We start from the raw sequence: 281,103 nt of genomic DNA on the forward strand, positions 1-281,103 counted from the left end.
GCATGCGTTTACGAATCACTTTCAAATAGTGATGACACTCGCTCTGACAGTTTATTTCTCATCTGAATGTCATTCTTTCCTCCTACACACAGAAAAAACTATTTGGGTTTATTTTCCTTCAGGGTGATGTCACTAGAACGCAGGTTTCCCGATCTGTTAAACTTTCCATTTCTCCCAATGCCGTTTGATCTGGCATGTTGGCACTCTCCTGGTCTAACACAATGAGTACACGAGAGTCACGTAGCCAGAGGAAGACAGCGTGACCTTGGTCCCCAATGAACATTCACTGGTTCAAGAGTAATCAACATCTTTAATGTCGTTACCTTAGGCCACGCTGACCAATGAATGTAAATAAGTTCATCAAAGCGTTGGGTGATTGTAAATGTCATGTCTCATTACGGCGACACATTCCTATGAACTATACGGCCACATTGGGGTCTCGGTGCTGGTGAAAATGCGTGGTGGTGTATACATGTGCGGTGGTGGTGATACGTCGCGTCGGTGAAGCATATGTTCTATTAAGAAGATGTTACTGTACTTTGCCAAATGTAAAACGAGTCACATTCAAATTGTAGACGATACATGAATATGCGAGATGAGTTTACATCACGGCGAGTGAGATTAACGTCAAATGACGGCAAGTGAGCTTAACGTCATATGACGGCGAGCGAGCTTAACGTCATATGACGGTGTATAACCTAACTTCATATAACGGCGAGTGAGTTAAACGTCATATCACGGCGAGTTAGATTAACGTCATATCACGGCGAGTGAACTTAACGTCATATCACGGTGAGTGAGCTTAACGTTATATCACGGCGTGTGAAATTAACGTCATGTCACGGCATGGGAGCTTAACGTCATATCACAGTGATTGAGATTAACGCCATATTACGGCGTGGGAGCTTGATATGGGACGACAGCCCGAAGTGTATGTCGCAGACGTTTATCACTTCGATAGTCTGTTGCCAATTTTTAGTATAGATCTAGGCATTAGTGTCCTGTCATATTTCCGACTCAGAGGGCCCACTAGCCTATGTCGAAGCTTAGTTCAACAAGTGCCATTTCAAGCCTACATTTCTCGGCTCAATGGTCGCGCTACCCAGTAGAGTTGTGTCCCTTGTGGTGAAAACTATCCAATCAGATCGCTGCTCTTAACTCGAATGGCTTCGGAGAGATCACTACCATGCCAGACGAAGTGGTATATCAGATAACGCAAAGATTCGACGTTTCATGTTGTTGCAGCGACCCTGTTTTCGGAACCGGTTGTTGATTTTGTAAAACGTTCTCTGATTGGACTATAGATATGTGCGATAATGTCCATTTATATTTTAGAACAGAAAAGTAGGCTTGACATGGTAAGGGTGGAAACCGGGCTTTGATATAAGCTAGTGGACACTCTTGCCTGGGAAAGATGTTGCCCTATGTGATAAGGAGACTTACTGGTGTAATAACCAGTGTCCTGATTGAAAAAAACTACAGCTAACCAACTTCAGTGACAGAGCGATTAGTGATGTCATCTAATTGTGGCGTAATTGTAACGGATGGCGTCTAAAGGTCTGCAAAGCATTTTGAGGAAATATAGCTTGTTTTAGCCAGTTTGGGATGACAAATAGAAGTTTTTTAACGACTTGAAACAAATTTGCAGGGAGACCCAATTTGCCCAAGCGGCACATGACGTGTGTTAAAAGATTTGCCTTGTATACTCTTACATTACATTCAGTCAATATATCATATGTTAGAGACAGGATTCATTGGCCAAAATCAAAAAGAATCTTGAGACTGAAACCCGAACACATGAAAATTCCCATCCATCCATTAGTGTCTAAGCACTAGGCACAACTTACTCATCGGTTCAGCAAGCCCATATATCAGATATTGAAACACGTAATGACCCCCCAACAGTCTGTGTGGAGGGAGGGTTGTCTTTCCACTGCGTTGTAGCACGTTACCTAATTGACAGTGCTTCTAGATTTAGCTCGGCATATTTGAAGCGCTGGAAGTCCGCGGTCACTGTGACTAGATATTGCTATATGGCTACATGGCTCGGTGTACGTATTGGGTCTTGAGATTGCATCAATGACTTGGCTTACGGATGTCGTGTTATATTACTGTATCTTTCACTTGACAACGAACGTGGTTGATTCACGTCCATCTCTATGCACTGAATTAGGAGGGCGGTCGGTTATAATCTGTCTGTGGTAACTCAGGAACTCAAGCTGCTCTTGCATAGCAGGCTCGTGACACTTGCTTAGAGGGTCGGGATGACTCCGGGGACCGCCAGTCTATTAGAAGGGGACAAATGGAGGATTTTGTGTCTGTGCGTGTGTGTGCGTGCGTGCGTGCGTGAGTGAGTGCGTGCGTGCGTGCGTGCGTATGTGTGTGTCTGTGTGTTTGTCGGCCGCGGGAATGTGGATGTTGGAAGCCTTGGTTTAAAAAAATGCTGTTCCTTTTGTATTAGCGAAATTACAAATGGAGGGTATTGTATTTCCTTCATGGTATAGTATAACCACCCGCCCTTCCTTAGTTTATGAAAGTGTATCAAAGTCAAGTCAAAGTATTAACTGCATGTAAGGCCTCCGGCCCATATACAAGAGAGATACAAATAAGTGGTTTACATATTTGGATATATACTCATGTTTAACAATTTGTTTCTGAGGGAATTTGAATTGTTAACATACATAGCCAGTTTTGATATGGCAGCATCATCTTTTGAAGAAAGGAGAAAAATAAAAGCAGGTACAGAATAATTTGACAGATAGCGTTCTGGTATAAACGTTCCTCTTAGATCACAATAATAAGGACATACAAAAGTAAAATGAATTTCATTTTCTATAGCTGAATAACATAATGGGCACAGCCTCTTTGACTTTTCAGTGGACATTCTTCTTCCTTCATTTATCATGAGATCTAAAAATCAAAACCTAAATTGAATAAATGGACGTCGAAGGGTTCTTGATGTTAATGTAGATAAGTATGTTTCTGGTTGTATCATAACCCGAGCCTTCCTGAATAAACTCAAACAATATGACCTCAATTTATAAGGTATGTAAGAGTATCGACCCCTACTCACACCCACCCATCCCCACCCCTACCTTTCAAAACAAACACACCTTACACAAACATACACACTAAACCCTTCACCCTTCACCCTTCACCCCTACTCCCCTCATGTTTATGTTCCACCTGTAACTTTCTGACCTGGACTCTAGCTTTGTTTTTATTCGTTCTCCAGGCTGAACACAATATTAATGATAACCGATTGTCCAATTATTTAAAGCCAAGACCATTATATTATTCCTATGCACACAAAACAATGAACTGTATTGGGTCATACATTTGTGATACGCCCGGTATAGAACGACTGCAAATATGACAAACAATAATTTACTACCTAGGTATCTGTCAGGCGCAAGAAACAATGTTATAATTCCGTAAGATGATTATTTTTTATAAATCTCTCTCTCCCCTCTCTCCCCCCTCTCTCTCTCTCTCTCTCTCTCTCTCTTTCTTTCTCTCCCTCCCTCTCTCTCTCTCTCTCTCTCTCTCTCTCCCCCTATTTAATGTCTGTGTGGCTGGCACACGTTACTTATACCCCCGATAAACTATTACATTTCAACATTTACGACTCACTCATGTTTGCTTAAAGATTTCAAATCCACGTTTTTCTCCTTTCCATAAGCTGGATAAGATCACGGCGGAGAAATACAGCTAAAAAACGAGGCAAAGGCTTGTTTCGATGACAATAAAACTACCTCGTAAACAATTACCAACAGGGCAGCTCGATAACAGTGTAATTGATAGGAATGGGACAACATCGATTGAGTTATACCATTTCTTGTTTTAGCGTTGAAGCAAGCATTCCGGATACAATGTAATTCGTATTTCGACAGAACTTCCCGTTGAGAAGGAGGGGCGCAGGAGGGGTACTTACCTGACCCCGTGCAGAGCGTCGTGTCAGGCATACTTGTTAAATAATCAAAAACGCGCAAGGTGATCGTTTTTCGTAATCGACATAATTCTAGTATGACAGTACAAACAAAAGTGCTTCGATAAGCGATTACAATCTGCTTTGATTCCTTATCTGAACTTTCACAGGCGTATTAAATCAAAAAGTGAGTTTGATTTAACGCCGCTTTGAACTGTATTGTAGTCATATCACGGCGTGTCAGCTTGATGTGAGGTGTAAATCCGAAATGATGCAGATTTAGGATGTTTACCACTTTGCTGAAACCCAAAGTCTATCTATGGTGTCGATCAAATATTGAAACAATCAGGCTAAATCTGGGATTCGAACCATCATTGGTTCCTAGCACACCTAAGGGACGTAACTCTGCGGCGCTTTAGAAGACTGGGCCACCTATGCCCCCGAGTATAAAACAATATTTATCTCAATCATGTGAGGTAAAGAGACTGAGCCAATTGCCAGTTCCTTCAAGATTGTTTATGCCATGTTATCCCACTCAGCCAGCTCGATAAGATGATGTATATTAATCCAGTAGTTGTCCCTAATTACACAATTACTGGTGACTTATGCATAGTGGATGTCCGGTAATGGCATGGACGGGCATGTCTGTGATGACACGAGGGGACACATGTACTTAAAGCATTATCAACACTTTCTTTCAGAGTTCTTCTCGCCGAACTGTCGCAATGCAAGAAAATTTCAAACCATCCAACTGAATTGTTCCTAAACTAAAAGTGAGTGAGTGATTGTGGTTTTACGCCGCTTTTAGCAATATTCCAGCAATATCACGGTGGGGGACACCAGAAATGGGCCTCACACATTGTACCCATGTCGGGAATCGAACCCGGGTCTTTTGCGTGACGAGCGAACGCTGTAACCACTAGGCTACCCGACCGCCCCCTAAACTAATAACCCGCACAAGGAAATATGAATATATATGATAAGTTTGCACCACTTTTGGAATGAATATACATAAAATAGCTTTTCAGATACAAGCAAGAATTCAGATTGCATTGATGATGTCCTCTGCATGTTTCGGCTATGAGTTTTCCATGGAACAATTTCATGTATCTAGAGTTTCAGTTTTTCAGTTATTTCCTAAAATGACAGCTTACTGTGGGTAGAAATCTCGTAGCGAATCTGGGATTCTGTATGTATCGAACAAATGATGGCAAATATACACCGTCGGACAAAAGTATACACCCACATAAATGGAACAAAGCGAGAAATGGTATTCAATGGTGATATTTTTGATTCGGGTATAATCGTTGTGTTTTGGACCTTACGTTTGCAGTTTCTGGCGACTGTTTTCAGCCTAGTAACGGTTTGATAACGTTTGTACTTTTGGGGTCAAATGCAGTTTTCAAGTGTATATTATCTTTTGCCCGGCAGTTTAGTTTATGTCGAATGTCGTATCTATGAAAACAAGACGGCTCCTAAAACAGAACCGTGTTTACCTCTTGATATGTGGAAGTGGATGTGGAAGTGGATGTGGATGTGGAAGTGGATATGGAAGTGGATGTGGAAGTGGATGTGGATGTGGAAGTGGATATGGAAGTGGATGTGGAAGTGGATGTGGAAGTTGATGTGGATGTGGAAGTGGATATGGAAGTGGATGTGGAAGTGGATGACCATCTGAGAACACACCATCTACTCATTTCTTTTTTAGCACAGCACTGCTAGATAAGTCAACACTCAAGGAGCAAAATCTATTTCGGTTGGAGGATAATCAGTACTACTTTGTATACACGAGCTTATTAGACATGTCGACCAATTCTTCAAGACTGAGAAACATTCACCTTTGCTGTGTTTTGTGTCTGTCACCGACAAAAGGTGGACTCCCGTTTGATGCATTGTGATGTTCACACTATGACTTGCTTCCAGGCTGATTGTCTCGCGCTCTGTTCTCTAAGCGTCTTATCCAGATCTTCTATTGGGTGCTAATGGTATCACAAAAGGTGTTTTCCCTTTAAGCTAAATGCCCTCTTAGACAGAATGTGAGCTCCTTTGCTGTCATATTGTGATTGATTGAAAGGTTAGAAGAAGCTATCTTGTATCTAATGAGCACTGAAGCTGTTTTGATTTTCCGCTATCAAAGGGGACGCTTCAAAGTGAGGCTTACAGAGTTTTATTTTAAGAATTAAATTTAGAAGACGCGAGCTACTTCGAGGTTGCATGTTTCTCTTTATTTAACACAAAGCTTATTAGATGACGTTTGATACAATATCACGCCCACAGCACGATCTCAGCGTCTCGACTCTCGTAAGTCAATGTTAAAGTATGGAAGGTGCCATCGTCTCATTTCTAAGAGCCTGTGTGGAATGACACACGTGGCAGTAAAGGTATTTAGTACCTTGTCATCACCTTAAAGCCTTTATCTCATTAACGTAAACATCTGAAGTAGGGAAGCAGAATATTTGCATCAAATGTCAACATATGCACTATTCTATTTTGGGAGTAAAACATATTGGCTAGGAGATATAATATTCCTAGGATGAGAAAGGGGGCATATGCTTTTCCAAAGATGAGAAAGATATGATATAAGTGAGGTTAGACTTAACTTATTGATTCCAACTCCTTTAATCAAATGAGTTAGGGCTGCCTTCTGATACTACATCTTCTAAAATGGCACTTAAAGGTATGATGCTATTAGTATTCACGGGCACATAAGAGAATCTCGAACGGTTTGTCTATATAATGTATCCTTTAGTTTTAATAGCTGATATATTATATTCTATGTCACAACGTACCTATCCCTCTGCAAGACAGTTCTATATAGTATGGTACGCAGTATGTTGTTTAACACCGCAATCTGTGTGAGTGGGGACATAACAAGAACGACATATTTCGAAGATTTCCACTCCCGTAATCTCTCATTCTCTGGATCTGTGTCCAGAGGTGTGTGACAATTATTGCCCGCCGTCCGAGACAACAAAAAATGTCAGTCAGGCAGCTAAGTGTGGCTGACACAATTTTCGATTTTGTTTTACATAGTCAGCACATTTTTAGATAACTGAGTGAGTGAGAGAGTGAGTGAGTGAGTATGGTTTTACGCCGCTTTTAGCAATATTCCAGCAATATCACGGCGGGGGGACACCAGAAATGGGCTTCACACATTGTACCCATGTCGGAAATCGAACCCGGGTCTTCGGCGTGACGAGCGAACGCTTTAGATAACTGAATGACGGCATGAAAACATATACTATGATAACAAGAATGGATTTTGTCTCGACTTTCTGAGTATTCTTGACCTGTATTAACAATTCCAAAACGAAATAGTTATACCATCTGAATAAACATATTGACTAGTAAATGGAAACGTTTTTAAGGCGTTTACATTGAAGTAAGTAGACATCTAATTAATGCCTATGATAACGACGACTGATTGATTTTACAGAGTAATCTTCAGTGAAGAAAAAGAATACTTTATTTCTTCCAGGTTGGAGTTTTAGGAAATGAATCGATCGATCATGGCAACAGGGGTGATGCATTGAATGAAGCAGCTACCTGTTTTTATGTTTCAGCGTGTATATGTGCTAGTATTCAAGGCATGGCCCAAGAAAACACGGCACTATCATCATTCTGTATTGTGGTAGTTATCCATAAGTGTTCATTCGGGCTCTGTCTGAAATTGTCCTAATCGTTAACCCCAAGACGTGTACTTCCAACATATATATGCTACTGATAGATATTAAGGACCACTCGATTCTTTCTTATTACTATAGTTTACCTGTCATGGCATGATAGGTTAACTATAGTAAATTGAAGGAATTGGGTGGTCCTTAACCCTTTTTGAGTAGTATAGGCCCGAGATTATGATCCATGAAGCGATGCAACGTGTTTTTTTATATACAGACGAATAGAACCAACAGTTTGGAATGACAGTCCATTATACAAAATTATTAACCATATTAAGAAATATGGTCTTACTACGTTATAAATGTGTAAATAACAGAGACAAAACCCTTTTCATAATCATAAATATAAAACGTCAACGACAGAGAACAGCCAGTGTTGATCATCTACCAGCCAGATGACATTGGGCTTGAAAGGCAATGTAGCGATGAAAATGCTCTGAACAGATCACTGAATCTCAGTGATGACACCAGGTGTTTGGGAAAAGGACACGCATGTCCTGCTCTACCGGCATTACGAGTCACCCACACAACTTGCTACCTAATTTTCTCTGTTCTAACATAAGAATATTGCATTTCCATGCCATGTCATGTAAAAGAACTTTATGCCAGGTCATGTCTATTTATTATACAATACACCGATACGTTTTTATAACACCATGTTAAACTATGTATCGGATGACGAAAATCTGCCACATGTTTCAGTACTATGGAACCAGGCTATAGGCGCAGAAACACCCCCACATATTGTTATGTCAGGATATTTGAAACACCATTTAAAAGACAAACAATATATACATGGCGAACATAACGACTGTGGTTTGAAATTTCATCGGTACAAATTAGAGTAATTCATCATGCTGTATACATACACAAGGACAATCAATAATTGCCGATGTACCTGCCGCTCAACGTCATTTATAATTCATTTGCATTAATGACAAACCGAGTTTCGTATTATCTATACTTCCACATTTAATGGTTAGTGATATTAACGACACAATGGTCAAAGAAGTGACGTGGGTAAACTTACCAGAACAGCCAGACTGTGACAGACTGTAATTCCTGCTTCGACAGTTACTGCTGGGGTGCCACTTCCATATCAATCTGTTGCGTGTAATACACGTGAGTTCTTTGTATATGAAAGTGTGGTATATCTCCCATTGATTACAAAACTGTATCACAGTCTGTGACACTTGCTGTGATGATCCTTAACAGTACTCGTCCTCGGCTGGGACAGAAGTTCCAAGTGGCAATCCTTTCCGACTATATATTGAGTCTTGAAAAAAAGATCGGTTATTTAAAATGAGTCGTGGTTGTTTTCTAAAACAAATTGGTTGATTCCTGTCCGGTTGTGTGTGTCAGTGTAAACTTTCTCAGTGTCCCGCCTCTATCTGATGGTACCCTCTGAGAGATCCACCCTCAGATGAGACTCCTCCTGCGAATGTGTCGCTCTAATCCACACGAACCTTAATAGGTTCCTCTTTAAAGCGATTCTGTTCTATGAATAATTCCACTGCTTGTCTTCCTGTCGATGGAGAGTCCAGGAACACTTCATTAGGCACGGGCTATGTTGTCATCGGTCTGCACGACGTCGTGCTGCCCAGGTCGGCGGGGCAAGCTGTGGACGTGGACGGTCCTCTACACTCTTCACGCCAAGGAACAGATTGTTTTATTGATAAACCCCTGCCTTACGACAGACATAATTATCCTCTCGCTTTGATAGCGACGAGCTGAGAATCGAATCAAAGCTTTCATTGAGCCTGTGGTTTGATTGATCAGTTGGGCTGACTTGGAGGTGAGAGAAAGCGCGCCAAATCGCACACGTCGAGCAGACGACTTGAAATGCTTTATGTGGAATACTGTCATATTTCATCTGTTGTTGGGGGAGTTAGACCCATAATTCATAGAAAGCAGCGGATCGGAAGCAATTTATCCCTGATGATGAGATTGAAGATTAAATCAGGCAGGTAGCAATGACGATGTTTGTGAGATTAGCAGGCGGTGGGACAGGCACGAGGACAGGGGGCAGAAGAGAAGGGCGAGGGTGGGTGAGGGGTTCACCTTGCTGCCAATAGCCATTAAGACATGCCGAGCGTAAACATGTCTTAGTGTATGCGCAATCTAGGCATGGGAAGGGGTGTCAATTAGTCCTGATTAGTAGTTATGCGTAAAATTCCCTCATAATATCTCCTCATGAAGTTCAGTATTACTTATGTTATATAAATTACACATATAGATTTTCCATTTTTGTCTTGTAATATAATTATCGCCAAACTCTACCAAAGTTGATATTTGACATTACTTTGAATGCATCATATAAACGAAGGAATAGATATGGATTCTTTTACAACTCCGATGCCAACGAACGACAAGGGACCATCCAAGTGTGTGGATTTCTTTATTCACAGTTTAAAAAACTAGTGGTTTAAGCGCTCGCTCGCTCGCCACGCCAAAGGTTTGGGTTCGTTTCCACACATGGGCACAATTCGTACAACCATGTTCTGTTAGCTGTGATATTAGTGAACACGGCGTAAAACACAATCTTACGCTATATAGAGGTATAGTTTACGTTTATACATATGATCTCGCCTCATCAGATATAATATTTACGTTTGGTCATCAGAATGTCCGAATCTGGTTACGACAAAGCTGAGCAATTGTCTTGCCTTTGCATGTGTTTGTAGCGGGTGCCACCGGTGAGGCAGGATACACTGACCCTTTCCGCGACCATTTTGGATCATCAATATTAGACAGTGATTCGTAAACACATGTTCCTGATATAGTCAGAATCATACAATCGACTCTGCTTTTAACAGAGATTTCAAATGAATATGGAAAGGGTCACTTATAATTTACCATAGTTTTTCTCAGGTAAACGGGCAGAACGGTTTTAACAGATGGGGTGATATATGTGTCTGTATGTTTAACAGTACGCAGGTTACAGATTGTCACATCGCAAAAATGGGGCAAGGATGGGTGATGGTGAAATGAGTTTAAGGTCGCACCGAAGGTTATTGCAGTTATATAGCCACGTGCATGTGACGTGCCCACCAGATACCATGCCTCGGGTTAACACGGATACCACACTCAGTTACATCAAATTGACTCCGAACGTATGAGACACTACAACTCGAGTCTTCCTTATGACAAGCGAGTCTATATCTACTTATCTAGTCCCCAGCCCTTTACCCCCAGTCAAAGGTCTCGGTCACCTTGTTAAGCATTCACACCTTGATGTTAAATGTATTCACACCATGATGTTAAATGTATTCACACCATGATGTTAAATGTCTCACACCATGATGGTAAATGTATTCACACCACGGTGTTAAATGTATTCACACCATGATGTTAAATGTATTCACACCATGATGTTAAATGTATTCCCACCATGATGTTAAATGTCTCACACCATGATGTTAAATGTATTCACACCATGATGATAAATGTATTCACACCATGATGTTAAATCTATTCATACCATGATGGTGAATGTATTCACACCACGATGTTAAATGTATTCACACCACGATGTTAAAAGTATTCACACCACGATGTTAAACGTATTCACACCATGGTGTTAAATGTATTCACATCATGATGTTCACTTTATTCACACCACGATTTTAAATCTATTCAAACCATGATGTTAAATGTATTCACACCACGATGTTTAAATGTATTCACTCCATGATTTTAAATTATTCACACCATGATGTTAATGAATTCACACCATGATGTTTAACGTATTCACACATGATGTTAAATGTATTCACACTATGGTGTTAAATCTATTCACACCATGGTGTTAAATCTATTCACACTATGATGATAAATGTATCCCACAGGATACATGTACAATTTTTATGAGTTTGATCAAAATAAAGCCAGTCGATTCAGTCAGTTATTGATTTCACAGTTTTAAAGTTCATGTCATAAAATATGTTGCTATTAAAAAAACATTTAAAAATGTCATGATAGTGTCGCATACGTAGAACGTAGAACTCAAAAACCCTACATGCGCAAATATGGTACGAACGCCAATTTGATGAATTATGTATTAATTGCGGATAAATGATACTGATCGATTTAAAGATTTAAATATCGTGCGAGACAGTAGTGTAGATTGCACTATATGCTTGTCTCTCAGTACACCAAATGCTTTGCATAACGGGGATTTTATCATCTTGTGTAATGTGGCTATGTTCACTACTACAATGCATAGATGAATACTGGTTTAAAGTTTAAGCATATTTTCTTGTCGGACACAGAATCAGTATTGTTGATATATATCTATTTGAAATAAAGCCACATAAACCTCCATAAACAAAGAGACCAGAATCTTGCGTGTGTCACTGACCCCACACAAAGACATCTAACAAATCGCCATGACCTGAACACACGATGTGCCTCGCGAACACCTGGTGTCATCACTATTTCTTGTTTGTTTGTTTGTTTGTTGTTTAACGCCGCACTCAGCAATATTCCAGCTATATGACGGCAGTCATGACATCATGGACATCGATCCACGCAATTGGGATCGATGACATGTATCAACCAAGTCAGCGAGCCTGACCACCCGATCCCGTTAGTCGCCTTTTACGACAAGCATAGTCGCCTTTTACGGCAAGTATTGGTTGCTGAAGACGTTTTCTATCCCGGAATCTTCACGGGTCTCATCACTATTTGAAAGGGATTCATTAACATATGTTCATGATATAGTCGGGATCGTACAACCGACTCTGCTTTTAGACGACCTTTCTTAGAAATGTAGAAAGGTATGGACCCGAGGCTTTTATTTACCACCAACTTCACAACAGAACGACACAGATGCAATCTTTGTCATATCCGGGTTATCAATGAAGATAAATTCATTGATTCAAATGCATTGAATTTAAGTGAAATTCGCCGAAATATACCACTTTCGTTGATCACATGGTAACTGAACCTGTTTTGTATTGATACACTGATGTTAAGCGAGGATGCTGGGGTACTTTTTCTGGTAAAAGCGTTGATTAGCCACCAAAACACCTGGTTAGATTCTTAACATAGGTATATGTACATGTGAAGCCCAAGTTTATATCCTCAGTCGTAACATGTTATAATAATGCTAATACGGCGTAAAACACGACTCACTCACTGAAGGAAAAATATCGTAAATAAATAATCAGAAAAGAAAATCATGTTAAATGACACGAATATAGTTAAAGGTGTGTTTTTCTTTGCTGTCATTGACGTCGTTATCCTCATAGAACAGTACATTGATTCGGCCGTGTAGTACTTATAACCCTCACAATTATTCACCAGCACATACGTGGGTCATATTGATCCCGTACGCCTATCGTTATTTCAAGTCCTCCTTGTCAATAACCAATAAGTGCAACCTCATCAAGTCTAATTGACCAAGATTTGTTTTACTACTACTGGCTACTTTTGACTATGTCCAAACGTCTTATAGTTGTCAGCGCCTTGGGATATACACTATTAAACAAAAAGAAATATGCACTCATCTCGTTCGCGATCGAAGGGACGTTTGTTTTGACTAGTATACTCAACAACAAAAGCTCCGGTGACACCAATATTTTAGAGTATTTTTCAAACAAGTAAAGTTTGGTTTTCAATATTGTAGTACATGTATGGAATCAAGTCACAAAAACGCAACTGCTACAGAAAAGCATGCATTCCATGCCAAAGTTGACTTTTATGCAAGCCCCATGCATTGCACTACCCAAGAATGGGTATAAAAAAACATGTGCGTTAACGGGATTCCATATGCATTGTTTAGCATCGTGCTGGCAACAACCACGCAGAAAAACAAAAAAAATACGCAATTATTCAACATTACGAAATGCCACGCCTGTCCGAAAATGAGCGTCTGCGAGCCATTGGTATGCTTGAAGGAGAATCGAGTCAATGTGATGTTGCAAGACAATTTAACGTCCACAGAAACACGATTTGGTGTTTATGACAACGTTGGCAACAGACGAATGAAGTCAGAGACCATCCTCGGAGTGGCAGGCCACGCCTAACCAATAATCGACAAGACAACTGGATTCGAACAACACACCTACGAAATCGATTTCAGCCAGCAACAGTGACTGCAAGTGGCATCCCTGGCCTCACAAACCGTACGTCGTCGCCTCAGATGTGCAGGGATTGTGCAGGGATTGTTGACAGAAGAGCGGCCATTCGTCATGGACAGGAAACCACCGTCAAGCACGTCTACAGTGGTGCAGACAGCGTCTACGATGGATGGCCATATAGTGGGGACAAGTTCTATTCACTGACGAGTCTCGTTTTCACCTCAGCCACAGCGATGGACGGATTCGAGTGTACCGACGTAGAGGTGAACGTTACGTCAATCATTGTGTCATGGAAGAAGATCGGTTCGGGGGCGGCAGGGTTATGGTATGGGGTGGGATTAAACAGCATACATGCCCAAACCCTAAACATACGTAAGCGTGTGTTTCGCGAATTTTCGTCATTTTTGGGATCTTCTTTTGATAAGTATTGTAAATTTAAAAGATACGCATATTATGTTTTCAATTGAGATGTTTAGAACGTAAATTTGATACCTGTAAATCCAATTCGACGTCATCTGCATTAATGTGCCATCTTCTGGAGGTAAGCATAATTTTATTGTGTTTGCAATTTATATGTCTCGAACGTAAATCCCATTGACACTGACCGCATTAGCGTGCGATATTAGGACATAAGCATACTGTGTTTTCAATTTAGATGTTTCGAACGACGTAGATTTGATACCTTTAAATCCCATTTGACACCGATTGCATTTGCGTGCGATATTTAGGAGATAAGTATAATCTTTATTGTGTTTTCAATTCATGTTTCTAACGACGAAGATTTGATACCAGAAAATTGCATTCGGCACCGACTGCATTAGAATTATGTTTCGTTTACAATTGGTTAAATACATTACGATCGGTTTTTATCCGCATCTGTGTCATATACACAAACTATAATTTACACCTTGGTGCTTCAGTAGTGAGTGAGTGGGTGAGTATTTCAGCACTATCACGGCGGCTGACACCGGAAAAATCGAACCCGGGTCTTCGGCGTGACTAGCCAACGTTTTAACCACTAAGCTACCCCATCGCCTCTGGTGCTTCAATAACACCCAGAGAGAATATCACCATCTAATGCAGACGCCATTTCAGCAGTATTGAAACGGTATTATCCCAGATAAACTGAAGCAAGAGAGGGTAGTGTTAAATGCCATGCGGTGTTGGTACTACTGGATTAAACCATATATTTAACCATAGATTATCTTCCCCGTTGTTGTAGAGGCCTTTGTTGGTACCATTTAGTAAACATACGATGTAAAGTGAGTGAGTGAGTATGGTTTTACGCCGCTCTTAGCAATATTCCAGCAATATCACGGTGGGGGACACCAGAAATGAGCTTCATACATTGTACCCATGTCGGGAATCGAACCGGGGTCTTCGGCGTGAAGAGCGAACGCTTTAACCACTAGGCTACCCGACTGCCCCCAGCTTGGTAGGAAGCCCGAAGTCTTGCAGAACACAAACTTAAAGGGACCGACTATAATATAATGTGTTGTGTTGCGCTGTAAAGTACATTATTAGCGAACACTGAGTCCCCCCAAAGTTATTTTATAAACTCATTAATGTCATTATTTCTGACTGTTGTTAACGCATTATTTAAATGTCATTTTATCACTATTATACATGAATATGTATGTAATAACTGTCAGTGCAGTGTATTTTGAGAGGACTAGGCTCGGGAATATTGGCAGTCCTAGCAAATTTGATTCAGGGTTTATTAAACATCACTTTGTTATCCGTTTACTCCAACTTTATTATGTATATCAGAACAGTTCACAATTACGTGAATTACCAAGAGACGGTGTCTGTGGTTCCAACATGGCCCTCACTGCAGAGTGTGGAGCACAGTCCCCTTTAAGACACATAGAGTACACACATCCTTTAAGACACATTTCAATAGCTAGCGGACATAACGTCTGTCAGGAGGTTGGCAAGCACTGAAAAACAGGCATTGGTCCGTAATAGTAAAGATGCCCCCATTCAGCCAATAGCAGCCCCCCCCCCCCCAAACCCCCCCCCCCCCCCCCCAACCCCCCCCACCCCCACCCCACCCCCACCCCACCCCCACACGCCCATACACGTCGCTACGTAAGTGCAATCATCTTGAACGCGACGTTAAGCCCCATTTCACCTCACCTCAATGGCCTTCGACATCTGAAATAACAGTAACTGTTGATGACAGAAACAGTTCAGATCAGCGTAGGCTAACATTGACGCAAAAAAGCACTGTGTTGCTGGAATAATGTCCGACTCCATACGTCAACAGTGTTGATAGTGTAGTTGTCGTGTCATCAGAGGAGCCTGTTTCCAGACAAAACGACAAATCCCCAGACATTCATCCATCAACCTGCTGGATTGTACATTATTGCATGAAAGACTACTAGTATATCGTTTTGTATGCTGTACCGTGAGTGTCACTTTTATTTTATTGTCACTTTGAACAGTACTTTAGCTTCAGTCATATCAGTGTATGTGAGACGAAAGCCTGACATGATTCGGGTCTTAATCAAAGCGAATGTGGGATTCGAACCCGCGATCATATGTTTCGGGCACGCCTAAGGGACGCAACTCTCCAATTCCCGGCCCCTTAAACGACTTATCTTACTGGTTGTTTCATAAAATGTAAATTTGTAAAATGAAATGAAATATGACAGGCATGAGTGCAGTAATCTGTTTCTAATTTTGTTTCTGTGTTTCAAAACGAATATATTTCGTAACGCTTTTCCTTACTGAATAGCAGCAAAATCTCTGCACTTGTACACAGCAGACACAATTCAGACTTAACATATCGTTTTTATTAGTTTCAACAAAACCAGGAATGGTACTCTCGTATCACTGGATTTTCTGGTTCATCGATCACTTGATTGTGTGGTTTGTTTACAGGCTGACGTCGCATGGCAGGAGTACCGCTGTGCTGCATCAGGCAATAAATATTTACTCTTTATGCAAATTGTATGAATGGCGGCTGCTACCGGTAATGCAGGACATGCCTACCCTTTTCGCGAACACCTGGTGTCATCACTGATTTTCAGTGGTCCATTCATATAATTTTCCGGCCCGTGAAGATCGCAACCCATGCTTGCCGTAGAAAGTGACTAAGCTTGTCGTAAGCGGTGACTAACAGAGTCGGTGGTCAGGCTAGCTGACTTGGTTGATGCATGTCATCGTATCCAAATTGCATAGATCGATGCTCATCATGTCACTCACTGGATTGTCTGACCAGACTTTATTATTTACAGACCGCCTTCATATAGCTGGAATATTGCTGAGTGCGACGTTAAACAACAAACAAACAAATCATGTAATTTCAACAGTTATTTGACCTTCACGGTCAGAACATCAAGACTTGTTATTCTCTTGCATTGACAATTTATATGTACACATTCCTAAAACTGCATCAGTTAAGCATCGACTTGATGCATATTTTGTCTATTCTCATGATCGCAATGGCGCATTAATACATAACAACGACCATGAGTGAACTTTACTCCTCATCCCTGGTGTCACTCTCCGCAGCCATATCTGTTGATTATCATGCGATATGGATAATGCAAACTTAACAAGATCCAAGAAGATGTATTAAACACTCTAAAACCGTCAACGCTTCACGTAGGTGAACTCGTTCGAAGCACTTACCAATGAAATTCAAATCAGGAAGTAGTCTGACCTGAGGTTATCACCATGAAGCAATGACCTGGAATTCGATCTGACATATATGTTTGATACCAGATAATCTCAACTGGGTTTCTCACCTACAGGTATAAATACATAACTTGTCTCGATTATCCGCTGAAACCGTTTCCATTTGGCGTAAAAGGCAAGAAAGCCATGACATGGATCACTGATAATCAGTGATGACACCAGGTGTTCGCGAAAAATGTGTGTATGTCCTGCACGACCTGTAGCACCCAGCCCTCAACAATTGGCAAATAAATTAGTTTTTCTTCATTGCCAGACGCCGCACAGCAGTACTCGATTCTTCCATGGGACAGCATCACGTAAACAAACTAAAAACGCAGACGATAACGCATTAACTGATTTTGTTGTAACTAAAAACGATACGCCAATTATATAAGATAGCATAATGTTGAAATACGTCTGCTGTGTACAAGTGCAGATATGTGGCTTATAAGTAAGGAAAAGTAAGTAATAGTAAGTTTTGATATGTTGCTTATAAGTAAGGAAAAGTAAGTAATAGTAAGTTTTGAAGCACAGTAGGTGGGGGTTGGGGTGTGTGGGGGATGAATGTAGAGGCCAGACAAGGAAGACAATTATAACACAAGATAAGATAAGATTGTATCTATTGGTAACACGGGTTTCATTGGCCAAAGATACTTCATAGATTCAACGGGAGAAAACACGTTGCGCACAGTCATCGAGATTGCACAATCAGTGCATGACTACAGTCACTGTCCCTCGTATACAGGTAAGCAGCTCTATAACAGCCTAGCAAGAGATACGTCTTCTCCGCAGACATAAGGATTTCGACTTCTGTATTCTTTAGACACAATCTTCCGATGCTTCTTCCCTGTGTCTCACTGTACCCAGTTTCTAAATGTCTTTGAACGAAGGTCAAAGATCATTGACCCAGAGTTCAGTTCCACGAACACTGGCTGATAAGATGTCCTTTTGTTTACAGGAGGACAAGCAAAGACACCACCAAAAATCAAGTGTTCAAAGTCCTGATGTTGAACTTAAGGGAATAAGAGGGATATCAAAACTAAGGATACAAGAACTGAGAAATTTAGGATTGTGGAACTCAACACCGTATAGGAACCAAACATGTAAAAATGTAATGACAATGCCACAGAACAACCTTATCGTCCGCCGCAACAGACTCAACCGAACTCAAAAGGCAAAATAGTGCTGAAAACTATACGAAGACCACTGAAAATCAGTGACGCCTCAGGTGCTCATGACAATGGCTTACGTGAACCTGAATCTTGCCTCGTTTCGCCTGTGTGCCCTGCATAAGAAAGGTGAGCTTCTCTATTGTGAAACATGTATCTGTTCTCTCTGTTCCGCGTGTCACACTGCACAACACATGGGCTGTATCAGTGTTGTTTTACTATCAGCCATGGCGCCCCGTCTTAAAGTCATGCTGGAAGGATGTAGAGAACAACTGCGATCTGAGAACAGCCTTATAGCGGAGAAGTTATCAAACAAGAAGAACATGCTTCATGGTTTAACTTCTAGGATAGATCAATCTGAGCAGGATGCCACACAATATCACCACACAATTGGTGACATTGACAAAATAGCGAGTGTTTTGGAACTATTGAACGGAGTAAGGGATAGAGAATGTAAGCGGCTGATTAGAAGTATTGACTCAGAAAAAATAAACCTCGCGAGGAATGAAGAGCTGATGCTGCTAATTGAAACAAAGGGTTTCAAATCTGGCGATATACATGACAAATGCGAAGCTTACAAAACCTTTAAACAAAGTCGACTTAGCGTGTTGTACGTAACACCCCCTGTCTTCTGTCAAGTTGTGGATGTCGAGTTTTTTCCTCAACGATCTCGGTACCCTGAAGTGGATCTTGGCGAAGCTGACAGTGTTTTCCTTACCTACGAGAAGAGGCAGAGTACGGGGCTACAACCAGGAACCATTTTGCTAGATATAATTGATACTAAAATAGCAGGGGATACTCGTGTCCCCTTTATACATGGTATCGTTGCACTGAAAATCAAAGACATAAACGTGGTTGTTGTGTCTGACTACGCCAACAGAAGACTGAAATCCTTCTTCTCGATTGGAACACTTGTGTTCGATTCCATGCGGCTTAATAGTCCGCCATGGAATGTCACTGTACTCCACGATTTGATCATCGCTGTAGCTGTTCCTGATGAGAAAGCTATCCATGTGATCAGTGTTACCCCACATCTGAAACGGAAAAAGATCATTTCTGTGTCAAAGAAATATCATGGTTTAGCCAGTCTTGGTTCCGAGCAACTTGTGGGAGGAGCGGAAGGATGCGTTGATATCATTAACACATCAGGTGAAATATTGCTAACTGTACAAAACTGTGAAACAACGTTGTTGAAGTACCCGTTTTTTCTCAGTACTATTGAACATCACACTATTGTTGTCTCTGACTGCGGGACGAAAACCGTGACCTTCCTCACACAAGTAGGGTGCGTGAAAGCACAGAAGACCACAGTTTGTGGGAGACAGTTCCATCAGCCAGTCGGTGTCAGCAGCAACAACAACGGCGACGTCGTTGTCGTGGACAGGAACGCTAACTTGGTTCTGATGCTAGACAGCAATGGTGACTTCGTAGCAGACATCCTGTCATCATCTGATGCAGTCCAGCGGATAAGGGCGGTGCACATCGACGAACAAGATAGAGTTTATCTTACTCAGAAAGACCGTTGTGTACATGTTTTCCAACTCTTGAAAACAAGGCGATAATCTTTAGGAATGTGTAATCTATTGTGTGCTTTCGTAACCCCTTTACTTTAACACAGACTTACGACAGTCGTGCGGCTGCGATCGCATTGTCAAACGGGCGTCAGTTAAACCTCATCTTCTTAGACCAGTAAGTATGACCGGGGTTAGTAGTGATGTGCATCCCCGAATAGACTTACCATGAAAATAGAAAATAACAAAGGCGCTTAGTCAAAATATTCTTCTGATGACCTAACGTCACTATTAAACAATCGATGACGTAATTGACGACATTCTACTTTAACTCACCAATCAGCTTCGATAATTTCTGTGTAATAGCGAAAAGAAACTTTCATTTCCAAAAGTAATCTCTGCTAAAAGCAGAGTTGATTTTATGATTCCGACTGTATCAAACAAATTTTTTAAAATTTCTTAATGAAACATGAAACATCTTGACACGTTTTATCCAAATGATCCTTGAAGAATCCTTCTTTTAATTCACTTTTCGATCACGAACGATCGCTTACACGGATGAGTCGATCTATGAGATGTGACGATACCATGTGTAGTTTTAGACCATTGTAAAACTTTCTTGAGTCCACCCTGCTATTATCTCAGCGAACATGTGCAAACAACGGAAAGCAGTCATTAAAATCGCTCTTTTAACCATTATGGGTTACAGTTAGAGAACAATCAACGGCGAAGATGAAATTTTGTCTCGAGATAATAAAGGATGCGTTTAGCGGAGGGCCTAGAACAATTCATTTCAGGGATACTCATATACTCCGTAATTCCGAGACTCGAGTTGTATTTATCATCCATTATAATTTTAAAAAATATAATGAAGAATAATAAAGTGTATAAAATACAATACCTTTTGAAAGTAGTCAGACTATCGTACTGGTGCACGATGGACTTCTCGAACAAACTGTAACTCTCTATCACACCAAGTACGTGTCATGATATCAAACCAGTCAATTATTTTTCTATTTTGTATAAATTGAACGTAATTGCGTGTTACCATTTAAGGGTAATACCTCACAGTTTTCACCCAATTGGTAAATATATATCACGCCAAGTTTATATATTAAAAGATATATAAACACACTGAGCTATTTCCATCAGAACGTACTGAACTTTATGCACAGCGACCAACGTTTAAATTAAATTTCATTCGAAAAATATAATTTCATTTTTAACCGTAACATCAGTTTACTCAAAATCTGACCTTAATTAAGTGGGTAATCTATAGATACACAATCTTAAAACTTAAGCCAATGTTCGGTAACATGTCAAACTGTGACCATTTTATAAATGAATATACATCGTTCATATGGATATACAGGGTATCTTATTATGTTGGATTATTAAAAGATTGATTTGACAGGGGTAGACGGTAATGTCTAGATGAATATTTTTTTTACAATTTCTTATCAGTCACCGTAGTCCAGGATAGGATATTATTAATTATTATTATTGATCAGACGGTTCAAAACTGTAATTTACTGTATAAACTTCAATTACTGTACAAACATTGATGTTAATAAGTATATTTATTATATACATATGAATGAAATACTGGAATTTATCAGTGACGATAGATCAAGTTATCAGTCACTAGTGACTGATATAAAAAAGTTATATCAGTCACTAGTGACTGATATAAAAAAGTTATGTCAGTCACTAGTGACTGATATAAACAAGGTGCCGGAATTACTTTCTCCCTAATCAAAACATTGAAGAGTTATCCATTTTAAACAGAAATGTTTAATTATGACAAACAAAAATGTCCACGGAACTTAATACTCGATATGAAATAATATATTTCGCATAACATATATTAACAGGGCTGGTTTTATTCACAAACTATATTCTTTACGGAAACCCCCTTTATACGGCGGTGGTAAAAGGGCGACAGGGAGAACTTAGTAATTTATCAGACACTGTTTTCGAAAAAATATATAAATTGCAAGTAATAAAAATAAAACATGTATATAATGAATAGAAAATTCAATGTGTTTTCTCAAATACCACTTTTATCTCATCTCGTGAATTGGGGAGAGTCTAATATTTTCACTCGTGACTGCGTCACTCGATGAGATAAAAGTGGTATTTGAGAAAAGACATTAAATATCCTCTATATACCTATGTTGTTCAGCACTATCCACCACTTGCTTGATAAAGGTGTTAGGATCTACATTGAAACGTCGCACTAATTGTAATAAAGAACTTGTTCATCCATAGAACTTGTCTTTCTTCATCACACCAACTTCTAAATGCCACTGAAAGAAGTTATCGGTTCAAAACAGCAATAATTAAATTGCAACGTCAACTATTTTCCACGTATACAGTTAGAGAGACATTTCCTTTAGGAGGAGACAGCCTCCGAGGTCTAGTGGTAGAGCGTCCGCCCGGAAGTCCGGGGTTCGATCCCCGGCCGCGTCATACCAACAAACGTTAAAAGATGGTACTTGTTGTTACCCTGTCTGGCGCTCGGTTGTTAAGAGGCTGAAACAAGGACTGGTCGGCTCGGAGTCAGTATACTGTTTCTGAGTGGGTTATTCATGTTAAACTGCGGCATGGTATCTCAGTGTGCTAGCGCTATAAATCGGCAACGGCATCAGTCCGGACACACACACACACACACACACACACACACACACACACACACACACACACACACACACGTACATGCACGTCGCTATATAAGTGCAATAATCTTGGACGCGACGTTAAACCCCATTTCACCTCACCTCCCTTATGGAGGAATGTAGTAAACATACATATTATGACAGCAACTTTGGTGACAAATTTGAGTATTTGAATATTGTGAAGTTTTATAATAAATAGAACCAAATGCAATAATGATTGAATGCATGAAACGTTGAAGTTTGATCTAAACACCTCCCATGTCAACACAAGGTCGGTAGACGCTCTTTCAGTCCGGCTTATGGGCGTTCAGGGACTTGAAAAATCATGGCTTTAAGGAAAGCGTGGAAAGATCAAAAGTATCTCTCTTCGAATTTAAAAAGAATTCGCACAATTCATGTTGAATGAATGTCCATGAACAGGCAGGAAACAACACACAGTATATCAACATATATCATCGCAGTGACGTTGAGTAGTCTTAACCATATGCTTCTGTGGCGATTACCTTTTCTGATTATTATGAGCATTGTACTGAAAATGCACAATACATTAATTGGTACATATTTTATGTCATTGTGCCTTATGTCTGAGTGAGAGAGTGAATATGGTTTTACTCCGCTTTTAGCAATATTCCAGCAATATCACGGCGGGGGACACCAGGAATGGGCTTCACACATTGTACCCATGTCGGGAATCGAACCCGGGTCTTCGGCGTGACGAGCGAACGCTTTAACCACTAGGCTATCCGACCGCCCCCTAATGTCTGAAATACGTAGTACATGAAACACGAAACATCTTGACGTGCTTCATTTAAATGATCCTTGAATAATCCTTCATTACTGTAACGGGTTGGGGCTGGGGGAACGTGGTTGTCAGGATGTTTTCTGTCCCATCCCAACCGTCAGTTTCAAAGAGCTATTGTTAAAACGGATGTAAAAGAAAACTAACAAAAAATAAAAGTCAATTGAAATCTTTACTTGTTGTTATACGTACCATGTACATAGTTTTTACACATAAGACGTGTATGTAATAATAAATAATCATATATTTAAGGACAAAAACTTCAAACGATCTCGGGAACGTGGGCGAAAAGCGAAGGTCTTGATCTTTTTCAACCGAGCCTGACTATTACAATTACTTATCACTAGATCCGTGAAGATCCGGGGTAGAATAGGTCTTCAAAAGGCGACCATGCTTGTCGTCAGAGGCGACTAACGGGATCGGGTGGTCAGGCTTGCTGACTTGGTTGATGCATGTCATCGTATCCCAATTACATGGGTCGATGCTAATGTTGTCAATCACTGGATTGTCTGGTCAAGACTCGAAATACAGACCGCCGTCATCTAGCTGTAATGTTGCTGAGTGCTGCATTAAACAACAAACTAACAAACGTTTTACTATTCGATCATAAACGATCGCTTACACGGGATGTGACGATACAACTCGCAGTTTTACCTCATTGGCATTGTTTCTCAAGTCCGCCCTGCTAATACTGATTTCATTACCAGCTTAATGTGCGAGGAAAACCTAAAGGGTGTACTGGAAGACCGAGGGTCACACATTTGGGACTCGAACCAATGAACAGCGAGACCCGGAGGCAAGACGACTGGTGCATCTCTGTCCAACGACTTGTTGTGCCTTTAACCACTGACTGGCAGTGTCCCTACACCAAAAAGCATTCGGATGATATTTTACTTTGTTAAACACAATGTCATAGTTCTTTCTAATTCTTCTATTGTTAATGTCATTTATGGTACACGAGGGGGCAGGTGTGGTCCATTCGTCGACGGCACCAGGAACCTAGGATTGTTGGTTCGAATCCCTGTTCGCCCGGATTATGTTTCTAAGTCTGTCAGCACCATACCCGTGCTCGTGGGTTTCACCGAAGTTGTAAACGTCTGTAGACCTGCATCACTTCGGGCTTTCCTCCCACGTATTCTGATATAACTGGAATACTGTTAAAAGCGGCGTTAAACCCAACTCACTCACTCACTGTGGTACATGAATGATAGATATTTTATTGAAACAGTATATATATTTTCATTCACAAGCTATTCCCTTTACTTCCAAAACCAACACCCTGTATATCGCCATGCACTTGGAACCAGCAAATTTCTTTAATAATATTTCAAATGTCTTATTCAAATTCAAGGCTTCAGTAAAGCTTTCATTGTGGTAAACAAGAGGAGGACAATTCCTAATTGATTCACAAAATTTGTTCGATGAAATTCCCTATTTTGACATGTACCCGAAGGGTCCGGGTTTTATCAGGTGAACGTTTGACTTGCCTTTGCGTGTGTTTGTGACGGGTACCACCGGTAGGGCAGGATACGATCACCTTTTCGCGAACACCTATTTGATCGTGATTCATAAACACATGCTCATGACATAGTCAGAATCGTTCATTGGACTATTTATATCAAATGTATGACTGAAAGTAATTCCTTTCACATATGAATTCCAATTATCAACATACTGGTCTGAGCAATGTAACCATTTTGTAGTTTATTCTAATATTCTAATTGTTATCATACAATATGTAAATATTTTCAAATAAAATACATGGTCGTAATTTTAAAACAAAACACTGATCACAGAAAAGATGCCCGGTTTCATTTTGGCAAAACCTATGGTTAAAGAACAATATTTTTATATCTCAAAGTACAAGTGGGTCCCAATCCGTTCACGAAACTTGCCGCTGACACAGCCACATTAACGTATCATGCTACCACTATGCTCGTTTTACCGCTGACCCATTACGAAAACATTACGGAAGCCGAATAATTAGAAAGAATCTAACTCATCTCCTCTTAACAATACAATTACCCCTTCGTTTGTTGTGTTATCACTGGTATCCTGGTTTAAGTCCCATGAGAAACGGTCTTATGTCCGCCAAAATGCAATGATTTGCAGTGATTACTGTGTTTCACCAAAGAACGTCTGGGAGTCGTCACTGGAATGTTTACCTTCTTGCATGTTGCTGCCAAGAACATGTTGTCTTATCACAAACTCTCTCCCAGAAGAGGACTTAGATTTGTATCGTTGATCCTGCAAATAGTCTTGGGGAAAATGTGATCGATGAATAAATCAGATAATGGTGCCATCTCACCGTCAGCTCCGAGGTTTATAGGGATTTCTTCGTCGAGGTTGTGTTTTAAGTGATTAATCAATGGTCATGATTTGAGTAATGGAAATACCGTTATTAGTAATAGTATCAGGTTATTTCCAGTGCATGCTTTAAGACTGACAACTGACAGATAAGTAGATCAATGGACTGGCTAACGCAATGATTGAAACAATAATTGACAGGCCGAATTACGAAATTGTCATCGAGTTGTCGATGTGACGTCACATCCATTAATTGAAGTGGTTTCCAACCATTGCGTTGCAGTCGACTTAATAAATATATTGGGCATTTAAAAGCATTAAAGGCTGAATTAGTTGTGTTGCAAACACCCTTCATTTCATAGTTAGAGAAGGGTCAGTTATTGTTTTTCCATTTGTACAAGTAACATCAATTGTGTGTATATTTAGGCTGTAGGAACAGAGCCTAACCATCTGAGTTTATCTTTCAGGTTTTGTTGATCATGCGGAGCGTGATGAAAGTAAGATGGTTTGTTTGTTTGTTTGTTTGTTTAAGGTCACACTTATCAATATGACAACTTTATGACAGTGGTCTGTAAATTTATCGAGTTTTGGCCTTAACGTCCACTGATTGCCATCATGAGCATTTAGGATATGATGCCATTCATCAATCAAGTCAGCGAGCCTGACCATCCGATCCCGTCAGTCACCAGATACTCATGGGTTGCTGCAGACCAATTCTTGCTCGGATTGCCACGTGATGTGATGAAGGAGCTAAGAGGAACCATGTTAACTCATATAGGAATGTATGTCACTAACGACTCAAATCAAAAGGAGTCACTGTGTATGTTGGATGGGTGGATTCCAATCGCCTTGATAATATTCCTCTAATCACCCGTACTCGTCGCTTCCAGCCAAGGGTAAGACAATGGCATGGTTGTGAGTGGGAGGGGTGCTCGGCTGTGACAAATTAATTTTGGGGGGAACCCACAACACATTATATTTCAACACATTCAACATGCCCAGTGAAATAGTTGGTCCCTTTAAGTTTGTTCTGCAAGACTTCGGGCTTCCTACCAAGCTAGGGGCAGTCGGGTAGCCTTGTGGTTAAAGCGTTCGCTCGTCACGCCGAAGACCCGGGTTCGATTCCCGACATGGGTACAATGTGTGAAGCCCATTTCTGGTGTCCCCCGCCGTGATATTGCTGGAAGATTGCTAAAAGCGGCGTAAAACCATACTCACTCCTACCAAGCTGACATTGCGATCTCACTGAAATACTGTTCAAAGTGGCGCAAAACCTAACTCACTCACGTATTGACCGAGGTGACAGTCAGTCAATCACAGTGAGCTATTACCAAACAAACACTATCCAACAGGATTGATTGGTAAAGGTCTAGTAATTTTTACATGTAAATCAAATATAAGATTCGTAACATTCGCTGACACATCCAAAGATGAAGATGTACATATCAATAGCAGTCTTACCAGAGATGGAAACCGTACCAAAGTTAATTAGTCCCTCATGTAGGAGAAAACTAAACATAAATCACAACAACAGGAAGGAAAGCCATCGCGACTCCCCTGACGTACTACCCATGGAAGTCAATTAGAAACCGCCGATGAATACTACTCGGAGCTAACGACACGTTAAAGTGGTTCTAAAAAAACTTGTTCCGTCGGCAACGCCACTGGTCTTTGCTTTAAAGAATTTCAAAACAGCTCATTATAAAATTACTCCATACGGTTCAAACCTAGAGTTAATGCTGGTGAATTTAGTGCACAGGGTTTTGTGATATTTTTTCTTGATCATTTCTGTATCGAATAACGGCGACTTATTATTCAAATACAAGAAGAAATATTGCTACATGCATTCTCGTTGAATCTGAGTGTTTTCAAGTGATCAATCTCTTAAATACCACGTGTTGTATACGACCCGTGAGGATCCGGGGTAGAATAGGTCTTCAGCAAGCAGGCTATGCATACCATAAAAGGCGACTATGCTTGTCGTAAGAGGCAACTAACGGGGTCGGGTGGTCAGACTTGGTTGATGCATGTCATCGTAACCTAATTGCGTGGATCGATGCTCATGATGTAAATCACTGGATTGTCTGTCCACACTCGATTATTTACAGACCGCCGTCATATAGCTGGAATGTTGCTGAATGTGGCGTTAAACAACAAACAAACAAACATGTGTATTAGATGTCACAATGACAATTCTATACCATAGCTTCCCCACAGAAACTGATATTGTCAGTTTATGGTGCCACCACGGACACGCATGAATGGAATATAGTTTTTCCTCAATCGGAATAAAGTATCCTATTCAGATCCGAAACGGTTGCGGTGCCACAGGGACGCTTGGTACACGAGCTTGAATTACAATAAAGAGATACCAAATTGACACAAATTGCTATCCCCTTCTCAGATTCATCTGCCACAGATGGAGGTCTACAGTATATTAGGCACTGTAGCCTCCCGCTATATTGATTTAACGAGACACATTGTTAGCCAATTCAAGCGTACGGCGCATAAGAAAAGTAAAAGAAACCAGGAATATGAAAACTTGTCCAATTTGTCTCCCGAAATGGAAGGTCTTGGTTCTGACTACATCGTGTAATGACCGGGAATTGAACCCAAATGAGGCATATGAAATACAGCGATACCGGTACCTTCCTCACAAAGCCCGGAGCAATCAGTTGCTTGGGGGTCTTCACAAACTGATCAAATAAATGCAAATGTAGGTTTTTGTCTTCTTTTCAGTGTTGATTAAGTCAGATAGCTGAATTGTTTTCTTCATGGTCGGTATTGTAAATACAAGATACATTATAGCCTGTCCTCCTTCCTTTGTAATATTGATGCTACGTTGAGGTTGGGCTTTTGTCATATTGAAGCATTTTGTATTTTACTCATCGTTGCTTCGAATCGGCATCATCGTAATTGACATTTTTTTAAAGATGAATGCAGTATGGTATCGTGAATACTGGATCTAATACCGCAGTGTGACTAAACAGCCTTATTGAATAAATGTCTTATTTATCTCAGTGCTTAATATAGCAAAAGTACTCGAACAAGATAGAAGCCGACCGCCCCAGCCGAATCGTTTTTACTGGTGCAAAACTAGGTTACAGAACGCCAAGAAGAAGCAGCAGCAGCAGCCCAGTCAACCCCCATCCAGTTTACAAACCAACCAAACTTGCCCTATCATAGGCATAGAACCCATCCGTCGCTATATGGCTGAAAAAATGCAGATGCAACGCTAAATTTTAACTCACTCACCCCATAGAACCCATCCAATAATATCTTGGGCGTACCAAATCAAGTCTACTCTCTTTGAGTGTGAGAAAGCAACAGGATGGCCAGAAATACCACGAATAAATGCAAACATTGAATCAGCATTCGAACAAAGCCATGTCAATGTATGCATACATGTCAGAGCAGAGTATTTGCGACCAGCTTCGGCGACTGAAGTTGCATATGCGCTGTGACCCTGGTGAGCTAACTGCCAATCCTCCCCAGGCGCGTTTGTTTGAATCCAACAGCAGCAGACCCGAAATTGCAAATGAACGTTCGCATTGTTTACTCTAACTTACCTGATGCAGTTCTCACTGATGGACCCACAGATGGGCTCACAAAATGAAATCCCTGATGTCTCGAAGATTTTGAGTTTTCCCCCTAATCCGACCCCGCTTCTGTCAATGATCTTTCTGATGATCCCTTGTGTATTTTGTTTTATAATCAAATCTGTGATTTACTGATTGAGAAACGGAGGCCAATAACACAATTTAACTGATCATCTCTACAGAATCAACTTCATTAATCAAATGACATTATTTCTGTTGCTCTCAATGCGGACTGCTCTTTGCATGACATTAACTGTTGCGTGTATGCTGCTGCTCGAACATTGGAGGAACTCCATACAGTTTCATGAGATAATGAACCCCAAACAGGTAATAAACAAAATCATCAAAATGAAAACCGGTTCCAAATTAAACTAAATGAAACAAGGAAAATTATACCCTGGATAGAAGTTTGCTTGAAATTACGTTCCTCGGGGCAATCAATGTCAATTGATCAATTTGGAAACAAAAAGAGAAACTTCTAAATCAAATTCTTGATTCTCTGAAATCAAAGTTCCAGGTTTGGATAGAAAGAAATAGAATAAGATCAAGGACAAGAAAAAAAAGTTCATTAAACAAAATAATCTGTTCATATTTATTGAAAACATTTTTACAGGCAATTTTAATATAACTAATGGCACTGGTGAGAAAAGACCCATCATGGATTCCAGTGAAAGGTTTTGGAAACAGTTGTGGTTCATACCCGGCAACTCTAACTTCGAGCAATCATGAGTAGATGTTTACCATTATATTGTACATGACAAAATAAGGTTACCATATTTGTGTTTCAGTACACCTGATTGCCTGAAAAATGTAATTAAAAAATCCAAATCTAATACGGCGCCAGGACCTGATGGTATTCGAAACCGGTATTGAAACTGTTTTCTTGTATCCATTACTTCACTGTTATAATTTAATTTTGGATACAGGGGATGTTCCGCCTTGGCTGTGCAAAGGTCGAACAATACTTCTCTCAAAGAAGGGTGATTTGACTGATCCCCAAAACTTCCGCCCTATTACTTGTCTGAATTCACAATAAAAAATAATTATAGGGTGTCTTACAGGTCTTGTGTCATAGCACTGTGCTTCCAATGACATTATTTACATGGAGCAGAAAGGAGCCAGAAAGGAATGTTGGGGTTGCAAGCATCAACTGTTGGTTCAAAAAGTTACCCATGAAGACGTTAAAACTCATCACCGTAACCGCTCAATTTGTTGGATAGACTACAGAAAAGCTTGTGATTCTGACCTCACGAATGGCTTTTTGAAGCTACTGAAGGCCTTGACCTTCCGAGCAACTGCTTGTTATACTCAAGTCTTTAATTAACTGCCGGTCAACTCAACTTCAGATGTATTCACATGGGCGGATGGTATCTTCGGAACCCATTTCTATTAGAAGATGAATAATTCAGGGCGATTCTTTTTGTCCTTTGCTTTTCACTAAATCCTTCAAGCTTTTTGCTCAGCAAGAGCAATGTTATCATCATGGACCCAACTCGTGGGAGGAGTTATGGACCATCTTGTGGAATGTCAGACCTACACATACATGCCCTTAGGGATGCAGATGAGAGACAAACTCCAGAATGCCTTTATCAAAGACAAACTACGGGCAGAATAGGAGGGATGGTCAAAGAGTTCTAAGCCTGACTAACCTTCAACTATAGGCCATAACAAAGTGTACTAGTCAATGCAGTACATTGTTTGAGTAGTTCAAGTGCATTTGTCTGTTGAGGCCGTATGTATATTAGTGACAGCCAGTTGAACGTGATAGGGGTCCAAATGGACACAGAAATGGAAAAGAACGAGCAGTCATCACGTAAATAAATGAAGATTTAATCGAGGAGGTAGAAAAACGACAGATTGACGCACAACCATTGCTGAACTTGAGGAAGACACGGGTCTAAGCCATGGATCAACTGATACTATTATTCATTACTGATGAATACGATTTCTTCTCGTTGAGTGCCAAAGTTCTAAATTCTGATCTTAAGGAAATAAGAACTGACATTGTCAGAGAAACGTTTGAGCTAATTGATGAGACTTTTGTCAGTTAAAAAAGCGACGAGTAACGAGTGATGAAGCATGGGTCTACAACTATGATCCCGAGGCAAAACGTCAATCCATGGAATTGCACCATTCCCCTTCTCAGGCACCAAATAAATCCAAGTCTTCAAGATCAGTGAAGAAAGTTATGGCCACTGTATTCTGGGATGCAAAGGGTGTGATCCTTGTTGTTTACTAAGAAAGTCAAAAGACGATTACCGGTACCTACTGTACTGATTTGTTTAATCGCCTGAGAGATTATATCAAAGAAAAGCGGTGAGGAATGCTGACTGCTGGAGTCCTACTATTTCATGACAATGCCTCTTCGACTTGCAAAGGCTGCTGTGCGACAATGTGGGTTCTTCATCCCCCATACTCGCCAAACCTGTCACCAAGTGATTTCCACCTGTTTCCCAAACTGAAAGAACACCTTCGTGGAAAACGCTATGACGACAAAGATAACTTCAAAGCTGCCATGAATGGGTTTTTCAGGACGGATTTAGAAAACTTCTTCATGGCTGGAAGCTTCACTATCGATATGAGAAGTGCATTGAACAGCAGGGAGATTATACTGAAAATAAAATTAAAAACACTTTCACAATTGTTGGTTTTGTTTGTTAAGCTTAAAACCCTTTGACCAGCCCTCGTACAAATGTAGACTTGAGAAAATCCGGAGTTCATCGCTGAAAGCTCGCAATAAAGTTAAAGCCTCAAATACTTACGCTGTACCCGTCCTTTCGTATTCTTTTGGTGCTGTTGATTGGACGAAACAAGACATTCAGTGTATTGACAAACTCACACGTAGTTTCATGTCAGACGATAGATCCCACCAGCCTCGCTCTTCCCTCAGTCGCTTATGTCTACCAGTTATGTTGGACGGCGTGTTTTGATTCACGTCGGGGCTCTACGTGATAGCATTGTATTGTGCACTTTAGCACACATTTATTTGTCTGATGAACCTCTTGTGAAGCATGTCAAGACAACAAGGCATTCCACAGTGTTTTTCTAACGAGCCAAGGATGGGGGTCATAATCTCAATGTCAATGTTGATTTTGTTGAAGGTTCTGTATATCTGGACGGTACAGAGATGAGTGTCAACCCAGCGAAGTGTCATATCAAATCGACCCAGCTTTTACCAGACAGGTTTTCTGAACGACCACTGCATCAAGTTTCTTTGTACAGTGTTTTGGGAAGACCAGCAAACCTGCAGAGTCCTCTTGGATGAAGTCAGCTGGCCTGAAAAGTAGGCTTTCTGTTTCCTGCTCAGTACCAATCACTTCACACTCGAAACCGTCAATGTGTGATTTTGGAATATGCAGAGAGCGTCATGGAGAATGATGAATACAAAATTCTTTGGAATAGGCCCGTTTTCAGCATCAGACGTATCCAGGCCAACAAACCTGATCTTCGCTTTCGAAATACCACGCTTGCATCCCAAGTACCAAGTTGTCCGACTCCCCATTGTTCTCGTTGCCTTAGGTTTGATACCTCCCAATCTGTTGACTGACATTGGGAGAGTACCCGGGTTTGCTACAAGGAATACAGCCCTTCTGTCAATCTGGGTAATGCAGAAGGCTGCAGTGTTGGGAAGTCTTCACATTCTCCGAAAAATTCTGGGTGGGTTCGACTTGTCCCATTTGCTGTCTGGGTTGCGTGTAGAGGGGGCAAGGGCCCTGAACTGATGATGAACCTAACCAGCCTGACTGTGCCAAGATCACCCAAACCCTCTTTGCTACATTTTTTATTTTAATCTGTAAATTATTATTATTATTATTATTATTATTATTATTATTATTAGAAGAAGAAGAAGAAGAAGGCTATGTCTATTCCGCAAAATTGCGGGACATTACTGCAATATTATTACTGATAACTCTTGACATGTATTATGATCAGAGATAAGCGATATCGCTCGGAAGCTTAATTTGTTATCACCTTTACGACCTACACATATCATGATCAATGCCATTATCTTGTTGTCACAGGTATGCCAAACAGTTTTTAAAATATATGTAATTGAATTATAAATATTAATGTATCTACCCTGCTTTCATTTCCCACTGCACCCCTTTCCTTTATATTTGTGTGAGATTCCAGTGTAATTGAAGCCCTATTTTAGCCACGTCCTAGACAGCCACATACCTTGTTAATTGTTTCCCATCATTCCATTTCCTGTTGGTAATCCCTAAGCCCTAACGTGACATACATACCAAATCGATCGTATTTCAATTTGCACGTCTTCTATCAGAATAACGTTAGTTCTAACAAGCTTGATAAAGCGTGGTAGGCAATTAGTTAACATGTGAATTTCAAAACAGTGGTAAACTTCCATCCCGAAGAACACGCATACACAGTGCCATACATCCCGTATTGTATTGATTCTATTCTACTTTGTATGCATCTTTCATTATTGTCCCAGTGGTGATGCTAAACTTCCAGTTTATACGCATTGTCTGACAGAACTGATGGGTCTGTGTGACGAGTGCTTGATTTAGATATATTACTTGGAGACATGTATTCCGATATCATGTCAAACCAAGTCTGTTAACGTTATTTACTCACAGATTATACACATGAGCCCTTTATTTAAAGTGTATAGGACCATGGGCTACGTACACGCGTACATACTGGTACAGTGATGTTGGATGGTATTAGAGTCCCTTCAGTGTACCTATCTCTAACAGGGGATGTTACACAGCAAAAAAAGTGTAGGTTTCCGTCTTCCGGAAACCTTCCTGATACCTACCCATTTTGGATCCGGCCCGGATACCTTCCGGGAACCTTCCAAAAAAAGATGTCAAAATTTGGGGTTGCATTTTGTTCAGTTAAGTGTGAAACACATAAAAAAATTATCTTGAAAATACCAAGAAGTTTGAAGGTTACTGAAGGTTTCCGGAAGGTATCCGGGCCGGATCCAAAATGGAAACCTAACTTTTTTTGCTGTGTTAGTTCGTCTATTAGAATATACGTTCACGGTCTATAAGTTTATAGACGTCATGGTTACTGGAAGATGTATGATCACGAACACAAGGTATCACTCTCTGATAGTGACTCAAAAACATCTGCTCGTGCTGTTGGCGGAATCGTACAATGGACTTTTAGCAGACATTTCTTATGATGAAAAAGTTGTTTTTTGTAGATTTTATTATATCGCAGGGGGAGAAACCACAAATGGACTATAAACGTTGTAGCCGTATGAGGAAACGAACCCGGACCTTAGGCGTGTCGGGCGAACGATTCAACCACCTGGCTATCCCACCGCCATTACAGCAGGAACACATGGGTGGCGGCTTTGTTGAAGACGAAGAATCTTTACACGAAGTTGTCATTTTACTCGCCAACATCAATAACCAGATAATCAGAAATTGGTGGATCAAGGTTACACCATTAAGGGCCCCAGTAGAGTTTTAAAAAGGCTTATGATACACATGTGGAGGACATTTCCAAATTTGACGCATCAGTGACAAAAATTATGTCGGACGAAATTCCCTACTTTGACTTGCTCACCTTTTCGCGAACACCTGGTATCATCACTATTTGATAGTGAATCATAAACACATGTTTGTGATATAGTCGGAATCGCGCAATCGACTGTTTTTGGCAGATATTTCTTATGAATATGGAAAGTATTTTTCCTTTTTTTTTTTATACATCATAGAGGTTCCGTCCCCTCAAACGATGTATCATTTACAAGATGCATTTGTAGTGCTTTGCAACCATGAGCTACACACAGGTTCACCAAAACTGACGACAATTATCCATAAAGGAAAGGTAAGCTCAGTTAAAATATCGCTATATATATATATATATATATATATATATATATATATATATATATATATCCCCGGCCAATTCAGAGACGTTAAAAGTTAGTACTTGTTCTTTCCCTACCTGACACTGGCATTAAGGATCAAGGTGTAACATGGACTGGTCGTCTCGGAGATAGTATACTGTGTCTGAGTCGGGTATTCATGTTATACTGCCCCATCTCTCACTGGGCTGGCACTAGAACAAGCAGACAGATTGGGCGTGAGGCAAAAACGTGTGACCATAATATGAATACATTAAACTACGGTTATAACGAAGTAAAAGGGGCCTCTAATTACAGTTCGTTATAACCGTAGTTCGTTATACGCATATATACAGCCCATAGACAGCAAATGGACGGGAGCAAAAAACAGTTCGTAATATCATTATAACGTAGTTCACTGCAGATAAATGAATATCAGGGACGACAACAGGTATTCGTGACACACAGGGCAGGTAGGTGTATCGCCGTAAAGGGCCAAGGTAAACATGTTTACAACTCTGGATGACTACAGCTCGTGTCCATACACACAAACACACGCAGTCACAAACTCTTGCAACGAAAATATACCCTCCCAGCGTGCCTTGCAGTGTACACATACGTGTGGCCCCGATCACCGGCGCAGTTAAGGAATGTCGTACGATCCAAGGCCCGTGCCTTTATCGTCAAGGGGAAAACCTCTTTCCTGATAAGGTCGCGAGGTCGGGACGGGATAGCATATCATTATATCATTCTAGGACAAGTGAGACAAGTAGGACTGACAATAATTGACATTTACTTTCTTAATCTTTGAGAGCTATGCAGAATATTCCGGCTTACCCGTTTAACAACTCTGCTATTGGTCGCATGATGAACTGTGGACTGTAGTCTCTGAATATTGATAGCTGCATGAATTGTAGTAACGTAGACTTTGATCTGTAAATATTTTGCAGCCACTTATAAAAGCAGATCGTGGATACAATCAAGCGTTGTTATCTGAGAGATATCGTATTTCTGTGCACGAACTTTGGCTGTTGACACATTCCAGCGTTAACTTCACTTCAGGGCACAACAAGGGACAACACTGTTGCGTTACTTGTGGTGACAGTTGCATGGAGAGTGAGTGAGGTTGTGAGCCGAAATTTTGCAGCTGCAGGAGTCACGAAACATAGACTTCATTCTTGCACCTATGTCGGAATCTAGGGTTAACATCGTGAACACTGTACCATAGCAGAAATGCTATACACAGCCATACAAAACGAAATCGACAAAAAAAGCCTTTCCATTAGCATATGAAACCGCTGCTAAAACGACAGTGTCTTGTTCGATTTTGATTATAACATAGGCTAAAAAGGATATGTTTATTGTTCTGAGAGCATAAATCACTTAAAAATCAAGTTATTTAAATTATCCAAAAATATGTCAATTTCCCGTATCGTATGGATCATACACTGTTACCCACAAGACAACATTCTTGACAACTGACAGTGTTTTAAAGGGTCGGGTTCTTTGTTTCAATCAAAAATTAAAATAAGTCCCTACCGCCCTTCTCACTTTTGACAAAATTGTGCCCGAGACAGCCATATGCATGTGTTTATAAATCACTATCTAATAGTGATTATACCAGGTGTTTGCGAAAATGTCAGTTCATGTGGCCTTAGCGTACCGGCCACAAGCTCATGTCGGAGTCATTTGTTCACCTGAATAAACATGGAAAAGCGATAGTTTCTATATACTTTTCACAATCCATGCAATAAAAAACAGGGAGAGACAAAGGACGGTGTATATCATGTGGTCACTTTATGACGCATTGGAATATATATCTATCATTGCTGACCTGTGTTTCTTTCTATCCTTTCCACTTCTGGCAGGATAGTGTATTGCATTGGTATGGCTAAAATGGAGGAAAGTAACATTCTGGATATATCTTACTATGCAAATGAAATATTCACCATGTTTTGACTTTTACATCCACGTCAACTTGTTAATGTCTCATATCTTTGTTTTAAAGAGCTCTCCTTGAAAGTATCGACAATATTGTAGCCTTAATCCCAGTTATGGTGTTGTTACAAAGGTTCGCCATCATACCGTGTCCTTTATATAAGGGGTGGCTGACAACGTTCGAGCCTAACTATGACGGGCTGCGTTGATGAAGTTGGTTGCCCTTTTAGAAAAGTAGGTCCACACACTTCTACAAACTATGCTGGAGTGCCTGGATCCACACGGTGTAGAAGGCTTCCTGCTGTGGACTAAAACGTCATTATCAGCAGAAATATCCTCATTTGCATAATGATTTTTGTTAATATTGGAAGTAAAGGAAATAGCTTGTGAATGAAATTATATATAACGTTTCAATAAAAGGTCTATCAATCGTGTACCATAAATGACATTAGCAATGGAAGAATTAGAGATAACTACGACATTGTGTTTTAACAAAGTAAAAAAAGATCACCCGAATACATTTTGGTGTAGGGACACTGCCAGTCAGTGGTCAAAGTCACAGCAAGTCGTTGGACAGAGATGCACCAGTCGTCTTGCCTCCAGGCCTCATTGTTCGTTTGTTTGAGTCCCAAATGTGTGACCCTCGGTCTTCCAGTACTTCCATTGGTCACCCTTTAGATTTTCCTCGCACATTAAACTGGTAATAAAATCAGAAATATTAGCAGGATGGACTGTGACAATGATTGCCAACTGCAAGTTGTATCGTCACATCCTGTGTAAGTTTGTTTCTTTGTTGTTTAACGCAAGCCGCACTCAGCAATATTCCAGCTATATGACGGCGGTCTGTAAATAATCGAGTCTGGACCAGACAATCCAGTGATTGACATCATGAGCATCGATCCACGCAATTGGGATAACCAAGTCAGCGAGCCTGACCACCCGATCCCGTTAACGGCCTCTTACGACAGCATATTCGCCTTTCACGGCAAGCATGAGTTGCTGAAGACCTATCCTACGCCGATCTTGCATAAATGTATACCAATTCTTTCTTCAAGGTTCAAATCTGACGGTGCCACATCTGATGAATACGGAGGATGTTCATTGAGTTCAATGCGTCAGACATACACTGCAGCCATGGGGACGACAAAGTTGGTACACGTGCTTTATCCTGGTGGAACTTCACACATTTACTGAGTTTCCCACGTCGTGTAGTCATGATGTTCTCACCCAGTTACCTGAACAGATTAGCATGACATTGGCTGTCAATGGTCTGACCTTTCGGGAAGCAGTCCACAGAAGGATTCCTTTGGACTAAAACACTTGAAGCCATCACCTTGCCAGCTCATGACACAGACTCTGCTTACTTGGAAGATGAGACGTTGCATGTTTCCTCTGCTCCATATTGTTTAGTCTGTGGCTGATAGTGGTGACCCAATGACTAATTAAGGGGTTCAAATCAGTCAACAAAATCAGATGGGTCTGCTTCAACGTGTTCTCACGAGATATGATGAACCTGGAGCTTTTCTGAGCTTTTCTGGTCCGAAGCCTAGGAAACCAGCATGTTGAAGCCTTTGCCATCACCTTAACAAGTGAAGAAGCGTTGTAGGTGTTCAAGAATAAGATACAGGTTTGAATTTGAAACGTCTGTTACATAGAAAACGTTCACAATTTCTGTAAAAGCAGTCAATAAATCGCATGGAGTCACATTATATCTGAAATTCTACTCATGTCTACGCGGGGGCATGGGTGGCCCAGTCGTCTAAGGCGCCGCGATTCGCTGTGCAGAGTTGTGTCCCTTGGGCCAGAAACCTATGATTTTGGGTTCGAATTCCGGTTCGCCCCGATTATGTTTCTAGGTTTGTCAGCACCATACCCGTTGTCGTGGGGTTCACCGAAGTGATAAACGTGTGAGACCTGCATCACTTCGGGCTTACCTCCCACATTAAGCTGACACGCCGCGATATAACTGGAACACTGTTAAAAGCGGCGTTAAACCCAACTCACTCACTCAAGTGTCTACACACGTATATATGTCCATTGTTAAGTAAGGAAGCCATGTTCACTGAGGTACACATCATGTTTCCTCATACAATGTATCACTCCATTTTGATGAGGGTCCAAAAGGATGAGACAGGGTGAGTACATTAGTCAAATGGATTATTATATATGTTTGAACATGAAATGTCGGTCCAAATTGTTAGTGACTAGGCGTGCAAGGACTGCTGACAGATTTATCTGGTCTGGTAGCTCTTGTGTAGGACCACATCGTGTCTTTCTTTCTATAGAAAGCCGGCATGGAGGTCACATCAGATCAGGTTTCGTGGACGTGTGAAATTACTTACTTCTAACGGTACATATGACGAAGCGACTTCGCGTTATCAAATGAGTTACTATTTCAACGAAGTAATTTATGATTGAGTTGGATTAAGAGGAGTTAAAAAAGGCGTGCACATTTGATTAGGGTAACCGTTACAAATTTGACGTAACAGTGACCAAAGTAATGTCCCATCCAATTCAGGTGAACAATTGACTTGCCTTTGCATGTGTTTGTGACGGATACCACCGATGGGGCGGGATATGCTCACGTATGATCAATATTTGATAGCGATTCCTAAACTCACTCTTTCGCTGTAGTCTAAACCGTACAATGGACTCTGTTTTTAGTAAAGATAGATGTCTTATGGTTAATTTTGTAGTTATTATTATTATTATTATTATTATTATTATTATTATTATTATACACCACCATAGACACCACCAATACAACATAATCACACGCAACTAATTACTTGAACTGATTTTGAAGCTGATGGACATCATGGTAGGGCATGACATGTCATATAATTTGTATCGCTATGTTGCCTTTTACACTCAATGGAATGTATTTCAGCGGATAATCGAGACTGGTTATTCGCCGGCGTTGACGTTTTATATTTCCATATCTCAATGTCCCTATCACATCTTCAATAGTTCATTTCCTTGCCCACTTCTTTTACACAAAACACACTGTGATGTAAAAAGGCGAACTGGTCGAACTGCTATTACCACAAGCTATTAAAAAACACCGAAATATCGCCCGGAAATTAGTATCTGTGCCAATGCGTATCCTTGTAGGATTGCACAGGCTTTAATTATTCCCTTATCACGACACACGTACGCTAACAGAGGGTTTATTCACTTCTATACGTGTGTCAGTGTTGAAACACGGCGAGAACTGGCTTCCCTGACATAACAACCATTATCCAAATGCCTAAGCTTGAACAGCCCAGGAAACCCTTCACCACCGTAGTGTTTAACAGCCGATTTGACAATTTCAGTCTATCGACCCACAGCGTGTAGCAGAAATCGCTAGCAATAAGAGTTTGAAGAATGCCAAGAACAAACTTTTGGAGGTCTTTAAATGCCGTGCATCGCATTACAGGGCTTCTGTGACTCGGTAACAAGGGGAATGGATTGTTAAGGGAACAAAACTGTCTTGGTTTGAGTGGAGGACTTATCGATTCTCGCTGTTCTTGCAGGAGCAATTGATGCGGCAATTTGTTCTTGCCCCATTCTGTATGACGTTGTCCCGGGTTATTTCGGGGGAACAAGTGTGAATTATTAACTAAACCAAATCCGAACACAAATGTTGGAACAAGCAAGTGGCCTCATTAGTCGATATAGAAACGCTTTGCTTAATCCTACATGTACTTGTATTTTAATTACTTGTGATCGATTGAATGAAATTGTTGACACGACAAACACCGGGTTTCAGCTTCGTGTGTAATGTCGAGATTCGTTGATAGAAACAGTCTGCAAGGTGTACTTGATGAGATTTTCTTTCATTCCTATTGTATATTTATTGCACTGGTGAATAATTTAAAAAGTCAACGCGAGAGAATAACCAGTCTCGATTGTCTGTGAGTGAGTGAGTGAGTGAGTGAGTGAGTGGGGTTTAACGCCGCTTTTAACAGCGGCGTGTCAGCTTAATGTGACTGGAAAGCCCGAAGTGATGCAGGTCTCGAACGTTTACCACTTCGGTGAAACCCACGAGCACGGGTATGGTGCTGACAAACATAGAAACATAATCGGGGTGAATCGTGACTGTACCATATGCTCTCGTGTTTGTTCAGGTGAACACTTGAATTGCCTGTACATGTTTATGGGACGGGTGCTCACCTTTCCCGAACAACTGGTATGATTACTATTTGATAATGATTCATAAACACATGGTTATGATATAATCGGAATCGTATTAAGGAAGCTGCTCTTACTGCATATTTGTTATCATTATGGAAAGTGTTTTGTCGCTTTTATCATAATATATCAACATTCACACTTTTGTCTTGAACTCCATACATAAATGTATGCCATTGGACACAACAGAGTATGCATGTTGGAATGATTGAAACATCAAACTGAAACTTCGAAAGCTTTATGATATGTCTTTCGTCATGAGAAATACAATCCATTTTCAGACCTTCCATGGTCCCAATTCTAATACCCCCAAATGCATTACTGCGTCCTCGGGACAAATATACAGACCAATGTAAATCACTACAAACAATGTATAAACTCTGCAAGATACATTGTGAAAGTCCCAGCTATAATTGTATCAGTTTCTAACTCCCATTGATAGTCCAGACAATTTGCCGTTCAATGCTTTTTATGATATAGATATCATAGCTTCATTTGACCTGGCATTTAGGCTCAACTGGCGGAGTACACTGACATTAAAAGTTACCCATAAGTTTGGAATGATCGTGTGTAATAACCTTCCGATATTTGGACATGTTCATGTTGGCGGTTCTCAATGCTGATTGGTCAATTGTCACAGGGCTTCCTTGTTGAGCAAAATACGATCAGACGTTCATGACGTCACATTTTGATCAATTTATCACATAACGTCATCTGAACAATCGACTGCCTTCAGTGAAGTTTCTCTGGAGGGTTGACATTTTATACGTTTTCTCTCTCATAAAATGTCAATGGGTAAAATATAGAATAACCTACTCGAAACTCGGAAATACGGATTATTTGTCCCTCATGAAGGAATGATGTAAGACCCTAGCCATGGGCTCGGGATTAACATTAGTCATTCACGCAATTCCTCTTAGCTTGTTGGTTAGTCCCCAAATGTCCCGAGGATTTTTATTTGACCAGGTTCCATTGTACATGTTTTAGACCTTTCGCATCTTGCGTTTATTCAGATCTGTCTGAAGAAGTCGTTAACAAGCTCTACGATCTATCCGAACTATACTTTTAACAAGAATAATGTCGTGAGGTAGAAATGACGGGTTTCACATTGCTGATCACCAAAAGGATATTCCGGGGTAGACTAGATTCCCAGCAACCTATGTTTGTCGTAAGAGGCGACTAAATGGACCGGATGGAAAGGCTCGGGAACTTGGCTTATTGCATTTCATCGTACCCCGACGGCGTGGATCGATGCTCATAATATCGATCACTGTTTTGTCTATCATAGTCTCGATTATCTACAGACCGCCGTCATATCGCTGGAATATTGCTGTGAGGGGCGTAAAACAACAAACAAACAAACAAACAAACACGCATCATTAAATGAGAGTTTACAGATACAGAGTGGTGTTTGAATTATTTCAATCAAACCAGCTATGCCTGCAAATGACCCAAACCAAGGTGAATGTTCGATCAAGTTTAGTCCTCTTATCTCATATTTGCCAGTTCCTGATGTGACAAGGTGCTAAGTGAATTTGTTGTGTTTATTAACGCGTGTACAAATGTCCAATGTTCATGGTTATGACCCGATCTTCACATCTGAAACAGAATATGGATCACAGTACACTATTACGTATATATCGCTATATATTCGACGGCAGATGATATCTGATGCAAACTTGTACTTTATTCACACACACGCAAATAATTACTTATTTATAATGTCAAGCATATGCTTTAGTCTCAGATGATCAAAGATGAATTTTGTTTGTGATAGACATTATGACTAATGTCCATGTTTTTCTTGCTATCACATGCCCAAGCAAATAGATGAACCCAAGCAATAACAAGATGACCCTCAGTTCCCAGATCACCTTCCCACCAAAAGAATGAGTGAGTGAGTATGGTGTCTCGCCGATTTAGCAATATTCCAGCAATATCACGGCGGTGGACACTAGAAATGGACTTCACACATTGTACCCATGTCGGGATTCGAACCCGGGTTTTCGGCGTGACCAGCCCCACCAAAAGAACTTGAATATCATCCCATATCATCTTTGGCAATATTTTTGAAAACATTAGGTAAGTGTGAATACACAATGCCAATTAGAAAGTGGTCAAATATAACAAAGGTTCTATTTGGGAAAACACTTTCTTAGTAAAGTACAAATTCTAGTACTTTTTGGTGGTTGAGTCCCGAGCGGGATTCGAACCCACACTCTCAGAGTGAGGCACCCATAAGGTAAGTGGGCTGACCATATTATCCCAGCTTCGGCCCGATAACGATCCTTGCTGTCTCAGCACCAATCCCTACTTGTAGCTCTAACTACTGTGGTAAACAGCCAATACCTGATTTAATTTGGGCGCTCAAAACATACACGCTACACCCTAGTATATATGTTCTTACCGTTGATGTCGTAGGTGTTGCCCTGTTGACAAGCGGCCCTGATGTCATGGCTGAGATGATGGTACTCACGATTTGCAACCACAAGAAAGTGTTTCGCCGATTTCAGTTCATTAATCAGTACGTGCTGTTGAGAATAACAGTATATTTCAGTGCCAAAATACTTGACCTCTTCCAACCAAAACAACATGTAATATTTTCGGATAAGATACAGTTGAACCTCGTTTTTTCGAACCCTGTTATCTCGAACATACCGATATCTCGAACTTACTTTCTGTTCCCGACCCCTTACTATATAATTTTCATGTTTCGTTATCTCGAATGTCCGGATATCTCGAATTTACAACATGGTCCCGCTAGGTTCGAAATAACAGGTTCCACTGAAATTTGAACATGTTTTGTGTCAGTAGTTGGTACTAGAACTGGATGTAAATGAGATATGTTAACGCTCGTACCATCGAGTTGATGTACAGAAATGGGAATTTATCTCTGGACATTGCAGGATATGAAATGACATGATTGCAAAGTAATTGTGTTGGTCAAATTGTGTTGTGTGAGGAAGTAACGTTGGCCGTTTGGAAACATACACGTAATTAACAAACGTCTGTAAATACATATGACTTGTTTCAGGCTATGGTGACTTTTTTATTAGAAGTTTCATCATTCATGATTGTTTAGCGACCATAACTGGGATTCGAACCACGGCCCTACTGATCCAAGGTCGCCGGCTTTGTCGACATAACCAAAGAGGTAAAACCCCGTCAACAAGCTGAAAAGGTACGGATGGTATCTGTGGAATGACTCCACGCCTTGCTACACTTGGGTCATCTCGATATCTTGATACAGTGAACCCCCTTTAATCTGGACTGTGACGTTAAACAACAAAGAAACTGTTCCCAGGACAAAGATCGTCCGAATAAACATGTTCCTGGAATAAAGCATTATACCTACAAAGTTCATTTCCTCTAAATATGGATGGTCCGAGCAGGATCATCCGGAAGGTTTCAGAATTATCAGGATCCGTAATAATGGGGTTTCACTGTACATCACAAGTATTATTAGGTCGTTCTGTGTATAAGAGAATGCAAGGGACTGGCATATCCCGTCTGGGTCGTGAAGATAGAACGCCAATACCAGAGAATAACCAGTCTCGATTATCTGCCGAAACATTCTACTGGGCTTAAAAGGGCACAACAGCGGAGAAGATCACATGGATGGATCACTGAAAACACCAGGTGTTCAACCTACATCCATGTCATCCACACCGCCAGGGTTGGCCGCACTGAGCACTTCCTCGTCCGTCAGATGGTACAGGTAACACCCGGACTTGGTGACGATGGCCACCACATCCTGCAACACATGACACAGGAACAGGAATATATAGCATACAGTTGACACATACAGAACACGACCGTGACAGGAATATATGGCATACAGTTGGCACATACAGCTACGACCGTGACAGGAATATATAGCATACAGGTTGCACATACAGCACACGACCGTGACGGGAATATATAGTATACAGTTGGCACATTCAATATATGATCGTGACAGGAATATATAGCATACAGTTGGCACATACAGCACACTACCGTTACAGGAATATATAGCATACAGTTTGCACATACAGCACACGACCTTGACGGGAATGTATAGCATACAGTTGACACAATCAACAAACGACCGTGACATGAATATATGGCAAACAGTTGACACATACAGAACACGACCGTGACAGGAATATATAGCATACAGTTTGCACATACAGCACACGACCGTGACAGGAATATATAGTATACAGTTGAAACATACAGCACACGACCGTGACAGGAATATATAGCATACAGTTGACACATACAACACGCGACCGTGACAGGAATATATAGCATACAGTTGACACATTCAGCACACGACCGTGACAGGAATATATGGCATACAGTTGGTACAAACAGCACACGACCGTGACAGGAATATATAGCATACAGTTGGCCATACAGCACACGACCGTGACAGGAATATATAGCATACAGTTGACACATTCAGCACACGACCGTGACAGGAATATATAGCATACAGTTGGCCATACAGCACACGACCGTGACAGGAATATATAGCATACAGTTGACACATTCAGCACACTACCGTAACAGGAAGATATAGCATACAGTTGACAAACACAGCACACGACCGTAACAGGAAGATATAGCATACATTTGACACATACAGGACACGGCCGTGACAGGAATATATAGCATACAGTTGACACATTCAGCACACGACCGTGACAGGAAGATATAGCATGCAGTTGACACATTCAGCACACGACCGTAACAGGAAGATATAGCATACAGTTGACAAACACAGCACACGACCGTAACAGGAAGATATAGCATGCATTTGACACATACAGGACACGGCCGTGACAGGAAGATATAGCATACAGTTGACACATACCGCTGACACATACAATTGAAACATACAGTTGAAATACATACAAATGATATATACCGTTGACACATACTGATGAGATACATACAGGTAATACATAGATTGGTTGGTTGGTTGAGGGTTTTTTGTTTTACGACACATTCAGCAATAATTCAGCTATACGAAGGCGGTCTGTAAATAATCGAGTCTGGAACAGACAATCCAGTGATTGATATCATGAGTATCGATCCACGCAATTGTGATCGATGGCCTGCATCAACCAAGTCAGCGAGCCTGACAACCCGATTCCGTTAGTCGCCTCTTACGACAAGCATAGTCTCCTTTTACGGCAAGCATGGGTTGCTGAGGATCTATTCTACCCCGGATCTTCACGGGTCCACAGATAAGGTATTGAGGGTGAGTGGGGGTCAGTTTAACGTTAAGCCGCTCAGAACAGTGTATCAGTTATATCGTGTTAGTTTCATGTGGGAGTAAAGCCCAAAACGATGTGGGTCGAAGCTGACAAACCGAGGATCATAACGGGGTGATCTGGGATTCGAACCCAGGACAAGCGGATTCTTGCACTGGTAAGTAACACAACACCTCCTTCATCAACACTGTGGTGTTATATGAAGACTCGGTACTTATATGAACTTCTTTGCTGTGTTTAACAAAGTTTCATGTGATATGTCTCACCAGTTGAAACCTGAACGGGTACGTGTATGTGGTTATATACAGGCTGATGTTTACACAGGATGGGAATAATGTACAAATAAAGATCCGATAGTAGTATAACAGAAGCATCCTTACACGTTTCCTTACGCTGTGATCCTTGTGCTAAACAGGTGAAACTCGGCTACACGATGATCACATTTGAAACTATAAAACACCATCTGATCCATTATGAAACGTTAGGATTGGCTACACGATGATCACATTTGAAACTATAGAACACCATCTGATCCATTATGAAACGTTAGGATTGACTGCACGATGATCACATTTGAAACTATAGAACACCATCTGATCCATTATGAAACATCAGGATTGACTACACGATGATCACATTTGAAACTATAGAACACTATCTGATCCATTATGAAACATCAGGATTGACTACACGATGATCAAATTTTGAAACTATAGAACACTATCTGATCCATTATGAAACATCCGAATTGACTGCACGATGATCACATTTGAAACTTTTGAACACCTTCATTGTTCTTATCCATTATGAAACCTACCGATTGTCTGCATGACGAGCACATCTAAATTCACAACTCCTAAGAATAATCAGTCTCTAACTTCAGCTGAAACAAATTCCATAGGGCGTAAGAGGCACAATTATGTGATTGGAATACTGAAAGTAGAACAATAGAATACCAACGTTTCTCTGGTCCAGACTGAAAACGGGGTTGCTTGTGTCCGGCACGTGCACTTGTCCACCGGGATCAGTCTGTCGAAGAGACAGCTCGGCACCAATCTGGAACATACTGACATATATTAGTCTGTCGGAGAGACAGCTATGCACCAATCTGGAACATATGGATATATATCAGCCTGTCGAAGAGACAGCTCGGCACCAATCTGGAACATATGGACATATATCAGTCTGTCGTAGAGACAGCTCGGCACCAATCTGGAACATATGGACATATATCAGCCTGTCGTAGAGACAGCTCGGCACCAATCTGGGACATACGGACATATATCAGCCTGTCGGAAAGACAGCTATGCGCCAATCTGGAACATATGGACATATATCAGCCTGTCGGAGAGACAGCTCGGCACCAATCTGGAACATACTGACATATATTAGTCTGGCGGAGAGACAGCTATGCACCAATCTGGAACATATGGATATATATCAGCCTGTCGGAGAGACAGCTTCGCACCAATCTGGAACATATGGACATATATCAGCCTGTCGGAGAGACAGCTCGGCACCAATCTGGAACATATGGACATATATCAGTCTGTAGCAGAGACAGCTCGGCACCAATCTGGAACATATGGACATATATCAGTCTGTCGTAGAGACAGCTCCGCACCAATCTGGAACATATTGACAAATATCAGTCTGTAGCAGAGACAGCTCCGCACCAATCTGGAACATATTGACATATATATCAGTCTGTCGGAGAGACAGCTCCGCACCAATCTGGATCATATAGACATATATCAGTCTGTCGTAGAGACAGCTATGCACCAATCTGGAACATATGGACATATATCAGTCTGGTTACTTTTGGTTCTTTTTGCTAAGCAATATTCAACATGCACGTGTTTAAGACATGGGGTTAATAACGGAGTTTGCCTATTTAATTCAGTAACGTTTTTTTCAAATTTAAGCATGATAGGAAGAATGAATGTGCCAAGTTGTTTAATGAACTAATTCTCAAAAATGGAACGATAGAGCAACACTTCAACATAAGACACGATTTTCACTTTCAACTTGATGACTATGAGACAAGAACACGTTTAAAATTGAAATGACAACTGTCAAAAAAGTAACAACAAACCAATGTCGTGGTTGTGTGTGTCTGCCATATGCGTTTTAAATGTCACCCTGAATATCCAGAATATATCCTACGTTAGGGTTCTGGTGTGTCTTGTGAATGTGGAAACCTCCAAAAGCGCTTGAAGTGCACTATTGGTGCAAATTGGCCGCATAGATGCGTACTACAACACTTGTTGAAGAACATCCAATAAGTGAAGGCAATCAATTTTTCAGTTTAATTTATGCCCATGGGCTTAAAAGCGTTCGATTGTGTCCCAAGGGCTAAATAACGACGCGGATTAAAAACGTACAGTCCCGGTACCAGCGGGAGAATCAAAGGGCTCCAAACCCGTTTTGCTTTAGCAAGTACCCCAACGCTCCTCAATCCTCATCTTCGATTGTCTTGTATATTCTATGTCCAATCCTTTGTCATAAATAAAGTGGACACATTGGTTACCATGGCATTGTCACAACCTCCATCCCTCCTATCTCTGACGTACCATATAATTTCTCACGCTCGTAGGATTAATTTGATTAGACTGTTTAACGCCGCGCCATTCGAATCAAGGTCAAAACGAGATTATGGTAGCGAATGGGGTTCTATGGTATATATCATAATAGAATGGGAATACAATACTCTGGTTAATAGAGGATCCGCAAGTCTGAGAGAAGGGATATAGACGTATTATATTAAGACAATGAGAATGAATAGTCTTTTTATTTCCTTTCAGTCGTTTTTCATTCCTGCACGTATTATCGTTTTTCAAGATCTGGAAGTCTGAATATGGTAAAGTCATCTACACCTCCCTTTATAGTCTATGGCGAATGAGGCAGTACCCCACACACACACACACACACACACACACACACACCCCACCCCCCACCCCCTTTATATCATAGTAACTAAGAGAATTATAGGTTTTGGGGATAGAATTATTATACAATCCCCTTAAAATAAAAATAAATGTTCTTTAATGTATCAATCCAGTAAAAGTAATGCTACGCACCCTAAGTTATATGATTTAGAATGTTTAATAAACTCGTGTGGTCTTACCCAAGTGTATGATATGCTATGAAATTACAACACCATGTGTCTCGTCTGTAGAAGGAATACAGACCGATCATTGTTTACAGTCCTGGGGAAGTTCAATAGCGTCGCGTTCAAAAGGCTTCTATTATAAATATCTGAAAGGAATGTCATTATTTGAAAACTATCTCTATCTACCTAAATCTGTTTATTATCCACTCTTAACATTTCGTACCAATAACCACAATTTACCAGTCGAGACTGGCCGCTGGAATAATGTACCCAGAGAACAACGTCCATCTCCACTCTGTAACTCTCAATAGCTAATGAATTCCATTATATATTACTTTTACTTATACCTAGCAGATTTTGTAAAGTGGTCAAATGTGTTTTTAATTTTAAAAAAGGCTACCAATATGTGTATTATTTGTATCTCCCACCTTGAATACTAAATCTCAATGCACACAACCATCTTGATGTACATATTATATTTATTAATTATTTATAATTTATTATTATGTACTGTATATATGCTCTTGTAACACCGTCGGTGGCCTGTAGTGAAATAAAGAATCTGCAATAAAGAATCTGAAGTGAAGGCAGTTTTGGATGATAAATGTCTTGTAGCCTATTGTAACGTTATTGGTTACATGACATCGCAATATAATGACGTGACAATGGTCTGCAGATCATTTCATTCTTGCGATGTCCCCTTAGAGATATTGCTTGATCTCACCCAAGTGCTTTCTCCCGAGGAAGCCAGTTTTGTAGGTTAAATCACAGAAAGCGATATTGGTGAGCAGATTGTCACAAACGTCTACATTGTGTGCACAGAAAAGTAGAGAAAGCAGACTTTCTTGTCGCTTTAACCCAATGACATTCCTTTTTAAGGCTATTTAGTTTTACTGATGCCCTGAAAGTGCTGTGTTTCATGTTGCCTACCTCTAAGTTCTACTTATCAGTAGATAAGGCAGTTTTGTATATAGTCATACAGTAGTATGTAGTTATGTAGTCACCCCTGCTTCATTTATCACGTGTCTACAATATGCGAAGCACAGTCTTTGTGTCCCCTATCATCACGCGTTGAATCAGAGACGGACGTTTTACCTTCATTTAAACAATAAAGTCAAAATTAAATTTGAGCACTGCTTTCTGCCAATTTATAGTAACATAATCACGTTTCATTTTCTGCTGATTTTGCAAAAGTATTTTTTATGCATCAGTTTTAATTTCTATACCGATTCATGTTAACGCATTCTTTTCAACTCTAAGAAAAAAGATGTTTAAACGAGCATATGAAAAGGCATATTTTCTCTTCAATTGTGTACAGATTAAATATAAACGTCAATGCCAGAAAATAACCAGTATCGATTATCCATTAGGCGTAAAAGGCAAAATTATATGAATGGATCAGTGATGACACTAGGTGTTCGCGAACAGGAACCTGAAGCTTGAATATCAAGCAACACTGTGTATACCATACATGTAGAGTGAGTTAGGGAGTGAGTGAGTGTGTGAGTGAGTGGGATCTTACGCCGCTTTTAGCAATATTCCAGCAATATCACCCTGGGGGACACAGATTGTACCCATGTGGGCATGAGACCCGGGCCCTCGGCGTGACAATTGAACGCTTTAACCACTGGGCTACCCCATCGCCCTATAGGGAGAGAACAGACTCAGTCTGGTTATTCCAATGATAGGCTGCCCAAGTTTAAATACACGTCTGTGTTCAATTGTCAAATACATTTATGAAAATTCGTACAAAAACGATAATACTGTCTGAATACACACACCAAGACAACATTTACTTACCGAGGCTATACAAAGGATAAAAAATGATATTACAGACTTCATGTTAGAGCAATTCTCAACTAAAAAGTGACAGCGTAATATCTTATCTTATGTAGACATCGACCCAGGACACCAGCTGCTACTTTCAAGTCTTTCTAGGAGTCAGCTGGTATGTGGTGTATGATGACATGGTCGTGGGAAGCCGAGCATATGTAAGTCTCTTTGTGAATGCCTATCTTGTCGGTAGGACTATATATGATCGTCATTGTTCTCTTTCGTCCTTATCTTTTTTTTCACATATTGCAGGCGCTTTGGTATGCCAAGGTGTGGATTTCAGAGCGTTATGAACATACAGTTACATTTGCTTATTAACCGATTATTCATAATAATCATAATCATAATCATAGGCCATATTTCCATAAAAGCGCTGTTATACCCCGATCACTGGATCAGTGTGCACTCAACTATCATTCTCAGCTCCCAGTGTATACAACCCAAGCCAACCGATAGGCGCAAGAAGGTTAACAACCACATTACCATCTCATCCTACCGGGTACCCATTCACTGCTGGGTGAACAGAGGCACATTTCGAACAAAGTCACTTGCCTAAGGAGACACCACATGTGTTACATGTGATTGAGTGTGGGGCAGGACCGAAGCCCTAGAAACTCTCAGGAGCCAAGCTGCCGAAACGAGGTCACCCATCTGATGACTCTCCGCGACCGACCTTGTGACCTGTACGCTGTGCATAGGACCAGAAACAAATATTCTTGTAAGACGTGGCTGTGTGTATGAGCAGGTGGATGAATGGAGGCTAATGGGGTTGAATAGTTTTTCAGTTAAATCACGGCGCGTCAGCTTGATGTGGGGGGACATTTTGATGTATCTTTGACGTTTACCACTTTGGTGTGTGTGTGTGTGTGTGTGTGTGTGTGTGTGTGTGTGTGTGTGTGTGTGTGTGTGTGTGTGTGTGTGTGTGTGTGTGTGTGTGTGTGTGTGTGTGTGTGTGTGTGTGTGTGTGTCTAATGCCGATTTTATAGAGCTAGTCCTCTGAGATACCACGCTGCAGTTTAACAAGAATACCCGACTCACACACAGTATACTGACTCCGAGCCGACCAGTCCCTGTTTTAGCCGAGCGCCAAGAAGGGTAACAACAAGTACCATCTTTTAAGGCCTTTTGGTATGACGCAGCTGCTGATCGAGCCATCGACATTCCGCTCCCCGGGCAGACTCAACCCAATCGACCACGGAGGCGGTAGTGTTGCACCGAACAACTGATGAACCGTTGTACCTCTATCATTGACCGCCTACTTCACACTCGTGTTGTTGATGTGAATACACTTTAGTAACAAGTACACCCGTGAAGATCCGGGGTAGAATAGGTCTTCAGCTACCCATGCTTGCCGTAAAAGGCAACTACGCTGGTCGTAAGAGGCGACTAACGGGATCGGGTGGTCAGGCTCGCTGATTTGGTTGATGCATGACATCGTATCCCAATTGCGTGGATCAAACACTGGATTGTCTGGTCCAGACTCGACTATTTACTCTTGCTCAAAAGTCAAAATCATTTTTGGTAGACATGTGAAGGGTATTTCCAAACTTGACGCATCAGATGATATCGGAGACAATTCCCTATTTTTGACTTTTAGCAGATGTTCCCGTCTCTGTGCAAATGAACGCTTGATTTTCCTTGGCGTGTGTTTGTGACAGGAGCTGTCTGTGGGGGTAGGACACGTTCACCTCTCACAAACACCTTGTATCATTACTTTTTATAGTGTTTCATACAGGCATGATTATGATAAAGGAATCTGAGTTTTCTTATGATTACAGGGTTTTGTCCCATGAATGTTTTTATCGATAAGATCGATGTCGTGCACCTTTACCTTTAACTTCATAGACACATCATCACACGTAGTTTACCATTCCTGACTAACTGTACAATTATTTATCCACAGTATAAATGTATCAGTTTGTTTATCATTTATCATTTTTGTATCCCGAACGTACATGTGTCAATTTTCTAACCGTGAAGTGGGAGAGTGGGTAAGTGTTATTTTAATCCGCTTTACGAGGGTACCAACAATTTTGGGAATAGAAACCAACTAAGGGGTGATCGCTATCCCACTGACCCCTAAGTCACATGTGTATGATAGAACATAACGACCACTTAAACATTCTTCTCGTATACCGTAACATGTTTTTTCGTGACAATCACCAGTTTACCTATTCCTTTCCTTTTTGAAAGTATTCATGGGAACATAGCCATTGTCTCCGAAGTACCATGAGACACATAGTGTCCGCGCGTCTTTCTCTACATGAGACGCATGGTGTCCGCGCGTCTTTCTCTACATGAGACGCATGGTGTCCGCGCGTCTTTCTCTACATGAGACGCATGGTGTCCGCGCGTCTTTCTCTACATGAGACACATAGTGTCCGCGCGTCTTTCTCTACATGAGACGCGTGGTGTCCGCACGTCTTTCTCTACATGAGACACATAGAGTCCGCGCCTCTTACTCTACACGAGACACATAGTTTCCGCGCGTCTTTCTCTACATATGACACATAGTGTCCGCGCGTCTTTCTCTACATTAGACATATAGTGTCCGCGCGTCTTTCTCTACATGAGACATATAGTGTCCGCGCGTCTTTCTCTACATCAGACACATAGTGTCCGCGCGTCTTTCTCTACATGAGACATATAGTGTCCGCGCGTCTTTCTCTACATCAGACACATAGAGTCCGCGCGTCTTTCTCTACATGAGACATATAGTGTCCGCGCGTCTTTCTCTACATGAGACACATAGAGTCCGCGCGTCTTTCTCTACATATGACACATAGTGTCCGCGCGTCTTTCTCTACATCAGACGCATGGTGTCCGCGCGGCTTTCTCTACATATGACACATAGTGTCCGCGCGTCTTTCTCTACATGAGACGCGTGGTGTCCGCGCGTCTTTCTCTACATATGACACTTAGAGTCCGCGCGTCTTTCTCTACATTAGACACGTAGTGTCCGCGCGTCTTTCTCTACATATGACACATAGAGTCCGCGCGTCTTTCTCTACATGAGACACATAGTGTCCGCACGTCTTTCTCTACATATGGCACATAGAGTCGGCGCGTCTTTCTCTACATATGACACATAGTGTCCGCGCGTCTTTCTCTACATGAGACACATAGTGTCCGCGCGTCTTTCTCTACATATGACACATAGAGTCCGCGCGTCTTTCTCTACATGAAACACATAGTGTCCGCGCGTCTTTCTCTACATATGACACATAGTGTCCGCTCGTCTTTCTCTTCATGAGACACTTAGTGTCCGCGCGTCTTACTCCACATGAGACACATAGTGTCTGCGCGTCTTTCTCTACATGAGACATATAGTGTCCGCGCGTCTTTCTCTGCATATGACACATAGTGTCCGCTCGTCTTTCTCTTCATGAGACACTTAGTGTCCGCGCGTCCTTCTCCACATGAGACACATAGTGTCTGCGCGTCCTTCTCTACATGAGACATATAGTGTCCGCGCGTCTTTCTCTACATGAGACACTTAGTGTCCGCGCGTCTTTCTCTAAATGAGACACATAGTGTCCGCGCATCTTTCTCTACATGAGACACATAGTGTCCGCGCATCTTTCTCTACATGAGACACTTAGTGTCCGCGCGTCTTTCTCTACATGAGACACATAGTGTCCGCGCATCTTTCTCTACATGAGACATATAGAGTCCGCGCGTCTTTCTCTACATGAGACACATAGTGTCCGCGCGTCTTTCTCTACATGAGACACATAGTGTCCGCGCGTCTTTCTCTACATATACCAGAACAATATGACTCGAACGTCAACGTGAGATGGTAAATCATTTTCTAAATGGACCGTTCTCATGATGTTGTCATTTCGAATGGTCATCGCTTATTCCATCCATTCAACTAATCCTCTTATGTGTCTACATGTTTGGTTTAACTTCCATTCGAACAAACAATTTTTCATTTACATTCTCTACGAAAAGGTGTCAAGGGAGTTTTCCAGCCTTTATATCCAAAAATATGGGTCTTCTAATTCCTTCTCAACGTACTTCAAGATTAACACTCGTTCCTTAAGCACAACAACTTGTACACTCTCAAGAGAAAATTCTTTAGTTAAATTATCCTCAAACTTTCTACACGAGTCGAGTATTGACGTACCAATACTACACTGATTCTGCAAACATTCCCTTAATGCAACAGCCCTTACATGTCAGTGTGTCCCTTTCAGAGTGAAACATCTTCAGAAATCGGACCCCTTCTGTGCTACATAGAGAAGGTAACTCTCCTCCCTCCTCCATTGTAGGGCCGATAACAGCCTGTAATTGATCATCACACTACCAGAATCAATAGCAAGGCTAACCCACCCAATCTTTGCCATCCAGGAAGAGACATGGACGGGAAATACAAGAGGCACAACTAAAGCCTTCAATCCTTTACAAAGCCCTCGGGGGATTCACGACCTCGTCTTTTTACTTGTGGATTGCTTCCTACATGGTGGTGTCCTGGGTTTTATATAATCTTTAACCTAGGGCTGATTACAGTCTCTAATTTCGAATCCCACGAAAACAATTACATTTGCCTTAATAAGACCACATTCGACCTTAGCGTCTTCCTCGGCTGATTGTATCCTAGGAGGTTTCATTTGATTTTAGCATGATTACAATTTCATTGACCTTTTCGCGTCTTTGATTTGCTCGACATTCTCTTTTAGGACACAATTAACTGATGGAACAGCACCGTTTGCATTCATGTCGAAAGTCATTTAAAGGAACATGGTTTTATTGAGTTCCATGTTTCAAAATACAACTTCCCGTTTCAATCTGTGTGATGCTGCCTCACATACACACACGGAGCAGATCCTGTATCGGTGTTCGAGGACTCAATTTCCCCGTGTCATTACCTCTTGTTACTTTGTTTCTTTTTATAATGATTACGCAGGAGAATTTACTTTCAGACATGTATTTTCAACGTTTGGTGTCACGGTAAAGAAGTATTTCAAAATTGCATCTTGTTTTATTTATTCTTGTATCATTTCTCTCGTAAAAGTATTCTTTTCATGTAGTTTGTCATGACTGCACTGAAGAAGGTTGACTCATCTACAGTTTGATACAAGCGATGTTAGACCATAGTCCTGATGCAAATTCTGCCGGAAAAACAGTGCATCGACTTAAATGTTATGTCGTGATAAATGAGTTCAAGTTTATATATTCCTTGTACTAACCCATTAATATATTTCTTGTACTAACCCATTTACGAAAAGGTTTATTGACTGTTTTAAAACCCTGAACATCTGGAGTCATCGCTGATTGTCATTCATAATCTTCTCACTGCTATTTGTCCCTTTATGCCCAGTGGAATTAGTTTCTTCGGATAATAAACTTTTTATATTAAAGAAAAAATAACGTTTTACGCTTTGGGTACTTGTGATAAAAAAATAATAATGTCTCATTACTTATACCACTAGGAGACGAGAACTACAAATAGTGGCACTACACTTCAAACAATTTCGAGACGAAAACCATTGAAGCATTAATTAGATTTAAGGGCATTTGAACTGAAAATAAGATATACCATTTATATATGTAGTGTTTACAATGTAAAGACTGGCAAAGTGCAGGGCCATGTCTTTCAAAAGACGTGTTTGGCCCTCTACAAATTCTCCCAAGTAACGTATCAATATATCGATGCATATAGCAGCAATTTTCAAGAACTAGTTTTCATTGACCCACTTGCATAGCGAGTCGTTATTTGCCCATATGAAACAGGTATAGACGCCAAGACATATGGCAAACACTCCCTGTTCCTAGCTTTTAAACTTATTTGTTTGTAAGTTCTTTCAAGTCCGATTCCCATGTAGAAGCTAGGACGGTGGGTCCAATTAAGAATTATAGTTGTGTTTGTCAGTGAGGAACGCTCATCTTCTCCTCTATCGGCGGGCTGCCATCTTACAGAATTAGAAGGAAAGACCCCGAATGCTCTGATAGGCTTAATATTTCCACCAATCGATAGTTGTCATTCGGGATGAGAGTTCGGTAATTGAAAGCATAACATGTCCTATGGGAAATAAGACTTTAAGTCCTATTGAGGAGACATTTCTGCCGAACTGTGACCTTATCTATAAGATAGTGAAAATTGGCAGGTTCCTTTAAGCCTAATGGAGGGCTAGATACACCGAACTGTGACCCGAGATGACTTAGGCAGGGAATTTATGATGGATAATATTCCGGTGAAGGTTTTGGAAATATACTAAAAACGAAAAATGATTGATTGATGCCTTGCATCCATGTTTTCATTTCTTTTGGTCAAAATGGCATACGTGCAATATAGGTTCCGGGGTTTTTCACGCGCCATGATCCATTTTTGCATGTGTTCCTTCCGTTTATTATGTGATGCTTTCATCACATCACATACTCCACGCTGTAGTGGCTGACTGGGTAAGATGAAAACACAGAACCCTTCAGCTGCTGTGAGTAATACCTGTTTGATTACCTAGTTTTGTACATTGATAGATGTAACAATATGAATCTCTCTTTCACGCCGATATTCGAGTGAGTGGGGTTTGATTTCATGTCGCTTTTATTAATATTCCAGCTTTATGACGGCTGGGGGCACAGGCAATGGGCTTGACACATTGTGCTCATGTGGGACGATAAACCAGGGCCTTCGGTGTGGCGAGCGAACGCTTTAACTACTAGGCTACCCGACCATCCCGTGTATACGAACTGAGCATAATTCTAGCTGTGTCTGCTTGCTGACACGTTTATATTAAAGAAACCCCATTGGTAATACCAAATATTTAGTTCTTTCAGTTATGGGTTTAATTCACCCCTCAAATTGTTTAGAGTGAGTGAGTGAGTGAGTATGGTTTTACGCCGCTTTTAGCAATATTCCAGCAATATCACGGCGGGGGACACCAGAAATGGGCTTCACACATTGTACCCATGTCGGGAATCGAACCCGGGTCTTCGGCGTGACGAGCGAACGCTTTAACCACAAGGCTACCCGACCGCCCTCAAATTGTTTAGATGGGTACTGTGTTCGAATCCAATGCTTGAATGAAACCTGTCTGGGTCACACACTTATCACAAACAGCACATGAAAAGCATCAGGGAATTAGCGAAAATGCTAGGAAGAAAATAAAAACAATTAGTCGCAAGTACTAACTGTAAATATTGCGTGATAATAGAACAAGAGACCACCTACCGGAAGAAGGTGAGTTATGTGAAAAGAATGACAGTAGATTTAATGGCCAAAGAAGCAACAGTGGATTTAATGGCCGAGGGTGAGGAGGTTCCAAGGGGCTACCCTAATTTAGAAATGGAATAAATTGAATAAAGGCCTAAATGGCATAACCATACCAGGCCAAATTTAGCTATGTGGCAACTATGTCGCCAAACATAAATGTTGATGGATAAGTAATGCTAAAGCCCAAATGGCGGAAAGGTCGCTACCCGACCACAGCTGCTGGTATGAATGGGATCGAACGCCGCGGTATCTCAGTGAGCTAGCACTATAAATCGGCATCAGTCCGGACTAGTACAAGCAGCCACATACACACCTATACACGTGCATGCATGCGCCATATAAGTGCAATTATCTTGGACGCGACGTTAAACCCCATTTCACCTCACCTCACCTCACCTCACCTCACCTCACCTCACCTCACCTCATACCCATCCGTTTCGGCCATACGGGGTGTGATGCGTTTTTGGTGAAGGAATTTAGTACTTACCATGTTATTGAATAGACAAGTGAGTAAGGTTCAAGGCAGAATCGTCACTTTTATAACCCAGTCAAGGTTCTTCTTTCTAGGTTCTACTACACCAAATAAGAACCAGTTGGGACAGTGCGTTTCAGTGCAGATCGAGAGATTTCTGCAGGCTGTGATTGAAGGATACTGTGTAAGATGTTTATGTCTTTTAAATGTACATCCATCCAGTTTATAAAACTGACCATGTTTTTCTTTATTTAGTACTGTCTTTTTCAACATGATGACTTATGCTGAATGTGGCCACAGCTATTTTCAAGTAGGTGACATTTGGTGCGAAACTGGGGGTGGTGTGTTTAGCTTCCTGTACTCGGAAAAGGAGCTGGCTAAGCTAGTCATTTTTTAATTTTTTTATTGCTGCTCTAGGGCCAAACTGTGCACACACGTACAGGTAATAGCTGTTGAATGCTTAGTTATTTTTAAAAAAAAACATAACGTTACTGTAGAATCGAAGTCTATGGGAAAACATTTGGTTGGGTGTAACCTGTACACTCTGCGCTTCTATTTCCATATCCCAACAAGCGTCCGGGAAACAATCATGTTTCAGAGAAGGTTATCCAGAGACAGGAAGCCAGCGTTCATGTCAGCTTAATTAGTGTATCTATTTCAAATAAAGCTCCATTAAAAACATATTTGTCAACACGAGACACCTCGGTTCATCATTAGCCGAATCCAGCACTCAATCCTGCTGTCCGTTCCTTCTGCTGCTGTCGCGTGACGAAAGAACGCTGACGCATCTACCACACTGCAACGACTCGTTAGGTCACGTTGCGACGATGTTGCGATGACATATGTTAGCGATGCATCAGTTTAACGTCGGTGGGGTTTGGTAGCCCGTCAGTGCGGGCGTAAACTTTGATATAATGTCAACATTGAGACTGGTTGTGGTGAAATGAAGTTTTATCCAAGTTAATCTAAGGGCGTCTGCGGGAATACAGCATCGTCTGGGATTGCTAATAGATGTCACTTATTGACATAAGGTTAACTAATATTTTACGACGCCGGGAAACAGCAATTACGATGTCACGGCATGCAAAAATATTAATATGCGTCTGATTGTGCAATCAGAATTTCGCATTTTAACCAAGCTGACAAGAAAAAACTTTGGTGTTTTTTCAGATGACCGTTTAGGTTTACAACATGAAGTTTGAAGTTAGCTGAAAGTTTATCTCCCTGTGCAAATAAGTTGCCCGGTACTAAGGGTAATACATGTCATTGTTGAGCGACCTGGTCAGAGTGTGGGTCATCATCCCCGGGCTGAATTATTTCTCCCAGATTTACTCGAGTGGGGTAAGGTGAGGTGAGGTGAGGTGAGGTGAAATGGGGTTTAACGTTGCCTTTGAGCTATACACGTATGCACTTATGTAGAGACCTGTGTTCGTGCGTGCGTGCGTGCGTGCGTGGGTGAGGCTTCTTATACTAGTCAGGATTAATTATGTTTTTTATAGTGTTAGCCCTCTGAGATAGCATGCCGCAGTTTATCATGGATACCCCACTCAGACACAGCATACTGACTCCGAGCCGACCAGTCCCCTTAATACCGAGCGCCAGGCGGGGTGACAACAACTACCATCTTTTTGTATCATGCGGCTGGGTATCGTACCACCGACCTCTCAGGGCAGATATTCGAGTTTTGGTCAGGGCCATTCGTCACAAAGCAATCGTAGCAATAGCACGTATCGCTTTAATATGACCCGTGAAGATCCGTGTAGAAAATAGGTCTTCAGCAACCCATGTTTGTAAGAAGCGACTAACGGGATCGAGTGATCAGTCTCGCTGACTTGGCTGATGCATGTCATCGTATCCCAATTGCGTGGATCGAGACTCATGATGTCAATCACTGATTGTTTAATCCAGAGTCCTTTATTTGCAAACCATCGTCATATAGCTGGAATATTGCTGAGTGCGGTGTCAAACAACAAACAAACAAAACCTCCAACCGTCTAGCAGAGGAGACTGTTGCGCGATCGTAGAACTGACTAGCGGTTGGCGACTATAACAAAGCGATATTAGTATTAGCCTATGTGAGTTACGATTGATCTACACCTACCCTCGCTTTGTGACACAGGTCCGTGTATAAAGTTCCCCACATTATTAATCTTAACGTCCCGTGTCCAAAAACCAATTTGAATGCAAAATATATGATCCAAACAAGGATGTGACACCACCACCACAACAATTGTATGTTGGCCTGTGAGCGTGGGAGTCGAGGTCCAACGAGCTTGTTGACGCGTTTGCCTCTTATCACAATAATCCACCCACCCACCAGTGAACGTACCGTCAGGCAGGCCAATGTACTGAACACCAGCAGAGCACACGTGTACCCTCCGTGCGGCAAGGTTCAGCCAAAACAAACCGGCATGGGCGTCACTGACATTCCACACAAACCGGCTACTTATAATCCAAGTATGTCACTCTCCCTAACAACATCTATATCGACTTACATGTATTAGAAATAAATGGTCATAATAAGTGTGTTACAACAAGAGGTCCAGCTGATTCTCACTTGGGGGACGCTATCACGCAAGGATGGCTGTGTCTGCACATTCGGTGATGTTCCTTGTTTTCAGCCTGGTGAGTATTTCAATGTACTTTTTTTAATGAGTTGACGCCGCTTTGGATTTTAGTGGCAGCTTCATAGAGTGAGCCCATAGAGACGTAGAACTTGATGAAAATGAGACTCGAACACACCCTCAGCGGATCCTGGCTCGACAAAGGAACCTTTGTTGCCTTCGGCCACTATGTCATGAACATCCCATGAATAAAAACCTTTGAGTATTGGCGTACAACCTACTCAGAAGGTGATTAATTAAACAGCCTGAAGGCAACATGACCTCAACTGCTGCATTTTATTTTTCCAAGCGTGTCTAACCACTAATGAAAATCGTATGAATATCGTAACTGCGGTTGTAATGAAACAGTTCCCTCAGTAATTTCAGATGAGACTATTCTTTCTTATGATCCAAATATAATTATAATATCAACTGAACTATAGATCGAGATATATATTTATAAACAAGTGATTTCATCAGGTTTATAGGTTAAATATACCTGTCAGTAAGCTACGGTTATAACGAACGCAAAGGGACCACTAATTTGAGTTCGTTATAACCGTAGTTCATTATAAGCATAGATACAGAATATATATATTAAACGGACGGGACCAAAAATAGTTCGTTATGTCCGCCGTTATAACGTTATGTTCGTTATAAGCGTGTTCGTTATAAACTGTACAAAAAACACGAATATCTGGACTCTGTTGTTTTTGCTTTATTTTGGGGGGTCCCGACCATTTGCTGTATATATGCAGTATATATGCTTATAACGAGCTACGGTTATAAATAATTAACCTTATGTCCCTTTGAGTTCGTTATAACCGTAGTTAACTGTATATGAACACTATTTACATGAACATAAACTCAAAACATTGACGTTGGTGAGAGGCCCGCCTAAGCATCCTGGTATCGATCCACAAAACGAACTTAGCGTTACGACTACCATAAGTGGGACGTAACGCTTCCGTGGCTTAGTGCCCTTGGGTCTTAATCTGCTTAGATTAAGGGTTCGAAACAGCTTCCTTGCTTCAAAAATGGCGCCAGTATTGGCTGTGCAGAGTTGAGTCATATAGGAATGCTAGAAGCTTATGATCGTGGTTTCGAATCCCAGTTCGCCCTGGTTATGCTTCTTGGTTTGTCAGCACCGTTCCTGTGCTTATGGGTTTCGCCAAAATGGTAAGCGTTCAAAACCTGCACCAATTCGGGTTTTCCTCCCACATAAAGCTGACATACCATGTTATAACTGTTGTGCTGTTCAAAGGAGCTTTAAACCCAATTCACACAAATAACATACCATGTTATAACTGTTGTACTGTTCAAAGGAGCTTTAAAGGTACGAGGACAATAGTATTAATCAATTGTTGAGTTTTATTCTTTGTGTTACAGGTCGTGGCATCTACTTTGGTTCATGCAAGACGTTGCCCGGTAGGTATTTAACATTGTACTCGTACACATCTAACCCTCGTTAGCCAGGAAACCTCGCGAATATGTATCACGTGACATTGCTCCACCAATTCGTTAATCCGGACACTTGAAATTCCGGACAGAGTTTCAAAAATGTTGTTTTTTTTGTTTCTTGACGAATCCACGGGGAAAATAGAATGAATGAATGAATGAATGAATGAATGAATGAATGAATGAATCATCTTTTATTATACTGTCTATAGATAGAGCATTGCTCGCAGGTTCCAGGAGCTTATATCTCGTGATACAGAAGATATGAATTCAGCCCAGCTATCAAGGCCCATATCCTCTACAATAGAGGTTATACCACCTGGCAATGTCACAAGTTTGACTTCGTCACGGATATTTCGCATTAGTTATCCTACTTGTGGGATTAGGGATAACGCGATTATTCGATAACAATAGCCACTACTCAAGTGTCATTAGGTATTCATTTGACTGTGTCTAGGCCGTCTAGAGGTGGCACCTTATCCCATCATCCACTGATTAGCTGGTCAATTGGTCAGAGGTAAACGCAAGGCCAACTACAATGTATGCCAGCACCTCAGCAATGCATGCAAATGATATATACTGAGTCAAATTAAAAACTTCACATTTTTAGAAGTAATCCCATATATGATATACAACGGACAAATGTATCAGAGAAGGTAATCTTTAATCTTTAATTCACGGTGGTAACCGTAATTTGTTCCAAGCACCTACGGTAATCGGTAATAACATCAACAGTTTAAATCATAAGTCCCAAGCACGAGAATCTGATGGCACACAAGTTCAGTAGCGTGTATGGCCACCATGTGCGTTGACAACTGCCACATAACGCCTCCGCATGGACCTTGTGATGCTTTTGAACACATGATTGGGAAGACGACGCCATTGTTGCTGCAAAATGGTGCCAAGATCTTGCAAATTCTGTGGTTGGTTCTGGAGAGTGCGCAGACTTCTGCCATGAGCATCCCAGACGTGTTCGATGGGATTGAGGTCGGGAGACCTTGACGGCCAGTCCATGACGTTGACTCCCGCATTTTGAAGGATATTCCTTGTCAAAATTGCTGTGTGGGGTCTGGCATTGTCGTGTTGGAAGATCAAACCGGGTCCATGTGCTGCCATAAAAGGCAGAAGTTCTGGTGCCAGTACCTGGTCGCGATAAGCAGCAGCGTTGAGGTTGCCACGGATGACAAGAAGCCAAGAAGCCTGGAACGTGCATTGCCACAGAAAGCACCCACTTCCTCCTCGAAATCTGTCAACTTCTGTACACAACACTGGGCGTAACGTTCATGACGGCGCCCCCACACCCTCGCCCTACCATCAGCAAATTGAAGATTAAATCGGGACTGAAGACGACTTGATTCCAATTCCTCTGAGTCCATCGTAAGTGTCGCTGTGCCCACAATTGACGTTGACGTCTGGGTAACTGAGTCAGATTCGGCCCGCAGTATGGCCGTCGTGCTTGAAGGTGAGCAGTTCTCAGACGGTTTCGAACAGTTTGCGCACTCAGTCTACCCCTAAACAGTTCATTTCTGGTTGATGTAGCCGTCAAAAATCGGTTACGGAGGTGACGTAAGACAATCTGACGATCCTCTGCCAGTGACGTCACACGTGGTCGACCTGGCCGAGGGCGATCAGCAGTGGTACCCGTTTGCTGTAGACGCGTCTATAAATCATAAACAGTCCGTCGACTACAACCCATCGTCCTTGCGACTTCAGCTTCGGACGTTCCCGTCTGCAACATGCCGATGGCACATTCACGTTGCACATTTGAAAGGCGTGGCATGACAAATGGCCGTAAAGACTTTTGTTTTCTTGTGTTTTTCTTTTTTTGTTAATGACTGCTAACAAGTATGGCTGAAAACCATGACCATGGCCACGTGACCAGTTGCGCGGGAAAAAACACTTTTGCCACTATAGTGCTGTGCACATGATTTTGATCGATTCACCTGCACAAAAACAGGAAAATTAAAGGATTGTGAAGTTTTTAATTTGGTTCAGTATACAATGATATGTCGGATTAACGAGTATGTCGGATAAACGAAACTAAGTGTGTGTGTGTGTGTGTGTGTGTGTGTGTGTGTGTGTGTGTGTGTGTGTGTGTGTGTGTGTGTGTGTGTGTGTGTGTACATACATTACTAAATGTACAATATAAATGTGTTTATTACGAGTTTCAATAAATTCAAAACCACCTGGCATATACGCGTTAAATACCGATTGTTACTGCAACTTTGTTTGTTTTTTTAAATAAAAGCGACAAATCAGAGTCCAATGCACGATTTTGACTGTATCATTAGCATGTGCCCGCGGCAAATCAGGAAAATAAATACTAAATACAAAACTGCACAATTACTGACTGTTTCATGGGAAAACTGTTAAACTGAATCCATGTCAAATGTTAAAACTACTAACGTGAATTCTGTATTTAAAAAAATCAATTCAAGGGTAGTCTAGAATTTTTGACTGAAAGAAGGTTACTGATTCAAGTCACGTATATTATTTTGTGAAACAGGAGACGAACATTTTCTTGTCCAGCATTTCTTGTTTAATGCCATTGGGCATTTCTTACAAGTTGACGAATGACAAAGTAGACACAATTTATGGAAACCAAGTTCTATATTTTTCTGCAATGACGACGTTTCGGTACTTAATCCTGTTCAATTGACTTCCTGTTTATTGGCTTCCTCATCGTGTATTTTCTGTCAACCATGTTGTTGCGGTATTATCTTTCTGTTGTTATTATTTAACCTACTCATGTTAATCTCACTCATGTATGCAATTGTGATTACTGATAATCCTCCACCTTACATATATATTCTGTACCATTTTCATTATTCAGCCTTGCTTGACAACGGTATACGGATCGGTATCTAAATGTCGCCATTACAGAAAAATGAAGTTATCCATCAATTGTGTCTACTGTGTCTTGTTTCACATAACCTGATCATGAGGATAAAATGGTTTTGTTTCAATTATTTCTGGTTCAAACCACCCCGCCAACGCCACCCTACCCTACTGACTTGAGTTTCAGTCACTTAAAAAAAGTTTACTTATCATTGTATTCAAGATAAATCGATAACCATAAGATAGCCATAACGTCCTGCCCTTGTATCACCCAAAGCTCTAGTCTAGGTGAGGTGGGTGAAATGGGGTTTAACGTCGCGTCCAAGATTATTGCACTTATATAGCGACGTGCATGTGCGTGTGTGTGTGTGGCTGCTTTTACTAGTCCGGACTGATGCCGATTTATAGTGCTAGCTCACTGAGATACCATGCCGCAGTTTAACATGAATACCCCACTCAGACACAGTCTACTGACTCCGAGCCGACTAGTCCTTGTTTTAGCCCCTCAATGCCGAGCGCCAGACAGGGTAACAACAAGTACCATCTTTTAACGTATTTTGGTATGACGCGGTCGGGGATCGAACCCCGGACCTTCAGCTCTCCGGGCGGACGCTTTACCACTATACCACGGAGGCGGACTTTTGGCTAGTACTTCTATAGTTCGCAGTCAGAGCATAATATACGAATACTGTTTCAGGCCACTATTACCTGCCCCGAAGGATACACTTGCATCAAGGTTTCGGGACTCGGACATATTTGCAGTGAGTATCTCGCTTATTTAATTAGTGATTTGTTTATCGATAACCGTAATATCGATCTAGATTCCAATTTAGCCGTGTTGATAAAGAAAATTACTCAGATCAACGGGAACACAATATACCACTGAGACAAACAATCTGTGAAGTGTATTTTTTGTAAACCGTAATATCGATCTAGATTCCAATTTAGCCGTGTTGATAAAGAAAATTACTCAGATCAACGGGCACACAATATACCACTGAGACAAACAATCTGTGAAGTGTATTTTTTGTAAACCGTAATATCGATCTAGATTCCAATTTAGCCGTGTTGATAAAGAAAATTACTCAGATCAACGGGCACACAATATACCACTGAGACAAACAATCTGTGAAGTTTACTTTTTGTAAAACATAAAATATTTACAATGCTCATTAAAACATATGACACACAATGAAAGCGCACAACTCGAAGGAGAAGAAAACGATTTTACCAAAAAAAGATGACTGGGGGACAAAATGACATTGTTGTGTTTGATTATCTCTTGGCTAAATAAACAGAACAACTTAATTTGATTTTTGTTGGTATTTTGTCAAATATTTAGAAAAACTTGAATATTCGTTATAAAAGTGTTCAAGTGGAAACCCAAAGCAAATTATGTGGATGTGTTTGTGATATAGGATACAATATCACGGCGCTATATAACTTAGTGTATTGGATGGCAAGGTAGCCTACTGGTGAAAAACGTCGACTCGCTGGATATATACATTCCAAAAGACAAACCATGTACGTGCTTCATAAGGATATTGATGAAATATTGCTTATATTACGTCACCCACGACTAATAGTGTGTACAATGTATGATCTGGATGACAGTGTTTGCCAGTATCCTGACGACTAGGGGCGGTGTTCATGATATCAATCATTGGTTTGCCAGGTCCCGACGCGATTATTTATAATCTAGCGTGATATGTCTTTCCTAGAATATAAGTATCAGCCTGCCTACATTTTTAAAAAACAGATTAGATCTTATGACGAAAATCAGGATTTGCTTGTCATTCCCTTGGTTGGGAATTGTATACTTTTCTCATATATTCAAAACAAGTGCTCGACTTGCAAAACTCCACCCTCCACTCTAAATCGTAGCCGTGTTCATCAATACTGATATACTTATCCGCGCATTTAGTAACTTAAATAACTCACCGTTCTTAAGAGAAAAGAAACGGTAATTAATCTTATCCAACTACAAAGTGTAAGAATCTATTGTCTGCTATTAATCTCTTTCTAGTCAAACTGTCATAGTTCACTTTCATTTCTTAATTTTTAAAAAGTGAATTAATCGTATCCCATTACCAAGTATTTGATAACATATACTTCTACTAATCTCTATATTATAGCACTATATTAAGTTGTCCCAACCCAAACACCCCTATGACCACTAATAGTCTCTCTCAAACAGATTAACGGGATCGGGTGGTCAGACTCGCTGACTTGGTTGATGCATGCCATCGATCACAATTACATGGATCGATGCTCATGATATCGATCACTGGATTGTCTGGTCTAGACTTGATTATTAACAGACCGCCGTCATATAGCTGGAATATTGCTGAGTGCGGCGTTAAACAACAAACCTAACCTAATCTCAAACAGATTGGACGGATCAGTAACTTCACTGAACCATGTAGAAACCACTCATGCATGGTGAAACAACCGAGACAGGGTGAAGCTCTAAATTATCACCGACGGCGTATTACAACATTCATTCACCCTCTATGTCCCTAGTTGTTTTTTTCTAACGAAGCACTAGCCTAGCTGTATGACGGTGGTCTGTAAATAATCGAGTCCGGACCAGACAATCCACTCTTTGACATCATGAGCATCGATCTATGCAATTGGGATACGATGCCATGCATAAACCAAGTCAGCGAGGCTGACGGTCAAGGATCCCGTTAGTCGATGACAAGCGTGGGTTGCAGAAGTTTTAACCCGAATCTTAATGGGTTCATTGTCCCTAGTTGCTTCAAGAATGTCCACACTATAGCTGACGTATTGCCATCCTGTGCTATCTCTTCATTCAAGTAATCTCATTGAAATCATCAAAGTCTCACATCATCCATTTTGTGTCATTCATGGAAACAATTCTATAAATTCATGACCAGTCAAACAGGTAGGATTAGTAACATTGCATATAACTGTCGGATAAAAGAAAGTATACACTTGAAAAATTGGATTTGCGCAATCAATCACAAACGTTATCAAAACGTTACTAGGCTGGAACAGTCGTCGAAACACTTCAAACCTAAAGTCAAAAACACATCTATGATACCCATATCAAATGCACCACTATCGAATAACCATTGATAAGTCACTATCAAACATACTTCTTTTGACCGGCTGTTTAGTTACGTCTACATAAATAATAATTCAGTACCGTACTAATATTCGTAGTATCAAGTGAAAAATACAATTTTAAGTATCAAGACCTTGTTGCCTAATGCCATAATAAGCTATTGCACAGGCGCAGCAAAAGCGACAGACCAGTGCAATTTTGGGGATGGGAGACAATTATTATTTTGCTATGTCCATTCATTCATCTATCAGTGCTAATTACTCCCACCCCCCTCCCCTCCCCCCGTTTGCCCAGTGTCCATTACCAATTACTTAGCGATGATAACTTAAATGTTGGCTTCCATTGTTTATTGCTAATCACCTAACAGCGCCAATCATCTGCTGACTTCCTTTGTTAGCTTCTACTCTTTGTTATTTTCCACCTTTTGTTATCTTATTAATTTTGTAGTCCTTACATGTACATATTCATGCTCTCTGCCTCATGGCATTCATTCACCTAATGAAGGAGTAAGCATATACTCCGAAACGTTGTGATCCTCATAATAAAGAAGTTGACATCCATATATTCTTTTCCTTATGTGTATCACTTCTAAATGCCTTTCAAAGGCCTAGTTTTTATTTTAACCAAAAATATTAGAATATCCACTGAACAATCCAGTGTAGCATCTCCCATCCAACTGCTCTACCCACAGATTCCCCCAATATCAATCAGTATTTCCAACCACTTCATTAAGAAACTACTGCAAAAAACTACAGTCACGAAGACTCTGACACCGGCGATTACGGCTGCTACTAAGCGACCAGAGGTTCCATTTAACATGACCACGAACGCGTTTACCATTCGCTGGCACACGGATGCTTCATTACCAATTATCCTTTTTGTTGGTAATCGTTCTGAACTCTATAATTGCGGTAGAGAAACACATGTCAATTTGTGTCAGAGGAGTCCCTCTGGTACATCCCAAATGAGTGTTTCCATAAGCACACTGGTGCCCTGATGAAGAACCAGAGCACTATGAGGCGTCCATGGCAGTACATCGTGAACGTAACCAAATATACCCATGGTCCTCCTTGTCTAACGGTGCATATAGTTGAACCCAGAAAAGAGACTAACAGTACATCCGCAGTTTTTACGAGGTGTTAATTTTAACCTTTTATTCTGCAAAAATTCAATCACTCAAAGTCAATTAAGTGGATATTTGTTGGCATGGCTATATTAGCATCACAACGTACTGAGATATCTACCATGTGTATCTTTGGTTGATTACATCCGATGATTCTGGTCTAATCCACGTGTATCAGACCTCTAAAGGATGACCTCCTTTTAACCTTAACCTCTTCAATCATGTGGAAAAGGGATCCGACCTCGGATCAGAAGGTTCCAATCACGGTACTACGACCGCTGCATTTGCTCTACATCCGTGAAGATCCGGGGTAGAATAGGTCTTCTGCAACCCACGCTTGTCATCGACTAACGGGATCGGGTGGTCAGAGTCGCTGACTTGATTGATGCGTGTCATCGATCCCAATTGCGTGGATCGATCTTCATGATATTAATCACTGGATTGTCTGGTGCAGGCTCGATTATTTACAGACCGCCGTCATATAGCTGGGATATTGCTGAGTGCGGCGTTAAACAACAAACCAACCAAACAAACAACTACATTGGCTCTATACATTGGAGTTAGGCTGAGCACGTTCATATCAACTTTGTACACAATACGCCCTACCATGCGGCCCGGGATGTGATTCCGTTGACGGCGGAGTATGCATCAGGGCGTGAAGTCATCCCACAGATGACATGCTCACCTTATCAGCTTCCTGACAGGGTTGACCTCTTTGGCCATGTGGACTAGGTGTCCGACCTCGGAGCAGAAGGTCCTTGGGTCAAGCCCCATTACGGGAATCGGAAATTTTATGGCCGCTAGACACGCAAACTGAGTCTGTAATAAATAGTTCAAACGGTTGTTTGTGTGTCGTTATACAAAAACATTCGCAACAAATGCATCCAAATATGCACTCATGGGTCTTTATGAATTCAACCACGTGAAACCAGTTATCTTGCCCTGCCCTACGACTGCAATTTACAGAAAAAGTATACAATCTACATGTTTAAATCACGTACCATTTTGAGGGGAATTGGTGTTTTTGTAACAACGTTTAAAACAAAGATTAAACCAACACACGACAAACTTTTGATGAAACGATTAAGTGAAATTAGTTTCACCATGACTTTTAACTAAGAGGTTCGATGTTCACGTGTCCTTTAAAGTCCCAGTTGTACAGAGACGTTGTTACAGAGCTACGAACGAATACGTAGACATAATAGATTAGACAGTTGTGATTGACGCTTTTAAGTCAGAAAATGTCACAGGTCGGGTAGTGTAGAAACAATTAAAAATACGCTAATGAGATTCAATAGATCAATATACATACATCTGGATATATCCCTTTTAAACAATATATACCGTGGGGGCTAGTATAGAGTCATACATTTGTACCTCAGTTTTAAGAAGAATAAATAAAAGCGACAAAAAAGATTTCAATAATCATAAAAAGCTCTGCTTAAAGCAGAGTCCGTTGTACGATTCCGACTATATTGTCAATTGTTCACCTCAATAAACATTTGAACATACGGTGCAAATCAAAATAAAGAATTGCATCGGACATCATATGAGTCAGTGATGCGTCACATTTGGACGACCATCACATCACAGACTATCATCACCAGATCCTACATTGTAATCATCCGATCCTAAATTTCGCCTACCCTTACGACAAGCATATGCATGGGCTGCTGGTGATCTCTAACCCCACGAATTGCCCCACTGGGCATACATGTGGTATTCACGTGTTAAGTTTGATGTACTGTCTGCATCTGACATCAACAGTTTTAGAAATGAATAACGCTACCAAAAAGGTTTATGTTATTTGTGTATGTTTCAGTTCCTCATCGATGTGCTCAGAGGCGCTATATTGGTAGATGCAGAGCCCGAAAGCCCCGCTATTATTTCCACACAAGGACACTGAGTTGTCGCCCTTTCTCCTATGGCGGATGTAGGGGCAATGCTAATCGTTTCTACACGAGGGACGAATGTGAGAGGGAGTGTTCCCCACTTTAAACATAAATGACTGTGGGGCCATACCAAAGGCACTAAATAAATACTTGAAGCACAGACAGAAATGTTTTCCTTCTTGCATAGTTATTGTAAAAAAATTTAAGTGAACTGGTTTTACAAGTTCCAAACGGACAATTCAGCGAGTAAATCAGTAAATGAATGTGATAAACAAATGCAGTATTTCAATTTAATCACGACGTGACAGATTCGTGTTGGAGGACAACCCGAAGTGATGCAGGTCTTAGACTTTGACAAGGAACAGGGGTATCGATGCTATCAACAATACATATCCTGACAATGCTATATATTCATATGACCTGTTGCATAGTCAGGTCCCATTACAATCTTGAGGTAGGTTGGTTTGTTGTTTAACGCCGCACTCAGCAATATTCCAGCTATATGACGGCGGTCTGTAAATAATCGAGTCTGGACCAGACAATCCAGTGATTAATATCATGAGCATCGACCCACGCAATTGGGACCGATGACATGTATCAACCAAGTCAGCGAACGTGACCACCCGATCCCGTTATTCGCCTTTTAAGGTGTGTGATCCAGATGTACAATATATCACACCTCTGTTACATGTTGCTGTATTTACAAAATGCATTGTGATCTCCAGGAATGTCAGCACACGAGGCTGAGCTGTTCTGCGTAACCTGAGGCTGATCACCATTCCCGGATTGTGTGATCCAGTTTTACCTGTACATTGTCCTCAGTTATCCCTTGTGGACATCGGGGGCGGTTGGGTAGCCAAGTGGTTAAAGCGTTCGCTCGTCACGCCGAAGACCCGGGTTCCATTCCCGACATGTGTACAATGTGTGAAGCCCATATCTGCTGTCTAACGCCGTGATATTGTTGAAATATTGCTAAAAGCGGTGTAAAACCATACTCACTCATGAGCATTGCTGAGTGTTATGGGCATGGCTGTTCAGGTTTACTGCTGTCTATTGATTAACCAGCAGCACCTGGGATTATAATCATAGAACGTCAGACAAAGTGTACAATATTGATAGCATTAGCTCAATACGCTCGTCTAAAAATAAGAGGTTTTATTATACACTTCCCCATCCATCTCCTGTATTCCCCATCCATCCCCTGTATTACCCATCCATTTCCTGTATTCCCATTCTATCTCCTGTATTCCTCATCAATCTCCTGTATTCCCATCCATTTCCTGTGTTCCCCATCCATCTCCTGTATTTCTCATCAATCTACTGTATCGCCCATCCTTCTCCTGCATTCCCCATCCATTTCCTGTATTCCCCCATCCATTCCCTGTATTCAAATCCATCTCCTGTAATCTCTATCCCAGTTCCGGTATACAAAATCCATCTCCTGTATTCTCCATCCATTTCCTGTACTTCCAATACATCCCCTGTATTCCCATCCATCTCCTGTATTCCCCATCTATCTCCTGTATTCCTCATCAATCCCCTGTATCGCCCATCCTTCTCCTGCATTCCCCATCCATTTCCTGTATTCCCCCATCCATCTACTGTATTCAAATCCATCTCTTGTAATCCCCATCCCGATTCCGGTATACAAATTCCATCTCCGGTTTTCTCCATCCATTTCCTGTATTCCCCCATCCATCCCCTGTAGTCCCTATCCCAATTCCCGTTAACAAAATCCATCTCCTGTTTTCCCTTTCCATGTAGTGTATTCCTTATCCATTTCCTGTATTCCCAATCCACCCCCTGTATCCTCGTCCATTTCCTGTATTCCCCATCATCTCCTATATTCGACATCCATCTCCTGTATTCCCCATCCACCGCCTGTATTCCCATCTATTTCCTGTATTCCCCATTCATCCCCTGTATTCCCCATCCATCTCCTGTATTTCTCATCCATCTCCTGTATTATAATGTTGATATATCTCCTATATTCCCCATCCCAATTTCGGTATACAAAATCCATCTCCTGTATTCCCCATCCACCGCCTGTATTCCCATCTATTTCCTGTATTCCCCATTCATCCCCTGTATTCCCCATCCATCTCCTGTATTTCTCATCATCTCCTGTATTATAATGTTGATATATCTCCTATATTCCCCATCCCAATTTCGGTATACAAAATCCATCTCCTGTATTCTCCATCCATTTCCTGTATTTCCCATCCATCCCCTGTATTTCCATCCATCTCCTGTCATTCTTCTCCTATATCCCCCATCCCAATTCCGGCAAACAAAATCCATCTCCTGTATTCCCCAACCCCACAACGATATTTCCAATTCATCCTCTGTATTCCCCATCTATTTCCTGTAAAAATGGTGAAAAATGAATATTAAAAAACATTGAAAAAAGAATATTTCTAGACATATATGAAATAAGTATCTTCGCAACTGGAAAACTGACGATCCAGGGGACTGGCACACTATCTTGTCAAATATATACAAACTTTATCATTCGAGTGAATATGAAAATAATATAATGTACCGTTATATAAAAACATTTTACATGGTAAGTGAGACGATAATTCGATCTAGTTTATAATATATTCTATTTCGGTAGAACTTGATTTATGCATTTGACTCCAAATGCTCATAAAGTAACAATTTGTTGTCCACTAAAAAACGGCGTAATGTTTACAGAGCAGCATATCGTTACTGTAGATACAATGTAGATATCATATTTTCTTAACTGCAGAAATGTCACTTCCCGTCACTGGATACAAAGAATATACAAAAGTCAACGATAGATAGCCGGTCTCGATTATCCGCCGATTATTCTATTAGTCCTCAAAGGCAAAATAACGGTATGAATTGATCACTGAAAAGTAGTGATGATACCAGGTGTTCGCGAAAACAGATTTCACTTTAGATTGTCCATGAATGTTAAATATTTACACAGCTTCGAGACTGTGAGTTAAAATAATCGACTCTACCGTAATCAGAAATGAAATAACATTGTTATCTTCTTGGCGATCGAGGTGTGATATTTTGTCACGCATTTTGCTAAATATGGATCTTCAGTATTAAAAGAAATTATCAAATTTAGTTTCGGAAGCTGAAATAAAACGCAGCCTGCTGCTACATCAGGTAAAGCGAATAGTAAGAACGGACGGGACAGAAGACACCAGCACTGTAAAATACCGTTCACATCATGAGTACTGTCAGAGTTGCTTCCCTTGTCTTATTTACAAAGTGTCACATGAAGTTTAATGGGGCGATAAGGCAGCAATAAATATATTTATTGTAGAATCATTGCACAGCTGGAAGACAATATCAATATGTCTTTGGGGATTGCAATGATATACTATTATTGATTAATGTATTTCCCGGAATATGAATCTGAAATAAGATCGCTTCCACATGTAACAAGTGCTCATGTCTGAACCCATGCACAGACTATGGGTCCACAACGTTGTCTTATAGCGACCGGAGGAAATAATGAACCGTACGTCGTCCAGCAGGTTGAACAACTTAATAGAAACATGTTTATTAATTGAATACATACATAAAGGTCATATTATGTACAAAAGACATGGATTAATGTGTTTTTGCATAGATGAACACGTGTGGCCATACTTTTGAAAATAAGTTTACTTTCCATCCCATCGACCCCAGGACACTAAATTAACCATACACTGTTAACCAGAACTCAGAGCATTGAGTAAAAATCTGTTGTGGCCATCTTTATTATGTTTGAAACTTGAGTGTTTTCCCCTTAATATCGGTTACAGCAAACTGGTGATGCTACAGTGATCTTCAATTGATGTTAAGAATCAAATTGATCTGCAAAGATAATCAAATTTCCTGACAAATTCTTAAATGAATGCATTGTTACTGGTGTACAATCTGAAACTACAGTGTGAGTGTCACCCGTTACATTTTGTCTCATTCACATTGTATATAAATGATATATTTGTACATGGGCTGGCCGTTCCACTTAATTATACTTTCTTTCTGAAATGTCGGTAGGGTATAGATAATACAAATGTACTAAAACGTCATTATGGCCTTTAAATCTGAGCTGCATAAATAAATAAATAAATAAATAAATAAATAAATAAATAAATAAATAAATAAATAAATAAGTAAATAAATAAATAAATAAATAAATAAATAATAACAGGACAACCGTTACATGGACAATCATACACCCCATTGGGTAGATACATGTAAGTACACAAAGCAGCCACAAGGCATCACGTTTTTACACAACAGGTAAACATACATGTATAACCTCAGCTGAGTTACGGGATTAGCACTAAGGCTGTTCCGCGACAGTTCCCATCGCCAACATGTCACGGTCCTTATACGAAGTTCACTACATTACAATACTAGTTGTTGCCAGACACTCTCCTGGAGGTATCTATCTATACATGTACATGTATAGCACACTTTTTCTCAGTTCATGTAGATTCAGCTATGACTCAACGAGATTCATCAAGCGGACACTGTTAACAGTGGGTTATACGATATTTAAATTAAAAATCGACGTCAATGTCTGCAGCTGATGAAGCGAACACGGAGTCCTGAAAGGTGACCTGTCTCTGTACCTACATCATAGGAGGACTGTAGTCCAGCTGTACTGCTATCATATCAATGCTATTCAATATAACCAAGGCCCGCTTCTTAAAGGACTCGTAAACTGTTCTGGAGACTGCCCCAAGTCTAGGCCACGACTCGATCCTCATGGGAAATGAATCATACACAAATGAGCAAGCATAACTGTAAAAGTCAAAAGCTGCAGTCTGAGAAAGCCATAGCCAACGGGTCATTGATTCATAGCCAACATGAAATTCGGCTTTCTGATACCAAATCAGTTATCCCTACACAACTGCTTGGTGGTGATGGTTGAGGTACACGTGTGTAGGCATTGGTGATCCGTGTTGATCCCAAGTCCTGTTGGTAAATGCTCGTAAGCATATTGAGAGCTGTTGAGGGCTGATGAGAGTTGTACCTGAGCTTGTTAGTCGTGGGTGATGAGGCTTCAGACATCCTCACTATCATCTCTATAGTAGTCATCTTCTGTAACAAAACACTTATTGTAAAGGATCCGTTCGTTATTGAGTTTTGTCCTTGCCCAATTTCCACATATTATCCACGTTCCCATTAAGGGGTTATTGGCAACAAACCAGAGGCTATAGCTAAATGATCTATAGTTGCTTTCTCAGCATCAGTATTAGTAATAGCAAGCAAAGCATCCTTAAAATCAGCATCTGATATATAGTTTGGTACAACAATTTTCGAAAGTTGCTCGCCACCTCCTACATATGATAATTCAACAGGACAATATATCTAAGTAAATCACATAACCTAGATGTATGTGGTCATACTTCTATTTCTTGTGCCACATATTCCAATATCTTTTCTGCCGACGAAATTAAAACCATGTTCCGAAAAATGTTCTATTTACACCACAGTGCACACAACTGGAGGAACAAACTCTCTTCCCAAACTTAACAAGAACGCTCGTATCAAACTTGAAACTGGCAGCTAAGTCAATGTTATCTAGAATCGAATTGGGTTTTTCCAAAGAATATTTCCAGATGTGGATTTTTATTGTATTTTATCGTATTGCATTGTAATGTTTCGTATGTATTGTATTGGTTTCGTGCTGTATTGTATTGTCTGTTTCGGATAATATTTATTGTACTTAATTGTGTGGTTTCGTTTTGTATTTGATTATTGTGATGTGTTGTGTTGTATTGTATTGGAATATCTAATTAGACATAATATATATGTTGAAATATGTTGAAATGTGGTATATTTTAAAAGAAAAGCATGATTCAAGGTTCAGATACATGTTACTGGAGAAGTGTGGAAAGAAAGCTATTTTTGTCCAGTGCAATTATATATCAGCTGCAAAAGCGGTACCAATAAACGTTTGCTGCACATTGATCTCATTAAAATCTTATACTCCGAGACAATACCTTCATGCGTGTAGATCTGAGGACACTGCCATAAAATGTCAAGTAATTTGAACCCTGAGCGAACATTGACCTTACAATCTAAATGAAGGAAGCGTGGGTCTTTGAGCCAATCAGATGTCAGCTTTCTAACACAAAAGGCTTCATTCTTAACCATCACGATTCGGAGTGTCATGGCGCCCATATACGACAGAGTGAATAAAATATCCACAACAAATGCAACGTTTACTTTCGGAACAAGCCGATTAAATTTGTTTTAGAGAAACAGCCATCACATCGTAATGCTTAGCGCACTCGAGAATGTAGATGCCTTGGTGAGACCTTCTAGGAGGTTCCTCAGATCTTGACTCAGGCCGGTATTGTATCAGAATAGGATGTCTAATTGTAATGAGATTGGCGCTACATATACGCAAGACATTAAAGCCTTGGCGACAAATGCATAGGACAAAAGCAATAGGAACTCAATCTTTTCATCTGCATCTACGCCTACATGTACCAGGGATGGCTGAAACGTACTGAGGCTAACTAGGACGGAATGCGTTGACGGAAGTCAACATAATTTCCTCCGAGGTCCACACACTTCTGCCAAAGATGCTTGTGAATCCGGATGATGTTCAATGACTTCAAAGCCAGTATAACATTGCATCCATAGCGACAACAGACACGTGCATTGTCCTGGCGGAACGATACACCTTAAGTGAGCAGATTAGCATATTAGTATTGGCCACATTGGCCACCAATAGGATTCCTTTGGAATGCCAGAGAACCGAAGCCATCACCTTGAAAGCTGACGGAACAGGCTTTGCATTTTTCTTCGGATTAAAGGTCAGATGTTCCACTTCTTTGACTATTTTTGTCTCCGGCTGATAGTGGTGAATGCAAGACTCATGGTTACAAATCTCTCAACAACATATGTTGGATCTGCGTACATTCTCACGAGAGATGATGAACCTGTAATGTTTCAGTCCAAAGCCTTGGAGCCAAACGTGGTGATACCTTTGTCATACCCAGTTGGCAACTCTTTCATTATATATTCCTACCATATTGGTTATGTGAGTGAGTCATCTATCATTATCATATGATGTACTTTATAAAAATAAACCATAGCGGTGGCAGTTAAAAGACTTCCTGATCTTGGCTTACGTTCCATGACCTCTCGTCCACTATTGAACTTCTCTGCCTCTCAACAATGGCAAAGCAAGGAGCATCATTCCCCAAAAGTTGACACCATGTCAGCATGCATGGCTGTTGGAGTTAGCGATTTCAGATGTATAGATACTTGCACTGATGGCAGCACAGGTAGCCAATTTAGTTCATTTTCATCAACGGAGAATACCTAGTCAAATTGATGCCAGAAATATGCTGCCTGGTTGTGTGTTAGGTTCGAATGTAGGCTGTTAGCCTTGAACATATTGTTCTTAATACATGCAAACTGTTAAGGGTGTACTCTACATCCTTCGTAGTTAGGCTCAGAACCTTTTAGCCACACCTCTACAATACTCCTACTACTACCTGCAGCCGCCACTACTCCTACGCCATAAAGGTCAGAGGCTATGTGCAAACCCTGACCTTCTGCTATCGTACTCATCGCAGACGACTTCCGGCGAACATTTTGTTTGACCCGGATGCCCAGATCACGTGACATTCGTCTCAGTTGGAAAATCTTCTGCCGAGTTGCTCTTCCAAATCTCATGTATGCTTCCCTGTGAAATAAAATGCGACATATTACTCGGATTTTTCTTGGTTATCATTAAAACACAAACCAAACTGGTTGTGATATTTGGTTACTGTACGTTATACTATCCTTTCAGGCAATCAAATATCATAATCATCATGTGAAAACGATTACCAAAGCATCCCAATGGTTACCCTGCGTCACGAACAACTCTTACGTTGATCTTGCACGGAGCTTAGAGGAGGTCATTCATGGTTGACTGGTAGTTAATAGTTTTGGAGGAACCCCGATGCCACAAGGGTTAATGAGTTATTCCTGATGTTTAAACACATTGTGTTTTCCTTAAGAAAAAAATTCAAACAAATATTTTTTTAAAAACATAGATAGACTTATGCCTGTATTGAAAAGTTTTAATCTAAAACAATATTATTTCGGAACATAACTTCTAAAATATCCTTCTTAGCAGGCAAAACAATTATTATTTTTAGAGTATGAAACGCCCTTTTTTAATCTGTCCTCCAAAGAAAGCCCAGGTCTATCCTTTAAAAGTCATCCTCAGCTAATCGTTCTGTCAGGCCAAGGGTCGATATTGTAGTTACAAAGAGACTATAGCGCAAGGTTTAGCGTCGCGTCTTATAATAGGTCTTGAAACTAGTGCCTAGTTTGAAACATAAATATTTCTCGTGGGCAAATTGGGTAATTATTAACTCATTTTTTTCTCAATCGTAGTCATTTACGTAAGAATCCCAATTGCGTGGATCGATGTTCATGATATCAATCACTGGATTGTCTGGTCCAGACTCGATTATTTACAGACCGCCGTCATATAGCTTAAATATTGCTGAGTGCGGCGTTAAACAACAAACCAACCAACAATTTCAGTAAGACAGGGGTTAGGAATCACTTGATATAAACTTACCTGGCTGTCATTTGTCTTTTCCGTGTAATTATTTCATACACAATCAGGAAGAGCAACACGAGGAAGAAGGCAGCCAAGGTGAGACCAACAACTGTCAATGCATCCATGTGGAATGTTGATGAAGCACAATAACGTATCTACTATTGTGAAAGTTGTTACGATGAGCTTATCATCTTCGAAAGACGTTAATGAACCTTAATGATCGTATTGGGTACACAAAGCAACTTAGGCAAGTAATAGCAGTTCCTGAAACATCGATACCTCTGTGAAGACACCTTGAAATGAAACATCAGGATTTTTCACTATATAAATGTTTCCTCCACTAGGTTGTCTATTGCTTTCTTAATGTGTGAGTGCGTATGGTTTTACGCCGCTTCTAGCAATATTTCAGCAATATAACGGCGCGGCACACTAAAATTGGGCTTCACACGTTGTACCCATGTAGGCATTCAAACCCTGGTTTGGGACGAGCGAACGCTTTCACCACTATATTTTGTCAACTAACATTTTGTAACCCGGTTCTTCACAATTATTTTCCCTTTAACACGCAACGGAAGTTGGTTATTATCTAATAATAATCGTTGACCTAACTAGAAATACCATTTTGGAATATTTCATAGAAGAAAAATATCTTCTTCATTGTTATCATGTAATTTTGTGACCGCTGACACGGCCCTGTGAGAACAACCGATTTACAATGACAATAATTGGTGTCAAACATGTTTGCTACATGCATGGTCTAAGGTCATGGTCATATCCACCCCAATGACGAGGGAATGTCTCAAAGTCATGTAAATAAATTAAAATGACTTTTGAACGGAACTTTTATTGAAACTGCCTAGCAAATGAAAACTTAATATCAGGCCTTCCTATCTATCGGAGTGAAGTGAAGAAATTATTATACATCCATATAATGTGAGGAATTTCGCTATGAGAAGTGAAAACAAAAAAGATAGATCATAAAGCCGTTTCCGTGACCACATAATACCAATACTAATAATACCACATATTGATACTTGGACTTGCTTGTCCCTAAATGAAAAATAATTACAAATAGACAGAGAACATAATATAAATGTAACATGCGCTGAAATTATTGTTGTTCACCATTTTCTTCTCGTTGCAATTCCTTAAAAGGTGTCGTCGCTCGGCTTATATATTTTTTTTCACTCTGATAGATAGGAAGGCCTGAATATTATTCCAGAATGGTTGATGAAAACACCTTCCGAGTATCTGAAAAGTCGGGACATTACATCACATGGGCACTCGTCGGACAATCCGTGTCCAATGTCTGTGTCATCGTAGTATTTAAATAAATAACGGTAGGTGGAATGGCATCTCGCAATTCCTGCTTGTCAAAACTTCTTTGAGAGCCATTTAGAAGTTGGAGGACGAAGTAAGGATAAGAGTTATGGATTAACAGCTTCTTTATTACAAATAGGAGCGACGTTTCGGTGTAGATTCTAACACCTTACTTACTTACTTACTTACTTTGGAGATTTAACGTGCGCTTTCCGACTGATGCGTATTTCGCACACGGGCCCGGCCAGGCCATTTAATGTGTTTCCGAAAGGGGCGAGGGTGGTCTGTGCAACCCAAGAGGGGGCTTTAGGGGTTGCTTATATAGAATTTGGGAATTTTGAGATTTGGAATAGATGCTGATGGGGTTGGGGAGGAGAACTAAGGGAGCTGGGTATGGTGGATGATTGTTTGTTTATGTGATTTTGATTTGGTAGGTTATTATGGTTTTAGATGCGTTTTATTAGTTCCGTTTTTATTAAGAATACGCCTAAGGCCTTGAAGTTTTCTAGTTTATTTTGTGGGTTTAGTATTGCTTCTAGAGTGAGAGCCTTGTTTAGATTGAGGGTGGTTTGTAATGCGGTTCGATGTGTTAGGTAGTGTGTGCAGTGGATGAGTGCGTGTTCTGGGGTTTCTGGTTGTTTGCAGTGTGGGCAGTTACCTGTAGTGTGTTTTTTAAATTTTTTTAGGTGGTTATTTAGGTTGGTGTGTCCTGTTTGGAGTTTAGTGATTACTCTGTCGATTTTTTTTGATGGATGGAGAATTTTTGGTTTGGTTAGTGGTTTGCTGAGCACTCTTTTGATTTTGCTATTTGAGTTTAGATATAGGTTATGCCATTTTTTTGTGATTTTTTGTTTGTTTACACTTTTAATTTCTGTTTTTGAGATGGGTAAGTTTAAGCTTATTTCTGGGATTTTAAGGGATAGTTTAGCTGCTTTATCGGCGTTTTCATTACCGTATATTCCTACGTGGGCGGGTATCCACAAGAAGGTTATTGATTCTAACACCGTTATCAAGCAAGTGATGTACAGAGTATGGTTGACAAGCATGTATACAGGTAGGAGGCAGTGTTTATACAGTAGAGTAGATGAGAAGATGGGGATGTAAAATGTAGTTACAGTGACGTAGGGAAGCCGGTTATGTACACAAAAGGGGTGATACAAGGTAAACATCTGACAGGTGAAGCCAGTAGTATAAATAAAGGGAGTATGACTGATTGGGGTCTTTGATTAGTCGATGGTACGCCGGGGGTATGTAACAGACTTGATCAGGTTCATTGATGGTTGGAGTCTTTTGATGTAGATGGCTTCTTGGAGTTTTCTTATTTTGAAGTCTTTGAGGTTGTTGTAAGGGTTTTGATTTTGTCCCACCGGATGCTATGGCTGGGGTTGGGCATGGGCATGGTCTGATAGAGCTGACTTAAAGTCAACATTGTTTTCTGATTGGCTGATGTCGACTTCTTGTCAGACTTTTTTTTATTCGGACATGAAAAATTATGAAACTGGTATTTCAGTCAACGACGATTATTAGATAATAACTAACTTTTGTCGCGTGATTGTGTATTTAATGGAAAATAATTGTGTAAGACCGGGTGCAAATATGATAGTTGACTAAAGGCTACCCCTACGTGCTCCTGAACAATGGACCAACAATGGATACATGAGTGAGTGAGATATAACGCCGCTTTGTGAGATAGTTTAATTGTATAAACAGCGTGACTGCGTGTCTTAACATGGAAGGAAAACCTGAAGTGATGCAGGACTTACTAGCACGGGTATGGCGGTGCCACAAGGATCGACCATAATCAGTGCCTAATCGGGACCTTTGATGGCCGGATCCTGCAACAACTAAGGGGTGTAGCTCTGCATAGCGAATTGCTGCACCTTAGTGGGTATGAAAGTAGTAGAAAGGTACTAGAAAGTATTATTTATTAAGACGTTGCACTTACATTCCCAGTTCGTTTTACAGTTATCACTTCCGCAGCTGAAATGAGAACATTTAATAATAATAATAATAATTAACGATCATGATGAATCTAAACACTGTTACTGTACATGCACAATGTATTCTTCGTCGTTGGTTAATTTGCATGTAACGTTTCTCTGATAAGTGCAAAGTACTCACGATTCTTGATGCAGTTCCGCTGTCGTTGGTTCTGGAAGCAGATGAATTCTTTAGGAGCTTAGGGTCTGGGAATACTATTTATAATATCAAAACAACGATCACATAGTCAGGATTACTTCATATCAGCTCGCGTTAAATAATAACGTCACGTATGAATGGTATGGTATCGTGATAAAAGGTCCCAAAATGTGTTTTACCTAAACTGGTCAGTTATTTATACATATTTCAAATCCCTTAAACGAATCCTTTCCTCCTATACGGGTATGGTAAACTTAATTGGACTGACGTGCATGTTTCTTAGCCTAACCAGTATCATTAGCGTACGCTGACTTACAAATGATTATTACATTCAGTCATGATTGTGTGACTGAAGCGTAAATCACCACTACAAAATAGTGTTGGACGGTTAACTAAAACGTCTGCCTGACCAAAACCTGCATCCTTTTCATGATAGATTCCAATAACCGAAACTTAGCATACTGTAAACATTCGCGGGCGATGAGATGGTAAGTTGCTTCACGCTGCAGTCAGCCATATTGCAACTTTATCACGGGGCCTGTGAATAAGCAAATCTGGATAGGCAAACCCGTGACTGAGAGCAACGCTCCGGGTGTGATGACACGCAATCATCCAAATCACAGAGCCTCAACAACAGATTCTCCAAGAATCGGCATGAGGTACTGGGGACCCTAATCTTAACCAGAATCCCCAAAAGAGGCGGAATAAGACCAGGGCCCTGGGTCCATTTGCACAAAGCGATCTTAGCGCTAAGTCTATCTTAACTCCTATGCTTTAACATGGACCTACGGAGTCGTAGCGCTAAGATCGCTTTGTGCAAGTGGGCCCTGTTTCACGAAGCGATTTTAGCGTTAAGACGAACGTCACTCCTATACTTTACCACAACTTATGGCAGTCGAAGCGCTAGGGTCCCGTCGTGAAACGGGCCTGACATTACGCCTAGGCATTGCATACCCAATATGCCCATATCATTTAACCGTATTATGATGTTTTCACAAGTAATTATACCCTTATGACCCGGGTAGAGAATAGGTCTTCAGCAAACCATGCTTGCCGTAACTGGCTACTATGCTTGTCGCAAGAGGCGACTAACGGGATCGGATGGTCAGGTTCGCTGACTTGGTTGATACATGTCATCGTATCCCAATTGCAAATATCGATGCTCATGGTGTCAGTCACGGTATTGTCTGTTCCAGATTCTTTTTATTTACTGACCGCCGTCATATAGCTGGAATATTGCAACAAACACAAGTAATTATACACTGCGTCAGCGGACGGTGCTTCCCCGTGTGTTCACGTACAGGGCAATTTGTTGTTACATATACCTATACACTTTCGGCCCATCCTGAGTCCCAGTCTCCTGGAGTCGTCATCGTAGATTGACCTACAGACGCACAGGAAGCCCCCGAGGGTGTTGATGCACCAGGAGCCGGAGTGGCAGTCGTTGTAGTCGCTGTGCCTACACTCATCCAGGTCTGTAAACGACAGTACGGTGAAGTCTTTAAGCAGACCCTTCATATAATGGAACCATTCCCTATAGTTATTGTCATGTCTTCAAGACAAACAACAGTTTTCTCTGAATATTTTTCAACACACTTGTTTAGGATATTCAGGATTGTTTTGTAAAACATGAGCCAAAAGTATCTTTTCCAGTAATTCCTGGAACAAATCGGTATTCCGAATGACAGAGTATCCCTGCAATCAATACACAAGACATTCATATCTTACCCTCCTTGATAGAACTTACCTTTGACTTTAACATGGCTAAAATAAGGTGTGCCAACTTTTAACCGACTTTGTCCCAATTCACCATTAGACCTGGAGTAACAGTATTGAAACAGGAATTACATCTTCCATATTACTTGGCAAAGTGAGTGAGTGAGTGAATAAGGTTTTAGCAATATTTCACCAATATCAAGAAAATATTGCAAATTGGTGTAATAGTATCACAAATGGATACTTCGTCATCATAACGTGTAGACACCTTGATAAGGTATAAGGTCTTATCAGTCTCATAATTAAAAAAGACCGCTGGCGTGGTCTAGTGGATAGAGCGTCTGCCTGGAGAGCAGAAGGTCGGTGGTTTGATCCCGCCCGCTTCATACCAAAAGACGTTTCAAGGTTTTATAATGCTAGCCCACTGAGATACCATGCCGCAGTTTAACACGAACACCCCTCTCAGACCCAGTATGCTGATTCCGAGCCGAATACCCCTTGTTTCATGCCATTAATGCCGAGCGCCAGACAGGGTACTAAGTACCATCTGTCATCTTTTGGTATGACGCAGCTGGGGATCGAACCATCGACATTCCGCTCTTCGGGCAGTCTCAACCCAATAGACCACGGAGGCAGCACCCTATTGAAGACTGACTGACCTTTTCGAAATAGAAAATAAATATTAATATTTTGGTAAATTTTTGAAATTATTATATTTTACTCATTCATATTAACACATAATTTGATTATTATTGAATCTAATAATTGTGGAACAAAGCCGTGTGATATGTGTTACCTTTCTATCAATAGAACCAACCAATCTTCGATAAGCTGTGGCTGCATTGGGTTGTACTTCCGGGCGGTCACCTGTACAACCGCGGATACATTAAGACCCGGATGGAGATCGGTGATATTAAGCAGCGAACTGCGCAGGTACTTGGAGGGTAGGGAGGCGTTGAGAAATATGTTGTCAAGCTGTACAAACATAAATAAATATCAGTCGTACTATATATCAGTTTCATCATTATAAGGTATAGATATTTCCCTCAAATGAAATTAAATTATCTTTTGTTTTGTTTTAATTTGTGAAATTAAACTATTAGTCCAGGCAAAATAAGGTTTCACTTGGAACAAATTGCAACAGAAATTATTTCACTACAATGCATTTCTGCAAGGTCCCGAAAACAGCATACTAAAAGTCCCAAGCAATCCTAATTTGGGAAATATGTCTAATTTTGATCATCCAATATGACCATCAATTATCAATATATCTTCCATATTTCAGATGAGGTTCATGTTTTGATGGGGAAAAAATATGTGTTGTATTCAGAAATAGACATATTATGTTTCTAAAAAGATATTCACAACTACTGAACGTTTTCGACTATTGACAAAATCTGCAAAAATTCAAGATGACCGCCAATTTTAAGATGGCCGACAAGTGTCCTATATGTGTTTACACTGTTGAATCTTTTAAATCTAAAACAGTGTTCTAGGACTTATATGCATATGACTTGGCACTCTAACTCACTGAAGTATAGTTAACACTTCCAAGATGGCCGCCAAGAGTTTGATGGCTAGACGTAGAATATCAATACACCGTTGGTCTCTGATGACATATTTGGGTGATTTGAACTTCTTCATTGGGGTAAACAGACCTAAGGATGCATGTAGAATACTCATTCATTTGCATAAATGCAATATAACCACCAAGATATCCAACAATCCAATGTTGATTGTTATTGTCTGAATATACTTATCAACATGACAATAACGCTATTCACCTTCGATATGTAGGATAAAGGAGCTTCCGTCGCTGTCATTATTGAATATTTACTACTGTATGGGGAGGTGGGGTGAAATTGGGTTTAAGGTCGTGTTAAGGATTAATGCAGTTATATTGAGACGTGAATGCATGTGTGTGTGTGTGGCTGCTCGTACTTGTCAGGACTATCCATGTTTTATAGCGCTAGCCTACTGAGACACCTGTACAACACGAATACCCCACCCAGACAGGCAGGGTAACAAATAGTATATTTTAACGTCCTCTGGTATGACGCGGCCGGGGATCGAACCACCCACCTTCCGCTCTCTGGGCAGACAACAGAGGCGGTCAACTTTTGTATGGCCACATATGGATCGCGACATTTTTTATACTTATGATTATTACTATTGTTATTGCTGATGAATAATTATCATAATATAGTAACATACTATAATTGCTTCTGATAATAGTAATAGTAAAAGATGATGACTACGAAGATGATGATGGCGAGGGAAAAAGATGAAAAGACGTCGCTTTCTACTCACCCCTGCCAGGGTTATCCTTGACCTCATCTCGTTGTAGCGATCAGAGCTTCTGTTGGCAAGACTAGGGTGGAATGTGATGGGCAGGTAATCATATGTGCCAGCCTCCATGGTAATGTTGAATGAGACGTGATAGGACTGGGTTGCTGAAACAAATAACAGTAAAATATACACCCAAGGGACAAAACATCCTCTATATCTCGAGGACTAGCATAACAGAAATGAATTGTGTACATGACGTTTTGTCTCCATCCTCTATATTTACCGGGATGCAGTTCGGTAAACTACACTGACCCCTGGATCCAATGTCAAATTACCCGCCCTTGATTTCCATGCATTTGCTAATTTGATTGGCTTCGCTACTAGGTCTAACGTACCAATCAGAATGCGAGTCACAAATAGGCCTTAATGTTGGTTTGGCCAATCTCATTGATTATGATCGATTTTGCGAGAAATTCAAAACTGAAAAACCGACTGATACGCGAAAGAAAGTCCTCAAAAATCGTTTGGATGGAAAGGATGTCTTCATGTCCATTAAAACAGGCGTTGGCTTTGGTTTCTTGGTAATAGGAGTTACCTCCCTTACCCTTTCCCTTTCTCATATGTCGACGTTTGATTGTTCGGTGAACTGTTATTGCAAATCAAGGGCGGGTGATTTGCGATTGAAAGAGCCGCGAGTGTGGATCCAGGGGTGATTGTGGATCATATACGCGAATAATTTCTGTTATGTCAATGACACCAGGCCAGGTGTTCAGGGAGGTGTTAGGTTTAACTGTTCTTGAACACCTGGTGTCATCACTCTGGTTGTGACTCATAAACACAATCTTATATTGCAATTTATAATTTTTAGGTACAATGGAGCATGTTGTTTCTAGATTTCAAATAGCGTCATGCGTCATAGTTGTATGATCACGGTCACATCATCCAAAGCCTCAGTACAGCTAAGTACAATTTAAAAATGGTGGACAGGTGGACATTTCCAAATTTGACGCATCATTGAACAAAATAAAGTCTAGGGCAATTTCCTATTTTGACTTGAACCATGTGTCCTCGTGTTTGTTCAGACGACAACTTGACTTGCCTTTGCATGTGTTTATGACGTGTGCCACAGCTGAAGCAGGATACACTGACCTTTTCGCGGTATCAACACATTATATAATGATGATTCATAAACACATGCTCAGGGCGCTTTCTTATGATTAAGGAACGGGTTTTGTGCTTTACACAGTGTAACAGTAACTTCCTTGTCAACTCCTGCCTTCCTATAACGCCTTTCACTTCAGTCTATCCTTCTCTTTAATGATATATAGAATGTGAATCCTTTTGTTTTTTTAAGCCCAGTTTTATATTTCATGGAATAATAACACGTAATATAGTACAACCTCTGATATATAGTTTATAAAATATATAATTACCATGATAAAGGATTTCTATTAGCAAACTACCAAGCGCTCCCGGAGAGCAAAGTAATTGAATCCCATCGGGAAGCACTCTATGTTCGGGTAATTACATCAACTCAAGTCACGCCAAAGAGCCAGCTTCGATTCCATGCATCGTACAATGTGTGAATCACTTTTCCTATGCCCCGTATACTGAGCTACTGTAGATGCTACGTCAACGTTATCTCTCATCATTTAATTTCCAATACCTATAGACCACAGGCCTTTGTGTACAAAAGTTGAAACTTCTCTCTCACAACGTCCATACGGTACCTGAGTGAATATTATTTAGCGCCGCATCAGGTTGCTGCTATCTTAAATCTATCCTGCTCCACGCTGAAGCACGTGTGGTAAATGTGTTGTCTATTAGCTATGTCTATGTGTTGAGAGAGAGATTTTTGATATGCCAAAACTCTTAACAAAGTCGATTATTGCAACATAAGTTGGCATGCCTGTGCCGTTATAAGCCTTTGCCGTTTTGGTTGGAATCGATATTTTCTGGTACCATGTTTATTTTAGTAAGGTTCTGATAGAAACCTTCAATTTCATGCTTGGTTTCAAATTTAAATAATATGCGCTGTGAGACTACCCAGATATATAATGTTTATACATATGCGCTGTGAGACTAGCAATCAGATATATATTGTTATAGACAAAATCTTTTGTCTCGTTATCTTTATTCGATGTGGGATACAGACGAATAGCGTCACCATAACAAACTCAAGTCTTTGATAGGCATTTGGATGTTAGAAGAACAAAGATCGCAACTTCTTTGTTCAGAAATTTTTATCCCTAAAAAAATGTCATGTAAACAAAAGGAACTCATTTGGTCATACTGGTTGGGTGAACCCACGACTATTCTAATAGTTCTATCTATTTATACACAACATAGTACAGTGCTATTTCAGCATTACCTAAAAATACACGGCAGCTTATCATGCTAAACCATTATGATGACGTCATACTATTGGTCTCACAGTTGATTCTGAGCTAGGAATTCAATTTCCATTCTGAACGTGCATTTTAAGGAAATAAACCTGACGCAACTATAGCTCATAATGCAAAATCATAGTGAAAGTATGTTCAACCAAACATGTTCTAATCAAGAGAAATCACTCAAATCTGTTGTTTCGGAAGAAGAATCAACTCCCGGAATCAACAAATTCTCATGATCTGTCCATTACAGAAAAGCTTGTATGTTAGATGTGTGAAACGATAATCCGGATTATATCAAAGAGTGGCAATTATATGATAATTTGGTCCTTTGTCCCTAAATTACAGTCCTGATAATGGAGTGAACGAAATTCATGTTCGGTAATGGTTCGGTAATGACATAGATCCGGATTAGTCCGTGTCAAGTTTTTACAGATTTCACTCCATGTTTTCAAACGAAAAAGAAACGTCATATACTTCAAGCCTAGCCATATACAATTTTCATAGACTATATTTGTGTGTCGTATACTGAGCGTGAACTTATTATGTTACTATAACCAACTCATTTCGTAATATACTTTGAACAAAAATAAGACAACCAAATTATCCCACTTATGTTAATTGCTGCATATTTTCAATAGTTCAGTGTCGCTTGAATTAATTACTGCTTCTTAAAACAATATCAAAGCATGATCTATACTTAAGTGATGACAAACCTGGAAACATAATCGGTATAAATCAGGCATTAATTTACTTACTAAGGCCAATGGCGTCGGAATGTGAAATTTTAAATATGTCACATTATACCGAGGTCTCGCATTTTCACGCCTTCTTTTACACATTTTAGATGAAGCGACAATGAGGTAACGCGACAAATTGTCACTTTGAAAAATATCGCGTTGCGGCATCGTCGCCCTTTAGTAAAAGTAAAAAATATTCAAAGCCTGACAATGTGACAATAGGTCAAACTATGGCGATGTCGCATTGTCGCGCTTTGGTTAATTATGACACGTTTTGCTTATTTTGTGAGATAGACACCCCGACAATGTCTCTTCTAGAACTCCATAAGACATTGTCACACACAATACATATCTGTACTACACAGCAGAATACCTAGGCAAGGTTCATCTTTGTAAGGGGAGGCAAATCCTGCCATACACCGACAGATGCCGCTCGTCACCGGAACAGGACCCAAAGGCAAACTGCACATGCTGTTGTTGTCGCTGTTGCATTTCCATTGGTCGCTCGGGTCACACAGCCTCGGGGGAGACGTTGTTGGAATGTGAAAAGGAGGAATGTGCGGACCTGAAGCGAAATAAGATATCAATGCCTACAAATGTGATCAGACAATTATGCGGTCCTGGGATCGAATCTCGACCGCCCTCGTCTCTTAGGCCACAGACGCCACAGACGCCGGCTGCCTGGGTGCGATTGCAGTCTATGTGTCGAAGTTCAAAGCATAACGTATTTCATTCAGGTTCCTATGTCGAGAAATATAATGAAGTCACAAATGTCAACTCTGTAATTGTTACAACCTTTAGAAACCGGTGATGACGTGAACTACTTGGTAACTGGCCTGGTTGGTTGAGGTGAGGTAAAATGGGGTTTAACGTCGCGTTCAAGATTATTGCACTTAATATAGCGTAGTGCATGCACGTGTGTGTGTGTCTCTCTGTGTTGGTGTATGCGTGTGTAGCTTTGTGCGTTTGTATTGTTCTACCACACTGAGATGCCAAGCATCTAACGCAGTTTAACGTGGATATTCCACTCAGATAAAGACTAGTATTAAGCCGAGCGCCAGACAGAGTAACAAACAGCGGCCAGGGATCGAACTACCGACCTTCCACTCTCTGGACAGAACGTCGAACATCCGGGCTCGATTCCCTTCATCGGTACTATTAATGTGCTAATCCAAGTTTTGGTGTAACCGCCGCAATATGGTTCCTGAAGTGATGTTCGCTCCACTGCGAACATTATTTCAGTTACTAGTTTATCACGGTGTGTCATCTTGAAGAGGACCGCCTCCGTGGTCTAGTGGTAGAGCGTCCGCCCGGAGAGCGGATTGTCCGGGTTCGATCCCCGGCCGCGTCGTACCAAAAGACGTCAAAAGATAGTACTTGTTGTTACCCTGTCTGGCGCTCGGCATTAAGGGGCTAAAACAAGGACTAGTCTGCTCGGAGTCAGTATACTGTGTCTGAGTGGGGTATTCATGTTAAACTGCGGCATGGTACCTCAGTGAGTTAGCACTATAAATCGGTATCAGTCCGGACTAGTACAAGCAGCCACACAAACACACACACGTACATGCACGTCACTATATAAGTGCAATAATCTTGGACGCGACGTTAAACCCCATTTCACATCACCATCTTGAAGAGGGAGGAAATGATAAATGAATGATGCAGGTCTCAGACGTCAAACACTGTTGGAACAAACGAGCAGGGGTGTTGACAAACCAAGACATATAATCAGGCGAACCGGGAGTCGAACCTATGATCACAGATTCCTGGCTCGCATAAGGGACCCCAATCAAAAGTGGTGCCTTAATAATGCTGCTACCCGTGTCGCCTACTCATTTTGTAATAGATCAGGTACAAAGTTCTTTTATCAAGAAATAGTAAAGAAGTTGAAACACATTAGTCAACTCTGAGGTGTGTCCCTTTGTCGTGACACAAACCATGGTAGCGTGTTCGAATCCAAGTTTCATCCCGATTATGTTTCTTGGTTTTTCATTATCATATCCGTGTTAGTGAGTTTCACCAAAGTGGTAAACGTCTAGAACCTGCATCGCTTCGGGCTTTCCTTCAACGTAAACTGACACACCGTGTTTTAACTGAAACACAGTTCAAAGTGGCGTTAAACCCAACTCACTCTTTCACACAAACAGCTTTTATCGGTCAGATTAAGCTCATGCATCAAGCTTGACGCAACCGGGTCAATATTGTTTACTTAAGTTCAAACCCCAAAAGAAGGAATCTAACTGCTGGAGATGTGCACAGCGGTTAATGCTATCAGACTTTCGAAGAACCAAGTTCGCTTTTTTCTGAATTTCGTTAAAAACAATTTTAAAAGATGAACTTATTTGCTTCATCCTCACTGATGGGCAACTATTATACATCAGTCAGGTCAACACATGTACACATCGTTATAAGCTGTGAGAACATTAAAACATCATCATAAGCATATTTGATAACGGAAAGAGTTAGAAAAAAGTGTATTCAAAAACACATGTCACCCATTAAAATATCTTCTTGCAAAAAAATAATACCATCGATTATTTGCGCGCAAACCCTTGTGATACGATGCAATAACAACGTGGCCATTGGCTGTATCATTTTACATCCTCTTTATAACCAGCTTCTAGGTGCTTCTAGTATTTCAGCGGGTTGTGGCCGTTTCAATGTTGTTGATAATATCCAGGTGTTATTTTACGTATATAAGCCAACTGCTAAATACACCAAGACGCTTGTTGTAGTTTGCATCCGGAAATAACATTGACTTCATGTACACATAGGTTCCTCCACACCAAATGCAACATCTGTGATACGCTAATCGCATTGCAATTAAGCGCACATCGATGTGAAAAACTGACGGAGTTTAACGTCAAATTCTTCAGGACGTGGCGTTCGGATGAAACAGCGCACCTTAAATTTGAACACGTGTTGCGCTCGTTACATAGGAGTCCATGTCTAGATTGATCTAAATGGTCATATTCGGAATGTTGAACATGTACTTAGGCGGTGCAGTGAGCATATGGCTGTCAGTCTGAAGGATGGCCGGACAGGTAATATACTCATTTACTTTTAGGGTTTGGATACAGTTGTCATGCTGTTTTCAAATGGATATTACACTCAGATGGCAGAAAGAGGTACTCATTGAACGCTGCTGCTAATCTTCAGCCTCTAGGTTATTTAGATAACTCTTTAGCACTGCGAATGTTTTGAGTGAGCTGACACATGTATAATGTTAATGTATGGTATAGTTTGTACCTTCAACATAAAATACACAATTTTAAAATCGTGTCTATTCTCATATATCCAAACATGTAGTACATTAAGTGCCCTTCACATCATACACCATGCATCATAACGCTCGCTGCAATAAAGACCGTGACTGTATATATGTGAATGTATTTCAAAGTTTTGGATGAAGAGCTGGAATCTAATTATCACACGATATCTCATATTATCCGACACAGGCCAATCTCCGACTACCCAGAACAGACCAGTCTCCCATGACACGTAACAGACCAGTCTCCAATGACACGTAACAGACCAGTCTCCAATGACACGTAACAGACCAGTCTCCAATGACACGTAACAGACCAGTCTCCAATGACACGTAGCAGACCAGTCTCCCATGAGACGTAACAAACCTGTCTCCCATGACACAAAGCAGACCAGTCTCCCATGACACGTAACAGACCTGTCTCCCATGACACGTAACAGACCAGTCTCCCATGACACGTAACAGACCTGTCTCCAATGACACGTAACAGACCAGTCTCCCATGACACGTAACAGACCAGTCTCCCATGACACGTAACAGACCAGTCTCCCATGACACGTAACAGACCAGTCTCCCATGACACGTAACAGACCAGTCTCCCATTACACGTAACAGACCAGTCTCCCATGACACGTAACAGACCAGTCTCCCATGACACGTAACAGACCAGTCTCCCATTAGACGTGACAGACCAGTCTCCCATGACACGTAACAGACCTGTCTCCCATTAGACGTGACAGACCATGTCTTCAGGACATGCCTCGAACAACAATTCCCGGGCGAGACCAATCTTCAGTTACCTCCAACAAATCTGTCACAGTATGTTATGTTGCTCTCAGTTTTTGGGGGTCCGCCATTAGGGCGGCCATCTTAGATTTCAATTTGGCTGCCAATATCTATCAATTTTATGTCACTAATGGTTTCCCTTTGCACCTAGAATGCATGGTTTAGTCCAGACGAGTCAGGCCAGCATCCACTCACCCTGTTCATACTAAACATATGTAACTGTATCTACATACCTAAATCAGTATTACATGAGTTTCTGGACTTCAGTAACCAAGAACCGGAGCAGTCTCACCCTACCCAAATAGACCGCTCCGTGGTCTAGTGGTAGAGCGTCCAGCCGGAGAGCGGAAGATCCGGGGTTCGAACCTCTACAGCTTCATACCAAAAGACGTTAAAAGATGGTACTTGTTGTTACCCTGTCTGGCGCTTGACATTTATGAGCTAAACAAGGACTGGTCGGCTCGGAGTCAGTATACTGTGCCTGAGTGGGATATTCATGTTGAACTGCGGCATGGTGTCCCAGTCGGCTAGCACTACAAAATCGGCATCAGTCCGGACCAGTACAAGCAGCCACACACGTGCATGGTACATAAGTGCAATAATGTTGAACGCGACGTTAACCCCATTTCGCCTCACCTCCCTATTACCCAACTCCTCTGACACACAAAACGCCCCTAATTTACTTACGTTCAACACAACGGGTGTTGTTTTCGACCGGGGTATAGCCATACACACAGGAACAGTTCTGGATTGATGAGCACTCCGAATGGTTCAATGTTCTGCTGCAGTGCCAACCATCCAGGCATCTGTCCCCCAACAACACGGGGTCTAAAGGTAAAACAAACAGCACATGCTAACATGATTAAAGAGTATTGTTTGGAGGCTAATGAGGCCATGTGCGACTCACGCGTAAGGAGGCTTCTTCTTGATGTCTGTTTCGGAACATTCCTTCAGCAGTATATTTAGAAGAAAATACGTATGGAAGGACGCTCTAACTTACGAACAGAAACATTTCAACAGCTTTTCACGTTATACAAACATACCAGAACATTGTAAGGAGAGTCACGAATCGTTTAAATAAGTATGCCTACATGCACACGCTCACTTCAAAACTTACATTTTTGACAGGCGTTACTGTCTGTATCTGGGAAGTATCCATCGTTGCAGACACAGGTGTAGTTGCTGCTGCAGTAGCTGTTGCTGATGGCGGTGATGCACTGGGAAGGCCTATTGCAGTAGTCGTTCAGCTGCACAGGATCTGATCCACAGCAAATAACTATAAGCATCTAGTTGATGTTATTAGAGAACAAGGCGGCTCCCTTGGTATTCACTACTTCCATTGGTGAGTCACCAGGTGTATGAATAACGTTAACGATGGATTTTAAACTACCTGTACTCTGCGTATTTATGAGTGAGTGAGTAGAGCTTTACGCCGCTTTTAGCATTTAGCAATATTCTTCCAATATCATGGCGGAAATAGGCTTCATACATTGCACCCATGAAGGGTGTCTTAGTTATAACGCCAAAACTCATTTGGACCAGAACATGTAAAACACTTTCTGAACAGGCTACTAAAGCACTGTGGCCAGTAAAATCCCTGATCAGGTGACTTGAATTTACTCCTAAAGATACGTTTTACCTATTTGATAAGAAAATTGTACCCATTTTGTTAAATGGCTGCGAAATCTGGGACTACCAAAGAAGGGAAATCATAGAAATTGCCCACCGAAAGTTTTGTAAATATTTGGTACACATTGGATATAGATCATCTAAGGTTCCTGTATATGGTGAATGCGACAGAGTTCCTTTGTGCACTACCTATTTTTTAAAATATGTTAAATATTGGTCAAGATTGCTTCTTATAAATTTTAATAGATATCCATATAATTGATATCTCTATTTATTAGCTACTGTTGATAGAAAACGCACCAACTGGGCCACACATGTTGGAAATTTATTATTTTCCTACGGCTTTGGTATCGCTTGGATTTCACAAGATGTTGGTGATACAAAGCTATTTACAGTAAACTACGGTTATAACGAACACGCTTATAACGAACTGACGGATATAATGAACTTACTTTTTGGACCCGACTACTTGCTGTAGTTATACTGTTTATATGCTTATAACGAACTAGGGTTATAACGAACTAAAATAAGTAGTCCCTTTGAGTTCGTTATAACCGTAGTTTTACCAAGTTGTATTACCAAGTTTAAAGAAAGAGTGTACAACTGTTCTTTGCAAAAATGGCAAGCCTAATTTGGCTGAAATGTAATAACTTTTTATAAGGCTCAGAAATCATTGTTAGACTATGAAAGATATTTATCTCTTCAAATGCCTTGGGAGTACAAACGTCTATTTACAAAGTTTAGAATTGGATGTTATTCCTTGGGAGTGCAGCATCTACGTAGGGATGTATCAACAATGACAGATGATAATGTTCTGTGTGAACATTGCAACGCAATCGAAGATGGAATTTATGTTGTATATGTCTGTAAACATTATGAAGATGAGCGTAAACTGTTATTATCTAACTTGTCAAATAAGCAGTATTATTCACTTAAAAGCCTATGTACCTCGTCATATATTAATGTATTATTGCCATTTTCAAAGTTCTTAACACATGTTTTAAGAACTGTCTTCTTTATATTAAGTAATTTTGTTAATTTGAGTCGGTATATCTTCATGTGGTATCTCAAATTATGATGTAAAAAGTTCTGTACTTTAGGTCACGTGGCCTTTAATCCAAATTAACCTGTCTGTCTGTCCATGAAGGGAATCGAACCCGGGCCATCGGCGTGACGAGCGAAACAACCTATATGTGCGTTATCTATAGCGCTAAATATAGATATGGAAAGTTCCTCATATTAACCTTGAAGAACTATAAACGATCTCACGTTTAAATTGCGCATTAAAGAATGGACAGGTGGTTAGCTTAGTGGTTGAAGTGTTCGTTGGTCACGCCGAAGAGCCGAAATGAGTGACGCCGATTTCTGCCCCCCCCCCCCCCCCCCCCGACGTTATATTCCTGGAATATTGCTAAAAGCGGCGTAAAACCACACTAACTCACTCATACACTAAAGGATAATAATGACATATTAAGATATACAATGTACGAGTATCGAATTTACTTGTCTCAGAATCATGTTCATGTTTTCTCTCTGCATTGTACCTTCCGACATTTATTCCTAATATTTGTATCCATGAAAAGATACGCTGAAGTGTTTGTTTGGCTGCAAAGTGTTTGTATTCAGACCACGAGACACATCAACGACAGGTCAAAGATGAAGCCACGTCTACTCGACGGTCATTATTTACTTCCTATCGAAACGACCACGAGTGGCATCTTAGCAAACACCTGATGGAAGCGGAACGTTAAGAACTGAAAACATTTTGATTTAATGTCAGATAAAAAAATACGATCATAAATATAATCAGGAAAAAAACGAACTCCTCTCAACGAAGTCTAGCTTAATATATGTATTATCATTTCAAAGAAGGTAAACGGTACCCCTCAGATGTGGGAGCAAACAGCGATCCAAGCCGTGTCATGCCGTGTAAGTTAAACACTGTTTGTCATTACGAGTCTCTCATATTACATTCAAGCATCATTAATCTCACCAATATGACGTTAATGTGCATTTGGTGTCAGAGATCGCTTTAAAGAAGTTTAAACTGAGAGTGTACCGCAATTAATTTCGTATTACAAATGAATATCTGAGGCAGGTGATTGCATACTTTTATGTTTATAATCTATTTAGGATCATAATTCAGGAGTGATATTAATTATGGCAAGTAATAGGCTCGGTTGAAATGTCTAAACGTTCCTTGCACCTGTTTCCACGCGCCCTGCAGTTGTCAGAAGCGAGTGTATCGAAATGCAAATTGCTTTGCACATTTGCAGTTACATGTAGATAATTCTTGCAAGACGCACACTTGGTATAATTGACGTCAACATCGTCCCTTATTCTTCGCATATTGGACATTTTGAGACGAGTCTCTATATGGCCATCCTAATGTAGTTAATACTTAACTAATTGATAAATAAAACATTTCATTACGCCGTCACATCTGAATGGTAGTCCACGTTTTTAACACTTGTGTTATTTAAAGAGTAAACCTATGTATTAATGACGGATTGTAAGAAATGTATGACAATGTTCATTGGAGTTTGCGACAGGCTACATTATTTAAAGAGTAAACCTATGTATTAATGACAGATTGTAAGAAATGTATGACAATAGGCTACACATTGATAGCCCTTGTCATATATATTACGACACATTATCACACCGACAATGATTGGAAACATATGACTTGATAGGTTGGCTTTAGTGTCACAAACACTGATGTGTCTTGATTATACAGTGAAACCCCCTTAATCTGGACACTATCTTCTTGATGAGATCGCCCCTGTAGTAAACCAGGGGCACGGTGTAATATTTGTTTGTATTGTTTAACGCCGCACTCAGCAATATCCCAGCTATAAGACGGCGGTCAGTAAATTATCGAATCTGGACCAGACAATCCAGTGATTGAAATCATGGGCATCGATCTACGAAATTGGGATACGATGACATGCATCAACCAATAGAATGACGTCTCTGTGTGAACCTTCTCACCATGATTCGTCCATGAGGCAGAACTTCCTAAACAGGAGGGTCGGATACATAAGGTTTCGGATTAACGGGGTTTCACTGTTTATGGAATGCCCTGGACCCTGCTTTTAACATACGTATACCGTACTGAAAACATACTTACATGGCTGACACGTGATGTTGTCAAAAAGAACAAAGTGTTCGTGTGGACAAACACAGGCATCGTTAGCATCACAATAGCTTTTGGGGTGAATATGCTGACACTGGTCGAAGAAATAGCACCTCTCACTCAAATACGAAGGCCCTAGAAAACACTTTCTGCTGAGCAACTAAAACCACACATATTAGTAGAAACCTAAATACCCACGCTATGACCCACTGAACACTAGTCAATCTTGTTTTGCTGTCGTAAAACATCTGTACGCTTTGAAGACGGCAATCGCTTCATGAAGCTCTTTTGACATAAAGATCGAATGTTCACATTTGATATTTTGAGAATTCTTTGACTAAGTCTAGTTCACGAGGATGAAGTTGAGTCAGTTTGTGCCAAACACATCGTACAAAGAGTATATTTGTTCTTTGTGAAAATAGCGTGGGCAAGCATTACACACAATGTAAGTGAGGCGTCCTTTGCTCTGAAATGAGGTCAATAAGGAACATATGATAGTTTGAATGAATGTTGAATAGGTTATGACGTTATCAAAGCAAAATAACCAAGTCAGGGACAATGCACGTAACATATATATTACCACTGCTTTCACTTCTGTTTCAAAATATCTACTGAATGTATCAATTCGTCTATGTCAGTTACCAAAGCTTGTCAAAAAGACTTTCAACGAAAGATTGGTGAATCTGGGTTTGATAACATTTTCATATATAGAATTTGTAAGCATGTAGGTCGGATATTAAATGTACAGGAAGTTTCTGTATACAGTGAAACCTCACAAATCAGGACGGTGTTGTGTCAAATGAATTCGTCCGGATGTGATTAACAAATGTCCGGTTTAACACATGTTTGGATTAACAAATGTTTGATGAACAAATTTATCAGGATGTTAGATTTCCGGATTAAGTAGGTCCAGATTAGTGAGGTTTCCCCGGACGTATAAAAATATAGCAATATGTGTTCGTTGACTAAATCTCCTGAACTTGGTTATAACATGAACAACATTAAGATTGTAGGCCTCTCTGCAAATTAAACTGAAAAGTAAATATTAGTACTATTTAAACAAGGGTTACTGTAAGCAAAATTAAAAAAGCTAATATAACATTAATTATTCGCTTGCGCAGATGTATTGCACATAAAGAATAAACTCCAACAAAACTAAAGGTAATCTCATTTGCTCCCAAGAAACTAAAATGATCAACAACATGTAGAAAATAAAAAATATTCAACGAATCTTCCTCCAAAGCTTCTCAACCGGCGCTGTCAGCTGGGCAACTTACGCTTGACACACGCAGTTTTTAAGTGTGTGACGTCATATCCGGAGTCGCACGTGCATGTTCCCTCGCTACACCAGCTGTGCGGGACGGCGGCATTGCAGTCAGAGTTTATCACACAGGAAGCATCACCAATCATTCCTGGAAGAACATGAACATACTGAATATGTACAAATATGTATTACATATTGCAGAGGGGGAAAACGGCGATGTAATCACTGGACCGCCAATTCAAACAAAGAGTAGAATTATTTCTTTTCGAACAGTATTTCCAAACACGGATTGTCTCATATTTCAGAGATTATGTCCATGTATTCTGGAATACAGTGTTTATTGTCTCTTCAGTATGTACATGAATGTAGCCAAACATTTGAAATATGGATTTTTATGTTTGGTAATAACATAATTACATGCTTTGAAAATGGCTGAAGCGACCTTCCACTTTCACGCAGAAAGATATCTTATAGGTGGATAAACCGTGATATCTCGAAGTCATAGAACCCACATACAAGTAATGCGTATGTGGAAACAGACGGGGCACCGATATTACACTCTTGTGCTCTGATTGTTTGTTTGTTTTTTAACGCTGCACTGAGCAATATTTAAACTATATGACGGCAGTCTGTGCAAAATTGAGTCGTGATTGACATCATGAGCATCGATCTACGCAATTGGTATACGATGACATGTATCAACCAAGTCCGCGAGCCTGACCACCCGATCCCGTTAGTCGCCTCTTAAGACAAGCATAGTCACCATTTACGGCAAGAATGAATGGCCGAAGACGTATTCAAACCCGGATCGTCGCCGGTCATTGTGCTGTTAGTGAGTGAGTAGGGTTTTACGCCGCTTTTAGCATTATTCCAGCAATATCACGGCGGGCGACACCAGAAATGGGCTTCACACATTGTACCCCTATCGGGGTCTTCGGCGTGACGAGCGAACGCTTTAACCACTGGGCTATCCGACCGCCCCTCCTTGTGCTATGAGTATGTCTGAATAAAGGTGTGCCAATTACAGGAGTTTCAAGGTAGGCTAATGGGTTTGGGTTAGTTTCACTACTTACTAAGAATACACATAGTCTTGTTGGTGGACACATGATAACCCGAATCACATTTGCATATTCCACGGGAGCAGTTGCTATGGGTAACGGCATCATAGCAGTCAGCGTCAACCGTGCACGTAGAATCGAATATCTTCCTCTTCGTACACGTAGTCTTCGTATCATCTACTTGGTATCCCGATAGGCACGTGCATCTAGATTTCACGCATGCGCTCATGGCAACGACATAATTACAATCAGTGTCCAATATGCAAGAGTCTCCAATTTTGCGTTTTGTACAGGTATCATTGAATTTGTTGCTATAGTAACCGGAATTACAGTAGCACGTGCCATCTGTACAGTTACTGTTGGTCACCGCTGCGTTGCAGTCAATATCTTTTTCACAAGTTGTATCGTAAATTCGACGTTCGGTGCAAACCGTCCTCTTCTTGTTCACACTGTGGCCAAGTAAACACAAACACACCCCGCCAACACAGTGGCTTTTGGGGACAGCGTCATTGCAGTCGGAGTCAATAAGACATGTGGTGTCATAGATCTTTCGCATGTTGCATGTGGTTTTCTTGGTGTTGGCATGGTAACCAGAATTACACAGACACATGCGAGAGGTACAATTGCTGTTGGCAACTGCATCAGAACAGTCAGAATCACGGAAGCACGTAGCGTCGCCTATTTTCCCTGCAACAAAGTGAAGTTGTTTAGATAATAGGAGATGGGCGATGAAATAGAGATCATGGACACATTAATACCAGTATATGGGTGATGAAATAGAGACCATGGACACATTATTACCAGTAGATGGGCGATGAAATAGAGACCATGGACACACTAATACCAGTAGATGGGTGATGAAATAAAGACCATGGACACATCAATAGCAGTAGATGGGTGATGAAATAGAGACCATGGACACATTAATACCAGTAGATAGGCGATGAAATAGAGACCATGGACACATTAATACCAGTAGATGGGTGATGAAATAGAGACCATGGACACATTAATACCAGTAGATGGGCGATAAAATAGAGACCATGGACGCATTAATACCAGTAGATGGGCGATGAAATAGAGACCATGGACGCATTAATACCAGTAGATGGGTGATTAAATAGAGACCATGGACACATTAATACCAGTAGATAGGCGATGAAATAGAGACCATGGACACATTAATACCAGTAGATGGGTGATGAAATAGAGACCATGGACACATCAATAACAGTAGATGGGTGATGAAATAGAGACCATGGACACATTAATACCAGTAGATGGGTGATGAAATAGAGACCATGGACACATCAATAACAGTAGATGGGTGATGAAATAGAGACCATGGACACATTAATACCAGTAGATGGGTGATAAAATAGAGATCATGGACACATTGATAACAGTAGATGGGTAATGAAATAAAGACCATGGACACATCAATAGCAGTAGATGGGTGATGAAATAGAGACCATGGACACATTGATACCAGTAGATGGGCGATGAAATAGAGACCATGGACACACTAATACCAGTAGATGGGTGATGAAATAGAGACCATGGACACATTAATACCAGTAGATAGGCGATGAAATAGAGACCATGGACACATTAATACCAGTAGATGGGCGATGAAATAGAGACCATAGACACATTAATAACAGTAGATGGGTGATGAAATAGAGACCATGGACACATTAATACCAGTAGATGGGTGATGAAATAGAGACCATGGACACATTGATAACAGTAGATGGGTGATGAAATAGAGACCATGGACACATTAATACCAGTAGATGGGTGATGAAATAGAGACCATGGACACATTATTACCAGTAGGCGGGTGATTAAATAGAGACCATAGACACATTAACACCAATAGATGGGTGATGAAATAGAGACCATAGACACATCAATGGCAGTAGATGGGTGATGGAATTGATACCATGGACACATTAATACCAGTAGATGGGTGATTAAATAGAGACCATAGACACATTAATACCAGTAGATGGGTGATGAAATAGAGACCATAGACACATTAATACCAGTAGATGGGTGATGAAATAGAGACCATGGACACATTGATATCAGTAGATGGGTGATGGAATAGAGACCATAGACACATTATTACCATTAGATAGGTGATGAAAAAGAGAACATGGACACATTGATAACAGTAGATAGGCGATGAAATAGAGACCATGGACACATTAATACCAGTAGATAGGTGATGAAATAGAGACCATAGACACATTAATACCAGTAGATGGGTGATGAAATAGAGACCATGGACACATCAATAGCAGTAGATGGGTGAAGAAATAGAGACCATGGACACATTATTACCAGTAGACGGGTGATTAAATAGAGATCATAGACACATTAACACCAATAGATGGGTGATGAAAAAGAGACCATAGACACATCAATAGCATTAGATGGGTGATGGAATTGAGACAATGGTCACATTAATACCAGTAGATGGGTGATGAAAGACAGACCATGTAAACATTAATACCAGTAGATTGTTGATTAAATAGAGATCATAGACACATGAGCTGCAGTTAGCTTTCTGGTGGGCATATATGTACTAGTAGCAGTATTGGTGAGCAGAGAGGAAGATACGAGTGAGTATTGGGTTTATTTTAGCAGAGAGGATGATTATATAGATACTGGTAGATGTACTGGTGCGCCGAGAGGTCGGGTATTTTGATACTAGTAGATCGATAAGTGAACAGAGAAGTGGATATATAAATACCAGTAGATGGATTGATGACCAGAGACGGGAATGTATAGATACCGACAGATGGATTGGTCAGCAAAGACGGGGATGTATAGATACCGACAGATGGATTGGTCAGCAGAGACGGGGATGTATAGATACCGACAGATGGATTGGTCAGCAGAGACGGGGATGTATAGATACCGACAGATGGATTGGTCAGCAGAGACGGGGATGTATAGATACCGACAGATGGATTGGTCAGCAGAGACGGGGATGTATAGATACCGACAGATGGATTGGTCAGCAGAGACGGGGATGTATAGATACCGACAGATGGATTGGTGAGCAGAGACGGGGATGTATAGATACCGACAGATGGATTGGTGAGCAGAGACGGGGATGTATAGATACCGACAGATGGATTGGTCAGCAGAGACGGGGATGTATAGATACCGACAGGTGGATTGGTCAGCAGAGACGGGGATGTATAGATACCGACAGATGGATTGGTCAGCAGAGATGGGGATGTATAGATACCGACAGATGGATTGGTGAGCAGAGACGGGAATGTATAGATACCGACAGATGGATTGGTGAGAAGAGACGGGGATGTATATATACCGACGGATGGATTGGTGAGCAGAGACGAAGATGTATAGATACCGACAGATGGATTGGTGAGCAGAGACGGGGATGTATAGATACCGACAGATGGATTGGTGAGCAGAGAGGACGGGTATACACGACCATCAGACAATCGCAGTATCGCCAACAAAAAGTGAATTTTATATATTTGACAACTACAAGCATCATACTTACTTTTAACACACTCTGTTCTATAATTTTCATCGTAGAAGCCAGAATTACAGTAGCACGTGCCAGATGTACAGTTGCTATTGGCAACGGCGTCGCTGCAATCGGCGTCTACCTTACACGTGACATCTCCAACCACTCTGAGCACGCATATCTTGAAGTCATCAGTATGGTGAGACCCGGACACGCACGTACAGGTGTTATTCAAGCACATTGAGTCGGGGACTGCGTCAGAACAGTCAGAGTCAGATTTACAGTTACTATCACCTATTTTACGCTGGATACAGAACGTCATGTTTCCGGTGACGTAGAACCCACCGTTACACTCACACACGCCGCCCTCACAGTTGCTATGCAACACGGCGTCAGAACAATCAGTGTCAATGTCACAGGCGTCATGAATGACCCGCTTTGTGCAAAGGTCTTGCGCGTCTTCACTTCTGTAGCCAGAGTCACAGTAGCAGACGCCATTTGTGCAATTACTGTTGGGAACGGCGTTGAAACAGTCACTGTCGACGTTGCAAGACGCATCACCAATCTTCCGTTTTATGCATGTGTTTCTGTCGTTGGACGTCCTATACCCTGGTACACAGGAGCATCTGTTGTTATCACAGATGCTGCTATCAATTGCATCTCTACAGTCTGTATCCAGAGCGCACTCATCATTGACTTGACGTCGTATACAAGAGGAGTTGTACACGTTGACCTTGAACCCCGAATCACACAAACACGTGCCTTTGGTACAATTGCTGTTCCGAACAGCATCGTGACAGTCCGTGTCGCTGAAACAGGTGTTGTCGTATATCTTCCGTTTAATACACTTTCTGAAATCCCTAGAAGGGTAAAATCCGGAAACGCATTTACACACGAAGTTGAGACAGACACTATTTGCCACGGCGTCAGAGCAGTCAGTGGGCGTGGCCATAAAACAAAAATCATTTATTTTGCGAAGGATGCATTTAGATTTATCAGAGCTTTGATAAAACCCAGAATTGCAGGTGCACGCCCCGTTGGTGCAGTTGCTGTCAAGGATAGCGTCGAAGCAGTCTCGGTTTGTCGTGCATGTTGCATCACCTATTCTGCGCTGTTCGCAATCGGTACCCGAGGTTATAGAGTGGTACCCTGACGCGCATTCACAAATCCTATTAACACATTTACCCATGGAAACTGCACGACAATCACTGTCTACTTCGCATTTACTTCCTATAGTCCGAATAATGCACTCATAACCAGTGTCACTCGAATAATACCCCATGTCACACACACACGCCTCGTCGGTGCAGTTGCTGTGCTCCACAGCATCAAAACAATCGGCATGAACGGCACAGGCATCATCAATACCTCGGAGGTCACAGGAATCCAACTCAGGACTTGCCAGAAAACCAGACCGACAGACGCACATTGACCCTCGGCACTCCGAGTCAGCTATGACAGACCTGCAATCGTCATGGACTTTACAGGTTGGGTCCCCGATTTTACGTTTTAGGCATTTCGTGTTTTCTTTAACAACCCTGTATCCAACTTCACACGCGCATTTTGAGTCCTTGCAATAGCTATTTGGAATAGCATCGCTGCAGTGCATATCAAAGAAACAGAAATCGTCGATTTTATTCATGATGCACTCATTGTCGTCATCGCCTACCCTAAATCCAGGCTTGCACGTGCACATTTTGCTTCTGCAAGTGCTGTTTCCAACTGCATCTGTGCAGTCTGAGTTAATGCTACAACGATCTCCGATCTTACGGACTGTGCACTCCGTGCCTCTAGGGTTGCCATAGAATCCGGAGTTGCAAGTGCAGGCGCCTTTGGTGCAGTTGCTGTGTGCCACGGCATCGGTACAGTCGCTGTGGACGCTGCATTTGTCAGCGACTTTTCCTGAAAAATAGTTGCTCACATAAAGTCTGTCATACATGCACATGAAATATCATAATAAATATATTTTACTCGAAACCGGATGCATAATAGATGGCTACTTTCCTTTGGAGACACTTGGAAGCGTACTCGAGATCGCGACCTTTAAATGGATAAATGACAAGATTGCGAAATCACGTGAACGCGAGATTTGACAAAATTCTTATATTCTTGCATTCTCTTGGAGATTTTTTACAGAGTACCTTTTCTAATAAGCATAGAACGCGAGAATGCGCTATTCTATTTCCTCGCGTTCTCGTCTTTAAAGGGATATAAAGATCAGTGCGTGTCAGTGCCGATTGTATTTTATTTTAACCTGACAACCTAGACTTTTGATTATTATATTAACCACTGGTAGTTCTGATACATTAGACCGCCTCCGTGGTCTAGTGGTTAAGCGTATGCCCGGGTCGGTGGTTCGATCCCTGGCAACGTCATACCAAAAGACGTTAAGAGGTGGTATTTATTGTTACCCTGCCTTGAGCTCGTCATTAAGCGGATAAAACAAGGACTGGTAGGCGCGGAGTCAGTATACTGTGTTTTAGTGGGGTATTTATCTTAAACTGTGGGATGGTATCTCAGTGGGCTAGCACTAGAAATCGGCATTAGTCCGGACCAGTACAAGCAGTCACACACACATACACACGTGAATGCACGTAGCTGTATAAGTGTAGTAATCTTCAACGCGACGTTAAACCCCTGAACCTCATCTCACCTGGCACATTACAGATTATCTACAATATATCAACCATTTGTTGTCCTGGAACATCACAGACTATCTGCATGCCAATGCCAAAAAGATAATATTCCATGCCTTTGGAAAGCAATTGATTCTGATTGGTTTATCAAAAGTTTCAAATCACATAAAAAAGTCGCATTATTTTTGTCTGTGAAAATCAATATCCAGGAAGCAGTTGACAGAATCTGACTGAGAATGGAATTATTAAACGAAGGTTGACATGAGACGATTGCATATCTTTTAATGACCGGTTTTCTAAAGCAAAAGGTTGTTGCATTAAACTTACTAAGTATACATTGGTTGTTGTTTGACGTCACACGATAACCGCTGATACACACGCACGCGCCCTTGGAGCAGATGCTGTTGGCAACAGCAGCCGAGCAATCTTCATCACTGCCACAGGTAGCGTCACCAATCTTTCCTGAAGTTGAAAAAGATGCGAATGATAAATAGGTGGTGTGTATAAAGATTTACACAGTTACATATCGCTTGTATACATACAATGATAAAGTTACATCTCGGTGTACATGCATATATAACGGCACAATTTTAAGGATAAGTGCTAATAAAAGTAAAAACGGCAAATAAATAAATCGATCCTCGAAACAGCTTAGATATAAAAATAATATTTTCACAACCATACAATTTTGATATTCGTAGTTATTGTTCAACTGTGGCATAACAAACGATTTTTATTTTAAAAGATTTACACCGTTCTTATTCTTTCTGGCATGCATACGTGACGTACACGTACAGGCAGTGAGAATCTCATGTCTGAAGTCTGATGGTATGAGTGAGTGAGTAAGGTAAGAATTAACAGAATTCAAGTTGTATCGTGGCGCGTCAGCTTAATGTAGGAGGAAAGCCCGAAGTGATGCACGTCTCAGACGTTTACCACTTCGGTGAAACCCACGAGCATGGGTATGGTGATGACTAACCAAGAAACATAATTGGGGCGAACCAGGATTCGAACCCCCAATCATAGGTTTCTGGCGTGCCCAAGGGACGCAACTCTGCACAGCGAATCGGGGCGCCTTAGACGACTGGGCCACCCAGATGTTATGGAAATGGTATGCTCAATTGCAATGGAGATGAGTGTGTCGAGGCTATAGAAATGTTACTTTTTACGCTTCCACCGGACGCAATTTTCTAGCTATACGAAGGCAGGCTGTAAAAAAAATCGAGTCAGGACGAGGCAAACCAGTGATTGATATGGTGAGCAGCGATGCCTGTCGTCGGAGAGCGCTGACCGAACACGAGCAGATAATTAAGTCACCTATTACGACAAGAATAGCTTCATGAGGAGCAATTCTAACGTGGAATCCCAAATGTTATAACCGGACGAGAAACATCTTCATAGCAATATATATCCGTTTTCAGTTAATTTTCACCAATATCAAAGGCTACTTCTGCTTGGTGTTGCAAAAATGTCTCATGTGCCTTTCCAATATGCCAGTAAGGATATAAACAATATGGTTTTCAGATTACAATGAGTTATTTTCCGTTTTATGGCCGTACATTTCATTTAGAACCGACGTCATTAGCCGTAGGTTTCTAAAAGTAATGTGTTCGCGCATCCAATACTAGTGATCATAACACCCTCAGGACTAAAAATGTTTTTTGTCTATCGATATGTTAAATATATTTAAAGAAATATCCCTAGCTCTCTGCGTATTCACCAACAGAAAGGAGATAGACATGAGTGAGTGTGAGTGAGTTGGGTTTAACGCCGCTTTTAACAGTATTCCAGTTTCACACGGCGTGTTAGCTTAATGTGGGAGGAAAGCCTGAATTGATGCAGGTCTCAGACGTTTACCACTTCGGTGAAACCAACGAGCACGGGCGTGGTGCTGACAAACCTAGAAACATAATCGAGGCGAACCGGGATTTGAACCCACGACCATAGGTTTCTGGCGTGCCCAAGGGACACAACTCTGACGACTGAGACGACTGGGCCACCCGTGCCCCTAATAGACTTGACGTCACTCTGAAAGGCTATAGCGTCATATGCCTCCATGACAGTTGAATTTCAAAGTTAGGCGAATGCAGAGAAAAATGAACTAAATCGAAGCTTTTCGGATACATTTTAAGAAACACGTTTAATTATGGATGCGATAAGCATGTCTCCATGCCGAACGCAACTCTGTTCCTGCCTCGAATTAATGAAGTTATCAACGAATTTGGAAGGAAAGGAATCGAAAATAATTTCAACAATTCAAACTTAAACATTTCGTTCCAACTAAATTTACTCTCTAGATCAGGAAAACAAAATGAAAATCAATTTGAAAATGATCAGATGTGTTCATAAGAAGAGGGAAGTAGACTTTGTTCAATTCACCAGCTGCATGTTTGCCACTTATGACAACACTAAATGCATACGTGAGGCTAAAATGTGTCCAAAAGGCCAATTTGTGGAGGTTACAAGGAAGCGATTTTTTCTCATATTAGAACAAGAGCAATTCTTTAACACAAGCTGACTGTAGAAAAAACATGTGGTAAAAACACATCTTGGGTCACGGACTTTTTTGTTTTTTAGATTTTCGATAGATCGTTCCTTTTCCCTCATTTCTTGTGTACTTAAACATGTCAGAAGTAAATAACACTTGCAAGTCAGAGAGAGAAAAGGGTTACTTGTCACCTTTGTATCATGTCTGATCATTTTTTAACCATTATTCCAGATTGTTTGTAAGTAAACAAGGTCAAAAACGTGCCGTTATCCAACCTCTCCTTTTAAAATGAAACTATGATGACGCATGTAAAACAATGAACTCCCTTGTTATTGAGTGAGCCACCGCAGAGAGGGGGTTTATTGTCGGAAATCTGAGACATCTTTGTCGGTTATCATTAGGAATTTCACCCTGACTCTAATTATTCTAACAGACAGCACCTGTTGCTCTTACGAAGGGATATGGCTAGTGGGGTATTCTCTCACAACTCCGGATCCACATTTTGGAGAACCTTCTCTCCAGGAAGACATTCCATGCTAAACCCAGCACCTGCATATTCACTAAATATCGCGATTACTCTATGGTGTGCAGTAAGCTAGAACGCCATTCACGAAAGAGCAAACTATATTTATATTGTAAATTGGACATGCGACACCACGGTCGTCTGTACCGAAGTCGAGAAAAACGCATCCGATCTACTTTTGATCTAAGTTTGAAGCACGCGTTCTGGCTTAGATCTACTTTTGATCTAAGTTTGAAGCACGCGTTCTGGCTTAGATCTACTTTTGATCTAAGTTTGAAGCACGCGTTCTGGCTTAGATCTACTTTTGATCTAAGTTTGAAGCACGCGTTCTGGCTTAGATCTACTTTTGATCTAAGTTTAAAGCTCGCGTTCTGGCTTAGATCTCAGAACACAGACTTCCACTGATGATGGGCGTGTTAAACAATTGTGATTGAATTGACGATATCATATTGATCATATTGTGTGTAGTAAAACATACAATAGCAGTTTGGTTAATCGTTTGCTGCACTGTTATGGGCACTCTTCCTTTACACTTCTGATGCACCCCCTTCATCAACCGCCTTTAAATCACGACTAAAGACCCATCAATTTTCAGCAATATTGACATTTCTTGACCGTGTGTTTGTATGCCCTTAGAGCATGCCTGCGAGTGGCATCACCATCATCATCATCACTGTTATTTACAGATTAAAATACTTTTGCAGAAAAGAGGGTTTGGGTGACCCTGGCAGTCTGGTTTGTTAGGCTCATCATCAGCTCAGGGTCCACATGCAGTTCAGACAGCGAATGGGACTTTCCCCAGGAAGTGCTGCATGGGTCAAACCCAACCAGAACTTTTCGGAAAATGTGAAGACTCCTCAACACTGCAGCCTTCTGCATTTTCCAGATTGTCAGAAGGGCTGTATTCCTGGTAGCAAACCCGGGTACTCTCCCAATGTAAGTCAACAGAATTGGAGGTACTAAACCTCCGAGAACAATAGGGAGTCGGACAACTTGGTATTTGGGATGCAAGTGTGACATTTCCTGAATCTTGTGTCAAGTGTCAAAAGGAACAGAAAAATCAATTATATAAATGATTTCATTGGATTTATTTAACACGACAAGATCAGGGTTGTTGGCCTGGATAGGCCTGAGGTTGTATACGGGCCTATTCCAAAGAATTTTGTATCAATTTCAAGCATCAAGCATAATTAATTAATTGTGGCTTTGACTTTATTGCGAGAATTCACCTTTGAACTCCAGATTTGCTAGATATGTGAATGGGATGAGTATAGGCTGTTAGAGGTGTGAATGAGGTGGGTATAGGCTGCTAGAGCTGAGAATGGGGTCAGTTTAGGCTGATCAAACTGAGAAGTGGGTTGAGTATAGGCTGATAGATTTGGGAATGAGATGAGTATAGGCTGTTTCATGTGGAAATAAGATGAGTATAGGCTGCTAGATGTGGAAATGAGATGAGTATAGGCTGTTTGATGTGGAAATGAGATGAGTATAGGCTGCTAGATATAGAAATGAGATGAGTATAGGCAAGAGGTGTGAATGGGGTGAGTATAGGCTGCTAGAGGTGTGAATGGGGTGAGTATAGGCTGCAAGGGGTGTGAATGGGGTGAGTATAGGCTGCTAGAGCTGAGAATGGGCAAAGTTCAATCTGTTTTTTAGAGTGGATTCTCCTTTGGCAAGAAGTTCAGGGTCATGTGAAGGAGGTGAGTAAGGGGTGTTGGGGATCTGTGCTGAGGATGGTCCAGGACGATAACCTTCCTCTTTGCTAAGCAAAAAGCTTAAAGGTTTTGGTGACAAACAGAAAAGCAAAACACTCAAAGAATCGCCCTGAAATATTCCTCTGCTAATATAAATTAGTTCCGAAGTAATCACCTGTCCCTGAGAATACATCTCAAGCTGAGTTGACCAGCAATTCATTAAAGACTTGAGTAAAACAATAGCCGCTCGTAGGGGTGAGGGGTGGAGTGTCATTTCGTGATTGTACGGTGCTTTATCTTGAAGTATACTGAACCGCAAAAGAAACGTCACCATGGATAGATATATGAGAAACCTTATTTGTCCAAACACTGTAAACATACTTTAAGACATACTAAAAAGATGAAACTTGGCAATGTTGATCATCAAAGTTGAAATTAAAGTGTCAAATGTTCTTAAAGTGAAACACAACACTAGTCTCTGAGCAAATGGCATCACAAGTCAGTATCTCATGTGTCCGCCATGTGCATTGATGACTGCCGTGCAACGCCGATACATGGAATGGATGAGGCGGTTGATGAAGGCCATAGTCACTTGAGCCCACACACTGAGGAACGCCTGACGCAGTTCAGCTGCAGTTGTCGGCCTTGGTCGGACGTCATTTAGCCGTCTTTGAATCTCGTCCCACAGGTGTTCAATGGGATTTAAATCTGGACTGAGGGCAGGCCACTGAAAGGTTCTGATGCCATTCTGCTGGAGGAAGTCTCTTGTTGCTCTCGCAGTGTGGGCTCGGGTGTTATCACTCTTGGTTGCGGCGACGTGCCAAATGAGGTATGGTGTGTGGTCTCAAGACTTAAGCAATGTACCGAGCTGCTGTGACACCATTGCCTCTCCCTGGACCGATGTTCTGGAAGACCAAAGGGCGAACCTCTCTCTTCAAGACCAATTCCACACCACATCATAATGCTCGGACCACCCTACGAGTCTCTCTCAACAACACAAGCATCCGAATAACGTTCCCCACGGCGTCGCCAAACTCTCACTCTCTCTCTCTGTCTCTCTCTCTCTCTCTCTCTCTCTCTCTCTCTCTCTCTCTCTCTCTCTCTCTCTCTCTCTCTCTCTCTCTCTCCCATCTGCTGTTGAGATACAGCAACGGCTCTCGTCTGAGAAGAGGACTCTTCTCCACTGCTGGTGGCGCCAATGCAGGTGCTATGTTGCCCACTGAAGACGGTCCCGGCGATGACGTTGTGTCAAAATGGGTCCTCGGTGTGGCCAGTGAAAGTGGAGGTGTCTGCTCGTCATTCGTCGACGCACGGTGTCCGCGCTAATGGTCTGTCGAGCAGTTTCCGCAGCAGTAACAAAGCGATCTTGAAGATGCTGTTGCACAATCTGACGATCCTGACATCGCGTGGTGACCCTTGGTCTTCCACTACGTGATCGGTCATCTGTAGTGTTGGTGGTCTGTTACCGTTGCTAGAGCCTGTATATGGTCCTTACGTGGACTTGAAATGCATTGGCTACGTGCCGGGCGGTTTGTCCAGCTTGCAATCGTCCAAGGGCTTGGTGTCGCTGATTTCTTGTCAATCTTGGCATGTGGTAGCAATTCAATAACGAATGAATGTTATCCGATCTGGGGAGATTTTTATAGGGCAAACAATGGGGGAACGCATGTTCATTATTTTTCAATTTGCTCGGAACTCACATGCATCGGGTTACCATGGCCGTTGCGATCGGTTTTATTGTCATCTGCTTTGTTTTTTTATCATCAAATTTCATTTTCCGGACAAGGAAAAATAAACGTTAATGTACAAAAATGTTAAATTTTAGAAACTTTGACAAAAATTACCGAGATATTTAAATGACAACTTTTCATGCAATGTTACTTGGGGGTGACGTTTCTTTTGCTCTTCAGTATATTAACACACTAATTGAGTTTTTAGATAAAAGGGCGGCAGACAACCGCCAACAAAATAGAACATTCGACGTTTCTAAACATCTCCTATAACTCTGTAAACACGGGGATGTCAAGTACGAGTGATTAAGTAACACCTTTCTACCGATGCCTGGTTTACTCTTCAACCAATCGGAGCCAAGGTGTAGTCTGACTGAAATACCGACTGTCGCTTTTCGGTGCGGCAGCACGATTAATATTACTCTGGGCATACAATCGTGATAATATCTGCGATACAGTTTACGATTATTCTCTCTTTTTCCAAATTAATTCGGGTTTTATGGATATACCAAAATGTCGAAATTGTTTGTGCCTCGTAAAAGATTTGTCATGTAATATGATCTATCTAAATTAACATTTATATTGCATGTCAGCTGTCGATATGGTACCAGCGGATCGTTCAAGAGCTTTGAAGAATAAGAAAGAACCCATCAAGTGTATTTAACAGGAAATATTGTAACATTTTCGTAATAATACGTCTTTGCAAATCCGATCGGTAGATAAGTTCAATTTAATGATTTTAAAGAATTTATCCTATTCGGTAAAAGCATCTACAAGATACAATTCGTTTCTCTCTACAAGATATATTTCCTTTCTCGCTGCAAGATACATTTCGTTTTTTCTCTACAACATACAGTTCGTTTATCTCCAGAAGGTACATGTCGTTTCTCTCTAAAAGATACATTTCGTATCTATCTACAAGATACATTTCCTTTCTCGCTACAAGATACATTTCCTTTCTCGCTACAAGATACACTTCGCTTCTCTCTACACTATACATTTCGTTTTTCTCTACAACATACAGTTCGTTTATCTCTAGAAGGTACATGTCGTGTCTCTCTAAAAGATACATTCCGTTTTTCTCTACACGATACATTTCGATTATAGAAAATATATCGTATATAAAAATTTACAAAATGCCGTTATCAGAAGTCCCACGATTTTCATCGTTCCATCCTTTCTGACGCAGTAGGAGCCAGAAATACATTTGTATGACAGATCTACATTATTGCGCCCGTCGTTGAGCTCACAGAATGTTCACGCAGTGTGGGAACTGAATTGTGTTGTAACAAGCAGATGACGTCACATCAAACACAATGACGCCATGATATCTGGACAAGCCGTTCTGCAGACGTGTGGGTTTTTACAAGATGAAACGTACATAGCAATCAGGTAGCTAAATTCTTTAACGGATGATAATAAATGTTTGTAGACCACATCGTTCTGATCATTTATGCACATGCCCCTTTCCATGTAATTGTATCATGTAAGGAATTTTTGAATCTGGGACAGATAACCAGGTGATTGATATTATGACTAACGAGCCACGCCGTCGGAAAACGATGACAATCAATGAACTACTTCGCTGATCCATTAAGTCTCCTCCACAAGTTCCTAGGGAAATATTCTGACTCGGACCCGCAACAAAATGGCGCATCTTGATACCGATCCTTACTGTACCAGGTAAGTTCAGCAACATTGTCTCTGTTACATTTAGTACATATTCAAGGGCGAAGATTTAGAGGGTGAGTTGTTATGAGATATATCGGAATACCGAGTGAATGTACGATTAGTCTTTGACTGAATACACCCACTGGGTACAGGTATTCCTTCATTTTGGACAGGTATTCGATGGCCTTAAAGCAACTCAGATACTCGTAACGATTATTCGAGGGACTTACATCATGCATACGTTGGGACACAGAGTGTGCATCCACTCTGGACATTAGGATCATTCACTTGGGACATGAAAAAAGGTCATCCACTAGGGGCGTAATGTATTTACTCAGTCAGGGCATAAGTATTCATTTAACCGAGACATAATGTATTCACTCAATCAGGGCATAAGTATTCATTTAACCGAGACATAATGTATTCACTCAGTCAGGGAATAAGTATTCATTTAACCGAGACATAATGTATTCACTCAGTCAGGGCATAAGTATTCATTTAACCGAGACAAAATGCATTCGCTCAGTCAGGGCATAAGTATTCATTTACCCGAGACATAATGTATTCATTCTTTCGGGACATAAAGTATTTTTTCACTCGGAACATAAAGTATGTATTCAATAGGGACGTTACGTATACATTCAACCTGGACAAAAAGTATTCATTTACTCCGGCCATAAGTATTCATTTACTCGGGCTATAAGTATTCATTTACCCGGGACAGAATGTATTCATTCAGTTGTGAATAAAGCATTTATTCACTCGGAACATAAACTATGTATTCACTTTCAACATTAAGAAACATATAGTTTCATTTACTCGAAAAGTAATGTATTCATTCAGTCGGGTCATAAAGTATTCAGTCGTCCGGGCCATAAAGTATTTAGTCAACAAGGCCATAAAGTATTTATCCACTCGGGGCATATGGTATTAACTCAACCAGGACATAACATATGTATTCATTCGGGTCATAATGTATTCATTCAAGCGGGACATAAATCATTTATTTCTCGAGATGTAAAGTATTTTTCACTCGGGACATATTGTATTCATTCAACTGGGACATAGAGATAATATTGCATGTTTCGAGTGAAATATTATGTTTCTCTTATAGAGTGTAATTTTCATTATTACAAATGCAAAACCTTGTTTACCTAATACGCAGGGACGTTTCACCACCCCTTGTTATTGCGACTAATCACACACTTGGATATGATTATATACAAAATAAATTTCAAGAAAAGTATTCTTGAAAGCTACGAAACCGTTATTGGAAGCGAAGGAATACGCGCTGGTTCAGTAACAAAACTGGCGCTTCGATTGACGAATTAAATGAGAACTTTACATTTTATATCGAAACATTTTCAAGAGAATACCAAACGGCACGGAGCGATTATTAACTCCATAAATGACCATGCGTAGTGAAATATCAAGTGGAATGTTCACTGCAATGAAAATATCGCTTTTCACAACTTCAGAAAACTCATTCTTTCGCACTGATTTATATAATAAAATGTATTTATTGACTCGAGATATAAAGTATTCATTCATTCGGGACATAAAGTATTTATCCACTCAGGTTTGATTGCTTGTGTCCGGCTAATAGATAAGTGAAGTACGAAACAGTTGGTTTCCTTGTGTCTCATTTATAATCAATGAAGTACTAAACAGTTTGTTTCCTTGTGTCTCATTTATAATCAATGAAGTACTTAACAGTTGGTTTCCTTGTGTCTCATTTATAATTAATGAAGTACTAAACAGTTTGTTTCCTCGCGTCTCATTTATAACCAATGAAGTACTAAACAGTTTGTTTCCTTGTGTCTCATTTATAATCAATGAAGTACTAAACAGGTGGTTTCCTTCTGCCCCATTTATAATCAATGAAGTAGTAAACAGTTTGTTTCCTTGTGTCTCATTTATAATCAATAAAATACTAAACAGTTTGTTTCCTTCTGTCTCATTTATAATCAATGAAGTACTAAACAGTTGGTTTCCTTCTGCCCCATTTATAATCAATGAAGTACTAAACAGTTTGTTTCCTTGTGTCCGGTTTATAATCAGTGAGGCACTAAACACAGTTTTCTTTGTATCCGGCTTATAATCAATGACGTTCTTAACAGTTTGTTTCCTTGTGTCCGGCTTATAATCAATGAAGTACTAAACAAGTTTTGTTTTTTTTTGTATCCGGCTTATAACCAATCAAGTACTTAACGTGTGCCCAATCCTTTTTCTATGAATAGAATATGTGTAAACCAAACTCAAGTATAATAGCACGAAGTTACGTTTTCATGTCTTTCTCTCTTAATCACTGCTGTAGCAAGAAAACACACATCTAGATGTTCATCTGAAGCAAATGGGAATAACCCCCATAAACGCCATTGAAGTTACTTAAGTGTGTTCAAGCATTACCCCATCCTGGATCTATTAAAATTATTCAATTATTTATAATACGGTTAAATCTCAATCTTTGAAATGGTTAAGCTAAAAAATATTCTTTTTATCAGGATATCCCTAAGTGTTGCCTTATTATGCAGTGCTACACAAGTTCCTCCTAACACCTGAAGACACATTCTAACCTTAATTTAACATTTTAATTTACTTTTCTTGCCTTCTTCTAGAGAACAATTCATGAATGGCCTTGCTATATAAAAATACCGACAATACTAACATGGTAGATCAGCAACTGCGCAATGCAAACGAAACAATCACTGAATAACCAGTCGTAAATTATATTATTGGAAATTTCACACTAGTATTAATTTCAAGATTTACAGTATTCAAATACAATCAAATGTTGAATCTTCTAAGAAGACTACATACGTTATACGCGTATTAAGAAAATGGTTGAGCGCTATTCCTTACAGACATATGTTAAGTCTGTAACACTTTTGCGTTCCTTTCAGCTGGCCAAATAAACCCTCACGTCTTAGGTTACCAACAGTCAACAACAGTAGCACACGAACAGAAGGTACCGGACACTGAAACAGTTCTTGCAAACCTAGCTGGACTGAACACTTACTTCATTATAAATCTATTTACACCCTCACCCCTCTCAGCGTTGGCATCTATGGTATTTTATGTATCTGCTTGGCCAATCAATTCAACTGTTGGTACATCCAATGAATGAGCTGAACTACACGAAGATGAGTCTCATCCAGTACAATCAAGTTGGTATAAAGGCTAATTTAGCGATTTGCATTGTCAGTTAGAGTCGTTAAAATGTGTGAGGGGAAGATATAAATCTGGTAGAGTGATATACAAAAGTTAACCACGTCTCCCTCGATGGAGGAGGCAGGAAATATCACTTCAGGCAGTGCGGTTCACAGCCCGGCTTTATCTTGGGAGCTTAAGTAACAGTGAAAGAAAAAAATCTGAGTGAACAAACAGACCACCTATAAACCCTGTCGACACTCTATTGTGCTTTCATCTTCAAATAATAAATGGTACAGATATTTTGAGAAAAAATACACCAAATTTCCAAACCCTTGCCTGAAGAATATTTTCTTAAACACGTTTTTTTTCCGACATGACGCAATACTGGCTTTTGTCGGTTCACTACCTGTTCTAAAAAGAGAAATTCTATTGACACTTTGGGAGAACATTATTGTGTGATAAAGGATCTAGTTCCGTACCACTCGGCTTAGCTCCTCAAAGCCACATATGCCCAGTATAGTTACAGCAATGAAAAAATATGCAAAAAAGGAAACATTTTTTATATGTACATCAGCTGAGGTCAAAAACGAAAAAGTACGCGACCTTTCAAATATATAAAGTGTCCACTGCAATATCACAATTGTCTAATTATTAATTCTTCACACATATCACACTAGATAAAATAAATGTATATTCTAAATGGCCTCTTAATCTTCTATTAAAATCCACTATAAGACCTTCTTTTAAATAACAATATATTTAGATACAGTGTATCATATCCCCCGAATCATAAATCTACTTTCTAAAATCAAACAGTCTCGAGATCGAATGAAAAACATATCCTTATTTCTCATGCTGGACACATGTTACTTCCAGGAATGACTCGCCGTTGCATGTATTTGTGATGGGTGGTGCCGTTGGGGCAGGATATGCTCACCTTTTCATCTACACCTGGTAACATCTTTATTTGATGGTCATTCATAAACTCGGAATCGTAAATCGACTCTGCTGTCGCCAGAGATTTCTTGTGAATATGGAGTTTTGTCGCTTTTTTTAGCCGCCATCCAACATGGGTGTATACTTTCTTTTGCCCATCAGTTTATGTGGTCTAAGGCTTCCTTAGACTTGCACGATGTTTGAACAATTCATAAATTTGGTGCTACACCTGGAACACTAAGTTAGCCAACAACTGCTACGGTAACAGACGTCACGCCCATTTGAAATATGGATTTTGTCCAATCAAATTCCAGCAATGTGAAAAAGTTATAACTCACAGTTGCATATTAGTTCCCTGGAGGTTTTTTTCATATTTTGGTGAAGATAATGTTAATTATGCTAAGTTTTTGGCATTTCGACAAAATGTCGTTTTTTCGAATTAGGTCATGAGCAAGATTCCTTGGCTATTCCCACGCTTCTGTTCTAAGACCTACGTGTGTAAGCGCTCACGTTTACCAACAGAGGTTTATGACTGACTTTTGAGTTTTGTATTACCGGAGCTGGGTGAGTTGTAAGGCACGTTGTCTGTCAAAACAAGGAGATGATACAACTATGTAGCTTACTGGAGAGGAGGAGATTGCGAAGAGACGCAATTTACAACTTGTTCACGATGTGACGCACATTAAGCCTTCAGACGAAGGTGAGGTGAGGTGAAATGGGGTCTAACGTCAAGATAATGGCACTTATATAGAGACGTACATGCACGTGTATGTGTGTATATAGCTGCTTGTACTAGTCCGAGCTAATGCCGGAGATGCTAGCCCACTGAGATGCCATGCCGCAGTTTAACATGGATACCTGCTCAGACGCAGTATACCGACAACGAGCCGACGTGTTATCCCTAAAGGCCAAGCGCAAGGCAGGGAGACAACAAGTATAAGTTTTTGGTATGACGCGTCCGGGGCTCAACCATGGACCTTCAGCTGCCCGGGCAAACGCTCTACCCACCAGACCATGGAGGCGGTCAGATGAGGGTACAAGGTGCCATTTATAGGGCGAGATGTGTGCAGTCTCTAATATAAGATTATATTATCGTTGAAGCAGTTTGCAGTAGTCGAAATATAACTTAAATTGAAATGCCATAGAGGTAGTTATTCCAAATTTATAAATTGTAAACCATTAAAGCACAAATGGCATTTATCTAATAATTCATGCATGAATCAGTAATGAGGAAATTCTGGTTTAACTATCTGACACAAGGTGTCCGCTAAGTGGATGGACATATTTGCCGTACGGGTTGCATGCCGTCACACACCAAGAATACTTTCTTCCTTGTTCAAACCTCCCTCACTCACTCTGTGCCTTAAAATTGCAAATTTCTACTGAAAATATTTACAGGTCAGTCTTCTCTGCATCTTTCTTTCCTTAAGGAAGAATACCTCCTGTTTTAATAGTTACATGATAAAAGTAGATATTTCTGAACATATAATAAGTAATTGATACAAAATAAAAAATAAGTGAAAAGAACAAACAGGCCGATCAAAACGAACACCGCATGTCAAATACTACCTTTACGCCTTCATTGTACATTGTAAAACACAGCGACTTACTTTTGACGCACTGTGTTCCGTCGTCGGCGGGGTTGAAGCCGACACTGCAGGTGCATATAGTCAGGGTACATACGCTGTTGGGCACTGCATCCTCACAGTCACTGTCAATGGCGCAAGTTTTGTCACCTATCTTTCCTGTTGAGAAAATAAGTACTTTTTGTAAACACACATAACCATGATACCACTTAACGCAGCTAAATTAGCGCTTCACATACATGAAGAACACAAACGATCAACGCACCTTGGGAACTCTGTGATGAAAAAAGGAAATATTAGCTTTTTGCAATAAACAATATCAAGGCAAACAGCGGTCGATTGACCATCATCTATGTTTACGAAAGTAAAACCGAAGTAACACTTCGTACCTTATATATTGCACGAATGCCATTTTATTAATTCAATTACCACATTCAACATGGTCATATTGAATTAATAACAAAGTAAGTTCGGTTTTACCTTTAACAATTCACAAAAGATTACATAATATCAAAAGTAAGATCATTTACAAATACGTTGCAAAAATAAATAAAAAATATTTCATATCAATTCCGAAATCTGAAATAAAAAAAGATGATTAATGTCATATGATGTTCACATAAAATAACATTTGTTTGGGAGCAAATGAGATTACAACAATACATCTGAGCAACAAATGGTACATATATTTGTGAATGATCCACTAAAGTCCATCAAATATCAGAAAAAAACACAGCATGAAATTCGCAACGGCGCATAATCAGTTAATGATAAGATACGAGACAGCAAGAACAATAAGCATCTGTCTTTATCGCAAGACACCTCCCATACCCGTCTTAAGGTAACAGTAAATTGATTCAGAGAAACGTGTGGTTTACTGTAATGTTTCTTTAAGGGCGTTGTTACTGCTTATCACTCTTCGGCGTAATGCTTTTCTAAGTGCAGGACCTCACAAAAATCGCTTTTGTTCATTATCAAGATCCAAGAACCTCTAAACCTAACGCAAAGTTTATATTTTCCTAATATACTAATTGACAAGTACACATATATAACATTAATCAGAAGCATGTACATATGAGACGCTTAAAACATTTATTTTGCATACAAGAAAATATAATGATTGAAATAATAATTTACAACATCAATTCTATAACATACTGAAACATAACATATTATGCCACGTAAATCACTGAAATGCCATCATACTAAAATATGTTTGCGCATAAACGTAAGGGCATATAAAATACTTACTTAATGTACAGCCAGTAAGGTTATCGTGCCTATAGTAGCCCGATTCACAGGCACATGTTCCGTTCCTGGAGCACACGCCTCTGGGATAGGCGTCCCAACATTCTCTGTTTAATGTACAGCGGTCTCCAAACTTACCTGAAAAGTGGTACATACTTACGATAAGTCAATATTGCATAAAGGATACAGAGCGAAAGAGAACATCCCCATGTCTTAGGTGGTAACTGTATTGCAGGATGTCCTGTGAGTTCCGGAGTAGTGTCTCTAGCAATAGCTGGGTGTCAGTGAAAGTAGTGTACAGGGAGTGTTCCGTATGGAGCTCAAATTGGGGTGATATAACGTTTTAACCAAGTCACCGTATGGCTGAGTAATAACAGCATTCCTTCAAGAACGGTTCTGTTACATGGCTACCATTCCTCCTAACGAGAAGATACAGGGCACCATATCAGCTTCCAAAGACTAATATTCACCAAAAAGGCACCATTAGCGAATCCATCAATGATCAGGTCCAACACAATAGATTATGGAACTTTTAAGCGCACAGCTTCGAAGCGGCTTTGTCAAAACAGCTACTGCTCCATACAGGCGTAGCAGGATGGGTATCTGTGTACGGAATCCCGTAACGGCCATCTCAAGAGGCTGATGAGGTACGAGTTGGCCCAATCATACCAGAGATTCGCCATCATCAGCCAATCAGCGTCAGCTTCCTCTGATTTACAGCTGCCGCATGTGATGACGTGCACACGAGGATGGCACGCCTTTATTCTCATCTTTTTAAACAGTGTTTTATTTTGTCATTGATAGGGTAATAGTACCTTTACGAGACGTATCCCGACTCTTATCACATAGGAGCATATTGTGTAAACTTCATGGATAAAGAAATGGAACTTATAATGGCTAATAACAGCTCTTGTTCTTATAGCAATGGGGAAGGAGTATATTTAACAATCTCGTTCAAGGCGCATTCGGGCTTTGGAGATGTATGGCAGTATTACATGACTGAGTGTGTCACTTTGTTCAGACGTTTTGAATATAATTTCATGAGCAAGGGTGAGATTTTCATAAATTCTGATATTCGTTTGTTTGTTTTTTGTTGTTTAACGCTGCACTCAGCAATATTATAGCTATATGACGGCGGTCTGTAAATAATCGAGTCGGACCACACAATCCAATGATTGACATCATGAGTATCGATCCACGCAATTGTGATCGATGACCTGCATCAACCAAGTCAGCGAGCCTGACCACCCGATCCTGTTAGTCACCTCTTACGGCAAGCATAGTCGCCTTATGATATAATTCGTAAAATCGGTATGATACACACTCGAATGTAGTATTTATCCATACATGTAGTTGATAAACAGCTGTTCAGAAGCGGCGGATTCGTATAGAGAACAGTTTCAATAGATAAACAACACCAGAATGATGCCATCAATGAAGATTGTGACGTCACATCTGTAAATCCTGCGTCAACAATAATGTATCACGTCATCAATGCCATAGAGTGAAATAGTATGGTTTTACGCCGCTCTTAGAATATTCCAGCAATGTCACAAAAAATGTACTTCACAAATTCAACCCATGTGGAAATCGAACCCGGACTTTTGGCATGACAAGGGAACCTTTTATCCGCTAGATTAACCCACCCCAAATGTTTTTGTATATTTTTAACAACTCGCTTATCGCAAAACTTGAAACTGAATAAACCGAGTTCGAGATAAATGGAATGTCGATGATATACCCTAGTTCCGATCTGAACTCGAATAGGCAGAATACGCCCCCGTTGTCACGAACATCTCGTGTCACGAGTATTTGTTAGTGATTCATAAACACATGATCATTTTTATAGTCGAAATCGACATTTATAATTAGCAGACATTTCTGATTATGAAATGAGTTTTTTTCGCTTTTATTTCCATCACCGAAATAGTATTCCAGTTATATCACGGCGTTCACCGAAATAAGATATTCGAGTTAAAACAGTTCGAGTTAACAATGTGTCTATGTGTTATATATGGAAATTTGCATTACATTACCCATTGCATGAACTGCATGAACTAGTAATTGCTTTAATTCCTTTTTTATCATGTTTTACAAGTTTTGTCATGTTTCACAATTTGTTACACAAGATAAGATGGAATTCATAGAATGCCATAAAAGAGTCATCACGGAAAGCTGCTGTTATCACAACATATCAGTTTGCATTTCCTACAGCAGGAATTATGTTGAGTCGGAGCAACTGTTTTTTGCCGACACTACCCATTCACAGTTACCCCTGACAAGTGTTTCTTTGCAACATCATCCTAGATCGATTACATCCTCCTTACAAACGCTTCCCCACATAACCCCTCAGCTCCTCCCCACTAGAAGTATAAGGAGAATGACGTCATGGGTGTCATGTACATTTAGTGTCTGCTGTGGTCTACTGGCATCTGTAAACGACAACACAATTTACGTTATTTTTTAAGTGCGAAACGACCAAATCGTCTTTCTGATTTCAAACTACACTTGAAACTGTATTTGGGTCAGTTGTGAGTCAGTGGTAACATGTGCCGTTATTATTGTCCATACATGGTCCCCTAGTTGTATCAAGATCCGCTGTAAATTGGTTCCATTTGAATATGTGCCACTGCACCCGTGCTTGGGGGTTTCACAAAAGTGATTATCGTCAACGATATGTTGTCCCTTTGGAATATCCTGCCAAGGAGTGAGTGAGTGAGTGAGTGAGTTGGGTTTAACGCCGCTTTTAACAGTATTCCAGTTATATCAAGGCGCGTCAGCTTAATGTGGGAGGAAAGTCCGGAAAATCCTGCCATGGAAATACTGTCCAAAGGTGCATTTAGGCTCATAAACGTCAATATCCTGATAAAATTATACAATAATTGAATAACAAATAACCCATTTAGATGTTCGTGTTAATATGTGAATAATTTTTTTTTTTTTCCATCGTCTAACATAAAAGATGTTTACTTTTGTTGTATTACCTTTTCAAACAGGATGCAAGGAAAATAATAACTTGAAACTCGGTTATCCTTTATTGTGAATGATTATGGAAATTCTCTCGCCGATATCAATATCTACATATCTCGGGAGAATTTATACTCTATTCCCAAACTCATCATTGTCTATACAATGTATACGATTAGAAAAGACAAACGCTGTGTTTCACGGTGTTGCCATTCAACACATAATCATTATCAATATCTTTCACTGCTGACATTAAATAAAAGCGACAAAAACCCTTTCCATAGCCACAAGAAGTCTCTGCTAAAAGCAGAGTCGAATGTACGATAGCGACTGTATCAAGAGCATGTGTTTATGAATCACTATCAAATAGTGGTGATACCAATGATCAAAGGAATCTATCATGCACCTGATCAAACACGGGAACAAATGGTACAAGTCAAAATAGGGAATGCATCGGACATCATTTTTGTCACTGATGCGTCAAATTTGGAAATGTCTTCCACGTGTTTACCATAAAACTTTTTGAAAGCTTTACCGAGGACTTGAATGTTGTAACCTTGATCAAATAACTTTTGAGCAAGGGTTGCATGACGCTCTTTGAAATCTGGAATATACCGCAAAGGTTGTGAAATGTAGACACCAAAGGCAAATGTCTGCGAGGCGATATCATACCTGACCAGCACCATCGTCCATAATGTACGTCCGTACACGGAATCGTGTTCCGAACGTAAAAAGTGTCAGGGACCAAATGGCTTGCATTACGTTAAAAGGTTTTGGAATTAGCTCCATTGTGCTCATTATGAACGGTACGCACTGAGCTTATTTCCAGAGGCGTTCTGCATCCAAATGTCATCACTGATAGACACGACAGCATGTGTTTATTACATGCATTCCTCGTATAATGAAACATATATAGCACACCCTGTAGGATGTTCTTACCAACAAGCCTCAATATCAGTATGTGCACATAGAAACGTTCAAAGAAGCAGGAGGTATGCATTCTATCCAAGAATTGTGCATTTATGTTATCTTTCCATCAGCCAGACATATATTTGTGTTGTTCTATAACCTTAGTGTTTACTGGTCACAGATTATGAGTTGTTACATAATGCAGCAGAAAACAGCCGGTATTCACGAAATGTGCCTGGAGCTTGAAGAACAATTATATCAGATTTATACGCTGTTGGGAAAATATGTTTTAAAGTACATCTCTAGGACTTCACTACCCCTTTTTATCATTTGCCATCTAGGAGCTAAGAGAAAAATGTGATTCATTATAAGAAATTTAAAATGAAAACTTAAGGCAACTCCTCTTTAGTTTTAGAGGTTAAACGCAATGTAAGTACAATGATATAGGTACATTACATTTCTAGCCAAACAATAATGACACATTATAGCTAAAATGGATAGAATTATCATTAAACCGCCCGCACGTTATCAGAAATGAACGGGCCACTGTAACTTGATAATGCCCTCATATTGCTTGACGACGGGCCATTATCAAGTCCGTTGTTAGGTGACGTCATAGAGTAGAGAAAATGACGTCACGTATTATAGTGACGTCATCGAGTTTGTTCTATGACGTTTCCATATTTGTAAAATGTGGTCAGTGACATTCGTGTTGATTGCAGTAAATGTTTCAAAACCGATGTTTTTGTTTCTTTTTATTTGATAACAAATTCCATCCATTTTAGCTATAATAACGGTAACGCTCTTTTTCAAGGCATTATCATATGCAGAAGCCCTCGGTCTTTTCAACTGCCCTCCTTCGTCGGGCAGTTAATGGAAAACATCGGGCTCCTACAAATGATAATGCCCTGAAAAATAGCGTTACCCTTATATTGACAGGAGATGATGAACTGAAAGCATGTTCGGGAATTTTAAAAGTAATAACAGTAATTCCGAAAAAGTAAAATCATAACTGACCAATGATGTAAATCACAATTTTACAATTTCATGAACATACATTTACGTGCTCGTACGGTTGTACAATGTAGTTCTCAGTTACACAAGCAGATTACAACGCGTGAGACCTTTCACAATCTGTGAAGCATGCTGCCAATTTATTTCCTTGATATGTTGCTATCTCATCCTTGTACACATATGCAGAGATGATAAAAAAATGTCGTTTGACGTTATTTGCCTTACTCCTTCTTGCCTGGAGCAAAAATATCTTCCAAAGTGCTACAGCCACTAATTATAGATTTCTGCGACTCCTTGTTTATTTACAAAGGTTTTTTTACCAAGGCACAATGTCTGAGATGCTGGACAGAGATAGAATTGACGGATTACATTATGCCCTGAGGTTATCCTTGAATATATACTGACGTCGATGTTGCTATAATACCCACCGAACATGGTATTCTGGTGTAAATACTGTTGGAAATACCATCAAAACATATTCCAGAGATTGTGTCATTCAAACATCATTATCTGATGTTGCAGAAAAGGTGCCTCATTGAAGATTGGTCGTGTTACACTGGAGCTGTTATAACAATGGCTGTTGACTGTTGAAGCCAGCATCTTGTGATCAGTGTCTATTTGGGAAATGTGGGGAATGTCTCGGAGGAGTTCGAGCTACGTGTAAACATGGTTCTCATACTCTCAGTGAAGCTTAGTAGTAAGAGGCTTTGTCTTTAGAAATACAGCAGGAATGATAACTAGATATATGTTTATAGTGATGATGTGTACATTCCATTGATAGTGATTCCTTTTAGATGTACCGTGTTTCTACGTTGTTGTGTTGCTTAACGCCTACTCAGTCATCAATATTCAAGTATTCGCGACGTCACGTTAAAAGATTGTGTCTGGGAAAAACAAACCAGTGATTGATATTATGAGCATCGTCCCACGGCACGATGACACATTAGTGTTACCGATCCCGATCCACTAAGCGTCTTACGAAAACCATAATGTAAAGGGACCTAGTCTAACATAGGGTTCTCTACACGTACAGTGAGTTAGTGAGAAACGGTATCAAACGATCAGGTTTGGAAACGAGTTGTGAGCTAAATGGTATCGGCACGAGGCACGAATGAAGTACTCTCTTTTTTACACACCTTAAAATCGCACTATTTTAGCATCGAATCTATGCCTATTTTGTCTATTCTCATGGTGACAGTGGCTGTGATCACATACCACTACGATCATTGTGACGTCATCCGGTCTACTACCAATACCTAGTGTGACCCTCCGCAAAAACGTTTCCAACATATCTGTGGATCATGAAGGCGATGATGGTGATGTAAAACTAGACAAGACCAAATAATATTTATTAACACTCCAAAAACCATAAAGTCCCGTCACAGACGTTGGTGAATTCGACCAAAGCACGAGTAAGTTAACAAATTATAATCAGGGAGGTAGTCCGTCATAATTTGACCTTAGGTCATCACCATGCAGTAACCAATCACGGACCCGGAATTCGATCTCACACATACGTTTGATGCCAGTTATCACAAATGGGTTCCTCACAAACAGGTATGTACAAAAACTAGAATAATCATTCTGTGACATGTAACTCAATTATACCCAAGGTTAAAGGTCATTCAGGTAAAATAATTATTGTCATCCGACTCTTGTTTTTTATACAAGCCATCAATCAAAATCAAGATTGCAATGTAAAGGAAGTTGGCATGTTTTTAATGTAGTCTAAGCTGCAAGTGATAAATATGTCTGCGATATTGTAACTTAATTATATTTGAGTGGATGAGTGATTTGTTTTTAACACCGCTTTTCTCGAAATTTCAGGTACATCTTGGCGTGGTATGAAAGAACTAAGCAATGGAGGTCGTTGAACCCTCCTAGCACAGTAGGGGGCGGTCAGGTAGCCAAGCGTTTGCTCGTCACGCCGAAGACCCGGGTTCGATTTCCGACATGGATACAATGCGTGAAACCCATTTTTGGTGTCCCCCCACCGTCATATTGCTGGAATATTGCTAAAAGCGGCGTAAAACCATACTCACTCACTTACTCCTAGCACAGTAGCTGACATGGCGCTGACAAAGAAAATATCAATCTGGAATTCGAATAAATAAAAGCGACAAAACACTTTCCATATTCACAAGAAATCTCTGCAACAAGAAGCCAATGTATGATCCGATTACATCGTAAGCGTATTTTTTAATTCTATCTAAAAGTGATAATACCCACGATCGAATGAATCCAGCACGCTAAAGTGATAAACTCGACGCAGCGTAATTCAATCATTAAGATTAAAAGAAAATGTCGATTGTTTAATAGTTATTTCAAAATATAACTTAAGTCTGATGTTTTGTGAAGGAGTTTTCGGAATGGATTACATTCATGGAGTCTGTGTATGTTGATTTCTCTGTTTGAGAGCGGGTGTTCACATGCGTATGTTAGTGAAACGTAGTCGAAGGTTTAAGCATACACAGATCAGTTCATATACACGTTATACGATGAAGCAGTTTATCAAGAGTGGTTGGTCAGAGAGTGGTTGGTCCAACCACACGTCATAGAATCTGAGCTGTTCAGTGTGTCGGTATGCAAGCTTCCCTTAATACTATTATTGACGAGAAGGTAATGTACATTCATAGCTTCTGAGCGTTGTCCATGAGTAGAACATTACGATGCCAAAGACGATTCGGGTCAAATGAAATACAGGAACGTCCATATTTTAGTGCCTTTGAAATCGTAAGCGTTTATGTTTCGTAGCATTTGCCTTGCCAAAACGCACAATAACATTTGATTTTGTTCATCATTTCCATAGATATGTGGTAAAAATATCATATTGTTATTTTGGCAATATATCAAGACTTTGGACGTTTTTGGTCACTTAGACATTGAATACTTGTATTGTCATGCAATAACTCTTTTAATGGCCAAAAGAATTCATTCTTGTACAGCAACGCGATCAGGTTTATAGTTTGAAGAGAAATTATTTATCAAAGAAAACTTTGGAAGTAAACGTAACAACAGAGAAGCCCTCATCTCTCTCAAGTTTTCTTATCAGGCAGATAGATACTTGTACCCCAGGACATACAGTTTACTCGTTGTTATCAAGTAAAGTTGGCAAATATGCAAAATCCATTTGCGTGATTAAGGCAAGATGATTTCGTAGTTGATGTTTGAATGTCAGATGAAAGCAACCTGTTCTCGAGTACAGGGATGAGCTGTTTAACGGAAGGATGAGAAAGTGGCTAGAAAGATTTAAAGCGTAAAACATGGTAAAGCGATATGTTAAAGGCCATTGTTAACTGGTCACACTGACCATATGATTTGATTTCTGTCCGATACGGGTTGATAACAATGAGACAACAGATAGTATATGTACTCAGTGTATTTCACTCTGTGCTTTCATTTGTGTAAGCAATTAAGTTTAAATGTCAGGGAAAGGGAACGCGGGTGGTCCAGTCGTCTGAGGCACCACCATTCGCTGTCCAGAGTTGCTATCATTTGCTGCAAGATCCGCTGATCGTCGGTTCGAATCCAAGATTCAATTGATTATGAAAAATGGTGTGGCACCACAAGAGCCGTATTCGAAGGGAAGAGCATTGAAAACGTAACCCATGGTAAAGGGATCATGGATACTGAATTGGCATGAATACATATCCGTTGACTACCGTACCAATACCATGCGCATGATGCGTTCCCCTCTGTGCAAGCCCCTTGGCTTGTGCTTTATAAATAACCCAATATCACGTTCATTTATCAATTGAAAATTTTCTTCGTCGTTTCATTATCATTGCTGATAGTGTTGGCAATAGTATTGTTACTTTGACCGTAATATATTAGAAATAAACGTTATTTGCTTTTTATCTTTATCACCGTGTCCTTGGAATGTGCTTATAATTTCCCTCATGTACGTATAACTGCCTGTGAAGCCAGCTGACTCTGTAGATATGTGGATTCAAGTGTTTCCGGAATTTTACATAAGATGCATACAACCCTACAAGCATTTCTAGTGCCGTGTGTTTAGCTACACGTGCATCACTGCCAAATGCTTTAATGATTCAAGTCAGCGTTCTTGGCCTCGTAATTAAGATAAAAGGCATCCTTCGCAAATAACACACTTGTTTTGAATATAATATCTATTTTAAGAAGGTTCTTAACTACAAGTATTAAATATTATTTGCTTCTTGTTATTAACTGCACAGTCTTGTGCAGTCTTGTACATTGTTGGTTCTCTTGACGAACGTTTTACCTCTGCATCCAAGTAATGTTTTGTACGGGAGGGTAATAAGACTTGAACAAGGCATGAAGTAGCACAGCGGGGAGAAGGTGTTGTAGTCAGAAGAGTTAAAGCGTAGCATACTGAAATGTAATATTTAAATGAATGAAGATTTCATGACTCCATGACGAGACAAATACTGGAGTAATGATGGCTTCACGGCTGCATGGTATGACATAAAGTAGTCTTGCGAAATAAAGTACAGATAGCTTTACGACTTTATGCAAAGTTAAGTTGACGTGCAGTTAAGCTAACCTCGAGAATGTTACACAAAGCACAAACTGGTTTAGCGTTACCCTAGACTCACGATTATTTTCAGGGCACGTGTGGTCCAGTCGTCTGAGGCGTCGCAATTCGCTGGGCAGAGGGGCTTACCTTGGGTACGCCAGAAACCTATGATAGTGGGGTCCAATCTCTGAATATATTCCCAGGTTTGTCAGCACCATACACGTGCTCGTGGATTTCAAAGTGGTAAACGTCAAAAACCTGTATCATTTTAGCTTTTCCTCCGACATTAACCTGACACGCAGTGATATATGCTGCGTTTATCATTCACTCAATCACTCACGATTGATTTATATAGTACGATGAATGAATAAATTAAGATAATCATTCATAACGGCGACAAAAAAGTCTTTCCAAAGAAATATCTGTTCACCTGGACAAATTAGGGAATTGCATTGGACATCAAGCAGAGTCCTTTGTGCACAAACTATATCACCAGTATGTGTTTTGTGGATCACAAATACTGATGATACTATGTGTTCGCAAAGAGGGGAGCGTATCCTGCCCCATCAGTGGTACCCGTCAAGAACAATTGCAATATCAAGTCAAGTGTTCATCTGAACAAATTAGGAAATTGCATTGAACATGATATTTGTTGTCCAATTTGGAATGTCCTCCATATATCTACAATAAACATTTTAAAAGCTTTACTGATGCCTAGAATGCAGTAATCCTGATCACACAACTTTGAGCATGAGCCGTATAACGCTCATTCAAATCTTCGTGGAAAGAGCATACTCGATTGTACCAGTCCTCAAATATTGACCCTGCAGGCTGGAGCTGCCAGAATAGTGTTTGACATCAAGGAAAAGTTGACTATTGGAAACTTAAATACATCCTTCTTGACATGGCATACAGTCCTGTTGTAAAATCCGACACTGATTCGTTATGCCTGGATCTAACTATGAAATGGATAAGGCGCATTCACTGGTCCCTTGTTATTCTTGTGGATGGAAAAGTGGAAGGTTATTGGCTATTTGACGATGGCAGATCATCGATATACTTCTTGGCCAAACTTCCCTTCTCTGATTTTGCTAACTCGCGCAGATGTTCCTATTCGTACGTAGATCAGCAAGAAGGGGCTCACAATTGGTGCCCATGGGGATGCCTACTTCTTCCCTAAATGTCCTAAGTATCCTCAATATGTTAGCTATGAGTCCAGTATTTCATATTTTTTCTCACTTAACTTTTGCATTCCTTTCTGACAAATTACTCTGTAGCCTTGTGAGGTCACGATACCTTCACAACTTTATAAAGTAACATGCATGCATATTGTAGCTTTAGAACTGCATAACGTCTCATTGTGCATTGGACTTAGTTAAGTCGCGATACTTACTTACGTCTGTAACGTAAGATATTGCAGCAGATTTTAGTTAAAATATCTGCACAACTGTTTAACATCTCATAGTGCATTGGATCCAATGAAGTCGCGATACTTCAAGGTTGAATAATGTTACATATATTGCAGCGAATAGAAGTATGCACGGTGTTATATTTTAGCGGAATGAAGTACAAATGTAAGGGTGTCTTGGAGTCTGCATAATGCAGTATCATGGGCTTTGAATAATGATAGTTTCACAACTGTATAACGTATAATACGGTGTACTGAACAGGAATGAGTGAGTGAGTGAGTGAGTGAGTGAGTTTGGTTTTACGCCGCATTTAGCAATATTCCAGCAATATCACGGCGGGGGACACCAGAAATGGGCTTCACACATTGTACCCATGTCGGGAATCGAACGCGGGTCTTCGGCGTGTCGAGCGAACGCTTTAACCACTAGGCTACCCGACCGCCCCTGAACAGGAATGAACTAAGGATAAGATATATGCATGAACAACTTCTTTATTACAATCAGTGTTTGATAACGGTGTCAGAACCTACACCGAAACGTCGCTCTTAATTGAAGTTGTTCATCCATATATTTTCTCCTTACATTATCCTTACTCCTACTTGTGTTTTATCCTTACTCCTACTTGTGTTTTATCATTACTCCTACTTGTGTTTTATCCTTACTCCTACCTGTGTTTTATCATTACTCCTACTTGTGTTTTGTCCTTACTCCTACTTGTGTTTTATCATTACTCCTACTTGTGTTTTATCATTACTCCTACTTGTGTTTTATCCTTACTCCTACCTGTGTTTTATCAATACTCCTACTTGTGTTTTATCCTTACTCCTACCTGTGTTTTATCATTACTCCTACTTGTGTTTTGTCCTTACTCCTACTTGTGTTTTATCATTACTCCTACTTGTGTTTTATCATTACTCCTACTTGTGTTTTATCCTTACTCCTACCTGTGTTTTATCAATACTCCTACTTGTGTTTTATCCTTACTCCTACTTGTGTTTTATCATTACTCCTACTTGTGTTTTATCATTACTCCTGCTTGTGTTTTATCATTACTCCTACTTGTGGCCCCTCAAAGAATTTGGGATTGAATTAAAGATAGTTCCAGATGGTTTGTTGCAGCATAATGGTTTTATGGATAACGATGGCATAGAGTAGAACACATTTCGTACTGTGTCGTTGTCATGAGGATCGATGAGGTGTGTGCATAGATGCAGGGACCCCTAGTGTTGCATGCATACATGTATTCACTGTAAACAGCTTCAACATTTTATGAACTAATGTGTTGTAACCTATGCTTGAATGTTTTGAACAGTAAATTTATCACTGAAGGTAGAACAAGTGTAGTTAGGTTTGGATTGCCAAAGAAAACATAAACTATGCATTATATAAATGCATTTATATGTCGTTATAATATTGAAATAATTCATAAAGAATATATTTTGTTAATACATGTATACTTACGTCTAGTGCACCGTGTTCCAAGACTGTTGGGGAAGTACCCGGAGAAACACTGGCACGACCCCTTGCGGCACTCAGAGAAACTCACATACTGGTCGCAGTCACAGCATGGCGGGTTGGGTCGACACGGCATCCCGATACGTTTGGCTGTATCAGAAGAAACTCTTGTTCAGTCAAGTTGCTAGTCGTTGTTGCATAGTCACAAACATAACCTCTTGAAACAATTGTATTTTTTAACTACCCACATGTTAAGTATCAAATAGACATGTATGTTTGAATAACAACCAGTCCGGGGAATCCAAAATTAAGACACTAATCCAGGAAGGTGGATAAGTACATCAAAACACATCAGACACTGACATATGTTTTAAGTGGGTAACATCAGGCCTGGTTGTTTAACCCTATAGACGCTATTTATTGTTGTATTATAAGTGAGTGAATGAGTTGTGTTTAACTCTTTGAATGCTTTGAACAGTATTTCAGTTATTTCCCGGCCTGCCAGTTCATTGATGGTCTTCACAAGCTAAGGGTCATAGCCAGGATTAAATTGGGATTCCAACCCAGAGGTTCCTGGTTCCCCGAAGAGACGCAGCTGGTGCTGCTAAAGTTCCCAATTGATCAGGGTAGTTATATGGGCATCATGTGATATTTACATCTCCCTGAGAGCTGATTTTTGTTTCAACTGTCGGTCAAAACAGAAGACGAAAAGGAAATTTACAAATCTTTCTTTCTTGACCTAGTATTATGGCCGCCAAAAGGATTATGTCATACGATGAAACAAACTTCGCTTGGGTTACTTGTATTCACTTACACAAGAAAAGTAAATAAAACAAAATAGAATAAAACTGCCGGGCAAAGGAAAATATACACCAATGTCTGATGATGGCTATAGGTGAATCAAGGGAGAAACGTTTATTCGATGATGATGTATTTGATACGGGTGTCATACTTTTTTGCAGCACTAAAGTTTGAAGCACTTCGGCAACTGTTTACAGCTTAGTAACGTTTTGATAACGTTTGTAAGTGTTTCGTCAAAATCAATTTTCAGTTGCATACTTTCTTTTTCCCGGCTGTTTAATTCAAGAACTGAACCGAGATGACAATGATGACACCAGGTGTTGACGAACACTGAGCCTCAGTGTAGTTACTGGTGAAACTTGTTTTTATCATTTTATCAAAGATTTGTGTAAGTTTAAAAATAAATACATTGTTTCTTTGCAAACGTGAAATGGAGGAGAGGGTGAAACATGTTGTGTATAGTACACTGATAACTTCCTTCAGCACGTTTTCGATTATCGTATTATAACAGACTATCCGAAATATGAAGGTTCTCCTTGACCTTGACCCACCTTCATCTGAACCGTCGAGACAGTCATCTTCAAGGTCAAGGACCCATGACTGTTTTATACAGCGTCTGTTTTTACACGTGAATTCTCCCGGTTTGCATGGGCGAGAGACTGGAAGAATTCTCAAGTAGGAATTACAAGTGCTTAAACCATAGTAAACCATACACAATCGACCATAGTATTGTGCGACGCTCACTTGAGGGTGCAACCTGAACCACAGAATAAAGCGAGAGCTGCAGGGGACATTTCTGCCTGAAATTCCAATGTGATTCGTTTTTGTTCTTGCTTGCTATGATACAAAACTGTTTCTTAAATACAGTGAAACCTCGTTAAGTCGAACTCCTCGGGACCATCAAACATATTTCGAGTTACTCGCTGTTCGAAGTATGCGGAGTGGCAACATTTTATCATCCTGACGATGCGGAAGAATATGAGATTGCCTCCCCCCAACCCGAATCCGGAATATTAAGACTATTTTTTCAGTTTCAATTGCTCACCCCTGAAACCCGAATACTACTTATAAATAACACCTAGATACACTGTCTTTGACGATATATGAGGTAGAAGGCGTTCGATTCAACGAGGTTTAAATGTAAGCATGATTGCACTTTAACCAGAATTTGGCCGACGGTTGGAGATTTAATAGTTATGTCACATTCGGGTTTATTTCAAGACTGATACCCTTTATTCTGTGTCAGTGAATTGTGAAATGGTCACATACCTTCGTCACTTCCGTCAGCACAATCCATGACGTCATTAAGGACCTGTGTGATGTTGATGCACGCGTTGTCCGTGTTGCACGTGAATGTGCCGACAAGGCAAGGCTGACTAACTGTGAATCAAATCAAACACACACGGTGCAAGATGTGCATTGTGGACAATAAGGTGCGTGTTTATGTGTGGCATCATGAACTATCAGGAACGTCTACATGCAAAAAACAACCTCAAGCTAAAGTGAGTGAAACGTGGTATTGTGCATCTTCACGGGGCCAGGGAGTTTCCAGTCTTGCCGAACTAGGCTGGAATTCTAAAGTTACATTTTGGCTGGACTAACGAGTCTATGCATAGTCCAATCAAAATCACTCAACGAACTAGACATTCGATTCGTAAACAACATTGATTTCAACGTGTCGATTTCGATCGACTGCAGTATTTGCAAAGCATGTGTACCGTCAAATGTATTTAATCAAAGTGGTGAAATGATTTGGCGCACTTTGCGAAGTAAGGCCCGTTTTATTTCAATATAGATGTTGATTATCAAGCAGACCGTCTTGACTGGGCAGCCGCGATTTTGTTTGAAGCAAATGTAAGTGATGTGAGAAGTGGAATCTGATTAGTCAATAGAAGGGAGATAAAAGAGACATAACTCGTAATAGCCACTAGTGGCGCTACGATCGAGCCTGGAAATTCAAGCGTAGTTCGGCAAGGGTGGAAAGTGGACTTTTAAAGTCAGTTTACTCCCTTGCCCTGGGAAGATGGTGGTGTCAGTGGTATTGGTTTGGGGTGCTCAAGTGTTTTCAAAAACGGAATCTGCTACACAGCTATATCACAAAAATATAACATCAGGTTACGTGTTGTGTCCACTCAGAGAAGAGACTTCGTTCGAAATATGTCTTTGTTCAACCAGCAGTGAATGGGTACCCGGTAGGGTACCATGGCAATTGCCCGTTAAGCTTCAGGATTATTATTGGACTTATTCATAACATCCACAGCACCGTCATACGAATATATACACATATACACCAGCTGATATTGCTGTGGTTGCTCATCAAAGTGAGATTCACATAAAGAAGCCATTTTGTACACACAATACCCTATCACAAGCGTGGAAAGGGTGTGTGAAGGCGGGGGGGGGGGTGCGTTGAGGACAAATTGTTCTTGCCTTAGGACCTGACAGATAGTTTTACACCATGTGGCACATCAGCTTCCAAAATCAGCAGCCATTCTGTCCGCACGATACCAATTTAATGGCCTCGCACGACAGACACGGGATACACCGATGTTTGATGCCATGAAGCTAAGAATGATATACACAGTGACCACTCATCGAATTAGCACCCAAACCCAGCAGCCATTATATCCACAGGAGGGTTATTGACACAAATGTATTCCTGAACATGAAGAAAACTATTCCAAATATCGATAACGTATCCTGCATGCCTCTCATTGGTCTCAGCATGTACTCCAGACCGTAGCCTGTTCACAGCATCTGTTACGACCGACCCTGCATGGCGCTGCTACCAGAGGGGATGAGCCTACATGTACGAGAGCGGACGCCATTGCACATAAAAACAAACATTGCCGGTTTACCTGTATACGCTCAATTAACTTTACATAAACCGTATGGTGTATTTGAGGAGGCTAGAATGTAAGCGTGAGCGCTTGATCAAGATCTAGATTTCCTGCGATAAGTCAAAAAGCGAATAAAAACATTTCTTTCCTGCGATAAGTCAAAAAGCGAATAAAAACATTTCTATAATCATAAAAAAATATCTACTAAATCAGAGTCCAGTGTACGATTCTGACTATATCATAAGTATGTGTTTATGAATCGAACAGTGATTATACAAGGTGTTCGCGGGAGGTTATATTAACGCTTAATGCAGTCATTACTGAGTGCACAGGGTGATCAACATAGAGTTTTACTTTTGTAGTCGTGGCCAAGCTATCTTTCTGTTGTATACATGTATTGACAGATGGTCAACTGGTCATGCGGCCTGTATATAGAAACGCTATTACTAAAAGGGAAATATTATTGCTGCTGACTGGTGATGGTAAAATACGCCAGTCTACTTGTTATACAGGGTAAGGTTCTGAACCATTTCATACTTTTACTGTTACGACTTTCAGTGAATGTCTGTTGGAAAATAAAATGAACTTAAAAATACACTGGTTCAAAGAAAAAACCACACCTTGACTTTTAGAATATTCTTATGAAAGGTTGAGAGTTATAATGTTTGACTTGAATGATTCATAAAGACATGCTTATGATATAGCCAGAATCGTAGAATTGAAAATGCTTTTAGCAGAGACTTATAACCATTATGGAAACAGTTTTATAGTTGAGAAGCGGAATTGGGTTTAACGTCGCGTCCTAGATTATTTCACTTATATAGCGACGTGCACGCATGTGGCTGCTTATACTAGTCCCGATTAATAGTGCGTGCCCACTTAGATACCATGCCGTAGTTTAACATGGATACCCCACTCAGACACCGACTCGAGCCAGTCCCTGCTCGAGCGCCAGGCAGGGTAACAACAACTACCATATTGTAATGTCACGGCAAGGGAATCGAACAAGCGACCTTCCGTTGAGGCGGGTTATAGTTGGCAAGAATTGAAAACTTGCTCAGAACACTTTAAGGAGAAATAGGACCGCCTCCGAGGCCTAGTGGCAGAGCATCCGCCCGGAGAAAGAAAGGTCCGGGGTTTGATCCCTGGCCGCGTCTTACAAAAAGACGTTAAAAGATGGTACTTGTCTGGCGCTCGGCATGAAGGGGCTAGGTCGGCTCGGAGTCAGTATACTGTGTCTGAGTGGGGTATTCCTGTTAAGCTGCGGCATGGTATCTTAGTGAGCTAGCAGTATAAATCACCACAAAACACATGCATGCACGTCGCTATATAAGTGCAATAATCTTGGACGCGACGTTAAACCAAATCTCACCTCACCTCACCTCACCTCACCTCACCTCACCTCACCTCATCTTAAAGAGACATATTCTCATGTGTGTCGTCCAACACGGTGTTTAATATAACATCTTTTATTTACTGGCTGTGATTGTGATGACGAATGTGCACTGTTCAACATGCAGCATATTAACAATCTGTCCATATGATAAAAGCAATCAGTGGGAAAAGAACATTAACTGACCAGTATTACGGTTAACGATTAAACTCTAACCTTTAAAAGCGCAATAAATATGAATTCAATTTTACATTATTGGATTTATCAAAAAAAATTAAATCAACAAAGGCGCTTTAGAATGTCTTGATATTGTTATTGTAACCTTCCGGTGATAACGTACCTTCGTCAGAGTTGTCTCCGCAGTCATTGACGGAGTTATTGAACTTGTCGCGAGGCAAACAGCGTCCATTGGCACATTGTAACTCCGTGTCTAAGTTACAGAATGGTCCCCCTGTTTGAAATGCGAATGAGACTTGTTGTTTGTATCTGTGATATATAATATCGGTTCCTCTCCAGGCGAATTCCACTCACAACGATCCAAAGATTTTCAAATATTTAGAATAGTCTCAAAATGAAAAAATATAATTAATTAATCTTACCATACATTTTGTGTTTAGCTATATTCGTATATAAAAGAAAAATATTTAATGCACTATTAAACACATATTTGCAAATTAATGGAAAGGAAATGATACAAACGTTCATCATAATTTCCGTCGCCGCAGTCATCAACGCCATTTTGAATACGCACTTCTGGGATACATCTTCCGTTAGGACATCGTGACTCCCCAACTGGACAAAATGACAACACTGAAAGAGAAAGAATGTCTGTCAAACAGTCAGTTTAACTGCTCTTGTAACTCTGCTATATACAGTATGATCCGTTGATCGCCAGTTTCATCATAATTGTTTAAGAAACCCAGCACCAGATGAATTCTGCATTCTAAAATATATAAAGCCATCTTTGACGGCAGATTAATAAGCGGAGTGATTGAAGCGCCATATCAATACCCATTTAGTGTGCGCCTGGTGCGAAAGCGATGAGAGATTTTGTTTTGTTTTTTGTTTAACCCCGCACTCAGCAAAAGTCCAGCTATATGACGGCCGTCTGTAAATAATCGTGTCTGGATCAGACAATCTAGTGATTGACATCATGAGCATCGATCCAAGCAATTGGGATACGATGACATGAAATAACTCAGTCAGCGTGCCCGACCACCCGAACCGGTTGTCGCCTCTTACGACAAGCTTAGTCACCTTTTACGGCAAGCATGGGTTGCTGAAGACCTATTCTACCCCGCATCTTCACGGAGAGGTACAACCACATTCCTAGGGTAACTCTTAGTATCTGAAAATGCTTAATATCTGATAGAAACAAGCAACAACATTCAAATTTAAATGAAGTCTCAATGAGATGGGAGATTTAGAACCTAGAATCTAGACATCATTTAGAGCTACAATAAGAGCTGGACGGAAGCCAACGTAATATGTTCAGGGACTGTGTGACAGGCTACCACCTTTCCTGTGTAAACAACATCCTAACCGTGAATTTGCAATCAGCCTGAATGTAAAATAGAAAAGAATTGTGACAGTTTCAAATAATAAATAATATGCAACATTCAGTAAGAAATCATAAATATTATTGCAAATATATATGACTCATGACATATTAACTATAGTAACAAGAAGCATTGGGTGTTCTTTAATTTCTTTTGGGTAGCATATTTTGTAATTGTCACAGATAGACAATCCGACTACATTGCCGCTATTTACTATGAGGAGTGACGTCCTTGTGTTGTGAGCGGCACGTTATGATCGAAATCCACATTGGCCTTGATTACGATCTTTTGTTTGTCAGCACCATAACCATGTTCGTGAGTTTCACCAAAGTGGTAAACGTCTGTGACTTGATGAATGTCGGGCTTTCCTCCCGCATCATGCTGTCACGCTCTGGATAAACTGAAATGCTGTTTAAAGCGACGCACACGACACAACTCACACCCCAATCAAAGGGTGATAGTGCCCTGACCGTCTGAGGCGCCGCAATTCGCAATGGGAGTTGCGTCCCTTAGTCGTGCCAGGATCCAGTGAACCTGAGTTCAAGGCCAATAACCGCCCTGATAATGATCTTTGGATTCGTCAGCCCCATGCCAATGTGGTGATCCTCTAAGACCCGAGACGCTGTTAGGGTCTCCACCCACATCAAGCTGACACGCCGCGAGGCTTACACGCTGGAATATTGCTAAAAGCGGCGTAAAACCAAACTCACTCAGTCAGTCACTGACACGCCGCGATACAAATGCATTACTGTTCAAAGTGGCATTAACTGCATCAAACTCACTTAATCACTCACTAACACACTAACTCACTCACCAAACAGGAAAATTCAGCAAGGAGAAAACATTATACTATATTTACATGCACGATTAAAGCGATTCTCCACCCATTCTATAACACCGTGTTCTCATGACGGCTGCGCACATTCTTCACAGACGCTTCAGCGCCGTCTGCCATTCACATGCACGGCAGCAGCCGGGCGACTGTGTGTTAACCTACTTACATCGTGTGGTATGTGGTAATTATATTCCCTTTGAAAACACACCACTACTATCGTCAACAATGGGCCTCAGAGTGAACTGCATGAGCGAGTTGGTTTTATCTACCATTCCCATTTGTGATTGTTGGGATATTTTTACGACTACACAATCCATGTTGTTTTTGATTGAAAAAGCTTCTTTATATAATAATAATAATGTGAATCCTTATAAAGAGCCATGTCACACCTCAAAGCATGCTCAAAATGCTGCGTTATAACCTCGGTGTGAACTCGATTTTCATTCTCAGCTCCGTGGGGATCATACAATACAAGTTGCCTGTGAAATGCTAGAACGTTAACGGTCACATCCTACCGGGTACCCATTCACTTTACCGGGTTCCCATTTAGTTAACCTCCCCGAACGTTTAATTAATAAAACGGAATTGATATCATGGTGGTTGAATCCAAAGAATATCAATTTCGGTAAACTACGGTTATAACGAACTCATTTGGACCACTAACTTTAGTTCTTTATAACCGAAGTTCGTTATAAGCATACATGTATATATAGCATCTATACAGCAAGTGCCCGCCACCAAAAAATAAGTTCGTCAGTTCGTTATTAGCGTGTTCGTTATAAACGTATTTTGCTTTCTTGGAATATTACTTAAAATAATAACTCCCTATATGAACACACATGTGCAATAACTTAAGGCTTTTACAATACAGGTCTTGACTATGGATCAGACTGGACGCCGCCATTTTGTTTGAAGCAAATGCACGTAATATGAAAGGTGGAATCTGATTGGTCAATTGGAGGGACATAACTACTAGCCACTGTTGGCGCTTCGATCGAGCCCAAAAGTTCCAGCCTAGTTCCGCAAGGGTGGAAACTGGACTTTTATAGTAAGTTAATTCCCTTGCCTCGGGAGGATGGTGGTTATAATGATGAAATAGTGATAAAAGCGGCGTAAAACACTCACTTACTTGTAAGCAGTTATGGAGTGATTGCTGCTGTCAGATGAAAGCGCGGAGTGAGACGGAGTGTTGTACTGCCGGGTTATCGCGCATGAATACAAGAAGAGTATGTCTTCTTCACGAACATGTGGTGTCCAGATATATACTACAGTTGATGTAAACCGTGTGTGTGTGTCACTGAGGTTGTCTTCATCCACCAGGGATGTCGGGATAGCTAAGTGGTTAAGCGTTAGCGTGTCATGTCGATGTCTAGTTCCGTGCCCCTAATAGGTACTATATGTGAAGACTATGGCTTGTGCCCCCAACGTGTTATTGAAAACATACTGCTAAAGACGGCGTAACACAATACTCACTCACTTTATCCACCATTCTGTCAACTGGTGGATTTCAGCTTTAAGTGAGTGAATGAGTTTTTAGCAATTACCAGCAATATAACTACGGGGGACACCAGAAAAGGGTTTCACACATTGTATACCTGTGGGATTCGAACCCGGGTCATCGGCGTGACGACCGAACGCTTTAACCACAAGGCTTCCCCTTTCAGTTTGAACTTAATAACTATGTTTACATTGACAAGAATATGTATGCTAGTTTATGTTCACTTGTCCAGCGCCATGGTTGTGGAACACAACGTACTTGTATATATAGTTTATGAAACCAATACCATTCTAGGTTATGAAAAAGCATCTCAAGTCAGCTCCGTTTCACTATGAAATAGGCAACCGGTAAAAAGTGAACGTTTTAAAGGAGAGAAATGTTTGGTGTAAAAAAGGCGAGATAGTTTTTTAAGGAACTTGGTGTTTCCGAAGTCGTTGTCATCAGCATCCTGGTTGTTTGGTTAATGAGCAGAACACTGTGTCAGTATGTTGTTAAGAAATACATGTACTATCTCATCCTATCGTTCCTCACACAAGACAAGATAAAAGCACTAATAGGACCGATGGCGGAATATAGTATTTGTGGGTTTCTTTTTTCTTTGCGATAATATCTATATCAATTACATGCTCCATAAACCATTTTCTTATGAAGCGTGTGTAATGCTGTTTGTCTAGACGACTGTTGGTATGGTCTTATGCTTGTAGGAATGTTACTGATACAAATATATGAAAGAATTAAAGACAGCAATCCTTAATGGGAATATATGTATGTACATACACACACACACACACACACACACACACACACACACACACACACACACACACACATACATACATACATTAATACATACATACATACATTAATACATACATATATTAATACATACATGCATACATACATACATACATGCATGCATGCATGCATGCATGCATGCATGCATGCATGCATGCATGCATGCATGCATGCATGCATACATACATACATACATACATACATACATACATACATACATACATACATACATACATACATACATACATACATTATTTATAAATATATATACATGTGATGTTTCAGGGTTTAAATCAGGACAACAATGCCCTATTTAATTGTAATATTTGTAAATAATGTACTTCATGATCATCAAATGGACGCAGCCACAGAAAGCCGAACCATCCCACTGGCATTGGAAGCTTAAACTTACAAACCTATGGATGTAGCAGGGGGTACATTGAGTACACAGGGCCAGGAGGCAAGGATACACTATATATCAGAGATTCCAGCAATGAATCCCTCGCCTCGCTACAGGAGTGCTGTAAGGGCGCTGAGGTGTGCTGTTTAATTGTTATCCCATACCGAGCGACGTTGTGTTTTCTACGGAAACAGATGCTACTAGTATCACAAACTGAGAAACTGTTTGAACCGATATGACCTTTGCAGTATAGAGACTCGTCTTCATTAATATTGAAGGTGTGGGAGAAAAATAAAGAAAATCATCGAGCGATACAAACGGTTAGAAGACCTGAAGAATCACGTGACTTGAATATGTCTCGATGGTATTAACAGGACAGCGGTGCTATACCTACATCTTGAAATTTATGTCTAGAAAAATCCCTTTCGCCCAAAAAAGCACAAAAACGTTAGACTCGTTTTATGAAATAGCAGCGCTTGGAAAGAGCCGTTGATGACTACCTTTAATATGGCGGAATTTTATTAGTACGACCAAATTTGATTGATTTTATATTGACAGGCGAAAATATTTTGGTGTAATAGTTACTAAGCGATATGTTGATCTTCCAGAAATTGATTTTGGTTCGTGCATTTGAGGTAGATGTAGTTGTAATCATAATTATGTGTGACATTTGAACCGTCTAATCATTAAGATATTGTTTTAACTTTTTCAACATTGTTTTGGACCTAACTACACGTTGTTTTTTGTCTCAACAATCATGAGGTGTTTTATTTTTTGTTTACGGATCCGCCGATCTTAATAATGTCGAAATAAATAAATTTCAAGTCTTACAGATTTTTTTTCATAACATTTAAAAATAAACACTCCAATTTTTTTCCCTGCCATATAAAGATGAACACGTGAGTGTTTAGATGCAGACATGAAGACTACTAGTCATACCTTTAGCTTCGCTGACTTTTTTTCTGTGTTAACTCTATAAAATGTTTAACGCTCTTGTCACATACCACAAAAAAACCAATGATATATCGACAATTTGAAAATCAAATATTTAATTAATTGCACTAACTTACAGTTTGAATCGTCTCACAGGTTTAACATTAGAATAAGCAGTATCGAATCTAGAGTGAGAGGGCTCATATTTAAAAAAAACAACTTTGGGTTTATCCAAAGAGGCTTGGAACGCAAATATTAGCGGCGTCAAGATATATGGTCACAACCAGAATCAGTGCTGTAGGAAAGGAAACGATGTAATGAGGACAACTCACCAAGTTCTATCGAGGACGAATTCAACAATGTTCACTGTAAATACCTCTATAAAACTATAAACATAACGCAAGCCAATATGTTTAGCTGCGCAATGAGACATAGAAAAACAATTCGAAGCCATACTTCTGGTGCTAACATGGCGATGTTAACAATAGATTGTCATGAATCTAGTTGGAGTTTTTTACACTTTTTTATGTTTTAATTTACTGTTATTATAGTTTGTTTCAATTTATAAAATACCGAACATGTTCCTAAAAGTTTTATAAACGTTATCATTTGTATGCAAACGAGTTAGGGTTAAAGTCAAGGACGTCAGAATTGTCGCTAAAACATCCGATACAGCTCTGATGGATTGTCAGCAACCATTTTCGATCGATATTTAAGCTATCGATGTAAAGGGCCTATTGTAGGTACCTTATTTGTGAGAAGGCCTAATTTAGGTACCTCGTTTTAACCAATCGGAATCAATCATTCTTCAATGTCATGGTAAAATTTGAAGTCCTGTATGTAAAATCTGGATTCCCTTTTTAAAAGTCGTAAATACAAAAAGACGAAATCAACATTCCAAATGTGTATATGTAAGTATATGTTTAGTAATTTCAGTTACATAGTGTACACATATATTGAAAGTAAAATAAAAATTAATGAGTACTTATTTAGAAGCTTGAACAACTAATAGTTTGGCCTTTTATGTGACTTAACAACAGAATGATACAGAATCTTAATTTGAATGTGTAAATACGAATCCAAGACAGTCAGAAGCACGTAGAGGGTATTGGCTTGCAAGTCCTGCTCTGACTGACGATGTGTGCAAGATAGTGATATCTGAAGCATTCGCGACCACCCAGGGTTAATGACAACCGGGCCTCCTACAACTCATGTTTCCATGCAATACGTAAAAGATTATTTTCTTTACAACTGACCTTATAAGTAACACATAGTGCAAAGCAGCGTAACTTGTTCATCTCCGATTTAAGTGATGTTTTAGTTCAACAGTGCAGTATCAATTTCGGTTTGTTTGGTTTGGGTGTTCTTGTCGAAAGCTGTAATAATCTTTCCAAACGCACGCTTGTCTTGGCATGGTGCTGATAATGTGTATCGTTTCTTTATTTTCTGGCGTTGGAAGTATTGCCTTTCAAAATGTCTTGGTATGAGAGACTGGGTTAGGGGACTGTTGGCGTCCTTAGCAAACTATATTCACCCCATTCAATAAAAACAATAAAACACTTTCGATAATCATAAGAAATCTCTAATTCGAATCCGATTATATCGACATGTGTTCATGAATCACTATCAAACAATTATTGTACAATGTGTTAGCTAAAATGGGAGCGTATCCAACACCACCGGTGGCACATGTCACAAAGACATGCAGAGGCAAGTCAATTGCTCACCAAGAAAAACATGGGAAAGAAAAATGGAATTGCTTCCTTCATCACTTTGGTCACTAATGCGTCACATTTGGAAATGCCCTCCAAATATCTCTCACAAAACAATTTGAAAGCTTCACTAGTGAATTGAATGCTGTTGCCTTAATCAGACTATTGAACAAACGTTGTATGACAATATTTGTCATCTTCTTAAAAAGAGCATGCTTGATTGTAAGTCAGGGGCGGTCGGATAGCCCAGTGGTTAAAGCGTTCGCTCGTCACGCCGAATACCCGGGTTCGATTCCCGACATGGGCACAATGTGTGAACCCCATTTCTGGTGTCCCCAGCCTTGATATTGCTGGAATATTGCTAAAAGCGGCGTAAAACCATACTCACTCACTCACTGATTGTAAGTCCAGACTTGTCCTATTGAGACACCAAAGGCTGGAATTGCTTCGAGTAATGCTCAACGTTAAAAGTCGTATATTGCTCTTTGAAATCCAAATTAAATCAAATCCAACATAAAACTCAGATTGAAATGTACATCAATCATTTGTTTGTTCTGTTTGTTGTTTAACGCCGCACTCAGCGATAGTCCAGCTATATGACGACGGTCTGTAAAAATTGAATCTGGGACAAACAATCCAGTGATTGGCGTCATAAACATCGATTCATGCAAGTCGGATACGTTGACATGCTTCTACTACGTCAGCGAGCCTGACCACCCGATCCCGAAAGTCGCCTCTTGCGGCAAGCAGAGTTGCCTTTCACGGCAAGCATGGGTTGCTGAAGACCTACACTTCCCCGGATCTTCACATCAATCAAGTAGTTTTTGAAAACCATAATTACACAGACAGTGTCTCATTGTGAAGTGGCTAATCACAATTTCCATACCTTGGCCTAATAATGGCCCAAGACAGCGGAGCAGGGCTATAGTCCCTGCAAAGAATATTTAACTGGGCCTTGACATACTGCTTTCCGCGGCAACATGGGGTATGACTCATCATCAATTGAAACTACTTTCAGACAGTGCGCATCGATGTCCATTGCATATGTTTGCATTCTAGTTCTTTTTCTATTACTCCATTTCCTGATAAACATCTTCAGGTATAGCTACATTGTGGAGAAATCAATTCATTGTTTTTCGTATTAATAAAGCTATCGTGGTGTATGACTTTACTGCTAGACTAACACTTTGTCAATGAAAACATTTCTTTAAAAAAAATTAAATTCTGCAAAAGAACCTTTCCTCTTCTGCTGTTTTCATGTGGAATCAAGAAAAACTAGACTTGGTTTAGTTTGATCTTGATTTGCCTAGGCTTTTGGAAAATAAAATATCTATATTTATAAATTCCGCAGTCATGGCGCAGGACTACTTTACAAGTTAATAACACTATGTAGAATTCTCAACCGAAACACTCAAGGGGATTCCAGAGGAAGAGCTTCTCAGCTCTATATTTACAACCCAAACTCATCGTCTCCATTCTACCATGACAAGTTAAGATGAAACGGTAGATTGTTTCAGGCAAAAGTAATTGGAATCAAATAAATTTATTGATAGCTAAAAATAAATAATAATCATTGTTAAATGTTTCGAACTATTGAGTGAGTGAGTTAATGCTTTACGTCACATCGGCAATATTTCAGCCATATCGTGACGATTTCGAACTATTGACAACAAAGTACTTTCAATGTAGATAATATGAGCTTAATTTGTCATTGTGGTCGGAAAAAACTCACACTTCAAATGTTCTTTTACTTTAAAAATGCTGTACATTTCTTCATTCATTGATCCCTGGGCATTTGTTACTAGATGTAGTGACCATGAATATAGTTAGAGAGCTTTCTCCGAATTTGTCAAAAATGACAGAAAATGCCATCTGAAATAAAACCCTTTCAACAGAAAGAAATGTCCCTTATATGATTCCGACAGAGCATGTGTTTCTGAATGACTATCGAATAGTGATATTCCCAGGTGATCGCGAGGTTGGCATATACTACCCAACCGGTGGCAACGTTCATAAACACAAACGAATGCAAGTCAACTGTTTACCTGGAAAACACATGGCAACATATTGTACAAGTTAAAATAGGAAAATAATTGCATCGAACATGATTTTTGTGGCACATTTTGAATTTCCCTCCACATGTCTAATTATAAGCTTTTTGAAAACTGCCATTTAACTGTTTGAAAGCTCAACTTAGGCCTTCAATGTTGTAACCTTGATCAAACAACTTTTGAGCAAGAGTCGCATGACTCTCTTTGAAATCATTGTAGAAAGAGCAAGCGCGATTCTACCTCAAAAGTTGTTAAATATAGACACCAAAGGTATGAAGGGAAATTTGACTATTGAAAAGTTGAAGCCATTCTTCTTGTCATAAAGTCTTGTCTTGTTGTTGCTTGGGATCTGTATGCATACAGAACAATAAAAAACAGCTGAGGCGGTCCTACTGGACTACTGTGTTCTATATTTTAGTTGGGTAAATTTGATAGTTATTTAACCATGTAAGATCATCGATGTAGCTGAAGCTTAAGTCAAACTTCTTGAGTAAATTTCCTTATTTCCTTGTTTTGACTTTTGACTCTGATTCAGGCGCTTAAAGAAACAGATCAGCAAGAACAGGAGCAGGATTGGTGCCCAAGACCATGCCTACTTTTTGCCTAAATGTCTTTCCCAAACAATGTACATAGGTGTTACTAATGAGGAAGTTGCATTTCACATATGCATGTGGGGAATTGAACCCGGGCCTTCGGTGTAACGAGGGAACCACTATCCACTGGGCTACCCCACCGACCCCGACGCACACGAGCGATAGAAAGCAGTTTGTAGAAGATGGCAAGTAACAGTAAAACAAGATTTTTGTGGATGACAAGTTCTATATTCTATTATGATGCGACGTTTCGGTACAGATCCTTATACCATTATCAAGCATTGACCTGTTGACCCACATGTTGTTTCTGTTAATCTTTATTAAATTGATAAAACCTTGTACGGTGCTTACTTCACTCTTGCTTGACAACGGCATAAGGATCTCTACCGAAACGTCGCATCGCAACAGAATAAAAAAGTTGTCATCCATAACATATCTTGTCTTTACAGTCGATGACTTAGTGTATGGTGAGGGTGTATAAAGTGTGTAGGTGTTACTGTGTTGTTTATGCGATTATATGCCGTTATTTACCATTATGCACTTTGGATCATGCCGTTTTTTACCTTTATGCACTTTGGATCATGCCGTTATTTACCATTATGCACTTTAGATCATGCCGTTATTTACCATCATGCACTTTGGCTCATGCCGTTATTTACCATTATGCACTTTGGATCATGCCGTTATTTACCATTATGAACTTTGGCTCATGCCGTTATTTACCATTATGCACTTTGGATCATGCCGTTTTTTACCTTTATGCAGTTTGGCTCATGCCGTTATTTACCATTATGAACTTTGGCTCATGCCGTTATTTACCATTATACACTTTGGATCATGCCATTATTTACCATTGTGCACTTTGGATCATGCCGTTATTTACCATTATGCACTTTGGATCATGCCGTTATTTACCATTATGCACTTTGAATCATGCCGTTATTTACCATTATGAACCTTGAATCATGCCATTATTTACCATTATGCACTTTGGATCATGCCGGTATTTACCATTATGCACTTTGGATCATGCCATTATTTACCATTATGAACTTTGGCTCATGCCGTTATTTACTAATATGCACTTTGGATCATGCCGTTATTTACCATTATGCACTTTGGCTCATGCCGTTATTTACCATTATGCACTTTGGATCATGCCGTATTTACCATTATGCACTTTGGATCATGCCGTTATTTACCATTATGCACTTTGGATCATGCCGTTTTTTACCTTTATGCACTTTGGCTCATGCCGTTATTTGCCATTATGAACTTTGGCTCATGCCGTTATTTACCATTATGCACTTTGGATCATGCCGTTATTTACCATTGTGCACTTTGGATCATGCCGTTATTTACCATTATGCACTTTGGATCATGCCGTTATTTACCATTATGCACTTTGAATCATGCCGGTATTTACCATTATGAACCTTGGCTCATGCCATTATTTACCATTATGCACTTTGGATCATGCCGTTATTTATCATTATGCACTTTGAATCATGCCGTTATTTACCATTATGAACTTTGGCTCATGCCATTATTTACCATTATGAACCTTGGCTCATGCCGTTATTTACTAATATGCACTTTGGATCATGCCGTTATTTACCATTAAGTTCTTTGGCTCATGCCGTTATTTACCATTATGCACTTTAGATCATGCCGTTATTTACCATTATGAACTTTGGTTCATGCCGTTATTTACTAATATGCACTTTGGCTCATGCCGTTTTTTACCATTATGAACATTGGCTCATGCCGTTATTTACCATTATGCACTTGGCTCATGTCGTTATTTACCTTTATGAACTTTGTTCCATGCATGAAATTGCGAGTGCCAAATGTGTAAAAAAGAAAATGCAAATGCAAATTAGAAACGATAACACGTGTGAAATACAATTTAACATGTGTTACGCAAGAAGGATTCTAATTAACAAAACGGATTATAATCTCACTCTGAAATGTTGCACATGTTGCATTACTGTGCTGGCGTTAATCTGTCGCCCTTGACATGAGATAACGTAAGCTTATTATTGCTTGGTTGGATGTCTACCAACATTATATAACACAGTAGCGCCAAGATGGAATAAACAAATTTATACACGGAAATGTACAGACAGAGCGCGTATATGATAGTATCGTAATGGGATAAAAGATATATACTTAACAAAAACGTTAGGGATCATGAATACTTGGGGGGGATAATGTTTATTAAATTGTGTGTTCAGTCTTCACAACAACAAAGCAGCCCCAAAATATTAATTATCCATTTTTCGTTCAGTATCTTAACAGATGCATGATGTGAAAGTAATTCAGCTGAGGTTATTCTATATATACCCTTGTTAATCCGGACACATGTTAACTGTGAACCCTAGCTTGGCCACTATGAAAGGATACAGAATGTTAAACTAAAAAAGGATACAGAATGGTAAACTATGAAAGGATACAGAATGGTAAACTATGAAAGAATAAGGAATGGTAAAATATCAAAAATACAAAATGGTAAACTATGAAAGAATAGAGAATGGTAAACTATGAAAGAATATAGAATGGTAAACCATGAAATAAAATATAGAAAGGTAAACTATATAAGAATGAAGAATGATAGACTATGAAAGAATATAAAATGGTAAACTATGAACGGACTAAGAATGGTAAACTATGAAAGGATAGAGAATGGTAAACTATCAAAGAATATAGAATGGTAAACTATGCAAGAATATAGAATGGTAAACTATTGAAGAATAAAGAATGGTAAACTATGAAAGAATAAAGAATGGTAAACTATGAAAGAATATAGAATGGTAAACTATTGAAGAATGAAGAATGGTAAACTATGAAAGGATAAAGAATGGAAAACTATGAAAGAACATAGAATGGTAAACTATTGAAGAATGAAGAATGGTAAACTATGAAAGGATAAAGAATGGTAAACTATGAAAGAATAAAGAATGGTAAACTATTGAAGAATGAAGAATGGTAAACTATGAAAGGATAAAGAATGGTAAACTATGAAAGAATAAAGAATGGTAAACTATTGGAGAATATATAATGGTAAACTATGAAAGAATATAGAATGGTAAACTATTGGAGAATATAGAATGGTAAACCATGAAAGAATAAAAAATGGTGAAGTATGAAAGGATAAAGAATCCTCCAAATTGCAAAGTAAACATACGCCAGGCTGCTATACTTATCAGTGGAAATGTTTAACTCTCATGTTAACCTATTAAAGGATATTGAATGTTAAACTATGAAATGATGACGAATCACATTTACAAGACACAGGATTCAACAGTTAATCTTCCCACTGAACATTCTCTGCGTGAGTTCCAATTCGTGGATACAAAGCATTTAATACTTTACTGATACGGCAAGAAGACTTTTTAAAATTAAAATTACCTTACACGAATACCGAATCCTCCGAGCAATGTCTACATGGTATATGCCAGCACACATGTTACATGTTATAACACATGAACTGTTATATTTAGCAGTGTGTGCGTCTCAAACTAGGCCAATGGCGGTTTAAACACTTCATCTGCACGTTTTTTCGTTCAGTTCGTGCTGATAAGGTATGCACACTGCACCCATCGCTAAACATAACCGCTCGGATTGCAACCAAGAGATGAAGACTCAGCTAGGATGTTTATCGCTAGCAAAATGGATATTTCTTTAAAAGCGCACTTTGCAATTTTTGTCATTACTGTAAGTAATATTCCTCATTGTTTTCACTTTATAAGTATCTGCACACATGCAGCTATCTTCGTAATTAATAATCGTGGTTCTGTTTCAAGGGGCGAGGACTACAAGTGCATGCCATAGAACAGGAAAAGTTAATTTAGCCAAAGGGTGTAAGCATAAACAGGACTTGATGTGTGGAACATTACCAAAATAGCAGTTTATAGGTATGAATATAGGTGTAAGTATGACCAGTAGCCCTCATAACGATTCGTTCACCCAATCGGATTTCCATTACACAGTGAGTGAGTGAGTGAGTTGGGTTTAACGCCGCTTTTAACAGTATTCCAGTTATATCACGGCGTGTCAGCTTAATGTGGGAGGAAAGCCCGAAGTGATGCAGGTCTTAGACGTTTACCACTTCGTTGAAACCCACGAGCACGGGTATGGTGCTGACAAACATAGAAACATAATCGGGGCGAACCGGGATTCGAACCCACAATTATAGGTTTCTGGCGTGCCTAAGGGACGCAACTCTGCACAGCGAATCGCGGCGCCTTAGACGACTGGGCCACCCGTGCCCCCCCATTACAGAGTAACACACGTAGTGCCATACATACAGAGCTCATATTGTGACAGTCGACGATAACGTCTTTATTTGGTTTGGTGATCAGGGTTACAACATTCAGCCCTCAACAATGCTTTCTTTTTTTATGGTAAACGTGTGGAGGACGTTTCCAAATTTGAAGCATCAGTGACGAAAATAATGTCCGATGCAATTCCCTACTTTGAATTGTACTTGTTCCCGTGCGTTTTCTGGTGAACACTGTACTTGCCTTTGCATGTGTTTTGGACGGGTGCCACCGGCGAGGCAGGATACGATCACATTTTCGCGAAGACCTGGTAAAATCACTATTTTATATTTATTGATAAATACATGCTCGTGGTTTAGTCGAAATTGTAAAATGGACGCTGCTTTTGGTGAAGATTTCTTATGATTATGGAAATGTTTTTGTCGCTTTAATTGTTTGGTGCAGCACAAACTCAAACATATGTTCCCATTTAAGCAACCTAGCAACGTATCTACCTTTAATCCGCTTGATAACAGCTTCGCTCGTTACTCTACGAAACGACTTCATTTAAAACCAAACTGATTTAGTGATCCTGTCAAAATTCAAGATTGCATTTGTAAGTATTTGACATTTTACCAGACAGATATCAAATATCAAGCATAATTATCAGTTTGATCTTTCAGGTACCCTTTCAACCAATCCATTGCATTACATTACTGTCTGTGTAATATTTACGGCTTAACAACTGCTGTCATTTACGTGTTTTCAATTTGGATAGCGGCCATCTTATGTTTTCATCCCATGCTAGACCTGGTGGAATGCATGCATAGGTGAAGGTCACACAGATGTACTCCTTCTTTCAACAAATCATTTCATGTGCCATTTCGTTATCAGCAAGCATAACTAAGTTATTTTCGCTGCTTTAAGTCTTTGAGTGATACTACAACAAGGAAGGAAGGCAGACTTCGTTCAGATCATTTTAGTCACTTCCGGTGGTACGCGACTCTTCATTTCAATATGATGGTTCTTTACAGTAGACAAATAATCAAGATCGTCTGTAAACAAACATTTGTATTTCATATTTGTAATAATAATCTGCCACAAATCTTAATATTCATTACAGCTGACGCCCCATCCATAATAAATCAAATAACTTAAATGGAGCATGTAAGACATTCCTAATTCACAGGAACAACAACGTCATTTAACACTTTGGGGTAATACAATAAAAATTTGAAACCATGGTTTTGTTATGGTGAAATTGTGTACAATGCTTAACCTAAGGGTTAAAACGTCAGAGTCGCTAAAGACCGAGGTTCGATTTCCCAAATAAATGTACCCTCCCGTGCTGGAATATTGCTAAAAGCATAAAAACATATCATTTGACCCCTAAATATTCTTTTCTCCAGACTGACTATTTATGATATATATAAGTACATGTATATTGCGCGGTATCCTTTCTTATTGTCTACACTGCTATCAACAAAATTACAGGTTCAGTGTTTGTTGCTGCTAAAGCTTCATCCTTTTAGTGGGTAGTAAGTTACCCAATGCGTTGAGCTTAAATAGAAATAAAGTAGAATAGGATATGTAGTACATTTACAGGAGGTAAGGCGGTATTACTATGTCACCTGTTATACCACCACGGAGGATTGTGAGCGAAATGTAGAAAATTAAATGGATGCCTTTAACTCATCTTCTTAAAGTGTGGGCAGGGATGGACCACTCGTCTATTGCGCGCAGTGTGGAGTTGCGTCTATTGGTTACTGTGTAGAGTTGCGTCTATTGCTCGCTGTGTAGAGTTGCGTCTTTTGCTCGCTGTGTGGAGTTGCGTCTATTGCGCGCAGTGTAGAGTTGCGTCTACTAGTTGCTGTGTAGAGTTGCATCTATTGCGCTGTGTAGAGTTGCGTCTATTGCTCGCTGTGTAGAGTTGCGGCTATTGCGCTGTTTAGAGTTGCGTCTTTTGCTCGCAGTGTAGAGCTGCGGCTATTGCGCGCAGTGTAGAGTTGCGTCTACTGGTTGCTGTGTAGAGTTGCGTCTGTTGCTTGCTGTGTAGAGTTGCGTCTATAGCGCGCAGTGTAGAGTTGCGTCTATTGCACTGTGTAGAGTTGCGTCTATTGCTCGCAGTGTAGAGTTGCGGATATTGCGCGCAGTGTAGAGTTGCGTCTACTGGTTGCTGTGTAGAGTTGCGTCTGTTGCTCGCTGTGTAGAGTTGCGTCTATAGCGCGCAGTGTAGAGTTGCGTCTATTGCTTGCTATGTAGAGTTGCGTGTATTTGTTGCTGTGTAGAGATGCGTCTATTGCTCGCTGTGTAGGGTTGCGTCTATTGCGCGCAGTGTAAAGTTGCGTCTATTGCGCTGTGTAGAGTTGCGTCTATTGCGCGCAGTGTTTGAGTTGCGTCTACTGGTTGCTGTGTAGAGTTGCGTCTGTTGCTCGCTGTGTAGAGTTGCGTCTATTGCGCTGTGTATGGTTGCGTCTATTGCTCGCTGTGAAGAGTTGCGTCTATTGCTTGCTGTGTAGAGTTGCGTGTATTTGTTGCTGTGTAGAGTTGCTTCTATTGCGCGCAGTGTAGAGTTGCGTCTATTGCGCGCAGTGTAGAGTTGCGTCTATTGGTTGCTGTGTAGAGTTGCGTCTTTTGCGCTGTGTAGAGTTGCGTCTATTGCGCTGTGTAGAGTTGCGTCTATTGCTCGCTGTGTAGAGTTGCGTCCTTCAGGCGTACCAGAAACCTATGGTCGTGGATTCCAATCCCTGATTCGCTCTGATTACGTTAATAAACTTGTCAGGACCATTCCCGCTGTCATCGGTTTCACCGAGGTGTTAAACGTCTAAGACGTGCCTCACTTCACGCTCTTCTAATGGTCCCATTGTTAAAAAATGGCACTCCTTGTTACCCTGCCTTTATAAGGATAAAACAAGGCCTGGCCATTGTCGGCTCGGAGTCAGTATACAGTGGCTGCGTGGGGTATTCATGTAAACTGCGGCATGGTATCTCAGCGGGCTAGCACTATAAAACCAGCATTAACCCAGACAAGTACACGTAGCCACACACAGAGAGAAACACATAGACACAGACAACGAATCAACATGTTCAGGCCTAACCATGGAATACCAATGGCATGCCAAATGGGGATTATCATCAAATATCACGGACCATAAAAGCTACACATGCTATGACCCAAAGACCGTTTCCCTGTACACAGAGATGAACATCCTAATGCATGTCTGACCGCAGTCGCTACTTTACGATAATATTTAGTAATGCGACACCCATCTTTGGCAGAGGGGGAGAGGCGGCAGTGCACAAACCTGGCGAAGCTATAAGTCACGGTAGGATGATAGATCGGCAGGTAAGGTATGCCCGCGCAGATCCCATCAGAAGGCTTTCCACACAACTTCCTCTGACAGACACGTGGGTATTTACTTAACCGGGGAGCAATTATATGGCATTATCGTATCCCTTTCATTGTGCTGAAATAGGAAACGTGTTGGACGGTTTGGTAATTGGTATCATGCGCATTTATGTCTAAAATCAAGAGCTCGCATTATTTTCATGTCGCATTAAATTCCTGTTTTACAGTATTCAGCAGGTGACCTGTATGAGACGAGGTAGGATATAGACAGTACCACTAGCTAAGACACTAGGTACACTAGCTAAGACAATCGGGGAAAGAAGAACAAGGGAATGGATAAACGCACATCGAGAGAGTGAGTGAGTGAGTTGAGTTTAACGCCACATCATTCCAGATATAACACTGCGTGTGAGCTTAATGTGAGAGGAAAGCCCGACATGATACATGTCTCAGGCGTTTATTGCTTTGGTGAAACCGATGAGCACGGCTATGGTACAGAAAGACCTAGGGTCATATTCGGGTCGCACAGGGATTTGAACCCATGATCATAGGTTTCTGGTGTGCCCAAGGGAGGCAACTGTTCACAGAATCCACAAAACGAACATGGAGCATAGACACACGGAAGCATGTCTCTACGGTAAGATGGGATGCTGACTCCTAAATTAGGCACTGGGAAAGAAAGTAACAAATTTAGTTCTCAAATCATGGGACCCAGCTGTTAACGATATAGTGGAAGTACTTACATTTGATGTGTATCCTTGGCTATTTCCACTGCTTACATTTGGTATGTATCCGTGGCTATGTATTTCTATGTAACCTATTAAATATTTCAACACTGCAGATGTATTCGAAGAACATGTTCCTTGAAGTAATAAGAAGAAAATCGTTACTCGAAAAAATTATGACCTGCCAATTTGTAGTGATTAGACGACATTGGCGAAATCACATGTATTATCTTTCATAATTTTTTACATATTTCAAATATTTGACTCAACACGCAATGCACTATTACAGATAATATTCTCTTGAAGCACTAAAAAATAACAAATATTTCCCTACAAGCACTAAATATAACACATATTTGACTCTACATGCACTAAATATAACACATATTTGACTCTACATGCACTAAATATAACACATATTTGACTCTACATGCACTGTACTGTTCAATATAGTACACTGTACTGTTCCTATCTCTACACGCAACGCAATGTTAACAATATTTGTCTCTACACGCACTGTATTTTGACAGTGGGTGGGTAAGTATGGTTTTACGCCGCTTTGAGCAATATTTCAGCAATATCAGAACTGCACTGAACTACTATACATATCTGTCTCTACACGCACTGTATTATTACAAATGTTTCACTCTACACGCACTTTACTAGTACAATTTCTCTTCTACACACTCATTGTAATATTACAAATATTTGTCTCTACAAGCACCATAATATTACAAATATCTGCCTCTTCACTCACTGAACTATCACAAAAAGAATTCTCTACAAGAACTGTAATATTACAAATATCTGTCTCTACAAGAACTGTAACATTACAAATATGTGTCTCAACACGCACCGTAATACTACAAATATTTTTGAATTCTCTACATGCACTTTACTATCAGGAATAATTGCTCCTACACTCACTGTAATATTACACATATTTGTCTCAACACGCATCGTAATATAAAAAAATCTCTCTCTCTACACGCACTGTACTATCAGAAATAGTTGCTTCTACACTCACGGTAATATTACATATATTTGTCTTAACACGCACCGTAATATTAAAAAAATATCTCGCTACACGCATTGTAATATTTCAAAATTATGTCACTACACGCACAGTCCTATTACAAATAGTCGTCACGACACTACCGTAATATGACTAATATTTGTATCTACACGCACTGTATCATTACAGTGAGTGAGTGAGTATGGTTTTACGCCGCTTAGCAATATTCCAGCAATATCACGACAGGGGACACCATAACTGGGCTTCACACATTGTACTCATGTGGGGAATCGAATTGCGGTCTAGGGCATGAAGGGCGAACGCTTTGACGACTAGGCCACTGATATTTTTCTCAACACGTACTGTAACATAACACATATTTGTTTCTACATGCATTGTATCATAATTGATTATTTTTTTCCAGAAGCAGTGTAATATGACACATATTTGTGTCTACACGCACTGTAATATGACACATATTTGTGTCTACACGCACTGTAATATGACACATATTTGTGACTACACGCACTGTAATATGACACATATTTGTGTCTACACGCACTGTAATATGACACATATTTGTGTCTACACGCACTGTAATATAACACAAATGTGTGTCTACACGTACTGTAATATGACATATATGTGTGTCTACACGCACTGTAATATGACACATATTTGTGTCTACACGCACTGTAATATGACACACATTTGTGTCTACACGCACTGTAATATGACACATATTTGTGTCTACACGTACTGTAATATGACACATATTTGTGTCTACACGCACTGTAATGTGACACATATTTGTGTCTACACGACTGTAATATGACACATATTTGTGTCTACACGCACTGTAATATGACACATATTTGTGTCTACACGACTGTAATATGACACATATTTGTGTCTACACGCACTGTAATATTACATATATTTGTGTCAACACGCACTGTAATATGACACATATTTGTGTCTACACGCACTGTAATATGACTTATATTTGTGTCTACACGCACTGTAATATGACACATATTTGTGTCTACACGCACTGTAATATGACACATATTTGTGTCTTCACGCACTGTAATATTACATATATTTGTGTCAACACACACTATAATGCTGATTGTTTGAAGGAGACTTCCTGTCACTACCAGATGATCAATGTCCGTACTTGGCACAAAATAATGTGCTTCTTCAATTCGTTTCTACTCACAGTAGTAAAAAGAATGTGTACATTTTGACTCACGTTTGCGGCAATGCCGAATATGTGTGAATGAAAAACCAGGCTGAACAACACGAAGCATCTGCAGCTTCTCAGACAGCGGCAGTTTAGAAGAAGTGATATGTCAAGATAATGGCTTTGGAATCTGGAGTTTTAGGAGTCAGTGTGTGTTTTAGACTGCCATTTCAAGTAGGAAGTGGTTAAAGGCAGGGTAACAACTTGTATGATAGGACCCCTGGCTACGGGGATACTTTTATACTCAAGTAGATGGAGAGTTAAGGTCAGTGTAGCTACATCCATTGGTATGATAGGTCCTCTGGTTGCGGGGATACTTTTATACTCAAGTAGATGGTGAGTTAAGGTCAGAGTGGCTGCAGCCATTGGTATATATGATAGGACCTCTGAATAGGGAATATTTCTATACCCATTTAGTTAAAGCCAGAGAAACCACTTGGTATTATGACCTGAAAGGTGGACCTTTTCTTACAATTAAATAAAAGGGACGAACCCCTTTCCATAATAATGAGACATCTCTGATTAAAGCAGGGTCCACAGTAAGATTCCGACTATACAATGAGCATGCGTTTATGAATCACTATCAAATAGTGATGACACGTGTGGGCGACAATGTGAGCGTTTTCTGCTCCACCAGTGGCACCCGTCACAAACACATGCAAAGGTCAAAAGCATTGGTCAAACAGAGGCCTCCCCGGGCGATTGTAGCACTGGGACTCTCATACTTTAGCATTGACTTTAAAATAGAGATTGACACGTGGCGGACATTTCGATATGGCACGTCAACTGTTCGCCTGAAAATACATATGACACAGTCAAAACGGTGAAGTGCATCGGACATCATTTTTGTCACTTATGCGTTTTTAATTTGGAAATGTCCTCAAAATGTCTACCATCAACTTTTTGAAAGCTTTACTGAGACTTTTAATGTTGCAACCCTGATCACACAGCTTATGAGCAAGAACCATATGACGCTCTTTGAAAACTTCGAAGATCGAGCAATGGGTAACTGTTGTTTTTTTTGTTTTTTTAGGGGGTGAGGGGGGCCTCTCACTTTACCAGTTCACCACTCAGCATTATCTAGGTCTTATTATAGGAGGGTACTTGTATAATCTGATAGATTGTGCGCTACAGACAGTATCACCACGAGGAGATCTGAAAAGGAGGATGATCTTATTAAAGTAGGGATTCTTTTAAAGCCTGTATCACTTGGGACGATGGGAGTTCAGAACAGAAGATTAGTGAAGGAGGTACATTATGAGGGCGAGTTAAAGCCACACACCACACTCACAGAAAGAGACAGACACAGGGACGGGTGTCCCATTAGTCTAAAGGACCGGATTTCGCTGTGTAGAACTATGCGTGGTAGAAACCTACGGTCACGAATTCGAATGCCAGATTCGCGCAGATCATCAAGCTAATCAAGCCACATAAAGCTGTCACGCCGTGGTGTAGCTGAAATACTGTTGCAAGTGTCGTTAAACCAAAACTCACTTACTCACTATCGCGATCTTTCGCAACGGGAGCACACTTACCATGTAGATTTAACATGTGTGTGATAGGGATAGCCCGAAGCTCGTAAAATGCACGTGCGTTTTCTTTTTGACAGATTGACTTAGTTAAATTCCAGTTATATCACGTCGTGTCGGCTTGAAGTGGGAGGAAACCCTGAAGTGATTAGGGGTTTAGACGTTTACCACTTCGTTGAAACCAACGACCGCACTCTGGATCTTAGAAACAATATAGTTCTTGTAATTTACCAAACAGTTAGGAGGGAATTTACGACTTCTTTTCCATTAAAACATCATACATATACAAGTAATGAAAATACTAGTCTTCAAGAACAATCACTTTGACGGATCCTATCGCTGGTGCCATGCGTTACCAATTATATCACCGTGTAATTCCATTTACAAACAAATAACCGTTTGGTGAATAAAAAACTGAAGAAGCAGATTTTATAATGATTAAAGCCTGATGCTACCCTCCGCCGCTTATCACAGCGAATCCTCGTGGCACCGATTTCCCCCACTGTGCATGCTGATAACTCAGACGCATCCATTCATTAACCGAGCCTCTGAAAGTAGGGGGAATTTGATTGGTTGCAATTCTGTGCAGGAATTTGCTTGTTTCTAGAGAGTCGGAACTATACTGAAGGGCAAAAGAAAGTGTACCGAATTAATTTTTTTATGTAATTGAAAATTGGAAGAACTTTTGGTAAATTTGATTGTGTCTAAGTATTTAACCGTCACTCATTCCTGCAACAGTTTGTGAAAAAATATCTGACTGGGTAATAATTTTGTGTAAAATAAATTGATTCAATCGGGTGAAAAATTAATTTGCAACAGCATGACCCCAACCATATTTGATATGTAAATTTTTTTAGAACAAAACACATTTTTTTATTTTCAAAGATATGATGTCTAAGATACCCATCAGCAGTTGTGTTTCATGCGATGTTTTTCAATTTTGCAATTTTTTAAAGTCAAATTATATTTTAAAAATAAAACCTTTTGGAAGTATTCTTTGAATGCTGACTAAGAACCAGTGCAGTTAATGTTTTGTGTATAATATCGCTAACTTATATTAGGAAATACTGAGTCAAATTAAAAACTTCACTTTGTTAAAAGTAATCCCATATATGATATACAACGGACAAATGTATCAGAGAAGGTAATTTTTAATCATTAATGTCCAAAGACGGATTTTAATTAACGGTGGTAACCATAATTTGTTCCATGTACCTATGGTATTCGGTAATTACCTCAACAGTTTAAATCATAAGTCCCAAGCACGAGAATCTGATGGCACACAAGTTCAGTAGCGTGTATGGCCACCATGTGCGTTGACAACTGCCACACAACGCCTCCGCATGGACATTGTGATGCTTGTGAACACATGATTGGGAGGACGACGCCATTGTTGCTGCAAAATGGTGCCAAGATCTTGCAAATTCTGTGGTTGGTTCTGGAGAGTGCGCAGACTTCTACCAAGAGCATCCCAGACGTGTTCGATGGGATTGAGGTTTGGAGATCTTGACGGCCAGTCCATGACGTTGACTCTCGCATTCCGAAGGAAATTCCTTGTCAAAATTGCTGTGTGGGGTACATGTGCTGCCATAAAAGGCAGAATTTCTGGTGCCAGTACCTGGTCGCGGCTTATAGCAGCGTTGAGGTTGCCACGGATGACAAGAAGCCTGGAACTTGCATTGCCACAGAAAGCACCCCACACCATGACACTTCCGCCTCAAAATCTGTCAACTTCCTGTACACAACACTGGGCGTAACGTTCATGACGGCGCCTCCACACCCTCGCCCTACCATCAGCAAATCGAAGATTAAATCGGATTCATCACTGAAGACGACTTGATTTCATCGTAAGTGTCGCTGTGCCCACAATTGACGTTGACGTCTGTGTAATTGAGTCAGAATCGGCCCGCAGTATGGCCGTCGTGCTTGAAGGTGAGCAGTTCTCTGACGGTTTCGAACAGTTTGCGCACTCAGTCTAGCCCTAAACAGTTCATTTCTGGTTGATGTAGCCGTCAAAAATCGGTTACGGAGGTGACGTAAGAGATTCTGACGATCCTCTGCATGTGACGTCACACGTGGTCGACCTGGCCGAGGGCGATCAGCGGTGGTACCCGTTTGCTGTAGACGCGTCTGTAAATCATAAACAGTCCGTCGACTACAACCCATCGTCCTTGCGACTTCAGCTACGGACGTTCCCGTCTGCAACATGCCGATGGCACGTTCACTTTGCACATTTGAAAGGCGTGGCATGACAAATGGCCGTAAAGACTTTTGTTTTCTTGTGTTTTTCTTTTTTGTTAATGCCTGCTAACAAGTATGGCTGAAAACACGCGCGGTATTATGGCCACGTGACCAGTTGCACGTGAAAAACCACTTTTTCCACTATAGTGCCGTGCACATGATTTTGATCGATTCACCTGCACAAAATGGGTGTTATCTGAAGACAATACGTGGCCATTACTGTTTAAATACACAATAAGGGCCCACAATGATAACTGGTCAAAATGTTAAAATTTTAGGATTGTGAAGTTTTTAATTTGAATTGGTTCAGTATATTTTTAAGTGAGAATGAAACATATGATAAAATCAACAGAGGTATAGTTTCTTTTTCTCCACAGTTTAGATATTAATCATAAGTAGCTCATTGAGAAGACAGGGTTGGCATGGGTATCAGCGTCTTCACAGTTTCAATGCAACGTTTCGGTACTGATGCTGGTACCTTTGTCAAACAAATGGGCTAATAGAATTTCGATACCATGACTCCATGGTGAATGCGTTGGCTTGGTAGGACCAAAGCGCAGGTTCGATTCGCTTAAGGTAGGTTGTATATGTGTATAATGTGCTTCGATGGTGTATATGATAGCCGGAAGCACGAAAAATGCACATGTGGTTTCTGTTTCATAGTGATTGACAGTTTAGTTTAAATTCGCTTTGAGTGAGTGAGTTTGATTTTACGCCGCTTTTAGCAACATTCCAGCAATATCACGGCGGGGGACACCAGAAATGGGTTTCACACATTGTACCCATGTCGGGAATAGAACCGGGGTCTTCGGTGTGACGAGCGAACGCTTTCACCACTAGGCTACCCGACCGCCCCAAAATTCGCTTCGATAAGTATCAGTCAGCTTTGATGGGGGAGGAAAACCCAAAGCGATGCAGGTCATAGACGTTTACCACTTCGGGGAAACCCACGAGCAAAGATATGGTGCTGACAAACCTGGAAACAAAATAAGGGCAAATCTTGGATTCGAACCCAGGATCATAGGTTTCTGGCAGGCATAACGACTGCACGACAAATTCTGGGGCCTTCACAACGATGACACCAGGTGTCGCAATTACATATAGATGACGTCCACATTAAGTGAGTGATGTCATCCAAATGGCAACATGGGACATCCCTGGCTTTCGAATATGACAAAAATGTTTTTCCAGTTCAAGTAAAATTTAAACATGAATCTAAATATTGCCGTGTGTACACAATCCAATAATAGGTAAATCGATATCAATTCTGTTCAGGAAAGCGTCCTCAGTAGCTTCCAAGGTTTCTTTAAGGGTGTTTATAAAGTATAGTGCCGTGCAAAAGAAAGTATACACTTTAAAAAATTATTTGACCTAAAAATTACAGACGTTATCATAACGTTACTAGGCTGAAAACATTGTCGAAACACTGAAAAGGCCCCAAAACACAGCTTTGGTACCCGTATCAAATACATCACCAACGAATTACCATTTCTAGTTTGTTTCACTTACATGTATAGCCACCATCAAACATGGGTGTATACTTTCTTCTGCCAGGTAGTTTATGTTTGGTATGTATGAGGAATGCGTAGAGGAATGTTCCCGAGGAGGAGATATATTATAGACAATCGTTTCTGACTTTAACAGCGGTGTGGCGTTTTGCATTAACTCATGCTCAAATACCTCATTGTTAAGTCATACATAGCATAGCAATAGCTCATAGCGAATATACCATAAGCAAATATTTCATACGACACTTGCTCAAACGTTGTTTGATGAGGGTTACAAGGCCTAAGTAAAAATTCTAGTAGACATGCAATCTCATTAAAATCAGATCTTAGTTCTCGCTACCGATAAACAAAGATCTGAGGACATACCATGACGGGTCACGCCAGAACGACCTTTCGCGAGTTTTGACCGACTAATGAAGTGACTGACAAGAAGTCGACATTAGCCAATCAGAAGGCAGCTTTCTCGAGCTTTACGACACTAGTTTCAAACTGGCGACTACGCTTCGAAACATATTTTGACGTATTCTCGATTAAAAAAATTAAAACTAATAAGAAGAACACTCTGGAATGGCTTATATTTGGCCTAGATTGTATGGATATAATCATAAAACCCGTACCTGTCGTTCAGAATACCCCGTGTAAAATATTTGGTGGTTGCATGATTAGAATACACATTTCAACTGTCACTTTCATGATCTGGTAAGCGACGCGCTGATTGGTCAGATGAAAGGTCGTTCTGACGTGACCCCTAAATGGTGTTCGATGCAATTCCCTATTTTGACTTATACTATATGTTCCCATGTTATTTCAGGTGAAAAATTGACTTGCCTTTGCAGGTGTTTGTGACGGAAAACACCGGTGTGGCAGGGTACGCCTTTTTAGAACACCTGGTCTCATCACTATCTAATTGTGATTCATAAACACATGCTTATGACATAGTCGGAATCGCACAATGAGCTCCGCGAATAGCAAATATTAAAAAAATTGTTATGATTATCAAAAGGGTTTTGTCGCTAATATAATTTGATAAACCACATAAGATGATATATTGTTGACTCTCAACATAGATTCCATTTCTGAAAAGGAATGGCTACATTTATCCCGGCGATATTATTAGTTAAAAAACAAATTATTTAATAATCCAAAGGTTGAAAACATCCATTTCCAAATGGTCTCCACAATAGCAGATTAAAAACCAATAGATATTAGCCAGAAACCAGACGCATCACACAATGGAAGCCATTAAATGGACTTTCATTCACCTTTAGTGTTACCGAGAAAGCACGTCGTAAATTCAATTAGGCTTGTCTGGTAAGTGTGCAGCGTGGGTGAGTTATCAGCCGGTAATACGATAATGACGGAGTTATCACGGCAACACCTGTGTGTTCAGGTATGGGCGTCTGTATGGGTTTATCGGGCGTCTGAGGCGCTAGCCGGGGCCCTGACCACAGAGAGATACGTCTGTTGTAGCTGGTGGCCGTTATCTGTTATATGTACACCATCATAAGGATACAGCAATGACGTCACAAGGTTCTGGCTGCAATGGACATTGGTTGTTTCTGTCGATTGATACAGGGCGCCATGATAGATGAGACATTGGGCTTGTGTGCAGTGTCTTCAAAGACGGGTACAGGAACTTTCTAAAGGACGGGCTTTTGTCATTTGTTTTACCTTCAGTGTGTTTGTGTGTGTGACATGTTGTGTGCATGTGCGTATGTATGTGCTTGTATATTTGGTGTGTGTGTGAGTGAGTAAGTTAGTAAGTGTGTGTGTGTGTGTGAGAGAGAGAGAGAGAGAGAGAGTGTGTGTGTGTGTGTGTGTGTGTGTGTGTGTGTGTGTGTGTGTGTGTGTGTGTGTGTGTGTGTGTGTGTGTGTGTGTGTGTGTGTGTGTGTGTGTGTGTGGTCGTGTGTGTGTGTGTCGTGTGTGTATATGTGTGGGTTGTTTGTGTGTGGGTATGCACGTGTCTGTCTACATCTGTGTGCGTGCGTGTGTGTATCGTGTGTGTGGTCGTGTGTGTGGTCGTGTGTGTCGTGTGTGTATATGTGTGGGTTGTTTGCGTGTGGGTATGCACGTGTCTGTCTACATCTGTGTGCGTGCGTGTGTGTATCTGTGTGTGACGTGCGTGTGTGTGTCTACACATATATGTGCATGTATGTCTGTCTGATTGTGTGGCGTGGGCGTGGGTGTGGTGTGTTTGTGCTTGCGTGTGTGTGTTTGTTTCTGTCTGTGCGTACGTGCCTTGATGTATGCGTGCGTGTGTGCGTGTCGTGGGTTGACTTACAAATATACCCGTATTTCCAGGTGTGTTGCGTATTTTGAAAATTGACTTCCATATGTTATTTTCAAGGGAAAAGGCGGGTGTACTTCGGCCGATGATGTTTCGTTATATCGGAAATATATCTACTTTTAAAAATGTAAGCATTCCTGTACGGATAATCTGGGAATCAAAAAATTGTATTGAGTGTATAACAGACTGTGTCATTATATAATTCCTAAATATGTATATGTACCGTTCCTTTTAATGCCCTTTGTGAATTCTACTGTATAAGACAGTTTCCCCTTTTTTCATATGTTTTCAGGTGTAGATCTTCACGCATATTGTGTAACACAACTATGTATATCTAAGACTGGTTATTGATTATGGATATCGCGAACACCTGGTGTCATCACTGATATTCAGTGATTCATCAACACAATTTTCACCGCTTATTGCCTTTCACGCCAAATGGAATTGGTGTTGGCGGATAATCAAGATTAGTTATTCTTTTGCGATGACTTTTCATATTTATATTAAGATTTAGATTTAGCATTAAAATAAGCTGTTGAACTGCTATTTGTCTTATGCATTTGAAGTTTACTATGGTCACATTAAATATTTCTGTATTTACCTGTAGGTCTGGTTTTACTTCTTATACATTTAAACTTTACAGCGTGATGGACAATATATGTATAAGAGCTGCGTTTGATGTTTACTTCTAGATAGACGACTAAACACCCCCAAATACAATGCTCTACAAGGAAAAGTGCATTTACTGAATCCTGTTGTTAGGTTCTGTTATTGAAGGAAGATTGAACCAATATTGGTTTCCGAATATAGACAAGCTCTTATCTGAAGGTTAATCAGATCCCAACAGAGTACAATGCAGCTGTTCACGGAGTTGAGCCATAAACTGGCACACAACCCAGATCTGCATGTTAGGCCACTCGTGTTTGAAGTATGTGAATTATAATAAATTCCAAAAAATATCAAACATATTTTGTTGATTAATAATTGTAAGGAGTGATCATGTCCTCATTGTTAAGTCATACATAGCAATAGCAATAGCTCATAGCGAATATACCATAAGCAAATATTTCATACGACACTTGCCCAAACGTGTTCTGTTTAATACGTTTAATACGTTGTCTGGTGTGTTTTTTTCACAGGTTCGGTAAGACATGTATATAAACTCCAGTATCATGTGTACATTATATATATATATATATATATATATATATATATATATATATATATATATATATATATATATATATATATATATATATATATATATATATATATATATATATATGTATGTATGTATGCGTTTATGTATGTATGTGTATATATATATATATATAATGTTTGGTGTGTATTGTTCACTTGTACCAAGTGTTGTTGGAAAATAGTCTTGTCATTTTATGGGTATTGGAGAACTTATAATAGCATATGTGAGGATATATCTGGGGAGCAAAGAAGTCACGTTTCAATAAATAATGATATTCATCAGCTACATCAGGGAAGAGACGCAGTTCATCGTTCATCATCGTTCATCTCCAGTGAGTGTTTTCCATCTACCGGTTTCTACCGGGAATCTATGATTACAAGTTCTAAATTTTTAATACTGAAGAGATGGATATATTTTGGTTAAGTGAGAAGTCTTTGTCAAAGAAGACCTCAGGTTGGATATACTTATATAGATTGCCTTTAGAACCAGAGATGATATTGCATATATCATGCCCTGAAATATGTGCACTGTAAGTAGCTTGCACCCTATTGGAGTCTGTTGATAGCCTTTTCGGTAATTTCAGATGAGTATGAGCTTAGCTTATTTGTAATATTGTCTATAACATATGCTCTGTTTCTATTAACCTATATACATCTTTCACAACAAACGTGCTTTCGTATAATTCTTATAATCTTATTTCTTGCTGAAATAATTAAAACATCGATATCAGGAAAGAAAATATATTCCCGAGCCAAAAAATACCAGTTTCGCAAACTGATCACTGTACGGTGTAATCATACGGTGAATCGTGAATGTAGATTCTTAATTTTATCACTTATATAACCATTATGCTTGGATTATGTTATAGTTGTTGTGGGTGAGATACGAATATGAATATTTGATGACACTGACATAGTTATTATTAACGGATTGTATTGACTACAGTAGGTCATCTCGTGCCATGGGTTTAAGCCATTTGGCATCTGTGGAAAGCAGAACATAAGTCTTAGACGTTTACCAGTTTTGAGAAACCCAAGCGCATGGGTTTGGTGCTGACAAACCAATTATCACTATTACGGCGAATCTGGGTTTCGAACCTGCCTTCAGAGGATGCTGGCAACCTAAGGGACACAAGTCTGAACTCGACTGATTAAGGCTGTGCCCAAATGCTATTGTACTACACTTGAAGATTGGTTACGCCAGATTATGTTCATATACACCTAGTATCCGAATAATCTGTTGGAAATGTATATATTTCAATTTCGTTTATATTGGTGTGAATACATCAGTTTGATTATCTGTAAAATTTCGCATATCATTATTCCCATCTCTGTCAAAGGAAAAGAATTTAATATTTTGCTAATCGTTGTTACAAATGAAATGCATCTTTACAACAAAGACACTAGGTGCTCGGGTAAGACTGGCCTTGTCCTGGATTGATATTAAAGCTCTTCTCTGTTACTTATTGGCGGAAAATGGTTGCCGTGACGCACGAGGCGCCACAATTCGCTGTGCAGACGTGCATCTTTTAGGCATGCGTGATCGAATCCCGGTTCGTCCTGATTATATTTCTAAGTTTGTAAGCACCATACCCGTGTTCGTGGGTTACACCAAAGACCAGACGCTGTCCTGCAGCATTTAAGAATCGTATACGATGTCAAAGGAACTTGTTCATGTGTGAAAATAAAGCTTGGTGGTAGGATATTAACACAAGTAGCTGTTACAGTCTTCTCGGCACGGGAAATTACTAGGCAGATTTGCATCCCTGTTGCTTCTCTGATCCGGTGATCGTAGACTCGTTTATAATCATGGTGTGCCAGAATCATATCCGTACATGTGAGAATGGCCAAAACGGTACTGTCTATGACCTGTGTCACTCAGGGTTCACTCACTCACTCACTCACTCACGCAGTCACTCACTCACTCACTCACTGAAGCCTCCTTTTTATAAACATTTCTACACAGAGTGTCTCAAATTAAACTATGAAACTAGAAGTTAAAAAAAAACGAAGAACACAACCATTAAATATAATTATATCATGGCATATCATCTCAACTGTATTATATTTCATTGAAAACTAAGCATGACCTAGTACACATGGCCCATATGTACTTCTTTCAGTTGTGGTGTGTGTTTGTGCATTAAAGGTTATTTTCATAGAGCTACTTCAGTATTACGCCTATTGTAGTGAGTGAGTGAGTGATGTGGTTAAACGCAGCTTTGAACAGTATTCCAGTTATAGCAGCTTAATGTGGGAGGAAAGCCCAGAGTAATGCAGGTCTCAGACGTTTACCACTTTTGGTAGAACCCACGAGCACAGGTATGGTGCTGACAAACCTAGAAACATAATCGGGGAGATCCGGGATTCGAACCCACGATCACAGATTTCTTGCATCCCCAGGGGACACAACTCTGCACAGCAAATTGCGGCGCCGTAGACAACTGGGCCACTATTATAAGTCAGTTGCGAAACTTGTAGTACTTTATTATTAACCAGGCATTATGGGGGCATCCTCCATAGCAATAAAGATACAATGTGTGACCTAGTTGATTATGTGGCATCGTACCCCAACGAGGGCAATCGTTGCTCATATGATCAACCACTAGTTCTTCTTATTTATAGATCTTCGAAGTAGGATAGTCATAAATCAGTCAGATCACATAGTGTGTCCATTTGATCTCCAGAAGAAAGAAATGGGTTCGTGTAACACAATTCGAAGGTATTCCTACAAGTGATAAATCACTTCGTTAACATGATAAAGCGAACTCACTGAAACTGCGATCCATGCCTCGCCACCGGGCGTCCACCTCGGCAAGTACTTCTTGTATCATACAACGACTCACCACACTGTTTTGCCTATCAGCAATTGATACGACAAACATTTCTCCCGCCGTTAAATCACAAGGAAAGTGCTAAAGTTGCCACTTTGGACTCAGATTTACCTCAAGATAGCAACATAAATTGTTTTTCCAGCAAACGTCCCTTTTGGGGCCTTGTGCAAACAAACAGTGTATATAGTCTATCGTGGTAGTGTTGCTGCTTCTTCCAGAGTCCGGTTCGCCCCGATTATGTTTCTAGGTTTGTCAGCACCCTACCCGTGGTAAACGTCTGAGACCTGCATCACTTCGGGCTTTCCTCCCACATTAAGCTGACACGCCGTGATATAACTGGAATACTGTTAAAAGAGGCGTTAAACCCAACTCACTCACTAACTCACTCTTCCAGAGTCCAGGGAGTTAACTAACATGCCGAACTAGGCTGGAATTTCTGGGCTCGATCGTAGCGCCACCAGTGGCTATTACGAGTTATGTCCCTTCTATGTCCCTTCTATTGACCAATCAGATTCCACCTCTCATATCACTTGCATTAGCTTCAAATGGCGACGCCCAGTCACATTCGTCACCACTCGCCCCTTTCCGTTACCTGCAAGAAGACTCGTCCCCCTATCGATGAATGTTATGTGCGAACATACGACAAACCAATCAGAATGCGCGTATGATTTCAAGTTCTTATAATTTTTTATTTTACATATGTCTTGCATCTAAAAATATACCCAAGACACAGTTCAATGTGTTCAATCATACCGTATAATTCCGCATGTCCAGATGTGCTTTAATTCGCATCTGATGTATATATAATATATGGGGAAATATATGTGAACCAAAACGCAACGAGTTGACAACTGTTTTAGGAACCCGGTCGCAAAAACGGCCATGAGAGGGGCACGAGTCGCAATTCGACTAGTCCCGGAATAACACGAGTTGGTCACGAATGGCCCAGTCAAGACTGTCTGATCGATAATCAAAATCTATATTGTGATAAAACGGGAGATTACGAACCCGTTGTCGATTTAGTTCCGCGATTTTGATTGGACTCGTTAGTCCAGCCAAAATATAACTCCATTATTCCAGCAAATTTCGGTAAGGGTGGAAATTTGACGTTTATCGTCAGTTAACTTCCTTGGCTCGGGAAGATGGTGTAGCTGATGTACGGGCAATGTTTGTCCGTGTGGCAACTCAAACAATTTCACTTTCCTGTTAAATTTAGTAGGTTTTGGCTTGCATATCGGTTTACAAAAATAGACGCAAGTGAGCTTTGTTTATTAAACACAACAAACCATAAAATCATTTGTTAAAAACAGGTGGGAGTGTTTCCGTCGAAGAAATCATGACGTTTCCCCATTTAGTGATGTTTGTTCATGTATGTATATGTAGGTGCAGTAGACACTGATATTGGTCCGCTGGTCCGAGTCTAGTATATTTCCTTTAGGACCAGTATAATTTAATACATGCTGGTCCGGTGGTCCGATGTTATTTTGGGGGTGAACAAACTAGTCTAAGTTTGTATGACCTTTGAAATCAGCGACAGATCGACTCTGAACTCTAAGCAAAGCCAGCACTAAAACAACCCTGCATGGTACAGCGGTTACCTTCTTGGCTGTTTTCCGCATTCTAAATGCGCACGCTGATCTGTATGAACACGATAAAGTATCTGGGAACACGGGAAGGGAACAAATGGATGTGTTACACACACTATCTGAGAAACAAACAAATCCACCTCTGAAGTTAGCCAGCATTAACTTGTCTTTTATTACTGCTAATTTATGGCCAACATAGAGCTTGCAGAATTAGGATGAAGACATATCATATTGGTCATCACCATTGTCTGGTAGAGATGAAAAAGGACAAGTAGACTTTTCTTTGTGCCAGTCCTTTGGACCACTGACTTATTTTGGTCCGTGTCAAACACAGACGTGCATGCTACTCGGCTATTGAGATGGATGTTCACAGTAGTCAAGGTATGCCTGAAGGTTTATGAACACCTGGTGTCAGTGTCATAACTGATTTCTTTCCTTTTCCTTTTACGCCCAATGGAAGCAGTTTTGGTATATGATCAAACCTGATTATTTTCTGAAGTTGATATTTTATATAAAAAATGCTTTCATAAGAAATGTCTTTCTGTATGGACACATTTACAGCTTTATTTCATATGACAACAATAATAAACATACCTACATATTTGGATAAATTGTTATCCGAAAAACTCATCCCTATCAAACAATGAGCATATACACGCTATAAACCAACAACAGCCATTTTAGGCGGTTGAACTAGAAAGTGCAACACATATTCATTATCTTTATACATCCTTAAGATGTCCATTTCATTTTAAAATCTACACATACAGGTAGTTATGACATGTTTGATGTCGATACCTTAAACGTTTTATTTCTGATGTAGCAGATAAAAGCACGAAGAGTCAAGACAGATCCTTGCCCCAACCTCTCGAAGACCTGTTACGAAGGGAACATATCGTGTTATAAACATTGCACAGTGACCCAAGGCGGTGCTATGTCTTGTAGTATGGCTGTTTCATATATTTGAACGTGGTCGCCCATATGGTAGTCATGGCTTCTTTCAGAGAACCATACAGACACCTTCAGTTAGGTGTTTATTTATGGCCAAGATGTATTTGTTGGATCTGTTTTATACATCTTTTCTAGACTTTGGTAATATCTGGCAACGACGTTGGCAAGGCTTCGGTAAATAGAGCTCAAATGAAAGGTTTTAAATTGCTTTACCAGGTTCCGTGGGAATTAACATTCTCAGTTAGTGAGATATTTCAACACTCCCCCATGTGCTGTAGATCCACAGCGTCTTCAAAGAGTAACGTAAACCCTTCAAGTTTATGAATATGAACACGAGTCATGCAGAAGGTGAAAATATGCAGAACCCCTTCAAGATTCATTTCACTCTGAAGATTATCAAAACCTTCCTTTCAATAGTTTCTGTTTAGAATATATAAACAACTGATATGTTTAGACATGTTATCATTTCACGACATATTAAATTTTACTTGAAAGGTCTAGGGTATTATATCAGCAAACAAACACTACGCCCTTAACATGAGGTATATGTAATGTTGATAACATAAAAGACCTATCACCACTTTTTCATCATATATATATAACTTGGTTATCTCCGCCAGTATCGGCGGAAAGACAGTATGTTTGAGTCAGGTAATACGCCGCTTCAATCAATATGCCAGCCATTATCACAAAGGTGAGGTGCGGTGAAATTGAGTTTAACGTCGCGTCCAACATTATTGCACTTATATAGTGACGTGCATGCACCTGTTTGTGTGTATGTGGCTGCTCGCACTAGTCCGGACTGATGCCGAGTGTATAGTGCTAGCCCACTGAGATACCATGCTGCAGTTTAACATGAATACACCACTCAGACACAGTATACAGATTCCGAGTCGCCAAGGCAGGGTAACAACAAGTACCATTTTTAACGTTTTTAATTTTGGCTTGACGAGTCCCGGGATCGAACCCCCGACCTTCCGCTCTCCGGGCGGATGCTCTACTACTAGACAACGGAGGCGGTCCCATATCCCGAAAAGGGACATCACAAAAATGTACTCTTGTTGGGGTTCGAACCCGGTTCTTCGGTGTGACGACCTAATTATTTTGATCAATACGCTCCCCAGGACATCCTTGGACATAGAGCCATCATGATCTATTACGAGACAAGCGTAGGCTACCATACTTTGCAAACTGACTTTGTTGATGCAGGTCATTGGTCGCAATTGCCCATGATATTAATCACTGGATTGTCTGGTCCAGACTCGATTATTTACAGACGGCCGTCAAATTGCTGGAATATTGCTGAGTGCGGCGTTAAAAAAGGGAGAAAGAAAGAAAGAGAAAGGAAAGTGCTGCAGGATATATTGATGCAATTTACTACAAATAAATATGAAAAAATATATTAATAAAAGGTTGTTTTGTTTAAATGGCCATAATTGATGTTTAAATATGTGGAATGTTTTTTTACAGCTGAAAACCTTTCGAAGCTTTTTGAAAACATAGTTGTTTATTATAACACAGAAAACACTAGGCATTACGTGTCGTAACCTTACGTCTTAATAGCGTCACAAACATGTGAAAAGATTAACAAGTAGTTTAACAAGTGATTAACATGATATATCCCAACACGGGTGAAATAATGACAACCAGAAACATGTTAACGTTTTATTTGAAGGTTATAGAGTACTAGCATGTTCCGTGTTAGAACACTTTGTATTTAACAAGCACGCAAATCTGTCATAAGGTAACATGAAGCAAGGTTATGCCTAGTATAACCCCAAGTATTCCAATGCCACCTGTTAGTTATGATAAGATAAGATGCCTTGTATTATCCAAATGACACTTGTATTAAAGTAGCGCATACCCATACTTAAACTGTGTCCCTTATAACGTGAAATGAAGCAAGTATTGTCATTAGGTATCCCCGACATTCAAATGACACTTGTATTAAACAAACACTTAAATTGTGTCAGTTATGATAACGTGAAATAAAGCAAGTTTTGTCATTAGGTATCACCGACATTCAAATGACACTTGTATTAAACAAACGCTTAAACTGTGTCAGTTATGATAACGTGAAATAAAGCAAGTTTTGTCATTCGGTATCCCCGACATTCAAATGACACTTGTATTAAACAAACACTTAAACTGTGTCAGTTATAACGTGAAATGAAACATGTAGCTTTGAGGTATCCCGGGCATTCAAATTACGCTTTAGTAGACATACACTTAAACTGCGTCAGTGAGATGAGGCAAGTTCTAGTATATGTCAAGAGGTATCCCCGACATTCAAATGACACTTGTATAAAACAAACATACGAACTGTGTCAGTTATGATAATGTGAGATACGCTCCAGGGCGTGTTGTGATATATCCCCCAAACCGGATTCCATACAGAAGCAGGTGCCCTCGACGTCTACATCAGCCTGACAGCGACAACACCAACATCTCCAACGCCAAGTAAGAGGGGATCAGGTTTCTTAATAAGCCTACTCTTGGTGTTAACGGTACAGCAATGTTACACTGCCTGTTTCGTGGGGTGCCTGTTCTCATCTGGCTCTCTTCTGAATTATTGTTGATATTGTTGGTTTGATGTCGGGGAGAGATTTACACAGCTTTATGGTCAGGCCTTGGAATGTCGCATACCCCGTCGAGCACTGACACGTATGGAACCTTTGTGAAACATAAGATGAAACACTGATGAATCTAATACAGATCTTCGAGACTTCTGTTACTCCGCTACAGACGAATCGTGTGAAGTAGTACCTTATCAAGTAGGTAATCAGCTGAATGTTAAACACACTGACGTGTGTTGCACTAACAGCGTTGTAAGTTTGGTTTACAGTTAACATTTTTCTTTGACAATTATAATGTTATTGCTTTCTAAGAATACCGTGGATGTTTATCTGAATACGCTTATTCACCTGTAAGCTATGTCATTGTTTGAATCAGTGTGGTCTCTCATCCAGACCCTAAAACAAATATCCATCACTCCAATTAAGTGTGGAATACTTTGACATGTCTTGATTTCTTCAGTTGCAGCCTGACGTTTTAATTGTTTCATTTCTGAGACTAGACTATCGGCCTCAGAAGGGTGGGTTCAATTTGACTGGTATCACAGCAATAGTCTAGCAGCTCCAGTCTTTGGTGTCTACATTTCACAACTATTAAGGTATAATGGAACATACTATTTCTACGAAGATTTCAAGAGCGTCATACGATTCTTGCTCAAAGGTTGTTTGATCAAGGTAACAGCGGGGGCACGGGCGGCCCAGTCGTCTAAGGCGCCGCGATTCGCTATGCAGAGTTGCGTCTCTTGGGCACGCCAGAAACCTATGATTGTGGGTTCGAATCCCGGTTCTCCCCGATTATGTTTCTAGGTTTGTCAGCACCATACCCGTGCTTGTGGGTTTCACTGAAGTGGTAAACGTCTGAGACCTGCATCACTTCGGGCTTTCCTCCCACATTAAGCTGACACGCCGTGATATAACTGGAATACTGTTAAAAGCGGCGTTAAACCAAACTCACTCACTCACTCACTCAAGGTAACAGCATTCAACGCCTCACTTAAGCTTTCAAACAGTTTTCTGGCAAATTTCCAAAATTGACGCTTCAGTGACAAAAATGTCCACTGCAGGTTCCTATTTTCACTTATATATTCCTGTGTTTTAAGATGAACACTTGACTTGCCTTTGCATGTGTTTGTGATGGGTACCACGGGTGGGGCAAGACCTTTTCGTGAGCACCTGATATCATCACTATTTGATAGTGATTCATAAACACATGCTCATGATATAGTCGGAATCGTTCACTCGATTCTGCTTTTGTCAGAGATTTCTTATGAATACGGAAAGGAATTTGTTCCTTTTATTTCAGTGTTACAGCACAGCGGATCAGATCAGACGGTATTTGCAGTTTACATATTCGAACAACCAGATCAATAAACAACAAAAAAGAGACAAATATACCACTGAATATACCACAACAAAACAATAACTATTACAAATAAGAAAACTGCAAGGTACAGCATTATGTCAATGGAACACATTATAATGACAAAGGGAACAAATACTTTAATGACAAGTAAAGATTACATATGTTACTATTAACACAGCAAACATCCTGCACTTTAAATAGAATTAGATTTCTTTTACGTATCCTACAGACCAATACAATTTCAAGTCAAAATAGAACTTTAAAAAGGTATTGAGCCACACAAATTATATTTTTATTCGACCTATTCAATCCAACTGATAAGCAGAGAACCTGTAAACCATGAAATATAAAAATAAAACTTTCAGTTTGAAGACAGCCTTAAGTTAAAAATCGTATACGTGCCCCACTTTCATAAAATCCACGAGCAACGACAACCTAAGGATCACAAATAAGGTGAAAATGGGATTCGAACACAAAATCAGCTGATCTCTGCACATGTAAGGAAGGTAACTCTGGGCATATCATATTTGTCAGTAAAAATGTTTATCTCCACCTGGAAGCGGTGACCATGGTCACTGTAAACAATAAGACATTAGGGCTCACTCAAGCTCGATCAGAGATTGTATGGTAAAATGTCATACAATAATCTATCCTTGTCAAGGAGAAGAAATGTGACATGTGCATCTGTGAAGAAAAGTGGAATGTCTCATTGTGTTTTGCGTCCTATAAGCACTAAAACAAATATTGGGCACATGGGTATAAATTGGTTCAGTGGATAGAGTGTCTAGCCGGAGACGGAAGGTTGGTGGTTCGATCCCCGATCGTGTCATAGCTATGGTACTTGTTGTTATGCTGCCTGGCGCTAGGTATTAGGAGAATAAAGCAAGAACTGGCTGGCTCGGAGTTACTGTTTCTGAATGGGGCATTCATGCTAAACCGCGACATGGCGTCTCAGAGGGCTAGCATTATATAACTGGCATTAGTCTGAACTAGTACAAGCAGCCCAAAATAGAAACACATAAATCCTCTGTCACTATTAGGGTCATAATTGGGGCGATTTCTGAATTCCACGACTAAAGCAAGCTCATTATCCCAAGCTACAGAATACTCTTTTTCAGGTCAAACATACTCTCTTTACAACGACCCAAAACAGTGAAGATCTAAGCATGTTCGTGTTTGCTTTGCGGTAACTTTAGACGTTAAATCCCACTGACCACCCCACCTTATAGCATAATAATAAACATAGTTATATCTCGATGCTGCCATTTACATCGGTGCACAGACTACCTTTGTGCTGCAGTGACATTCCGGGACTTGTAGTTTACTTTGAATCCTTCTTTCTACAAACGTGTTTCTACATTCAACAGAACAGCAAAAAAAGAAACTATTACATTGAAAGATTATCTGAATAATTATTTGTGTTGGGATTCCCAGTTTCTAACATAAACACTTGAGGTATTTTTATCATATTTTGATATTTGCCGAACAATGTGTTATTCACCCCCTGTTAGAAAGTATCCATTCGGTCTGTTATAGCTTTTATATCCGACTTCGTTACATCAGGAGTTGATAATGCAGGAAGAAACACTTAACTTTGTATTCGAGTTTTTTAGTTCCTCCAACAACACAGCTGTGGATCAGCCGTAGAGCATGCCGTCAGTACATAGCTGGAATAACGTTAATCAGACCTTGGCAAGATGTGCACTAATTAGATCTAAGGAGCAAAGGAAAAGGAAATGTAGGTTCCGCTGGATTGAAAAGATAAATGGATGAAGTCATGTGTTGTATTACATTCTTTGTTAAAGCTCGAACTAGAACATGTACGTTGTGGCCAGGTTTTGTGTTGCAGGCTGTGTTGGTGTTCGTGTAGTCCTGCACCATGACCGTGGAATATATTTATTTTATGAAAAAAAATCATCGAGAAATGCATACAAAAGCAAGTCTAGCCAGTATTAGGGGAAAAAAATATTTTTAGAGTCAAGAAGGATATTGTGTAATAAAAGATTTCAGAGACTAAATGTTAGTCTAGTGTTCGTGGTGAAGACGTCGATTCGGTTTTGGTTTTTTTTGGGGGGGGTTGTTGTTTAACACCGCACTCAGCAATATTCCAGCTATATGACGGCGGACTGTAAAATAATCGAGTCTGGACCAGACAATCCAGTGATTAATATCATGAGCATCAATCCACGCAATTGGGATCGATGACATGCATCAACCAAGTCAGCGAGCCTGACCACCCGATCCCGTTAGTCGCCTTTTACGACAAGCATAGTCGCCTTTTACGGCAAGCATGGGTTTTTGAAGACCTATTCTACCCCGGATCTTCACGGGTCACGTCGATTCGTGAGTGAGTGAGCAGGGTTTTTACGCCGCTTTCAGCAATATCACCAGCATTGGGCATCAATGTACCCATGTGGGGAATCGAACCCGGATTTCGGCGTGACGAGTGAACCCTTAACCACTGGGCTACCCCACAACCCCTAAGTCACATGAAATGAACAGGGGCATGTAAACGTAGTTACAATAAATTAGTTTGTAAAAAACCTAAACGCATACTTGCTTGTAAATTATGGTGATTACACGGGGTCTTCGAGAATCTAAGGATCCTATACAACGTTGATGATCATTGCAATTTCGGTCATTTACATTATTTTTAAAATTTGACCTCATTTCCGCAAACATATTTGAAAGAGGTTTTTTAAAGGGTAAGTGAGTGAGTAAAGTCGCATTTTGTAATATTCCAAGAATATGACGTATTGGGGAACACCAGAATTTGGCCTCATATATTATTTCCTTTTTTGGAATCGAACCCAGGCCACCACCGAGCGTATTTGTTCCGACGTTTATACCAATGTGCATGTTGAATTGTGTCATTCTTTCCTGCATGACTGCCCTTTTCGTTTAATTAAAAGTTTGTTCCCCGATTGTTTTAGTGTTGTTTTAAAACGTCAAAGAGTCAAATGTTTGATTTGTAGAGCACTGCAGTGACACGACATTTATTTCACCTTTCAGTAAACGACAATATCCGTTAACGACATCATGTTTACTGAGTACAACAGTGACACGAGCCATGCAATTAGGTATGCCTATCTAATCACCGCGAGGTTGACAAGTGATTATTGCTACTTTTAACTGTTTTCAAACACTCCTTGCACTGAGGTGCGTTTTTTAGACGATAATGTTATGGGAATATTGCATCTGTTATCAAGGAGTGTGTATAAAAAAATGGTTCTTTAAGAACAAGATCGGTCTGCTATACCAGATACGACTATACTTTTTATGTAAGCTCGACTTCTTCGGTGAGGGTCCGATGTTACGCCGGATCAGCCAGCCTCGTAACAAAATGTGTCACTAGCAGAATGTACGGGACTGAACACCACGATACAGAAGGTCATTATTAGATAACAAGTTTAAAAAAGACTTATTTTCGGTGACACATTTCTTTGAGACAATAATATATATCTTGTGACCGACATCAGATTTACAGAGTGGTAACTCAAAGCGGAAACAGATTGATTATGACGTCACAAGTGACGTTTCATCAAATATTATGACGTCATCATATTCCAACAGGACGGATAGCTAATTTGAATTGGTTTTTACAAGACTTAACAGCATTAGTTAATGAGTAATGATAAAGGTATTCCGAGCAATCGCCTGCCTCATCTTCATTTACCAGTACTCTGTCAAGCACCTTCTGTAACAGAGGATGCACGCTGGAACCAGTAGCCAGGATATCTGAGCAAACATGTAACATACACATACAGTATTTACATGCATCTATGCAAAAGCTGGACGATGTTTGTGGTACTCACCGCTACGTGATGCTGTCAGAACTATTAGAAGCACAAATATACATCCTTTACACAAGTTTAGTTTGGTGAAGATGGCACGAGTATGTGCGCACTGACTCATGTCACTGACATAACAATCTGCAGTCAGAACGAACTGTCTGTATCAGTCCTCCATGCACTAACTAGCATCAACGCGAGTCACTCGTATCGCCAAGCTACGGCATTTGGATTTCTCCTCCAGTTCCACACAAGTGTTGAAATGCAAAATTAAGTTCCAACGACCACGGCAAACCACAAGACTTCATTGTACGCTCGCTACTTCCGAGTTAAAGACTCTCGTGCGCACGCGCGTCCTTCTTAGAGATGACTGGAATATTAAATACCTCTGCTGGTGGGATAATCAGTGAGCAGAGGGGCCGTGTGTTGTGGGGATGGTAGCGGCGTGAGAGGAGTCTACTCTGCACTACAGCTTATAGTTGCGGTTAGAGGAGTGCTTGGGTGAGAGCGTTCATAATTCACGTGATTTTCGACTACGTGTATGCATACCTAGGCGTATAACATATTTGTAATCATAACTCATCCGTTACGTTTTAGCAGTTAGAATGGACATCTCAGCAGACTGATGGCTATTTCTGTAAAAAAAATATGACTTTTGAAACACAAACATACATCTACAGAGATGTTTATCAGTAACTTCGAACCTAATGTGTTATGCCTCTTATGCCTTTTTATGTCCATTATGAGACGTGTTTGCTGCTCTGAACCAGTGACAATACGTTATAATCAACTAAATATGCGGACAATCAAATACTATATATGGCTAGATTTTATAAATAAATGTAGTCATACATTCTCGGTAATCAGCCGACCAACGCCTGCTTTCGTTGGATCCATTAAAATTAATTAATGTTGTTGCATTCAATGTAATTAGCATTAAACACTACAAAGATTTCTTTTTTTAATGTGACATTTTCACGAAACAAGGCTTTTCCATCGGACGAGAGGCCGGTCACATGAAGTTCACATGCATGTGAACAACACATTTTGACGCATTCGCCACCACTCGTCCCTTTCCGTAACCAGCAAGATAGCTAGTTTATCTATCGATGAAAGTTATGTACGAAAGTTCGACAAACCAATCAGAATGTGCGTAGGATTTCAAGTACTTCGGTCAAAGAATCCCTCAGGAATACTTATATTTTACATATGTCATATGTAAAAATGTACCCAAGATACAGTTAAATGTGTTTAAGCTTACTGTAGAATACCGCGTAAAACAGCATAAATAGCCTCTGGAATATATATGATAAATGGGAATATATGCGTGAACATTTACGCAACGAGTTGACAATTCTTTTAGCTATGCCCGTTTGCGGTCAGACGGAACCCGGTCGCAAAAATGGCCACAAGAGGGGCTTGTCCGCGAATAACACGAGTTAGTGACGAATGATTTTGACGTTCATACGTTTTTCACAAGATCGTATTCTTTAAAACTGACTTAAACACAGACGGACAACTTTCATATTACCCCTGGTAATTCCATTGAACGAATAAACACAGTAGCGTGGTTTCTGATCAATTAGACCCTTAAATCTTGAACTCAGCGTTTTAGCATACATTGGGAAAAGTCAGAGAGTTTGACTCCATGCCCGTTCACGAATATCCTCGCTTCGACCCATCGTAGTGAACAAAAGGAAGAAACGCACATCCAAACCATCTACTCGATCCGACTGACAGTGACAGTCTACATCAATCTAGGAATTTACCTCAGTATCAATTGACACATCTTTATAAATGGATCACCTTTCAATGGTCGGCCAATTGACCTCAGATGATCATTCGTGAAGATCCGGGGTAGAATAGGTCTTCAGCAACCCATGCTTGCCGTAAATGACGACTATGCTTGTCATAAGAGGCGACTAACGGGATCGGGTGGTCAGGCTCGCTGACTTGGTTGATGCATGTCATTGATCCCAATTGCGCGGATCGATGCCCATGATATCAATCACTGGATTGTCTGATCCACACTCTACTAGTTACAGACCGCCCTCCTATAGATGGAATATTGCTGAGTGCGGCGTTAAACAACAAACAAACATACTTGTAATCGTCCCAGATTCATTTAAAACTTCGGAAATCTCTTCTGTCACGTTTAGCATGTTGGCCATATGGACGTCCTGTACGCGTACGTGATGGAAAAGTACGACGACGCGCTCTCGCTGTGACTACATGAAGTAGTTCTTAACAAACTCTTCTCATCAAAGGATGATATTATTGAATCTATTTGTTGTACAAAGATGTTGCTACAGAGAAATCTGAGCTTACATACGATCATGGTTGTTGAATGGCTGTCAGTCTAAACATGACGTCACAAGTATACTTTCGAGGTATAATAAAGGAGTGATAGAAATAAAATAAGAATTGACTTTAAATTTGTGAGAGTTCGTTGAGTAAGAGCCTTCATAGAGTAAGGGCCAACTATTATATTGTCGCAGGCTCCGACGTTCATATAGTTTGGCCCTCACTCTATGAAGGTTCATCTTCCATCAAAGTCCATTCTTAATTAGTTTCCTGTGGAAGGAAGAGCACTCTCGCTTTAGCGCTACCAAGATCTGCACTCAGCCATGGCGTGTTTATCTGACGCAGACATGGGAAATCTTTATCAAACTTCCTGTGACTAATACATTTACTATTTCCGAAAAAAATATATAAACACATCGCCTACAGAAGTTCACCATAAATGAAAGGAGTGCGTAAGCTAAACACTTTTTCATCTCGATACGAACACGGTGTTTTCTCAGATTTCAGAGTTTATGTTTTTTATGTTTATGGAAATGGTTCTGTTCTGTTTATATTATTTCGCCAGTCTTCGATATTTCAGAGATATTTCGACGATATCATTACGATATTCCAGCGATATATCGACGATATTTTTCGATATTACATGAGATACACGAGAAGTTTTACATGTTGTACCCCTTCGTGAATGAAGTACCAGCGATATTACGACGTTTTTATTTACGATATTCAAGCCATATTACGACGATATAATTACAATTATCCAGTAAAAGTATTGCTATAGTATTACAATATTCCAGCGATATTACGACGGTGTTGCAAAGGTTAGTCAAGCCCCAACCGAAAAATACATGGAACACACGGCACATGGCGAAAAATTGAACCGCACCAGACATCACCTTGGTGACTGATTGCTATATTCCCATATTGATTCCTTTTGCATAAATCTTAATATGAGACGAAGCAGTTCAGGTGGGTAAATCAGTGGAAGGGAATTGGCTATTTGACAATAATTTAACGATATCATCGATATACCCATAGCTCAAGCTAAACTTATTGGCCCTTATTTTGATCGTGCCAATCCCAGCACAAGTTTCCAGAAAACAGATCATCATGGGTGTGTCTACCCGAGCAGAATTATTAGGCGCTGGAAGGTTTACAGAAACATAATCATCTCATCCGACCGAATATCCATCTGCTCTCCGCAACTTTATTTTTCGCTTGATTTATGAACTGTTTGTTGCACACGAAACCACGGGCCACTGCAATGCTCAGTTCACAAATACAGCCTCATATTGTTCGAACTATATGCGGAGGAATCGGTTGGTAGGAGGTTTGTATGTTGAACTCATATCAGCACTTCATTTCTCTCCGTGGTAACGGAAAAAGCCGAGTGGATCCGAATGGTATAACTCTGCTCCATACTTCATGGCAAGAGGAAAAATTCCAGCTACGAGCATGATATATGATGGGACAATGAAGATGTACGTCATCTGCTCTTTATTTGACGTGTCGATAAACTGTAATTTCAGCAGGTGTTGGAAGGTTTGCTCAACTCATAAGATAAGTCACACAGCTTATCTGATATGACTGATGGCCGACAAGGCTGTCAACAATGATTGTAGATCTCGTTGTGGATAAACACGATGCGCCCACGGAATATGTGATCGACACCGTAGGATGTGGTATGCAGCTGCCTGCAACTATAGCGGAACACCTCCACTGAGGTCAGGCCGAGAAGGCTGTGACATTGGGCGCTTGTGGTGTCAGGAATCCGTTCTACAGATTTTATGGCTCACCCATGCTGATGCTCTTGTACTTGAACAACTAATTAGTGTAGAACCAAGACGCTCTCTGAACGATGGACGTGGCAGATCAGTACCTCTGAAGTGGAACGTCTTAGATGAATGGTACTTTGCTTAGCTATGAGTAATGCGATCTCTGGAATGTATTTTGAAGATTCGTAGCCCAATAATAATAATAATAATCATAATCATGATGAAAACAAGGCAATCCACAGTTTTCTAAAACGAGCCAAGGATGGGGGACATAATTTCAATGTCATTGTTGATTTTGTTGATGGTTCTGTACTGCTGAACTTACAGAAACGAGTGTCAACCAAGCAAAGCGCCACATCAAATCGTTTTTCAAGGAGAGGCTTTCTGAACGACCACTGCATCGAGTTTATGTGCAGTGTGTTGAGAAGATCAGCAATCCTACAGAGTCCTTCGCTTGGATGAAGTCGTCTGGCCTGAAAAGTGAAACAGAAGGCTTTTTGTTTGCTGCTCAGGACCAGTCACTTCCAACTCGAAACCGTCAATGTGTAGATCAAAATGAGAATATGAAATATAGATTATGTTATGAGTTTAATGAGACTGTCCGACACATTGTGAGTGGACGCCCAGCTTTGGCACATACACTGTATCTTAAGCGACATGATGGGGTGGCTCGATCATTTTATTACCGTCTTCGCCATGCTTGTGGTTTTGACACAGAGGTCCCTCCATTGTACAATCCGGAATATGTAGAGGGCGTCATGGAAAATGATAAATACAAAATCCTTTGGAATAGGCCCGCATACAGCCTCAGACATATCCAGGCCAACAAACCTGATCTTGTCCTTTTTGATAAATCCAATGAAATCATTTATATCATTGAATTTTCTGTCAACTTTGACACTAATGTGATTGACAAGATTGAGGAAAAACATAGCAAATATGCAGACCTCGCTTTCGAAATGTCACGCTTGCATCCCAAGTACCAAGTTGTCTGACTCCCCATTGTTCTCGGTGCCTTAGGTTTGTTACCTCCCAATCTGTTCACTGACATTGGGAGAGTACCCGGGTTCGCTACCAGTAATACAGCCCTTCTGACAATCTGGGTAATGCAGAAGGCTGCAGTGTTGGGGGGTCTTCATATTCTTCGAAAAGTTCTGTGTGGGTTTGATGAGGCTGAATGGAGTATCGATGTTAAACTGCAGCATGGTCTCACAAACACACACAATCACTCACGCGCTTTGGACCATTGGAGAAAAGAAACAAGACGACAGTATTAGCGTCAGCCAAAATCGCGATTCGAGTGGGTTAAATGGGTTGTAAGTGAGTGAGTGAGTTGGGTTTAATGCCGCTTTTAACAGTATTCCAGTTATATCGCGGTGTGTCAGCTTAATGTGGGAGGAAAGCCCGAAGTGATGTAGGTCTCAGACGTTTACCACTTCGGTGAAACCCACGAGCACGGGTAGGGTGCTGACAAACCTAGAAACATAATCGGGGCGAACCGGGATTCGAACCCACAATCATAGGTTTCTGGCGTGACCAAGGGACGCAACTCTGCACAGCGAATCGCGGCGCCTTAGACGACTGGGCCACCCGTGCCCCCAAATGGGTTGTAAAACTGCTCAAGTGTGGTTATAACATCATAATAATACGGGAATTTAAGGTAGGTAGTGTGTGGCAAAGGTTTGCCTTCGTTCATGATTTTAGAAATACTCCTGACCTCTCTGTTTTAGCTCGAAGCGATGTCATGGTATACCGAAAGTTTCATCACAGGTTTACCTAAATATATAGAGGTTATCACACGAGTGTGTATTTCGGAATGTAAAATATCCTGAATTAAGAAAAAAACATTGAATCGTCCGTCAAAAAAGTATTTAAACATTGCATGTTTTCCTGGAATGTGCGCATTACTATACTACGTCACAATATAAGTGATTAGTCAGTCGGACAGTGACCGCAGGCAATTTAGTTTCAACCAGCAATTGCATACAGTAACATGTCGTAACGGGATTATGAAATGTTTTCAGATGTCCCACGCAGTGACAAAAAAATGAAACAAGGTAAAATACCCAGTTGTTTTTAATTCGGGAAAAGACCACAAGCAGAAGTCTACAAGTATGGGAACTGACATCCCATTCTTCGCAATTGTTATCTCCAAAGCTGCCTACACATGTCAAAGGCCTCAGCAACGCCCCTTTTGGACACCGATGTTCGGTATATAAGACTTTTATTTTCATAATGATAACAACTATCAAAGTAGTTTGTCCAGGTCCTCGAACGTCAATTCTGAGTTGATCAACAGCCTCCGTTGTCCCTCCCCGGCCTTCGTCATACGAAAAGACGTTAAAAGATGGTACTTGTTGTTACCGTGTCTGGCGCTCGGCATTGAGTGGCTAAAACAAGCACTGGTCGGCTCGGAGTCAGTTTACTGTGTCTGAGGGGGGTATTCATGTTAAACTCATGCATGGTATCTCATTGAGCTAGCGTGCAGGCACATGGCTATATATGTGCAATAATCTTGGACGAGACGTTGAACCCCATTTCACCTCATCTCACCTGACTTGATCGCCGACAAGGGCGACGCCATACTTGTTTTTAAACACTGAAAGTGATACCTACATGACCTTTTACGTCAGCATATACGGTTAGTATACCGTTAGTATACACGTCGGATCAGTTGAACAGCGAAATGAATAAACGCCAGCCTTGAATAAACGCCGGGTCAAATTCTCTGCACATAGCTATAACCTTTAGGTACTCAACAATGTGATACTGAAACGAAAGCTCTTATCATACACAGTGCAAACCACGCGTTACCCTTAAATCAGAATAGACGACTGCCTTGAATACCGGGTGTAAGACGGAAGGCGTCTCTGAAATACATAGACCGGTCCGTTCAAGGATTTACGGTACATACATATATATAGGAAAATGACATGCTATGAATAACATGCCTATCACCTGCACACTATTGCTACAGTTTGTATCACTGAAGTCAGACTTACTCAATATTTGGAGCTCAACTGTGAGTGACAGGGGACTCAGCAATGTCAGGTAGGTGGTTATGTCACTGTATTTAAGGTTGTAATTCCAAACATTCCACATTCGTTTGTTTTAGTTTAGTTTGCTTTTAGTATTTTTACTTCACAGAAGTATTCGAAAACCCGAAACGCAGCACGCTTACACAGTAAACATGGCAGTTGCCGCAAGCAGTTATTTTCATTCATATTCTTAGAACACATTTTTCCTTTTGTATGTCCAACGTTTTTCGGCTTTAGGTTAGCGTTTATGGTATGTTGCATTTTGTTATAAAAAAAGGATGCTCAAAGCCCTGACGGGATGTTAGACTGACATTTAGTTTTTGGAAATAAAATATTTTATGAATTTATTTTTAACATAAAAAGAACGGAGCCCAGATAATCTCTTTATTTTCAGCTTGAAACTGTTAAAATGCAGACTTGCCAAAGTATTGTAGACTTGCTTGGTCAATAGGATACTTTTTGTTTCAGGGTCTGTATGAGAAATCAACGGGATGATTAATAAGCCAGATTTCAAACTCATACATTTTCTTTTCATTCATATGCTAGTAAACCGTCAACTCAGTATTTAACAAACAGTCCCATATATTGAACCGTCGGATAAAGCGAACGATGGCAACGTTGCCACCGCATTTTCATATTTTTAGCTATATTTCGTTATGTTTTGGTTTTGATTTTTACATTTTAACGTTCGTTGCACTGAAGCAGCCGTTAGCCACCAAATACAGGAACGTTATTCTGATGGGGTGGGATGAGATGAACTTTTGCCCTCCTCACAAACTAGGAGTGACAGGATTCGTCACGTGACAGGGTCAGTTGGATGAGAGGAAAGGTCAGTTGAACCTTTGTATTCCACAGGAGAGGGGTAAGAGAGGGGGGAGGAATTCGTTACCTGACACGGTCAAAGGGATGAACCTCTGCCCTACCCTGAGTGGCAGTGAGAGAGGAAGAGAGGCATTTGTCACCTGACAGAGTCAATATGATGAACCTCTGCACTCCCCAGACTTGGAAAGAGAGAGGAAGAGAGGCATTTGTCACCTGACAGAGTCAGTATGATGAACCTCTGCACTCCCCAGACTTGGAAAGAGAGAGGGAGAGAGGCATTTGTCACCTGACAGGGTCAGTATGATGAACTTCTGCACTCCCCAGATTTGGAAAGAGAGAGGGAGAGAGGCATTTGTCACCTGACAGGGTCAGTAGGATAAACATATGCACCCTCAGGACTTGGAAAGAGAGAGGAAGAGAGGAATTTGTCACCCGACAGGGTCAGTAGGATAAACCTATGCAACCCCAAGACATGGAATCGAGAGGGAGAGAGTTATTTGTCACCTGACTGAGGAAGTAAACAGTTTAATCAGGTGAACTTAGGCAACTGACAGTGTGCACATACCATGATGTAATTAATAACGAAATCGTATTAATTTCTTAATCAAGTTACTAAAATATATATTTAAAAAAACATTTATTATGAATGTGTTCATGTTTATACAATGAAACCCCGTTAATCGGGATGATTTCTCTTGAAACGATCTCGCATTGAGAAACGTTCCTCGGCAGCATTCGGCGACGTTAGGAACGCGGGTTTTCACTTAAGTTATTTAAGTATCAAATTTAAACAAAACCAGAGACTCTATAACTTGTAGGTTTCGTACAAGGATATATGTAAGACGTATATAGAATATACGTATTGTACATACGTCTTTGGATAAACGGGGCGGTCGGGTAGCCTAGTGGTTAAAGCGTTTGCTCGTCACACCGAAGACCCGGGTTCGATTCCCGACATGGGTACAATGTGTGAAGTCCATTTCCGGTGTCCCCCTCCGTGATATTGCTGGAATATTGTTAAAAGCGGCGTAAAACCATACTCACTCTCTTACTCTTTGGATAAACGGACATGTCTTTATGTGTAGTACGGTCCTACCGGACCTGAACGTTATTCATGCGACCATCACACATGTAACTGTTCACACATGTATTTATGTTGATAGTGCAACAGCTTCTGTTTCTTTAAATTGTGTTTAGTTATGCGTTCTATTCATACCTGTTTTACCAGCTGTAATATGAGAGTTAACGTACATACGTCGCGGTCTCTAGTGTTCTGCGAGACTCAGTGTTTGTGGTCGACCCGTAAAGATCCGGGTTACAATGGGTCTTCAGCAACCCATGGCTGTCGTGTCAAGACTAACGGGATCGGATGATCTTGGTTAATGCATGTCATCCTAATTGGGTATAACTGCCCATAATGTCAATCAGTGGCTTGTCTGGTCCAGACTCGGTTACTAGTATTTACAGACCGGCGTCTTATAGCTGGAATATTGGTGAGTGCGGCATTAAACAACAAACAAACAAATATACACTGTCAGTGACCAAGGGATCATTCGACAACACATCTGATTAGTATTGTGTCTGTGGTGACATATTAATGTGTCCCACGAATTCGGCAAATGAGTCCAATATTTGAAGCTATTTATTTGTTTCATCATCATCATATTCGTTTGAAACGGATATTGATACTGTTGTGACATTCACCGAAGTATCTCGATACTTTGTGACACGATCTTAACATCGTATAGTTAGGTCATGCAATGATAATTTCGTGTTCTGTATGCGACAAAAGAAGGTCATGCTCTATAATATGATATTAACTGCAATAATACTACTAGTATTTCTAGTTGTTGATTTTACTCTCAAGACATCAGTTCATTGGTAATATTGTTACACAACTACTTTGCGGCGGTAAAAAACAAACAAACACACAAAACAAATACTAGTCCGAACTAGTGGCGGTTTTCTAGTGCTTGCCCACTCGGGTATCATGCCGCAGTTTAACATGTATTCCCAACTCCACTATCTTGACACCTAGCAGAGCGGCGGGCAGTGTAACAACAAGTACCATATTTTAACTTATTTTGGGATCGAACAACCTACCTTTCGTTCCAGGCAGATGCTTCATCCACTCGGCCAAATCAAACTCAGATATATAATTTGCATTTACTTAATGATGTGCGTGTGTATGTGCTTTCATGGTTGAAGTTGTCTACCCAAACACAAAATTGGTCAAAGAGAATGCTATTCAACAAATATTATTTCCTTCTCTATCTGCTGTGAATTTCTAATTCGGATTGGTAGACAATTCTCAATGACTTTGCACGACCTAATTCGATTCATTGGAGCACTTTAAATGTTAATATTTTTTTTAAAACACTGTAAGTACTGAAAAAGCCATTGAAACACCACTGGCACACTTCATTCAAAAAACTTAGAGCAGCTTGTCCTTTCTGAATAGGTCTTCAGCATCCCATGCTTGCCATAAAAGGCGACTATGCTTGTCGTAAGGTGACTAACGGGATCGGGTGGTCAGGCTCGCTGACTCGATTGATGCATGTGATGGTATCCCAGTTGCTCAGCTCGATGCCCATTATGTTAATCACTGGATTATCTGGTTCGCGAATTCAGACTCGCCGTCACATGGCAGGAATATTGCTGAATGCGCGTTAAACAACAAACAAACAATTGAGTATTTTACTAACGCTTCATTGTGTACTCCGATAAATCCCGAAAGTCTTATGCCAACAAACAATACTAAATGAGGAGAAAGAAAATGAATGTTTTTTTACATAAATATAACCCAGTAAATTAGTTATATGCACGTACTTTCTTAAAGGCAGTGTACAAATATCGACATAAATTTGCCTTCTTATATTTACTTATAATATAATACGATTTCTCGAGTGTTTCGGTACCAGTTTCCAAAGTGCGGCTTCCATTCCGAAATAAAATATGTTGACAGTGTTCTCAATTAAAAATTTGAAAATTGAACAGAAGAAATGGAAATGTTTAAATGGTGGCCGAGAATGTATGGCCGTCTTTCCACTCTGGAAAGTATCTTCCGTTTCAGATGTCTAGCGTGCCCATGTCCAGCATTCGGAATCAGTCGTACAGCCCCGTAACTGTCACTCGGAATGTCTCGATGTTGTAGGATTCGCGGAAGTTCTGATTTTTATGAGATGGCGCAGATTTTCACATGGATTTACCTGTGTGACTTTGTAGCGTTTACTGAGTAGCATTCAACACTGACATATAACATAACTAAACAAATAATTAAAACTATTTATTGAAATATATTTATTGACATCACAATGTTGGAGCTTTCATAATTTATAGACTTAATACTAGGGGAAAATGGCCTCGTGAACAGGAAGCGGGCTTTAAAGCAGCGCAACAAACATTTCTCACAAATACACGCTCAAACTGGCAATGTGCATATATTGAATCCTTCTGAGTGAATGTATATGTCAATACACATGTCTTTCTGGATGCCCGGTGTGTTAAGGTATCTCGATGTGGTTCTTCCTGACAGGAGGAAGCGACAAAACCATATACATAAGAAATCTCTTCTGATTGTATAATTCAGACTTTAGCATGGGTATGTGTTCGCAAAAAGGTTAGCGTATCATGCCCAACCGGTGGCACCCGTCATAAACACATACAAAGGCAAGTCAATTGTTCATCTGAAAAAAACACGGGAACATATGGTGCAAGTCAAAATAGGGAGTGGCATTTGACATCTTTTTTGTCGCGGATGCGACTGGAATATAGCACTTAAATGTCTTCCACATGTCTAACATAAAACTTTTTGAAAGGTGAGGTGAGGTGAAATTTGGTTTAACGTCGCGTCCAGGATTATTGCACTTATATAGCGACGTGCATGTACCTGTATGTGTTTGTGTGGCTGCTTGTACTAGTCCGGACTGATGCCGATTTATAGTGCTAGCACACTGAGATACCATGCCGCAGTTTAACATGGATACCCCACTCAGACAGAGTATACTGACTCCGAGCCGACCAGTACTTGTTTTAGCCCCTCAATGCCGAACGCCAGACAGGGTAACAACAAGTACCATCTTTTAACGTCTTTTGGTATGACGCGGCCGGGTATCCAACCCCGGACCTTCCGCGTTCCGGGCGGACGCTCTACCACTAGACCACGGAGGCGGTCACTTTTTGAAAGCTTTACTGAGGCCTTGAATGTTGTAGCCTTGATCAAACCATAGTTGAGCAAGAGTTGTACGACGCTCTTGGAAATCGTCGTAGTCGAAAGAGCATACTCGATTGCACCTGAAAAATTATGAAATGTACAGCTGGATGTGCGAAGGACACTGTTCGATACAAAGAGAAAGTGGACTTTAGGTATGTTTTAGTTGTCACTCTTGTCTTATATACCTCCAGTGACGTCATGCTATTGTTCTCTTTGCTATAAATCTCATAAACATGGATGTTGTAATATCCCTGGGAATTTTTATAAAAGCCCCTGGATTTTATATGATATTCCAGGCATATTTGTGATATAATAGGTTATATCATCTGGGTGTTTTGTTTTTATTAATACAACTTCCGTTCACATTGTGACATATAAATGTTTACGCTAAAAATTTAGTTTGCATTTGAACACATCATAATGAAAGTTTTCTTTATATTCCCAAGAATCGAACACGCAACCTTCGTATCTTTAGCTAGAGGCGCTGATAAATCACAATACTTTTAAGAATGTTTGTTTCAAGTCTGTACGCCAGCAACAGATATTTTACGCCCGTTTCCTAGAGTTCATAGAAAGAATGTATGTTTAAAACATAAAAAGAAATGTTGATAAATGTTGTTTTGGGTTTCTTTGTTTGGTTTTTAAGTTAAAATAAAACACTTCCTCATCGGCTGAGTGCATCCAGGCGAATGATCTTCGATCGTAGCCAGGTATTTCCACGAAGCACCAAGCACCATTAGAAGACTGTAGAACCGTTATTAGACACATGGGACAACACGTTACAGGACACAGCGTTAGACGGATGATATTCTTCGGTCACACGTCCTTCCCATTATGCAGTAAGCGAACGTAATTTTCCAACAATTCAACGCCCGACCTCTCACGGAAAGACTGACAACAGCCTTTTTGAGTAATCACAACATCCAGGTCCTGCCATGGCCATCCAATCGAACATTTATGGGATGCACTGGAAAAACTTCCGCAACAACCACAGAACCTCCGACAGTTGTCACAAGCAATGCAGGCAGGGTGGGTGAACATTCTCCAGGCCATTATTCGGGATCTGACTGCTTCCATGGGATGACGATATCAGTCAGTTTTGGACTCTAATGGGGGCCATTCAAGATGTTGAGAACAGATAACCTTCACCTTGAAAATCTTCTATTCTGTGTGTGCTGTATCAATCTCATTAAAATCAGATCTTAGTTCTCGCTACCGCAAAACAAAGACCTGAGGACATCCCATTACGGGTCACGTCAGACCGACCGTGCGCGAACTTTAACCGACCAATGGAATGATCAATCAGAAGGCAGCTTTCTCGTGCTTTACGGCACAAATTTCAAATTGGCGTCTACGCTTCGAAATATATTTTGACAAATTCCCGATTACAAATTTGAAACCTGAACAAAAACACCATTCAGGAATGGCTAATAGATAGTCCAGATTGTAAGGATTCAGTTGTTGAACCCGTAGCTATCGTTCGGAAAACCCCATGTTAAAGTTTTCGAGGTTGCATGATTAGAAATCACATTCCGACTGTCATAATCTGGTAAGCGACGCACTGATTGGTCGGATGAAAGGTCTTTCTGAGGTGACCCCTAATGGGATGTCTTCAGGTCTTTGTTTAGCGGTAGCGAGAACTAAGGTCTGATTTTAATGAGATTGGTGCTATATGGAAAATGGGTCAATTAATTGATATGTTCAAAGTTTGAATAATCGATTACCATCTGTTGATTATTTATATGAAATACAAAATGTACATCTAAAATCCCTTTTTGAATTTCTGTTTTTTGCAGTGTACATAAAGCTGTATATATCATAATTATCAAGCAAGCCAATAGCCCGTAGACTTTCGTCGCGTTGTTCATACTCAAACAATGAATGAAATCAAGTAAATCACAACTGTATGGTAAGCAGAATCACTAAGATACAAGGAAACTGAAATAAATGTTTGCGGCGGCACGTGGTCCTGTGTGAGTGAGTGAGTATGCTTTTACGCCGCTTTTAGCAATATTCACGCAATATCACGGCGGGGGACACCAGAAATTGTACCCATGTCGGGAATTGAACCCGGGTCTTCGGCGTGACGAGCGAACGCTTTAACCACTAGGCTACCCGACCGCCCGGTCCTGAGTGGATAACGCACGTGTCACAACTTAAATCAGGCCAATTTTAAGTGGAGGTATCATGGGTTCAAACAACTTTGCAGAATTTGTGATATCGTAGCATCGGTAATGCAAATATCTTAATAAATTATTGAAAACACCGAAATCTGCGCGGAAATATTTGTACTTTTCCTGACTTTCAGTTTCAAAGGCTGAAACTAAAATACAGCGGACGCGGAGCCTTTATATATAGAGGAGCTATGTATGTGGTCTTGTTGGAAGAAACTACCTCCAAAAGTACACGTTTAATCGCACAAGCTATCGCCAAAATTACACGCTTGATCGCACAAGCTACCTCCAAGATTACACGCAAATATTGGCCGGTATGTGTGTAAAATTATGAAGCATAGTACTTATGTACTTCGTTCCTTTTGCGTTATCGTGAACTCAAATCGATCATAACTTTGCGATAGGCCCGACTCTGACAGTGACAATATATAAAGAGTTAGCATGGATTGTTTGATACTTAGAAGTAAGGATAAACATTTATGGATGAACAACTTCTTTATTACAATTAAGAGCGACGTTTCGGTGTAGGTTCTAACAATCTAAAGAAGTTGTTCGTCCATAAATACTTATCCTTGCTTAGTACTCCATCTTCTAAATGCCTATCAAAGAAGTGATACTTATATATATAGATACGGATGTGAGTGAGTGAGTTGGTGAGTATGGTTTTACGCCGCTTTTAGCAATATTCCAGCAATATCACGGCGGGGGACACCAGATATGGGCTTCACACATTGTACCCATGTTGGGATTCGAACCCGGGTCTTCGGCGTGACGAGCTAACGCTTTCACCACTAGGCTACCCGACCGCCCCAGTTGACGGATGTCAAAGCAGAGACAATTTATGGTTATCAGCTTCTTTAATTACTGTACAGGAGACGTATTGGGGTAGATCCTTATACTGTTGTCAAGCAAGGCTGAATGATGAACATGGTACAGAATATATATGTAGATAGGTGGAGGATAACAGTAGAGGATTAACAGTAACAGCATTTGCATACATGTACATGAGGGGGATCAACGTGAGTAGCTTGTTTGATAGGCATTACTTAGAAGTTGGCGGATGACAAGATAGACACATTTTTTTTTTTTTTTTTTTTTGTTGTTGTTGTTGATAGCAACAGTATTAAAGAAGTTGTTATCCAAAAAAAAAATGTGTGTATCTTGTAACGTGAGTAGGTTAAATAATTACACCAGAAGGATAATACTGTAACAACATGACGGACAGTGAGTGAGTTGGGTTTAACGCCGCTTTTAACAGTATTCCAGTCATATCGCGGCGTGCCAGCTCAATGTGGGAGAAAAGCCCGAAGTGATGCAGGTCTCAGACGTTTACCACTTCGGTGAAACCCACGAGCACGGGTATGGTGCTGATAAACCTAGAAATATAATCAGGGTGAACCGGGATCCTGATTGACAGAGAACACGTGATTAGGAAGCATACCACACTGAAGCTCGGTAGTGCCTCCATAGAAATACACCCCTTTTCATCCGGCAGTGAATGGGAACTGTTAACCTTCCGTCTCGAAGGCAACTTGGTTGTATATTCCCCATACAGCTGAGAATTTAATCGCGTGCACACCGATGTTAGCATGCATTTGGTATGAAGTTGGCGCATTATTTATATGCACAATCTTGTTACAATTATTATGTATTTATTAATATATAGATTTTAAATTGAAAAGGAATTAAATGATGTATGTATCTGTATCTGTTTACTCAATTTTGTAACGACAATGTTTACATAAACGAGCACGCAGACACACACACATACACACAACGCAAACATAACACGCACACACCATAACGCTCACACACAACAAACACATAACACACATACAACACACACACACACGCACGCACGCAGACACACACACACTCATACATACACGCTCCATTAAGAAATCTGCAAAATACACCTTCGCGGCTTTCTTTCAGTCAGATTGTGAATGAAACCCTTCCCCTTCCTTATTAATTGTTTCCTTATTCCTTTGATTATGGAAAGGGTTTTGTCGTTACTATTATTACCCTTATTGTACCTTATTCAACTCAGGTGAAAGGTCACCAGCTGCACGCGCGGGGGAAACAGCCCAAATACAAAGGAAGATATTAATAATTAAATTTACCCTACTACCCGACTCATGTCCTCGAAATACGAATATTTTACAACAAACAAGAGTTGCCATTCGTTAGCCTTATCAGCGGTGTGCTATTAATATTAAGCCACGAATGCGGAACACTGTTGACCTAATCTCGCTCTTTGTTCTCGTTCTCGGAGTTCCCGACGCGAGATGTGACATTCATTTGCGACCAGGCCGGGTAAGCATAGCCAGGCCATGAAATGTAAGTAGACACCGTTTCACTGCCCTGTTTCATACATACATACCTGTATACATGAACATGTGCCAGCCTCATACATTTCTAGATGATGTATGATTAAAGAAGCTTTGAGTGATAGTCAGATGGCAGAATGGAATCGATCCAGCATGGCGATCACGCTCGTCAGTATGGGTTGTGTTTGCTGTGTTAAATGATATGTCATCATGACATACTATAAGGCATATCGTCCCTACAACATATATGTGAGTGTCGGTCCTTTGAAGCGCAATCCGCCGCGGTTCATTTGATAGAACAACGGACTTGTTACATAGGTCCGTGGTTGAACGAAAGCGATCTATCATGTCGATCAGAGCCGTCAGTGTGTGGTGGTTTGCCTTGTGTTGTTTCAGTGTTGTTTGTGTTGTTTCAGTGTTGTTTGTGCTGTTTCTATTGCTTCTGTACCTCATGACCTACTATTACATACTCTGTCAATCAAACAGATGACCTGGCATGTACCAGCCGCCTGTTGTAATGCGACACTTTGTCAAACATTCATCAGCAAGTTTAACGCCGCTTTCAACAGTACTCCAGTTATTTCACAGCTTGCCATGGCGCCTGGAAAGAAAGCCCGAAGTGATGCAGGCCTCAAATGTGTACCACTTTGGTGAGTGAGTGAGTGAGTGAGTTGGGTTTAACGCTGCTTTTAACAGTATTCCAGTCATATCACGGCGTGTCAGCTTAATGTGGGAGGAAAGCCCGAAGTGATGCAGGTCTCAGACGTTTACCACTTCGGTGAAACCCACGAGCACGGGTATGGTGCTGACAAACCTAGAAACATAATTGGGGCGAACCGGGATTCGAACCCACAATCATAGGTTTCTGGCGTGCCCAAGGGACGCAACTCTGCACAGCGAATTGCGGCGCCTTAGACGACTGGGCCACCCGTGCCCCCACCACTTTGGTGAAACCCATGAGCAAGGGTATGGTGTTGACAAACCTAGAAACATAATCGGGGAGAACCGGGATTCGAACTAACACTCATATATATTTCTGGGTGTCCAGGCGACGCAAGTGAGAACAGCTAATTGCGGCGCCTCAGACGACCGGGACACAACGGGCCACGCAATATACCCTCCGAATGTAATGGTCAGAGACGCCGATGGATTCATACTTTCTGTGTGTACATCGCTATCTGTATAGGACATATATCTATAAACATGTGCTTATTAATATTGTACTCGGAATGGTACAATGTCCTCTGATTTGGCAGAGATCTAAGATTTTGAAAAGGGTTTTGTCGCTTTTTTTATCAAATTATTATAAACAGAATATTATCGCCAGTTGAGATAGCTCACTTTGATGGTTATATCCAACTGAACATTAAATTGTTATAATTCAATATCTGCATATCTGTTATTCCGGGACCAGCCGAATAGCGACTCGTGCGCCTCTCCATTCGTGACCAACTCGTGTTATTCCGGGACAAGCCGAATAGCAGGTTACGGAAATTGACGAGTGGTGACGAATGCAATATGTGGTGAGGTTTTGTTTCTATTTGCATTTGTCTATTTTGGTTGACAAAATGGTTGAGAGCAATCTGCGTCGTTCCATCAATTTTTTTATGAATGTACGAGAAGCACCAATGGAGACTAATATGATATTTACTTTACATCAATCTGCACTGAACAATATTCCAGCAATATGACGCTAGTCTGTTAATCGAGTCTGAAACTCAAACTAATAATTAATATTATGACCAACGATCCACGCAGTGGCGGCATGAGGACATGCAATCAACCAAGTCACCGAGCCTGACCAACAATCCATTAATCGCCTCTTTCGATTGGTTGTCGGGGACCAATGGTAACAAGGAATCCCCGAGAGTATTTGATTAGGCCCTCAACCGACCGCGTTTTCAATGTAGAGCTGTCACCTGCAGATTTAACCATGCTGAATAGAATTTGGAACTTAACGCTGCAATCTACATATATATCGAATGTGTACTCATGTCTACTAATGGCATGAAATAAATAATGATGATATAAGGGTAACGTTATATTTTAGGGCATTATCATTTGCAGAAGCCCGATGTCTTCCATTAACCGCCTGACATAATATATATGATAATGTATATTTTTTGTGGCTATATAGGAAGATAAACGGGTTCGACATATTACTAAATCTATGTTTCATTTGTGTTTTATATTGGATTTAAACTCACGGTAATTGGCAATTTGGTTTCGTGCTTGAAGCAATTACATGTATGTAGAGTTTTGTTATGTATGAGTATATCTGTGCGAGGCTGTGTGCCGGGGTATACATACATCATGTGCAATGAAAACACACACACACACACACACACACACACACACACACACACACACACACACACACACACACACACACACACACACACACACACACACACGCACGCACGCACGCACGCACGCACGCACGCACGCACACGCGCATGCGCACACACACACACACAGAGAACGCACACACACACCACACACGCACGCGCACGCGCACAGAACGCACACGCAACGCACATACACACACATATAACGCACATGCAACGCACAAACACACACAATACATACACACAACACAAACATACATTCACATAACACGCACTCACCACAACGCTCACATACAATAAACACATAACACACACATACACATGCACACACACACAATACTTGCAACACAACACAAACATAACACACACACACACACACACACACACACACACACACACACACACACACACACACACACAAAAGAGCATAATTGTTATAGTATTTTTACATGCTTTGTACATAATAGTACCATGGTTCCTGAAAATACTCAACACCTGGCTTAGTATCAGTTCCATCATCGCAGTATTAAACACAAACCGAGTGTTCTCTATACCTCATCAACGAATAAGGCCATCGTGTGTTATTTAGGGAACCAAGGAAATAGAAAATAGAATGCGTTGGACTTATAACAGAGGCATATGTAGTTCATCGCGTGGTTCAAGTTCAAAGTTCTCACAAACTGTGCTTTCATTTTAGCGTTACTAAATTTAATAAACTTTCTTTGTATTGATTAATAATTTGAATTTCGTCTTATTAATGTAACTCCTCTTTACCTACATACATTTGCGAATGGTATTGTATATGGTAAATATGATTAGCCCAGACCGCTCGGAGCCTTGTGTCGGATGTAAGATAAGTTTTCATTTTGTTTGTAAAAAATAATTAAACGTGGTTTTATGCATACATGTCAAATGAATTTGTTATAGAATTCGTAGCATAAAGGGGATAAAATAATTTGAGACTGATCGGCTTGGAGTGAGGTCTGTGTGTCTGAGTGTCTGAGTGTCTGTGTGTCTGAGTGTCTGAGTGTCTGTGTGTCTGAGTGTCTGAGTGTCTGTAGGTCTGAGGGTCTGAGTGTCTGAGTGTCTGAGTGTCTGAGGAGGGTATCCATGTTGAACTGCGGCCTGGTATCTTGTACACTCAAACAAACACAAACAACCACACATACACACACAGCCACACGCACACACTCACATAGAGACACACACAGACACGCACACACAGCTACACATACAGACGCATACTCACACACGCATACAAACACTCACACACAGACGCACACAAACAGACATACACAAACACATACACATCGACACACACAAACAGACACACACAGCTACACACACACCTACTCACAGAGACAGACACATACAAACACACACACACTCAAACAAACAGACACATACACACAGCTACACACACAAACACCAAAAGAGCTACACACTCACAGCTACAAACACACAACTACAAACAAACACAGCTATAAACACGCACAGCTGCAAACACGCACAGCTGCAAACACACAGCTACAAACACACAACTACAAACTAACACAGCTACAAACACGCACAGCTACAACACGCACAGCTGCAAACACACAGCTACAAACACACAGCTACAAACTAACACAGCTACAAACACACACAGCTACAAACACACGCAGCTACAAACACACAGCTACAAACACACGCAGCTACAAACACACGCAGTTACAAACACACAGCTACAAACTAACACAGCTACAAACACACGCAGCTACAAACACACGCAGCTACAAACACACAACTACAAACTAACACAGCTACAAACACACACAGCTACAAACACACACAGCTACAAACACACAGCTGCAAACACACACAGCTACAAACACAAAGACACAGCTACAAACACACAGCTACAAACACACGCAGCTACAAACACACACAGCTACAAACACACAGCTACAAACACACACAGCTACAAACACAAAGACACAGCTACAAACACACACAGCTGCAAACACACACAGCTGCAAACACACAGCTACAAACACACACAGCTACAAACACACACAGCTACAACACGCACAGCTGCAAACACAAAGACACAGCTACAAACACGTACAGCTACAAAAACACACAGCTACAAACACACAGCTACAAACACACACAGCTGCAAACACACACAGCTACAAACACACAGCTACAAACACACACAGCTACAAACACGCACAGCTACAACACGCACAGCTGCAAACACACACAGCTACAAACACACGCAGCTACAAACACGCACAGCTACAACACGCACAGCTACAAACACACACAGCTACAAACACGCACAGCTACAACACGCACAGCTACAACACGCACAGCTGCAAACACACACAGCTACAAACACACGCAGCTACAAATACACACAGCTACAAACACACAGCTACAAACACACACAGCTACAAACACGCACAGCTACAACACGCACAGCTACAAACACGCACAGCTGCAAACACACAGCTACAAACACACAGCTACAAACACACACAGCTACAAACACGCACAGCTACAACACGCACAGCTGCAAACACACAGCTACAAACACACGCAGCTACAAACACACACAGCTACAAACACACAGCTACAAACACACACAGCTACAAACACGCACAGCTACAACACGCACAGCTGCAAACACACAGCTACAAACACACACAGCTACAAACACACAGCTACAAACACACACAGCTACAAACACGCACAGCTACAACACGCACAGCTACAAACACGCACAGCTGCAAACACACAGCTACAAACACACAGCTACAAACACACACAGCTACAAACACGCACAGCTACAACACGCACAGCTACAAACACGCACAGCTACAAACACACAGCTGCAAACACACAGCTACAAACACACACAGCTACAAACACGCACAGCTACAACACGCACAGCTGCAAACACAAAGACACAGCTACAAACACGCACAGCTACAAAAACACAGCTACAAACACACACAGCTACAACACGTACAGCTGCAATCGCCAGTATCTACAAACACAAACACACTGACAAACACACACACACAAACGCGCCCACACAAACACACACATGGCCACATAAGTGAAACAGTCTTCAACGGAACGTTAATATTACCCCACCTTCATAATATATTGACTTTGTGTTCATGCTATATGACACCGTGAACTGCAGCAGATGTCACAACGCTAAGGTTTTGAAAGTCATTCCATTGTTTAGAGACGTGTTGCTATTTTTTAGTATGTCCATTGTTTTTAGAGATGTTGCTTTTGATCAGTACGTCCATTGTTTCAGTGACGTGTTGCTATTGTTCAGTATATCCATTGTTTCAGTGACGTGTTGCTATTGTTCAGTACGTCAATTGTTTCAGTGACGTGTTGCTATATATTGTTCAGTATATCCATTGTTTTAGAGACGGGTTGCTATGGTTTAGTATGTCCATTGTTTTAGAGAGGTGTTGCTTTTGTTCAGTACGTCCATTGTTTCAGTGACGTGTTGCTATTGTTCAGTGTGTCCATTGTTTCAGTGACGTGTTGCTATTGTTCAGTATGTCTATTGTTTTAGAGACGTGTTGCTATTGTTCAGCATGTCTATTGTTTTAGAGACGTGTTGCTATTGTTCAGTATATCCATTGTTTTAGAGGCGTGTTGCTATTGTTCAGTACGTCCATTGTTTTAGAGACGTGTTGCTATTGTTCAGTATGTCTATTGTTTTAGAGACGTGTTGCTATTTTTCAGTATATCCATTGTTTTAGAGACGTGTTGCTATTGTTCAGTATATCCATTGTTATAGAGGCGTGTTGCTATTGTTCAGTACGTCCATTGTTTTAGAGACGTGTTGCTATTGTTCAGTACGTCCATTGTTTCAGTGACGTGTTGCTATTGTTCAGTACGTCCATTGTTTCAGTTATGTGTTGCTATTGTTCAGCATGTCCCTTGTTTCAGTGACGTGTTGCTATTGTTCAGTATGTCCCTTGTTTCAGTGACGCGTTGCTATTGTTCAGTATATCCATTGTTATAGAGACGTGTTGCTATTGTTCAGCATGTCCCTTGTTTCAGTGACGTGTTGCTATTGTTCAGTATGTCCCTTGTTTCAGTGACGTGTTGCTATTGTTCAGCATGTCCCTTGTTTCAGTGACGTGTTGCTATTGTTCAGCATGTCCATTGTTTTAGAGGCGTGTTGCTATTGTTCAGTATATCCATTGTTTTAGAGGCGTGTTGCTATTGTTCAGTACGTCCATTGTTTCAGTGACGTGTTGCTATTGTTCAGCATGACCTTGTTTCAGTGACGTGTTGCTATTGTTCAGTATGTCCCTTGTTTCAGTGACGTGTTGCTATTGTTCAGCATGTCCCTTGTTTCAGTGACGTGTTGCTATTGTTCAGCATGTCCATTGTTTTAGAGGCGTGTTGCTATTTTTCAGTATGTCCCTTGTTTCAGAGACGTGTTGCTATTGTTCAGCATGTCCCTTGTTTCAGTGACGCGTTGCTATTGTTCAGCATGTCCCTTGTTTCAGTGACGTGTTGCTATTGTTCAGTATGTCCCTTGTTTCAGTGACGCGTTGCTATTGTTCAGTATATCCATTGTTATAGAGACGTGTTGCTATTGTTCAGCATGTCCCTTGTTTCAGTGACGTGTTGCTATTGTTCAGTATGTCCCTTGTTTCAGTGACGTGTTGCTATTGTTCAGCATGTCCCTTGTTTCAGTGACGTGTTGCTATTGTTCAGCATGTCCATTGTTTTAGAGGCGTGTTGCTATTGTTCAGTATATCCATTGTTTTAGAGGCGTGTTGCTATTGTTCAGTACGTCCATTGTTTCAGTGACGTGTTGCTATTGTTCAGCATGACCTTGTTTCAGTGACGTGTTGCTATTGTTCAGTATGTCCCTTGTTTCAGTGACGTGTTGCTATTGTTCAGCATGTCCCTTGTTTCAGTGACGTGTTGCTATTGTTCAGCATGTCCATTGTTTTAGAGGCGTGTTGCTATTTTTCAGTATGTCCCTTGTTTCAGAGACGTGTTGCTATTGTTCAGCATGTCCCTTGTTTCAGTGACGCGTTGCTATTGTTCAGCATGTCCCTTGTTTCAGTGACGTGTTGCTATTGTTCAGCATGTCCCTTGTTTCAGTGACGCGTTGCTATTGTTCAGCATGTCCATTGTTTTAGAGGCGTGTTGCTATTGTTCAGTATATCCATTGTTTTAGAGGCGTGTTGCTATTGTTCAGTACGTCCATTGTTTCAGTGACGTGTTGCTATTGTTCAGTACGTCCATTGTTTCAGTGACGTGTTGCTATTGTTCAGCATGTCCATTGTTTTAGAGACGCGTTGCTATTGTTCAGTATGTCCATTGTTTTAGAGGCGTGTTGCTATTGTTCAGTACGTCCATTGTTTCAGTGACGTGTTGCTATTGTTCAGCATGACCTTGTTTCAGTGACGTGTTGCTATTGTTCAGTATGTCCCTTGTTTCAGTGACGCGTTGCTATTGTTCAGTATGTACATTGTTTCAGTGACTTGCTGCATCCCATGGCGCTATGTTGTGGCAGGCATGTGGTTCATAGCCTTTGTACTCCACGACAGCTTTCGCAGCAGCCTCAGCATCACCATCGTGTGCATGGTAAACCATGACCCCCACATCAACATCACGACATCGTCCTATGACATCAATTCATCAATAGATCAGGTTGGAATGAAACAGGGACGACTAATGACAATCAACACCACAGCGCCCATCATGGAGGACAAATGTTATTCTCAAGAAAGGTCAAAGAGCTCTGATATTTCGGTTTGTATATGCATGTACTGTTTCTTTTTGCATGCATGTAAATGCAATTATTGATATATTCCTTTGACAAAATAGTTAACAAGAAAGTGGTTATTCAAGCTGACAAATCAAAAACGGCTTGATCCCTTAGTCCGGATCTCGTTAGTTTGAAAACTCGACATCGGGACGATTAATGTTGACTACGACTACACATATACCTGTAGGGACATAATTCAACATACACAAGTCATCAATGCTGAAAGTAGTAAATCGGGAGTTCCTTAAGGACATCTAGAGTTAAAAGGCACTACTTGTATGTTTAACAGTCTGGTGCCAATATCGAGTACCATTATTGCCTTGAGACTTAACCGTGTAATTGGTTGAATCCATAACTACTGGACACTCTAATTCTTGATCATAGAAATATCTGAGACGCTTGAATCAACCTTGTACTGCAAATGTCCAGAGCCTCTAAATATACATTCGTCATCATCCATGAAAGATGATTGGGTGGCCTAGTGGTTTAAGCGTTTGCTTGTCACTCCGAAGGTCCGGGTTCTGTTCCCAACAATGGTGCAGCCCAATGGTGATGCACATTTTTAGTGTCCATCCACCCTTTTAAAATGCTTGAATATTGCTAGAGACGTAAAACCACATTCCTCACCAATCATCCAATCATCTTCAAGACAGGTAGTTTTGAGTGGAGCAAGCAAGTTCAAGGTCTGCTCCTGGGCGCGGTGTTTTGGGGGTACATGGCCCTTCAGTTCCCCTCAGGGTGGTTGTCGGAGAGATTCGGGGCACACAGGGTCATCCTCATCTCCCTCCTTGCCGCATCAGTAACAAGCATCTGTACACCTATGGCTGCTCATGCGCATCCATATGTTCTGCTAGCTGTTCGTTGCATGACGGGAGTGTCTATTGTGAGTACCTACCTAAAAAAAATTCCTACTTAAGCTTTTTTGCTGAATCTCGATAATTACCCGTTAAATGGAAATGCTTGACTTTGTACTAATTTTCATCGCATTCTGACATGATTCGGTATACACCCCATGTGTTGTCTATCAGATTAATCGGGGTCAAGTGGTGTTCTTTCACAAATTAAGAATCAAATGCTCTACCCTGCTTTGTTATCATTTTTCTGAAATTACAAAACATGAAATAAATTGTTCAATATGGGAAATGAATCAACGCACTTTTTTATTTTTCAGTATTCTAACCGACATACGATACCTTTAAGAGATCACTTACAAAAAAATAAGTTTTGACCACATCCGCACTTTACAGGAAAGACGTGATTGAAAACATGTAAGATGTAGCTACCTAAATCAGTTTAACGTGGCATAGTCGATATGTCATCACCAGAGCCCCGTTTCACAGCATGATTGTGGAGCTAGGACGGGTGTAACCTATATACTCAATAACATACTCCTTGATGATGTAGGACAATGACAGAGCTCAGTCCTCAATGTCCATTTCACAGGGGGTGATAACTAGTGCTCTGCCGCACAAATGTGCCGTAACACACCTCTCAGCCCTAACAAACCTCTCAGCCCTAAAATAACTCTCAGTCGAAACATAACACTCAGTCCTAACGTAACTCTCCGCCCTTAAATAACTCTCAATCCTTAAATAACTCGCAGCCCTAAAATGACACTCAGTCGTAACATAACTCTCAGCCCTAACGTAACTTTCAGTCGTAGCAAAACTCTGAGCCGTAACAAACCTCTCAGCCCAAATAACTTTCAGTCGTGACTTTCCTCTCAGCCATAACATACCTGTCAGCCGTAACAATTCTCAGATGTAACAAATCTCATAGCCGAAACATACCTCTCAGCCGTTACATTCCTCTCAGTCGTAACATACTTCCCAGTCGTAACAACTCTCAGCCGTAACAACTCTTGGCCGTAACATACCTCTCAGCCGTAACATACATCTCAGCCGAAACATACCTCTCAGCCGAAACATACCTCTCAGCCGTTACAATCCTCTCAGTCGTAACAAAAATATAAGACGTAACAAACCTCTCAGCAATAGCATAACTCTCTGCCGTCACAGAGCTTTCAGTCGTAACTTTTTACTCTCAGCCCTAATACAACTCTCAGCCGTAACATTTCTCTCACCCCTAACAAACCACTCAGCCGTAACACACCTCTCAGGTCTAAAATAACTCGGAGTAGTAACATACCTCTCAACTTTAACATAAGCCTCAGTCGTAACATGAGTCTCATCTCTAAAATAACTCTGAGTAGTAACATACCTCCCAGCCGTAACATGCCTCTCAACCGTTACATACCTCTCAACCGCAACGTACCTCTCAACCGAAACGTACCCTCATCCGTTACATACCTCCCAGCCATAACATATCTCTCAACCGCAACGTACCTCTCATCCATAACATACCTCACAACCGCAACGTACCTCTCAACCGTTACATACCTCCCAGCCATAACATACCTCTCAACCGTAACGTACCTCTAAAACGCAGAGTACCTCTCTTCCGTAACATACCTCTCAAACACAACGTACCTCTCAGCCATAACATACCTCACAACCGCAACATACCTCTCAACCGTTACATACCTCCAAGCCATAACATACCTCTCATCCGTAACATACCTCTCAGCGTTAACAAACCCCATCACATCTCTCAGCCGTACACATCCCTCAGCTGTAAAACAACACTCAACCGCAACACAACGCTCAACCTTATTACATCCCCCAACCGTAACTCGTTTAATGATATTTGAATAGGTATCACCTACGTTATTATATAGATATCACGGACGAATGTGTTAACGAATTACGGACAGTTGTATGAGAAATACTTATGCCTTCATGTTGTATACGATGTTGGAAACTTTCTCGTTTAAGGCAGTGTTGTACCCCTCACTTCCGGTCTTCTGGGCCCGCTGGGCACCAGCTGCAGAGTGGAACCGGATGTTGGGCATTTCTCTTTCTGGTAAAACAAACAATCAAAGCCTGCGGAATCTGTTGTGGGAAATTCAGACATCTAATCCACATCCACGGACCCGGAATCACCCCGAATCAGAATACCTTCTGTATACCCTTGTGGGGACGTTACTTTGCGACTCCTCGCCCTTTATTAGGGGCACGAGTAGCCCCGTGGCCTAACGCGTCAACATTCGCTGTGCAAAGCTTTGTCTCTGTTGTATTTGGATTCGCTGGTAGTTGGTTCGTATCCTTGATACTCCCCATTACTATCCTTGGTCAGCAGCATGTCAGTAATTATGGGTTCATCAAAGCCGTTTACGTCAACGCTATTTAATTGGTTGAATTTTTCCTCCAAAGTATGCAGGCACGAAATTTTATTGAAATCAGATCTTAGTTCTCGTTTCCGGTTAGGGCTGACCATCTGATATTCTGAGGGAGTTGTAGAGAAGCAGGATTTTGTATTGAGATTTTTTTCAGCTAAAACCACAAAACCAGCATTTATCATATTTTAAAACTATGAGTCTGACCTCTGTGGAAGACATTTTTTCCAAAAGCCTGAATCATAATTATTTTTGTCAAGATTTTTCGGATATTATCTATCCTAGTCAGTGTTAGTGACAATAGTAGAAAAGACCTCGTCCTCGACAGCTCAGATGGCGTTGTGTGACGAGGCCCATGGACACGGCCAACTATTTCCCCTCGAACTATCTCGTATAATTCAGCTCAAGATCCTGACTCTGATCTCTTCACCTCTTGCTGTTGACTGCTTGCCAGGATACCTCAAAGAACAGATGCAAATACAGCAACTATCAAGGGCATTAAGATCAGAACAAGACCAACGACCACATGCCATACTACAAAGTACAATTGGCTGAACACTCTTTCTCTGTTGCCAGTCCAAAGCCCGGGAATTATATCCCTAGCGAACTGAAACAAGTACACTTTCATGATTACTTTCGACGTCAACTTAAAACTTATTGACTTTTCACCTGTATTTTCCAACACCTTTTGTAAGCGCCTCGGAGCAGCTGTATATAGCTGGAATGCGATACAGGTTTATTATTTCTTATCAAATCATTGCAGGAGGACTGATGGGCAATGCAATCATCTTTCCGTTTGGAGGATACATGTGTAAATACGGACCTGCTGGTGGATGGCCGTCCTTGTACTATGTCCTAGGTAATATGTTCAACACAACTGTTGTTAGTCATCACCATTGATATTGTCAGGCCTTCTTCAAATATTCAACTGACCCACCATTATTCAGCTGAAATAATGTTCAGCCCAATTGGCCATAAACTGCCCTACTTATTCCGTTCTGTTTGTGACCCTACAGGAGGAGCTGGCTTTCTGTGGTGTCTGGCGTGGGGTCTGACGGTGAGGGACACGCCTCGAGCCACGCCCTTGATAACAAACAAGGAGAGGGACTACATCGAACTTAACATAAAACTTCGAAATATAAGTATAAGGGTAAGAAAAAACAAAACAATTCCAAGCAATTCCTTAAATATATTTGAAGATTAATCAGTAACGCACACATGCATAAACTACAGGGCCAAAGAAAATATACACCCATGTTTGATGGTGGCTAAAATTGAAACTAACAAGAAATGGTTATTCGATGGCAATGGACTTGATACGGATACCGTAGTTGTGTTTCGGTCATAGAGTATTGCGACGTGATTGTAAACTTTGTGGTGCAGGTCCCGTTGCACAAGGCGATCGTATTGTAGCGCAACGACAGTTGTTTCTGTTAAAGTATGTGAGTTACGATAACCTTAGCGCAACGATAACTTTGTGGAACGGACGCCTGAATTCTAATTTAAACAGTGGGACGTTGTATGGTAGTAAATTAATATGTGTCAGCGTTTGACGTGTTTGAAGTATTATTCTGTTAAACTCAAGTGAATTACGTTACGGGTCGTGTAGGTGTCTGCCTATTCATACACGACAGTGAAATTCTAAAAACTCGCTCCCGTGTAATACCAATTATGAGGTGAGGTGAACTGGGGTTTCACGTCGCGTCCAAGATTATTGCACTTATTTAGCGACGTGCATGCACGTGTGTGTGTGTGTGTGTGTGTGTGGCTGCTTGTACTAGTCCGGACTGATGCCGATTTATACTGCTAGCTCACTGAGATACCATGCCGCAGTTTAACATGAATATCCCGCTCAGACACAGTATACTGACTCCGAGCCGACCAGTCCTTGTTTTAGCCCCTTAATGCCAGACAGGGTAACAACAAGTACCATCTTTAACATCTTTTGGTATGACGCGGTCGGGAATCGAACCACGGGCCTTCCACTCTCCGGGCGGACGCTCTACCACTAGACCACGGAGACGGTCCCAATTATATGAAACTCGTGAATAGTTTCGCTCGTCAAATACAAGAACTATTCCCTCGTTTCACAAAATTGGTATTACACGGGAGCGAGTTAAGTATTCTATATATGTGACCCACCTGATGGGTACTTGGATACAATTGTGTTATGACGTCATCAAGAAAGACGTTTTACGTCACTTACTTCCGTATAAATCGCTCTGTGTGCGGACTGTACAAACATATCTTGTTTTTCTCCCGTTAGTTCGTAATGTAATAGAGACAGTATTTCAAAACATTTCAACATACATGTCAGTGTTCACGTAATCTGACATTATATCTGCAAACCGCAATTATTACATAAACATTTATTAGTCAGAAAATGGAAAGATTCGAACAGTTAAATTATTGTGTTCCTAAGACATTGTAGTTTCAAGATATAATGAGAAATGTGATTTTTATCCATAAGGTCCCATATCTCATGGCTGGTCACATATTGTCTTATATATACCAAAGGCTGAATAAGCGTTCCTGTACCTTTCAACAGGTCAGAAGGTGGTGGCGTTTGAACGTATGTAGATATATTTTGTTTAGAAACCCCCGACACCGTGGCTAGAGATGATGACGTCACGAGCCACCATCGCCCTGATCACGACGCACACACTTATCAACTATGGAGTATACATGTTGATGACGCAGCTCCCAACATACATGGAGGAGGTCATGATGTTTGACATCAAGTCGGTGAGAATACTTACACCAACAAACATTTTCTTACATCGTTTTCGTTTACAAAAGTTAACATTGAGAAAATAATGCTAGAAACACAGATGTATCAAAGATAATGTTTAATTTACGTAGATTCATTAGGCAATGGGTTGGTTTTGTTGTTGTTTTTACCCAAAGAGGGTGAGTAGGATTTTTATGCTGCTTTGAAAGTATTTCAGTTGTATGATGGCATGTCAGCTTAATGTGGATGTGCTGGCATGGAAATGTGGTGTGTTGTCAAACCAAGGTTATATAGGATCCAGGAACATCAAGGGGACGCGACTCAAATTGTGATTCCTTTGGCTACTGAGTAATGTGAAGAAATACTATGAAATTACCAGAATCAGGCTCCAGTCGGCTGATATGGTCTGTAAAGAACAACTAAAGGAACAGAATTTACAACCCAGTAATTGATACATATATTCCTATAATTCCCGGATACACCATTCTGAGTATTGATGATAATTTGGACATTTTTACAAATTCTAGAAAGTCTATGTTCACTTAAAATACACACATATATATATCTGCCTGTTTCAATAAATAGATCATATGAGCTACATCTCGTTGATGTAATGTTATTCGTCTGCGATAATGGATTATTTAACATTTCACACATGACAAATAGGTGTAATAAATGATCAAACAAATTGTTCTGTGTGGCATATATCTCTAAGTAATGCATCATAACAGCAAACCCATTGCTGACTGAACTGTTTCGGTCCTGGAAAGAGTTAAAGCAAATAAAATTGGAATATTTGACCATTGGTATTCGCCGAATCAGAACGCTTTCAGCTTCACGCGACATACAATACAAGCTCTGCACTCACACTGAACGTGAACTGTACAAGATGATAATGTTGCAGAACGGCATATACTCCATGCTGCCGTACCTGGTGTTCTGGGGTGTCGTGATGCTGACCAGCTGGGTGTCCGACTGTCTGGTGTCCAGAAGACTTTTCAGTGTTGGTGCCACCAGGAAGTTGCTCAATACGCTAGGTAGGTTCCCATCGCTATCCCTTGATCCTATGACCCATTCAGATTCCGGGGTAGAATAGGTCTTCAGCAACCCATGCGTGCCGTAAAAGGCGACGATGCTTATCGTAAAAGGTGACTAACGGGATCGGGTGGTCAGACTCGTTGTCTTGTTTGATGCATGTCATCGATCCCAATTGCGTGGATCGATGTTCATGATGTCAATCACTAGTCTTTTTACAGACCGCTGTCATATAGCTGGAATATTGCTGAGTGCGGCGTTAAACAATTAACCAGCCAAGAAACCCATTGCCGTATAGGAAAGTGACCCGAACAGAGTGATGTAGCAGATATGTGGGAAAGCAACCGCACCATCACTGTATAGACTGGGTGGGGTGCATTACCATATTAGAGGTATTGAAGTAATGTTACGACCACGGTCTGAATAACAGACACATGTTGCCCCTACCCCGACCACCAGAGTGAGTTGGGTTTAACGCCGCTAGCTTTTAACAGTATTCCAGTTTTATCACGGCGTGTCAGGTTAATGTAGAAGGAAAGCCCAAAGTGACGCATGTCTCAGACGTTTACCACTTCGGTGAAACCGACATACACGGGTATGGTGCTGACAAACCTAGAAAAATCGTAGGGGCGAACTGGGATTCGAACTCACGATCTCAGGGAGGCAACGGGCCACCGGCCATCAAGAAAGGTATTGCATGTACATGTAAAAAAAAAGTAACTATTCCTTTGATTACAATACTTCAGCAATGAAAACAGGATTGATTCATAGATTTCAACTCTTTGTTCTTTCAATGCGACGTTTTGGTAAATATACCGATGTAAGCACCTATATCCACTGAGGGAAAAACTCCCAAAAGCCTTCAAGTTGTAGTTTTCCCAATTCTCTTTAACATCGCCATTACAACGACATGTTTTCCCTTGAAAGAGAAAAAGTTTGATGTATAACTTAAGTTGCCTCCATGTTTTCCTCTAAAGGGTGTATGCTGCCGGCTGTGTCGATGCTGGTTTTAGCTATGGCGAACTGTCTACCACTTCCGGTTGCTATAGCCTTGCTGTGTGGAGCTGTTGGACTGGTGGGATTCGCTTTTGGAGGCTATCTTGTAAACTATGCCGACATTGCGCTGCAGTTCTCTGGGACCCTCAGTGGACTGGGGAACTGCATCAGTAGCAGTGCTGGGATCATCGCTCCCTACATCGTAGCGTCCATGACCGTGAACGTAAGTTTGACAACTTAACAAACAATTCATGCATGTTTAATATATATGATCCAGAGGCCGCGGGGAGCTGTGTCTATTCAAAAAGGTGCCTTTGCTCCCAGGATCCTCTTGTCATGGGTTCGAATCCCTGATTCCTGATTTGACATGACAGCACCATGTCCCCATTGTAAATGTAGTCCCGACCTTCTTCACGCGAACACCTGGTGTCATCACTATTTGATAACAGGGTGAGTGAGTATGGTTTTACGCCGCTTTTAGCAATATTCCAGCAATATCACGGCGGGGAACACCAGAAATTGGCTTCACACATTGTACCCATGTCGGGAATCGAACCCGGGTCTTCGTCGTGATCAGCGAACGGTTTAACCACTAGGCTACCCGACTGCCCCCTATTTGATGATTCATAATTACACGCTGATGGTTTTGGCGGAAGAGTGCAATCACTTGATTGTCTGGTCCATTATTTTCAGACCGCCGTCATATAGAGGCGTTAAACAACAAACAAACAAAACAAACGTTATCAAAACGTTACGAGCCTGAAAACGGTCGTCATTATTCCTGTTTCTTATTATTTCCATATAACAAAAATACCATGGAATAACCATTTGTTGTTTGTTTCATTTTTAACCACCATCAAACATGGGTGTATTCTTTCTTTTGCCCGTAGTTTTATATCCGTCATAGACTTGTCAAAATGCATGTCCCTTTTGTACTGCAGGGAACACGACAGGAGTGGCAATACGCGTTTTTCACTGGATTTGGGTCGTTTTCCCTGGCCGCATTGATCTTTCTTTGTTTCGGGAGCGGAGAAACTCAACCTTGGGCCAAACACGATTCTATTACAAAAGAAATCCGAGCGGCGTCTGATACAACTCTACCAGACAAAGACACAGATACAGAACAGTCTTGTGCTTGACATGCGTTGTATTGGAGCTGAAAGCGGCATAAAGCCAAATAAACTCGTTTTCTTGTTATTGTCAAATCAGTCACGACCTGGAGTTTCAACAGAAATCGATACATGAAGCAATCGACAGTCAAAAGAATCAAAGGACAGAAGGGTGTGATTTGAAACGTCATCCTTTATCATCTTGTTGTTTGTTTGTTTTTTGGTTTGTTGTTTAACGCCGCACTCAGCAATATTCCAGCTATATGACACCGGTCTGTAAAAAGTCGAGTCTGGACCGCCAATCCAGTGATTGACATCATGAGCATCGATCCACGCAATTGGGATCGATGACATACATCAACCAAGTCAGCGAATCTGACCACCAAATCTCGTTAGTCGCCTTTTACGACAAGCATAGTCGCCTTTTATGGCAAGCATGGGTTGCTGAAGACAACGGGTCCTCCACAGGTCATAGGACCAAGTCAGCGAGCCTGACCACCCAATCCCGTTAGTCGCCTCTTCCTCTTCAATCACTCGCACACAGGTATAAAATTGAAAGATAACTATGTACTTTTTTCCATTTAACTCCACTGACACACTAACAACAAATACTGTATGGTCAAAATTATATAGCGTGAAATATTGACGTTGTGATTTATTATCACTCAAAATCTAAAAATCGCAATCTCACAACTTCAAAGAGCTTCATCAAACTCTTGCTCTGAAGTTGTTTGATCCAGATAGGATACGCTCACCTTTTCGCGAACAAGTGGTATCATCACCATCTGATAGAGATTTATACACTTTTTGCTGTGATTCACACATGATCATGATATAGTCTGAATCGTGCAATCGAAAATTGGACAATGGCTATAAAGAACTATGAAAAGTACAAGCATTGAAAGTGATAAGAAAAGCTACCAAAAACACATACGCCTGATCGCAACCAGTGGTTAAGCCCATGCACGTGCAAGACATGACAGTTAACAGTAAATGGGGGTATAAAATAATTCATTCCAGATGCAACTGAAATGTTGTTTTTGAATACTTTTATCTCTTATTATATGCGTGTAATATGCGTGACCCCACAATAATGACGCTTAGTGTATATTGAACTAATTCACATTTCAATCCATATCTGCACGCCCAGTGGCATCCTCAACCACATCCATATCAACATCAACATCATCTACTTTTACATGCATATCAAAATATATTTTCAAAGTACTCCCAGTCACCAAGTTTCTATTTACTCTCCAATAATATACAACAAATGACATCTTTATAGCCATGAAGTATTAACAATGGTGTACACAAGTCGATATCAAACAAGTTTCTTGAGTAGAACATACATAAAATATCAAATATTTACACCCAAACCAAAAATATTCACGAAAGAAGTGTTGCATAATGTCATGTCGATCTTTCCACACACATGTTTAACAGTCAATCAAATTTCCAAATGAAGGTGAAACATCCTGTCCGGTCACGAGTTCCATTTCAACTCGCTTTGGACTGCCATAGACCCCAAATACAGGCCACATTCCAGCAGCAAGTTGAGCTCTGTGTTCTGTCTTTCCATACACATGTTTTACATAAAATCACATTTCCATATAAAGGTGCACAATCTAAACCATGACGTCTATCTGCGTTGAACACCGGATGTAAAGTAACAGTAGCTGCAGCGTCAATTCCATTCTGCCCAAAATATTACTTAGACAATCTCAGTCTGGCCTTTTCAAGCAGCTGCTTCTTCCAGTCTTCCATCTGTACATCCTGTCCACTCACGAGTTTCATTTCAACTCTCTTTGGACTGCCATAAACCCCAAATACAGGCCACATGGTTTTGTTATGTCCAGCACCATGTTGTGATCTGCTGACACAAAAACATCCGGATCCCAATGTGCCTCTGTTGTTGATGTCCACGAAAGATGCCGCCATCCTGTCAGTATCAACAAGAACCCCGTACTTCAATGTCACAGATGTTCCAGCTTCATTCTCAAACACATTGTCTGAACTTGCTATATCCCTTCCATCCATAGATACATACCATTTCACATTATTTTCAGTTCTATGTACATGTGCTATGTCGAGACTGCAGGAATTATATTGGCCGCCAATATAGTTTTCACCGTCGATGACCTCCTCTCCACACACGCCCACCTCCAACACAAGGCTCTCTCCACCCACAGGCCTGCCCAGCTCTGCATCTGCCTCAACCTCCCAGTACACCAGGCCGCTAGAGGGCAGTGGGGAGGTGCTGCTGGTACCACGGTACTTATTCATCATCTTCCCACTGGTGTCAACTGCCTTCATTCCTATCAATTGGGGATGTCTGGAGTTGATGAGAAGCCCTTGGTCATTAATGTACGCTGCGTTTCGGTTCACTCTGTCAGAATCAAACATCATCGTTGGACCTATCATAGGATGAGACAAAACACAATGTTTATAGTTTTGACATCTATTACATATAATTGTGGCAATTTCAACAGCTTTAGCCATACATATATTCGGTAATGGTGTTGTCATTCATATCTGATGACATGGCCCTCTAGCCTGACGTCACTCAGAATCGAATGTCCCTACTAGTATTCCATAGAATCGTGTCCGGTTTGACATCTGCCTCCCCCTTCCAGTATACCAGGCCGACAGAGGGCAGTGGAGGGCAGTATTTACTCTTTCGGAACTGAACTTAATCTTTTGGCCTGTATCAAAACTAGATAAACTAGTGACATTATGTCTCAGATCCTGTCTCAGATCCTGCATGTTAGAAGAAGATATGTGGGTTTTTCACATTTTGATTATCATGATTTCATATAATATAAATTTGTTTATGCATTGAAGGGTACGCCCATTTTGACACTTTTTATCAGATGTTACAACTAGTAACACGTCATTGTTTCATGACAATCTGTCAATACGAGTTTGAAAAGAGAGGTCAAAGTACGACACATCTATATCTACACTGTAACAATACTTATGTATGTTTGGGCTGTGAATGATACAGCATGTCGATCGTTTATTTACAACGCATCGAAAACATAGCATGTTACACAACTCCCTGGGTTGTTGTCCTGGGTCCACTTGCACTTCCTAAGCAATCTTAGAGCTACGACTCTCTTAAATCCATTAGAGTTTGGGAGTTACGATCATCGTAGAGCTGAGATCGCTTTGTGCAAGTGGCTCCTGGATTATAAATATACTTACATACGACAACATGTCGTGCATCGTTCACTTTCCCGAGCACGTGTAGGCAGGTGTCTTTGTCGTACCCTGAAAGAACTTGATACCTTACGCTTTGTGAAGACACCAGAAAAAAGATAATATGCAAAACAACAAAATTTTATATTTGTTAGTTAAATGGTGAAGTTAGTACATGCAATATTTGTGTCCGAAATGATTCAGACTGAGTAGCATTTCTGAAACAACCATCTGGTAAGAATAAGAACAAGCATATAGACATAGTAACGTTTAGGATGTAATTTCAACAGTGCCAGGAGGAATGGAGGGGTTGGTTAGGGAAAGGCAGCTTTGTAACCTGAGCTGACTAATTCCATTCCACATGGCTATGATACCGCCTTAGGTCATTTCCTCATTGCCTATTGTGTTTTGACAGAGGTGACACAACAGGAGATCCAAAGAAAATAAATCAATGATTGTTAGTGTTTCTTCTTTTCTGAATAATATGTATTCTATGTTACTTACCATTGGGGAGCAACTGAATTGCGATTCTCTGATGTCTGGTCACATCTTTCCGCAAGGTCTTTATCCTTTGATCATTCTTTGAGGCCACCTTTTTCAGTGCACTGATTTGCTGAAAAACATAAAGTTCTTTGAAGACCATAATATTTTTACTGTTCTTTTGCGGTCATCGTTATTATGGTTCGTGATAAGGATAATTCAGTGAGAACTGTTTCTGTCAATTCCTTTTTGGTGATAATATCACTTGAACGCCAATAAAACTACATATACTTAAATTTCTTTAGCCTTTTGTCATACCAGCAACCTTCCCCAAAATACCATCTCAACACGATTCCAAACGTTACCGTTTCAGCGTCTCTGTTCTGTGTCTGAAGGTCTTCAATAAATGCTTCCAGCTTCATCTGAACGGCTGTAAGAACATCAACATGTTGCTGTCAATCAAGTACGAGAACGTTACTGGGTTGTGGACACGTTATCTTATTGTTATTTCAAAACACGCTTATGGGTGGAATGGAAAGTGTAATCCGTTCATAACTTATATAATACTTTGATAATATGATTACCATTAACTTTAATTATTATGCCTCAAAGTGAGATTGACAATCAGAGAGCAGAACTACCAACTCCATATGAGCCCGTATACCGTCAGTAAAAATCCATGATGGTTGTTACTGATCTAATATGAGACCGTATACCGTTAGTAACAGCCATTTTTAATTTTCCAACACCCATCTCACATATTTCACATGGAAATTGTTGTACAAATTCTTTTTTTGTTGCCGTATACGGTGTCATATTAGGGTAGCAGGACAATGTTGGGCGATGCGTGAGCCGAGCCCAATATTTTCCTGCTAACCTAAAATGACACCGTATACGTCATCTAAAGACACCGTAACTAATGTAAATAAATAAAAAGTATTGACAACAAAAGATGTGAAGGCATCGATAGTTATCAATCTTCATTTACTCACTTGGCTCTATTTGAGTGAGTGAGTGAGTATGGTTTTACGCCTCTTTTAGCAATATTCCAGCAAAATCACGGTGGGGGGGCACCAGAAATTGGCTTCACAAGCTCTGTTTGAAAATGGACATCAAAAGCAAAGTTACCTGATTTAATTGACGATAAGTCTGTCATTACTTCTGTCTGAGTAATTGGAGTCATGAAACACCCAAAATATGATAATGAGGATTTCAAATCTTGTAAACCTTGCTTTGAGAAGACGACACATGGTTCGTATTTGTCAACAGTGGGGACATCAGCCTTCATACAAAACTCATGGGCCTGTGCGATAGAATCCGTCATGTTGTGGAGATGGCAAGGTGAGGCATAGAGGAGTGTCTTGTTGATGTAGTCACAAACTGTCTTGCAGCTTGTCTCTGATGACTTCAGGACTGGACGTCGATTGTTATTGATGTTCCGCATCGAGTCCAGAAGCTGATCCAACTCCACAAGAACCTCCTTCTCTCTGAGATCTATCACTTCTCTCAACTCAGAGAATATGTGTTCAAGAGTTTCCCGGAGAGATACAGCTTTCTTTTCAATGACCTCTGCATGCTCATTTACCATGTCTGATGATCCAATTATTTCTTCCTGCTTCGTTGATAAAAGACTCAAGTTATTAGTAAGATTGTCTCTTCCCTTGCTCAGAAGTTCATCAGCTTTCTTGGTTGTGTGACTGGCATGTTCATCGTAAAAACATCGTGGACAAATGAAACAGTCACAATCATTGTCGTAGATGTCCATTCGTTGGTTGTGTTTTTCACACAAAGGTTGTGATCTTTTGGTTGTCTGGGATATATCAGACATCCATTGAACCGTGTGGTTCTTGGTTGCTTTTATCTTTGAGTGAGACACCTGGCAGTGTTCACAGAGGAAGTCCCCACACTCCCCACACCAACACATGGCCTCGTTCCCATCCTCATCATTGGTACACAGGAACTCTGCAGGTCGGTGTTTGGAGGTCAGGTGGAGGACCTCCGCTGAGACAGTTTCATCAACAGGAAGTAGTATACAGCTCTTGTCATCTTTGTCATGACACTTCACGCAGATGGAGCATATGAGAGTTGTTATCACTGTTGATTTGAGACAGTTCTCACATACAGGGTGTAGACATGGAAGCAGGTGTGGCTGTGGTCCTCTATACCTGAAGGACGTGCTGCACACCACACACATGGGGAATGGGTCCATTCTGGAGAGAGAAATGACGTTTTATTTATCTACCACAGATACCCTACTTCAAATGCTGCGACTTTATATCTTTACCATGTCGCACTTATAGTACACTGTCAAGAAAGTTAAATGAACATATCCTCGGGTCAGCTTGCAGTACCCTTTGAATCAAATCATTCGAATTTATGTCCTAGATCAAACTAGCAATACATCACCATCCTTATTACATAGAGCAATAAACAAGAGCGATAAATGTCTCAATATTAGAGGGCAGTCGGGTAACCCAGTGTTAAGCGCGTTGGCTCGTCATACTTATTGCCAAGGTTAGCATCCTTACGTTGGTTCGATGTGATAAGCTCATTTTGTGTGTCACCTGCCATTGGGATGAACATTGAAAACGAAAGTACGGTGAACTCAATCACTCAACTCAGTTTCCGATGCCGCTACAATGTCTAGGCTTACGCTCACCATGGGCACCAAGCATAGTCGCCATTTAATGTTTTGTCCCTGGTAGGAAATTATGGCGTTATTTAGGATCTAAATATATTGTAGATTCAATGCAGAGCTATATTACCTGTAGATTTTTCAGTGGTAAATTAAATTTATTCAAAGTAATTTTAAACATCATTTTATTCTATTTTCCCTTCTCTAAAGATCTCCTATCTTGTCTATGAATCCTGGGTTTCAGTTCGTGAACTTAGTTTGAAAAGTAAAGTCACAAAACAACAGAAGAACGTATAACTAAACTAATATTTTATTAGCTTTAGAAATTCATGCAAAAAATAACTAATCTTGAATTAATCAACACATATGCATCCAAAGAACGTCACTTTAAAGGATGCGTCCACTGGTTATGGCACAACAAGTGATAGGGAAAGTCTCCGTTGCTCACAGAGATTAATTAAAAACATACATTTGGGCTTATTTATTGATCACGCCGAAATTGCACATTGTTGAGTAGAATTTCACAACATGTCTCGTGGGTTTGAAATAATAATATTTTCTGTTTAATTGCATTTCAGCGGGTCATTTCCAAACAGTGATTCAGTAAGCAGCAATGTATGAGGAGAGGTTCCGGGATCACGGAATACAGGGAGGGCTACAGTGACATAACAGGTCGCAAGTCAACTGCCTATGGTTAATCGATATTTCTCGGAAACGAAAGCGAAAGTGGGACAAAGGGTTTTTAATGAAAAGAATATTAAGTCTAACAAAATATGTATACACATATATCTTCTCTGACAGTACCTCAGCTAGTACAGAGTACAGGATAATGTTATTCCTATTACCTGTACAGCAGCTCCAGGGAGGTCTACCCACACAGCAGCCAACAATCTGGCGACTTGACAGCCTCCTTGGTGACAGTGCGCTAGATTCTTAGAGTAGCCTCCCTTACATTAGAGATCGCATTTATGACGGTTGTAAGCGACGGGCTGTAAAATCCGAATATGACAACGCATATAAAGTCTATATAGACCACATGGCACACTATGTTCATTTCCAATATTCTCTTATAATAAGTGGCAAATGTCAGAAAACACCTACCCGTGAAGATTCGGGGTAGAGTAGGTCTTCAGCAACCCAGGTTTGAAGTAAAAGGAGGCCATGCTTGTCTTGAGAGGCGACTAACAGGATCGGGTGGTCAGGCTCGATTACTTGGTTGATGCATGTCATTGTATCCCAATTGCGTCGATCGATGCTCATGGTGTCAATTACTGGATTGTCTGGTCCAGACTCAATTATTTACAGACCGAGTCATATAGCTGGATTATTGCTGAGTGCGGCGTTAAACAAGAGTGAGTGAGTGAGTATGGTTTTACGCCGCTTTTAGCAATATTCCAGCAATATCACGGCGGGGGACACCAGAAATGGGCTTCACACATTGTGCCCATGTCGGGAATCGAACCCGGGTCCTCGGCGTGACGAGCCAACGCTTTAACCACTAGGCTACCCGACCGCCCCGCGTTAAACAAGAAACAAACAAAACAAACTTTATCAAAATATTACGAGGCTGAAAACAGCCGTTGAAACAGTTATCATTCCTATTTATTATTATTTCCACACAAAACAAAGTACGATGGAATAACCATTTGTTGTTTGTTTCAGTTTTAGCCGCCATCAAACAGGGGTGTATACTTTCTAATGCAAGCAGTTTTATATCCGTTTTAGAACCAATGTTTAATTCAGTACAAAAAAAACTTTCATGCGTCTGTTTCTGAATAAGATACATGTATAATAAAATTTGGTATGAAGTTGCAGTTCTGTCCCAATATTACTCATGAGATTTCTTTTCGTAAACAATTGACATATATTATTATGCGATATAAACCTTCCTTTGTCGAAACTCAAAGAAAACGTAAATTCAGATATTTTCATAGGTGTCTGTCTTCTCTTAAATAAATCTAAAACATTGCGATTTGTTGTTTTTTACTGCAGTCTACAATATTCCAGCAATATCGATCAGGGCGGCCTGTAAATAATCGATTTTGTCACTGACAACTTTGCCAGTGGTTGATTTGGACAACGTCCCATGCCGTCGGGGCATTCGTGACCAACTCGTGTTATTCCGGGACAAGCATGTTACGGAAAGGGGCGAATGGTAAGGAATGACCGTCGGGTCACTTTAAAGGATGCGTCGGCTGGTTATGGCACAACAAGTGATAGGGAAAGTCTCCGTTGCTCACAGAGATTAATTAAACATACATTTGGGCTTATTTATTGATCACGCGGGAATTGCATATTGTTGAGTAGAATTTCACAACATGTCTCCTGGGTTGGAAATACTAATATTTTCTGTTTAATTGCATTTCAGCGGGTCATTTCCAAACAGTGATTCAGTAAGCAGCAATGTATGAGGAGAGGCACGGGATCACGGAATACAGGGAGGGCTACAGTGACATAACAGGTCGCAAGCCAACTGCCTATGGTTAATCGATATTTCTCGGAAACGAAAGCGAAAGTGGGACAAAGGGTTTTTAATGAAAAGAATATTAAGTCTAACAAAACATGTATACACATATATCTTCTCTGACAGTATCTCAGTGACTACAGAGTATGATACATGTATGTGTACGACATACATCAGGATAATGTTATTCCTATTACCTGTACAGCAGCTCCAGTGATGTCTACCCACACAGCAGCCAACAATCTGGCGACATGACAGCCTCCTTGGTGACAGTGCGCTAGATTATTATTAGAGTAGCCTCCCTTACATTAGAGATCGCATTTATGGCGGTTGTGAGCGATGGGTTGTAAAATCCGAATGTGTCAACGCGTATAAAGTCTATATAGACCACATGGCACACTATGTTCATTTCCAATATCCTCTTATAATAAGTGGCAAATGTCAGAAAACACCTACCCGTGAAGAGAGTCGGGGTAGAGTAGGTCTTCAGCAACCCGATTTGCAGTATAAGGCGGCCATGATTGTCTTGAGAGGCGACTTACAGGATCTAGTGGTCAGGCTCGATTACCTGGTTGATGCATGTCATTGTATCCCAATTGCGTCGATCGATGCTCATGGTGTCAATTACTGGATTGTCTGGTCCAGACTCAATTATTTACAGACCGAGTCATATAGCTGGATTATTGCTGAGTGCAGCGTTAAACAAGAGTGAGAGAGTGAGTATGGTTTTACGCCGCTTTTAGCAATATTCCAGCAATATCACGGCGGGGGACACCAGAAATGGGCTTCACACATTGTGCCCATGTCGGGAATCGAACCCGGGTCCTCGGCGTGACGAGTCAACGCTTTAACCACTAGGCTACCCGACCGCCCCGCGTGAAACAAGAAACAAACAAAACAAACTTTATCAAAATATTACGAGGCTGAAAACAGCCGTTGAAACAGTTATCATTCCTATTTATTATTATTTCCACACAAAACAAAGTACGATGGAATAACCATTTGTTGTTTGTTTCAGTTTTAGCCGCCATCAAACAGGGGTGTATACTTTCTAATGCAAGCAGTTTTATATCCGTTTTAGAACCAATGTTTAATTCAGTACAAAAAAACCTTTTCATGCGTCTGTTTCTGAATAAGATACATGTATAATAAAATTTGGTATGAAGTTGCAGTTCTGTCCCAATATTACTCATGAGATTTCTTTTCGTAAACAATTGACATATATTATTATGCGATATAAACCTTCCTTTGTCGAAACTCAAAGAAAACGTAAATTCAGATATTTTCATAGGTGTCTGTCTTAAATAAATCTAAAACATTTCGATTTGTTTTTTACTGCAGTCTACAATATTCCTGCAATATCAGGGCGGCCTGTAAATAATCGATTTTGTCCCTGACAACTTTGCCAGTGGTTGATTTGGACAACGTCCCATGCCGTCGGGGCATTCGTGACTAACTCGGTACTAGGTACGCCCGTTTGCGCCAAGACGGAACCCGGTCGCAAAAATGGCCATGAGAGGGGCACGAGTCGCTATTTGGCTTGTCCCGGAATAACACGAGTTGGTCACGAATGCGTCGGGGTACAATGAAACATAATCCACCAAGTCACCGATCCATTTAGTTGAATCTTACAACATGCATGCATGCATAGATTACTTTTGGTCAATAATCATAACCAGGAATCCCAAAGTGTAGTCTGGAAAACACACCCCAGGAAATATTGGTTTTCCCGAACGAGAGCGAGGGTAATACATTTATTTTTAGACGAGTTTCGTAAAACAGTATGAAAAACATGCGAGTGTAATAACGTCTTTGTTACCTATTATTTCTTAATCCATTTGAGCTTTTCGTTAGAGAAATGCACTGATCACAACCGCCGTCTTAGAAAACCACGTGAACAGTCTTCAGCTATGAAGTCATTTCTAGTGTCAGAATAAAATTTGAATGACGATAGCAAACCCGCCCGGATGACACATACAAATACTTGTTGTTGAACGATATTGCACCAATGCACATACCAATTTTAGTAACTCGGCTATTTCTAACCCTAAAGGTAATTAATTACTGATTATGGATTGCTGAAGGAACAAGGTATTTTGTCAAGTCAAATAATATGTCATCATTGTTTGATGGAGAGTTAACTTGTGGATAAGATATAAGATATAAATGCTGAACCAGAAGTCCTTATACACTTAACGTTCAAGTTCGACTTTATGTTATTTACCCCAGTACGTTTGTAAATACAGTATGACCCTGATATAACGAACACGGATAGAGCGAACAAACGGATACAACGAACTGTTACAAAATCCACGATTTATCTCTTCTATATTATCATATAAAATTTTCGTACATAACGAACTCTTTACAGCGAACTAACGGATATAGCGAACTGATACCTGATCCCGGACAAGCCCATCTACCTATGATTAATGACTTGTACAGCAATCAGCGGCGAATCAAATGTTGTTTTACGCCGCACCAAGCAATATTACAGCTATATGATGGCGGTCTGTACATAATCGAGTCTGGACCAGACAATCCAGTGGTTGATGTCATGAGCATCGACCCACGCAATAGGGATACGATGATATGCATCCACCAAGTCAGCGAGCCCGATCCCATTAGTCGCCTCTTACGACAAGCAAAGTCGCCTTCTACAGCAAGCATGGGTTGCTGAAGACCGTATGACTAACTTCGCCTCATCACGAATATGCCAACTTTAACCAATTCATTTTAAATCTGAGACGGGCCTGCTTCACGAGATGAAGGTTTCTGTTATACATGAACAAATAGCTTAAATGTATATTTTGACTTAGTAGTTCGATACCATTCATTACTTCGAATTCTCTTCATTTGGGGACTGCTACCAGCAAACAAAGCATTTTTTCATGTACATGTACCGCATATTCTTGACCAGAGTGAGCGAGTGAGTTAAAAGTCAAACGTCACATTGGCATTATTGCAGCCCCATATGACGAGTTAACATTAACCGTGTGTTAACTTGAAGTATATGTTTAACTCTGCTTCCTTGATAATAACACTATTCAAGAAAACAGTACAATCATTTAAACCGTTGACGCAGAACACCCATCTGCCATTAACTTACATCCCTGCCTTGACATATCATTGGTCTATTAATTCAGGCTTGTGTCAGACAAAATCTTTGGGAAGCAACTCTTATCATTGATACCATATTAAAGTGTAACTAATGGCCAGCTAATATTCTAGGTTTCTGTAGACATCAAGGCCTCCAGGTCCAAGTTTCCCAGTAAGAAAAGGGAATTGGATATAGTATCTGAAATATCAGCAATACAGCTGTCAACAGTATAATGCTCAACGATAGAAACATTGCAACGAGACTATGTTTCTTTGTGTTTTGTTTCATGCAGCACTCAGCATATATCTCATCTGTATGACTGCGGTCTTTAAATAAGCGAACCTGGACTGGACAGTCTAGTGATTGACATCATGCGCATCGATCTACACAATGGGGATACGATGACATGCATCAACTATCTGCGAGCCTGATCACCCGATCCCGTTAGTCGCCTCTTACGACAAGCAGGGATTGCTGAAGACTATTTCTAACCGGGAGTCGTCTTCCCGGGACTCGAAACTATGCGAGGACTCTGCTTGGTGAAGTTAGACACAATACTCACAACACACTTTACAAACATATTGCATCTCTCAGGCTTTTTACGATCACATTGTTCAATGTCTGTCTGTTCATTCGCACATTTTCCTTAAATGTTTTCTTCACCTATGAGCAGAAGAATCTCTTCACTTCTACATAGCAGACAGAATTCAAAATTGACATACCGTTTCTTTGTGTCAACAAAATCAGTAAATGCGCTAAATTTCTAGTCTATCACTCTCCTGTCTGGCTTGTTTACAGACCGCCACCGCATGGCCGGAATACTGTTGTGCGGCATCAGGCGATAAAAAATACTTTTTATGCAATTTGCGGTTGCTTCCGGTTGGACAGAGCATGCTTAACCTTATCGCGATCTTTCACACCCAATGGAATCTGTTTGTGCGGATAATCAAGACTCGTTTTCATTTGGGTTTGATGTTATATATTTGCTATTTTCTGTCACAAACATCAAAAATGCAATTAGAAAGAATATAATTAAATTTTCCTTGTGTTTATTGAGATTCCTGCACTCTGATTAGCTGAATTGGTCACGTGTTAAAGCACTCATTTCCCAATGAATGTAAAAAGTTAAACCACGCCCACCGCGGACTACTTTTATCACTACGGAATGTCGGGGAATTCCAATATCACAATCGAGGGAATTCCCTTTCTGCTCATGTGTATGCATGTTCATTGTCCAAACAACCCTTTGAGACCGAAGGCCAAGAAGAAAGGAAACAGCAAACGTGCAGGCTCGTTCGCCGGTTTTGTTCCCGCTCGACTCGGTCGCACAACTTACATGTCTTCGGGTTTCATTTCTAACCCGCATTTTTTCCCACTGTGTCTTCCCGTTCTCAGGGAACTCATGTTTGAATCTGCCGGTAACCGACCATGTCATTTGAAACAGCCACCTTCTCCCGGACATATTTGTTCTGGATCGTTACAGTCTGGGTGTTACACTGCTTCTCGCCTCTTGCCTTGATTGACAGGTCCATTGAACATTGTATTGATCTTACCATCCGTTGATTGGCTACTGACATGTCAAGTTATGGGCATAAATTAAAAAATCACGACACAGTATGTATTCCTACACCTGGAATGTTTATCAATCTCGTCATTTTGTCTCCTTTGATATATACAAGTGTTTTTGGTTAAGCTATTGTAGATAAAGCATGTTTTCGTGGAATAATACAGTTTGCACACCGGTTTTTCGATTCACACCTCAATGAACCGAAAACAATCTTGACTCACTCACTAAATAATATTTCTGTATACACTAAGCAAATAGATTTATTTGAGGTTCCAAAGCATTTTCACTATGATAGCTAAAACGTGAGGACCTACATATAATCCACAGGCACACAAAGGAAAAACCAACATTGTCCCTATTCAGTGTGTGATATAAGATTTCAAGCTTTAAGTGCGTAGGGGTACAACAGAAGAATATGTTGACACGACATTTTGACATTTCCCTTTGAATCTGATGTACACCTATGTTGAGAATGGAAACAGCCAGATATGTTACCAAGACTAGTCTAAAGAATTCATACAAGAATTTTGAATCCCACACTAAGAACGTTATCAATGTCTTTTTTCCATTGGGTACATGGTTACATTATCGGCACGCAGATTCAATGGACATGCTTGATAACTTTCCAGCATACATTTTCTCAAATGTTTCACATTATTGGAGCATTGTCTCTGGGGTTTAGTTTGGTGTGCCTTCAAATGAATTTTATTTCACCAGCAAATCCTTCTTCCAATCGTCCATCTGCACCTCCTGGCCACACACCAACTTCAATGCAACTCTCATGGCACTACAATAAACCCCAAACAGTGGCCATATTGTAGACCCCTTCTTCACATTACCAAGGCTGCCATATCCCAAACGGCGTTGGTATTCATTGCCAATGTATGTTACTTTCCTTTCATCTACATTGACAAGGATTCCATATCGAAACTTGAACATCGTCCCTTCCTTATTGTCGATGCCTCTGTCGATTCGCGTGTCAGGATGTGTGTTGCTACTGAAAACAGTCTGAATCACACCCAAATGCTCCATAAGAAAGAGACTTGATGAATTGAGCTGATTGCCGACATAGAAGGAATTGTCCATGACCTCCTCTTCACACACGCCTATCTCCAACACAAGTTCCCGATCACCTAGTGGCATGCCCAGCTCCACATCTGCCTCCACCTCCCAGTACACCAGGCCGCTAGAGGGCAGTGGGGAGGTGCTGCTGGTGCCACAGTAGGTCTTCAACATTTTCCCACTGGCGCGAACTGCCTTCTCTCTAGGATGTGTGGAGTTGATGAGAAGGCCTTCGTCATTGATGTGTGTTCTGTTTCGGTTTACTCTGTCAGAATCAAACATCATCGTTGGACCTATCATAGGGTGAAACAAATTAATATCATGTTTATAGATTTGACATCTATTACAAATAATTGTGTTTGTTTTAACAGTCTTAGACGTACACATCTTCGGTCGTTGTGTTATTACTGAAACATTGCCGAAGTAACTATAAATGTTTACTCTTCATGCAAAATAATAACTTAATTTTATCACGGATATGATGTCTAAAGACATTTTCACTGATTCTGTAGTACACCTGATTATATATAAAAACCTACAAAAGTTGGCAGTCCGTTAAAATAATTATAGCATCATTATTCCGATACCAGATATTCATTGCTATTGTTTACTTCCAAAAATTATATTATCGTACACAGTTTTATGAGGTGAAATGGAATATAATGTAGCGTTCAAGATTGTTGCATTTAATTATAGCGACGTGAATGCACGTGTGTGTACATGTGCGTGCGTACGTACCTCTATAGTTACTTGTACTAGTTAGTGTTATTATCGGTCATACCGTGCTAGCCCACCGAAAATAACATGAGGTCTGTTTTAACAAAAAGAAACACTCAGACAGTACACTGGCTCCGAGCCAACCAGTCATTGTTAACCCCTTAATGTCAAGATCTAGGCAGGGCGAAAACGAGTAACGTCTTTTACCATATTTTGTACCTTGCAACGTACATACTAGTATTCTGTACCATATCATAGATTCCAAGGTGTTGATTGAACTACATTAAAGCGATTTGTCTCTGGTTTGACCAAAGGAAACATATTTACTGATTACGTGAAGGAACATGTCCTTTTCTTGTCCTGAAATAAAGTCTCAGTGATTGACTTCATGAACAGAAAAATTAAGGATCTGCAAATAATAACGCCTGATCACTTACAATACAAAGAACAAAATAAAAGGGTTTAATGATTTGAGTAATAGTGAAAGTTTTCTCTTTTAGATTGAAAGGTTGCCACCTTTTTCCGGTAGACAGAAACATAAAGATCACCAGAAGTAATTGCAATTTGTTTCTGATATAGAGATGTTTGTTGTAGAGGAAAAGAAATGGGGGTTAGGTATGTTGGTGTTATCAACATGAGCATGGCGAGAGTGAGAGTTTGGAAACATGCTCAACTTCTCAATTGACCGCCAGGCAAGGAATCAATATTTAACACGTGTGAGGAGATGATTAAAGAAGATGTGTTTTAGACGCTCAAGAAATTTGACAACTTAAAGACAGTTCCCTTAGAATGCTACATTCCGATGACTCTCTTTGGGATTCCGGGTTAGGGCTGGCCGCCTGGTACCTTAGTGTCTTGGCTGATTGCATGCGACGGCGTAATATCAATCACTGGATTGTCGGGATTCGATTAGTTACATAGCCAATACATTGCTGGAGCATAAACAAACAAAGACGCTTAAAAACTGGAATAGAAAATATCTCACCATCAGGATCCAACTGAATAACAAACTGTTTCAGCCTAGACACATCTGCCCCGAGTTCCTTGACCAGAACTTTGCCGTTTGAAACCATGGATTTGAGAGTTGTAATTTCCTGTTGAAAATGTATATTCATTTAGGTCACAAAACTTCTAATAGTTGCAAAATAAGGAGTTACTTGGGTTAAACACTCTTTAACACGTTGGGTGACGAGCTATTTAACATTCAATCAGCCCATGTACGTATACAATTGTAGGAAGACGCTAAGGATGACACAGACACATCTTGGTGAAATACAGCAGATTGTTGGGACAACCCAAACATCACCACCATAGATCACCACTGGTTCCATCACTTGTATTCAAACCCTTAGCAACACATCCTTGAACAGGTACTAGACGGAAATCCGAATTAGTCTAAGACCATCCTTTTTTCCTTTGATGAACGTGAACGTTTCAATATTCACAATACCTAGCTTGAAAGTTGCCTTTGCCTAATACCGAGCTTGTTCAGTTTACCTTTGCTGCTTCTGTATTCTGTGTTTGTAGTTCAGCTATGGTTGATTCAAGGTTTATCTGACGAGCTGTTAATAAAAAATATATTTTGCTGTGTTTTTTTTAATACAGCATAATTGTTCTTTATCTACGTATAGAACAGCTGATAACAATTACAACCACTTAACATATATTTGTACTTTGAGATACAAATTTGAGACTTGAGTGTTCATCACAGACAAAGTTTCGTTTTTCACTATCTTACTACCATTACAATGGATGTATTTGTGGCTATAAGAAGAGATAAATTGCATTTCTAGTAATATTGGCGTATTAATTTCATAACTATGACATTATGGTAATTCCAGTGAAATTACTGGATTGGTAACAGCATGAAACATGTGTTCAAAAACTACACTAACTTTCAAACTACTTTAGTTTTCAATAGTTGCTATGTTAAATATTCGAGCTATCTAATAATTTAAGTTATCTTGATCGACACGGGGTACTTGTTATTTTCTGTAATCGAAAATAGGAAATAGGAATAGGAAGCAGTTAAATTCTAGCTGATGGTCGACTTCAAAGCATGTATCACTAACCTAAACAAACCGGGGTAAACTCAGGAACCTCTTCACCATTGCCATCAGGAACCATGAAACTTCCGAATGATGAAACTAATGATTTCAAATGTTGCATTTCTTGCTTTGAGAACGCCACCGACGATTCATACTTGTGAACGGTGGGAATGTCAACACCCACACAAGACTCAAACGCCTGTGCGATGGAACTCTTCAGTTTGTGGAGGTCGGATGGTGAGGCATAGAGGAGAGTCTTGTTGATGTAGTCAATGACTGTCAGACAACTGGTTTCCGTTGACTTCAGGGATGGACGTCGACTGTCATTGATGTTCCTCATGGAGTCCAGAAGCTGATCTAGCTCCACAAGAACTTCCTTCTCTCGCTGATCTATCAAAGCTTTTAATTGTGCAAAGGTGTGCTGAACAGTTTCTCGGAGGGATGTAGCTTTCCTTCCAATACTCTCAGTTTGCTCATTTACCTTGTCTGACGATCGAACTATTTCTTCCTGTTTTGTTGATAAAGACTTCAAGTTCTCATTCAGATTATCTTCTTCCTTCTTCAGAAGTTCATCAGCTTTCTTGGTTGTGTGACTGGAATGGTCATAGTAAAAACATCGTGGACAAATGAAACAGTCACAATCATTGTCGTAGATGTCCATTCGTTGGTTGTGTTTTTCACACAAAGGTTGTGATCTTTTGGTTGTCTGGGATATATCAGACATCCATTGAACCGTGTGGTTCTTGGTTGCTTTTATCTTTGAGTGAGACACCTGGCAGTGTTCACAGAGGAAGTCCCCACACTCCCTGCACCAACACACAGCCTGGTTCCCATCCTCATCATTGGTACACAGGAACTCTGCTGGTCGGTGTTTGGAGGTCAGGTGGAGGACCTCAGCAAGGACAACCTCATCAACGGGGAACTGCCTATCGGTATCACATATGTCATAACTCTTCGAGCAGACAGAGCAGTCCAGAGCTGTGACTTCAGGCGACTTGAGACAGTCCTGGCATACAGCATGTAGACAGGGAAGCAGGTGTGGCTGTGGTCCTCTGTACCTGAAGGCGGTTCTGCACACCACACACACGGGGATAGGGTCCATTCTGAAGAGAAATGTTCTTTCATTGCGACCAATCGTAAATAAAATGTCAAATGCAAAATGGGGAACATTATATGAATCGACAACTGTAAACACAGTGATAACACCAGGTGTGACAGGTAGGTGTGACAGGGCATGCTTACCCTTTCCTACCGGTCACACCTGCAGCTCACATAATTTGCACAACGTACTCCTTCCATACGAGTGTGGCAAAACATCGAACTTACTGCTACTTATAATGTTTGCCATGTCGCGATTATGGTGTAAGTTCCAGGTCTCGTCTCTGGTAGCGATCGTAGCGCCACCAGTGGCTATTAAGAGTTATGTCCCTTCTATGTCCTTCATACTGACAAATCAGATTCCACCTCTCATATCACTTGCATTTGCTTCAAACAAAATGGCGGAGCCCAGTCAAGACGATCTGTTTGATAATCGAGATCTGTACTGTAATAAAACGGGTCTTACTTCGAGAAGTACATCAAATCACGTGAGCATCTTGATTAAAAACATGAAAAGATTTTGAAAATATCTGTTGACAACGAGTTGGCGGTGCACATGCACATTCGTAAATCCTGCAATCGACTGAAATCTGCGCAGTAGTTTACGAACCGGTTGTAGATTTTGCTACGCGATTAGACTATGCGTAGCCTCGTTAGTCCAGCCAAAATATAACAGCCTAGTTCGGCATAATAACAGCCTAGTTCGGCAGGGGTGGAAACTGAACTTTATAGTCAGTTAACTCCCTTGTCTCGAGAAGATGTTTCCACGTAAAATAAACAAATTTCCATTCTCCACAGAATGGCATACATAATGGTATGTTCTAAGATTGCTCACCGTTTGCTGTAACCTTCCAAGAGAGCAGTGTTCTAAGATTGCTCACCGTTTGCTATAACCTTCCGAGAGAGCAGTGTTCTAAGACTGCTCATCGTTTGCTGTAACCTTCCAAGAGAGCAGTGTTCTAAGACTGCTCATCGTTTGCTGTAACCTTCCAAGAGAGCAGTGTTCTAAGATTGCTCACCGTTTGCTGTAACCTTCCAAGAGAGCAGTGTTCTAAGACTGCTCATCGTTTGCTGTAACCTTCCAAGAGAGCAGTGTTCTAAGATTGCTCACCGTTTGCTCTAACCTTCCAAGAGAGCAGTGTTTTCAAACTCTAGTCGTCATGGTAGAATGCGGATAAACCTGCTGTGTTTTGAAATTTGAAGGGGCGGTCGGGTAGCCTACTGGTTAAAGCGTTATCTCGTAATGCCGAAGACCCGGGTTCGATTCCTGACATGGGTACAATGGGTGAAGCCCATTTCTGGTGTCCTCCGCCGTGATATTGCTGGAAAATTTCTAAAAGCGGCGTAAAACCATACTCACTCACTCACTGAAATTTGAGATAGTCTAATTGTATATTAGGTGCATCTTATGTATTTCTAAAGCGATAAACGTGTTAACTGTTTATATATACAAGTGAGCGGATTATTCGTCCTGTGTACATGTTGTATCACCTTGTATTATACAATTGGCAGTTGGGTAGGATTAACTTTCAGTAAATAATAGCTCTCTAGACCAAACTGCCGGGTTATGACACCGTAGCCCTCGAGAGCGGTAGTATGATATATCGTTACTGGTTTAAAGCCACTGGTGTTGCCTCAATGCCAAGACCCCTGATGCGGCACTAAATCATGGCTTGAAGAGACCAGGTTGAAAAGAATTGACTTCTACTTTGTGTTCATTGAAGTATGAACCTTCATAGAGTAGGGGCCAAACATTGCGTAAGGCATACGTGAAACGGGATTTTGTTAACGCTATCCAATATGGCGGAAAATTCACTTCGGCTTTTTTGTTTACATATTTTCCAAATCATTCTAATCGATTCTAGAGTTGTCGGTGACATTTCAAAGGATCACAGGTGATTTGATTAAAAAAAAACAAATACCCCTGATTAGCACACTGATAATATGCTTTATTTGAAATGCAATTCTCAAAATAAATACCCTATATTTTGATTTCAAAACATACACAAAATAACTGCGAAATGGTGATTTAGTTATGCGTGATTTAGTCATGCGTGATTTACGAAGTTCCAGATTTTCAGAGATCATTTTCAGTGGATGATATCCAGAACATAGAATCCACAGAATTGAAAAAAACTTCCAGTGTATTTGTGAACGTAATTTTGTTTCGTCTTCAACATGTGATATATATGCCCCTCTCGCATCCATTGGTTAATATGTAAATAAGTGTATTTATGAAACATTATGTAAAAAAGGAATGGTAATATATTGTCCAATATAGACCGCGGTAACCAGGGGAACGAGACAGCAGAGAAATGTTCATCTCGGGGATTCCCCATGAAAAGTAGTTCCGGTCAAAAGTCGTCAAAAGATGAAGTTTATACTTTGTATAAAAGTTTGTTGAATAATGAACGGGTCTAATGGGCAGCAAATACACCAATCACATCTACGGAAATACCTTCAACATCAAAATACGAATTTATTAACAATTGTCTGAGCTGTTGGTTTCTGCCAATTTTATGCTCAGTGTTAGGTTGTTCCATCTCCATTGTTCACACACGCTGCGGGTGATCAGCTGTTCGGAAATTGCGGCTGTTATGACTTCAACACAAATATTTCCTTCGCGCTAGTTTATAACAACCGTTGTACACAGTTATTGTGTGCATCAATACCCATGCTACCTCATTATGGAATATATCTGTTTTGTTGTATTATGCAATATTTTCATTGATGTCTCTTTTCATGATCTAAAGTTCTTGTCTTACCTGTCAATCCTGGGTCATGGTTCCAGTCCTTAGATTGAGAAAGAAACTCACAAAAAGCAGAAGGATGTTAAACAAACAGAATAACTTAATTAGGGGAATATTCATGCAAAAATAACTTGAATTAAGTACCATATATACATTTTTAAAAAGTCATATTAAAGGATGTGTACACTGGCTATGACGCACCAAGTAACAGGGAAAATCCGTTGCTTATGCGTGGATCAATGCTCATGACGTCAATCTGGTCCAGACTCTATATTTACAGGCCACCGTCATATTGCAGTTTGTTGCAATGACACGTAAAGTGACATAACATATTCTGTTTAACTGCAGTTGAGCGGGTCATTTCAATACCTGCAGGGGCTTGGTTGATGTTTGTCGTGTTTGGGCGCGGTCTTGTCTTGTGTGGTTGGTTGATTTGTTGTTTTACGCCGCACTCAGCAATATTCCACCTATATGATGGCGGTCTGTAAATAATCGAGTCTGGACCAGATAATCCAGTGATTGACATCATGAGCATCGATCCACCCAAATAGGATCGATGACATGCATCAACCAAGTTAGCGAGCCTGACCACCCGATCTCGTTAGTCGCCTTTTTACGACAGACACAGTCGTAAAAGGCGACTAACGGGATCGGGTGGTCAGGCTCGCTGACGCTCATGCTGTCAATCACTGGATCGTCTGGTCCAGACTGTGTGATGTATCCGCTGTGTAAAGACTATAATCCATGCAGTGATTCAGTAAGCAGCAATGTATCAGGAGGGCTATAGTATCACGGAATACAGGGAGGGCTACATCGACGTAACAGGTCGCAAGCCTAACTGTCTGTGGTTAATTGCTATTTCTCGGAATCGAAAGCGAGAGGAGGACAAAGGGTTTTAACGAAACAAGGTATGTATAGACATACATTTTCTCTGACAGTATTTCAGTGAGTACAGAATATGATATTTGTACGTCATACACCAGGAAAATGTCATTCCTATTACCTGTACAGCAGCTCCAGGGAGGTCTACCCACACAGCAGCAGATCATCTGGCGACATGACAGCGTCGACGTGGACAGTGCGCTAGATTATTAGAGTTACCTCCCTTATTATAGAGATCGTATAAACGGCTGTAGTAAACGAAGCGTTGTAAAATCCAAATGTGTCAACGCGTACAAAATAAATAACTTTTATGGTGAGAGTACTTGTTACGTCACGGGCGTAATTCAACCATATCAAAGCGGTGATACCGACCATTAGCTTCACAGACTAGACCCATGTGGGAAATAAAACATAGCTCTTTGTAGTGGCGAACAATTGTTCGTTCTTAATTTTCGTTTACCCTTCGTTTTATTCAGTAGCTGAACATGCTTGTTTTCTCAAACTGTTAATACTTTTTCACAGCTAGCTAATCTATAAACAAACTCGATTATGTTTTCCATGAACAGTTTCGAAATAAGGAAAAGAAGAACCAACCCAAAACAAATCGTATGTATCTCACTGAAAGCAAATAGATACCATGTAGCGTTTATTGTAAATCAAGAGAAATTAATGCACATATACTTCAAGGTAGACTAACACTTAGTAAATGAAAACATGTCTTTGAAAAAAAAAATTTCTTCGAAAGAACCTTTCCTCTTCTGATGTGGTATCAAGCAAACTAGACTTGGTTAGTTTGATCTAGACTTGCCTTGGCTTTTAGTAAAAGAAAATACCTATAAAACATAAATTCCACAGTCATGGTGCAGGACTAACTTCAAGGTATTCAAGGCTTTATTGATACCATGTCTTGGAGGCTGAAGCGGATGGTAATATATACATCGCATGGCCAGCAAACATCTACACGAGGTCGTAGATACACGGCATATATCAACACTATCATGCATCAGCATTATGCTTTATGTTAGAGATACCGTTATCAACCTGTGCACATATTCCAACAACTATTTTGTTAAAAGAATTACCGTATTCGATGTAATAAGCGCCCTGGGCGCTCTCAAAATTAGAAATAGGGAGCTCTTATTAGAATATTATTTTGGTGAAAAAAAACAGAGTTGAGATGAGATGGTAATGTGACTGTTACCCTTCTAGTGCCTCGCAGGCAGCTTAGGTTGTATACTCCCCTGGGAGCTGAGAATGAAAATCGAATGCACACTGATCCATTGACCGGGGTATGGAATGGCGCATCATAAATGGAATTATTATAATCAAATTTTTGGACGGACGGTCAGGCATACATACCAGTGGTTATTATATTGAGCAGCCTCACACATCGTCGGGCACAATGGTTTGTTTGGTTGGTTGTTTGTTTGTTTGTTGTTTAACGCAGCACTCAGCAATATTCCAGCTATATCACGGCGGTCTGTAAATAATCGAGTCTGGACCAGAAAATCCAGTGATTGTCATCATGAGCATCGATCCACGCATTTGGGATACGAACACATGCATCAACCAAGTCAGAGAGCCTGACCACCCGATCCCGTTAGTCCCCTCTTAAGACAAGCATAGTCGCCTTTTACGGCAAGCATGGGTTGCTGAAGACCTAGTCTACCCCGGATCTTCGCGGGATGGTACTCAAACAGACATCGAGCCTGACTGTCCAATCCATTTAGTCGCCCATTTACGACAGACAATAGTAATGTGGACCTATTCTTACCTGGTTCCCCAGACAGTATTAACTGGGTATCACAATAATACGTTTCTGTACTCATCCCTATGATGGGAATATAAAGCTTTAGTGTATACAATATTCATTTACAGATTTCTATAGAACATCACGTGTTGTTACTATAATACAATCTAATCTAGCTTTATACACGTCAATAATTGTAACATTATTTTCATATCGGAAACCACCGTCATATCTGCAAGGGAAAGATAATGACATGAAAAAAGACTGGTCATCCATTTCATAAAAAACTTTTGCTTGTTTGTTTGTTTGTTGTTTAACGCGGCACTCAGCAATATTCCAGCTATATGACGGCGGTCTGTAAATAATCGAGTCTGGACCAGACAATCCGGTGATTGATATCATGAGCATCGATCCACGCATTTGGAATCGATGACACGCATAAACCAAGTCAGCGAGTCTGACCACCCGATCCCGTTAGTCGCCTCTTACGACAAGCATAGTCGCCTTTTACGGCAAGCATGGGTTGCTGAAGACCTATTCTACCCCGGATCGTCACAGTGACTGGTCATTATTTACATAAAATGGACGTTTGTTTCAACTGACTCGAAACACTTTGGAAGTCGATGTACATAGTCTGCTACAGTTGTTATGTGAAGGTGTCAACATGACCATCACGAGTTGAACAACAGTTTCGTCGTATCACTGACCGGAAGCTCTCTGGAGAAGCTCCTTCTTCCAGACCTCCATCATTACCTCCTGGCCACTCACAAGCTCCATGGCAACTCTCCTGGGCCCATCATAAACCCCAAATATCGGCCAAAGTTCAGTACCAGAACTCATCTTGTCCAAATGTCCGCATCCCAAAATCTCCCGTTGGGTGTTGTCGATGTAGCATATTTTCATTTCATCAATGTCAATGAGAACTCCGTACTTTAGTTTGACCAGTGTGTCCCCATCATTGTCAAACACGTCATCTTTAAAGGCTAAAATATGTCCACTAACTGTAATATACATTTCAATGGTATCGCTATTGTCGCCGACGCTAATCAGGAGACTAGACGAGGATGGCTGGCCAATTAAATTGGCTGAACTGTCCATGACCTCCTCTCCACACAGGCCGACCTCCAGCACAAGGCTCCCTCCACCCAGTGGCTTGTCCAGTTCCACATCCGCCTCCACCTCCCAGTATACCAGGCCGCTAGAGGGCAGTGGGGAGGTGCTGCTGGTACCACTGTATTTCTTCCACATCGGCTGCCTACTCCGGCCCATGAATGACCAGTTTCTCCTGTTGATGAGGATCTGGTTATCGATGTGTACCACCTGCAGGTTAACCCTCTCTGAGTCAAACACCATATTTGGGCCTGCATGTGAGAAATACAGAAGAATTATTCGTTGACACTGTTTCATTGTTGCAAATAATATTCATCAAATATAAGTCCTCATCCTAAACGTACTTTAATGTTCATCTATAGTCAATGACATCTCACTTTGTTTCTTTGTTGTTTAACGCCGCACTCAGCAATATTCCAGCTATATGCCGGCGGTCTGTAAATAATCGAGTCTGGACCAGACAATCCAGTGATTGATATCATGGGCATCGATCCACGCATTTGGGACCGATGACATGCATCAACCAAGTCACCGAGCCTGACCACCTGATCCCGTTAGTCGCCTCTTACGACAAGCATAGTCACCTTTTACGGCAAGCATGGGTTGCTGAAGACCTATTCTACCCCGGCTCTTGACGGGTCCATCTCACTACTTCTTAGATGTTTTTAATATAGTTACAAATATCGAATAACCATGTATCTTGCATTCATTCCAGAATGGAATGGAATCACAAATGTGAAAATAAGTCCATCCTACAAATACATAGAGATGGATGGCTCCAGACTTATAACAAATGCTGTGTATCAGATGACATGGGAGTCCCAGTAGCACATATCTGCATCCGCCGTAGGGAGTTACCTGGTTGTGGGTTCGAATCAATCATACTTGGTTTGCTAGCACCATGCCAGTTCCAGTGGGTTTACAATTATTGAAAAGTCTACGACATACTTAACTTTGGGCTTTCTTCTCAAATTAATCAGACACGACAGGGTTTTACGCCGCTTTTAGCAATATTTCAGAAATGTCACGGGGGGAAACCAGAAATGGGCTTCACACATTGTACCCATGTGTAGAATCGAACCCGGATCTCAGGCGTGACGAGCGAACACTTTAACCACTAGACTACCCCGCCGGCCCGAAATACGGCTTTAAAACTACCTCATTGAACATATAACATCATAGATATTCTTACATTCGATAGCAATGGTACTGTCCTGGCTGCTCTCGAGCACATGCAGGCACGTGATGCCGTTGAGTGCTGAAAACAAAATGGTTGTCCACTGAATATCAAACCACTGGTTGAACGGGATTCTTTGCTGATTCAACCCAGTGTATCACTAGAACGGAAAATGGAGTTATCTTCTGAAAATCTTAATGATCAAATGTGTGGCATTATCTCCCTGTAAAATCATCGTGTTTTCGACAACCATATCATCCATCGTGCGACCTGTCTATGGCTATGCGCCATTGAGGGCTGGACAACAATTACCATAGTATTCTTTTCGTAGAAATAACATGAATGGGAACATTGTAACTATATTATGTGTTTGTTTGTTTGTTGTTTAACGCCGCACTCAGCAATATCCCGGCTATATGACAGCGGTCTGTAAATAGTCGAGTCTGGACCAGACAATCCTGTGATCAATATCATGAGCATCGATCCACGCAATTGGGATCGATGACATGCATCAAGTCAGCAAGCCTGACCACCCGTTCCCGTTAGTCGCCTCTTACTACAAACACAGTCGCTTTTTACGGCATGGATTGCTGAAGACCTATTCTACGTCGGATCTTCACGGGTATGTAACTGAGTCATCAAGTGTAAGGTGATGATAAATTTTATGCGTTTTTTTTAACCAAAATCCCCAAGGATTCCAAAATATATCATGTAATACCATCTATTAGAGAAAAGTAACAGAATATAGGCATAATAAAACGAAATCTATGCTAAAACAAAGATTTACGATTTCGGTTATATCATAGGATGTGTTTATGAATCAAAAACAAATACAGCCGAACCTCGTTGTGTCGAACTTGGATGTGTCGAATTCCCGGTTGTATCGAACTCATTTGGGAGTCCCAAGTATCCAAATTAAGCATTCTCCTGATATCTCGAACCCTGGAAAACTTGAACTTTTTCCAGGTCCCAACGAGTTCGACACAACGAGGTTCGACAGTAGTGATGATATCATGTGTATTAAAAGGTTAGCGTATCCTGTCCCACCGGTGGCACCCGTCACAATCACATGGAAAGGCAAACCACCTCAACAAACACGGCAACATATAGTACAGGCCAAATAGAGAATTGAAACAGACATCATTTTAGGTAACACATTTAAATTTGGTTGGTTTGTTGTTTAACGCTACACTCAATTTTACAGCTATATGACGGCGGTCTGTAAAACATTTGAGTCTGGACAACACAATCCAGTGATTGGCAGCATGAGCATCGATCCACGCAATTGGGACACGATGCCATGCGCCAACCAAGTCAGCGAGCCTGCATGACCAACATCTTAAATAATTACCTTTATTGTCTAAACTGACAATAGTCCTGCGCAATCGGCTTATTTCCCCCCTGAGCTGCTTCATGTCGCCTCTCAGTGCTTCTATTTGCTACAGAAAAACAACACTGTGACAATGTACATGTTAAAACATGAATAATTCGTCTTTTCCAACAAATCAAGAAGAAGTTCCGTATTTGTCAATACCCATTGAGTATATACTGGTCACGTTCACACTTTGTATTTGATATGATATTGTTACCTAACCGCTGACTTTCTCAAATACACTTGCCTATTAATTAGAACGTTATTCTGTCAATGGTCCATAAACCAAAAACATTGTATTCTCCACCCCGAAAACTTATCAGGCGAGGCTGAGTACAAAAATAATATAATCAGTCAAGTGTGTCATTTCCTAAGATCATGAAATATTATATATATGACCAGAAACAAGTTTTGTGAAAACATTTGCAAATGTACCTCTTCTGCGTCTTTCCTTTGTGTTTGAAGTTTTGCAATAGTTGACTTGAGTGTCCTCTCACAAACTGCAGAAAGACAAAGAAGAGTCAGTGTCATTCATCTTTGCCAGGCTGTGCTATATTAACACGCTGAATAAAGTAAATACCCGTTCATGATTAGAACATCAGCAAAGTCATACTGTGAGGAAATGGATTAATAAAAGTGATAAATCCCTTACTATAATCATAACAATCTCTCCAAGAGGCAGAGTCAATTGTACAATTCATGTTCCGCCAAAAAAGCTTGTTCTGTAATACCCAACGCCTCTAAGTAGGAAAGAAAGACCTTCAGCTTTTAGTCAAAATTCAGTCACCAAATGCACTGCTAACAAACATGACGAAAAAGCAAAAAGTATATGACTAATTTTTGTACTGTTAGTTTACCCTCAGTCAAATTCGGGGATTAGTTCCTGAACATGAACAAAGTACCAGGTTGTAAACAAATACCTGAATCAAGGGGGGTAAATTCATCCACTTGATCATCCTCTCTTATTGGAATCAAGAAGCTCCCAAAAGATGAAACTGACGACATCAAATCGCGCAGGCTCTGCTTTGAGAAGACAACAGACGACTCGAGTCTGTGAACGTTTGGAACTTCATCTCGTTCACAAGACTCACACGCCTGCGTGATGGAACTCTTCAGTTTGTGGAGGTGGGAAGGTGAGGCATAGAGGAGAGTCTTGTTGATGTAGTCAAGGAGTGACTGACAAATGGTCTCTGATGACTTCAGGACAGGACGTCGGCTGTCATTGATGTTCCTCATGGAGTCCAGAAGGTGATCCAACTCGACAAGCATCTCCTTCTCTCGCTGATCTAGCACAGTTCTCAAATCGGAGAAAGTGTGCTTCATGATTTCTCGAAGGGACGTAGCTTTTTGTTCAATAACTTTTTCTTGCTTATCGACGTTCATGTTTGCCATTGCTATGTTTTCCATCTTATCAGAAATGGATTTCCTGTGATTGCTCAGATGTTCCTTTTGATCTGCCAGGAATGTGTCGGCATGAGTGGTACAGTGGCCGACGTGGTCTTCGTAGAAACATTGGGGACATATGAAACAGTCGCAGTCGTTATCATAGATATCAAGTTGCTGACCGTGTTCCTCACACTCAGTTTGTGATCCTGTTCCTGTGACTGATAGATCGGATATGAGCTGCATCTTGTGGTGTCTGGCTGCTTTGACCTCTCTGTGAGACCTCTCGCAGTGTTCACAGAGGAAGTTGCCACACCCCTCACACCAACACACAGCCTGTTTCCCGTCCTCTTTATTGCTGCACAGAATGGATTCGGGGTGATGCTTGGCCGTCTCATGGAACACCTCCGCTAGGACGATCTCGTCCAGGGGAAAGTTCGTACCATCCCGGTCGTGACTTGCCATACAGGCAGAGCAAGTCAGAGTTGTTATTACTGTTGATTCAAGACAGTACTCGCATACAGGATGTAGACAGGGAAGCAGGTGTGGCTGTGGTCCTATGTACCTGAAGGCGGTTCTGCACACCACACACACGGGGAACAAATCCATTAGTGGACTATGCACTCGCCATGGAGCTGAATACGCAAATGAAGTTTAATTAGTGTGGCTTAATGTACATGTATCAATCATAAGAAATGCAATTATTCCCGGAGTAGAGTAGGTCTGCAGCAACCCATGCTTGCCGTAAAAAGGCGACTATGCTTGACGTAAGAGGCGACTAACGGGGTCGGGTGGTCAGGCTTGCTGACTTGGTTGATGTATGTCATCGTATGCCAATTGCGTGGATCGATGCCCATGATGCCAATCACTGGATTGTTTGGTCCTGACTATATTATTGACAGACCGCCGTCATATAGATGGAATATTGTTGAGTGCGGCGTTAAACAACAAGCAAACAAAACAAACATTCCCGCTTGTGACATCACTGTTGGTTTAGGTTGACCACTGGGTTGACCACTGGGATGACCACAACCCTGTATGGATCTGCACTGGGAATCAAGCATGCCCGTTTTGTCACAGCGTTTTTACTGCATATTTCATAAAAAAAACTCAACATCACTCAAACCAGGTCATGGTGACATTGAGCTTATACCAAAGTCACTCAAAGGGTGTTTCACATGAACATGTAACGTCAAAGACCTGCATTAATTACACGGAAGTCACTCAATGGGTTTTTCACATGAACATGTAACGTCAAAGACCTGCATTAATCACACGAAGGTCACTCAATGGGTTTTCACATGAACATGTAACGCCAAAGACCTGCATTAATTACACGGAAGTCACTCAATGGGTTTATCACATGAACATGTAACGTCAAAGACCTGCATTAATAACACGGAAGTCACTCAATGGGTTTATCACATGAACATGTAACGTCTAAGAGCTGCGTTAATTTTACGAAGGTCACTCAATGTGTTTATCACATGAACATGGAATGTCTAGACCTGCAGTAATACGGGCTTTCCTCCAACATAAAGTTCAAATGACGCGTTAAAACAGTTTTTGTAAATTTATTTTGAGGAAGAAATAGATTGCCGTCGTGTTGATGTTGTCACCGTGTTGATGCTGTTGGATCGTAAAACTATGGACACTTAATCTATATTTAAAACCAGTCGAGTCACGGTCTTGTGTTCGCTACACTCTCTCTTTATGGTCAGGCTTCCGTCACGAATCGGCAAATTCCGGCTGTGGTCGTTATCCAGTGTCTTCGCATTCATTGTTGGCCTATTAGTTACCCGTACATTTCATTCTCAAGCGGTTTAATCACACTCTTTTAACATGTATATATTTGATACATGTTGTCTCGTATGTTTGTGACCTTATTCGTGAATGGAAGATGTTTTAGTAACATTGATCTTCTCGCAGTAGAGGAATAATCTGATACTAAAAAAAAAAAGTACTCACGGAAATGAAAAAAAACTTTTTTCGACCTCAGATCTTAAATAAATGCAGTTAATATACAAAATATGTAAATATTCAAACAACTAAATTAGTACTAATTGGGCTGTGGCACCAATACAGCGTATCAAATGTTTTTATGCCTTTTTACACGTAAAAGTGTGTAGAAATGTGAATAAAACCGACTATTGTGAAACAGGGCATAACCAGGTGTAAGTAGATCAAGGTGACCTATGACACCTTGACGACAGGTGAGAACAGGTGCATAATGCCTATAGTCTCTTTCTGCTATGTCAATTTGGACTTAGTTTTATTTTTGAATGTTGAAAGTGCCGACAAATTACCTCCTGTAAAGTACATTTTGTATTGTTCACTGAGATCAAACTAACAAATCCAGACTAGTTCTTTTCGAGTTGTTTTGGTATTTCGTATTTACAGCTATGTAACACTTTGTGTCGATTTTTAAATTGAGAAAAACAGGGTTTTTTTCATTTCCGTGAGTACTTTGTTTTTTTTAGTAGATATTTCTCTTGTATTAATGGTTATTTTGGCCACCTCAGTAATTGTACATATTTGTTTGTAAATCATTAGTTGTACTGTTGGGTAGCTTATGTTCAGCGCTTTATCTTACTTTTTACATCTCGTATTGGTTTGATAGTTAATTAATGTGCTATTCGGCTTTTCCCTATGTTAGGAAACACACTTTGATTTTCTCAGTAGCTATTGGTTGGTTTGTTGGTTTGTTGTTTAACGCCGCACTCAGCAATATTCCAGCTAAATAATCGAGTCTGGACCAGACAATCCGGTGATTAATATCATGAGCATCGGTCCACGCAATTGGGACCGATGACATGCATCAACCAAGTCAGCGAGCCTGACCACCCGATCCCTTTAGTCGCCTCTTACGACAAACATAGTCGCTTTTTACGGCAAGCATGGGTTGCTGAAGACCTATTCTACCCCGCATCTTCATGGGTCTACTGGTTATAGCAATTCCCCAGCTGACTAGGACAGGTTGACCTCTCAGACGTCCGCGCACACGGGTTAAAACCCTTGTCAAAACCATGTGTCTTTACCGGCAGGCTCCGCTAGATCGTTGAGGGGTCTTCTTGCTACTGGTTGGTCAATCGAAACTCAGGTTTGGTTCGTAAGTAATTACGGGACTTACTCTGGTTGCATTGAGCTAAGCTTATTAGCTAGTTTTTTTTATACGCCGCTTCTTCTAGTAATCCGTTGATAACCAACTTTCCCATGATTGTATCGTTTAGGCCAAGAACCTATTAACCATCTGGAGTAAAGTTACTCCTTTGGTCAAGTACCTTTTAAATGATTGTGAGTCTAGATACTCCGTAGGTCAAGTACCTTGTATATTTTGGATGCTTAGTATTTGCTTGCCCAGTCAAAGTGAATAAGTGAGGCATTAGTCTAAAAGACAAGTTCGCTATTCAGACGTTTTTCATCTATTTTATGGTCCAAGAGACTTATTTTAGGGATAGGCCCTCTGTTTATATACAGTTGCTTAGCTAATCAGCTTGTATATTTGCTTTCATTTAATTCATCAGTGGGGGGGCACGGGTGGCCCAGTAGTATAAGGCGCCGCGATTCGCTGTGCAGAGTTGCGTCTCTTGGGCACGCCAGAAACCTGTGATTGTGGGTTCGAATCCCGGTTCACCCCAGTTATGTTTCTAGGTTTGTCAGCACCATACCCGTGCTCGTGGGTTTCACTGAAGTGGTAAACGTCTGAGACCTGCATCACTTCGGGCTTTCCTCACACATTAAGCTGACACGCCGTGATATAACTGGAATACTGTTAAAAGCGGCGTTAAACCCGACTCACTCGCTCACTAATTCATCAGTGATCATTGCCAGTGTAAATCGGGTCTTTGACGCTTAGTGTGACCCAGCGTTAGAAATTGGCACTAGTCCTGTAGTCCTTACCAAACAGCTCAATAGTAAAGGTATCCTAAGGACTAGTAGAAATTGGCCCATTTTAAGAGTTTTGCTATATGTTATCATTCAAAGGACTAGTGGACAAAAAAATTGTTAGTTTCTAACCCTGCTACTGTCGTCTATTGATACAATTATCTGCTTGTAATAAAGCTGTGAACCTTTTACCACGTTTTCATTATTGCTTTATTCTTATCCAATGACACCCTGGAGCACAGCTCCGCGTTCTTATTATCTATTGGTTGGTTGGTTTGTTGTTTTACGCCGCACTCATCATTGTTCCACCTATATGACGGCGGTCTGTAAACAATCGAGTCTGGACCAGACAATCCAGAGATTAAAATCATGCGCATCGATCCACACAATTGGGATCGATGACATGCATCAACCAAGTCAGCGAGCCATACCACCCGATCGCGTTAGTCGCCTCTTACGACAAGCATAGTCGCCTTTTCCGGCAAGCACGGGCATACAATATATATGGACTATGAGCCCATACCTGTGTTGTGTGATTATCGAGGGAGGGACGCTGTTCTCATAGTATGACGGCTATCGTGTTCAAAATAAGATAACAATTGTCAGAGCGACCAGGGACGAGTCCACTTTGAGAAGGGACTATGGGAATGTGTACAGAACATTTGTTTGTTGTTTAACACCGCACTCAGCAATATTCCACCTATATGACGGCGGTCTGTAAATAGTTGAGTCCTTTTCACCCCAATGGACTAGTCTACCCTTTTCCAAGAAATGAAACAATCACGTGTACATGTGTGTACGTGTTTCCTCGGTGAGGTGTCTAATCTCCTTGAAGTTTGTAGAGGGATGATAAGCCTACTGTGTTTTAATGCTTGAAAAATATCATTTTATCATTACATACAATTGGTCATATTTTAGCTGTATACTGATTTTCACTATTTCATTATTTACAGAGTATTCTTTAACACAAAACGTTTCTTGTTTTCTTCCTGTCAGGAGACATTTTTGGTTCGAAAACAGAAGAAAGTATTGATCTACAACTAGTCATAACGTCAGGAAACCAAATCGTGTCAGCACTTGCCAATGACAAGATATAAGTCCTAAACGTTTGACCAAGGACCTAGTCAATGAACATTCTCAAAACATTTAGTTTAATGGTATTTGTGAAAGGACGATATTTCTCACTGGAAGCTTAACCATGAAATGAAAACTTACCTGTGTGCTTTTACATGGTGTACTGTTATGTAAGAGTGGATCTCGTTGTGATCGTAAGGATCAGCTATTGTCAAGCAGACAAACACCCCCCTTGACAACGGCTTTGATTTGGACAGGAGGGGAATCCCCTGTAGTTCGGGGAAGTCTATCCCATTTCATTTCTTGGAATCGAAAGTGAAAGGAAAACTAACACTGTATGTGAATGAGTTGGGTTTAACGCCGCTTTTAACTGTATTCCAGTTATATCGTGTCAGCTTAATGTGGTAGGAAAGCCTGAAGTGATGCAGGTGTGAGACGTTTACCACTACGGTGTGACGTAATTCTGCACAGCGAATCGCGGCGCTTTAGACGACTTGGCCACCCGTGTCCCCTAACACTATATGTGTATCAGCCAGTAACATATACTTCACAAGCCAAGCATAACATCCACATTTGGGCGTAAATACTCTTCAGAGCTCAATACAAATTATACAACACGTGCCCTTGTGTTCCATTCAGTATCGTGTAGCCAGAACTATGAAGCACGCTGGGCGTAATGGAGTGTCCCTGATGTATTGCTGACAGTGCCAGCTGAGAGTTACTTCCCTTAAGACGATCAATGAAATCAATTCCATGAATAACACCAACAACGCTAGTAAACTATATACAGGCAATGTATTTGTGTTGCGTGACAATATCTCCGACGTTCATGTTGTCGGATCGGACGCTCTACCACTAGACCACAGAGGCTGTCATACCCGATAAAACGGGGCGTTGCTCACAGTGCAATATTCCAGCTATATGACGGCAGTCTGCAAATAATCGAGTCTGGACCATACAATCCAGTGATTGACACCATGAGCATTGATCCACGCAACTAAGCTCGATGATATGCAGCAACCAAGTCAGCGAGCCTGACCACCCGACCACCGCCTCTCAAGACAAGTTTTGGGTTGGACACTGTCGGGGATCGAACCACCGACCTTCCACACTCCGGGCAGACGCTCTATCCACGAGACCACAACGGTCGGTTGCTTTTGTATGAATATATAAATTAAATTTCACTGTTGAAAAATTGATAAGTGCTAGTTGTATATTAAAGAGTAGACAAGTGTACACACCATTAGTTATTCATTACTGTTCTTTGTTTTATTTCCGTCCGAGGGGGCACGGGTGGCCCAGTGGTCTAAGGCGCCGCGAACGAATCGCTGTGCAGAGTTGCGTCCCTCGAGTACGCCATAAACCTATGATTGTGGGTTCGAATCCCGGTTCGCCCCAATTATGTATCTAGGTTTGTCAGCACCATACCCGTGCTCGTGGGTTTCATCAAAGTGGTAAACATATGAGACCTGCATCACGTCGGGCTTTCCTCCCACATTAAGCACACTGATATAACTGGAATACTGTTAAAAGCGTGAAACCCAACTCACTCACTCACTCACTCACTATTTCCGTCCGATGTTTCATGCAACAATTTTATCGCCTCTAACTTTGTCAAACGACCCTAAGAGCTATATCGACCACAGCGTTAAGATGGTTTCAGTATTGTATTATACCAATCTCATTAAAATCAGATCTTTGTACTCGCTACCGCTAAACAAAGATGTGAGGACATCCCCTTAGGAGTCACGTCAGAACGACCTTTCATCTGACCAATCAGCGCGTCGCTTACCAGATCACGAAAGTGACCGTCGGAATGTGTATTCTAATCATGCAACCACGAAATATTTAACACGGGGTATTCCGAACGACAGTAACGGGTTTAATGATTATATCCATACAATCTAGATCATCTATAAGTCCAGAGTGTTCTTATCAGATTATTTTTTTTAATCGAGAATACGTCAAAATATGTGTCGAAGCGCAGTCACCAGTTTGTAACTAGTGTCGTAAAGCTCGAGAAAGCTGCCTTCTGATTGGCTAATGTCGATTTCTTGTCAGTCACTTCATTAGTCGGTCAAAATTCGCGAAAGGTCGTTCTGACGTGACCCGTAATGGGATGTCCTCAGATCTTTGTTTAGCGGTAGCGAGAACTAAGATATGATTTTAATGAGATTGATATTATACATATGTTTCTACGAATGGTCTGCTTTATAGAATAGTATATGTTTAACTACCTATATGTAAAGGAGAGCTAGAGACCATAACCCCGCTAATGTTTAAAAACATATGCAACTATAAAACATAAAGGACGACCACAACATAAGAGCACACCTTTATGGAACTGGGCAGCAGAGGGACACCTGTAATACAGTACATAAAAACATAAAGATGACAATAAAAACCAACAAGTTTCAAACAAAACTTGTTCTTTGATGGACTCGTCTACAAAATGTACAGAGAACAGTGAAACATGCTATAGTGTATTGGGTCCCGTTTCACAACGCGATCTTAGTCAGAACTCCCATATGTATGCATCAACATATGGATGGAGACTCCATGCGTACTACTACAGCCGTTTTGTGAAGCTGGCCCAGGTTACGTTGAAGAGTTGAGCTTTCAACCTCTTTCAGCCGACCACGCAGGGGTGACCGTACAGCGTATCCATGTTTGGAATAGAACTCAAGTTATCAGCAAACCATACGCTCATTTTACCACAAGGCTTCGGCAACACCACGGATACAGGTCAAGTGCTGACAAAACAAGACTCAGGACGACTCGGGAATTCGAACCCACACAATCTCATCAAAATCAGAACGTTTACTCCCAAGAGTCAAGATCTGATGACACCTCTATAGAAGGTCGCGTCTGGTCAACACTGAGCGAACGTCGACTGCCCGATCAAAATAATGAAAGATGCGTGTTTTCTTTAGCCATCCGATGTCAGCATTCTAAAACAATTTGGCCTCGATTCGGAAATGTCTATCTCTGCCAAAGGAGACACCAAAACACAAGTATACCCTCCATTGTGACCCCGGAATTTAGAAACCTCCACGTTGACTGTCTAACTCGAAACTTCACCTGTCGCGACTTCCTATTAACGCAGAGAAGCGTCATAACAGTGTAAGAGATCTGATTTAATGATTTTCAAAATTGATAAAGAAGAATGTTGTACCAAAGTTAAAATTATGTAACAGTTCTTCAATGCCCTAATGCCACAGGGGTGGTAGGGTAGCCTTGTGGTTAAGACCCTGGTTCGATTCCCAACATGTGTATAGCCCATTTCAGTTGTTCCCCTCGTGATATTGCTGGAATATTGGCGTAAAACAAAACTCACTCACTTAATGCCACATGTCTCCAGCAAATCGCGTTGTAGTCATTCCTGTATGTTACCATTTCAAAGTCAGGTAAATGGCTGTTGAGCTTCCCTGTGGTTGAGGTCAATGTCAGTACTTCGTTGGTTTGTATACACCATGTCCTCCATCACCTCGTTTGAAATCCCTGGACGACCAAAGTGAACCTGTGTTGGCTTACCCCAAGTTAATTGATTGACCAGTGTTAACTCATTTACCTCATACTTTGATTGCCCAAGGTTGCCCATACCTTCTGGGTGGGTACTGTGGTTAGCAGCCTCTACGTGTCTGTGTCCGTAAAGCAAATTAGTTTCATCAGAGACCATCGGTATATGGTCTCTGGTTTCATTTACTGATTCATCATGGAACCACCTGCTGCCTACGGGCCATCCACCCCACACATTGCTTCAGTCTCGGACATTGGGAGGGTTCGCACAAACTCCAGGTACAGAGAAGGCCTCATTTCATTAGCCGACTAAAAATAGGCCTTACGATTGGCCTTATGTGAGTGAGTGAGTTTGGTTAAACGCTGCTTCACAACACTATTCAAGTTATGTCACGGTTTGTCAGCTTAATGTGGTAGAAAAGCCGACCATTAGCTTCACAGACTAGATCCATGTGGCAAATAAAACATAGCTCTTTGTAGTGGCGAACAATTGTTCGTTCTTAATTTTCTTTTACCCTTCGTTTTATTCAATAGCTGAACATGCTTGTTTCCTCAAACTGTTAATACTTTTTCACAGCTAATCTATAAACAAACTCGATAATGTTTCCATGAACAGTTTCGAAATAAGGAAAAGAAGAACCAACCGAAAACAAATCGTATGTATCTCACTGAAAGCAAAGAGATACCATGTAGCGTTTATTGTAAATCAAGAGAAATTAATGTACATATACTTCAAGGTAGACTAACACTTAGTAAATGAAAACATGTCTTTGAAAAAAAAAAAAATTCTTCGAAAGAACCTTTCCTCTTCTGATGTGGAATCAAGCAAACTAGACTTGGTTAGTTTGATCTAGACTTACCTTGGCTTTTAGTAAAAGAAAATACCTATAAAACAAAAATTCCACAGTCATGGTGCAGGACTAACTTCAAGGTATTCAAGGCTTTATTGATACCATGTCTTGGAGGCTGAAGTGGATGGTAATATATACATCTACACGAGGTCGTAGATACACGGCATATATCAACACTCATGCATCAGCATTATGCTTTATGTTAGAGATACCGTTATCAACCTGTGCACATATACCAACTACTATTTTGTTAAAAGAAATTACCGCATTCGACGTAATTATATAATAAGCGCCCTGGGCGCTCTCAAAATAAGAAATTGGGGGTTCTTATTAGAATATTATTTTGGTGAAAAAAACAGAGTTGAAAGATAAATTTCGTGTTTTATGCTGACAGCCTGAAATGTTTATGTACGACAGATATATTTTTCCAGAATTTGATTCCCAATAATTAAGGGTGCATATAACACACGAGTGCGTATTATACGCGAATAAATAAGTCTTGTGTACATTGATCAATCGGAAGGGGTGTTAATTGGGATTGTTCATTAGCTAATATATTAGCAAATATCGCCGTGGGCGCTTATTAGCGTGGGGCGCTTATTACGTCGAATACGGTACAGAACCGCGTGGCCCGGGAATACACTAATTAGGAACTAAACCATAATGTGACGAACAAAGAGAGTGATTGATATTGTTTAACGCCACGGTTAGCAATATTTCAGCAATAGGTGAGGTGAGGTGAGGTGAGGTAAATTGGGGTTTAACGTCGCGTTCAAGATTATTGCACTTATATAGCGACGTTCATGCACGTTGCTTGTACTAATCCGGACTGATGTCGATTTATAGGGCTAGCCCACTGAGATACCATGCCGCAGTTTAAAATGAATACCCCACTCAGACACAGTATACTCCGAGCCGACCAGTCCTTGTTTTAGCCCCTTAATGCCGAGCGCCAGACAGGGTAACAACAAGTATAGTTGAATGGGTGGTCGTTTTCGGCAGCTCTGAGGGTGTGTGTCTAGGATCTTCGGCCCTGCCCCACACTGAAGCACGCGTGGTAAAGGCGGTGTCTCCTTTTGGCAAGTGACTGTTCGAGAGTGCCTTCACGGTAGGATGAGATGGTAATGTGACTGTTACCCTTCTAGTGCCTCGCAGGCAGCATGGGTTGTGTACTCCCCTGGGAGCTGAGAATGAAAATCGAATGCACACTGATCCATTGACCGGGGTATGGAATGGCGCATCATAAATGGAATTATTATAATCAAATTTTTGGACGGACGGTCAGGCATACATACCAGTGGTTATTATATTGAGCAGCCTCACACATCGTCGGGCACAATGGTTTGTTTGGTTGTTTGTTTGTTTGTTGTTTAACGCGGCACTCAGCAATATTCCAGCTATATGAAGGCGGTCTGTAAATAATCGAGTCTGGACCAGAAAATCCAGGGATTGACATCATGAGCATCGATCCACGCATTTGGGATACGAACACATGCATCAACCAAGTCAGAGAGCCTGACCACCCGATCCCGTTAGTCCCCTCTTAAGACAAGTATAGTCGCCTTTTACGGCAAGCATAGGTTGCTGAAGACCTACTCTACCCCGGATCTTCGCGGGATGGTACTCAAACAGACATCGAGCCTGACTGTCCAATCCATTTAGTCGCCCATTTACGACAGACAATAGTAATGTGGACCTATTCTTACCTGGTTCCCCAGACAGTATTAACTGGGTATCACAATAATACGTTTCTGTACTCATCCCTATGATGGGAATATAAAGCTTTAGTGTATACAATATTCATTTACAGATTTCTATAGAACATCACGTGTTGTTACTATAATACAATCTAATCTAGCTTTATACACGTCAATAATTGTAACATTATTTTCATATCGGAAACCACCGTCATATCTGCAAGGGAAAGATAATGACATGAAAAAAGACTGGTCATCCATTTCATAAAAAATTTTTGCTTGTTTGTTTGTTTGTTGTTTAACGCGGCACTCAGCAATATTCCAGCTATATGACGGCGGTCTGTAAATAATCGAGTCTGGACCAGACAATCCGGTGATTGATATCATGAGCATCGATCCACGCATTTGGAATCGATGACACGCATAAACCAAGTCAGCGAGTCTGACCACCCGATCCCGTTAGTCGCCTCTTACGTCAAGCATAGTCGCCTTTTACGGCAAGCATGGGTTGCTGAAGACCTATTCTACCCCGGATCGTCACAGTGACTGGTCATTATTTACATAAAATGGACGTTTGTTTCAACTGACTCGAAACACTTTGGAAGTCGATGTACATAGTCTGCTACAGTTGTTATGTGAAGGTGTCAACATGACCATCACGAGTTGAACAACAGTTTCGTCGTATCACTGACCGGAAGCTCTCTGGAGAAGCTCCTTCTTCCAGACCTCCATCATTACCTCCTGGCCACTCACAAGCTCCATGGCAACTCTCCTGGGCCCATCATAAACCCCAAATATCGGCCAAAGTTCAGTACCAGAACTCATCTTGTCCAAATGTCCGCATCCCAAAATCTCCCGTTGGGTGTTGTCGATGTAGCATATTTTCATTTCATCAATGTCAATGAGAACTCCGTACTTTAGTTTGACCAGTGTGTCCCCATCATTGTCAAACACGTCATCTTTAAAGGCTAAAATATGTCCACTAACTGTAATATACATTTCAATGGTATCGCTATTGTCGCCGACGCTAATCAGGAGACTAGACGAGGATGGCTGGCCAATTAAATTGGCTGAACTGTCCATGACCTCCTCTCCACACAGGCCGACCTCCAGCACAAGGCTCCCTCCACCCAGTGGCTTGTCCAGTTCCACATCCGCCTCCACCTCCCAGTATACCAGGCCGCTAGAGGGCAGTGGGGAGGTGCTGCTGGTACCACTGTATTTCTTCCACATCGGCTGCCTACTCCGGCCCATGAATGACCAGTTTCTCCTGTTGATGAGGATCTGGTTATCGATGTGTACCACCTGCAGGTTAACCCTCTCTGAGTCAAACACCATATTTGGGCCTGCATGTGAGAAATACAGAAGAATTATTCGTTGACACTGTTTCATTGTTGCAAATAATATTCATCAAATATAAGTCCTCATCCTAAACGTACTTTAATGTTCATCTATAGTCAATGACATCTCACTTTGTTTCTTTGTTGTTTAACGCCGCACTCAGCAATATTCCAGCTATATGCCGGCGGTCTGTAAATAATCGAGTCTGGACCAGACAATCCAGTGATTGATATCATGGGCATCGATCCACGCATTTGGGACCGACGACATGCATCAACCAAGTCACCGAGCCTGACCACCTGATCCCGTTAGTCGCCTCTTACGACAAGCATAGTCACCTTTTACGGCAAGCATGGGTTGCTGAAGACCTATTCTACCCCGGCTCTTGACGGGTCCATCTCACTACTTCTTAGATGTTTTTAATATAGTTACAAATATCGAATAACCATGTATCTTGCATTCATTCCAGAATGGAATGGAATCACAAATGTGAAAATAAGTCCATCCTACAAATACATAGAGATGGATGGCTCCAGACTTATAACAAATGCTGTGTATCAGATGACATGGGAGTCCCAGTAGCACATATCTGCATCCGCCGTAGGGAGTTACCTGGTTGTGGGTTCGAATCAATCATACTTGGTTTGCTAGCACCATGCCAGTTCCAGTGGGTTTACAATTATTGAAAAGTCTACGACATACTTAACTTTGGGCTTTCTTCTCAAATTAATCAGACACGACAGGGTTTTACGCCGCTTTTAGCAATATTTCAGAAATGTCACGGGGGGAAACCAGAAATGGGCTTCACACATTGTACCCATGTGTAGAATCGAACCCGGATCTCAGGCGTGACGAGCGAACACTTTAACCACTAGACTACCCCGCCGGCCCGAAATACGGCTTTAAAACTACCTCATTGAACATATAACATCATAGATATTCTTACATTCGATAGCAATGGTACTGTCCTGGCTGCTCTCGAGCACATGCAGGCACGTGATGCCGTTGAGTGCTGAAAACAAAATGGTTGTCCACTGAATATCAAACCACTGGTTGAACGGGATTCTTTGCTGATTCAACCCAGTGTATCACTAGAACGGAAAATGGAGTTATCTTCTGAAAATCTTAATGATCAAATGTGTGGCATTATCTCCCTGTAAAATCATCGTGTTTTCGACAACCATATCATCCATCGTGCGACCTGTCTATGGCTATGCGCCATTGAGGGCTGGACAACAATTACCATAGTATTCTTTTCGTAGAAATAACATGAATGGGAACATTGTAACTATATTATGTGTTTGTTTGTTTGTTGTTTAACGCCGCACTCAGCAATATCCCGGCTATATGACAGCGGTCTGTAAATAGTCGAGTCTGGACCAGACAATCCTGTGATCAATATCATGAGCATCGATCCACGCAATTGGGATCGATGACATGCATCAAGTCAGCAAGCCTGACCACCCGTTCCCGTTAGTCGCCTCTTACTACAAACACAGTCGCTTTTTACGGCATGGATTGCTGAAGACCTATTCTACGTCGGATCTTCACGGGTATGTAACTGAGTCATCAAGTGTAAGGTGATGATAAATTTTATGCGTTTTTTTTAACCAAAATCCCCAAGGATTCCAAAATATATCATGTAATACCATCTATTAGAGAAAAGTAACAGAATATAGGCATAATAAAACGAAATCTATGCTAAAACAAAGATTTACGATTTCGGTTATATCATAGGATGTGTTTATGAATCAAAAACAAATACAGCCGAACCTCGTTGTGTCGAACTTGGATGTGTCGAATTCCCGGTTGTATCGAACTCATTTGGGAGTCCCAAGTATCCAAATTAAGCATTCTCCTGATATCTCGAACCCTGGAAAACTTGAACTTTTTCCAGGTCCCAACGAGTTCGACACAACGAGGTTCGACAGTAGTGATGATATCATGTGTATTAAAAGGTTAGCGTATCCTGTCCCACCGGTGGCACCCGTCACAATCACATGGAAAGGCAAACCACCTCAACAAACACGGCAACATATAGTACAGGCCAAATAGAGAATTGAAACAGACATCATTTTAGGTAACACATTTAAATTTGGTTGGTTTGTTGTTTAACGCTACACTCAATTTTACAGCTATATGACGGCGGTCTGTAAAACATTTGAGTCTGGACAACACAATCCAGTGATTGGCAGCATGAGCATCGATCCACGCAATTGGGACACGATGCCATGCGCCAACCAAGTCAGCGAGCCTGCATGACCAACATCTTAAATAATTACCTTTATTGTCTAAACTGACAATAGTCCTGCGCAGTCGGCTTATTTCCCCCCTGAGCTGCTTCATGTCGCCTCTCAGTGCTTCTATTTGCTACAGAAAAACAACACTGTGACAATGTACATGTTAAAACATGAATAATTCGTCTTTTCCAACAAATCAAGAAGAAGTTCCGTATTTGTCAATACCCATTGAGTATATACTGGTCACGTTCACACTTTGTATTTGATATGATATTGTTACCTAACCGCTGACTTTCTCAAATACACTTGCCTATTAATTAGAACGTTATTCTGTCAATGGTCCATAAACCAAAAACATTGTATTCTCCACCCCGAAAACTTATCAGGCGAGGCTGAGTACTAACATAATATAATCAGTCAAGTGTGTCATTTCCTAAGATCATGAAATATTATATATATGACCAGAAACAAGTTTTGTGAAAACATTTGCAAATGTACCTCTTCTGCGTCTTTCCTTTGTGTTTGAAGTTTTGCAATAGTTGACTTGAGTGTCCTCTCACAAACTGCAGAAAGACAAAGAAGAGTCAGTGTCATTCATCTTTGCCAGGCTGTGCTATATTAACACGCTGAATAAAGTAAATACCCGTTCATGATTAGAACATCAGCAAAGTCATACTGTGAGGAAATGGATTAATAAAAGTGATAAATCCCTTACTATAATCATAACAATCTCTCCAAGAGGCAGAGTCAATTGTACAATTCATGTTCCGCCAAAAAAGCTTGTTCTGTAATACCCAACGCCTCTAAGTAGGAAAGAAAGACCTTCAGCTTTTAGTCAAAATTCAGTCACCAAATGCACTGCTAACAAACATGACGAAAAAGCAAAAAGTATATGACTAATTTTTGTACTGTTAGTTTACCCTCAGTCAAATTCGGGGATTAGTTCCTGAACATGAACAAAGTACCAGGTTGTAAACAAATACCTGAATCAAGGGGGGTAAATTCATCCACTTGATCATCCTCTCTTATAGGAATCAAGAAGCTCCCAAAAGATGAAACTGACGACATCAAATCGCGCAGGCTCTGCTTTGAGAAGACAACAGACGACTCGAGTCTGTGAACGTTTGGAACTTCATCTCGTTCACAAGACTCACACGCCTGCGTGATGGAACTCTTCAGTTTGTGGAGGTGGGAAGGTGAGGCATAGAGGAGAGTCTTGTTGATGTAGTCAAGGAGTGACTGACAAATGGTCTCTGATGACTTCAGGACAGGACGTCGGCTGTCATTGATGTTCCTCATGGAGTCCAGAAGGTGATCCAACTCGACAAGCATCTCCTTCTCTCGCTGATCTAGCACAGTTCTCAAATCGGAGAAAGTGTGCTTCATGATTTCTCGAAGGGACGTAGCTTTTTGTTCAATAACTTTTTCTTGCTTATCGACGTTCATGTTTGCCATTGCTATGTTTTCCATCTTATCAGAAATGGATTTCCTGTGATTGCTCAGATGTTCCTTTTGATCTGCCAGGAATGTGTCGGCATGAGTGGTACAGTGGCCGACGTGGTCTTCGTAGAAACATTGGGGACATATGAAACAGTCGCAGTCGTTATCATAGATATCAAGTTGCTGACCGTGTTCCTCACACTCAGTTTGTGATCCTGTTCCTGTGACTGATAGATCGGATATGAGCTGCATCTTGTGGTGTCTGGCTGCTTTGACCTCTCTGTGAGACCTCTCGCAGTGTTCACAGAGGAAGTTGCCACACCCCTCACACCAACACACAGCCTGTTTCCCGTCCTCTTTATTGCTGCACAGAATGGATTCGGGGTGATGCTTGGCCGTCTCATGGAACACCTCCGCTAGGACGATCTCGTCCAGGGGAAAGTTCGTACCATCCCGGTCGTGACTTGCCATACAGGCAGAGCAAGTCAGAGTTGTTATTACTGTTGATTCAAGACAGTACTCGCATACAGGATGTAGACAGGGAAGCAGGTGTGGCTGTGGTCCTATGTACCTGAAGGCGGTTCTGCACACCACACACACGGGGAACAAATCCATTAGTGGACTATGCACTCGCCATGGAGCTGAATACGCAAATGAAGTTTAATTAGTGTGGCTTAATGTACATGTATCAATCATAAGAAATGCAATTATTCCCGGAGTAGAGTAGGTCTGCAGCAACCCATGCTTGCCGTAAAAAGGCGACTATGCTTGACGTAAGAGGCGACTAACGGGGTCGGGTGGTCAGGCTTGCTGACTTGGTTGATGTATGTCATCGTATGCCAATTGCGTGGATCGATGCCCATGATGCCAATCACTGGATTGTTTGGTCCTGACTATATTATTGACAGACCGCCGTCATATAGATGGAATATTGTTGAGTGCGGCGTTAAACAACAAGCAAACAAAACAAACATTCCCGCTTGTGACATCACTGTTGGTTTAGGTTGACCACTGGGTTGACCACTGGGATGACCACAACCCTGTATGGATCTGCACTGGGAATCAAGCATGCCCGTTTTGTCACAGCGTTTTTACTGCATATTTCATAAAAAAAACTCAACATCACTCAAACCAGGTCATGGTGACATTGAGCTTATACCAAAGTCACTCAAAGGGTGTTTCACATGAACATGTAACGTCAAAGACCTGCATTAATTACACGGAAGTCACTCAATGGGTTTTTCACATGAACATGTAACGTCAAAGACCTGCATTAATCACACGAAGGTCACTCAATGGGTTTTCACATGAACATGTAACGCCAAAGACCTGCATTAATTACACGGAAGTCACTCAATGGGTTTATCACATGAACATGTAACGTCAAAGACCTGCATTAATAACACGGAAGTCACTCAATGGGTTTATCACATGAACATGTAACGTCTAAGAGCTGCGTTAATTTTACGAAGGTCACTCAATGTGTTTATCACATGAACATGGAATGTCTAGACCTGCAGTAATACGGGCTTTCCTCCAACATAAAGTTCAAATGACGCGTTAAAACAGTTTTTGTAAATTTATTTTGAGGAAGAAATAGATTGCCGTCGTGTTGATGTTGTCACCGTGTTGATGCTGTTGGATCGTAAAACTATGGACACTTAATCTATATTTAAAACCAGTCGAGTCACGGTCTTGTGTTCGCTACACTCTCTCTTTATGGTCAGGCTTCCGTCACGAATCGGCAAATTCCGGCTGTGGTCGTTATCCAGTGTCTTCGCATTCATTGTTGGCCTATTAGTTACCCGTACATTTCATTCTCAAGCGGTTTAATCACACTCTTTTAACATGTATATATTTGATACATGTTGTCTCGTATGTTTGTGACCTTATTCGTGAATGGAAGATGTTTTAGTAACATTGATCTTCTCGCAGTAGAGGAATAATCTGATACTAAAAAAAAAAAGTACTCACGGAAATGAAAAAAAACTGTTTTTTCGACCTCAGATCTTAAATAAATGCAGTTAATATACAAAATATGTAAATATTCAAACAACTAAATTAGTACTAATTGGGCTGTGGCACCAATACAGCGTATCAAATGTTTTTATGCCTTTTTACACGTAAAAGTGTGTAGAAATGTGAATAAAACCGACTATTGTGAAACAGGGCATAACCAGGTGTAAGTAGATCAAGGTGACCTATGACACCTTGACGACAGGTGAGAACAGGTGCATAATGCCTATAGTCTCTTTCTGCTATGTCAATTTGGACTTAGTTTTATTTTTGAATGTTGAAAGTGCCGACAAATTACCTCCTGTAAAGTACATTTTGTATTGTTCACTGAGATCAAACTAACAAATCCAGACTAGTTCTTTTCGAGTTGTTTTGGTATTTCGTATTTACAGCTATGTAACACTTTGTGTCGATTTTTAAATTGAGAAAAACAGGGTTTTTTTCATTTCCGTGAGTACTTTGTTTTTTTTAGTAGATATTTCTCTTGTATTAATGGTTATTTTGGCCACCTCAGTAATTGTACATATTTGTTTGTAAATCATTAGTTGTACTGTTGGGTAGCTTATGTTCAGCGCTTTATCTTACTTTTTACATCTCGTATTGGTTTGATAGTTAATTAATGTGCTATTCGGCTTTTCCCTATGTTAGGAAACACACTTTGATTTTCTCAGTAGCTATTGGTTGGTTTGTTGGTTTGTTGTTTAACGCCGCACTCAGCAATATTCCAGCTAAATAATCGAGTCTGGACCAGACAATCCGGTGATTAATATCATGAGCATCGGTCCACGCAATTGGGACCGATGACATGCATCAACCAAGTCAGCGAGCCTGACCACCCGATCCCTTTAGTCGCCTCTTACGACAAACATAGTCGCTTTTTACGGCAAGCATGGGTTGCTGAAGACCTATTCTACCCCGCATCTTCATGGGTCTACTGGTTATAGCAATTCCCCAGCTGACTAGGACAGGTTGACCTCTCAGACGTCCGCGCACACGGGTTAAAACCCTTGTCAAAACCATGTGTCTTTACCGGCAGGCTCCGCTAGATCGTTGAGGGGTCTTCTTGCTACTGGTTGGTCAATCGAAACTCAGGTTTGGTTCGTAAGTAATTACGGGACTTACTCTGGTTGCATTGAGCTAAGCTTATTAGCTAGTTTTTTTTATACGCCGCTTCTTCTAGTAATCCGTTGATAACCAACTTTCCCATGATTGTATCGTTTAGGCCAAGAACCTATTAACCATCTGGAGTAAAGTTACTCCTTTGGTCAAGTACCTTTTAAATGATTGTGAGTCTAGATACTCCGTAGGTCAAGTACCTTGTATATTTGGGATGCTTAGTATTTGCTTGCCCAGTCAAAGTGAATAAGTGAGGCATTAGTCTAAAAGACAAGTTCGCTATTCAGACGTTTTTCATCTATTTTATGGTCCAAGAGACTTATTTGAGGGATAGGCCCTCTGTTTATATACAGTTGCTTAGCTAATCAGCTTGTATATTTGCTTTCATTTAATTCATCAGTGGGGGGGGCACGGGTGGCCCAGTAGTATAAGGCGCCGCGATTCGCTGTGCAGAGTTGCGTCTCTTGGGCACGCCAGAAACCTGTGATTGTGGGTTCGAATCCCGGTTCACCCCAATTATGTTTCTAGGTTTGTCAGCACCATACCCGTGCTCGTGGGTTTCACTGAAGTGGTAAACGTCTGAGACCTGCATCACTTCGGGCTTTCCTCACACATTAAGCTGACACGCCGTGATATAACCGGAATACTGTTAAAAGCGGCGTTAAACCCAACTCACTCGCTCACTAATTCATCAGTGATCATTGCCAGTGTAAATCGGGTCTTTGACGCTTAGTGTGACCCAGCGTTAGAAATTGGCACTAGTCCTGTATTCCTTACCAAACAGCTCAATAGTAAAGGTATCCTAAGGACTAGTAGAAATTGGCCCATTTTAAGAGTTTTGCTATATGTTATCATTGAAAGGACTAGTGGACAAAAAAATTGTTAGTTTCTAACCCTGCTACTGTCGTCTATTGATACAATTATCTGCTTGTAATAAAGCTGTGAACCTTTTACCACGTTTTCATTATTGCTTTATTCTTATCCAATGACACCCTGGAGCACAGCTCCGCGTTCTTATTATCTATTGGTTGGTTGGTTTGTTGTTTTACGCCGCACTCATCATTGTTCCACCTATATGACGGCGGTCTGTAAACAATCGAGTCTGGACCAGACAATCCAGAGATTAAAATCATGCGCATCGATCCACACAATTGGGATCGATGACATGCATCAACCAAGTCAGCGAGCCATACCACCCGATCGCGTTAGTCGCCTCTTACGACAAGCATAGTCGCCTTTTCCGGCAAGCACGGGCATACAATATATATGGACTATGAGCCCATACCTGTGTTGTGTGATTATCGAGGGAGGGACGCTGTTCTCATAGTATGACGGCTATCGTGTTCAAAATAAGATAACAATTGTCAGAGCGACCAGGGACGAGTCCACTTTGAGAAGGGACTATGGGAATGTGTACAGAACATTTGTTTGTTGTTTAACACCGCACTCAGCAATATTCCACCTATATGACGGCGGTCTGTAAATAGTTGAGTCCTTTTCATCCCAATGGACTAGTCTACCCTTTTCCAAGAAATGAAACAATCACGTGTACATGTGTGTACGTGTTTCCTCGGTGAGGTGTCTAATCTCCTTGAAGTTTGTAGAGGGATGATAAGCCTACTGTGTTTTAATGCTTGAAAAATATCATTTTATCATTACATACAATTGGTCCTATTTTAGCTGTATACTGAATTTCACTATTTCATTATTTACAGAGTATTCTTTAACACAAAACGTTTCTTGTTTTCTTCCTGTCAGGAGACATTTTTGGTTCGAAAACAGAAGAAAGTATTGATCTACAACTAGTCATAACGTCAGGAAAACAAATCGTGTCAGCACTTGCCAATGACAAGATATAAGTCCTAAACGTTTGACCAAGGACCTAGTCAATGAACATTCTCAAAACATTTAGTTTAATGGTATTTGTGAAAGGACGATATTTCTCACTGGAAGCTTAACCATGAAATGAAAACTTACCTGTGTGCTTTTAAATGGTGTACTGTTATGTAAGAGTGGATCTCGTTGTGATCGTAAGGATCAGCTATTGTCAAGCAGACAAACACCCCCCTTGACAACGGCTTTGATTTGGACAGGAGGGGAATCCCCTGTAGTTCGGGGAAGTCTATCCCATTTCATTTCTTGGAATCGAAAGTGAAAGGAAAACTAACACTGTATGTGAATGAGTTGGGTTCAACGCCGCTTTTAACTGTATTCCAGTTATATCGTGTCAGCTTAATGTGGTAGGAAAGCCTGAAGTGATGCAGGTGTGAGACGTTTACCACTTCGGTGTGACGTAATTCTGCACAGCGAATCGCGGCGCTTTAGACGACTTGGCCACCCGTATCCCCTAACACTGTATGTGTATCGACCAGTAACATATACTTCACAAGCCAAGCATAACATCCACATTTGGGCGTAAATACTCTTCAGAGCTCAATACAAATTATACAACACGTGCCCTTGTGTTCCATTCAGTATCGTGTAGCCAGAACTATGAAGCACGCTGGTCGTAATGGAGTGTCCCTGATGTATTGCTGACAGTGCCAGCTGAGAGTTACTTCCCTTAAGACGATCAATGAAATCAATTCCATGAATAACACCAACAGTGCTAGTATATATATAACGCTAGTAACTATATACAGGCAATGTATTTGTGTTGCGTGACAATATCTCCGACGTTCATGTTGTCGGATCGGACGCTCTACCACTAGACCACAGAGGCTGTCATACCCGATAATTCGGGGCGTTGCTCACAGTGCAATATTCCAGCTATATGACGGCAGTCTGTAAATAATCGAGTCTGGACCATACAATCCAGTGATTGACACCATGAGCATTGATCCACGCAACTGGGCTCGATGATATGCAGCAACCAAGTCAGCGAGCCTGACCACCCGACCACCGCCTCTCAAGAAAAGTTTTGGGTTGGACACTGCCGGGGATCGAACCACCGACCTTCCACACTCCGGGCAGACGCTCCATCCACGAGACCACCATGGACGGTTGCTTTTGTATGAATATATAAATTGAATTTCACTGATGAAAAATTGATAAGTACTAGTTGTATATTAAAGAGTAGACAAGTGTACACACAATTAGTTATTCATAACTGTTCTTTGTTTTACTTCCGTCCAAGGGGGCACGGGTGGACCAATCGTCTAAGGCGCCGCGATTCGCTGTGCAGAGTTGCGTCCCTTGAGTACGCCAGAAACCTATAATTGTGGGTTCGAATCCCGGTTCGCCCCGATTATGTATCTAGGTTTGCTCGTGGGTTTCACCAAAGTGGTAAACGTCTGAGACCTGCATCACTTCGGGCTTTCCTCCCGCATTAGGCTGAAACACCGTGATATAACTGGAATACTGTTAAAAGCGGTGTGAAACTTTACTCACTCACTTTTTCCGTCCGATGTTCCCTGCAACAATTTTATCGCCTCTAACGTTGTCAAACGACCCTAGAGCTCTATCCATCACAGCGTTAAGATGGTTTCAGTATTGTATAATACATATATTTCTACGAATGGTCTGCTTTAGCGAATAGTATATGTTTAACTACCTATATGTAAAGGAGAGCTAGAGACCATAACCCCGCTAATGTTTAAAAACATATGCAACTATAAAACATAAAGGACGACCACAACATAAGAGCACACCTTTATGGAACTGGGCAGCAGAGGGACACCTGTAATACAGTACATAAAAACATAAAGATGACAATAAAATCCAACAAGTTTCAAACAAAACTTGTTCTTTGATGGACTCGTCTACAAAATGTACAGAGAGCAATGAAACATGCTATAGTGTATTGGGTCCCGTTTCACAAAGCGATCTTAGTCAGAACTCCCATATGTATGCATCAACATAGGGATGGAGACTCCATGCGTACTACTACAGCCGTTTTGTGAAGCTGGCCCAGGTTACGTTGAAGAGTTGAGCTGTCAACCTCTTTCAGTCTACCACGCAGGGGAGACCTTACAGTGTATCCATGTTTGAAATAGAACTCAAGTTATCAGCAAACCATACGCTCATTTTACCACAAGGCTTCCGCAACACCACGGATACAGTGCTGACAAAACAAGACTCAGGACGACTCGGGAATTCGAACCCACACAATCTCATCAAAATCAGAACGTTTACTCCCAAGAGTCAAGATCTGATGACACCTCTATAGAAGGTCGCGTCTGGTCAACACTGAGCGAACGTCGACTGCCCGATCAAAATAATGAAAGATGCGTGTTTTCTTTAGCCATCTGATGTCAGCATTCTAAAACAATTTGGCCTCGATTCGGAAATGTCTATCTCTGCCAACGGAGACACCATAACACAAGTATACCCTCCATTGTGACCCCGGAATTTAGAAACCTCCACGTTGACTGTCTAACTCGAAACTTCACCTGTCGAGACTTCCTCTTAAGGTAGAGAAGCGTCATAACAGTGTAAGAGATCTGATTTAATGATTTTCAAAATTGATAAAGAAGAATGTTCTACCAAAGTTAAAATTATGTAACAGTTCTTCAATGCCTTAATGCCACAGGGGTGGTAGGGTAGCCTTGTGGTTAAGACCCTGGTTCGATTCCCAACATGTGTATAGCCCATTTCAGTTGTCCCCCTCGTGATATTGCTGGAACATTGGCGTAAAACATAACTCACTCACTTAATGCCACATGTCTCCAGCAAATCGCGTTGTAGTCATTCCTGTATGTTACCATTTCAAAGTCAGGTAAATGACTGTTGAGCTTCTCTGTGGTTGAGGTCAATGTCAGTACTTCGTTGGTCTGTATACACCATGTCCTCCATCACCTCGTTTGAAATCCCTGGACGACCAAAGTGAACCTGTGTTGGCTTACCCCAAGTTAATTGATTGACCAGTGTTAACTCATTTACCTCATACTTTGATTGCCCAAGGTTGCCCATACCTTCTGGGTGGGTACTGTGGTTAGCAGCCTCTACGTGTCCGTGTCCGTAAAGCAAATTAGTTTCATCAGAGACCATCGGTATATGGTCTCTGGTTTCATTTATTGATTCATCATGGAACCACCTGCTGCCTTCGGGCCATCCACCCCACACATTGCTTCAGTCTCGGACATTGGGAGGGTTCGCACAAACTCCAGGTACAGAGAAGGCCTCAGTAAATTAGCCGACTAAAAATAGGCCTTACGATTGGCCTTATGTGAGTGAGTGAGTTGGGTTAAACGCTGCTTCACAACACTATTCAAGTTATATCACGGTTTGTCAGCTTAATGTGGTAGAAAAGCCCGAAGTAACGCATGTCTAAGACGTTTATCACTTTGCTGACACCCACCAGCACAGGTATGGTGCTCACAGACAGAAACAGGTCCGGATTCGAACCAACGATAAGTTTCTAGCGAGCCCAGGGGGCACGGGTGGCCCAGTCGTCTAATTTGCTGTGCAGAGTAGGGGACACCAGAGACCTATGGTTGTGGGTTCAAATCCCGATTCGCCCGATTATGTTTCTAGGTTTCACAGGTGGAAAGTAGTGTATACAAACACATGTGTGTCTGCAAGAATTACATTCAGTTATAATGGGATTGGGTTTGCCCGATCAGCGTCTTTTTCCAGACCTCCATCTGCACGTCACCCCCACTAACAAGCCTCATGGCCACTCTGGTGGAGCCGGAAAAAACACCAAACACAGGCCACATCCTTGCACTGTGCTTTAAACCGACCAGACATCCAGCCGCCCACATCCTCTGGCGGTTGATGTCGATGAAGTTGACAGTCCTTCTGTCCACACTGATCAAGACCCCATACTTCAGCTTCTCAAACACACCAGCCTTATTGTCTAGCCTATTTTGCATGAAAACCTGAAACTGACCATTCTGCATTATATTCAAACCAACCGTGTTGTCAAGATCGTTGTGTGCCAAGCTGAGGCAACACGAGTTGGGTTGACCACCGACACAGGGAGCATTGTCCATGGCCTCCTCTCCACACACGCCCACCTCCAATATCAGACTCCGGCCACCCAGTGGCTTGTCTAGTTCTACCAACGCCTCCACCTCCCAGTACACCAGGCCACTAGAGGGCAGTGGGAAGGCACTGCTGGTACCGTGGTAGTTCTGGAATCTCTTCCTCGTCCAGTCAGATGGTCGCCCGCCTCCTGGCTTCTCATGATTGACGAGGACACCTTTGTCATTGATGTGTACCCCTTTCGTGGACACTCTTCCCGTGTCGAACATCATCTTCGGACCTGCATTATCAATATATTGATTATGTTTGTGAGTGCCATGTGTGCGTGTGCATATGGTTAATGTTTAACACTGCATTCAGCAATATCCCAGCTGTAGGATGGCAGTCTGTTAATTATCTAGTGTGGACAGACAATCTCGTGATCGATATTGTGAGGAACGCCAGGGGACGATGGTAGGCTGGTTTTACAATTATTCCACTTACTGTATTCGATGTAATAAGCGCCCTGCTCGAATAAGCGCCCACGGCGATATTTGCTGATATATTGGCAAGTTAACAATCCGAATTAGCACCCCTTTCGATTGATCAATGTACACAAGACTTATTTATTCGCGTATAATACACACTCTTGTGTTATATGCACCCTTAATTATGGGCAATTAAATTCTGGGAAAATATATATGTCGTACATAAACATTTCAGGCTGTCACCATAAACCACTAAATTTATCTTTCAACTCTGTCTTTTATCACCAAAATAATATTCCAATAAGAGCCCCCTATTTCTAATTTTGAGAGCGCCCTAGGCGCTTATTACGTCGAATACGGTATATACCACGCAACAGCTTAACATGGATACCTCACGCAGACACAGCAGACTGACATCTTGTTTCAACATCTTAATGCAGAGCGCCAGACCCCTGGGAACAACAAGTACTATCTTGTAATGGCTTTTGGTGACACAACCTGTAATGGATGCACCAACCTTCAGCTCTCTGGGCATCCACCAGACCACAGGAGGCAGTCACTTGTGTATAAATATCGAAATCTGTGATAGTTAAAGAGATACCTAGTTGGTCCAGACTTAATCCTGAATCTCCACATTCCAGACGATCTAGTTGGGAACATGTAAAATTCATCACAAAGTTACTTCACACCCAAGACTCGTTAATCCGGATATTTAATTATCTAGATGATATTTCACTAGGAACAGTACCGTCTGTATCAATGAGGTTTCACTGTAAGTATTTCTCTAAGTACTTACACTTCACAACGTTAATTTCATTCTGGATTCCCCTCACAACATGAAGAAACACGCCCCTGTGTCCTCCTGAAAAATATCCCAAGATAGAGCAAAATAAATATTGTGTGCTTTTGTGTTTTGTTTTGTTTGTTTGTTGTTTAATGCCGCACCCAGCAATATTCCAGGTATATGTCGGCAGTCTGTAAATAATCAGTCTGGACCAAACAATCCAGTGATTCATATCATGAGCATCGATCCACACAAATGGGATACAATGACATGCATCAACCAAGTCATCGAGCCTGACCACCCGATCCTCTTACTCGCCTCTTACAAGAAGCATTTGTTGCCGAGGACCTATTCCAACCCGGATCTTCACGGGTCTGTGTGCAAGGTGTAATCCAGAGGTGAGGTGGGACCACACTTAACGTCGGGTTCAAGATAACTGTACCTATTTAGCTACCTGCATGCATGTGTGTATGGTTGCTTGTACAATTAGAGACTATTGCTGCTCTTATGGTGCTAACCCACTGAAATCTTTCCACACATCTTTCCCCAAAGTAAAGGGGGAGGTAAGACTTTCTTTCTTATGGAAAACAATAGTGAGGAGCAAGGAACACTTTTATTTTTTTTCCCACCAAGACAACCAACAAACACAAGTGGGCACCTTTGAACTTGGCTCCAATCAGATACTGTTCAACTCACCATCTGGATCCATCTGTACCACGAATGAGGTCAGCCTGGATACATCTTCGTCGAGGTCATTGACAACTTGGACACTTTCTCGGACCTCATTCTTCAGTTCACCAATTTCCTGGAGACAAATGTTGGAACACAAATATTACTTGGTCTACGATTTATACGATGCATTCCACGTAGTGTCACGTTCAGTTGGTAATTTAACTGATGTGTAACATGAAAAAATACTGCAGCAGTCCATTACAGTGGCAATATAAATTATAATGATGTGAGCATGTGAATCAAGGTCGGTAACTGATACATCTTGATGACTGATGCATATGTACGAATGATACATGTAAATAACTGATACACATTGGTGGATACTCGAGGTCGACCAATGCACGTGGATGACTGAAGCACGTGGGGGGTGAGGTGAAATGGGGCTTAACGTCGCATCCAAGATAATTGCTGCTTGTGCGTGCGGACTAATGCCCGTTGACAGTGCTAGCCCACTGAGATACCATGCCGAGGTTTAACATGAATACTCCACTGAGACAGAGATTAGTCACTTCAAGCTGACCAGTCCTTGTTTTAGCACCTTAATGCAAGTACCATCTTTTAACATCTTTTGGTATGACGTGGCCGGGGATCACACGACCTTCCGCAATCCGGGTGGAAGCTCTAGCACTAGACCATGGGGGTCGATACACTTGGGTGAAAAACACGGCTGACTGATACACGTGGACAAGATATAGTTTGATGCAAATAAACAATACCTTCACAAGTCTTATTTTCTGGTCCCTGAGTTCGGCAATTGTAGATTCAAGGCACAGCTGACGATCTGTAGAAAAACAAGACCATGCCAAAATATTGAATTACTGGCATATCTTCTGAAATCGGTGTGTCCGGAATCTAACAACTCTCCACATTTTCTATCAATAGATTTAAGGAGGGCAGAGTGGGTCCAAGGTACCCCATGTTTGTCACCAAACAAAAATGACATGTAACTACAAACTGTGACTACTAAATAAGCGGGGCGGTCGGGTAGCCAAATGGTTAAAGCGTTCACTCATCATGCTGAAGACCCGGGTTCGATTCCCGACATGGGTACAATGTGTGAAGCCCATTTCTGGTGTCCCCCGCCATGATATTGCTGGAATATTGCTAAAAGCCGCGTAAAGCCAAAACTCACTCACTCACTAAATAAGCAACACAATTCAATGCTGCTGCTCCCAAGGGGAAAACAGAGCAGAATGTCTCATCCCAGTCTATATAAAATCAGACCTTAGCTCTCGCTACCGCTACACAGATCTGAGGACATCCCATAACCGGTCTCGTCTGAACGACATTTCATCCTACCACACAGAGCATTGCTTACCAGATGGGGAAAGTGATAGTCAGGATATGTTGTCTCAGCATGCTCAGTACCTGTTTGTCGAAATGTCGTACAACTAGGATGGAGTTCCTGCATGTAAAGACCTGGCTAACTGTGGTTCATCATATGATTGTGCTTTCACCCTCTGGTTTGTCTGTCCGAGACATCGGCCTTCATAAATTACCCCCATACACATGGGAATCGAACCCCTGGTTTCGGTGTGATGAGCACATGTTTTAACCACCAGGCTACCCTACCTCGCCCATACAGCAGACAAACTTAAACATAAATTATCATAATACATTCTCAGGTTTGGACCTATCTAGAAAGTCGGCCTCATAGTCCCTGAACAATATTATTTTCCCTTCTTCCCAGCCCTTTCTGTAAAAGTGTAATGCAAAAGCCCTAAAAAAGCAAGTCTAGATTTTCCTCAGGTTCACCTCACATCTCACATGGGCTCCTTTTCAATTTAAATGGAGTTATCTGTTCCTTTCAAAATAATATATTTTTAATAAACTGATTACAATGTAGTTCTGCAGTAATTGCGACCTGCCGATTTGAACTCGTGTAAATGAAACACAAGTGGACGTTTGAATATATTCTGCCCCGTCATCTAATATTATCAGTTATTTATAGATGGAGACATGAAATACCTCACCAATGAAGATCCGGGGTAGAACAGATCTTCAGCAACCCATGCTTGTCGTAAAAAGGCGACTATGCTTGTCGTAAGAGGTGACTAACATGATCGGGTGGTCAGGATCGCCGACTTGGTTCATGTATGTCATCGTATCCCAATTGCATGATGTCAATCACTGGATTGTCTGGTTAAAATTTGATTATTTACAGATAGCCATCATAGATCTGGAATATTGATGAGTGCAGCGTTATACAACAAACAAACAAAAAAATGAAATACCTGAATGGAATGAAGACAACTCAGTCACTTGATCCTCGTCCTTGACAGTAGCAAAGAAACTTCCGAAGCGTGATATTAGGGACTTCATATCCTGCAACCCCTGTTTTGAAAACAGGACAGACGACTCGTGTCCATGAACAAGAGGAACATCAAGTTTTAGGCAGGTCTCAAACGCCTGTGTGATGGAACTCTTCAGTTTGTGGAGGTGGGAAGGTGAGGCATAGAGGAGAGTCTTATTGATGTAGTCAAGGAGTGACTGACAAATAGTCTCAGATGACTTCAAGATAGGACGTCGACTATCATTGATGTTCCTCATGGAGTCCAGAAGGTGATCCAACTCGACAAGCATCTCCTTCTCTCGCTGATCGATCAATGTTTTCAACTCAGCAAAGGTGTGTTGGACAGTTTCCCTCAGAGACACAGCTTTCTGTTGAATAATCCGTGTTTGCTCATTCACATCATTTGTTGCTGAGTCTAACTTCTCCTTTTTACATGTAGCAGATTTCAAACAGTTATTCAACTGCTGTTCTTCTGTCGTGAGAAACGTATCGGCTTTAGTGGTACTGTGACCAACATGGTCTTCGTAGAAACATCGGAAGCAGATGAAGCAATCACAGTCGTCATCAAAGATGTCCAGGCAATGGCCGTGCTTCTCACATTCCAACTGCGATCCTTTCACTTTTTCCGACAGATCAGGGATCAGCGTCGTCTTATGGCTCCGGGTAGCTTTGATTCCTGTGTGCAATACCTGGCAGTGTTCACAGAGGAAGTCCCCACACTCCCCACACCAACACACAGCCTGGTTCCCATCCTCATCATTGGTACACAGGAACTCTGCTGGTCGGTGTTTGGAGGTCAGGTGGAGGACCTCAGCAAGGACGACCTCATCAACGGGGAACTGTCTATCGGTATCACATATGTCATAACTCTTCGAGCAGATAGAGCAGTCCAGAGCTGTGACTTCAGGCGACTTGAGACAGTCCTGGCATACAGGATGTAGACAGGGAAGCAGGTGTGGTTGTAGTCCTCTGTACCTGAAGGCGGTTCTGCACACCACACACACGGGGAATGGGTCCATTCTGAAAATACATGACAACTACTTTATCACACGGATGTGGATTTTGTTAGATTTTCATAGTTGTGTATGTGTGTGCGTTTGTGTGTTATTTAAGGATCAGCAACATTCCAGATATTTGCATGCGGCCCGTGAATAATTGAGTCCGATATCATATAATCCAGTGATTGATAGTATGAGCAATTCCCCATGCTGAAACGCCAAGCCTGACTGCCCAATCTAAAACTCACTTCCTACGACCAGCACAGGTTGGTTGGTTGGTTGGTTTGTTGTTTAACGCCGCACTCAGCAATATTCCACCTATATGACAGCGGTCTGTAAATAATCCAGTCTGGACCAGACAATCCAGTGATTGATATCATGAGCATGAATCCACGCATTTGGGATCGATGACATGCATCAACCAAGTCAGCGAACCTGACTACCCGATCCCGTTAGTCGCCCCTTACAACAAGCATAGTCAAGCATGGGTTGCTGAAGACCTATTCTACCCCGGAATCCTCAAGGGTCTCAGCACAGGCTGCACACTACACAGTGTCTACACATAGGAGCATTTCACACAGAACGCTGGTCTGTGTGTGTGTGTTTGAGGGAATGACAACGAACTATGTTGCATTTACACACTGTAAATAATTGAGTCTGGACCAGATAATCCAGTGATTGACATCATGAGCATCGATCCACGCATTTGAGATACAAGGACATGCATCAACCAAGTTAGCGAGCCTGACCACCCGATCTGGTTACTCGCCTCTTTCAACAAGCATTTGTTGCCGAAGACCTATTCTAACCCGGGTCGCCTCTTACGACAAGCATAGTCGCCTTTTACAGCAAGCATGGGTTGCTGAAGATCTATTTTCCTGGGTCTTAGCTATACACTGCATCAACAAGGTTTTCATAATTTACCATGGTTTAACTCAACTGAGCGTCAAACAATTCAGATCAGAGGAATGCCACAGTCACTAAAATGCCTCAACATGCTCAAGGTATATTTTACAGGCTCTTCAAAGAATATGGCTTTCTTTAATAGTATTTATTTAATCTTCCAAGACAGTTATCCATGGCACTTGTTCGACTTAAAACTTGTAACCACAGACATCCAATAGAAGTTGGTAGATGGACGAATGTCCCCATAATAACAGAATTTGTTCATTATGTAATAATATATATAAAATTACCTGGGAGACGAATAACACTATATTCTAATTTGTCCTTACTCTCATTCTTAGAGGAGGAAATGTGTGCACTTTAATTACCGGTACACTGAAAGACCTGATGTAATACAATTAAAAGCCTCAATGAATACTGATAACCCAAGGAAACTACATAACTTAGCAAGATTTCAAAATGACATAAAGTTTTGAAACAGTAAGCACATGGTAAGTATGGCAATGAATTGTTAATACTTTAAGTAACTTGGTGATTGGTCAGACGCTTCAATTACTTTTCACTTCACCCTGGTTTTCTCTTCACACATACATGTAGTAGGATTTGATCTCACAACCATAAGTCTGTATTCCAATCATTACCAGGTACTTATGACTGTATTAAAATGTTGTCATAACAAAACTATATTTAAATTCATAAGAATAGGTCTATTTTGAATGATTTGCCTGGTGCTTCAGTGAACCACTTACTGTTCTGTCACTATGATTATTGATATGGGCCATCTTCGAACACATCTTGCTAAATGAGCATTATATATGAGTATGTAAATGATATTGGGCCAGGAATAACTTGGTTTTATCATGTTTATATTTTCGTCCTGTGACAATTCTTACAAAACAAAATTCTAAATGGACTAACCATATGTTAATATATGTCACACTGAATGTTAGCCATTGGTATTATCATGATTATCATGATTATGTGAACCAAATGCACACTACCTCTTCCATCAAGTGTCTCGAGACATCAGAGCTCCAGATAAGCTACGTATCTGCGTAAAATACGCATCAGAAATGCAGAAATACGCAGTAAATTAAAATCCAAGCGTATCAAATACGCAACGAACATTACAGATACGCTACAAAAATAAAACTTGTGCGTATCATCAAAATATTTTGAAGTAACCCTGCGTATTTGATTCGCAAATCAGCAACTTATTTTGAAATTATAAACGGGCATTCCGTCAACCTTGTCAAACTCCACGATGACAGTTACGCCATGATCATTTGCCATCACACTTTCTTGTGGAGGTATCGTGGTATTTTTGAGTCATACAAAGCTCTCGAACCCACACGACACCAGTTTGCAGGGACTAGATGAATAGTGTTTTTAGATATTTAACTTAAATACCCACATGTGTATAAAAACTAGTGGGTAACAGAAATTTGAATACCCAAAAAGAATTACTGATACCCAATGATTTTGAAATGCATGGGTAAAATACCCACAACACTATTGCTTATCTGGAGCTCTGAGACATCTTGTGCTATTAATCCTATACACTAAACTACACTTATAACCAACTAAAATGGACTTCTTATTCTATTTCGTTTTTAACTGTAGTTTGTTATAAGCATATACAGCTTATATACAGCAAATGGCCTTAACCAAAAAAACAGTTTGTTATATATCCGTCAGTTTGTTATGAGCGTGTTCGTTATAAACACAGCTTACTGTATTTTTGTATTTCATGTCACGACCTGATGCGAAATAAAGTTTATTTGAATTTAAATTTGAGTACTTGTCCAGCAGATACATACAAATTCACCTGCATGTGGTGATTTGTAAGACAATAGGGAATTAGAGGGGCACCTCACATATGGCACCACTGATGAACATACAAAATAATTATAATGACACCACTAATTTGTGAACTATATTCACATACACTGTGTATGTATACCTGGAAGTTGATTTAGTCACCCTGTTTTTCGACCATGTATGTCAAACCACATATAGTATCACTGGCGTGGAGTCTGAAAGATAATGGAAAATTAAATGTCATCAATTAGAAATATCTAAACAATCAATCAACATTCAATGCCAAACTTAAAAATTAACAACTTTACTTACATGTAATAATCAAGTACTCGTAAGTACCAGACATTCTACTATCTTACCTTAGTCCACACTTTGAATTATCTACTACAAAAGCTTAGAAAGAACAATATATCAAAGTTTATTGTGAATCCTCAGAATTAATGAAATAAATCGAAGCTGTTCGAGGCGTGCTGAGTGTAAGTGTGACCCATTTTCTAAGGACTTCTAGATCTAGTGACTGTGTTGTTGGTTTCTGTAAAACCCGAGTCGAAATTAGTTCCATTAAAACTTGGGCTGGGACGAGTCCAAATTTACTACCCGGGTACCCACCCGAGTATTACCCGATCCTACCCAGGGTACCCGCTGTTTTTCTGAAGGTATAGACTGTACAAATGTCCGATTGGTAATAGTTTGACCGTAGCCCTGGCAAAATGTATTTAGATACTCAAATAAAACGATCTGTGGTCATGCATACGCTGAAGCTGACTGAAGTTTTGTCTCTATTCAAACATATAAAGTCAGAAAGAATGTGAAGTCACTTACTTCCGTAAACACAATTAATTAAGTCCCTAGATAGCATATATAAAATGTCTTAATATAACACATGTAAGCATATTGCGTACCATGTAGTCTGTGCAGTGTCGGTTTAAATTTCGGAGTGTGCAGCTTGCGAGTACATATGCTGGTTCCCGGCTCCCTATGCGCGCCGTCAACTTGCGCCAATTTTGGGGCCCAGCATAGGAGGGCCCAGATCAAAACAAAGGCTGCATCGTCAACTGAATGACGAATTACGTCCAATGCAGAGACAGCATGGTGTGTTGTGACACCGAGTATACAAAATAGTATCCATCCAAAGTATTCCAACCATACGTTATATTGAATCGTCTCAGCACGAACCCACAACAACCCTCATCTCCGTTTTGCGACGCCTTCGCATGTGCGCATGTAAATAATGAGAGTTGCCCCCCTTCGTACGGAGACCAACAAGCTCCTTCCCAGCGCGTGACACCTTCGTTACACTCTCGGTAACATCGCTGCCACCAGTGTGGGCGCGGCCATTACAGGAATCTTGAAATTTGCCCTCTAACCCCAAATGTACTCAATATATATATATTTGTGGTGT

General features: G+C 40.8%; 11 protein-coding genes across 12 annotated transcripts in view; 3 read left to right on the forward strand and 8 right to left on the reverse strand.

The window, feature by feature from the left end:
• The window catches only part of LOC139463424 (membrane-associated transporter protein-like), a 58,264-nt gene extending 22,118 nt beyond the window's left edge, over window positions 1-36,146 (reverse strand). The window contains exons 1-2 of one of the 2 annotated variants that reach the window (XM_071244683.1): window positions 36,100-36,146; window positions 35,364-35,477 (exon numbers count right to left, since the gene is read on the reverse strand). The gene's annotated coding sequence lies outside the window, so the exon portion shown is untranslated. Of the gene's footprint in view, window positions 1-8,635; window positions 9,050-35,363; window positions 35,478-36,099 lie in introns of those variants that run through there. The other variant, XM_071244682.1, reaches the window with a different exon arrangement.
• On the forward strand, window positions 18,068-23,299 carry LOC139463423 (E3 ubiquitin-protein ligase TRIM56-like). Its single transcript, XM_071244681.1, has 2 exons — window positions 18,068-18,117; window positions 18,331-23,299. The coding sequence occupies exon 2, from the start codon at window positions 18,607-18,609 to the stop codon at window positions 20,101-20,103; it is 1,497 nt and encodes a 498-aa protein (XP_071100782.1). The 5' UTR covers window positions 18,068-18,117; window positions 18,331-18,606; the 3' UTR covers window positions 20,104-23,299.
• Window positions 36,147-42,906: 6,760 nt separating the features above from the next.
• On the reverse strand, window positions 42,907-51,640 carry LOC139463425 (uncharacterized). The gene is made up of 5 exons (XM_071244685.1): window positions 51,553-51,640; window positions 47,601-47,696; window positions 45,029-45,130; window positions 43,784-43,907; window positions 42,907-42,975 (listed from the first exon to the last, which is right to left on the reverse strand). The coding sequence occupies exons 1-5, from the start codon at window positions 51,592-51,594 to the stop codon at window positions 42,956-42,958; spliced, it is 384 nt and encodes a 127-aa protein (XP_071100786.1). The 5' UTR covers window positions 51,595-51,640; the 3' UTR covers window positions 42,907-42,955.
• A 9,972-nt stretch (window positions 51,641-61,612) lies between these two features.
• Window positions 61,613-72,432, forward strand: LOC139463426 (PI-actitoxin-Afv2b-like). The gene is made up of 4 exons (XM_071244686.1): window positions 61,613-61,898; window positions 63,266-63,304; window positions 66,870-66,933; window positions 72,209-72,432. Exons 1-4 carry the CDS (start codon window positions 61,854-61,856, stop codon window positions 72,382-72,384), a joined length of 324 nt encoding a protein of 107 aa, XP_071100787.1. The 5' UTR covers window positions 61,613-61,853; the 3' UTR covers window positions 72,385-72,432.
• A 3,366-nt stretch (window positions 72,433-75,798) lies between these two features.
• Window positions 75,799-184,213, reverse strand: LOC139463883 (multiple epidermal growth factor-like domains protein 6). The gene is made up of 24 exons (XM_071245293.1): window positions 183,900-184,213; window positions 141,738-141,848; window positions 141,379-141,489; window positions 138,075-138,185; window positions 136,011-136,154; window positions 123,756-123,890; window positions 122,529-122,663; window positions 109,051-109,185; window positions 106,121-107,989; window positions 102,589-103,260; window positions 101,529-101,663; window positions 100,246-100,386; window positions 96,601-96,741; window positions 96,171-96,311; window positions 91,803-91,994; window positions 88,321-88,463; window positions 86,807-86,985; window positions 86,042-86,112; window positions 85,620-85,769; window positions 84,277-84,307; window positions 84,101-84,135; window positions 80,854-80,944; window positions 79,829-79,962; window positions 75,799-77,357 (listed from the first exon to the last, which is right to left on the reverse strand). Exons 1-24 carry the CDS (start codon window positions 183,997-183,999, stop codon window positions 77,320-77,322), a joined length of 5,145 nt encoding a protein of 1,714 aa, XP_071101394.1. The 5' UTR covers window positions 184,000-184,213; the 3' UTR covers window positions 75,799-77,319.
• A 16,260-nt stretch (window positions 184,214-200,473) lies between these two features.
• Window positions 200,474-217,885, forward strand: LOC139463427 (uncharacterized transporter slc-17.2-like). The gene is made up of 10 exons (XM_071244687.1): window positions 200,474-200,541; window positions 208,401-208,675; window positions 209,341-209,574; window positions 211,526-211,613; window positions 212,690-212,785; window positions 212,943-213,076; window positions 214,522-214,671; window positions 215,562-215,694; window positions 216,670-216,911; window positions 217,630-217,885. Exons 1-10 carry the CDS (start codon window positions 200,535-200,537, stop codon window positions 217,825-217,827), a joined length of 1,557 nt encoding a protein of 518 aa, XP_071100788.1. The 5' UTR covers window positions 200,474-200,534; the 3' UTR covers window positions 217,828-217,885.
• Window positions 217,886-218,307: 422 nt separating this feature from the next.
• LOC139463428 (uncharacterized) lies at window positions 218,308-226,812 on the reverse strand. Its single transcript, XM_071244689.1, has 6 exons — window positions 226,775-226,812; window positions 222,607-223,688; window positions 221,844-221,908; window positions 221,503-221,611; window positions 221,005-221,070; window positions 218,308-220,214 (listed from the first exon to the last, which is right to left on the reverse strand). The coding sequence occupies exons 2-6, from the start codon at window positions 223,685-223,687 to the stop codon at window positions 219,508-219,510; spliced, it is 2,028 nt and encodes a 675-aa protein (XP_071100790.1). The 5' UTR covers window position 223,688; window positions 226,775-226,812; the 3' UTR covers window positions 218,308-219,507.
• Window positions 226,813-231,337: 4,525 nt separating this feature from the next.
• LOC139463596 (E3 ubiquitin-protein ligase TRIM33-like) lies at window positions 231,338-239,991 on the reverse strand. Its single transcript, XM_071244866.1, has 4 exons — window positions 239,923-239,991; window positions 235,106-236,174; window positions 234,009-234,117; window positions 231,338-232,599 (listed from the first exon to the last, which is right to left on the reverse strand). Exons 2-4 carry the CDS (start codon window positions 236,171-236,173, stop codon window positions 231,950-231,952), a joined length of 1,827 nt encoding a protein of 608 aa, XP_071100967.1. The 5' UTR covers window position 236,174; window positions 239,923-239,991; the 3' UTR covers window positions 231,338-231,949.
• Window positions 239,992-240,492: 501 nt separating this feature from the next.
• LOC139463429 (transcription intermediary factor 1-alpha-like) lies at window positions 240,493-251,731 on the reverse strand. The gene is made up of 6 exons (XM_071244690.1): window positions 251,694-251,731; window positions 246,131-247,228; window positions 245,646-245,710; window positions 245,190-245,277; window positions 243,854-243,919; window positions 240,493-242,912 (listed from the first exon to the last, which is right to left on the reverse strand). The coding sequence occupies exons 2-6, from the start codon at window positions 247,200-247,202 to the stop codon at window positions 242,251-242,253; spliced, it is 1,953 nt and encodes a 650-aa protein (XP_071100791.1). The 5' UTR covers window positions 247,203-247,228; window positions 251,694-251,731; the 3' UTR covers window positions 240,493-242,250.
• A 6,370-nt stretch (window positions 251,732-258,101) lies between these two features.
• LOC139463430 (transcription intermediary factor 1-alpha-like) lies at window positions 258,102-263,278 on the reverse strand. Its single transcript, XM_071244691.1, has 5 exons — window positions 262,184-263,278; window positions 261,699-261,763; window positions 261,243-261,330; window positions 259,907-259,972; window positions 258,102-258,965 (listed from the first exon to the last, which is right to left on the reverse strand). Exons 1-5 carry the CDS (start codon window positions 263,253-263,255, stop codon window positions 258,304-258,306), a joined length of 1,953 nt encoding a protein of 650 aa, XP_071100792.1. The 5' UTR covers window positions 263,256-263,278; the 3' UTR covers window positions 258,102-258,303.
• A 6,200-nt stretch (window positions 263,279-269,478) lies between these two features.
• On the reverse strand, window positions 269,479-276,995 carry LOC139463431 (uncharacterized). Its single transcript, XM_071244692.1, has 5 exons — window positions 275,918-276,995; window positions 274,400-274,464; window positions 273,648-273,756; window positions 272,964-273,029; window positions 269,479-271,980 (listed from the first exon to the last, which is right to left on the reverse strand). The coding sequence occupies exons 1-5, from the start codon at window positions 276,993-276,995 to the stop codon at window positions 271,304-271,306; spliced, it is 1,995 nt and encodes a 664-aa protein (XP_071100793.1). The 3' UTR covers window positions 269,479-271,303.
• Window positions 276,996-281,103: the final 4,108 nt, after the last annotated feature.

This window comes from Haliotis cracherodii, unplaced genomic scaffold, assembly GCF_022045235.1.
Source record: "Haliotis cracherodii isolate W230 unplaced genomic scaffold, xgHalCrac1.p SCAF_16, whole genome shotgun sequence".
Classification (NCBI taxonomy): Eukaryota; Metazoa; Mollusca; class Gastropoda; order Lepetellida; family Haliotidae; genus Haliotis; species Haliotis cracherodii.

Coding starts and splice junctions, on each gene's coding strand:
- LOC139463427 (XM_071244687.1), top strand. Junction 214,672..215,561: donor TGATGTTTGACATCAAGTCG/GTGAGAATACTT, acceptor ATAATGTTGCAG/AACGGCATATACTCCATGCT. Junction 216,912..217,629: donor TAGCGTCCATGACCGTGAAC/GTAAGTTTGACA, acceptor TTTGTACTGCAG/GGAACACGACAGGAGTGGCA.
- LOC139463423 (XM_071244681.1), top strand. CDS start 18,607: ATGACAATGGCTTACGTGAACCTGAATCTTGCCTCGTTTCGCCTGTGT.
- LOC139463426 (XM_071244686.1), top strand. CDS start 61,854: ATGGCTGTGTCTGCACATTCGGTGATGTTCCTTGTTTTCAGCCTG. Junction 61,899..63,265: donor TGTTCCTTGTTTTCAGCCTG/GTGAGTATTTCA, acceptor TTTGTGTTACAG/GTCGTGGCATCTACTTTGGT. Junction 66,934..72,208: donor GGGACTCGGACATATTTGCA/GTGAGTATCTCG, acceptor TGTATGTTTCAG/TTCCTCATCGATGTGCTCAG.
- LOC139463428 (XM_071244689.1), bottom strand. CDS start 223,687: ATGGACCCATTCCCCATGTGTGTGGTGTGCAGCACGTCCTTCAGGTAT. Junction 221,071..221,502: donor AATTCAGTTGCTCCCCAATG/GTAAGTAACATA, acceptor AAGTTCTTTCAG/GGTACGACAAAGACACCTGC. Junction 220,215..221,004: donor TGCACGACATGTTGTCGTAT/GTAAGTATATTT, acceptor ATCCTATGATAG/GTCCAACGATGATGTTTGAT.
- LOC139463425 (XM_071244685.1), bottom strand. CDS start 51,594: ATGAAGTCTGTAATATCATTTTTTATCCTTTGTATAGCCTCG. Junction 43,908..45,028: donor GCGGTGTGGATGACATGGAT/GTAGGTTGAACA, acceptor TATTCTCAACAG/CACGTACTGATTAATGAACT. Junction 42,976..43,783: donor CAACACCTACGACATCAACG/GTAAGAACATAT, acceptor ATTCTGTTTCAG/ATGTGAAGATCGGGTCATAA.
- LOC139463883 (XM_071245293.1), bottom strand. CDS start 183,999: ATGAGTCAGTGCGCACATACTCGTGCCATCTTCACCAAACTAAACTTG. Junction 141,490..141,737: donor CGACGGAAATTATGATGAAC/GTTTGTATCATT, acceptor CATTTCAAACAG/GGGGACCATTCTGTAACTTA. Junction 91,995..96,170: donor CAACACCCGTTGTGTTGAAC/GTAAGTAAATTA, acceptor ATTTCGCTTCAG/GTCCGCACATTCCTCCTTTT.
- LOC139463431 (XM_071244692.1), bottom strand. CDS start 276,995: ATGGACCCATTCCCCGTGTGTGTGGTGTGCAGAACCGCCTTCAGGTAC. Junction 274,465..275,917: donor GTTGTCTTCATTCCATTCAG/GTATTTCATTTT, acceptor GTTTTTCTACAG/ATCGTCAGCTGTGCCTTGAA. Junction 273,030..273,647: donor GGTACAGATGGATCCAGATG/GTGAGTTGAACA, acceptor GATATTTTTCAG/GAGGACACAGGGGCGTGTTT.
- LOC139463430 (XM_071244691.1), bottom strand. CDS start 263,255: ATGGATTTGTTCCCCGTGTGTGTGGTGTGCAGAACCGCCTTCAGGTAC. Junction 261,764..262,183: donor ATTTACCCCCCTTGATTCAG/GTATTTGTTTAC, acceptor GTCTTTCTGCAG/TTTGTGAGAGGACACTCAAG. Junction 258,966..259,906: donor CAGTACCATTGCTATCGAAT/GTAAGAATATCT, acceptor TCTCACATGCAG/GCCCAAATATGGTGTTTGAC.
- LOC139463429 (XM_071244690.1), bottom strand. CDS start 247,202: ATGGATTTGTTCCCCGTGTGTGTGGTGTGCAGAACCGCCTTCAGGTAC. Junction 245,711..246,130: donor ATTTACCCCCCTTGATTCAG/GTATTTGTTTAC, acceptor GTCTTTCTGCAG/TTTGTGAGAGGACACTCAAG. Junction 243,920..245,189: donor TGTCAGTTTAGACAATAAAG/GTAATTATTTAA, acceptor TTTTGTTTTCAG/CACTCAACGGCATCACGTGC.
- LOC139463596 (XM_071244866.1), bottom strand. CDS start 236,173: ATGGACCCTATCCCCGTGTGTGTGGTGTGCAGAACCGCCTTCAGGTAC. Junction 234,118..235,105: donor AGGTTCCTGAGTTTACCCCG/GTTTGTTTAGGT, acceptor CATTTTCAACAG/GAAATTACAACTCTCAAATC. Junction 232,600..234,008: donor TATTCAGTTGGATCCTGATG/GTGAGATATTTT, acceptor ACCCTATGATAG/GTCCAACGATGATGTTTGAT.